The sequence below is a fragment of the Balaenoptera borealis genome (assembly GCF_965194805.1).
Source record: "Balaenoptera borealis genome assembly, chromosome: 15".
In the NCBI taxonomy this organism is placed as follows: Eukaryota; Metazoa; Chordata; class Mammalia; order Artiodactyla; family Balaenopteridae; genus Balaenoptera; species Balaenoptera borealis.
The window spans coordinates 30,558,084-30,825,292 of NC_138871.1; the positions used below are offsets into that span (position 1 = coordinate 30,558,084).

The 267,209-nt window shown below is 49.1% G+C and overlaps 1 protein-coding gene across 23 annotated transcripts; it reads right to left on the reverse strand.

Moving 5' to 3' along the window:
• Positions 1–4,266: 4,266 nt before the first annotated feature.
• Positions 4,267–235,346, reverse strand: DYSF (dysferlin). 23 transcript variants are annotated; one of them, XM_082356258.1, is made up of 58 exons: positions 234,783–235,346; positions 210,440–210,495; positions 209,131–209,222; positions 187,679–187,784; positions 172,623–172,737; positions 171,254–171,346; positions 170,690–170,901; positions 168,335–168,463; positions 167,878–167,940; positions 167,141–167,191; positions 165,253–165,283; positions 164,525–164,640; positions 157,581–157,707; positions 154,079–154,182; positions 147,468–147,536; positions 147,297–147,340; positions 143,701–143,783; positions 136,292–136,333; positions 134,501–134,616; positions 133,860–133,973; positions 132,461–132,638; positions 131,779–131,903; positions 129,710–129,816; positions 124,401–124,593; positions 122,187–122,342; positions 118,497–118,628; positions 118,246–118,412; positions 117,341–117,455; positions 116,947–117,052; positions 116,549–116,691; positions 114,641–114,814; positions 99,273–99,366; positions 98,690–98,767; positions 90,649–90,830; positions 88,005–88,145; positions 87,163–87,192; positions 85,682–85,711; positions 79,634–79,675; positions 76,744–76,845; positions 76,464–76,625; positions 75,253–75,418; positions 74,725–74,801; positions 68,986–69,048; positions 43,373–43,471; positions 35,714–35,842; positions 35,237–35,392; positions 33,611–33,702; positions 31,322–31,492; positions 30,568–30,710; positions 28,375–28,514; positions 27,071–27,159; positions 26,729–26,824; positions 26,181–26,322; positions 22,048–22,147; positions 11,483–11,661; positions 9,793–9,902; positions 8,294–8,441; positions 4,267–4,545 (listed from the first exon to the last, which is right to left on the reverse strand). In XM_082356258.1, exons 1-58 carry the CDS (start codon positions 234,868–234,870, stop codon positions 4,507–4,509), a joined length of 6,447 nt encoding a protein of 2,148 aa, XP_082212384.1. In that variant the 5' UTR covers positions 234,871–235,346; the 3' UTR covers positions 4,267–4,506. The 23 variants fall into 23 exon arrangements, with proteins under 23 accessions (XP_082212384.1, XP_082212379.1, XP_082212385.1 ...); XM_082356253.1 differs by lacking the exon at positions 234,783–235,346 and adding an exon at positions 224,144–224,407; XM_082356259.1 differs by lacking the exon at positions 136,292–136,333.
• Between the last annotated feature and the right edge of the window lie 31,863 nt (positions 235,347–267,209).

Sequence of the window (267,209 nt, forward strand, 5' to 3'; positions counted from 1 at the left end):
GGGCCAGGCCAAGGGCCCTGGGGAACACTATAGACCAATCAGAGAAGGCAGGGCCGGACAGAAAAAAGGAATATTGGGCAACTGTGGTGCCATGGAAGCCAAAAACTGAAAGTGTATTAAGAAGCAGAGAACATTCAGTGCTGCCAGCTGCTGCAGAGAGTCGGGAGGATCAGCGTCCACAGATTTAACAACCAGGGTAGGTGGGGTCCTGGTGTGAATTAGAGAAAGGTGCCCCTTCCTCAAGGTAGTTTACTTCTATCAGAAAACCATAACACACTGATTTTATTAGAACAAAACACTTTACTGCCATCTGTGGGAAAATTGTTATAATAAAGAATAAACTCATGATGTCTTAGATGTGGTGCCTGTACACAGCGCCTTGGTTATTGGCAACTGCAGTGAAAACAGTAGAATGAAATCTACCAACAAAGATGCTTTGAGCTATGGGTAGCACACTACCCAACCAAAGATGGCTTAAACAATAAGGAATTTATGATCCCACATAACAAGACCTCTGGAAGTAGGGAAGTTCCAGAGTTGGTTCTTTCTCAATAGCTTCCTGGAGAATCAGGTTCTTGCCATCCTCTGATCGACTTTCTTCCTCAGGCTTGTCCCCTCATGATCACAAGATGGCAGCCATGGCTCCAGACATTACGTTTTTTCCACAACAAGAAGAAAAGGCAAAAGATGAAGATGTGTCTCCTTGTGTGTCCTTTGTTATTGGGGATAGAACCTTCCTAGAAACTTTTCAAGCACCCTCCCCACCCATAACCATCACCACCTTCCCCTCACATCTCATTGGCCATAAATGAGTCACATGCCTCTTCTTAAACCAATCACCGTCAAGGGTAATGGCTTTACTATGGTTGGCTTGATCTAATAAGACACCTTCCCCGAGGGCTGGGGCAGGGCTCTTTTCTCAGCACAGTGCCACAGGGGAAAAGAGAGGGGATGGCTGTTGGAGAAGACGACCCACTGAGTCAGCCACAGGGATGAAGTCAGACCACAGTGGGTGGAGGAGCGAGTGCAAGGTAAGGGCATGGAGACAGCAAGTGTAAATGATGCTTTCTAGAACTTTGTGAAGAGAGGAGAGACCATATTAATAGGGAGACATGGAGGACAGGAAGGGTATTTTGATGGTGCCCTAAAGATGTCTGAACTTTCTTTTCCAAAATGGACTTCATGAATGGTCCCACCACTCATAAAGCCAGGCAAGTGGGAGTCATTTGTAATTCACCTCCCATCCCAGCACCCCACAGCCCCACCCCAGCCCTAACCAGTCAATTCCCCAGGCCTCTTAGTTCTATCTGCTCAGGGTCTCTGCACTCCACGATCTCTATGCCAGAGTTTCCAACAGCAGCACTATCAGTTCTCCGGACTGGATAATTTGGGGTGGGAGGGTGTGTCCTGTGCACTGAGGGATGTTTAGTAGCTCCTGGATGCCAGTAGCACCCTCGGCCCCTCCACCCCAAGCCAGGACCATAAAAACTGGCTCCAGACATTGTCAAATGGCACCTGGGGGGCAAAAATCGGCCCTGGTTGAGAACCACGGCTCTGTGCCTTGTGAAGATTCTTACAGATCTTTGAACCATTTCTGGTCAGTGTTTGCTCTCTCTACTGTCTTTTCCACTCCCTGCCCTTAACCCTGTAACCCTTGCCCATCAGTGTCTTGTAATTACCTATCTACTTGTCTCCCTCCGCTACTCAATTGTGAGCTCTGGGAGAACAGGAACCACTTTTATCCTTTTCAGCATTGTATCTCCAGAGCCTAGCACCTTGTCTGGTACACAGACGTTTCTCCGTGTGTGTGTGTATGTATGTGTGTGTATGTATTTCTTAAATGAATGAATGAGTGAATGAATGAATGAATGACTCCTGCCCTGCTTTTCAGAGTTGGCTCCTGGACTAATGGACCAGCCTTCTAGAATGGCCCTCTGCAACTGGCCACACAGCATCCTGAGCAATTGTTCTTCACCACTTGTGATCATAGACCTTATTGCAGAATTGGGTGAGATCACTGGACCCTCACCCCCTCGAAAGCCATAAGGCTTATACAGCCTGAAGCCCCACCATGTGCTCCCAGAAGACTCCTGTCTCCCAAGATAAGAACTAAGAAACCACAACTCTGATCAAGGCCAGTCCAGCTTTAAGTCTTCCCGTGCTTCTTCCTTACCTCCGGAATGAAGTTCAAACTCTTCAGCTGCAGATACAGGCCCTTCAACACCCAGCCTTGCCCTGAAGGAGCCAGGCTCTCTGACAGCTGGAGATTGGTCTCTATCCCAGCTGCTCAGCACAGCTTTCCCTTCTTAGCCACTGGGCCAGTCCAATGCTCCACTCAGATGACATCCCTTCCCTGTCCCAGGGTGTCCTTTCTCTGATACTCTCACAAGCGTTCAAGTAACCATGGTTTCCTGATCCACCTTTCCCCCCATGCTGGGAGCTATGGAAGGCCAGGAGTCATATGTAACTCACTGCTATATCCTCAGAACCTGCTCTAGGGCTGCCACGTGGAGTCTCTCAATAAACATGTGCTGGACATGGTATCTCCTCACCATCCGTTCCTCATTCTCCCTGAGTTTTGCTTGGTGGCCTATATGGTTCCAGGGAGAAGCTTTAACCCCAACCCTAGCCTGACAAGGGCAGAGCAGAGAGAGAATGCAAAGTCTTGGTGACCTAATTGAGGAGCTGGATCAGCCCTCACCTGAAGCCAATCCCTCTGAAAGTTTCATTTCTGTAAAGCCATTATATTCCCTTTACTAGTTTAAATAATGTTTCCTATGATCTGCAACTCAAAGCAGCAAGAAAAAGCAAACGATTAAAGGAAAAAGTTAATAAGTGGGCACAATGTACCCCCAAACTCATTTAACCCAGCTGATAGTTGCACAGTATGCATTTATTTCCTCCAGCATTCTTGTACCTGTAAGAAAAAGAGAACTTTCTTTCCAAAGCTAATGCCCTCCCCTCCTTCTCCAGGAGCTGGTTCCATTAATTATCCCATTTTCTCTCTTGTGTCCTGGATCTATCTTTCCCTCCTCAGTGTCTTCCTCCTCCCTGCCTTCAAATATTCTCAGTTCTCCCCAGCCTCTAAAGCTCTCTCAGCACCTCCCGAAGCTGCAGCCCCAGCTCTTGCATCCTTTCACCTCCAGCCCTCTCCATGGAATCGCCAGCTCATGGCCTCCACGCAGGCGGGCACGGTGGGTATTCAGGGAAGGCTCATGATCCGGAAGAGTTGGGTAACCCCAGTCCTTGCTGCCTGTTCCGTGCGAGGTGTGGCCACCCGGCTCCAGGTGTCAGGCGTCAGAGTCTCAGGACTGGCCACCCAGGTTCTCAGGGTCCACACGGAGTTGGACACCGAGACCGTCCTCCAGCCAGAGCCTCTCCTGAAGAGAGGACCACTCTATGTTCAAGATGCAGCTCCCTCACCCAGGAGGGTTCAGGTCCTCAGCCCTGTGCCAATCAGCCCCCAGTCCTGCCAGTCAAGTGGGGACGAGGCAGGGCCTCAGTCTGGGTCCCAGCATGCAGTGAAGAGACAAGGGGGCTGGAAGGCTCACTCGGGGGCCTCGGGGCCTGGGCCACGGGAACAGGCTCACAGCAGGAAATGGGAGAAGCCCTCCCGCCAGGCTGTGCTCCAGAGTTCCAGCCCGTCAGCCAACAGAGGCAGAGGCCTCTATTTCGGAAACACGATGTTTTCGTGCTCTTTGGTTTTTCTCTAAGTATGTTCTTGCTGCTCTTGTAGATGAAGCCTGATTCCTGCAAGAGATGTCAGCCCGACAGCTAATGCGATGCTCAGACCACAAGAAAAGGGTGCGTTTATCCAGTCCAGATCGTTAAAACAGGGTGAGGAAACAGAGGGAGGGAACCCCAAGAAATCCCAAGAGCATGGGAGACAAGGTCACAGCCAGGGGTCCAGCAGCCCTCCCAGCCTGGAGAGTTTTCCGAGGGGCGCCACGTGCATAAGTGGAACCTCTTCCCGGGCATGGTACAGGTAACTGCCCACCCAAGCAAAGATCACCGTGGGTGAGGCGATGCCTGAGGAAGGAGGGCACGGGGTGGAGGGGCGTCCCGGAAGCAGAACAGGCTGGGTCTCCAGGCAGGCCAGACATCAAGCCTCAAAGCCCCCGCCACCCCTACCGGTCTTACCGAAAGATACACAGTCCCACCGGGAACGCTGCAGAGATGGCACACACCCCGCACACGCGCCCACCCAGACATCCCCTGCACAGTCACCCCATTCAGGTACCACAGAGACACACACACCAACGCCGCTTTGTGGTTCAAACTGTTTTATACTGAAATACACATGGGCTGATCCCCAAATGGGTTGGGTTGGGGGAGAGAGAAATGATGAAAGCGGGGTGACCGCAGGGCTCGATGTCGCCAACACTTGGAGCACGTGCCAGTCCCTCTCTCTGGCTGCCCACCCTGGCAGGACGGTGAGGCCTGGACATCTGGAGACACCCGGCTGAGCAGGGCAGAGGAGGCAGCCAGTCCTGGGCCCGAGGGTCCTCAGCTGAATGGCTTCACCAGCTTCATGGCAGTATAGTTCTGGAGGGAGGGGGGAGAGGCAGGGACACGTGGTGACAGCTGCCAGGGAAACGGAGCTGGGAAAGGTGGCTGGTCCACTCAGCCCCCTGCCTGCACCTCTCCCTCATCACCCCCCAGGCCACACTCAGCTCAACACTCCGCCCGGCCAGCGCTCTCGCTGTCACACAAGCCCACACTCTTGCCTGGGGGCCACAGCGCCTGTATTGCTCTGGCTTCTCCCCCAGTCACTCCAGGGCCCACTCCCAGGTTCTGCCCAGCTACCAAGAGGACTCTGCCCCTGGCCAGGCCAGGCCCGGCCTTTTCCATCAGACAGGTGGCCTGAAGGCACGGCTGTGCTTCTCCCCACCCTCCTCCCACACTCCCCAGCGCGGGAGCCCGGGGCTCGTTGGCCATCATGCTCCCGTCCAAAATGCAGAGAGAGAGTTGGGGAGGTTGGTATAGAGGGATGACCCACGGCGCGGGCTAGCCCTAGAGACGGGTCACCCCTGATTAAGCCCTGGCTGCTGGAGGCCTGGCAGGAATCTCCCCTCCCCACTCCTCCCCCCAAAACCATGAAAACACATACAACACAACACAGGGCTCCTAATTGGGACAGTATGTTCCCCAGCGCCGCCCAGGAAAGCCAACTCTGGAAACAAAGCCGCCGCTCCTTCCCTGCCAGATCGCCTCCTGCCTCCCCACACTGGCCCTGCTCCCGGCTGCCTCTAGGGCAGAGCTGGGAGGAATCAGACAGGCTGGCCTCCCTGTCCCCCTCCCAGGGGAATTTCCAAGAGGGTGGGAGATTAGGCCAACTGGCGGGGAGCCCCTCTGCACCCAGGCCTCTGCCCCCCAAGGCCTGAAAAGCCAGGTGATGGACGGTCACAGGTCTGGCATCCACCAGGTGACTGGGTGACTTGGCTGGAGGCAAGCAGGATATGCCCAGCTTGTAGCAAAGGCCTGCAAGCAAAAGCAGTCTGCAGTCTCAGACCCAGGCTGTCCTACAGCCCTCGCCTAGGATCTAACCCCACATGCCAGCTCTGGAGAGAGAAGGCAGGGTTGGTATTCGAAAGAGGACAATTCCTGAAGATCTCAAAGGAGACTGATGCCGCCGTTGGGGACTCAGGACACAGGGAAGAGGCTCTGATCAGGGCCTGCCCCCAGGGGCCTTGGGATAAGGCCGCCCCAGGGACGAGAAAGGACCACCGGCTGGAAGGGACTGGAAATCTTCCGTCCATCTCCCAGCCAAGCAGCAGGGCCTCCTTCCCCAGGTCCCTGAGGCCTAGTGCCTTGCAGGGGCGGGGCCCAGCTGGCCAGGGCACGGGGCCGGGCACAGGAAGGGTGGTGGTGTTGTTACTTTGAGCCCGCCCCTGCCCTCCCCCCAGCTCTTCAGCAGAAGGCTGGCTTGACATGCAGCACCCCCGGGGAAGGCAAAATCGCTCCCCTATCCACAGTGCTAGTCACAGCAGGTCAGCGCTGACCTATCCCAGCCCCTTCCTCACGCGACGGGAGGGCCTGGCCGAGGTCACTGGGGAGCCACTGACAGAGCCAGAACCCAGGCAACGGCTCCTGACTCCACGTGGAGCTCTGTCCCGCACAGCAGTGATGCTCAGACCTTGATGTTCCCGAGGCAGAGTCTCCTCGGCAGGCCTGGGGCCGGCCCAGGACTCTGCATTTCTTCCCAGCTCCCTGGTGCTGCCGCTGCTTGCTCCTCAGACCACCTCCTCAAGGAGCGAGGGTCTGCACCAGCTCCCCTTTGCCCGCACTCCCCGGCCTGGCCTCACGGCGCGGCGTTAGTCTGTACCCTGTGCGCCCCCTCGCCCCTGGCTTCACTGTGTCTCCTCATGGACCGACAGCTCCCAGGGGCACGGGCCCCGCCAGCCTCTCCCTCACCCACACAACACGCCCTCACCTCCCGGACACACTTCGCGCGCTAATAAGGTCTTCGCCTGAACCAAACGGCGGCTGGGTGTACTCAACGTGAGAGGAGGTATAAGCCTGAGGACAGGCCAGGTGAGGGCCACTGCACCTCCCCAACTCGGCCACCGGGCCGTGCCCCAAGGGAGGAGACACAGGGGACCGGAAGGGGAGTCCTGGGCCCAACCCCTGAGCCCAGGTCACTGCCAGGACAGCTACACTCCCGGCACCACACTTGCTCGTGCCCTTCCAGGGCCCAGCAGCTAACCTTGTACTTGTAATCTGTCCTCCTTTGCTTCAGGAGGGCCCCCCAAACCGAATGAGCTTCAGGCCCCCCCAACCTGGACCCGCCCCTGGGCCTCAGGCACGTCTGGCCAATGGGCCGTGAGTCGTCTTGCTGAGCCTCAGAACGGTCTCGGCCTGGCGCTCCAGGAGACACAGTCAGCAGAGACGTGGGCCCGGCTCGTGGCCCAGCTCATGGTCCTCCCAGCTCTAGACCCTCCTTTGTCACTTAGGGTTCAAGGGGTAGCCGGGGCCTGGACGTCCAAACCTCAGCATCCTTTCTGCTGCTCCCACAGTTCATGATATTAGGGCCTGCAGGGGACTGTTGCGTGGTTTTAACCGTCCCCCTCATAGGAGGCGTGCTCTGCTGGTACGACGCCTTGCCAGCTACGGCGGGAAAGCGCTCTCGGGCGCCTCCTCCTCCCGGAGGATGCACGAAGCAAAGAGCTCGCAGGTGAGTGATTCCCAGAGCACACCGCCCGCTGTGGGGACCGTGCGCTTGGCCGGCGGCCTGGTGCTGACCAGGGCTGTGGGCGGAACCCCAGGCCGGGAGCTGTACACAGATTGCCATGCAATCTGTGAGCTGGTCCCTCTCCTCTCTGGATGTCTGTTTCCTTCCATTCAAATAAGGGTGACATGGAGTTGAGCACACCATTCCTCTACTTGTATACGACTTTGAATTTTCTGTATTAAAAAGTTTCAAAAATGTAAAGAATATTAAAAATCAGGTATCAGCCTGGGGACACTGTGATCCCTTCAAGGTCTGAGGTTCTAGAGACACCGGGGGTGCTTCTGTGAGGAGCAGGGAAGCGCAGGCAGGGAAGGGAGCTCCCGATCTTCCTCCCTTGGGAGGGGCCCACGGAGCCGGGCACAGCAGTCCCCACGCGGGGGGCCCTGGCCACTCTTCGTCAGGCATCAGCTGGCTTCTTAGCAGGTGAAAGGGGCCCCAGTGTTTACTGTGCCCAGTGAGAGGCTCCTTGCCCACCCCCTCCTCGCCCACACCTTGCCCCACGCCCACCCCACCGCAGCAGGCAGGACACACTTTATCAGGTCCCCGGGGGGACAGTGACACCCTCTGCAGCCCCAGGTCCTCAGCAGGTGCCATCCGCCCAAACAGAGGGCCTGCCCCTCTGCTCTGCCATCCACACCTTCCCTTCCCTTCCTGACCCAGCTCCACACCCTCCTTCTAGAAGGTTCCCCTGCCCATGCCTGCCCAAGGGGCCTCGCCTTCTGCCAACCCCTTGATTACATAGCCCCTCAGGGGCTTGCTGAGGATGCTGTGTCTCCCCATCAAGGGCAAGAACTCAGATTCCCTCACTGGACTAAGAGCTCCCCAAGGGTCTCCTACCAGACTGGGGCCTCCCCAGAGTAGGGCCTCTGTCTCCCTCACCAGACCATGGACTCCCCAAGGACAGAAGCTACTTCTCTCCATCAGACACCGGGTGCACTTTGAGGACAATGACAGACTCCCCTGAGACCAGAAGCTGCTGGAGGTCAAGGGCTATATCTCCCACGTCAGACCAGGAGCTCCTCCAAGACAAGGGTCTGTGCCTCCCCACTCAGGCCTGCTTACCGGGAAGGAGTAGACGAAGATGCCCAAGAACAGCAGGAGAATGAAGAGAATGATGAAGAGGACGATGGCGCAGCGGAACCGCCGCCAGAGGATGAACTTCATAGTCTTGTACGGGGAGGTGAACCAGAGGAAGGAGGTGTCAGGGCGCCTGCGAGTGAGATCCCAGAGGTCAGCAGGGTACCTCCCACCAGGGCTGCTCCCTCCGGGTCCTGTTCACAAATCGCCCTGGCCCTCCCCAGTCAGCCCCCCAGACCTGCCCAGCCTCCAGGCCCCCAGCCCCTGTCCGCACCTGCATCCCCCTCTCCTCCCAGCCTTCGCTACAGTGTGAGCCCCGCCCGTGTTGCCCTCCTCTTCTTGGTGCTGTCAAGCCCCGCACACCCTCAGGGACCCAGTTCTCAGCCATTCTGTCCAGGTCACCTTCCCTGCCACTCTCTCCTTCCTGACCCAGGACTTAATCACAGACTAGAGATTTGGGGACTGGGCAGAGCTTCAAGGGGCTCCACGTTAGGTGAGCTATGGTCCATGAGCCCCAGATGAGCTAAGCCACTGGCCTAGATGCACGTGGCTGGTTCACTGTCAGGGAAGGATGGCAGGGAGTGAACCCAGAAACCAGGGTAGGATTTTGTGTCTCAGTAATGGTCGTTTTAACATCTGCTTGCGTGCTGCTGGCTCTCCTGGGTCTCTCTTGTCTTTCCACCCAGAGCCCAGCATCCTTGGGCAGGGATGCTTCTCACTGCTCTGCCAGCCAGTGGCACTCAGGATAGCGCTACAACAAAGTGGGCTGTCTGTGCTAAGTGTGACTTGAGCTGAGCAGGCCGTGGAAAGGGACCCAGCAAATGCAGCCCCGCCCACTCACCCCCGCCCCCCACCCCGAACAGCCATCCTTCAGGCTCCGGTAACTGCCTTCAAGGCTTCTGCATCCACTGGATTGGGATGTAGGCCCCTCCCTTAGAGGCCTGTGAGGTAGGGGAGGCAGGGACTAGGCCCCCATTTCACAGATGGGAAAATTAAAGCTGAAAGGCCTTTTGAAAGCCACATTGACACCACAGGAGAGCCATGGAAGGCAGCTTGGTCAGGGAAAGACCTTGGTCAGGCTCCGGGGCCAATCAGACCAGGTATGAGAATTTCAGCTTCGCCACTTTCCTTGGAATGACCTTATTTAACTTTGCTGTGATTGTCTCCTCATCTGTAAAGCGGGGATACTAATAACGACTCAGCAGGGAAGGTTCCATGACACAACATATACATGCCCTATGACAGCATGCCTGGCCTACGACCAACAGCTACCCAACAGCGCCAGCTTCTGGAACTAGCTGATGAGCCCAGCGTGTCCTGGAATGATGTCTGTCACCTGCCCCCTAACAATGTGTACCCTTGGATGAGTCACACCCCTCTCTGGGCCTTGGGACCTCTGTGAGGCTATACAGTGAGTGTCTCCTGTACTGTGGATACTCCTCCCCATCCCCTTGGGCATCAGGGGTCAGGGGCTGGGCACCAACCTTGGGTCCTCGAGCTTGGGGTTCATGTTGGGCTCATCCCGGCCCTGGCCGGCCGGCCGCTCCTCATGTTCGCTCTCGGCTACAATCTCCAAAGTCATCTCCAACTTGCCCTGAGGGGACAAAGGGGACCTGATCAGAGACATAAAGCCTTGGCCCCATGGCTTGGAGAGGAGCCAGGCCAGGACAGATGTAAAGGTCACTTTATGATTTTTTTGAAAAAAAGATACAGGGTGATCTGATCATAAAAGTACCTGCTCCTTGCAGAACACATAGGAACTACAGAAATGTATAAAAAAAAGGACACTGTCACCCATACTTCTACTATGTAGAGACAAGCACTCTTAATATTTATTCATCAGAGCTATTTTTCTTTGCAAGTATATGAAATATCACACGGTGTATATATGGTTCTATAGCTTGTTTCTTTCATTTAGGAATATATTTTATTATATAATTATATACTCTTTAAAGTTCGCTTTTAATGCTGTATCTATGCAATGGTTGACCATAATTTATTTAGTAAACCAGTTATTTTGGTTCGTTTAGGTTGTTTCCAACTCTTTGTTGTTATAAATAAACCCTAAATTTTTAATTTTATGGGATTATTTCTTTAGGAGAGATTTTAGAAGTGGGATGAAAAATTTCAAAGGCATAAATATTGTTAAGTCTCTGGCTATATATTACTAAATTGTTTCCCCAAATGGTAAAAATCATTAGCCTGCCCAATAGAGGTAAATGAGAGGGCCGTCTCTCTGCATCCTCACTAGCAATAAGTGTTTCTATTTTTAAAAAATTCTAATATAATACATAAAAAATGTTTTCACATTTTAAAGCATTCCTTTATGTAATTACTAGGGGAAATGAACCTTCTTAAATATTTAATGGCCACTGTACTGCTTTATGTATTATCTATGTATGCCCTTTGCTCATTTTTCTTTTGAGATATATTTCTTATTAATTGTTATAATTTGTTATACAACATGGATATTTTATTTCAAGGGCCACTTTAGGGATTGGCTGGCTGCCTGCCATTTCAAAGTACAGTTGACCCTTGAACAACATGGGTTTTAACTGCACAGGTCCACTTATACACAGATTTTTTCAATAAATGTACAGTTGGCCCTCATTTGCAGGGTTCAGATCTGTAGATTAAACCAAACACAGAAGGTGGACTATGAGACTTGAGCATCCATGGATTTGGTGTCCACGGGGGCTCCTGGCACCAACCCTCTGCGGATACCAAGGAAGGACAGTAAACTCATTTACTTCCTCTGCAGAGGAAGGATGATTCTCCACGGTCCCCAGTCACACCCCTGGGCAGACCTCTGGGCAGGGAGAAGAGGACAAGGACAGTCCCTTATAGGGTCCTGCTCAAATGGGAGTGGCATGACCCCTGTCCTCCACAGGAAGCCCAGACAGAGGGGAACCCAGGATACAGATCACTGTGAAGGCCAAGGAGCAGAGTATAAATTAAACAGGGCCCACGGGAGGTTAGGGCATCTTTCGATTTAGATAGGCTTTCCTGGGATACGAGCCTCGAGGAGACGAAGGCTGGGAACTGGCAGGGAAGAGGAACAGTGTCTTGGGAAACAGACAGGGCAGGAGAGAGGGAGAGGAATACGTCTGTGCTCAGCGATTTCTATGGACGAGTCACTCCCGCGTCTCCACCAACCAGAGGGAGCAGACTTACCGCCAGTATCTTCTTCTCACCCTCGTCCGCCACACAGGGCCACCAGCCCTTCACTGTTTTCTGTTCAAAAAGGGACACAAACCACTCCGGGTGGAAAGTGTCATCCAGCTGGTCCAAGGAACACTTCTCAGCTGTCTTGGCAGGCTTGGGCATGCGGTTGAGGTCCAGCTGCAAAGAGCCTGTGGCAGAGGAGGGTGCTTTGGCCCACGCTTTCTCAGTCACTGACAGCCTAGGGCCACCCTGGGGCTGGGCAAGTTCAGCCTCCTCAGCTTCTATCCATGGCCTTAGCCCCATGGCTCAAACTCCACTCCCCGCCCACTGCCTCTCATTCCATCTGTACAGCTTCCTATCCATCTATTCATGCATGCATATGCCTGCTACTGTGCCCTGATTGATTCACCCTTAACAGAACTTCCCACCTGCTCAACTATTCATCTTACTATGCACAAATTCACTCATTCACCCATCATCTACATCCATCAACCATCAACTTTTTAAACTGTTTTTAGTGCAGTAAAATATTTATAGATAAGATAAAATTTGTTATTTTAACCATGTTCAGATGTATACTTCAGTGGCATTAATTACATTCACAACATTTTGCAACCATCAGCACTACCTATTTCCATAACTATTTCATTCCCCCCAAACAGCAACTCTGTACCCATTAAGTAATAACTCCCCATTCCCCTCTCCTCTCAGCCCTGCTAACCTCTAAATCTACTTTCTGTCTCTATGAAAAAGCCTATTCTAGACAGTTCATATAAGTGGGATCATAAAAATTTATCCTTTTGTATCTGGCTTATTTCACTTGGCATAATTAGTTTTCCAGATTCATCCATGTTGTAGCATGTATCAGTACTTCATTCTTATTTATGGCTGAATAATGTTCCATGGTATGTATATACCACATTTTGTTTATCCATTCATCTGTTGATGGACACTTGGATTGTTTCCACCTTTTGACTCTTGTGAATAATGCTGCTCTGAACACTGGTGTGCAGATGTCTTAGTCCCAGTTTTTAATCCTTTTGGGTACATAACTAGAAGTGAAATTGCTAGGTCATATGTTTAGCTTTTTGAGGAACTGCCAAACTTTTTTCCAAGCAGCTGTGCCATTTTACATGCATACCACCAATGTACAAGTGTTCCAATTTCTCCACATCCTCTCCAACACTTGTTATTTTCCATTTTTTGTTTTTGTTTTTGCTTTTTTATAGGTATAAGTGTTATCTCATTGTGGTTCATCCGCCAATTTTTTCATCTGCTCGCCTAGTTATCCAAGCAGCTACCTTTCTATACTGCTTCATCTACTCATCTATTTTATCCATCTTCTCCAAGAATAGCTCCATCTACTGGGTTGAGCTATATGAAAATTCTGGTATTCAACTATCTTTGACATATAAAAACAGCAATTTCATGCAGTTTCACCTAATCCAATTCCAACAACACGAAGTCAATGGGATTGGAGCATAGGTTACTGAAGGGATTAAGTGAGAGAGGTAAATCTAAAAAATATTTTCCAAGGCCAAATTGAAGAAATTCTGTAACAGGGAAGAGCCAAATCTGACTACATGTTGGATCTGTTTCTCTTACTTTAACCTTTGCTTTCCACTGCTTTTGTTCACTAAAAGGATACTGTCTATACATAATGGCCTGCCTTGGGGAACCCTGCCCCTCTGCCTGAATGTTGAACCAAAGTGCCTTTGTTCAGGGAAACATCCAGAACCTGTCCATCTGTGGATGGCTATAAGAAAGAAGAAATTAACACATCCCCTCCCAGAGGCTGGCCATTCCAGGTGATGTTTGCAAAACTTATGGCCTTTTTACTTTACTTCCTCATCTCCTCCCCCTCTTTGTGCTATAAAAGAAACTGGCATCCAAACCCCAATAAGATGGTTATTTTGAGACATTAGTCTGCCATTTTCTCAGTCTGCCAGCTTTCCGAATAAAGTCGTATTCTTTGCCTCAACACCTCATCTCTGATTCATTGGCCTGTCGTGTGGCAAGCAGAGTGAGCTTGGACTCGGTAACAAATTTGGCAAGCCAGCCAGGAGGCTTGCTGCTTTTGGCTAGCCAGTCCCGGTCAGGGAACATTGTGGCAAGGCCTAGCAGATGCCAGGACCATTTGTCCTGAGGATCTTCCCTTCAAACTTCCCTGAAGCGGCGCCAGCTACCGCAGCACTTGGCAGTTGAAGCAAGGAAAAGACCAACTTCTACGAGTCCACAGACTCAATTTTGTACAGTTAGTCTACGCAATTCGGTAACCAGTTCATTTGTTTTGGTCTTGGTCTTGTTTTGCTTTTGTGTATCCTTTCGTGTTGCGAGTCAATGAACTCAACTTTGTAGGGTAAGTTGCTCCGGCGTGCACACTGGGAACATATTTCCCTCTCAATTTGGGCTTTTTCTTTACGGGATAAGCCAATTTGTTTGATTGGGGTACCCTGTTGGAGGGGGGAACAGTTGTTGGACTCTACCTGATTTGGAGCCAGTTCATTGGGAACTAGTTCGTTGGTTTTGTAGGGTAAGTCTACCTGATTTGGGAACTAGTTTGTTGGTTTTGCAGGGTAAGTCTACCTGATTTGGGAACTGGTTCGTTGGTTTTGGTCTTGGTTTTGTGTGCACCAATGCTAGAATTTGTTTGGGCCTTTTGTGTTGGAATTTGTTTGTGTCTTTTGTGTTTTGGTGTTATCAAACTTATAAAAATTGGAAATACTCCATCTATCCTGAAGGAGATCCCTTTGGGGTGTATATTAGATAAATGGGTGAAACATAGCCATGAGCCTATGACTAAGAAAGACATGATGTACTATTGTAATAGGGTGTGGACCCAATATATGTTAGGATGAGAAGAATGATGGTCCCTGAATGGCTCACTCAATTATTATATGATCTCGCAGTTAGAAGTGTTTTGCAAAAGAGTAGGCTGCACCAGCAGTTTCTCCAACTGCTTCCCCCCATGCCACCAACATATTCACCTCCTCCTGTTTCCCCTACCCATGGGGATCAAATAGAAGTTCCTATGACAACCCCCAAGGCACAGGGACCTGGTTTAGTTTCACCATCTAAGACCCAACAGGACACCCAATTTGGACCAGGGGCAACTTCTACAGCAGGGCAATTTCCCCTGTGCCGACATCCTGTAAGAGGCCAGGGGACTCCCTTGGACTTGAGGCATCCGATTCTAATTTCCCCACAGGAGCCCCAGATAACTTTGACAGTGGAGAACAAGTTGATTGACTACCTTCCCTATTTATCTTAAGAGGCTTGTAAATATTAAACAAAGGGGAAACAAATGCATCCTAGGAAAAACTTGACTGTATCTTTGAGATGTAAGTGTTCTCAGGAACGCTCATCTCTGCCATCTTTTTAAAATGCAAACTTTGAAAAGAGGGCAAAGTAATTTAGAAATTGACTTGTCAAGGATAAATTAAAAACCTAAGTGTTTTTTCTGTAAAAATACAGCCATCTAGACAAGTGAACTTGATTTGTTCCATCTGCCAGAAACCTAATTTTAATCCAACCTCTTTTTGTAAACTGATGGGTTTTATGTTGCTGTACATGACTCAGGGCTGAAATTTTGAAATAAGAAATATGATGTCTCTGTTTGTGTCCTTGTATGTGTCTTTGTCTTTGGATAACATTGCTGGGGTTGATTTGCGGATGAGCTCTATTTAATTGGCTTAAAGAAGAATAAGTTCTTACAAACCAAACAATTCTAAATACAAAAAAAATTAAGCTAAATGAATTTCAGGTTCATGTGAACTGAGAAATATTCAGTATTAATGTTTGTTGATCTAATTATTATAGACATGTCATTAGAGTCATCAGCATTAAGTATAATACTTTCATTATGCCTAGGTTTAATATAAGCTAAATAATAACTTGTTATATCTGTTGCAAATTTGTCAGCAAGGAAAGTAACTTGATGTAAAGAAACTTTTAAGGAAAGAAAATGCAAATGAGATAAGAGCTTTAGATGCACTTTTTAAAATAATTATCTTTATCTAAAATTAATCTCTCCAGAGCTTCCCTGGTGGTGCAGTGGTTAAGAATCCACCTGCCAATGAAGGGGACACAGGTTCAATCCCTGGCCTGGGAAGATCCCACATGCCATGGAGCAACTAAGCCCATGCACCACAACTACTGAGCCTCCGCTCTAGAGACCACATGCCACAACTACTGAGGCCTGTGCTCCACAACAAGAGAAGCCATGACAATGTAAAGCCCATGCACCGCAATGAAGAGTAGCCCCCGCTCGCTGCAACTAGAGAAAGCCCACGCACAGCAACGAAGACCTAACACAGCCAAAAATAAACACAAATAAATAAATAAATTTTTAAAAAGTAAAATTAATCTCTGCAGATATTCAACAACGTGAAAGTTAGAATTGTGCCAAAATAAATTAAGTCATGGAAGGTTTATGGGAAGTGGACCCCAAGAAAAGAGTTTTGTACATGGTCAGGACTGACTAAGTTTAAAATAAGTTTAACTGAGTAAATGAATTTTAAAAGTAAGCTGGTGAAAAACTTGAATTTGGCTTTTCTCTCTGTTAAGAAGACAAGGTTTCTTAAGATTCTGAACTGCCTCTGATAACAGATTTTAAGTTTTTCTACCTTTTAAGTGATCTGTTCTGTATTTGCCTTTGAAATCTTTTATCGTTACTTCGGCTAAGTGAATAACTATTGTTTCACAGTGACCTGCAATCCTATCTGACTGTTTAAACCCTTTTGATATTTTTTTGACAAAACTTCACAAATCAGGGGCTTCCCTGGTGGTGCAGTGGCTGAGAATCTGCCTGACAATGCAGGGGACACGGGTTTGAGCCCTGGTCTGGGAAGATCCCACATGCTGCCGAGCAACTGGGCCCGTGAGCCACAACTACTGAGCCTGCGCATCTGGAGCCTGTGCTCCGCAGCAGGAGAGGCTGCGACAGTGAGAGGCTGGCGCACCGCGATGAAGAGTGGCCCCTGCTTGCCGCAACTAGAGAAAGCCCTCGCACAGAAACGAAGACCCAACACAGCCAAAAATAAATAAATAAATTTTTTTAAAAACTTCACAAATCAAATTATAATGAAGTTCCTTTGAACTCTAGCTAACTTTGGGATGCTTCAAAGGGCCCCTGAAACACCCCAAAGAGAGATATTAACTAATTAGGTTCACGTGGTATGTTGAATTACATGGGAAGTGTCAGATAAGTAATAAATCTTCTTAGGTTATACTGTATGGCAAATGATACAGGTATTCTAGAGATTATGTGGAGTTCCTAAAATTTGATGTGTGCTGGTAAAATGTTATCAGTCATAATTCTAGCTATTATCTAAATGTGTTGCATGTCACAGCACTAACCAAGTTAGTCAATTGCATTGTAATCAGATTTAAACGTGCCTTCTTAAGTCTTTCGTCATTATAGACAGTTATGGTTTCACTCTGATGATGCCTTTGTAAAAATGCTTCCTCTTCAAGAAGATTTATGGAAAGGACTTTGGATAAACACGAGTTTCTGGCTTTCAGGCCATAATGCTGAACTGGCTAAGAAATTGAAGAATTCTAATGGGAAACCTGATGGCTTCATAAAGCTGTTAACAAGAAGGATTAGTTACATAGGACTCAGTAAACTGGTGAATATGGTTATAATTTTTATGGTTTCTATCTGAAAAATGACCGGTTTAAATCTGTGTTTTCCAGGTGTAAGGAAAACCTCCCCCTTAAGCTAATTATGACCCAGAGTAATTTGGTAAATTACACCTTTGTAAGCCAAATTGTTTGTACTTTGTGTCTCCCTGCTGCACTATGTCTTTGTCAATGTTACTAGCTGCATTACTTATATCCTGTCTATTTTATAAGACTGTTGTCTCTTACAGTACCCAGTGTGTAAACAGGCTTCCAACAAAACTTCTATGGCTAAACATCTTGAGGAAATAGATCACATTTATAATGTAAAATAATTGTAATAGTGTGATTCTAGGTACGGGAAGAAGCAACAAGGGAAAATGTCTCCTGGATCATAATTAGATAGGGGATCCAGAGAATCTTTAATTATCAATAGGGCCTAATCCAAAAACTAGCACTTGGAGTGACATAACAAGAATTTTCACCTGATCTGGGATGAGCCTCCCAGCGCTGTGGGACAAAAGTTGATCATGAAATGTCTCCCAAATGTTGGTCAAAATCCTGACCAAGAGGAGAGGATCTGAGAAATTGAATATTTCCTGACACATCAGTCATTAGCGATTGCAGCCTTCCAACATGAGCCGGTGAACACTGAGGAAACTCAGGATATGAGAATACAGGATACAGGCCCCAGATAGCTAAGGTGCATATCAAGGGAGTGATTTCAGTGAGCCCAGACTCTTGCATTTTCCCATACATAGAAAAGCGCTAAATTCCTTAACTTGAAGTGCTCCCTCCCAAGCTTGAAGCCCTCAAAATTCCCACTGAATACATCATAACTCTCAACTTTTAAACTGTGAATATTTTTTAAGGCTACAAGTGTAAAGGAGACACTTTCCAGAGAGGAACAAAAGAAACAATGTTTGGAACACTGACACCGATGGACACTCCCAGAAAGATCCATCTGATGAAGCAATTAGAACGGTCATCACCCCTTCTTCCACAAGATTGTGGAATGGATATTGACAGTGGGGAATTGTAACAGGGAAGAGCCAAATCGGACTATATGTTGGATCTGTTTCTTTTACTTTAACCTTTGCTTTCCACTGCTTTTGTTCACTAAAAGGATACTGTCTATACGTAATGGCATAATGTCTATACATACTATCTATACTCAGGGAACCCTGACCCTCTGCCTGACTGTTAAACCAAAGTGCCTTTGCTCAGGGAAATATCCAGAACCTGTCCACCTGTGGACGGCTATAAGAAAGAAGAAATTAACACATCCCCTCCCGGAGGCTGGCCATTCCAGGTGATATTTGTAAAACTTATAGCCTTTTTACTTTACTTCCTCATCTCCTCCCATTCTCTGTGCTATAAAAGAAACTGGCATCCAAACCCTAATAAGATGGTTATTTTGAGACTTTAGTCTGTCATCTTCTAGGTCTGCCGGCTTTCCAAATAAAGTCGTATTCCTTGTCTCAACACCTCGTCTCCTATTCTTTGGCCTGTCGTGCAGTGAGCAGAGCAAGCTTGGACTCAGTAACAATTCTTGAATACCATACAAAGGAGATTAGGTTTTTTTCAGTGTGGAATGCTCAGTTACTGCAAGTATTCATTGACTGGATCTATTTTTCTAGCTTTCTTTCTTTCCATACATCTATCTGCTTTGACTTAACTATCTACATCCCTCTAGAGCTACCATTTGCTGAGCACTGTATCTATCCATTAATCAGGTCATTATTCTATCCAGCATTTGTTCAACTCTATCAGCATTCATCTATCTATCCACCCATCTACACATCTCTCCATCCCTCAACTACAGACGAATGTTTATTTCCCATTTTAAATATGATCCCAAGATAATATTAAGTAAAAATCAGGATATTAAACTATATATACTATATCTACATAAAGACTGTAAGGAAACATAGGATTATTTCCTGATGGCAAAATTACAGATCTTAACTATTATTTTTAAAATAAAAGTAATAAGTACTCAAAAGAAGTAAAATATGTAATTAGAAAATACATTATGAAGGGGGAAAAAAGAAATCTCTTAATAATACTGTAAGTTGCTAAAAGAGTAGATCTTAAAATTTCTCTTCACAAGAAAAAAAAATTGTTAACTACGTAACTTATTTTGGCTATCACTTCACAATATATACAAGCATCCAATTAAAAAAAAAGAAATCTATGGAGTTAAAAAGTAGTAGTTTTATTTTTAAAAACAAAAGCTGATCCTGTTTAATTTTATTTTGGACACTGTTTTCTCATTCAATAAAATGCAATTTTTTGTTTGTCTTTTTAAAATTGATTTTCTAAAGCCTCACCTCATAAAGGCAAGATTGATAGACTGATGCTAAAATAAATTATTTAGTCTGTAAGCAAAAAAAAAAATTCCATAAAAATGTGAAAAGCAATTGAAAACTGGAGAAATTATTTGTAATGTGTCCTTACTATATAAAAAGCTCTGAAAATCAACAATAAAAGAGGACCATCCCAAAACCATAAAAAAGAAAATCCCATCAACAATATGGATAACAAACATATTTTTAAAGTTGTACCTTACAAGTAATGAAGAAATGCAAAGAAAGATAAAAATGAGGTACCACATTGGCAATTTTTTTTAAAAAAAGATAACACTGGCAGCAAAAATTTAGGAAAAATGGTGTCCTTAAGGCAAACAGGGCACAGGTGAGAATATAAAAATGTAAAATCTTTCTAGAGGGCTATTGAACAAAATGTGTCAAAACCCACTAAAATGTACAAAGACTCTAAAAATCTGCTTCTTAGAGTTCAGGAAAGATACGCACAAAGGGTCCAAAGATGTAAACCTAGGCTGTCACTCACGCAGGAAATCCTAGAGATGAGCCGAGTACGCACCTAGGGGGGACTAGTGAGGGTCCGATGGGACATCAGGCGGGATGTTAGCACCATGATGCAGATACAATGCAGATGGATAACTTCTGACAGAAAGAATGTTTTTAATATATTGTTTTCCCCAAAATCAAGATCTAAGACAGTATGTGTAACATAAACCAATTTTGCTATCTATATGCCATATATGCATGTGTATATATATGTATAAAATACACATATAACACATATGTGTTTGCTTGTATAAGATACATGCCAAAATAATAATACACGCCAAAGTGAAGGTTATCTTAGTTATATTAGTGAAGGTTATCTCTGGGTAGTGAGATTATAATAAAATAGGAAGTGGGGCTTCCTTGGTGGCGCAGTGGTTGAGAATCTGCCTGCCAATGCAGGGGACATGGGTTCGAGCCCTGGTCTGGGAAGATCCCACATGCCGCGGAGCAACTGGGCCCGTGAGCCACAACTACTGAGCCTGCGCGTCTGGAGCTTGTGCTCCTCAACAAGAGAGGCCGCGACAGTGAGAGGCCCGCGCACCGCGATGAAGAGTGGCCCCCGCTTGCCGCAACTAGAGAAAGCCCTCGCACAGAAACGAAGACCCAACACAGCCATAAATAAATAAATAAAGCACACAGGGGAATTAAAAAAAAAAATATATATATATATATATATATATAAAAATAGGAAGGGGAGGCATTGGTTATCTCCGGTTTCTAATTTTGCCACAGGAAATATGTCTTCCAGAATAACAAGTAAAAGAACAAAAGTCCAGCTTGGTGCTATGATTTTGACACCCTGAATCTTTTCCAGGGAGCTGTGGAGCAGCTCCCGGTCCTCCAAGTTCAGGGGACCAGGCTCGGGGCCGGGGGGAAGTGGGGTGAAGAGCAGCCCGACGGGCAGGCAGCCCTCCTCCCCATTCCTGCCCGGGCTGCTCCTCAGGGCATCCTCTGCCGGGGCCCACGAGCTCGGTGACTTCTGCAATCACGGGCCACCCAGGGAGGGCTCCAGTGATTCGCCCAAGCCCGCCCTGCCCCCAGGTGGCAGAGCAGAACTGCAACGCAGGACTCGTGACTTCCTGGGCCGCCTTTCTCACAGGTTCACTATTTCTCTACCGAGGTGAAATCCACATGACAAAATGCACCATTTTAACCATTGTAAAGTGTACAACTCAGTGGCGTTTAGTATATTCACAGAGTTGTGAGACCACCAGCACTATCTAATTCCAGAATATTTTCATCACCCCTAAAAAAACACCAGACCCACGAGCAGTCGGTCCCCAACCTCCTCTCCTTCCAATCTCCGGCAACCACTTTCTGCCTCTGTGGATTACGTATTGCGGACATTTCATGTAAAGGAATCATACGATATTTGTACTTTTGCGTCTGGCTTCTTTCACTTGGTGTGTTTTCAGGGTTCACCCCTGGTGTAGCATGACCTCATTTCTTCTTGTGGCTGAATAGCATCCTATTGTAGGGATAGGCCACATTTTCCCAGTGAACTTTTATAGCTGTCATGGAGCTGCTACTCAGTCCAGCCAGCGGGCCCCACACCTCACCCTGTGAAGGCACCATCTCCACCTCGTCCTCCAGCCCAGCGCTCCCTGTTCCGCAGTCAGAGTTGCCGCACACTTTCCCCCAGCAGAGTCCTGCCCCAGGTGTGTTCATTTGCTCAGTCTCTGGGGCACAAGGGCGAAGAGAGCCTTGAGCCACTCACTCACTAGACTGAGGTGGCAGGGATCCTGTCACGAGAAAGGCCAGACAGCCAGTGACGGAGCTCCTGCTTGCACTGCCTTCACCCTGCGCTCCCCTCTCTTCCTTCCCTGGGTGCTACCAACCAACACGGCCCAGCGTTCAATGCCACCTCAGCTGGCAGGCCACCCTGCTGGTCACCCTGGTCACCCTGGCACTACTCTGTGTCACCGACCTCACTCAGCACCAGGGACCAGTGACCCTGAGCTCCCTGATCCTCCTGCCAGCCTTCCCACAAGGCTTGAGAGAGGCACACAAACATACAGCAGGGGTTCCGGGGCAGCCCCGACAGGCAAAACGGTGCTGACCGGAAATGGTGCTCACCCAGAAAGTCATCAAAGGAGAACTTGTCGTTGTCCCAGATCTGGAATACCACTCGGGCGCGGATCTTGCTCTCTGTCTTGTCCAGACTCCAGAAAGCATCCTGGCCCAGAGGAGAGGCAGAGGAGGAAGCAGGAGAGCAGGATTAGAGAGGAGCAGTGGTCCCTTCTAGCCTGGAAGGCTGCCTGGAGGAGGCAGTGGAGAGGGACGTCCCTTAGGGATTTGCCAGAGCCAGGTCCTGGCAGGAAGACTGCTGAGACCCCAGAGGGCCATGTTCAAGGGCCCAGGAGGGGACCATGCAGGCTCACTTGACATAAGGTAGCTCCTTTAATCCTCGCAAGTCCATGAGTCAAGGTTCTCATTGCCGTTTTACAGATGATGTAACAAAGGCTTGGAGAAGTTAAGAATTTGCCCAAGGTCTGACAGCTAATAAAAACAACATTAATATGCACTTCTTAGGCATCATCCTCTTCGCACTATGAAATCATTTATGCTTCCAACGACCTATGAGGAGATACTATCTTGAGGAAACCAGAGCGAGTAATTTATCCAAGTCACCCAGCTGGGAAGTGGCAAGCTGGATTCCAACCCAGTCAGTCAGGTTCAAGAGTCTCTTAATCCTGCCCCTGTGATCTTGGGGACAAGGTGGGCTGGCTGGGAACCTGGGTGTCAGGGGGGATCCCCCGACACACCACTGCAAGGGGCTGGCACTGGGGGCAGTGTCCCCAGCCCACCCCACCTTCCCCTCCAAGAGCTTGCCCCGGGGCACATCGAAAGCTCCCGGCGCTGGGAAGTTCACCAGCCCACTGCTGTCCCCTCCCCGCTCCCTCAGACCAGTCAGCCTGGAACAGCACTGTCTTGGGCTTCTCTCCACCAAGGCCTCGTGGAGCCACTGAGGGCTGGGGACGGGCACGCTGAGGCCTGGATCCGCCCCTGGGTCCAGTCACACTCAACCCAAAGGACCGTCCCTGGGGCTCTCCCACTCACACCTATTCTCTGTCCTCTCACTGTAGCTTTACCTGAGTGGCTGGCAAGGACCCACTGACCATCCCGCAGATGGCGGGTGCCAGGTCACAGCAGGGACCTGGACCCAGTCTCAGGGGGACAGACTCCACGGGAGTCGGGGAGCACTGCTGACCACACAGGGTTTGTCTGGGCCCAGGTGCCCTGTGTACACAGCCTTGGAGGCCACTCCAGATCACGCGGACCCCACAGAGGTCCCGTGACCAAAGACCGTGGCCAGTGCCCCCTGAGGAATGCGAAGCAGTTGGCTGCAGCCTGGACTGCTGCCTGGGTGGGTGAAGGGGCTCAGGTCCCCACCTGGCCCCTCACTCCCGACCCCCATCTGGTGCCTCCCCCTTTTCCGGGCCCCAGCCCTCCTGCAGGTGCCTCCCTCCTCTGGCGGGGCTTTTATGGCCAGCTCTGCAGGCCCGCCTGTACAGGACGCCAGCATCCTCCGTGCCTCTGGCCGGCCCGGTTTATGGGCTCAGTAATGAGCCAGAGGTTCAAACAGCCCCTGGTGGGAGCAGCTGGGCTGGGGCTCCAGCCTGGGGATGGCCCCCCAGGTCCCAGGCACTCATTACGTTCCCAGTCTGGGCCCTTTTACTAGCTGTTTATTTGCAGGGTGGGTGCCTGACGCACAGGCCGGCTCCGGTGGGTGTGCTGGGCTCCAGGTGGGGAGCCGGCCGGGGCAACCAGCGGTGGTTCAAAGCCGCCGGATGAAAGGAGACCTTGTACTTTACAACAGTCTCGTCTGGTTAATGGGGTCCCTGGAGGGCCTGCCTGCCAGAGGCGCTGAACCCCTCGGCAGAGGGCTGGCTCTGCAGCAGGACCAAGGAGCCCAGAGGTTGTGCAGTGCCCCTGCACTAACCGCCCCCCGGTTTAGTCCCCTAGCCCAGACCAGCTAATTGGTGCCCCACTGTGGGCACGACTCCCCCTGCCTCCCAGGGTCCTTTCTCCCAGAGGGACCCGATGGCCCCGTCTCGGGTCAAGCCAGTTCCTCCCTCATGTTCCTGGTTGGCTTCAGAACCCCTTGACTGTTCTCAACCTCCTCTTCTGACCTCTGCCACACCCCACCTCCAGCCACCCTCTCCGGAGCCTGGCACCAAGCGGTGGGGGAGTCCCGTTCCCTCAGCCCTCCCCACGCCGGGCGTGCCTCTCCCAGCCTCCTCGACGCCTCCAGGCTCATTCCCCATAGCCTTCGCATTCTCCCAAGGCCAGCCCAGGCCTGCGGGCCATCGAGCCAGTGGGTCGGTTCCCTCAGCCCCTCTCTTCCTCTGGAACTCCACTGTGGGTCAGCTCAACTCTCTCCCTCCTTGCTGGTGTCTAAAGGGCAGAGATGAAACCCCACTGTTGCCAAAATGGAGCCCCCTCAAATTCTTTATCAGCAATCCCCATTGGGCCCTCAGAACTGCTGGGTACCACCAATTAGCTCCCTCTCCCTCTGCCTTTCTCTCCCCCTTTCTCTCCTTCACTCAATAATAGCTGCTTCCCGCCTTTTGTCATTTGTCTCAAATCACCTGCCACAGTGCCAAGAGAGTCTCTCTCTTCCTACTTTGTAGCAAGGACAGAAGACTCTGCTCCCTGCGACTCCTTGCACCCATCTCCACCTGTCACACCAGAGAGGTGGTCCCGCCTCCCGTGTTGGGCCGATTGGCATCTCTCAGCCTCGCTTCCCCAGCCACGCCTCGCCCCGTGCAGGGCTTGTTGAGCACGGGAGGTGGCCTGAAGAAGGGCCCGGCCGCCCTTCCCCATTCCCTCCGTCCACAGCAAGGACGGGCACTGTTTGTTTGACTTGGAGCTCTCCCCAGCAAATGCAGCATTTGGTTTGTTATGGAAACATCTTTTGATAGACAAACATGCTGAACAAAGGCAAACAAGATTAAACCTACAAATAGGCTAGGCTTTCCTTGACTGCACAGCGCCCAGGGCTGTTGCTAAACTCTGCTTTCTGGTAGGCGTCCCTGGGTGAAAGAATCCATTTAACCTTATTTAACCCATATTTTCTTTTGTTTGATGGTTTCAGAATGTTCAGCGGAACATTCTGGTTTCTCTGAAGTGCAGATGATTCTGTCTGTTGGGTTAGGAAGGGGTCATGGGGGAAGGATGTAATGAAGGGAATAAAGAAGACCTAGACAGCCGAGGTCCATTACGTATTTCCCTTCTTTAAGCCACACAACCGTTCAGGACAGAAAGAGGAGTCACAGAAGCTTTGCCTTGAAGCCCTGCGCCACCTCTGGAAGGAAATGGGACCAGCAGGACCCAGACCTCCAGAGAGGCGTTCACCCTGTGGAGCAGGAGAGCACGTGCAGGTGGAACTGATTCTAGGTGGGACGCGGTAGTTAGAAGCTCCAACAGAGGGGCCCTCCGCCTCCAGAAGTTGACTGCCTCACTGTGCTCTGGGGGCCGCTCCCTACGGGCAGGCTCGGGGCCACCACCCGCCTTGGGGCCTGCCTATTTCAGGAGGAAAGAGTTCACGGCCCAGATGAGGCCTCAACTAGAAGATGCTATCCCACAAAGAGCTGAGGTCTCTGGAGCTGCCCCTCCCCCCGGCTGATGCACCGGCCTCCCCAGGTCTGAGAGATACTAGCCTGGACAGTGGCCCCAGGCCCCAGGCACAGAAATGGGAGGAAGGGGGAAGCAGCAGGGACTTGGCTAAGCAACACCCGATCCTACTGGGTGGCCGGACAACCCAAACCGCAGGCCAGACAGCCCTCTGGGGCCGCTTTCCCTAGGGGTTCTGCCCCACCGCTCTCTGATGACCGTGCTGGCTTTCCCTACCAATGTTCTCCCCACTCTGAGCCCATGGCCCTCCCTGCGGCTTGGTTTGTTAGGATTTGGACTTAGCTACATACAGTGGTTGCAGCGCTGGCGTGGGGGAGATTGTGGGATGGCAGCAATGCTAATGATGGCAATGATGGCAGAAGTAGGAGGAGTGGGCACGGTGGACATGGTGGTGGTGGCGACACTGGCAGTGATAGGACAATGGTGGTGGCTGGTATGCAGCGATGGCCGAGGTGCTTCCAACAATGGTGGGGCAGCGGTAAGAGTATGACAGTGACACGGCTCTAACCGTCATCAGGCTGATATTTGACAGCCCTGGGACTAGCGCCACTGGGGACAGGAATGACACTCACCTTCTTGGAGACAGTGCAGACTTGCTCAGCTGGCAGGTAGTCAAAAGGGAAAATGAACCTCCAGTTAAAGTTGCCTTCACCTCCCAGGGACCGATAATGCACATCTGTCTTTTGCTTGTGTTCTTCAAAGCCAACCATCCAACTAGACATACACATTTTAGAGAAAATGGCTAATTAAGGTCTCCACCACAATACACAGCCTCAACTTAAGCAAACCAGGAATTAAGAAGGTCATTGAACTTGGTAAATGATAAAGGAAAAATAAGTTGATGTACCAAATGTGCCATAAATTTCAAAATGTTCTAACTTCTCTCTCGAGGGACATCCTCAAACCTTGTACATTCAACGCAAAGATTAATGTGGAAGAAGAAATCTGGTGGGGGTTGACCCCCCAAAGGCAGAGACCACTCCCATAAGGCCATCCTTCCTTTCTTGTTCTCCCCCTTCCCTACACCAGAGTTCCCCCTTTCCCAACCAACCACCACCCCCGAGGGAGCAGGGGCGGCACCGTGGAGCCGGGACGGGTGGGAAGGAGGGTGACTTCCTACCCTTTCACGTAAATGTCGCTCATCTTCTCCCCGGTGATGCTGAGGTCGTCCAGGATCACATCCTTGGTGTTCCAAATAATACAACGCAGGAAAAACCTGCAGAGAAGGATGACTCAAATCCCCGTGGATTTCCCACCAAAGGGTGGGCAGTCCTTGTCCAAGAAGCCAAGAAGTCAGCTCACCCAAGACTCTGCTGCTTGCCTGGCTGGACGCTTGGCCGGGCCCGCACAAGAGTGAGGCCCGAGTGGCCCAAAGCCTGGCCCAAGAGCCACCTCCTGCTCCCACCCGCAGCACCTACTCCACCACCCTGCTCAGCTCTGAGCCTGGGCTGGGGTAAGTCACCTTCTGGCTCTCCGCGGGGTGATGTTGAAGGGAGGTCCCGGCCGCCCCAGGGCCTTCGGAAACAGGTCGATCCACATCTGCAGCTTCCCCTGGGGAGGGAGACACGACCCTGCTCTCTCGCCACCCTTTTCATTCAACCAACATCTCCTGACCACCTGCTCTGCACTGGATACTTGGAGCACAGGACAGAGAAACCCCAGGCCCTGCATGGAGAGGCTCAGCACCCTGTAGGGGAGGTGCCCTCAAGGGGACTATAGGGCCAACCACAGGGGTGAGCCCACTGCCCCACAGGCCGAGGACTGGGGTAGCACCTGGGGATCAGGGGTCAGGGCAGCTCTCTGGAGACAGCGAAGTTTGCTGAGTCTCACTGTGCCAGGTGGAAGAGGGCGGGGGGCGTTCGACCTTGGGGACGGTGTACACAGTTGTGGAGGCTCAGAGAGCATGGTTTAGTGATCGGGGCTCAGAGGGTTTCCACGACAGGAAACCACTCTACCTGCCACCCCTTAGCTCCCTCTTTCTCTGCGAGCCGGCTGTTACCTCTGTCCCCATCTTACAGAAGAAGGAGCAGGGATTGACCTAACTTCTTCTGGTTCACATGAGCGTGAAAGAGCTGACATTTCAACACCTGCAGTGCCACTCTGGGGAGCTGGTGGCCACGCCGCCAAGGGGAGGAGAGCTCAGCTCCAAAGAGCAGAGGGGAGGTTCTCTGCATGTCCACAAAGGCACCTTCGTGCCACAAAGGCTGCCTCGGCCCATCTCTGCCTGCAACCTTTTCTCTCCTCCTCCTCCTCCTCCAATCCCCTCCAGGAAGCCTCCCCATGTCAGCCCTGGGCCTGCTGTCCCTCTGCCCTCCCCCCTACTGCCTGGGAGGATTCCCCTGGCCCTCCTGATGGCTTCTCTGCCTCTCTGTCATAGGCTCGCCCTGTCTGAACTCCCCACTGCCCAGCACAGGGTTGGCCATCTGGGATGTCACTGACTGATGGCAGGGGAGGACTCCCTGTGGCCAGGCTGAAACAGCGAGGCATCAGAGTGACTCGTGGGCAGCCAGAGGTCCAGCCTACACGGGGATGGAGGAGGAGCCTCATTCCCCAGGCCCTGAGGCCTGCAGGCAGCCAGGGGAGGCCAGGCTCAAGAGGTCCCCTCGTAGGCCAACAATGGTAACCATTCAGGCTGTGGAGAAACTCCACAAGGAGGGATTAGCCAAATCCTGAGGTCTCCACTGGTACTTCTGGGATATCCAAGCTGTCCTTGGGGCGGGGTAGCTGAGGGTCAGGGGCTCTGGGGCCCGAGGGTGGAGGTCCTACCTGCTCGATGTCCGGCTGCAGGGGACTATAGAGGGGCCGGGACTCCACGTGCTCAGGGACCAGGCCCTGCTGCTGCAGGACATGCAAGGCCAGACGTTCCTCCACTGGGCCCAGGTGTGGGTTCGGGACCCTGCCAGCCTCTGCCCCAGAGAGGAGACAAAAAAGTTGCCAGGACTGAGTGAGCAGGAGACGGTAGGGGGGCCTGAGGGCCTCGGGAAGCTGCTAACCCTGCAGCCTCACCCCTAGCCCAGACACACTTCTTCTGGCCCTCACGTCTCATTCTCCGTAGGGGAAACCTCGTTGTCCACAGGCTCTGGGCTTAAAATCCAGATTCCCCATTGCCATCAACTCTACCAAGCCTCTTCTGTAAGCTCTCCTTCCTTTTTCCTACCCAATACCAATTCTCCCCACCCTCCAAAGCCCACCCCTTCCAGGAAGCCCTTCCAGATTGCTCTCAACTCTGAGGCTCCACAAGCTCTTCTCCCAGATTGGGCATCTAAGTGCTCTCAGTAGTATTCTCTGTTTCATGCAATCTCTTTGATTAGTAGCAGTGGCTAAAATAATAGCAGTAACAGAGAACACTTATAAAGCAGGAGCCAGGCACTGTTCTTCATAAATATTAACAGGGCTTGATCTTCAAAGTAACCCTAAAAGGTAAGTGCTATTATTAGCCCCATTTCACAGATGACAGACATGAAGCACCGGGCAGTCACACAGCTGGGTAGCAGGGCAGCTGAGATGACACTCTCATTAGGAAAGGCGCATGACTGGATGTGAATACCCCTCCCTTCCCTTGTGTGCTTCCCAGGTACAGCTCTACCTGCCAGGGGTTGGGTCATGGACTGGTACTGTGCGGGGGAGGTGAGGACACGGGGGTGGTTCTGAGCCAGACAAGCCTGGCCAACCAGCCAGCAACATGAACTTGGAGCCCCCTTGACAGAGACCCTGACTGGGGGTAGGAGGGTCCACATGTGCCTATACACACGTACACACACAGGTCTGTGCACTCAGGTGTGCCATGTTCACCAGCACCGATTCTAACGTACACACACATACACACGTTCATCCATCAAACCTGCCCTGCCCACTTTAATAGTTGCCACTAAGGAAGCAGCATTGCAGAAGGACCACCGGGCCAGGAACCTGGTTCTGCCTCTAACCAGCTGGGTGACTTTGGGCAGGTTGTTAACCACTCGTGGTCTGAATGGCCTCATCTGCAAAAACAGGGAGATGTCAGGCCTCACCAACTCTAGCTTTCTGGCTTTCTTTTCCTATGAATTTATGACCATGAGCCCTGGTTCCTGTGCTTAAGCTGCTCACAGACTAGCAGAAAGAAATGAGACCACCCCTAAAACAGATGCATGTTCTACAGGAAAAGAGACTGGGGGAGGGGTTAGGGCCTAATGGAAAGGAGCCTGGCTCAGCCATGACCTCGGAGAATCAGAGAAACGAAGAAGGAGGAGGGGGATTTGAGATGAGGGAGCCAAAGCCTCGCTCCCCTTTTACAACCTCAGCACCAGCTCTGACATCAAACATCTCCGAAACCAGCAGGAGGCGAGGGACCAGCTGGGCCTGTAAACACCTCCGGGGAGTCCGAGCTGCTCTGGGTGGGCCGTGCAGGCCTATGAGCAACTCAGACACGCGGGGAGCACACGGCAGGACCCTCGGCATGAGCGTGAGGCAGACCCAGAGAATTAGGCAAGACGGGGGCTACAGGGCTTCCTGCCTCCCTTTGGATGTATCAGGTGCAGGAGTTGTGACTGGGGGCTCAGAAGGTACCGTCAAGGTCAAGTTGGCAGACTAGTATGATTAAGTAGAAAACTTTCTCAGCGGTGGGCTGTACCCAAACTCTGACCAGTCTGCCCACCCAAAGCCAGAAGCAGACTGATCCTAACCATGACCCTGACCCTGGCTTCAGACTCACCCCTCATCTTGTCCTTAGACAGGCCCCAACCTGGTCTTAGACTGAGCTCTGACCCTGACCCACCCTGACCCTGGTCCCACCTTGACCTCAAATTTTCACAATGGTGTCCCAGGTAAGTACTGGTCCCAGGAATACCAAGTGCAAGTTTAGTCCGTCTGTGCTGCCCTGTAGAGACCCAAGACCACACCGTGCTGGTGTGGGTTGTGTCCAGTGGCTACATCCAGCAGGAGAGGACCCACAAGAGAGAGGGCGGTAGCGGGAGAACTCACCTATTTCTTCAATGGTGTATTCTTTATCCTGAAACACTACACGGTCTGTCCGGTACACGGGGGCCTTGACTCTGTGCTGCTGGCAGAACAGGTGGAGGAGCTGGGAGGGATGGAGCTGATCCCTCCACTGGTTGGGTCCAGAGCTGAGGCCCAAACACAAGACAAAGACGAGACGCTCCAGGACACTGACGGGGGCAGAGGTGTGTGCAGTGACCTATGTACCCACACGCACGGCATCACCCACCCTTCACTTTGACCGTGGGCACCCTGTGTGATTGTTCATCATGACCGGGGAGCCCATTTCACACACAGAGAAACTGAGGCCCAGAGACAAAAGGACTTCTTTACATACACATGGAATTGGAACTGAAATGTTTCCAATTTCCAGCTTTAGAGAATCAGACCCAGACAAGACCCAAGTTGGCAGGAAGTGGGTGGGGCTGGCCACACGTGAGTTCACCTTGGGGCCCAGCGGGGCTGTGTGTCCCATTGTCTGTCTCCCTCCTCCTTCCCCTCTCCAGGCCCTCCACGGTGCCTTAAGGAGAACTTGATTATAACGACGTGAGGAAGAGCTGGGTTCTCAGAGTCAGATAAGCACGTCAAACCCTAATCCCACCACTTACAAGTCCAGGTCTCAGTTTCCATATCTATGGAGTGGGGGTAAGACCTGGGCTGACTGAGAGAGACAGTGTCTGTGCCGTGCTAGGCCCATGCTGGCACACAGTCAGGGAAGCAGCCAGCGCCCTGCACCTACACGCAGTAGGTCTGGGGGAGTCCGCAGCGAGCCCCAAACTTGGACAGCAGCCTGTTCTCCAGGTCGATAACCGTCTCCCCGATCTTTTCGTCCTTGGAGAGGAGGTCGTAGTCATAGAGGGTAACCTTCAGGTCCTTCTCCAGAGGCAGAGTGCAGGTCAGCTCGAACATCCTATTGCGGGGGGAGGGGGGCGGGGAGGCGGGGGCAGTTGTCATGACGACACCAGCTCCCAGAGGTCACCGGACACAGCGCAAACTCAAGTGGGTGGCAAGGCTGGAGCAAGAGCTAGAAAGCCACCCCTGGCCTCCTCCTCTCCCGGGAATGGCCTGCAGTCCACCCTCCTCAAGCCTCCTAGAGCTCTTACAGCACACCACCCACAGCACTCCCGGTGCTGGGCTTGCCTGAGAGAGAGAGAGAGAGAGAGAGAGAGAGAGAGAGAGAGAGAGAGAGAGAGTGTGTGTGTGTGTGTGTGTGTGTGTGTGTGTGTGTGTGTGTGTGTGTGTGTGTGTGTGTGTGTGTGTGTGTGTGTGCGGTTTTCCCAAATAATCTGAGCTGGGCATATAGCAGATGCCTGCCTGATGGACCACAGAATGGACCAATGAAATGAAGCACAAGGTTAAAAATGAAGTTTCAACCAGGACACCTGGAGACAAGAGATGTGAAACTCCAGAGCCAGGTGCCAGAGCTCCAGAATTTACCAAGGGCGTGGCCTGGGATCCACTTTCCGCACTCCTAGGGCTTCAACACTCCTGCTGGAGTGGGAAGAAGAGAGGATTTGTGCGGAGGTTTCTTTGAAGAGAGCTCCTGCCGTGCTCTGAGACCCCCCCGCCACCGCCCACGGAGGTCAAGTGTACAAGTGCTGTCCCTTCTCCCCTGAAATGAGTTCCCTGCAGGAGGGACACACAAGCCTGGCACCCGAGCTGTGGTCGAGGAAGCACAGGCAGCTTGTAGCAGAGAGGAGGTGGGGGATACGTTCGGGAGGAGCTGAGCTCCCGTCCGGGCTGGGCACGGAACTGCAGTGCTGCCTGCGGAGAAGGGGGCTGCTGCTCTGAAGCCTGTCCCACGGGACCTGGGGCTCCAACAGCGAGAGACTGTGGGGCGGCCCATCTGAGAACGGGTTGGGGGGAATGGGAGGGGGACACCCGCTACAGGGACCCAGCACCTGGTGGCCGTGATCCGAGGGAGATGGTGAAACAGAGAGGGAGAGGCGTGTTGCTACACTAGCGCCCCTACCCTGCCCCGGGCCCTGCGCGGTCCCGTCAGCCTGGGGCCCCACGCTGGCCACTGGGGCTCACCAAACAGGGTTCTTCTCTTCCACCCGCCATCCTCCCCGCAGCCCTTCCCTCCAGTTCCAGCTCTTGGCAGTGGCTCATCATTCGCCAGGACTGTTTCCGCTTCAAAAATGGCATTTCCCCTGGCTGATTGGGTCTCTCTGCAGGGCCAGATGACTACAACTAACTCAAGAGACACCGGTTCATGAATCCAGTGTGTCGCTTGACAATATCGGTACATGCCTTCTCCTACAGGTGCTAGAGAAATAGCTGCCAACCTCCCTCAAGGTTCTCCTTTCTCTGCCCTAGATACGCTCGCATCCAAACAGCAAGCAAGTCAGGAAGCCTGGGAACTACTCCCGTGCAATGGGCCCTGCTTCTTCCTTCCCTCGTTCTTAGATTTTAGGAAGCATTTTACCCTCTTGAGTCCACATCCTTCCACTATCTGCCACAGATGAACGTGCAACAGTAAAAGAGAATAACTACTAAATGTAATAGGAATCCTGGATTAGATCCTGAAACAGTAAAGGGACATTAATGGAAAAATTGGCAAAATCCTAAAAGAGTCTAGAGTTTAGTTAATAGTAATGAGCCAACATCAATTTCTTAATTTTGATACATGTACCATGGTTAGGTAGGATGTTAATGGCGGAGGAAACTGAGTGATGGGTATACGAAAACTGTACTATCTTTGTAACTTTTCTGTAAATCTAAAATTATTCCAAAGTAAAAGTTGATCTAAAAAAAAGAAGAATTAGCAAATGCATGCTCTGGGTTTCCATTTAGGTTTCTGATCTTCAAGGTAATTGTTTAACTAGGAGCTTCTGCCAGGACTCAAGCCTTTAGCGCTTAAGGAAGCGCTAGCTGAGGTTACCCCTCTACAGACACACAAGATTTAGGGAACACAGCTTTGCTCCAGGAGATGGGAACTTCCCAGTGGCGGCCACATCGCTCCCGCTGGGCTGTGGGTTATCCAGACTGGCACCTCCACCCCAAGACCCAAGCCACCCCAACTTACTTTCCAAACACAGGCTCCAGAGTACAGGGGATGTAGTTGTCCTGGTCACTCACTGACTTCTTCCCTATGGAGATCCTGATGTAAGGATCACACTGGAGGAGGAGAAGGAAACACTTCAGCGACATAACCTTTCTAACATGCTTCTGAGGCTCCTTCATTGCTCTGCCCCTCAAAGGGGCAAGGGGGCCCACCATCAAGAAGCTGCCACCTGCCAGGCCAGCAGCCCCATCCTGCACACCACCCCCGACGTGGGCCTCTAGCCTCGGCTCCGGCAGTGGAAGCTGGGCGCCTAAGTCCTCCATACTCCCAATCCACTGCCCCACTGGGAGAGGGCGGGTGGGGGCCAGGCCCATATCCTCAGAAACATGCCAGTTTGTGTGACATATGTGACTGGGCCAAGCTGGGGTCCTGTCTGTGACCTCTGCTTCAGCAGGTGGAAAGGGAGAGAGATGGCCAGACTTTTTCAGCCCAACGCAGCCTCCTACAAGCAGCAGCATTCCCTCAACTAGCCTGTGGAGCAGCCAGGGCCAAAGAATGTTTACGGTCAGTCTCAGCACCAGGAGGGCTTGAAGTATATAAACTTGACCACAGCCACGTCTTGGAGGCCATCGGTGGTTCCTGGGCGGGGACTGCTCCATCCCGCCCTGTGATCTCCCAGCAGGGCATGGGCAGCTTTTCTCACCTTGAAAAGCAGGGCACCAGGGACAGGCCACCAGGCCCCTACCCACAACCTAGGACACAGGCTAGGCCCACACCTGTCTAAGGAGACAAGAGAAGACCCTAGCCTCGTACCTCTGAAACCCACTGTCCCCCACTCCTGCCTCGCCTCTTCCTCTTTCTCTCTCTTCCCAACTTTACTCTGCTCCTCCCCCCATCTCCCGGTAGCTCCAGACTCCTGCCCTCCCTCAAGCTCCCCTCCTTCACTCAGGGTCAGGACTAGAGTAGGTCAGTGAGGTACTCGCCTCAGGCACAAAATTTAAGGGAAAGACAAAAAAGCTTAGTAATCAAAATAAACAACATTTTAATGTGATATTTTAAAAATTAAAACCAATACCAACAGTCCATGATGAACAAAATATCAAAAATTTTAAATAAAGACAGGATCAGGATTGCTGATTTTTCCTTTTGCCTCAGGCTCCACCGTGGCCAGGCCAGCACAGTTACCCATCATGTTCCACCCCTCCTTCTTCCCTTCCCACACCACAGAGTCCTGTCCCAGCCTACACCATCAATGTCCCTTGTCCTTATGCCTTATCCTTGTGCTAAACCTACACTAAGGAGTCTGCTCCCAAATCTTTGCCAAGGTTTTTGACTCCTCCTAAAATATGGTTTTCTTCTCCCTCCCAGCCTATCACAACTCCATCAATCCTTAAGAATCCTATTCCTTCCAGGAAGTCTTCCCCATTATTCCGAAGTCTTGTACTGACTTTGGCCTTTTCTGACCTCCTGGAACACTTGGCCTTGATAGAACTCCAATGAAGTCACACCTCAGGTTTGTACCTGTTTGTCTGGTTTCCCCACTTACTGTGAACTCCTTGGGGCAAAGTGTGTATCCAAATTCTGCAGCCTCTTTGTACCCCAGCCTATCATTTATTCCAGGGGAGGTGAGAGCTCTAGGAATGTTACCTTCCCATTGGGGTCCTTGGGTTGCAGGCCAAATGCTCGGATAATGTAGATGCGGACCAGGCATTCCTGGGGCCCTTGGGAAGCCAGCTGGTGGAACTGTCTTGGCGGAATGGGGATGGCCGGGTCTTCTGGGAGGGGATAAATTTTGAAGAGGCCCTGAAAAGAAGGAGGGGTCAACTTTAATTTTCATCCTCAGTGTCACCAATACAGTCACCACTACGTCCCTTACTCTCATGTCTGCCAGAGTCATCACCACTGCGATCACTAAGCCCAGTGCCATCCCATCACCCCCATCACACTCTGCATCAGCAGCATCACCGTCCCCGCCACCACCTCCATCACCCACACGGTCACCAACCGCAGCACTGGGGTCACTATTGATGTTACTACAGTACCTCTGCCCCCACCCCCTTCACTCATTGCTGCCACTGCAGTCTTGGGCCCCCCTGGGTTAGAGACGTGTTCTCAAGGACTTACCTTAAACTCCCCAATGACAGATGGGTCTTCCATCTCCTCCTGAGTCTTGCCCCGGTAGAGCTTGAAGGTGTTACAAAAGTCAGACAGGCCCTCAAAGTCCTTCACATTCTCCAGTGCTGTGTCATAGACCTGCCGTATGGGGAGACAAAAGAGGGGGACAAAGGAAAGAGAGAAAGAAGAGGGAAAGCAAGGAAAGAGGAAACATGACAGTGTTCAAGTAAAGAAAGGAGAGAAAGGACAGAGAAGAAAATGAGGGGGAAAAGCCATAAGCAAATTAGAGAACAAAGGGCAAGAGGAAGGCAGGTGGGAGAGGTGGAGGTAAGAGAGGGGGCCAAGAAGGAAGAGAGGCAGAGAAGAAGAGAACAAAGGCAGAGATAAAAAGGATGCAAATCATGGAGAAGAGAGAGAGAAATGGGGGGGGGGGGGGAGACCAGAGAAGTGAGTAAGAGGGGAAGACATTTGTTCGACGACGTTGGAAAACAGGGTTTTCTGATTAATCCAATATTCTAGATACCCGAGAGTCATCAGATACATGGGTGGTGCATTTTTTGAGAATAAGATCACAGTCAAACAAATAAATGAAAAGTTAACTGACTTTTTATTTGAAGATCAAGACAGAACTCTAGAAGATTCACAAGTCAACAAAATACTTACTGTCCAGGATGTCCAAATGGCAGTGGATCAAATACTGGGCTGAGGAAGTCTTTTGAGCACCACTTTAAATTTGTCAACTCAATTTATTTGTTTCTCTCCTCTCAAACAATGACTTTTACTTGTTAGAGCATTGCTTAGACTTAAACGAAGCAGTAGTCTTCTATTATAGATGATAAAATGTACCTAATTAATAGTGATATTAACCCACTTAATATACATGCTAAAATTGGTTATATCTGAAACTGACTGGCAAGATAGTCGGCCCTCCATATCTGCGGATTCCATGTGTTGAATCCGCAAATATGCAACCCGCGGGCACAGAGGGCCTACTGTACTTCAGGTAAGTTCCTTTCTCATCTCGCTAAACATTTTTTCTCATTAGGCCTAGCTCTAGTTCTATCTCTTCCATGAAGCCCAAGTTCTATCTCTTCTAAGAAATAATTAATTACATGAGTGATATAGGTTCATTATTAAAAATTAGAAAATGTAAGTAGATATAAAGAAAATATTATTATTGCCTTAAATTCTGATCTCCAAAAATGACAATTAATTATTTGGTTAACATTTGGTATGTATCATTTTGAATATTTTCTTGCCATATTTATATAGTTGCATCATTTCAATCAAAAGACCAATTCTTCGAGGTGTCTATACTACCGTTTTCTCTTTTCTAGTTTCTTATTTCTGCTTCTATTTCTATTATTTTCTTCTACTATTTTAAGGATTATTTTTCTTCTAATTTCTTCAGTTGAAATTTTAATTACTTTGTTCCCTCTTTTCTGATAAGGAAAACACTTATTGCTATGAAATTGCCTCTGCTTACTACTGTCTTAGTATTGCCCCATTTGTTTTCATGTATAATGTTTTCATTTTTCTTTTCTTGGCATTCCATAATTATAGTTTTATATTTACTTTTTGATCTTAAAGCCAGATGTGCAATTAGTTTTCTTTCTTTTGTTTTAACATAAGTTTTTAAGGCTATAAACTTCCTCTGAATACTGCTTTAACTGTAACCAGTAAGTTCTAACATGTAGGGTTTTATCCTTGCTTCCCAGATATTCTGCAATTTCCCTTATATTTTCTCTTTCACCAAGAATTGTTAAAAGAGAGTTGTTTTTTTTTAAATTTTCCAGATAGAAGTTTTTTGTGCTTTTGAGCTTGTTATTAATTTCTAACTTTATGGCATTATAATCAGAAAACATTGTCAGTGTTTTGTCACTTTTTGAATTTTATTAAGATTTTCTTTATGCTCTATTACATGGTCAATTTTTGTTTTGGGGTTTTTTTAATTAATTTGGGGTATAGTTGTTTTACAATGTTGTGTTAGTTTCTGCTGTGCAGCAAAGTGAATCAGTTATACATATACATATATCCACTCTTTTTTAGATTTCCTTCCCACTTAGGTCATCACAGAGCATTGAGTAGAGTTCCCTGTGCTATACAATAGGTTCTCGTTAGTTATCTATTTTATACACAGTAGTGTATATATGTCAATTTTGTAAATGTGCCATAGGGGTGTCTCTATTTTCAAGCTACCAGGTTCAATCAGGTTAGTAATTACTTTAGTCTTCTATATCCTCTCATGCTTTTGTCCCCTTGATCTGACATGAACTGAGAAAAGTGAATTAAAATCTCCCCCACAAACCAGTATATTTCTATTTCTTCTTCTATCTCTTGTAATTTCTGTTTTGTAAATATTGAGGTATTATTTAGCACATAGATATTCTCATGACCGTCATAACTAGGAATTGCAGCATTTAGCATTCTAAAGTGCCAAGCTTTGTCTCATCTAATTTGGGGGACCTGTGTATGCTCTCATCTAATATTAAGATTGTGACTTCTGCTTTCTTTTCATCTGCATTTGCCTGGCACACATTTTCCCAATTTTTTTTTTTCAATCTTTATGAAGCTTTTTATTTTAGAGTTAGATTTTGCTTTGAGATCTGATTTAAATTTTGTGATTAATAAGTGATTGATATGACATGTATTGATATGACAGATATGTTTGGTCTGGTTTTACATTTGTATTATATTTACATAGTCATGTAATATGTTTATATTATATTTTCTAGTTTCATAGGGTTTTTCTAAAAATCTTTGCATGGTCTGTGTGTGTGTGTTTTAGTTTTTCTGAGAGCTAAAATGACCTGAGTTTATGCTCTAATATTATTATGTCTTTAGGGGCAGTATTTATGGGTTCCCCACTATAGCAATGATAAAATAATCAAATTTTATCTTCCTCCCTCTCCCTCTCCATCACCTAGTTTTAGACAATATTATCTATCTTAATGTTTATGTTTGTGCTGTTTGCTTATACTTTGCTTATATGCCTATTATTTGATTTGCCAATTTTATTTTTTATATTTATATATTACATATATTAATAGCATAAACATACCTTTTTAACCACTTTAAGTGTACAGTTCAATGACATTAAGTACAGTCACACTTTTATGCTCCCATCACCACCATTTATCTCCAGAATTTTTTTCATCCTCCCCAGTTGAAACCCCAAACTCACTAAACAATAACTCCCTTTCTCCCCCCGCCCCCAGCCCCTGGCAACCATCATTCCACTTTCTGTCTCTATGAATTTATTACTCTAAGTACTGCACATGAGTGTAATCATACACTATTTGCCCTTTTGCAACCAGCTTATTTCACTTAACATAATGTCTTAAAGATTCACCCATGTTGTAGCATGGGTCAGAATTTCCTTCCTTTTTAAGGCTGAATAATATTTCATTGTATGTAATTACCATATTTTGTTTATTCATTCATCAGTCAATGGACATTTAGGTTGTTTCCACATTTCGTGATTTGCCAATTTTAAATAATATCTGTCAATTCTATTTATTCTGTAATATGACTATCAGTGCCCTTACTCTGTATTCCATCCTCTTTCCTCCTTTACCTAACTTTTGTCAGTTTTATCATTTCTACATTTTCAGTATATATGGTATTTACATTCTGTCCAGTTACCCTAACCCTCCCATTTGTTTCCATCTTAGGCCTAAGGTAAAATATGCTCACAACCATTCCTTTTGTTATGGTTTTCCCAATTACATACAAGTTGAGACAGCTCCTAGATGAGCTCCAATTCATCCCGTAGGAGTCCCTCAAGACAGGCTTCTGGGAGCCATATTACCTGTCTCCTGAATGTGAATACCTGTGTGTCTGTAGCCTTTATGCTTGAAGGGCAGCTTGGCTGAATGTCAAATCCTTGGGTCACCCTTTCTTTCCCTGATGATCTTACACATGGTGCTTTATCGTCTTTGGGCATTAAATGTTGTAGAGAAAGTGAAGTCACTTTGATTTCTTTCCTTTTTTAAATTATTTAAATTTTTGTGGGGGAGAATGTATGACTACCCAAAGAATTTTTTCTTTATCTCTAATGTCCAATAACTACACTAGAATATGTCCCTGGGTTGACCAATCTGGGTCAATTTTTCCTGACACACAGCAGACCTTCTAATATGCGTACTCAAGTATTCTTTCATTTCAGTGAAGTTTTATTAAACTATCAACTGTTTGTTTTAGTTCCTTGTTTTGGTTGTCCTCCTTGCGGACTCCAATTATGCAAATGTTGGATCTCCTTTCCCCAACTACTATGTTTGTCATTTTCTCTTTATTCTTTTATAACTCTTTCTTTATTTCCATTTCATTCTGTCCTCTATGCCCCTTTCTGTGTTTTCCAATGTGGCCATTCTGTCCTGTGCTCCTTCCAATTTCATGTTTTCTTCTCCTTTTTTCCTGACTCTTACTAGCTCATATTTCACATCTTCTCATCTCACCATCCCTTCGTTCTTTTATTTCTGCTTGCATTCTGACCACCCTATTTCTAAAAAGTTAACAGCAAAATCTTTCATCTCATCTGTTCCTTGGAGAAATTTTTCTGGTGGGTATATATCCTTTCTTTTGGTTAAGTTTTGTTATATATTTTCTCTTCTTTTTTTCATAGTATTTTAAAATTAATACTGTGCTATTTTTTTATTATTACTTGTCACTAAATGTGTTGGATTTTCCTAGACCAGTTATTTCCTTTGTTCCCATAACAGAGGCAGGCTGTTCCCTACAAATATGGTTCCTCTGTGTGATTCTTGTGTAGCTCCACCTTCTCTGTTTCTCTGAACCAAACCATGTCTAAGAGGCTTCTGTCACCAGCCTGAACCTGTCTCCAAAGTTCCCATGTCCATTGTTGTGAACAAAGGATATATTTTTATATTTTACAGTGAAACTTCAATTTCGGGAATTATATTTTTAACTACCTGTTATGAAAATTTTCAAGCACACACAAAAGTAAAGAGAATAGATAAGAAGTCCCCATGAATCCATAGCCTGTCTTAAATAATTATCAACATTCTTTTATTAGGAAGTATGGGGTTTGCTGAGATCTGCTACCACTATGACCTTTCATCATTTTCATGCATCTTCTCTTCATTTACTGCCGAGTGGCTTCTACCCAATCTCAGTTGCCTTTGGACAGCCCTTACATGTATTTTGGAGTCTGCGGGTTTTATTTGTTTCCAACTTTTACTGAAAATGAAGTTTGTGGGTTTGAATGATTTCCAAAGAGAAAAAGTGAAAAATGCTGACTTATGCAGCCATGTTCATACTGGAAGTCCCAATAAAATACTTTTTAAATTTCCAAGTGGTTGGTCTTTTTGTTTAAACTTTTGTTATTAATTTCTCGTTTTATTGCATTTAAATCTGTCTTGTATGATTTCTGCTTTTGGTAACCTATTACTAACCTAATATGTGATCAAATTTTGTGAGTGTTCTCTGAGCATTAGGAAAAATGCATTTTCCATTTTTAAATTATTTTTATTCTCTATTTTAAAGCTACTCTTGCTGTAGCTTAGAAAATATTTACCTTGTTATTCAGATCTTTTATTTCTTTATTTATTGGTTGCCTGTTTCATCTGTCCAGGAAAGAGGTGCATTAAAATCACCACTGCAACTTTAATTTCTGTAATTTCATGCCTTCATTTGTGTGGGTTGTTACTTTATATATTCCTATCCATTTTTGCTTTAAGGATTTCTAAGCTTTATTGTTCCATACATTAATGTTTGGGAGTTTTTGCACTGAGATGTACATCTTTTATTTATACAAAACACTCCATTTTGTTTCCTTTGCTTTTTACTTTAGTTTCTATCTGTTTCTCTTTTGTTTGCACTTACTTTATTTTGTTTGCCTAAATATTTACTTTTTTAGCCATTCTAAGTTGTATTGTCTTAGATGTGTCTTTTAAAGACATTATAATGAATTTTGACTTTTGATGAACTCTGAGTCCTTATCACTTAGTAAAAGACTGTAACCCAGTTTTATTTATTAGGAAAATTAATATTCTTTTTCTATTGTGTTTTTCTATGATTTCTGCTTTTCTATGCTTTCTTGCTGTATCTTTGTTTTCTATCTTTCACTATTGTGACTATGAGTTGTCTTTTTTTCCCTATGATAGCAATTTCCAAAATATGGGTTCTTCCCCCCCACCCATTGTGTACTCCATTCTCTCCATAATACTATAAGCTATTTTTCAAAGACCCATGTTGGTGGTGTTGGTTACTGATCCCTAAAGAACCAGCGTTTCTTCCAGATCTGCTTTTCCCCCCAGAAACAGGTTGAATGCATTTTGGTTTTAGACAGCCCATTTTCACTTGGAAACTGTCACAGATCTCAGAGAGGTCAAGCTGGTGGGCTGGGCGCCAGTTCAGCATCCGGCATCTGAGGGAGTGGCAAGGGTGCCAGGGCCATGGGCCACCCTGGCAGGAGTCCTCATTCTTACTTGGCTTTTCTCAATTTTTGGCAAGGCCACAGTACCACATGCCAGACTTAACGTGTCGGACCTTCTTCCTGGTACACAAATAGTTCTGTCTCTTTGCCCAGCCTCACACACCCACCTACCAAGTCAACAAAGAACTTGCTGCCTGGGGAGGCCTGAGCCTTCTGACTGCTGCTGCCTGAGGCCTCATCTCTGCCCCTCCAGGTCTCCAGGTACAATGACATGGGGGCGTCCAACGTACCAGAGGCAGCTCTGGCCACCTTGTGAGATCACCTTCTATACTGGTCACCCACCACTCCAACTAGCCTCAAGCCCCCTTCATCTAGTCCCTGTTAGGGAGCTCCTTGGGCTTTTCTTGCATGTCTGACAGCCTTGGCCCCCCTCTTGCTCTCTAGGTAGGGCTGCCAGGTTTAGCAAGTGAAAATACAGGACACCCAGTTAAATTTGAATTTCGGAGAAACAACAAATAGTTGTTAGGTAAGTATGTTCTGTGCAATATTTAAAGCATATTTACACTAAAATATTATTCATTATATACCTGAAGTCCAGTGTAACTGAGCATCCTGAATTTTACCTGGTAACCCTCTCCACGACACTATGTAACTCCTTCAGGGAGTAATTTTGAGTCACCTCTGGTTATCTTTTTTAAAAGTAGTCTGCTTTTAAAAAGTATAACCGTATTTGTGGAATTTCCTCAAAATACCAGAATTTGGCTGACTCATCCCTGGTTTTGTGTTGTTTTTCAGGCTCCGGGGTTTTTTTTCCACAGAAACAGAGTCTACCATATTTTTATATGTGCTGGGTAATTTCTATCCCAGTTGCAGAGGTGGGGGAATCAGAGGTACATTCTCACATTGACTTTCCTTTTAATTTTAATGGAAAATTTTTATAATAGAAAAGTTCAAATAACTTTAAAAGAGACAGAATAGTATAACAAATCCCTAAGTACCCATCTCCAAGCTTTAACAATTTTCAATATTTTGCAATTTCAATCATCTTTAATATTTTGAACATCTAGCAGAGGGTGACCCACATCATCTAAATAATTCATCCTTACTTTTCTTGAGCATTTTAAAACAGATCCCAGGTATCATTTCACCCATAAATATATATGCATATACATGTATGTATACATATATTCTCTTTCAGTTGCAGCTTCCGCTGCCCAGTGCGCATGCCCAGGGACTGCTAGACTGAAGAGGACATTGTGAGGAGGGCTCACCTTTAGAGTGTCAAAGTCCTTCTCCAGGTAGGACCCGCACTTTTCCCTCTCCCCTATCGAGGCAAAGAATTTGCTCCACCAATCAATGAACTCCTCCTCCTGAGTGGGTAGAAAAAAAGAGACCATTTCAGAAACAGAATTTGCCAAGCAAGGTTCTTCTGGACCAACACCAAGCAAGGCTGATGGGCTGGCCTAGACTGCAAATCTCTCCTGCTGGTGTGAGTTCGTGGGAGCAGAGAGCTGGAACTCCCTGCCTCTCCAGGGGCCAACTGTACGGTTAGGAGAAAGGTCTTCACACCTGCTTGGTGTTGAGAGGCAGAGGCTCTCGCCCTGGCCCTGCCTACCTTCACTGTGTGATTCTGTTAAGCTCTTGGGGCCTCCCTTTTCCTTTCTGTGAAGTGGGCATAATCATCACAGGCCCCTTGCATTCCAGGGGCATACTGAGGCTAAAATCAGAGGATACATAGGATAACTCTTTGGGGGGAAATGTCAATAAAGTGTTATTTATTAATAAAATACAGTAGACCCAGGAAAACTCAGACCCCAAAGGGCTATCCTGATCCCCCCCAGACCCCAGCCAAAAAAAAGCTTCCAAAATCAGAACTTAGTCTCCTGCAAGGTCAAATCAAGGCAGAGTCCCTGAAATTCAACAATTACTAAGTGCCCATTATTCAAAAGACACTATGTTCAATGGGGGAAATTAGGTGAGGAGAAAGGAAGTTTGTGACAACACACTCTCTGCCCCTTCCTTCCTTCGCTTATTCATATTTGTGGGCAAAGGTGGATGGGCCTGTTGGGGTACACACTGGTCTCCCCGCCTTTTAAGTCCTCCTGGGCAAGGCCCTCTTGGCTCTTGTGTCTAGAATGCTCCTTCAGCTGTGTTCTGTGCAGGTGTCCGGTCACCCAGGGAGTCAGCAAGCTCTCTGAAGGTGGGATCATCACTCTTCCCGGCCTCCCCCAAAACCCACGCAGGCCCAGGCACTGGGTCTGTGCTGCCGGTACCAGTAAAGCTCACCCAGTTCCATGGGAAGGGCCCAGGACAAGGTGTCAGGAGAGCCCATTCTGGGGCCCGCTTTCCTCCTCGGTATGAGGCGGTCAACTAGGGGATCTCCCAGGAGCTTGCTCTGATTCCATAAAATGAGCTGAACCCTATCATGAGTTTCTGGAAATGCTGGTGCTCCCTTTAGACCAATGCCCAGTCCGTCAAGCTCCACCTTATTAAGGGTTAGCACATGCTGCAGGCAGACCAAGGGAACTTGAACAGGTACGATGGGGAGAGCGTGGACTGAGGTTCTCAGAGTCTCCACCCATTTTGGAAGTACGGCCCTAACACCATCTGTGTGGCCAGAATACGGTGCCTAGACAGAGCACCAAGTGGGTGCCAGAGTAAGACTGAGTCTACAGAGAGTCTCTGTCTGACCAACTTACCAGGAGGATCTTCTGCAGCCAAAAAGGGGAAAAGAGGTTCAGGTGGGTTAAGATACAGGGTAGCAGAGCTTTCTGAGTTGTAATGACTCTCAAAACAGCCAGCAAGGCAGACACCAGCCGTGATGTTTTAAGTTCAGTTTGAAGAAAAATATGCCACAGATGAATAAACATACACAGACACACATATCAAACTCACCCAATCACAGACACACAAAAGAACATATTTACACAATCGTGCCCAAGAGAGATGTATATGCTGAAACGCACATATATCCCCCCAAAGTACACACGCTAACACACAGGCAAATATGTACACAGAGGTAGGAATGGTTAGAATGGAATTCAAGTTAGCTGTTTGATTCCTCTTAAGTCTTTCTTTTCTTCCCCAGCTCAGATACTTAAAGATCTGAGTTTATGACTCAGGCTCAGAGTCAGGCATAAACAGGCAACAATCAGTGTGTTTTGTACAAGGAAATGACAGGAACACGATAGCTGTGGGAAAGTCATTACATTTCCCTCAGTCTTGAAAAACCAAGCAAACCAAGTATTCTTTTTAAAAAAAGAATATGGAGACAGAGACTCTGAGTAATATGATTAACAGTGTCATTTAAATACACAACCATCATGTAATCTAAAAACAGAACTTACACCTTCTTTTCCAGCACAATTGGAGCACTTAGAAAAAATTAAAAGCCACAAAGCCAATGTCAATAAAGTCCAAGGAATAAACCCATTACCAGTCACACTCTCTGGCCTCAATAATAAAACTAGAAACTAATGAGAAACTCAAAAATCAAAAACCCCAACCTTTTAGAAATTTAAAGATGTACTCTTAAAACCCTTCTGAGTCAAAGGAAAAACCAAAACTAAAATCACGGATCCTTAGAAAATACCAAGAGTAAGAGGGCTATGTCTTAAAATTTGGTAGCCAAGTCTGTACTCAAAAGAAAATTTAGTCTTAAATATTCTTGCTTTTATACAAAAAGAATGAAAATAAATAACCTGATAACTCAAGAAATTAGAGAAAAGTAGGAAGATAATTTGAAAATGATGAGTAGAATTATGGAGAATATTACAACTGATAATTCAATCCCAGAGCAAACTTTCAAAAGACAAATAAAGTAAACATTAGATTATTTACCAGATCTAATGTTAAAAAGTAGGTACACCATTAGGAATAAGAAAGAGCAAATAAAAAGATATTATGGAGAGAATAAAAATATTAAGAGATTTGCTACACCCAAATCAATGGAAAAACCTTGGAAAATCTAGATGAAGTAGATAACTTTCTAAAAATATATATAAATTGCCAAAATTGATTCAAAAGTAATAGAAAACATGAAGAGATCACTTCCTGAAAGTGGAAGAGATCTCAAAGAACTACCTCCAAAAAAGACATCAGGCCAAGATGGTTTCTTTGGTGGCAGGTTCTATCAATCTCTCAGAGAATAAATCATTCTTTGTTCCACAGCATAGAAAAAAAATGAAGTTTCTCCCTTTCATTTTGTGAAGCCTGACCAGGGGACACACACACACACACACACACACACACACACATCAATCCTATTCCTGAACAGAGATATAAAGGTCCTAAATAAAATACTAACAAATAGATTGCAACAGTAGATTTTGCATGGATTAGACCGGATTATTCCAGAATGCAGGAGTGGCTCAGTATCAATAAGCAAGGAGAGAAAACCCAAATGATCATCTATAACAGAAATTTGCAAACTATGGCCCGGTAGCCAGCAACCTGGTTATGTAATTTACATATTGTCTGCCTCTTAACTACAATAGCAGAGCTGAGTAGTTGTGACAGAGACTTCATGTCCCCCAAACCTAAAGTATTTACTATCTGGCCATTTAAGAAGAAGCTTGCCAACCCCTGATCTATATAGGCAAAAAAGAAGGGAGTGTGAGGGGTTATAAAATTGTTATAAAATTTTTAGTTATTTCTAAATGAAGGTCTCATGAATTAAGAATAAAAGGAAACTTTCTTAGCATTGTAAAGACTATCTTCAAGCAATAGCCAGCATTGTACTTAACAGGACCAGGCTTTCTCCCAGAAGGGAGTCTGCCTCAGGGTCCAAATCCTGCCACTCCTAGCTGTGTGACCTTGGGCAAAACTTAACTTCTCTGTGCCTCAATTATCTTGTCTGTAAAATGGAAAAATACTAGTACCAATTTGACAGAGTTACAGTGAGGAATAAATGAGTCGTATGTATAAAGTGCTTAGAACAGTGCCTAGCACAGTGCTACTGACAATAGTATTGCTTTTTTGTGTGGACCAGGTTAGCTTCTGGCCAAGGGCTGGCTCTCTCACAGACTGCCAGCAGGAACGTAGCTGGCCACAATCTTTCCAGAAGGCAATCTGGCTGCATGTTTCTACAGCCCCAAAAATGTGCCTACACTTTGACCCATCACTCCCATTCTAGAAATCTATTCAAAGAAAGTACTTATAGATATGCATAGAGGTTTAACAACATTTATAACAGGGAAAAACAACTTAAGCATCTGACAATAAGGAACTTTTTGGGTAAACTGTACATCCATGTGATTAAATGTTGTACAACATAAAAAAAAATGATGTAGAAATGTTTATTGACATGGAAAGTTATTCACAATGGATGAGATTTACAACAGGTTAAAAACTGAATAATGAGAATTCTTTTTAATTAAAGGATCAAACCCCAAATGTTCACAGCAGTTACCTGTGAATGATAAGATTACAAATGTTTTGTTTATTCCTTTCATTTTTGGGTATCACTCAAAGTTTTCTAATTTTTCATTGTATGCATGTATTCCTTACATAATTTTAAAAATGAAATATTTTAAAAATAAAGAACAATAGGAGGATACTTCAAAACACACCACCAAGAAAATGAAAAGGTAATTCACTGAACAGGAGAAAATGTTTGCCCATGTGTATCTGATAAGGTGATTTGTAACCAGAATATATAGAGAACTCACACAATTCAATAATAAAAAGATGAATAACGCAATAAAAATGAGCCATGGATTAAAACAGACATTCCTTGAAAGAAGATACACAAATGGCCAATAAGCACATGAAAAGATGCTCAACAAGATGCTCAACATCATTAGCCATCAAGGAAGTGCAAATCAAAACCACAGTGAGAGAACATCTCACACCACTAGGATGGCTATAACCAAAAAGTCAGATAATAACAAGTGTTGGTAAAGATGTGGAGAAACTGAAACCCTCATCTACTTCTGGTGGAAATGTAACATGTTGCAGTCACTTCGGAGAATAGCCTGGCAGTTCCTCAAAAGATTAAACAGAGAGTTACCATTTGACCCAGGAATTCTACATCTCATTATATATCCAAGAGAAATGAAAACTTAAGTCCACACAAAAACTTGTATATGAATGTTCATAGCAGCATTATTCATAATAGCCCCAAAGTAGAAACAATCCAAATGTCCATCAATGGATAAAGAAAATGTGATGTACCCATACAATGGCACATTATTTGATAATAAAAAGCAATGATGCTGAATTGGGTGATTGGGATTGACATGTATACAGTGATGTGTATAAAACTGATGACTGATAAAAAAAAAAAAAAAAAAAAAAGCAATGAAGGGGCTTCCCTGGTGGCGCAGTGGTTGAGAATCTGCCTGCCAATGCACGGGACACGGGTTCGAGCCCTGGTCTGGGGAGATCCCACATGCCGCGGAGCAACTAGGCCCGTGAGCCACAATTACTGAGCCTGCGCGCCTGGAGCCTGTGCTCTGCAACAAGAGAGGCCATGATAGTGAGAGGCCCGTGCACCGCGATGAAGAGTGGCCCCCACTTGCCGCAACTAGAGAAAGCCCTCGCACAGAAACGAAGACCCAACACAGCCAAAAATAAATAAATAAATAAATAATTTTTAAAAAAAAAGCAATGAAGAACTGATACATGCTACAACTTGGATGAGCCTTGGAAACATTATGCTAAATGAAAGAAGTTCATATGTGGTCACAAAAGATCACATTGCATGATTTCATTTATATGAAATGTCCAGAATAAGCAAACCCATAGAGACAAAAAATAGATTAGTGGTTGGGAGGAAATGGGGGACAACTACTCTTGGGGTACAGGATTTCTTTTTGGAATGATGAAAATATTCTAAAGTTGATGACGGGTGATGGTTGCACAACTCTGTTAATAAACTAAATGCCACTGAATTGTATACTTTAAATAGGGGCTTGTATTTATGTGGATTATCGCAAAAAAAAGCTGTTAAAATAAAAAAGAACAGATGATAAAATACAAGCATATAACCTCTAACAGAAGAACAAAAGCAGAAATCTCAAGTATTTATTTTAAGGAAATTAAAGTTTTGTTTTTTTTTTTTAAAGAACTAGCAATTGACCACCAAATAGGACTTAAGTCTTACCACACTCAACTTTGCCCGGGAACTCTCAGCTGTAATTTCCTCCCCCCTCCAAGTTCCAGGTGATTTCTATGGCTGGTTCTTCTTAAGCAGACACACTGGTGAGGAGCAGGGCTGGTGACTTTCCTAACCCCTGGTAACCCCAGCTAGCCGGCTGGCTGCTCAGTGATTTCAGTCCCCCTTTTCTCCCTGCATCCTGCAGGTAAGTCCTCTTCTAATCGTCCTCATTCTTGACAGAAATGATACATGCAGCAGAATCATAATTTACATCCTAGCTAGTTTATATTTGGCCTCTTTGCCCTTCCCCACTTCTAAATTCCCTTGGCCCTCTCTTGCTCCATTGTATTTCTGGCCAACCAAACCTAGGTTTAAACCCAGCTCTTCCCCATCACATCCAACGTGGCTGAAAAATAGCAAACCAGAGGCTGGTCTCAGTCCAAGTTCATGTCACAGCCTCAAGTGGGTCCATTGCTGTCGTCCACTCCATCTCAACTCCCTGGTCCTCTGTTCTCCCCCCGCCGGACACGAGCATTCCACACCTTCTGCTTTCCTCTCAACCCTCTAACACCTCCTCCCTGTCGTCACTCTGGGCCAGTGACCCTGCTTCCTCTTTCTCTTAGAACAGAAGCAATCAGAAGAGACTCCACCCCCTGCAAGCCCACCAGCACCGGCACCACACCTGCCCTCCCTCTTGTTACAAAGGTGCTCTGCTTGCACCCCGACCCAAGGCCACCCCTGCACTCATGCCCTCTGACCCATTCAAGGACGTGATCCTCTTCCCCCTCTCTTGTGTCATCACGCTTCCCTCTCTACTGGATCATTCCCATCGGTGTTCAAACATGTGACACTAGTCCCCCATCATTTAAAAAGAAAACTCTCAAACAGCACTTTTGGCTCCCACCTACTTTCTTTTCTTCCTTTTACGGAAAAACACCTAGAGTTGTCTACACTTGTCTCTAATTCTTGTCTTTCCATTCTCTCTGCTCCACCGCAAGTTGCCTGTCAAGGTCACCGAGGACTCAGGTCTCAAAAATCAACCAGCAGCAGTATTTGATAGAGGCAGTCACTTCCTGTCTTTGAAACATCCCCTTTGCCTTACAGAGCATCACGGCTGTGGTCCTCCCACCCTACTGGCCACGCCTTCTCAGTCTCTGTTGATTCCTCCTTGTCACCTGTGCTTTGATCATCTGAGTGGCCCATGGCTCCAGGCTCAGACCCCTTCTCCTCCCCATCCACTCTTACTCTCTTGGGGTTCCCCTCGAGTCTGATGTCTTTAAATAACATATACACTGAGGAACCCCACGTGGAGCTCTCTCCAACCTGCATGACTCCTCTGAACTCCAGCTGCCTGTTTAACATCTCCGACTAGACATCTAATAAGCTTCTCGAATGTGTCATCTCCAGAATCCAATTCCTACTCACACCTCCCACCCACCCACCTGCTCCTTCCACAGTCTTCCTCTTTTTTTTTTTTTTTTTAAATTTTTTTTGTTTATTTGGGGACACTTTTTTTCTTTTTTTAAAGAGATTGGAGTTTATTTATTTATTTATTTTTGGCTGTGTTGGGTCCTCGTTTCTGTGCGAGGGCTTTCTCCAGTTGCGGCAAGCGGGGGCCACTCTTCATCGCGGTGCGCGGGCCTCTCACTATCGCGGCCTCTCCTGTTGCGGAGCACAGGCTCCAGACGCGCAGGCTCAGCAACTGTGGCTCACGGGCCCAGTTGCTCCGCGGCACGCGGGATCCTCCCAGACCAGGGCTCGAGCCCGTGTTCCCCGCATTGGCAGGCAGATTCTCAACCACTGCGCCACCAGGGAAGCCCCTACAGTCTTCCTCTTATAAGCAAGTGCAACTCCATCCTTCCAGATGCTCAAGTCAAAACCCCCGCAGTCACTTTGGACTCTTCCTCATGCCCCACATTCCATCCATCGGTGAATCCTGTTGGCACCACCTTCAGTACATACTCAGAATCAGACCGATTCTCCCCTATCACCACGGGCCTGGTCCCCATCGTCTGGATTGTTTTTTGGGTTTTGTTTTGTTTTTTTAACATCTTTATTGGAGTATAATTGCTCTACAATGGTGTGTTAGTTTCTGCTTTATAATAAAGTGAATCAGCCATACATATACATATACCCCCATATCTCCTCCCTCTTGCGTCTCCCTCCCTCCCACCCTCCCTACCCCACCCCTCTAGGTGGTCACAAAGCACCGAGCTGATCTCCCTGTGCTATGCAGCTGCTTCCCACTAGCTATCAATTTTACATTTGGTAGTGTATATATGTCCATGCCACTCTCTCACTTTGTCCCAGCTTACCCTTCCCCCTCCCCGTGTCCTCAAGTCCATTCTCTACATCTGTGTCTTTATTCCTGTCCTGCCCCTAGGTTCTTCAGAACCACTTTTTTTTTTTTTTTTTTTTTTTTTAGATTCCATAGGTATATGTTAGCATATGGTATTTGTTTTTCTCTTTCTGACTTACTTCACTCTGTATGACAGACTCTAGGTCCATCCACCTCACTACAAATAACTCAATTTCGTTTCATTTTATGGCTGAGTAATATTCCATTGTATATATGTGCCACAACTTCTTTATCCATTCATCTGTCAACGGACACTTAGGTTGCTTCCATGTCCTGGCTACTGTAAAAATAGAGCTGCAATGAACATTGTGGTACATGACTCTTTTTGAATTATGGTTTCCTCAGGATACATGCCCAGTAGTGGGATTGCTGGGTTGTATGGTAGTTCTATTTTTAGTTTTTTAAGGAACCTCCATACTGTTTTCCATAGTGGCTGTATCAATTTACATTCCCACCAACAGTGCAAGAGGGTTCCCTTTTCTCCACACCCTCTCCAGCATTTATTGTTTGTAGATTTTTTGATGATGGCCATTCTGACTGGTGTGAGGTGATACCTCATTGTAGTTTCGATTTGCATTTCTCTAATGATTAGTGATGTTGAGCATCCTTTCATGTGCTTCTTGGCCATCTGTATGTCTTCTTTGGAGAAATGTCTATTTAGGTCTTCTGCCCATTTTTGGATTGGGTTGTTTGTTTTTTTGATATTGAGCTGCCTCAGCTGCTTTTAAATTTTGGAGATTAATCCTTTGTCAGTTGCTTCGTTTGCAAATATTTTCTCCCATTCTGAGCTGCACCAGTCTTCTAACTGGCCTCCCTGCCTTCACCCTTGTCCCCAAATCTATTCTCAATACGACAGCCACACACATCGGAACACATCGCCTCTCTGTGCAAATCCAATGATTTGCCAACTCACTTGGAATAAGGCCAAGGCCCTTACAACAACAGCAAGCTAAAGTCTCTCATGATCAGGCCCTCACACATCCCCCACCTCACGTCCTTCCATTGCTTCCTCACTCACGCTGCTCCCGTCCCGGTGGCCTTCCCAGTCCGCGAACATCGAACATCGCCAGAGCCCTCGTGCTCCTCCCATGGCAGGAAGTGTATTCCTCCCCTGGGTCACTTCATCACCTCCTTCAAGTCTTGACTAACTACGATCTGTTTTCCCCTCCTTATTCACCATATTTTAAATCACCGTCACCCTCCCAGCAATTCTCATTCCCCCTTCCTTGCTTTTTCTCCCTAGCAATTATCACCATCAGACACTCCATATATTTCATTTAGGTACTTGTTTATTATGTCCCATGATGGCAGAGATCTTTATCTTTTTTAATGCTATACCTCCAATCCTTAGAACATTGCCTGGCACATATTTGGAGGCCAGTAAATATCTGACGGATATATGAATGCCTAGACAGCGGGGGGTGGGGAGGCAGGATCCTTGGCTTTTAAATTTCCTAAAGCAGATAATATGCCATTAAAAAAATAGGTTTAAGAGGATGTTCTTTCCAGCCCTTCTCCCGCTATTTACAGAGGAGATGAAAGAGTAGAGTGGGAGAGGAAGCAAGAACCAGCGTCTGTGAGGGTTTCTGGTAAGGCATCCCCACACCCTCCGCCACAGGTTAGCCCCAAAGTGTACAAGGCATAGACCCCTCCGTAACCTTGGAGATCTGGTAAGCAGCAGCCATCCAGAAATTGCCAGAGAATTTGGGGCATATGGCACTTGACAGAAGACGACTGCATGGGAGTCATGGGAGAGAGAGCCTGAGGGAGTCCTTGTCATTTCCTGTAGACCCCGGAGTGTCACAAAGGAGCTGCCGAATGGTACCGTGCTCCCCAGAAAGGCTTGAAAGGTAGTCGAGAGAGAGAGCCGGGACACCTGAAAGGGCCTTCTGGTCGAGTTAATGAGATATAGTCTGTTTGGTCTGTGTGCCCAATAGATCCAGGGTGCGCACACACTAGTGACCAGGGGTCCCTTCCTGTGGAGGTCATGACCTTATGGAAGCCCAACCCAGAATTCAGCTGCCTCCCAGGCGTGAGGACAAGGAAGAAAAATCCAAAACTAACTAAAGCTTAAACCTAAATGGTTGAAGTTACCAGGACTTTTCTGCCAGGAAAAATGTGAGCTCAAAAGAGAGATTAAGTTGAATTACAGAAAAATAAAGTTATATTTTCAACACGCTCACAGATGTGACTTGAAAATATCATTCCTGCTATTTCACTAACCTGGCTTCTGATGGAGTTACTTCATGCCCACTTCTTCCTTCCCTTCCTCAAGAAGCCCAAGAATAAGTTAGCCCCCCATGAGAATGATCCCCACAGAAACAAGACGGTCCTCCCATGTCTTATCCCAGATGTGCCAAAGCCAAGCCACCCTCTGGTGTTAGTGGAATCCGATAATCCAAAGCTCCAAAAGGGAAATGGTCGTACACTCTCTAATTCCAAGTGTGCTCTTGACCTCATTTTGTAATAGCTAAGCATCTAGTCTTGGTACACAACAAAGAGGAGAAACAAATGCAAATGGCTTGATTGTTGAAGTGTCACCTCAGGCTTTAGCAAGAAGTCTGGCCATTAAAGCTTTATTTCCCCGTGCCCAAGGTTCAAGGTCCCTCACCATTCAGCCAGCCAAGCAAGTAAGTCTGATCAAGGCACGGACTGGCGGCCTCTCCAATTTCAGCTAATAGCCAACATTCAGTTCCTGAGCAACCAGAGCCATGTAACAAAGACATGCTTCTCCAGGCTTGATCCAGTCTAATGGGCACCCTAATCCCTCCGAAGACCCAAATCAGCACGGCACATTCAGACCATTTAATCTCCCATTTTCATTCAGTAAGCCTGACGCATTTCATGAATATGGATGGCAAAATTGACAACAATCATTCCAAGCCTGACTTTCTGTGAAGTTAGGAAAGTTGGGGAAGGCATGGGGTATCGCTTGTGTTCTCTCCCCAGGATGACCACTTGAATCAAAGAGAAAAGTTCATGGTCAAATTCCTTTATCACCAAGGTTACAATGTTGAACCTTGGAGTCACTATAGGGAACTATACACCCACCTCCATTTTTTAAAACTAATTTTAAGCAGGCCTTCATTGCCTACGTCAACCAGAAGGTAGCCATCCTAGACTGTGTTGAAAGTAATTTCTGTCTTAGCACAAATCAGCATCATCAAGATCGTAATATTAGAACCCAACACTGGGATTAGTGTAGGCTTCGAGTTGGTGTCTGTGAAGATATTTTGTGACCTATAAAGTTTACCATGATAAACGCTCTTGTTGATATTGTCAACATCACCAGTTTGACCCCCAATGCTGCTGCCCCATAGCTCAACATCTGCAGAACTGGAATAATGATGTGATGATTCTCTAGTTCTTTAATTAATGTCTTGAGATTTAAAAACTGAGTCTGTTTGCTCACACACACATCAATACAAACACAGACATAACATATAAGTACTCACACCTCCATGTAAACCAGACAAACCCCTAGACGTGCAATGCCCCGACTCTGAACCTACCCCACCCCATGCATACTAAAAGTTTCATGCCCCCCCAAACCACACAGACTTACACCCACGGTCAGCTACCATGTTGATTCAGCAGAACTCTACACACTAATGACAAAAAAAATCACTTAATTATCCCCACGAGTGGAACACTGGGCTTTCAGTCTTGTGTGGACACTCCCTGCAGTTCTGCCTCCATGTCTGTGGAAGGGATCACTACTCTGTTTACTCTGACTTCCAGCTGGACCAGCAGAGGTGGGAGGAAAAGGAAGACCTTTAACCAAAATGCTGAATTGCTTCCAAAAGGCCCCGTGAATCAGTGTGCCTGAAATCTGGCAAAGTCAAGCAGATGGCGAGCAGAGAAGGGTCAGGACCTGACAATTTGACTACTGGCCTGATCCAGATGGAGGGCCCAAGTGAGGTGGGGGACCTGTGGAAAATCTCTTCCAAACTCAGGAGCCTAAGGTATGTATGGGGGCCCCATGACTTGGTCCTCTGAGGACAGCATGACCCCATAACCCAGCAGAAAGTCCAAACGAATGGAATCTATCCAGCAGGGTGAATGAAAGAAGAGTGTTCAAACCTATGAAGAAAGCAATGAGACATCGCTCCTCAAAATCTGTGATGATTCCAGTAGGGCCTGAGCAAAAACTTGCCTTACCTTCATTCTGCTTACGTAGACAGTTTTGCTTGACAGGAGTTCCAGCCATCTACTTAAGAGAAAAACTATTTTTGAAGGCCTTCCCAAGGCTGCAGAAGCATTCATCAAACTACAGACACTAATCTTAGCTATCTTAAATTCAATTTTAAAAGTATTTTGGGGGAGCCTACTATGTGCCAAAGTCAACCTACTTTCTAGTTACTGTGTGAGTTTTCATACACAAAGTCATATTACTTTTCAAATATTCTATATTTTGAACTTGCTGCTAATTCAGGCTGGTTTCCCATGCCTCAGTAAACGTAAGAGAGGTGCTCACGTCACTGGGCAGGTTGATGAACCAAGTTCCAAGCACTGTTTTGACCCAGGCTGGGGAGCGGGAGGGGACAGGGATGATGATAGGACCATCAGGGGTAGGAGGGCAGTTTGATGAACCAAGTTCCAAGCACTGTTTTGACCCAGGCTGGGGAGCGGGAGGGGACAGGGATGATGATAGGACCATCAGGGGTAGGAAGGCATTAAATTAGACCTCAGAGAGAACTTCCTGTCCTGTAGATTTTCAAGGAAAGCCGAGAATTTCCCTCTGGGAAGAGATGAAGCTTCTTCCTCGTGGACCAGGGGAAAGACCTCTTGGGAAGAGGGGAGTACGGGGCGGAGGCAGGGAGGGCTGCTAGGTGGGGGCTGGGGCCTCTTCCTCTCTGATGAGGCCCTGGAGTTCGCCAGACAAGTCTCACCCTGGGCTGTCCCCCCTGCAGTGCGCATCGAGGGAGGAGGGGTGCACCCCCGAGGAGACCACAGGAATGCCAAGCAGGGGAAAGGCGCCCGGAGCCAAGGGCTCCGGCAACGAGGATCCAATATCGGCGGGTGACTCCAGCCCCCGTAACAGGAGAGACCGTAAAGTATGTGCTCTGCTTCCCAACCAGCAAACACAGCAAATAACCAATTACTCCAAATAGCTAACAGATTTCGGCTCTGATTTCCCTCCCCTTGCCTCCCCTGTGCCTTCACTTGTCATTGGATGGGCGATTTGTATTTGCTCTGAGAAAATGAGAGAAGGAATGACTCACAAAGGAAGGTCCAGATTACACACAGTGACAGGCATCAAACCTCCCTAATCAGAACTAATGGGAGTGGGGGGAGGCCAGGCTGCACTGGCAACACATCTGAACCAGAGATATTTTTAAAGAAGTAAAGTTTTGTTACTTTCAAGCGCATACAATAATTCCTGCTAAACCAATAGTGCCAAATACAAGTGCCAAATGTCCTTAGGAAACCTGCTTTAAGGAGAAGATAAGTACCTTCCTCGTTAGCAAATCTGATATGTACAAAAGTACAGGTAAAAACCATTCATGTTATTAAGGTGAAAACACTGCCCCTGAAACTCTCAAGGTCAGAGGTGCAAGCACGGTGCACTGAGACAAACTGCCTTGGGCACCTTCTGGAAATACTTCCTCACTTGGGAGACACACCCTGTCATTGATTCCTTTGCTCAGAAAACCTTTGCTTCCAAGTCTTTCGATAAATTGTTGTTGGTACCCATAAGCTGCAGTGAAGCATTCCCCCCAAAACTTGGAATTAAGAGAAATAGGGCTGCCCTCGGAGAATCAGACCATGAAATCAATGCAGAGGGGTTCAGAGCAAGGAGAGGCAAAATCATCTCAAAGGGAAAGGCAGCTTCTACACTGAGCCTTAACCGTAAGCGGGTAGATTGTACTAATACATCTAGAGAAAGACTATGTCAGGAAAAAAAGGAACTGATCAGTCCTGGAAATGTAAGAGAAGAGGAGTTAGAGTTGACTTTTCACACCAGCATCATCAGGGGCAGGATCCCGGGGTTAGGGACTAAAGCTGTCCCTTTCTTTGGAGATGGAGGTATCAGTCCGTTTTGGACAGCTGATACTCAATTTCAAATCCCAGAACTCCTCTCTCCTCATTCTGATTCTTCACTCATCTCCAGTCACAACTTGGCTTCCCAACTGCTGAGCCTATAGAGAGACCACAAGCTGGATCACTATCCAAGATCACATCCCCCAGGCAGAAGTATTTCTCACTGTAAACTCATACATTGGTAACCTTGGTTTAGAAACTTGAAAAATATGCATCTAGTCCTAAGAAAGTTGACCCATCAGGTGTCTGAGCTCACAAGGTTGAGGGTCAACACAGCCAAGACTGTAGAAACTTCCCTAGAGTAACACCCCTGTCTGGAGCCAGCTCTCCTTTATTTAAGAAACTCCTATATAGGGTTCCATAGGCAAGAACTGTGGCTCGGACCTAGCCAGCCAGCATCTGACTACCCCAACAAACACAGAAAACAAACTCTTCAGCCCAGTAGAAAAGCCTCTGATCCTGTTTTCCTTCTTAATTCTCCCACCCTACTGGATTCCTAACTGGCAAGATAAAATTACAACAACCTTAGACGGTTTCCTTCTTCCTTTTACCTGAGTTTGAGATTAGAAGGGGGCCTATGCACTAATGGAAGAGCCATTGGAGCTCCTGGTTCTTGACAAACAAGGACTTCCCTCTGTAAGGACAGAAAGAAAAGATTAAGGTTCAAAAGAAGGGGGACAATATGAGGACTAAGATAAGTGTTCTGTTAAAGGGTTGAGTAAAAACAAAAGAAAACAAATGACCAATTTATGGTCACAGGAAGTCTCAAGAGGATCCCATAAACAAGAAGTTAGAGCATGTGGTCCTGCAGGAACTAGAATCTGCATGAAGACATCATGACTGTCAAATTGAAAACTATAACAAAGACACTGATTTCCAGCAAAATGGCAAACTAGAGGACCAGAGAAACCCTCCAAGTAAGAACACCTAAATTAATTAATAAGATACCTTTAAAATTCTTTTTAAATGCATGAGTGAGCTGATAGGAATGTAAAGAAGATCCTTGGAGGCAAATGAAAAAGCAAAAATCCAGAGAAATAAGGAGCCAAAATGCAAACTAACAGTGGGGCCCAAAAAGCCCAAGCCAAACATTTAGTTTTAAGTGAATCTGAGTTTGTAGTGTTTCCAGGCATCTGGTAAAAGTAAACACGTGTCCTCTCTGAAAGAATGTGACTTTCATCCAGGCCTCAAAGAACTCTCAGATAAAGTTCCAAGGAACACGAGTTCACAATCGAAAATAGTGAAACACATAAGAAACAAGGCACCATGAGTGAGAGTCAGCTAGAAACACCAACTGCAGATCAGACCTGTCAGGACAACAGAAAGCAGAATTAGCAGAAATAGGACTTTAAGAAAAAAACTGTTTAAAAAATAAAGGCATTAACAATATGGCAAAAGAACAAGACACTTTCAAAAATAAACAAGAAGATTTGGAAAAAAAGAGAACTTTTAGAGATAAAAGTATTAATACTTAGGACTAGAAACTCAATAGACAGGGTTACATAACCTTTAGAAATAAGACTTAGTGAACTAGAAGACATATCTTCAGAAATTAGCCAGTGTGTAACACAAAGAAACACGAAATATGAAAGAAAGTTGAACCGACATGGAGAATAGAGCAGGTCCATTGTAGATCTAATCAGGACTTTAGAAGGAAATGAGAATGGGGAATATGTAATATTTGAAGAGATAATGGTTGACCATCCAGAACTAATTAAAAGTAAAAAGGCAAAAAAGCAGTCCTCAGATTTAGGAAGACAACAGCACAATGGAAACCAGAAGATAGTGAGATTAGTGACATAGTATCTTCAAAGTGATGACTGGAAATAAGTGTCAGTGAAACTAGTATTTCTAAAATAAGAGTGAAATAAAAATATTTTCAAACAATAATTAAAAAGTGAGACACGCCTGCTGCCAAACACCTGGAAAGCCACCCCCCCACACACTGGGGCTGACCCTCACGCACCTGCCGGGCGATAGGAATGGCCAACATCAAAAAATCTACAAACAATAAATGCTGGAAAGGGTGTGGAGAAAAGGGAACCCTCCTACACTATTGGTGGGAATGTAAATTGATACAGCCACTATGGAGAACAGTATAGAGGTGCTCAAAAAACTAAAAACAGAATTACCATATGACCCAGCAATCCCACTACTGGGCATATACCCGGAGAAAACCACAATTCAAAAAGATACATGCACGCCAATGTTCACTGCAGCACTATTTACAACAGCCAGGATATGGAAGCAAAATATCCATCAACAGAGGAATGGATAAAGAAGATGTGGGAAAAAATTGGAAAAAAAATAAAGTGACGACATTGCCAACTGTTACACGATCTAAGAATGTCCAAACAATGGCAGCAAATGAGTAGCTGGAGAATAAGGGAATCATGGAGTGAAAAGAGTTTTGGACTAGGATTCGGGAGATTTGGGATTAAATATTACTTTATTTATTATCATTATGCCAATTTTAAATGAAGGAATAGAACCTCAGAAAGTTAACTAAGTCAACCAAAGATACCTAGCTTCTGAGTGGCAGGAATGAGATTGAAATGCAAAGCACTGAACAACTCAACTGACATTTCTCACTGCAGATATCCAACTGCCTTCTTGATATATCTTTTTGAAGTCTAACAGGCATCTTAAACTGGACTGGACAAAATAGAGCTTTGAATTTCTCTGCCTGCCCTCCTAATTCACTTCCCCACAGATTTTCCCAATCTCAATTATGGTATCATCCTATCCATCTAGTTGCTCAGGCTTCAAACTTAAGAACCATCCTTGATTTCTTCTAATTCATCTAATTCATCGGTAGGATCTACAAGTTCTATCTCTAAAACATATCCTGCCATTAATACTGTTCAACTATCATATTTTACCCCAACTATGGCAACAGCCTCTAAATTGGTTTTCTAGAAAAACAAATCTTCAAGTAGGGACATCAGGTGCTCCTGAGAACTCTTGCCTCCTTTATAGTCCATCCTGCATACAGAAGCCAAAGTGGACTTTCTAAAGTGTGATTCAGACCCTGCCATACTTCAGTTTAAAATCACCCAAAGCCTTCTCTTTATAACCAGAAAAAAAATCCACTGTCCTTGAAGTGCCCATGCACTCATTCCCCTGCTCCCCACTCTCCCCTTTGTTCCCTACTCCGAGCCACGTTGGCTTTTCTGCCTCTTAGACAGTCAGCTTCTTTCCATCTCAGGATTTTGACATCAGCTTTTCCTTATCCACATATCTGCCTCCTACTCATCATTCAAGTAACAATCAAAATGTAACGGCAAAGTGACTACCTTAGTTAAAGCAACCCCCTCACTCACTCTGAATGGCGTTTCCACATTTTATCTTCTTCTTAGTGCTATCACTTCTTGAAATCCCAAGAGATTAAAGCCTCATTGAAGACATAGACTCTATTTTACACACCTTAGTATTTCATGCCCAGAATGGTACCTGTGTATGTTTGGTGTTTAATAAATATTGTTTGATTGACTGAATTAATGGGTTATTTGCATCCTAAGGTAGCCTTTCAGAAATGGTGAACAAACTAGTGAAACAATAGAACATTCTCTTTCTAAATCCAGGCATATGGACATATTGCGAGTTTGGTTCCAGACCATCTCTATAAACCAAGTATCATAATAAAGAGAGTCACATGAATTTTTCGGTCTCCAAATGCATATAAAAGTTATGTTTACACTATGTTGTAGTATATTAAGTGTGAAATAACATTATGTCTGAATAAACAATGTACATACCTTTAAAAAAAATGTGGTACATTTATACAATGGAATATTACTCAGCCATAAAAGGAATGAAATAGTGCCATTTGCAGAGATGTGGATAGACCTAGAGACTATCATACAGAGTGAAGTAAGTCAGAAAGAGAAAAACAAATATAATACCACTAGAAAAATGGTACATATGAACTTACTTGCAAAGCAGAACTAGAGACACAGATGTAGAGAACAAATTTATGGATATCAAAGGGGGAAGGGGGTGGTGGGATGAATTGGGAGATTGGGACTGACATATACACACTACTATATATAAAACAGACAACTAACGAGAACCTACTATATAGCACAGGGAACTCTACTCAAAGCTCTATGGTGACCTAAATGGGAAGGAAATCTAAAAAAGAGGGGACACATGTATATATATAACTGATTCACTTTGCTGTACAGCAGAAACTAACACAACGTTGTAAAGCAACTATACTGCAATAAAAAAAAATTTTTTAATAGAAAAAAAAAGTGAGAGTGTTTATAATGAATTGATCCCAATTACAGGAATTTCTATAGGCTCTACTTCAGGAATAAAGATGATCTCAGGAGGAGGAAGACCAGTCTACAAAACAAAACAGTCAACGTGGGCATAGTTAAAAGAAAAATCGATTACTTAAAAAATAATATTGCTTTAAAAGTGTCATTTATAGAGGTAGAACTAAAATATTGAACAAAAGTTTGTAAATTGGTAAGTGACTGGAATTAAAGCATCCAAAGTTCCTTGTAATATTTTGGAGGAGGCTATAAATACCAATTAAATTTAGACTTTGCTAAATTGAATATACGTGCTAAAGTTTCTATACTAATCGCTGAAGGAATAGAAACAATGTATAGCTTTGAAACTGAAAAGGGAAGAAGGAATGAAAAGACAGGGTGGGAAAAAGAGGAAAAAAAGAAAAAGGCAGGACAGTAGAATAAAATGGCAGAAATAAATCCAAATATATCAGTAAGACACAATTAATATATTAGACTGTCCAACTCTCTAATTAAGAGCTTATGTCAGAATGTACTAAAAAAACCAGGATCCATCTATTTGCTGTTCATCAGAGACACCTAAAACATAAAATCACAGAAAAGTTGAAAGTAAAAAGAAAAAGATATACCAGGAAAACACCAAGCAAGAGAATATGGTATAGCTATGTTAACATGAGACAAAACAGACTTTAAGGCAAAACTCATTAGTAGAGATTTTAAAAGGCAAGGAGTGGGGGTTTACTACGTATCATTAAAAGATTCAATTCTCTAGGAAGATATAAGAAATCTACAGTTGTTTGTGCCTAAGAACACAGCCTCAAATATATAAAGGAAAAGTAGGCAGAAATAACAAGGAAGAACAAACATCACATCAAAGCAGGGTGTTTTAATATCTCAAAAACTGATAAACCACACAAAACAAAATCACAAGAAAATAGATTTGAATAACACAATTAACATGTCTGATCTAAATGGACATGCTATATATAAAACACATTGGGAGAATACACATTCTTTTCAAGCACACACAAGATCATTACAAAAATTGACCCTGTACTAGGCCATAAAGCAAGTGTCAAGAAATATTGCACACAGACCACATTCTCTGAACCATAGTACTGTTAAGCTAGAAACCGATAAAAAGATAACTTAAAACATAAGTTAGGAATTCTAAAACATACTTTTAAACAATTCAGGTGTCAAAAAGAAATATGACAGAAATCAGAAAATACTCAGAACTAGAAAACAACAAAAATACCACTTACCAAAACCTGTGGGATGCATAAAGCAGTACTTCGAGGGAGTTCTATAGCCTTAAATGCTTACATTAGAAAAGAGGAAAGTTTGAAAATTGATGAACTAGGCATAGCACTTAAGAGGTTAAAAATATAACAAGCTCTCTAAAACTCGAAGGAAGAAGATAATAAAGAAAAGAACTAGAAACTAGAAAACAAGGAAACAACAGAGCTAAATCAACAGACATAAAAATTGGTTCTCTGAAAAGACTTTTACAGATCTGACAAATTTTGGCAAGAATAATAAAATATAACCTTAGGAATGAAAGGGGACATAAATAGAAGAAGAAAATTTTTTGAAACAGTAAGAGGTTATTATGAAAAACACTATGTCCATAATTTTTAGCAAGAAATGGATAAATTCCTAAAATATAAATCACCAAAAACGACTCACGTAGAAACAGAAAATCTCAAAGGTCCTATAAACATTTTTAAAATTTTTATCAGCAGTTTAAAATATCCCCAAGAAGAATGCTAAGTCTAGACAGTTTTACAAATGAATCTACCAAACCTTCAGGCAACAGATAATGTCAAGCTTTTATCATTTATTCAGAGACTAGAAAAAGAGCAAATATGCCCCAAGTCATTTTATAAGATTAATAATACCTAGATACCAAAACCTGAAAAGAACAGTATCAGAAAAAGAAACTCCAGGCCATTATCACTCATAAAGATTGATGCAAAAAAATTCCTAAAGTAAATATTTGCAAACTGAACCCAACAATGCAGAAAAAAGACAATGTAACATGACCAGGATAGATAGTTTCAGAACTGCAAAGTTGTTTCAGCATTTTTTAAAAACCTATTAATGTAATTCACCACATTAACAGATTAAAGGAGAAAAATCATATGATCACCTCAACAGATCCATAAAGAACACTGAATAAAATTTAACATCATTCATGATAAAAACTCCTAGCTAGCTAGTAATCACTCACCTGATAAATTTCATACTCAGTGGTGGAACATAAAAATATTCTATTTTATGGATAAAGAAGATGTGGTACATGTATACAATGGAATATTACTCAGCCATAAAAAGGAACAAAATTGGGTCATTTGTAGAGACATGGATGGACCTAGAGACTGTCATACAGAGTGAAGTAAGTCAGAAAGAGAAAAACAAATATTGTATATTAACACATATATGTGGAATCCAGAAAAATGGTACAGATGAACCGGTTTGCAGGGCAGAAACAGAGACACAGATGTAAAGAACAAACATGGACACCAAGGGAGGAAAGTGGTGGGGGGAGGGAGGTGGTGGTGGTGGGATGAATTGGGAGATTGGGATTGAAATATATACACTAATATGTATAAAATAGATAACTAATAAGAACCTGCTGTATAAAATAAATAAATAAATAAAATAAAATTCAAAAAAATATATTCCATTTTAAATTAGAGCAGATAAGAATACTCTCTATTATCAGTTACATGGAATATTAAACTTGTGGTCCTAGTCAGTGCAGTTGGGCAAGAAAAGGAAATAATAAAAAAGAAAAAGAAATTAAAAGTACACAGAAGAGGGCTTCCCTGGTGGCGCAGTGGTTGAGAATCTGCCTGCCAATGCCGGGGACATGGGTTCGAGCCCTGGTCTGGGAAGATCCCACATGCCGTGGAGTAACTAGGCCCGTGAGCCACAATTACTGAGCCTGCGCGTCTGGAGCCTGTGCTCCACAGCAAGAGAGGCCGTGATCGTGAGAGGCCCGCACACTGCGATGAAGAGTGGCCCCCGCTTGCCGCAACTAGAGAAAGCCCTCGCACAGAAATGAAGACCCAAAACAGCCAAAAATAAATAAATAAATAAAATTTAAAAAAAGAAAAGTACACAGAAGAATAAAAAAAATTTAAAGAGCTGGTTCTTTGGATGAAAAACAACCATAAAATCGATGAAATGCTATTAAGCCTAATGAAGTTAAAAAAAACAAACAAACAAAAAACATAAATTACAAAATTAGAAATGAGGATAAAAAACAGATACAGAAGGATTTTCTTTTACTATAGTAATATGTATACATCTATACTAATGTAATAAGCAATATCTGAAGACATCTAAGGCACTAAATTGATTGAAGAAGTAGAAAATGATCAAAGAATCCCCTTCCAAAAATGGTGCTGGGCCCAGTCTTACAAATGAGTACAGAGCAGATGCATCTTATACAATTGTATAAGGTATGCATTCCTGAAGATCTTCTAAAATTCAAAACTCATGTCATATAACACCATTTTCAAGAAAAGATGATGGGTATCCTGTTTACCAGCTAAATCATAAATACAATTCATTTGGCCACCACCTTTTAAATTACATGACTGTTAATCATTTTTTAAATGTAGATTGATTCACATTATTACACATTTTATACATAAAGCAAGACTATTAAAATGTTTTTTTTTTTTAAAGTACCTCTTTTATTTATTTATTTATTTATGGCTGTGTTGGGTCTTCGTTTCTATGCGAGGGCTTTCTCTAGTTGCGGCAAGTGGGGGCCACTCTTCATCGCGGTGCGCGGGCCTCTCACCATCACGGCCTCTCTTGTTGCGGAGCACAGGCTCCAGACGCGCAGGCTCAGCAATTGTGGCTCACGGGCCTAACCGCTCCGCGGCACGTGGGATCCTCCCAGACCAGGGCTCGAACCCGCGTCCCCCGCATTGGCAGGCAGACTCCCAACCACTGCGCCACCAGGGAAGCCCCTATTAAAATGTTTATATCACGTAATTTTCAACTTGCATAATTCATATTCATAAAGAATGGCTCTCATGTGTTTTCAAACCTTTAAACAATCATTCTCCTGCCACAGAGACTGTTCAAGAGCACAGGAAATGAGAGTACACTTCAAAAAATATTTTATAAAACTATTATAACCCTGATATCAAAACCTAACAAAGACAGCCTAAAAGTAATACTTATTAATAAAGATGCAAAAATCCCAGATAAATAATGACAAATCGAACTCGGTAATATATACTAGAAGTTCTCCTTACAAACTTCCCCTTAACCAGGATTAACAAACGCTACCCATTCTCTCTGCTAACGATCTAAGGTACAGAGCAGATGAAAGCCTGCAGCTAATCTAATTTATCCACTGCAGCTCCCAGCAGATGAGCTGTATGTTTACCGAGAGTTAATTGTTTGTTCCCAAATCTGCTTATGCCAGTTGTACTAATATGGTAATTAGATCAATAAGTAAATATTATAAAAATACATAAAATTTGAATTTAAAAAGAAAGGGCATTTTATCTATGAAAATGAACTTAATGCTGTTGATTTTTTTTTAATTATGAAAATTAAGTATGAGTGAGGTCACAAAAAGGTGAGGGGGATCTTATATGTTAAAAAAACTCCATGTTCATAGTCTTTTGCAGCTATCATTAAGAGCTCATCAAACTTTAATAAACCTAAAGGAAAAATCATAGCTAATGCATTATGAATGTGGTTTATACTGGAAAGACAACATGACACTCGAATAGCAGATCCAAATTCAAAGAGGCCTTGGCACATGTCAAATGATTGTCAAATGAAGATACATGGATATGATTAAAGAGAAATGTTCGTGGTACTTATATTTGACTTTTAATGAGTCCCTATTTAACCGACTTTAATTAGCCAACCAACTACCTATCTTGATTGACTGCATAAGAGGACTTCAATTGTAGTCAACTATAATACCATGACCAATTGACTGATTTGGGTTTACCCCAGGAATGCAGGACAATTATACATACATATATATGAGTGTGTGTGTATATATATATATATATGTGTGTGTGTGTGTGTGTGTGTATATATATATATAAAATGGACAATGGGAAACAAAATGATCATCTTGATAAATGCCAAATGCCATCGGATAATATCGGTCGGCCATAAGATGTTACGGGAAAACCCAAACGAACTTTCTGGCCAACCCAATATTAAACTCCCATATATAATTTTTAAGTTATTAATAAACTAATAATACAGGACACAACCTGACAAAATCAAGAATATCTATCTGAAACTACCAATCATTATCATAATGGAAAAATGACAGAGACCTTCTCATTAGAATCAGTAACTAAATAAGTTTGCTCGCTAGCAACTCCATTATCAAATGTCATTCTGGAAAAAGGAATAAGGTATAACTATTAGAAAATGACATGTTTATTATTGTTTGAAGAAGACAATCTTATCTACCTGAAAAACTCAACCGAATCAATTAACCACTGTCAGAAGTAATAAAGGCACTTAACAAAGAGTCTGTTTCAAAGTAAGTATACAAAAATATTGTTTTTCTATATTCTAGCAATAGCCAGTTATACAAAGTCATAAGAAAAAAAAAGATATTCCATTCAGATAGCAACAAAGACTATAAAATGCCTAGGAATAAACTTAACAAGAAATGGACTAGACCTATTTAAAGTAAACTAAAAATAACTCCTCTAAGGGACAAAAAATAAGACAATAGTGGAAATTAAGAAATTAAATGTCCAATGATAGGGGAATAGTTTATGGATGTCCATAAAACAGAATGACCTGCAACCATTTTTTAAGGAATATAAAGATATGGAAAAACATTCATAATACATTTTAAGTACAAGAAAATGCAGATATTTTTTAAAAGTACAATATGATCGGGCTTCCCTGGTGGCGCAGTGGTTGAGAATCTGCCTGCCAGTGCAGGGGACACGGGTTCGAGCCCTGGTCTGGGAAGATCCCACATGCCGCGGAGCAACTGGGCCCGTGAGCCACAACTGCTGAGCCTGCGCGTCTGGAGCCCGTGCTCCGCAACAAAAGAGGCCGCGACGGTGAGAGGCCCGCGCACCGCGATGAAGAGTGGCCCCCCGCTCGCCGCAACTGGAGAAGAGCCCTCGCACAGAAAACGAAGACCCAACACGGTCATAAATAAATAAATAAATAAATAAAAGAACGTGAATTTCTTTAAAAGAAAAAAAAGTACAATATGATCTTGATTTTGTAAAAAAAAAAAAAATAAAAGTATGTACACGTGCATAAGAGATATCTAAACATGTAGGCACATCGAAGTCTTAACAGTGCTTATCTCCAACTGGTAGGAACACAGGTGGTTTTAACTTTCTGCCTTACACTTTTTTGTGTTTTCTATATTTTCTGCAATGGATAAATCAGAAAACATTTGAAATGTAGAGTGCCTCTGTCTGGAAGCCATAAAACACCCAACACAGCAATGCCTCCTCTTGGCACCATGAATGGGGTTTAACTTTCAGCAAGTCCTATCTCTTATGTCCCCCCTACAAGTCTGGGGCTCCCCTTGACTTCATGAGTGCACGTTGAAGGACCCTCGACCCGTAAAGATAATACCTAAGGAATCAGCCCAGGAGGACAGAAGCATCCCTCCTGGAAACTGCAGGAGTGAACTGTGGGCCCCAGCAGAGCTCTCAGAATCTGCTGGGGACAGCCAGGGTGCCGCAGTCACACACCTTTCATGCCTCTGGGGAGAGTAGAGAAAAATCAATCTGCCTTTGCCCACAGAGGCCTCTTGTGTCCCACGTCCCAGCGGTCAGGGTCTAGAGACTTCCCTGTTTCCACTGGCCCATGCTACCCCATACAGGGAAACAAGATTAAGGTAAATCCCAGGATGCACCAAGAGATAATTCAGGAATGTCTGTTTCTGCAAATCTTCCCTCAGCTTTCTCCCTACCCCTCCATCACCACACAGGACAGGTAACTGTTTTCTGCCAGGGCTCAGAAAACTCCTTCCTTCCCCTCCCATCCCCACCTCCTCTGTTCCCTTCCTAACTCCTTACCCCCACTCAGCCCCCCTGGGAAAATCAAGGTGCCCACAAATAGGTAAACAATACATACATGATGACTGGATGGAGAAGATGCCATGTTAGTGGGGGTGAAGCCCGACAGACCGTCTGCAAGCTACAAATTAAACACGCTGGTTAGCAACAGGATTAGAGAAACCACTTCAGGGAAGACCGCACGGTCCCGAGGAAGTAGAGCTCTCCAACCAGGCACCCTGTGCTCTCTCTCCAGGGAGGCTGCAAAAGTTGTGGGAGAAACGTGTGCTTTGGAGCTGGACAAGTGTGGCTCCAAATCCTGGCCCCATTGCTTTACCAGCTACGTGACCTTGGACAAGCCCCCTGACCTCTCTGAGTCAGCATCTCCATCTGGAGAATGGGAACAAAGCCGTTGTGTTGTCACTGAGCTGCAGCGAGTATGGACGAGGTGAAGGCTATGCACACCTAGGACAAGGTGAGGCACGTGGGAGGGGCTCAGCCAATACCTGTCTCGTGCCCGCTTTCTCACTGCCCTTGGCACCACTGACTCCATGCCACTCTCACATGCCCTCCTTGCCTTTCAAACTTCCTGACCTCAGACGTACTCCAAGCTCCCCATCATCCCTGGTGGTTTCTTCTAACAGCTGAGCCACACCAACCCCTGCTTGGGGACTATTCCTAAACCAGTGCAGGTTTCTGAGTCTTCTGTCCTCAAGGACAAAACCCAGGGCATCATATGGCTTCCCCAAAACCAGGGGGGCTTTAAGAGTCTCATAAACACACCACCCCTATACTACAGAAACCTTGCTGCACTCTTTTCTGGCATCAGATCCCTGCCTGCAATCTCCTAGTACGGTGAATCCATACTTTATAGGCTGCAGGGTCCAGGAGGGCCTTGGTGGGGGTCAGGACTGAAGGCAGGGTGACTTTTTCAGGGGCCACTACAATAGTCCCAGAGGAGGTGATGGAGCTGTGGGTGGACGAGTACCAGTCTAGGTGGATGAGGCCAGGAGATGCCCTCTAGGCAGAGGAGACAGCAAGTGTGAAGGGTAGAGGAATAAAGCAGCACTGCCAGTTCAAGAGAGAGCAAACGGTCCAGGAAGGCAGGCTTGGGGGATATGGCTGGAGGGATGAGGAGACCAGCTGGGACCCAGGGCTGCCAGGGTGGGACCCTCTCTTCCTTTGAGTCTGGGGCAGGGGGCTCTGGGAGACTCCCCAGGAGGCCGAGCCCCTGGAATCGACCAGATGAACTCCACGTGAAGCCCGCAGCTGCCCAGAGACTGGCCCAGCCAGGCAGTAGCTCTGCCCCTCTGGTTCTCATCCTGAACCTCACAGAAGCCTTATTGTTATTTTTAATACAGTTCGTTTTTAGAAAGGTGAGAGGGAAACCGGCAGTTCACCAGTGCAAGAGGGAGAAAAAATAAAGCTAAACATAGTGCTCCAAAGGTCTGGGCCAGCTTCCGAAATTACATGTTCCCCTTTGGGATTCGGACATAATTTGCCGCTCCGGTTCTGGGAGCACGTTCCCACCTTCACGGCGTCCCAGAGACTAAAACCGGAGCAGGTGGCTCAAAATTAGCCCGAGCTGGGAGCCGGGGAGCAGCCGGCCCAGCACCCCACCCCACCGCACGGGTGTGGGGAGCAGGCCTCCTGATGCCTCCTGCACGCTAGCCTGGGGTTCCCCTACAGCCTCCCAGGCCCATCAGACACACACACACACACACACACACACACACACTCAGTACACCGTCAAACACATGCAATCAACACACATGTTGTCAACACACACACACACTCAGTACACCATCAAACACATGCAATCAACACACATGCTGTCAACACACACACACACTCAGTACACCATCAAACACATGCCATCAACACACATGCTGTCAACACACACGCACACACACACACTCAGTACACCATCAAACACATGCAATCAACACACATGTTGTCAACACACACACACTCAGTACACCATCAAACACATGCCATCAACACACATGCTGTCAACACACACACACACACACTCAGTACACCATCAAACACATGCCATCAACACACATGCTGTCAACACACACACACACACTCAGTACACCATCAAACACATGCAATCAACACACATGTTGTCAACACACACACACTCAGTACACCATCAAACACATGCCATCAACACACATGCTGTCAACACACACACACAGTACACCATCAAACACATGCAATCAACACACATGCTGTCAACACACACACACACACACACACACACACACACCTCCCACCACCAAGCCTTTGCCCCAGCTCCTCTGCCCACCAGGAAAGGCCTCCTCTCCCCTCTGCTGTTCTAACCCCTCTCACCAGCCCCCTCAGAGAAGCTTTCCTGATGACTTAGCCCACGCTGACCTTGTAGGGCCCAGAGTCCAAGATCTTGGTGTCCCTGCTAATCAAGCATTCATCGCTTTGCTATCACTCTGTTCATCTCATCTGGATCTTCCACACAGCCCTCCTCTCTCTGTCAGCCAGAGGGGAGACTTCCGAGAGCGCTCTTCCTCTTTATCCCTCCTCAACACACACATGTTCCCCACCCCACGGCCTGAGGACTTCAAGAGGAGACTCCTACCCAGGGTGATCTCCCAGAATGATAGGCAAGCGTCACCCTTGACCTGAAGGGTGGGTGCCTGAAGGTAGGTGATGTGTGGGATGGGCAGGGGGTGTCACCTCTACATGAGCCTCAAGACCCTCTAGGAAATGGTGGGAAGCCCACTCTGGGTGGCTTCCTGCACTGCTTCTCTTCCCATTTTCATCATCAGAACACCAAGAACTAGCAGACTAGTCGACAAAGACCCCAAGTTTGTTTGAAACGTAAAAGTAGAGCCTGATTCATACTCAGAGGCAGAATCAGAGACAGAGAGAGCAGCCTTGGGGGGAAGGGAAGGACAGAGGAGGCCACGTTGGGAGCAGTTCATTCACAGCGTGTTCCTGGTTGGAGGCAACACCTATCTGTTCATTATTTTTCTGTATTTTCCAAACTTTATATAATGGACATATATTTATAATCAGAGAAAAATGAATATATCCTTTATCTCAAGCAGAGCACTACACGGAAGGAAACACCTCTGTGCCCCTCTCTGAGGACACCCCCAGCCTGCCCTCAGCAGGTTAGGTGTCAAGGCCACGATGCTTGCAGCAGCACCACTACGCTTGCACACACATCTGCTCCCAGCCCCCCACCCCCACCTCTCACGCACACTCATGTGCACACACACCGCACACACCCACACTACCCCCATCCCCAGACTACGGCACTAAAATCTACACGAAGACAGCCACACAGACCAAGAATACACTGTGGGGTTGCCATGTGAGAGCTGATCTCATCCCAGCCCCCCTTCTCTTCCCAGAGAAGAGTCCAAAAGGCCAGGCATCTCCTTACTCCCAGAGACAGGTGCCCACCTACAAGTCCTAGAAGGTCAAGTGGACGGTTCTGCCTCATACATCCATTTCAGATCATCTCTAGAACTGGCCGCTCTTGACGGACACCGAAACATTTCTCAAAACCTGAGAAATGCTTGGCCGTGGTTGTCAGCCAATGGCACAAGCATCAGGAAAGTCTGGGGTATCTTTTTCTAGTGTGTGGCAGCCCATCCCAGGAACTGGCGGATGATGGCGAGAAGGTTCTTCAGCAGAGAAGAGGCAACTGAGCAAGGAGACGGGAGGGACCAAAACAGAAGCCGAATGTGGCAAGAGAGCATTTGCAGCTGGGGAGGAGCCTTCTGCTGGGTCCACAGCCAGAGCTGGTGAGCACAGCGATGGGGGCCGCGTCACGGGGGGAACGATACGGGCGGCCTAGAGACACGGGCTGGACAAACGGGAGCCAGCGAAGTCCAAATTCGGCCAGACTTCTCATCCCTCCATTCCGCAGAGAATGGGCCCTCTATCCTATCTGCACTGGGGAAGGGGTGAGGGGACAAGAGCCCAGCCAGAACTATCTGGAAAACCACTGGATCTGGAACCCACAGCCTCCTGGATCAGCCCCGGGATGCCCGGTCCTCCCAAGTCCTGCACAGGAGATGTGCAAGACAGAGTGTGGGAAGGATTTCCCGGACCAGCCAAATCGGATCAATGATCTCAGAGAAAAGCACAATACAAAATTGCTTTTTCCCCAAGCCCCCAGCAGACCCCATCAGGACAGGGCTTCCCGAAGACTGGGACTGATCTCCCTGCGGGCCTCGGGGCTCCTTGAGAATAGGGTTATGTCTCCTCCATCAGACAGGGAGCTCGATGAGGGCAGGGTCCAAACCTCCTCCACCAGAGCAGGCGGATCTCACTTCCTCCTCTCCCTGTCGACCTCTGAGGTCCTGTGAGCCCAGGCCCTCCCCACGCGGGCATGCCTCCACCAGCCCTAACGCCAGCTCCCCGCCCTCTGCCTGGCCACAGCTCTAGCCGTGTGCTCCCACCAAGAGTGCAGCCCCTGCTCTGGCTCAGACCCCGGGCCCCGGTTCACTCATGTCAACGCTGTAAGGACATCCAGCCTGGGCCTCCTTACCGTCTGCCTCTGGCTGTGCTTGTAGCCAGCAGGACCCAAGAGAGTCCCTCCCCATCTGAGTCTGTAGACATTTTGAGGGCAGCACACACAGAACGGAAATCCTGCTGGGCAAGCTCTACGCTTCCCTGCACAGACTCAGATGGCCCGCTGACGGTGGGGGTGGGGGGAAGCGGGAGCCAGCACTGGGCGCCCGGAGCTTGGGGCTAATTAGCTGCCTCATTCAGCTACGAACACCCACCCAGGCCAGAAGGTACTAGCCTTGAGCGTAGCTGAATTCTGTGTATTTGCAATTTCCATTTGGGAAAGTACTGCCTACACAGGCTGGGGGGCTCTGCCTCCGGGCAGCCAGAAGCTCTGGGAGCCCCAAGTGCCAGGGGTGCGGCCAGAATCAAGAGAAGCTGAGAGGGGGGTGACAACCTGGAACAGAGGGTGACAACTTGGAACAGAGCTATTCAAGGCTGGTGCCCACAGTGAGGCCTTTTTCCATCTCCACTGCAGGAAGGACTGGGTGGTCTCAGCCGTACAGGACCCAGAGCCACCCCAGGGCCCAAGGTGAAGAGAGCGCTCCCCCCTCAATAAGAGATGCCACAGACCTCTTGCCATGCTGTTTGGCACTGGTGTCTGGGTCACCAGCTCGCCCTGTTGTGGAGCACATAGCCAGGGGCTACCTCTTACCTGCCAACAGGGTTGGACACCCTTGCAGTAAGGCCCCTCTCCTGGCCCCCTTCCTCTCCTTCAGGTGGAGGGAATGGGGTGAGAGGGACCACTGGCTTGGACAAAGACCCCTCCTTCAAGCTGCCTGCCAGGTGCCACAGAGCACAAGCCCATAGATGAATCTCTCCCCCAAGGAGGGTCCTAGCTGGGTAAGGCGATGGGGCTGGGGCACCCCAGAAGCTACCAGTCACTCCCCAGCCTGTCCTCCTTCTCTCCCGTTTGCTCCTTCCACCCTGATTTCCTGGGTGATTTCCAGGAGAGAGCCCTCAATGTGGCCCTCAAGGTAGTGAGGCCATTTTTCTCATATGCTTTGGGGGAAATGATTGGGTCTTGACCAGAAGACCACATACAGCCTCCCCTGCAACCCCCAACCTGCTCCCAACCGGACTGAAAGCTCCTAACTGGGGCCATCCATCTGTAAGGTGTCCAGCCACCAGGCTAGAGAGAGAGTGTCCTATGGAAGCCGCGTGATAAGGAAGGGAGGGCAAGGGGCAGGGAGAGGGCAAGCAAGCCAGCTCCTGGAAGGAGCCAGTGTCTGTCCCCGGGGACCCATCGTACCTGGATGGGGATGAGGGGCTCCTTGTCGTCGATGTCAATCAGCACATCTTCCCCAGGACTGAGTAAGCTCACGTCATCTGTAGGGGGCGCAGTGTCCAGGCCTGAGAGGGGGCTCCCTCAGGGGCTCTCCCCTCCTGAGCCACAAGACTCAGCCCTCGGTCTTGCCACACTTTTCACTCCGTGTCTTCCTCTTCCTCCCACCCATCCTTCCCTCTCCCGTCTCCCTTCGCGCTCCCCGTCTCCCCAGCTCTCCCTCTGGCTCCCTCCTCATCCCACTGACCCCTGTATCTCCCTCTCCCTTGGCCTTTTCTGCACCACGCCCCACCTCAGCATCGACCCCCCCACCTCTCCTGGTGGGCCCAGCCCAGGGCCAGACGATGCCCTGAGGGAGACCCGTCCCCACCCGTCCTTCCGGTCCTCTCATTCAGGGCCCGGTAAGAGGAGGGCTTCAGGATGCGTCTCAGCTGGGAAGTCCACCTGTCCCAGCCCCCTCTGCCTCCCCACCCCCGTCAACAGCCCCTCCCCTACCTGGGCCGCCCTGTGGGGACGGACTCTCCTCTGAGTAAGGGTCGCACAGGAAGCTCTCCAGGGAGCGGATGGTACACTGGCCCACCACAGGCCGGCGGCCAAACTGGCGATTATCAATTACCTTGATCACGACGGGGGGACAGTAGAGCTCCTCCCTGGGCAGCATCTGGGGGGAGGGGGAGGGAAGCTCTGGGCAGCAGCCTGACCCCATCTCTGGGAGGTCTCAGAGGAAGGCGAGCCCTTCTTCCCAGGGCAAGTCCAAGGAGCAGAAAATGCTCTCAACCCACACAGAACCCCCAAGAGCCAGCAATCCAAACGGGTGGTTTGCCGAGCCCAGGAGCTGGCCAGGGGAGAAGCCACACGCCCCTCCTGTCTGCCTCTTGAATGCTGTACGCACAGGCTGACTTTCCCCTCACAGTTTCACCTTCCAGACACATCCAGCTCAACCTAAAGTTAAAACAAGTCTACTTTCCCTGAACCCTCACTGGCCGGGGAAGCAAAGAAGGGAGAAGTTGGCCCGGGACTCAACATTTCTCGCAGACAGACCCCCCCAAGCGGATACTCAAGAGTTGGCTTCCAGCCCCAGATTCTTCTCCCCCCAACCCTAAAAGCACTTTGAACACAACTTGAAATAATTTATATGCTCTCCTTCGGTGGCGGCTTTGGCTCAGCCAAGAGGCGGCTCCTGTTGACAGCCACTGGGCCTGGAATTTCTATAGCACTTTCATCCTGCAAACCATTTTCCTTTCCTCAGACTTGCCTTACTCTGGTCACTAGGCCCAGGCAGCCCAGGTTGCTGGAGAGGGCTGAGGCCTGCGGGCCGCGGGGGTGAGCCCCTCTGCGGGGGCCCAGGCTGGGGGAGGACCAGGTCCTGGAAGGTTTGGAGGAATCCTGGAAGCTCAGAGCCCTGGCAGGGAGCACCGGGGGACGGAGGCCGGCCCTGAGAGGGGAAACAGCCACGGATGGGTCCTTGGGAGTTCCGCGGACTCCGGATCTGAGGAGGAGGGGCCGAGCTGTCCCCTCTGCGCTGCTCGCAGGCTGCATCTCCTCCAGGGAGGAGACAGCATTTCCTCCCATTCTCCGGTGAGGTGGGAGCGATGCCGTGACCCACTCAGAACCCCGCAGGGAGCCAGACCCCAGGCCGCCTGGGGCCGCAAGGAAATTCTAACCACCAGGACTCCGGAAGGGGACGGCGGGGAGGTCGGGCTCACCACTTCCATGAAGAGGGTGCAGATGTCAAAGTTGGGGTTCTTCCGGAGGTTCTTGATGACACAGGACTGCACGCTCTGGCCCCCGCACTCCACCACCAGGCTGGGGGAGGACACGCTGGCCAGCTGGTAGCTTTTCATGTTCCGAAGGCCCCACGCCAGGATCTGGGGGCACGGAGTGAGGACAGCAGCTGGGAAGGCCCCAGGCCCCAGAAAGGCTGGGCCAGGAAGAGGAAGGGCCCAGCTGCCCACAATCCCCACCCCGCCACGGGGGCGGGCTCACCTCGATGGCGGTTCGCTGGAGAACCGGCTTGATGTTCTGGGGGACCATGTAGATGTTGGCCTCCCTCTGGGGTGGCGGGTAGGGTAGGTCCGTGTCCTCCGACTGCAGGGCAGCAGGTAGAATGGAGGCAAAGGCAGGAGGAAGACCAAGGCGGAAAGGCAAGAAAGGAGGACAGACGGGATGGAAAGAAGGATGTGTGGAGAGACACAGAAACAGAGCGGCGAGGACACAGAAGTGGGCAACCGGGCAGACAGAAATGAGAGAGCAAAGTCAGTTTCCCAGGCACCATCTTCTCTAGGATCACAATTCTAGCCCCTTGGCCCAGGGTTCAGGTGATCCTGTTTCAAATGAGCCCCGGGGCACCCCTCCTCCCACCAACGAGCTGCTCAGGGTGACCCCGTCCCTGTCACACATACACGTGTGCACACACGCGCACACACATGCACTGCCCCGTCCAACCTGACACATCCACTTCAGCCCCTCTCAGTCCCGAGAGGACCACGTGCCCTCCTGCTAGCCTGGTTCTCCTGCCTCCTGGCTCAGACCCTCCCAACCTACCACCCGCCCTGGTGTTCCGTCTCCAGCCCCAAACTCCCACCTCTCACACCTGTCCTGAGGTGTGACCCATCTGAACAGAACGCTTGCACCGTGGGCCAGAAGGGGTATTTACAAATAGGAGAAGGGGACAGAAAGGCCCACCATCCACGGGCACCAAAGGGCCTACCGGGGAGGCTCCTTCACACCACAGACCAGAGATGAGCGTGGCCCGTATCAACCCTACCTGCTATGGGTTTGCCAAAAAGACTTGGGCAAGAGTCCTGTAGAAATACATAGGGAGGCAGGTGGGGCAATGGAGGCAGGTATTACCGTGGATTAGACAACTACCAAGTCTGACAGTGGTTAGGAACACGGGCTCTGTGTATGGATCCTGACTCCACTACTTACTGAGTTAAATAAGTTATTTCACTTCTCTGTGGCTCAATTTTTTTCATCTATAAAATGATTATTAAAAACTATCAACCTCTAAAGGTTAGTGTGAGGCTTGGAGAAGTTAATACAACATTTAGAAGAGTGCCTGGTTCATGTAAACTCTCAATAGGAGCCCACATGGCACCTTTGTGACAACTAGAGAAGGATGACCCTTTCTTAAAACTCTTTACTTCCACGTCAGAAAATCATCATAGTTTAGTAGTTTATTAGAACGAGACACTTTACTGCCACCTACTGGAAATTGTTATAATAAATAAAAATACATGATGTCTGCACTGGAAATCGCACCCCCTTAGACCCAGTGCTCTTCTGCAGTGCACAACCTGCACATCCATACATGGAGGCCCTGACACTCAGGAAATGTTAACTATAAATAGAAGGGCTGTTCTGCGTGCTTTACAGAGCTTGCCTCATGTAATTGCATTAATAAACAATGAAATCATTGGATTCATTCTCCAAGTGACTTGCTCTGGGTTACATCTCAAAGGATGGTACATCCATCTACAGATGCTCTGACGTAGATGGTGGGAGCAGCTGGAGCATTGAAACACAACAGCTTCCTCCCGCCTCATCACTTCACAGCCAATCCCAGCTGTCACTCCTGCCAATGACACACTGATGATGCTATGCTTCATGACCTGGGGTGGTAAGAAGCTCATTTCTAGAATCAAACCAGACCTTGGTCCTAGTCCTAACTAGAACTGAATTACAAAACAGAACAGAGTCATACATTTAGAAAACACACTTATGGCTGCTTAAGGGGAAAGGTGAGGTGGGGTGATGCATAAAACAAGAGTTTGAAATTAGCACAGATACTGTTCCATAAACCAAATATGTAATAGACAAGACCTACAGCTTCTGAGCTATTTGACCTTGGGCAAATTATTCAACCTCTGTGACTCAGTACCCTCATATGAAAATCCGGGATAATGAAACTCTTACAAAATTGGTCTGAGAATTTAACAAGAGAACAAACATAAAGAGTTTCTGGCACACAGGAGGTGCTTAATAAACAGCAGTGACTAAAATGATCATTGTATTGTTGGTGGTGCCACTGTTTTCATCACTAATGTTGTTGGTGATCCCCCAGTGACTTGAGCGGAGCTGAGCCATCAGAGACACCTCTCAAAACAACGCCAGCTGCAGAACTATCCCTACGTCCCCAGAGCACAGAGTGAAGGAATTCATCATTTTCCTCCAGACCCACAATGCAGGTGACATGATATTTTTAGACTGGCTGAGCACCGGACGCCATCAGGAGAAAGAGTGATGAGCAGGGCTGCCACGGGCACAACTCCAGGGGGCGCTGTGCCCGTCACAGTTCACCTGAATGGTGCCCCTGGAGGCTGGAGGCAGAGCCCGCGGTGGCCTGGCTGCTATGGGGACGCCTGGCTTGGTGTCCACCCTTGGCACTCCAAGGCCACCTACTGCAACAGCTGTGCAGCAGGGGTTGCCTCTTTTTGAAAAAGGTTATGCCTGAAGGCCTGCTGGTGGCCTGCTCAAGGCTGATGCCCAGCCCACAGTGGGCCCAGGGCCAAAAGCCCATGACGAAAGAGACAAATAGAAGAGGTCAGGGAGGGAACAGCCCCGGGCTCCTGGGTGGGGAGGCGGAAAGACCAAGCCTTTCTCATATGGCTGCAATGTTGTCCTGAAATCACCCAGGAAAACTCATGAATATACTTCCCCCAGAACATTCCTCTCCAGGTCCCCAGACTCTGGGCAGTGTCCCTTGGATTCCTTTTTGTCCCTCACTTCCACGTCCCGCCTTCCCTCTGGGCTCCTCCAGCTCCCCTGTGAGGATATTCCTCTCTCTGTGCAGACGCCCAGGCTCCCCACCGCAGGAACCTGCTTACAGAGGAGGACAGGGACCAAGAACCTGGAGAAGACCGGGCTCCAGTACCGTTTGCAGGAGGCCCTGGAGGAAGACGGCGGGTGCACACAGCTGTGGAGCGCCAGGCCCGGCCAGCAGGAAGGAGAGACAAGCAGAGACAGCGGTTAGAGGTGCATCCGCAGGGCAGCTTATGAGGCACAAGGCCCCCAGTCTCATCCCAAGGCCACCTCCATCCACCATGCCGTCCTCAGTGGTCCCAGGACATCCTTGCTCCCTGCACCTTGTTGCCATTCCCCAGAATCCCTGCCTCTGCGGGGGCTCCCCTCCGCCTGCCAGCTGCCACCAAGTCCTCTGTCCCCTCCCCACTGTGCGCACCGCCCCGCCTCTCATTATCACTGCACATCTACGCCGCCACGCGCTCTGGCTCCCTAACCCGGTCTCATCCAGTGCGCCCCAATTTTCCACACCATCTGCTGGATTTTTTCCTTCCGCATTTAAAGACAGTCTCAAGATGGTATCTCGGGTCCATCCACACCTTCCCTCTGTGTCCTCTCCTGCAGCCTGCCACCCTCTCCTCTCTCTCTTCCTGAAAACGGCTGCCTCCATCCCCTGCCTCTCCCTCGCTACCACACCGCCCTCTCTGCCCCGTGCACTCGCTCCGCCCCTTGCACCCCCGCCCTGGAAACTTCTCTCTCCAAAATTAACAACAACCTGCTTGTAGCCCAACCCAGAGGAAACTCACAGGCGCCTATCTCTCGCCCTACCTCAGCAGCATCTGGCCAGCTGACCTTGTCCTCCTTCCTAGAGCCGTCTGTCTAGCTCCTCGCCGCTGGCCCCTCCGCCCTCTCTACCCTCCGTTGGCTGTGTCTCCCTGGCAGCCTCCCCCCGCTCCTCTGCCCAGCCCTCCCCTAGGCTTTCTGCTCCCAAACGTCTCTCCTAAGCCCCACACTCACATTCCAACCTTACCGCTACTTCATCCATGTGTCCTCCTGGCCTCTCACACCGAGCTTGTCCCAAACTGGAATGTCTAAGATCCCTGCTCTCTTCAAATGTCATCTCAGAAACCAGCCCCAAAACCTGCTCTCTTCAAATGTCATCTCAGAAACCAGCCCCACCATCCACCCAGAGAGCCAAGCCAAAAACGCCACGCCACCCTTGGCTCTCCTTCCCCTGGATTGATCCCCAAGCCTTAGGGCTCTGTCTCCTAAATCTCTCCCAGGCCCACCCACCCATCTTCTTTCTTGGGTCTGGGTCACCACCATCCCTTGCCTGGATTCACCAGCATCATCCTAAGCGATCTCTTGCATCTGGTTTTGCACATCCCCTTGCAATGAATGTATGCTGTACTCTGCAGCCAGGGAAGACTTTCTAAGAATGTCACTCTCTTTAAAACCCACCCACTCAGGATGAAGTCCAAACTTCTTGACGCAGCCTCCAAGACCCCTCACCTTCTAGCTCCTGCTGACCTCTCCGGTCTCGCCTCTCACCACCAACTTTCCCCTCTGGGACCCCAGGCAGTGATGAGCCGCCTTCCCCTTCTGAACGCCAGCAGGCTGCAGGAGGCCTCACACTCTCTTTACCTGTGAGGTTGGAGCTCACTGGTCCCTCTGTCTGAAAGGCTCTTCTGCCCACTTCATCTGGCTACCTCCTACTTGGACTTCAGGTCCACTTAAGTGTCCCTTGGAGCCCCAGGTTTAAGTTAAGCACCCCACGGTTCCCAGAACAACTTGTCCCATTGAAAGACACATCAACCTGGGTCATTTCTGTGTGTTCATTTGTCTGTGTCCCTTGTTAAACCAGCAATTCTACACACAGGGACAACAGCTAAATCCCCTGTCCAATAAATAAAGGCTTACGAACAGATAATTGAAGGCAGGGAGGGAGGGATGGCAGAGGGCGAATGGACGGGGGGATAGGGGGACAAAGAACCGACTCCAACATACTCTCCCATCCTTCCCAACGCTCTTGCCTGTGTCAGTCTTGCATTCTCACCAGCCCCTCCTTTCCCCGTGCCTGCTCATTCCTCCCTCTGTTTGAATGGGCTTCCTTTGCCATCTTCCAGAATCTACCCCATCTTTCAGGGCCTAGGTCAAACGCTACATCCTCCAGAAAATCTCCCCAACCACTCCAGAAACTCCTTACAACCCTACTCTCTGACTTCTTTTACCTCTAATTAAGCGACCCTGGGCTCTGGTTGCCCAAGGTCCTGACTGGTCTCCCACATCTCACGCTTGGGAGTCCTGTGGCACCAGCCAGATGGCCACTCCTGTGCCCAAGTTTCTCAATTTTTTTCTGGTCCAGCCCATCTGAGAGGCATGAGATCTCCTTCCAGGACAGTGGCTCTCCGTGGGGTGGGCTGCAGCGACCCCTATCAGCACTGCCAGGCAGGGAGGGGGTGGGCGTAGACTGAAAGCACCGCCAGGACATCCTGATTCACCGTCCTGTGTGTGACGGGGGGCTCCAAGGCAGCCATGGTGGGGTCCATCCCTTCCATGCTCGTCCACACCCACCCTGAATGCAGGGCAGATGTGGGGCTGCTACACTGACGGGGTTCTACAGGTGTGCAGGGCGCTTACCGAGACAGCTCAGACCAAGAGGACGAGGACACAAGGACAAATGAGGCTCTCTCCCCACTTTAAGCAGAATCCACCTCCTGCCTCCTTTCATCTCTCCGTCCTGCTGGCCAGTTCAGTACAGGGAACTGAGGCCCTGAGCCATGAGGGGGGCTTCCTCTCCCAGTCCCAAGGGCCACCACACTAGACAGAAGTGCATTCCCAGGGCTGGGGCAAGTGTGGGCAGGCCCCTCCAGCCACCTAGGTCAGTGTTGTCACCAGTAGCCCACAGACCCCCTCCTCACACAGCAGGGCACAGTCAGGTGACCCTCTGGACACTCAGATCCTGGCTCTTCGGGGAGCTCCGTGCAGGCGCAGCCGGGCGGGCTGGGAGGGCTCCGCTGTCTGCCTGCCCCACCCAGCTCGTTAGGAACAACATGCTGCTCTAATTACACTTCCCAGGAAAAACAGTGTTTTAAATTAAAGCCTTGGGGGAGGGATAGGGGGATGGGGGACCACTGGGCTTATTTTCCTGATTGCAAAACACCAAATTTTTCCTTCTGGAGGATTTGGGGGTGCAGGAGAGTACCTCATGTACATCTCAGACTAAAAGCCATAGCCTGTTGCCTGGATTAGGAAGGGGATGGAGTGACATCTGGTTGGCCCCCAACTCTCAGCAAAAAAGCCACGGAGGACGCTCTCCTTTCTACTAGGGCATGCCTCCACGGAGCATGACAGGAGCATCAGAACCAGGGGCGATACTCCGAACCACGCCCCCTTAGGTGCTCAGGACCACAAGCCCCTGCTTCCACCTCAAGGGTTCCCAGATGGGGTCCTCCGCACAGGCTCCACATCCTAGGAGCCCTCAATTATTAAGGAATCTGCCATCATCTCTTCTGCTGTTTGTGTGTGTGTGTGTGTGCATGCGTGCGTGCACGCGTGCATGCTCTCGTGAGTGTACATATTTGCACACACTCACACATGCCTGTGCACTCTCCATTTCTCAGGAAATCTAAAATTGCAGTTTCTTTGAACTCATTCCCCTTGGCAGCGAAGACCGCCTTTGTTCTCCAGACAAAAAGGAAAAGAAACGAGACAGAGGGCTCAGAAGAGGCGGGGAGAAGGAGGGAGAGAGGGAGCCTGGGCCAAGGAGCAAACAGAGGAAAAGGGAAATGCGAAGGGAGAGCAGGACAAGGGGAAGAGCAAGGCTCAGGAAGAGGGGAAACAGCAAGCGACAGACAGAAAGACAGGCTGGGAGCTGGAAAGAAACTCTCCCCTCCACCCGTGAGGACCCAGGTCTCCCAGACACCAAAGCCTCAAAGACACAATGCAACAGTGCCCCTTCCCGACCAAGAGCCCCTGGAGAGGGATGCTCCAGGTGGGCAAACAGCCTGGGGGAGGGGAAATCTTGTTGCCCACCAAACTGGCCCCACGCGGTGACACGCACCCCCAGCCCGAGGCACTGCCACCTGGACCCCCAAAGAGAGCTCAGAGTCACCTCTTCCAGGAAGCCATCCCTACCGTCCTCCATCTGCTCTAGGAGCGCTCAGGCTGGGTAGATGCCTTTCACCTCATACATGACACTGTCTCCCACACAGGCGTGGGCTGTGCTGGCCAGAAGGCAGTCCCCAACGGAGAGGCCGTCCTTACACCATGCTTCAGAGTCACTTGCCCCTCTCCATTCCCTCTCTAGCCTAGTCCCCCATCACCACATCTGTCTCAAAAGCCTCCTAAGCTGGTCTCTCCTGCCCCTCGCTCCCCAACCCAAACCTCTCCGCAGCCAGACGGCTTCCTAACACACCCATCTGCCCTCTCTGCTCCCAGACTTTTGAGGGCCCCGGTGGCCAGTGGCCCAGAAGCTAAGCTCCCGGCATGGCTTTTCACAGCCCTCCGGGATGGCTGGAGCGCTCTTCACAGGGATCAGGCCGGGAGTCTGGAGGGGGCTGAATGAGGGATACCAAGCAGGAGCTCGGCCGCAGCAAAGAAGACAGAAAAATCTTGCTAAGGCGTCAGGCTTCCAGCAGGACCAGCGACAGAGCAGCAAGATTAACCTGCCTCCACCCCGCCCCTGGGGATTCTTAAAACCAAATAGGACCCAGGACCTCGGCATGAGTCTTAGCCTTCAAGTGCAGGGGAAGAAAGAGGCAGAGCTATGGGCCCCAGGGCCAGGGCGGGAGACCTCTGGGGATGAAGGGGTCACAAGGTCACCTCCTGGGGTGGTTCCCTGGACCAGCTGATCCTCCATCCATCCTACTGGGCCTGGGACCCTTTGAACGTGCTGGCCCAGCCCTGTGCCCAGCAGACCCCCAGGACTTGCTCTCCTCTGGCCCTGCTGACCCACCCCCGCGCCTCAGCCTGTGGCCGGCTGGCCCTGCGGCAGGGCACTTGGCCCTCGTCAGGCCCTGGCCCCAAAGCTGCAGATTTTGATTTGCTTCCTGACAACAAGACCACAGCCAGATCCCTGCTCTTGGAATCTGAGCCTTCACTGTTATATATTACAAATCCAGTTATTAAGGATTTTAACTTTTTTTAATAACTCATCCCTGGGCTGGGTCTTCTTCAGAGCAGGCTGTGGGTTTTGGCCACAGAATGCTCTCAATCAAGAGAGAGGGCTCCGTGCTGCTTCCCTGGACAGGACTCTGGTCCCCTTTCCAAATCGGCAGTCTTTCGCAACTGCAGCCAGAAGCAGGAGGCTGCCTGTCAGGCGCAGTTGCGGCCAGCTCGCTTGGCGGACCCCACCTCGGTCTGGGAGCCGAAGGAAGTGAGGTAAGGGGCGCGGGGCCTCTGCGGATCCCACATCCTGACCCTGAACTTCAAGTCCAAATTGCACTGCAAATGTCAAATGGTGTTCGCTCGCAGCCTGGGGATTCCCTGACGGCAGGAAGTGGCTGCCCTTTTCCCAACCCCCATCTGACCAGGGCTCTCCTTCCTGTCTCTCTGCCCGGGCCTTTGCCTCAGCTCACTCTTGAGGACCTGCTCACAGATGTGCAGGAGGCCATAAGGAAATGTGCTCCTCATCCCACACAGCAAAGGGCATAGCCTTGCTTCATTTGGATGCAAACCCCAAACTTCTCCCAGAAGCTAGGAATCCCCAGCTTGTCCCGTTCCCTAAAGCAGCCAGGCCCCAACCTGGTGCTTGGTCCCTTGGGCCAGAGGCACGTTCCCAACCTTCTTCCTAAGCGCTACGACAATGTTTGGCTAACGCCACCTCCACCAGTAAGGCTTCCTTGACTACTCTGGCCCCTTATGAACATTTTATTCTTGAAAACATGCCACTTGGTACTCAGCCAGTTGAGGCTCTGTACTGCTGTCCCGGGTGTCTGGGCAAATGTGGCTTCCAACATAGCAGCAATCCACCTAAGAGCCAGACTCACACCAGGACACACCCTAGGCAGCCCTGGATCTACGCAGAGTGTGGGAAATTAAATCCAGACAGGGGTCCATGTGACAGAGGCACACTGGAGTACTAGGAACCAGGAAGACTCCAGGGCATGGCCTTCACCTTCCCTCTGTCTCTGCCCACCTATCCCCAGCCACAGGCCACAGCTGTGAGGGACCAGCTCACCTCTTCCAGGATCCCTGATGTATCCTGCACCTGGACCACACCATGGGACAGTCCACATCCAGGAGACGGTGGAGGGAGAAGAGGAAGGAGGGTAAAAGTTTACCGTTAGTAACAAGGACCACTAGGCTGGGGCAGAGATCAACACACCAGATGTCTCCCTACAAGGAGCAAACAGAAACCACTTCCCATCTAGGGTGAGGGTGATGTTCTTCCCAGACGCGCCCTCTACGTGGTCCCTGAGAAAGAAGGTACAGCAAACGTTGATGCAGAGGGACTGGTGGGAGAGGCCAAAGCATAAACCTGGAGCCCAGGCATCTCTAGAAGTGACAGGAGAAAGGAGACTGACTAACAGACAGGTGCTGGGAAGGTCCCGGACCCTGTGTAACAGCCCCAGGAGGCAGTCAGGCCTGAACCCCTGGAGCCGCTGCTGGAGATGTGGACTTGGAGAAGCAAGGAGAAGCAACCTACATGCCCAGGGCTGGCAGAGCCGAGAGCACAAGCTTGGACTGAACAGGGAGCAGGAGAGGGAGAGGGAGAGAGACTAGAGGGGGTGGGAGGAGAGGCAGAGGGTGGAGTGGGGGCAGGGGGCAAGGAGGGCTTGTACTGTCAGAACTGTGCAAATTGCCTGGGCTCCCTGCCTCGTAAGGGGAGAAGCATCCAAACAGAGCCCAAACGACCACTTCTCAAAGCTGCAGCTGAGCCTGGCCGGGCAGAGGATTCCTGAATCAAATTAGCCTGGGTACCAGTAAAAGGTTTACATTTTTCATGACCCCCAGGAGAAGGAAGGGGAGCAGGGCAAAGGGAATGAAGTCCCCATAACTAGTAGAGGAAATAAAACCGGGGCTCAGTGGGAACACTGAGTTGGGAACTACGGTCTAAATCAGAGCTCCTGAAACGTGAGCACACGTCCGAATCCCCTGGAGGGCTCGATAATACCCAGGTTGCTGTGCTGCCCTCAGAGTTGGCTTCATAGGTTTGAAGTGGGACCCAAGTTTGGCATTTCTAACAATACTTCGGGTGATGCCACGCTGAGAACCACTGGCCTAAGTCGATGGTTCTCAGCCCAGGCTGCACATTCAAATCTCCTGGGCAGCTTTGAAAGATACCAAGGCCTGAGCCACACCCTGAAAGATGGCATTTCATTTGGTCTAGGGTGGGGCCTGAGCACTGATGATTTTTAAAGCTGCCCAAGGGATTCCAACGTGCAGCCCAGCTGAGAGCCCCTGGGCTGGATAACCATGAGGTCCCTTCCATCTGAGTCTGTGATTCTTGGACTTCTCAGGGGAGAAGGGCAGGAAAGCCAGAGCTGGGCAGGGACCCCAGCCCCTACCCACCCTGCCCCTGTGGCCCCAACTGAGCCTTGCTTGGCTTGAAGGCAGGATGGTGGTGGTGTATGCCTGCTCCCCTTCCTAGCCTGGGAGGGGGCTGCAAACACCGGGAGGGGGCAAGTTTGAAGAAGCAAAGGTAAGAGCAAGACTTACCTCAAAACCAGGAATATGGTGGATGGCCGGCTAGGGTGAAGAAAAAGAGCTTTGGTTAGGTGCCTGTCACCCAAGGCCCCACCACCTTTCCGCCCTGGCCAGGCAAACACATCTCCAAACACAAAATGACACTCATGGAATATGTCTGTGATCAGACAGTCCAGGGCTTTGCAGACTCTTCCTTGGCGGACTAGGGACTCCTGGGAGGTGCCTGGTAAGTGGGTGCAGGGGAAGCCAGGTTGGCAGTATGCCGTGTCCCGTCCAGACACTTCAGCCAGAGTAGCCTCACTTCTAGCCAGCTTACATATTAGGGTTCACATCACACTAAGAGCAAGTTTGAAGATGTGGCTCTAATCCAAATCCCCTATTTAACAGCAGGGAATTGGCTGGCTGAGGCCATGGCAGAGCCAACACTGCAACAGGGCCCCTGCCCTCACCTGTCCCTGGAGTCCCCTGCCCCGGACAGTTAAGCACCCTAGCCAGATCACAGAGGTCCCCCCTTCCAGAAACCACGTCAGGATATAACCCAGAGAAAAATACATCCAATGGCCAGAGGACTCAGACATAGTAACACAGTTCAGATTTCAGCTTTCTGCCCCAGTGTTAGATTGTGTCCTGATTTGGGGCTCAGAAAAGATGGGCAAAACCGGTTCCAGCAGGAGGCCTAACATCCAGAGGTGTCCCTTCAGTGCTCTCCACTAAGTGCAGGCCCTTGGTGGGGGGAAGAAGAATGTATCTAAGTCCCCTCCCCTCTATCAGACCATCCCCTGCCTGGGCCCTCACCCTCCACCACCAGGAGCTCCCTGCCGGGCCTCCTGGATCTGGATGTGGACCAGCCTCACCTTCTCTCTCTGGATGAGCTCAAAAGATGCCAGCAGCTCACCCGCCGGCTGGTTGCCCCTAGTCAGCGGGAACCAGGCCAGCCGGGGCATCCGTTCCAGGCTCGGCTGACAGATGCAGCGTCCCATAAACTCATCTGCACCCTAGACCGAGCATAGAGAAAGAAAAGTCAGCGTCCCCCCGCCCAGGGTTCTGGCGGCCTCAGAGCAGTCACCAGACCTACATCTGGCCTCCCGAACTCGGAAGGGCCTCAGAAGTCAGGGCAGTCCCTGGTGCAGACGGTGAGCTCTGCTTCCCTTAGAGCGATGCAAGGGCAGCATGAGAGTGGCCTCCTGCCACTGTTGCTAATGCTGAATTCCCATCATGGTCCAGAAGTCCCTTTGTATGTCCAACTAGCGTTCACCTTGCTTTAATTTAATCAAGCTCTAAGCCCACTGGAGACGAGAGTGACAGCCTCCTAGCATTTCTTTAATGCCCTCAGCAGGGGAGGTGTTTGACATTCCCCAGGAATTTGTATCTCCTGTTCATTTCAAATCCCCCCGGTCTCCACATGGGGAAACTGTGATCATGCTCATCAAATTAAATGAGTCTTGTTAAAATGATGTTTTCAGCTTATCATTCCTTTATTCATGAGCCTTCCATGGCTCCCCACTGCCTAGAGGATAGAGTGACCTTGCTGACCGGTGAACTCTGACCTTGTGGTTAGCTTCCCCAAGGGCAGGGGCCGCAGACAGAACCTGGGTCTCAGCCAGAGGATGCCACAGCTGTCACAAGCCTTGGTGGCTCGCCCAAGGCACTCATCGGGAGAAACCCAGGCCAGGACTGGGAGGCACCCCTACCTGCAGTCACATCACTGCTGGGGACATTGCCAAGAGCCATTCTGGAGTGGCCACCAGCTTCTGCATAAATGGCCACACCAGCGGGTGACAGTCCAGCATAGACCACTCAGAGTGGTCACCAGCCACAGCACTGGGAGGGGTCCTGGAGGCTCCTCTGGGCCCAGTGTTGCCCTCTAGTCGCTGGGTCATGGAGAGGCTCGGGGAGGGGGGTCCTCGCAGAGCCCAGGCGGCCAGGACAACAGGAGCTCAGGGCAACGGGTATTTGCCAACAGGTACAGCCCCGTTTGACTATATTATCAATGAGCACAGCTCCGCTCTCCCCCAGGACCCTGGGGCCCACCCACCAGGAAGAGGCCATGACTTTCTCCCCCGGGATCCCTCCCAGGCACTGGCCCGAAGGGGATAGAGTACCATTTGTGAAAGAGGAGGTGAGGTGCCATTGGGAGAGCGAGGCTGTGTCCTGCCGTCCTCCCGCCCGCCCTGCACCAGCACTCGCGCCTGCTTCTGCAAAGTCCTCTGGCCCCGGCACCCTCCAGGTCCTGCCGCCTCCCGCCTCCTCCTGCCCCAAAAGCTCCTGAGCTCTTCCCCCCAAAATCCCCAAAAGACCCTTCCTCCAGCTGCTCGGCCCCCACGGAGCCAGCTTTTCCTTCTAAGGGCAGACTTTACAGGTCAGCCTCCCCAGCCCAGGCCCGCATTGCCCACTGCCAGCCAGTGGGGCACCCTCATCAGCCTCACCTTCCCCCAACCCCTGGTCACCACACCCTCCCTTCCAGTCATGGCAACTCTTTCTGGAAGCATCTGTGAAGCCCTATCCCCTCCCCTTTCATCTACTGCCACCCCCGACCCAGGCAGGGCCTCTTGGCCACACACCCCTCGGCCGACACAGTCCCTCTCTTCCAACAGCATCCCACCCATCCTTTGTAAAATGTTGCCCTGACCCCGCCACTGCCCCGCTCCCCTGGCCTCGTACTCCTTGCTCCTCCTTCCCTGCCTGCCTTCCCCGCTCTTCCATCTCCCAATGGCCCCCGTGCTGTGCTAACACCCCTGCCTCATCCCAACACCCCAATCTCACATTTCCACCAGGGCCTGGGTCTTCCCACAGCCCCTCACATTCCAGCCCACAGCCCTCTCCCTCCTGGGAACCTTTCAGAGCTGCGCTGTCCAATACCGGAGCCACCAGCCGCCTGTGGCTACTTAAAGTTTAATGGATTAAAACTAAAACACAATGAAAATTCGGTTTCTCGGCACACACGGCAAGTGGCCCTCGTTTGGGGGGCACGACCGCAGAGCCTTCCCGCCAGCACAAGAGGTTCTGTGCGACAGCCTTGCAGAGAGGGCCCCGCCTGTGCCTCACACTGGGTCCCTGGAGGAGACCCTGCCCGGTGGTCCCTGAGCCCCGGCTCCCACCTAGCCGGGGAACCCCACGTGAGGGGCCACCCAGCCCAGCACAAGTGCTTGGTAACTGTGTGTGGAGTCAAAGCAGCCCTCTGATGGGGAGAAGGGACCGACCTGGGATCTTATAAGCAAGTTAGAGACAGAGAAAACCCAGGCTCCTGACCCACAGCCAAGCACCCTTGCCAGATCTGTCCCCTCTCTCTGCCATGGGCACAGCACACGTGGTGGCAATTCATTTTTAATTACTCTAAAACAGTTTTCACCACTGCCTGTGGGGTTGGGGGAGAGGCCATCAGCCCCAGCCTTGGGGAACTCCCATCTCGTTGGGGACCCACCCCTCACAGCAGCACCCCCCTGGGCCCTGGAGAGGGTGGGCAGTGAGGGTTCGGGGGAGGAAGGTGGGCAGACTCACATAGGTGTCGTGGTCGTACAGCTCCACCACGATGCTGGCCGGCTGCTCGGCGATGCTGGCCAGCTCCCCGAAGATCTCGATCTCGTAGAAGATGAGTGTCTGGTCCCAGGTGGGGTTCAGGGTGTTCTTCACCACCACCGTCTTCTGGCTCTGGTGCAGGAAGGAGACGATTGCGTAGGGATCTGTGTGGGCCGGGCACAGAGAAGGGAGACGGGACACAACAGAGACCGTGAGAGTCACCCGCTCAGGAGTCATGCAGCCACAAAGCTGGAGCAGAGCTGTGCCTGCCACTCAGGAGCACCGACGTCCAGGCTGGAGCCCTATCCTGGGGGTACCCACCTCCATCCTCCATGAGGCCAGCCGGTGGCCACCATGGGAAGATGGGACCGAGGTCCCGGAGAGTGGGCGCAAAAATCCAGAGAGCTTCCCTTCTGGGCTCTTCCCTGGGCTGGTTGCTGAAGCCAAAATGAATAGATTGTGCATTCATTCATTCATTCATTCATTCGTCCAACAAGCACTTACTGACTGAGTGCCTTCTGCATGACAGGCCAGGGGCTAGGTGGTAGGGGCTGAGGATACACTTGGAGCAAAACGGTAATCTATACAAACAAACATAAAATTACAATTTTGATCATGCTTTGTAGAACACATATGAGGTGCAGTGGCGTGTGAGAGAGGGATCTGGCATGGCTGAGTCTGCATTTCAGCAAGCTCACTCTGGCTGCCACCTGGAGAAGAGACTGGAGGGGGCAGAAGTGGGTGCAGGGAGACCAGTTATGAAACTACTGCAAGGGTTCAGGCAGGGAGGGTGGTGGCTTAGATCGGTGGAGGCACTAGAGAGAAACAAAGGGATTCAAGGGCTATTGAGCAGTGGGGGGCGTGAGGGGAACCCTAAGATCCCTGCAGCTCCCTGACGCCCCCAAACTACTTTCCAGCCTATCGGCCCCGGCCATGCTAGCCTGGGACCCACCCAGGAGGCATTCCCTCTGCCTGGTCCCAAAGCATCACTAGAGAAGGTTCTAGGGCAGTGGTTCTCAAATGTGAGCATGCAGCAGAATCGTCTGGAAGGCTGGCAGAGACTGCTGGGTCCCACCCTCAGAGACTCCTTCATCGGGTCTGGGGTGGGGCCTGAGAATTGACATTTCTAACAAGTTCCCAGGTGTTGTTGATGCTGCCTTTCAGGACCACACTTGGAAACCAATGCCAGAGAAGGTCCCATGGGACTGAGTGCATGTAATTTGGGACAGGAGCAAAGGGCTTGGAGGAGGGGGCTCCTCCAACTTCTCTCATTAGGGGGCAGGGTCCAGTTTGCTGCCATTTTGTAAGACTTGACGTGCCAGATGCTGAGGGCATGTGGACAGGGAAGTCTGGGGATGCAGGAGGCTGGCAGCTGGATGCTAGATGTCTGGCAGGGCTGAGCCCAAACGCTCTATCACATGCCCTATACCCTTGGCGGCTTCTCCATCCTGTAGCACCTTGCATCCTCTGCCCCCTCCAGGGCAGCCCCCACGTGACTCAAGAGGGCCTCAGCGCCAGACATCTAGAGCTGGGGTGTCCAACTGCAGTCCTGGGGCTGAGATGGGGAGCTAGCTCTTCCCCACAGAGGGGAGGGGAGCAGGCCAGTCTCTCCCTGGCCATCAAGAGTCCAAGTGGCATGCCACAGCCACGGCACAGGAGGTGGCAGAGAGTGACTATCGAAGAGGTGGGAAAGTTGGAGTGGGCAATAGGAGGACTTCCATCAGGGGATGGGGTGGGGGACAGGGTCCAGGATTCTGGCTATTGCTCAAAGCGCTTGTTTTAAGGGCGAGGGGGGGGGGATCCGCGTTAGGAAACAGAAGCTACGGGCACTCACTGGCCGAACAATGCTGGGTTTGCCTAACAGGAGGCAGCCACCAGGCTAAGACCAGCTTGCCAGCCTTCAGGCACAAAAGCACACTGGGGTCAATCCGGGAGGGCTTCCTGTAGGAAACAGGGTTTGAACCTGATTCTGGAGGTAGAAGAGGGCAATGGGAGGCCCTTGGCAGAAGAAGGGGCAGGGGAGACATGCCCACCACATCTTGCCACGCCCACCTGGTGGGAGCCTCCCTGGCATGGGGCTCTCCTTTCCCATGCACCAGCCTGGCAGGGCTGGCCCAAGCCGTTCCCTTCCTGGCCCTGGCAGGGCCCAGCGGCGTCTGTGCATTTAATGAAACCGTCTGGCTGTGATACCATCAGCTCCAAGCTCGGCAGAGAACCTCTCCCCGGTTCCAGTAAGAAAAAGAGGGCGCGTTCCGATAAATAAAACCATATTCGAGAGCCAGCGAAAAAGCCCCTTTTGTTCCCGCCCCCTGTGCTTCCCAAGGCTTTATTTTTATAAGCTCGCGGGCCCCAGACCGACCGCGTTTACACAAAGATCACAATTGCACATTGTGGCAGCCATGCACGCTGTATTGGTGTTGGCAGCGCCCCCCACGCTGGCCCCCGAGCAGGCGACTCCTTCCAGCAGCCCCATCAGCGCAGGCAATGAGCTCAGCACTGGGGGAAGGGAGGGGGTGGCTTTCAAACGAAAATCACCCAGACCCACACGCTCGCCCCGCCCGCCCGGGGCAGGGGGGAAAAACACACAACAAAGGCATTGTAAGGAGCAGGCCTGGAGGCCTGGGGCCTCAGACACTGGGCTACTGTGTGCTGGGGCCTGGCCTCTCCCCACACAAGGCCCAGCCCCTCAAAAAAAGAGAAACAAGGGGGGGGGGTGCTGCTGAAGCAAGGTGGGCAGATGAAGGGAAGCCAGACGGACGCACAGACACAAGCCTCTTCCAGGAAAGCCAGGAGGATGGAGAGGCAGATCCCAAGGAGAGGTGGAGGGGAGGGGAGAGGCCAGTTCTTCCCAGAGCCACTCCGGTAGGGGAGGGCCAGCATCAGCCCTCCGGCCTCACCTGCCAAGCCACACGGAGCACCCCCGGGGCTGAAGCTGGATCGGAGCTCTGTGAGGACCACAGGCTGCCCTGGGAGCTCCAGCCAAGAACACACAAGGGTTCTACTGGACTCCATCACCACCGGAGGCCCCAGGCAGGTGACTGCTGGACCTGCAGCCCTGTGCCTGACCTCTGCTGTTCAGACCTTCCCGGAGCTCCAAGGAGGACCCTTCTGCAGTCACAAGACACTAAGCTTCCCTCATGGGCCCTCCCTCCAGCTGCTCAGACCACAGGGCAGGTGTCATCATACCCCTTGTCAGAAGAGGGAGCGTTGCCCCAGAAAGACGAAGTCGCTAGCCCCTGCTCACAGGTGCCTGGGACCAGACTCCCTGACTCCCAGTCGGTGCTCCTTCTACCCGCCACGAACACGGGAAAAGAGCCCTTAAGACAGGGCGTAGTAGACTGCTAGTAATCAAGGCAATGCAAACAAAAACTGCAATACAGCAGTATGTTTCCTATAAAATTAAGAAAAATTGTTTAGATTTATAAAACCCAGTGCTGGCGAATATTTGACGAAATAGGTACTCTCCTTTATTGCTGGAAGCAAGTCAGCAACCCTTTGGAAAAGCAATCAGGCAGTATGCCCTGAAAAACATAAAACTGTTTACACCCTGTTTCCCATATTTCTGGGAATCATCCAAATTAACCAAAAAGCTATATGAACAAAGATGTTCACTCCAGCATTATTTGCAATCATTCGTTCAACATACAGTTACTGACTGACCAGCATATGGTAGGTAAGCACAGTGCTCTGAATATGAAGGTGTACGAGACACAGTCCGGGCTCTTAAGATCGTGACTGCTGCTTGGAAGTGGTAACTAAACATCAGTTACGATACAAAGCGATGTGCAGCTTCACAGCGGAGTGTTCAAGGCGCTAGGGGTAGGGGTACGCCCTGGAGTCTGGTGGCGTCAAGTCAGTACCCCGAAAGGCGGTCTCCTACCCCGAGTCTCAAGAATAAGGAGGTAACCAAGGTGGACCAAAGAGAAGGGGGCGGCCAGGCACCCAGCACAGCACTGGCAAAGGCACCAAAGGGCACTCAGGGAACAGCGAGTCTGTCTGAGGCGGGGAAGGGAGCACCCCGGGCCCCAGGGAGGAGGACGCAGGCGGGCAGATCACAAACGGCCCTGGATTCGTGCTGAGTGAGCTGGACTGAATCCTGTCCGTCAGTGTTCCCCAAAATGTGTTCTTCGCAAGGCGAGTTCTCGGGGGAATGAAGGAACGCTTAAACACGTTCAACAGGCTCCTTTCCTGCAGCCGCCCCAGCCTTCGATGCCACCATGATTTGTAAATCGCTAAGTGTGCAGTGTTTCCCAGTCTCTCTCGCTCAGGAACCCTTTTTAAGTGGAGCATTTCACAAGCCTCCAGCACACCTTGGAAAATAGCTTCTTAAGCTTATCGGGAGAATTCCCCCAGCCAGAGCCGAACTTAACAGAAAGCTGCGCTTCAGAAGAGGGGGTGGGCTGTGATTGGAGTCCAGACAGAGGAAGCCCACAAGCTAGGGCTCCCCAGCCCCACCCAAGCCAGAGTCTGGATCTGGGGGAGACGAAAGCACTGGTCCCCACAGAGGTGACTTCAGCTGTGGGGCACCCATGGTTCACCAGACCTCACTGTGGCCTGGCCTGGCAGCAACGCCCCTCAGGACCACCCAACTAGCACACAGCTTTGACCTGCCTGGAACCATGAGGCCGGCAAAGAGGGCACAGGACCTTCTGCTTTCTTGGCAGACGCTCCACCCCCATAAATGAATAACTTGGCATCTGATCTACTAGCCTTCTCTCATCTTCTTCTTTAACCGACTCGGGCCCCTGAGCCCACTGACCCATGAGACTCTCAAGGAGGAGTTTCTGGGTGCCTCAAGCTAAGGGCCATGCCCTGGAATGTGAGCTGCCCAAGGGTCCTCCCTCCTGGTGGCAGCTCTGTAGGCAGAGCGTATGGCTCCCTCAAACCACACCGGTGGTCGCCGGCTGGGGGACGAGGCAAAGCAGAATTCCCTGGAGTATAACAGGGCAAAGGAGACAGCACCCTCCCCGATCCCCTTGGAGAAGTATCAGTCTACAGGGAACAGCGACTCAGCTCTGACCGCTGTTCAGAGCCACAATGCTGCCCAGTAGGTACGGCCCTGAGGACAAGTGATTTCTAAGTCCTCTGGAGCCCTATCTTTTCTGTTCAAAGTAGATCCAGTTCGTACTCCAGATGCTCACCCAGCAGTGGCAACCCTATCCCAATGTAAGAGAAGTCATTTGAATTAAGCATCATTTCACATTTTTTTATACCTCATCACTATGCTGGCCACACACACTCATGAGCACACAAGCACAGGCCACACTCGCCCTTCCAGTGGTCCAGAGAATTGATGCCGGCCCTCCACGCAAACCCCACCCAAGGCAAAATCCTCAGGCAGCCTGGATGGCAGTATCTCCACAAGCCTCCCTCCCCGACCGAGTTCAGTGTTATTCAACAAGTGTTTCCTGGACAATTCCTCTGTGTCCCCCACACCTTCAGCCGAGGAGAAGAAATAGACAGAGCACTGGTCTTGTGGCAGCCCCAAGGCCCACCACACAAGGGCACAGCACAGGGTCATGGGAGCCCCACTGGGGGAAAAGCCCAGAGCAGCAAGGTCAGAGCGCTTCCCGAGGAGAGCCCTCTCCGCTGCAGATGCCAGCAAGCAGGCTGGAAGATGACACCAGCGACAGACTCTGTGCCGGACCCTCCCCAGACCCCAGACATTCCTGATTCACACAGGAGTTTCCTCTGAGAAATGCCAGCCAGTGGCCATGCCCAGCCTCCAGCCACCCCAGGGTCAGTTCCAGGGGAGAAACTGCTTTGGTTTAGGGTTTGGGAGTGAAAATAAACACTCTGGGTTTTATAGGTTCACCCGTGTTGGCTGCTGTTTTCCTTTCCAGCAGCCGCTCAATCAGGCCTTTCATTCAGAAGCCAGCAGCCTCTGAGGAAGCCCTGGGCAGTGCCCTCAAAGCTCAAGGGATGTTTATTTGGGGGAGGGGGTGGAGCTAGGATGGAAAGTGTGACGTCTCCTGCGGCCCCCGTACCAGGCTGACCCTGCTTGCAGTCCCCAGAGGTGCGGGTCCCCAGGAGGAGCTCCCTTCCTGCAGGGTCCGCCCCCAGCCTGGCCAGTGGAGGACAAGGGGCCCTCGACCTGCACCCCACTTACCCACCCCCCACACACAAACCTGCCGCCTGCACCCCGACCTCTCACACCCTCCCCTGAAGGAAGAGGAAGCAAGACTGTGAATTAGGTCACTTCTCTCTCCTGGGGGTAGGTGCTGATTGTCAGAAAGCATCCTGGCCAAGGTTCCCAAGAAGTCACAGCTGCAGAGATCTCCCCCGCACTCCCACAAACCCCCGCCACCTGCCAATCACCACGTGCTTGTTGCTTCATCCACCCTGAGCCTGGCTGCGTGGAGCTAGAGAAAAGGTCACTGAGAGGAGAGGAACACGAGGAAGCACAGCTGCTGGGGAGGAACCAGAGTGGTTCCCAGGTCGGGGAGGAGCAGGGTCCAGAAAGGAGGATGGGTGCCTGGCCGTGAGCTGAGTGCCATTCTGTGAACAGGAGGTCACTCTCATAGGAGAACTCAGATCTACTCAAGTAAGTAGCAAGCACTTGGAGTAGGGTACATCACTTGTCAGCTATTTTAACTCAAGCAATTTAGTTTCTTCATCTGTAAAATGGGAATGTTAAATGCCTGCTTCCTAGGAAAGTTGTAAGGGGTACATGAAAAAATGTCAGCAAAGCGCCTAGGCTCATAGTGAGCACTTAGTAAGTGATAGTTCTTTAGATATCTTAGTAAGTGTTAGTTCTTTAGAACCTGCTGCAGGTTCAAGAGTAAGTCAAGGTCCCTTCCTGGAGGAGCTCAGAGTCATGGTGGGAAGAATATGACAGAGGGAGATGGCAATTGATTTATGCAGTGGGTAAGGACTCTGAGAGAGGTGCTGGTGAGGTCCTGGCCAGGTGCTGAGGAAGCAACAACCAGCTCAGCTTGGGGAAGAGTCAGAGGGCATCTGGGCTGGGTCTTGAAGGATGAGTAGGAGTTCACTGGATTAAAAATAGGGAGGGAAGCCATTCTAGGCACTGAGCACAAAGGCCAGAAATGTGGAAGAACTAGACAAATGCTGACAAAAGTTGGTGCAGCCAGAGCTAGTGGATAGAGGGGAATTAGGGAAAGATGAAACTGGTGAGGTCCAAAGGGGTCAGATCACGAAGGAGTTGTCCGCCAGGCTAAAGAGTTGGGGATTTACCTGTTAGTGTCTATATCTGAAATCAGGGGAGTGACATGACCAGCTGTGTCTGGGGTTGTGTGGAAGGTCACAGGGAGGCCAGGAGATGACTGGAGCGTTCAGATAAAAGGGGTAAGGCCAGTGTGAGACGGCAGCCACGATGCAGAATAGGAGGGAACAATCTCCGAGACAGATTCAGGAGCCAGAATCAACAGAACTGGGCACCTGATTGTTACCAACCTGATGGGTAGTAGAAGCACATTGATGTGATACTAGGACCAAGGTGGGAAGTAAAGGGGGGCCTGGATCTGGGGGAGGGGTCCCAAGGAGTTCAGCTTGGACAAGATGAACTGAGGTGCCTCTGAGGCTTCCAGGGGAGACACCGAAAATGTAGCTGGACATAAAGGAACTAAACACCTGGAAGCTTCCCCAACAGGAGTGGCTACTGGGTTGCCTGGGGGACCCCAGTGCCCAGAGAAGAGAACACACACAGAACTCTCGGAAACATCAGGCTTAGAGGGCAGTAGCTGAGTCGGAGCAGGTGCAGCAGCAGGAAGCTGCAGGAGACCAGGAGAGAGGGGTGTCCCAGGGGCCAAGGCCAGGGGGCTTTCAGGAGCAGGGGACGGTCAGTAAAGCCAAAACCTGCAGACGGGTCAAGCAGGCCACCTGACAACCAGGAGGACACAGTGACCTGACAGCAGCCCTCACCTCCACAAACCCAACAAACACAGCGTCCCCCGACCCACCATGGGAGAAGCCCGGGCCATGTTCCCTGTGGTCTGAAGGCCCAATGACTCTGTTCCCAGCTCTCAGTCCCTGGTCCCTGGCTCTCCTCCCTCCTCCCACCTACCAGAAAAGGAGTCTTTGTCCATCGCAGGCAGATCCCGGGCCTGGTACATGTAGCAGCGTAGATGGTAGCGGTTCCCGTCTGCACCGAGGAAGAAACAGATGCCAAGTGAGGGGTTGGGGGTGAACAAGATCTGGGGCTAGAGGGGAGGACAGAGGGTGTCCCTAGAACGGGCAGCGGACAGAGGGGCTGGATGGTAGAAACGACACGTGTACGCTGTGCTGGAGTTAGCTGTTCTCAAGATCAGGAGAGCAGACCACAGCCCAAAGGTGGACCCCCAAGTGATGTGTCCTTGGGCCTGGTGACAGCTGGGGAGGTGGCAGAGGAGGGGGAAGGAGTAGAGAGGTCACAGATGATGGGGGCAGTGAGAATGCACAGCGCCTTGAATGCTGGATTTCAGGCTTAGAGTTGACACACACACACACACATACACACACCAAGAGACACTGACCCACTAACAAAACACCCAGACTCAGTCCTCCTCAGCCTCCACATATACACCTGACCATGTAACCCACACAAACAGGAATGTAAGGCTACACACTCATCCGTGTCACACCGGTAGACACCTCCAAACGTCACTTACAGTCAAAGATGCAGGAAATCGTGGGTCTGTTCACGCCAAAGCTCAAGGTGGAGACAGACTTGGAATCTTCACTCCTGTCGTCCACCACGCCGCCCTGGAGATGGAGAGCTGGTCACCACAGACTCTGACCCCAGAGCCTGGGGGTGGCAGGGAGACTGGTACAGAGAGTCAGGTCCCCAGGGTCCTTTAGACAAGGCTCCTCACCTGCCCAAAGCTCTGATTTCACTCCAGGGAAGCGCCTCCCCAGACCCCAGTGTAAAGTCCACAGGGAAATTCTCCCTCTCTAGTGGAGACCAGACGAGCCAGAATGGGATTTTGAGTTGTTCCAGCCTAAGAGGTTAGAGTTTGATAGAAGGAAAGACTCGAAGGGGCTCTCTGAGAGGGAATCCAGTGGGGATCTGCCCGGGGTGATGAGTTAAGGGGAGCCCGAGTCTGGAGGGCCCTGTCTAGCATCTCTGTCCACCCAAGACATGTCTGGACACAATGTGGTGCCAGGGACACACAGGCACGTAGCTGGGTCCCCAGCTCTGGGGAGAAGCTGCACTGCCTCCTCCACTGTCTCTCATCAGCTCCCACTGTGCTGACGGTCAGAGGAGGCCACAGCCTGAGGACAGGGAACAGGAGCAGAGGCAGGGTGGGTCTACACTCGGCCTCAGAAGCTGTGTGTAAACCTTGCCCTTGTTAGCACTGGGCTCTAACCACTGGGCTATAAACCAGCCTCCTTGGACCAGATGCCCACCTCCTTGGTGCGCTGCTTCCCTCCGCCACCACCTCTGCCACACCGCCGCCCCTCATCAGGGATGAGCCCCAGCGGGGATCAAGGCCCCCACAAAAACTGAAAATGTGCCAGTCACACAGCAGCCCGTCCTTCCAGACCTGGCTTTCTGTGATATCAGCTCCACCAGCCTCCCACGGCAGAAGCCCAACAGAGGGACTGCCCGCTTCCTCTGCAAGCCCTCCCCGCCTCCCCACACTGTCACCTGCCCCAGTCCCTCACCAGTCCCTCTTCCCAACACACAAGCATGCACACCCTTGAAAGAAAACCCCGGCCTCCCCTCCCGTGGCATTTTCACCCCACCCAGGCCCACCCAGAGCAGCCACTTCCCAAGGCCACCCTGCCCTCCACCTGGCGGTAGCCATTTCCCAGGAGTCTCGACCTCTCCCCAGGCCCTGCAGCTACATCATTGCCCCACGCCCCCAGATGTACGGCCACCTAGTTGCTCCTCCTCTCCAAACCATGCCCACCCTCAGGGCCTAGCCCCAGGCCTCCAGTCCAAGAAGCCTCCCCGGGTGCCCGTCCACTGGCTTCCGATCGGCCCGCACCCAGGACCAGAGCCAGCTGCATTACCCACACTCAGCACTCGGCTCCCGGCCTGAAGCCCTCCATGGCTCTCACCACCTGAAGGGTCCTGGTCAGACCCCCAGCGACCTGCTCCACCTTCCCCCTCCAACACCAGGGCTTACTTGCCCCAAATCCAATCGGGTGGGCCACGCTCCCCAAAGCTCATCTTAGCACACCCAGGGAAGGCCTGCCCTGGTCACTCTGCATCAACAAGGAAATGCAACCTAAAGGCAGGCAGAGTCATCCTCTGCTCCATCCCACAAAAGGGCCCATAAAACATATACGAGGGAAAGACTTGTTCATCCGCTCTCCCAGGGGACCCACCAAGGTCCGGCTACGACTGGGTGCGCTCTGGCTCCTAGCACAGGACACCCCCCTTTCTGACAGGAAGATACAGTGACCCCCCCCCCCCCTTTCCTTTGGTCACAATTTCAACACAAGCTCTAGAATCAGATTCCTTGGGCTCCAGTTCTGGCCCTACCATTTACTAGCTGTGTGACTTTGGGCAGGTTGCTTAACCTCTCTGCACAAGTCTCCCTATAAATTTGGGATAATTCTCCAGTATCTATCTCAGAGAGTTGCTGGGATTGTTAGGAAGATAAATCCCATGTTGTGTTAGCACACCACCTACGGAGGTCATAAACCATGAAGTTACTAATTGTGCTCAGGGGTGGTATTCATATACCCCATATTTGTTCAAAATTATTCCAGGAGCTGGAAAAGTGGACATTTCAGTGCAAAGGCACAGTCCTGGGCAGAAATCAAAATCGGTCAGTCAAGCAATCAACCTCTCTCCACACACACACACACACACATGCACACACATACACACGCATGCACGCACACACACGTGCACACACACATACACATACACACATATGCACACACACATGCATGCGTGTGCACACACGCACACACATACACACACACAGGAGAGCAGGACAACAGGGAGGGATGCAGACAGGTGAGAACCCAAAGGCCACAGCATCTGCAATCTTCCCTCCCAGCAGGCGTGGGTCCCGGGCGTCCTGGGTTCCCGCCAGGAGAGGCCTTGGGCCCAGCCTCACAGCTCTGGCCCTGCCGCCACCCACACCAAGCCCAGCAGCTAGTAGCTCTGGTCGGAGGGTCTACGAGGCCGCATGTAGGGCCGGAGCTGGGGGCCCAGCAGGCCACCCCAGGCATGAGGTACAGGGACGCCAAGGAAAGCAGGTCAGGATGCTGGAACCAGGGTTTGGCCAGCCCCCAGGTGCCACGAGGCTTAGTGCAGGCAGCTCAGGGCGCCTTGGTCGAGGGGAGGGCAGGCTCTGTAGCCCCTCCACCTCACCCTGGCCACACATATGCCCCACACCAGCAAGTAGGGCGCTGAGGTGAGTGCGGGGAGGGAAGCCACCTCCGGCACCCATGGGCCCCATGATTCCTCTCTCCCACCAGGCGCCTGCAGGGACCTACACGCTTGCGGGCTGCCTCCAGGGCACATCCCCACTCAGCGCGCACCTCCTCCAGGTGGCCCCCCCAGCCGCGTCCCGTCAGCAGCGGTCCCACCCAATGGCCTCTGTCCGGGGCTTTGGCAGCGCTTTCTGGGTCTCTGTCCAAAGGCAGGGCCGCCTGCCTGTGATGCAAAAAGGTGTCCCCCTCCCTGGGATTTCCACAAGGCTGAGGCCAGGTACCTCAGGCCCGGCTCAGTCCTGGCCCACAGCAGGCCCTGGCACCTGGCACCTGGCAGGCACCAGGCAGCAGGCCCTGGCACCAAGAATGACACCCTTCAGAGGCAGAACCAGCGCTCCCTCGGGATGGCCCCGAGGGGCTGCCGAGGCTCCTCCACCTGTCCTGTCTCCAGAGGAGGGGCCCACAGCCGCTCCCCCCAGTCCACAGGGCCTCTGTCCGCCCCCACCCCCATCTGCCGCCCTTGCGTGGCCCTGCCTCCGCCTCCCCTTCCCTCCCTGCTCAAGGAGACAGACAGGGGTTGCTGGGAAGAAGCTAGGAGAACCAGGACGACACACACACCTAGAGTCCCCAGTAAGTCCAGTCCCCGCCAGAGGAGCCTCAGCCCTGCAGTCAGCCAGGTTCCCAGGCTGGGCAGAATTCCACCCACCCAGCAGGCCAGCGCCTTTACATCCTCTGGCCCACTGACCCTCCTAGGGGGGGACTTGGGCTCTCCACGCATCCCCTTCAGACCTTAGGAGCAGAACGGAGGCCGGCCCCCCTCCCAGCCCGGCAGCAGCCCCTGCGTTGAGTCTCCAGCAGTCAAGATGCTCACTCCCAAACACCACAGCCTGCTGCCTCCACACTCAAACCAGCTGAACCCCCAGGGTCCCCTTTCTCGCCCTCAGGCCTCCTGCACATAGTTCTCTCTGCCCTGCTCTTTCCCTGGCTTTTTCCTCAGACATCCAGTCTCACCTTCAGGGTCACCCTGCAAGGATGAGTTAGGTACACCTCCCGTGTGCTCCCACAGAGACCCAGATTTCCCCCTTACTGCATATATCACCCTCCATTGTAAATGGAGGTGATGAATGAACAGGTAAATACCTGTTCACTGTCTGCCCCTCCCACAGAGAGCTCTGTGAGGTTCCCCCCACGCACCCAGCATCCAGCAGAACCCCTCACACACAGCGGGTGCCCAGTTAATAATTAGAGAATGAGTGAATGAATGAATGAGCACACACCTTTCTGGGGAGAGCTGATGACAAAGGCCAGGTCAGGGGATCAGCCTGTGCGTTAACACAGATAATCCAATGCCACGCTTTTTCCACTTTGAAGCATATTTTTGGCTTTCACACGTGGACATACATGGCTCACGTTTGGGGAATTTCTCTCAAAGCAAACAATGAAGTCTCATGAAAAGCTGATTTGGGAGCTTCTGGGAAGCATCTCCCTCCCGTCAGCCCATCCCTCTGGCATGCCACTTGTGTTTATTGAACACCTACTTTGTGTCAGGCCTTTCCCACATTCGAGTTGTAAAATAGGTATTGCTGCTTGTGAAGACATAAAATGTCACCTCCCCAGAGAGGCCTTCCCTCAAAGGTCAAAACTCATGTTCACATCCACACCGTCACATACCCCACCCCACACACCCCAACCCCACATAATAGCCCTGTCTACTCTCTTATTCAGCTTTACTGTTCCTCGTAGCACGTATTACCCCACACATTTGCTATATTAACGTTTTTGTTCATTGTCTCTCTGGCTCCGTGAGGGCACTGCTGTGTCCCCAGAACCCGCTACGATGCCTGGCACACAGGAGCCCTCAGCAAATATTTACTGATCAAGGAATAAAATCCAAGTTGAGCCCCAGTCTCTGTAGGTGCCTCTCCTGTCACATAATCACCGATTTTCTGGAGGGAACTGTTTGGGGCTAAAGGAACTTTCTGGGCCGAACCTGACTTGAGGGAAGCACCCCCTGAGAAAGTGATGATGTGGGCAGAGGGGAGAAGAGAGGGTCAGTGGAGGCACAGCAGAGATGCTGTCCTTAGCATCTATCGTCACAGCAGAATCCTGCCGACATCTTACCACCTTACAACAGGGACTGTTACTGCCTTTGTTCTCCAGACGGGCAAACTATGGCACACAAAGGCCAAGCCACTTAATGATTGCGTGGAGGAAGAGCGGCCTGCAACTCCCTGACATTGCACAGCATGTGCATAGAGTAGACGATCAGGGCGACTCATTCATTTTACAAACCCTGAAGCTCCGACATAGAGAACATCAGGCTGCCAGTCCCCGGGCATCGGGCTCCATGTCAGGCACCAGGAAGGGGGGTGGGGGGCAGGTGCCTGGAGCTCACAGTGTGGGTCGGAGGAGGGTAGCTGGGGGTGCCTCAGGGAAGCCTGAAACTCAGATTCCTCACTGTAAAGTGGCCATCGTGGTAACACTCACCTCGATGGGCTACTGAGGAAAAGGCAGGGGTTTTCAGCCTTGGCACTACTGACATTTGGGTCTACGTAACTCGTTGCTGTGGGGACTGTCCTGTGCACTGCTGGATGTTCAGCAGAATCCCCGGCCTCTACCCACTAGATGTCCATAGCCGCCCCCCTCCCTCTGTTGTGACCACCAAAAATATCTCCAGACATTGTCAAATGTCCCTTGGGGGACGGGGTGGGGGATAGAAATTGTCCCCAGCTGAGAACCACAGGTGGAAATTAAATGAAACGTACCCACAGCCCTTGACAGGTCCCTGGCACATAATCAGCATTCATCTCACCAGTTTCATGCTGAACAATACCTTCCTCCGCCTTAATCCCTGCCCTCTGGCTTTAAGTTTGGAATTCATCACCATCCCTCTGCCACAGGACCTTTGCACTGGCTGTTCTCACCACCTGGAATGCCCTCCAGACAAGCTAACTTGAGCTTTTCCCTCAACTCAGTCATCACTGAGGCTTGGACACTTCCTCGACTGCCCTGCCTTTATCAGCAGCCCCTACCCAGCCTCTCCTAGCATCTCTCCTGCATCCATCTTTCCATGTGTATGGGTAAGGCATGCACGTTCCTTTATCCCCTGCACCTGACCCCAGTGTCTGGCACTTAGTAGGCATTCAATGAAGATTTATCGCATGAAATGACTCACCAGCATCCCCGCCCTAACGCATGTGCACAGCACTCAGGCCTTAGGTCCCAGGGAAAGCGACAGGAAAGTGTGCATCAGACAGCAACCTCCCAACCTCATGGGGCTCAGGGTCAGATGCCACCAGAGAAAGAGAGAGTGACGTGGGCTCACTTACACCCCAGGATGGGGCCATTTGTGGGGTGGAATGGAACAGGGTGGGCCCTTGGAAGGTCCCATTCAGGAAGGTTTCCCGGAGGAGGGGAAAGAAGAGGGGTGCTGGAACAGGGGGAGCAGTGACACGCTGGAGGTCTGCCCCCCTCCAGAGCTTAGGGAAGGCTCGGCTAGGGGGGCAAGGCTGGGGCAGGGCGAGGCCGGGAGCGGGAGGGCTGGCTTCCCTCTGCTCTCACTTGGAGCCCTGAGCAGAACCAGGCTGCAGGGGTAGCTAAGGGTCTGGTTTCCACCCACCCACCCTTCACCCCCACTCCGCACTCACACTCTTCCCCAGCCCCAGGCCAGGCTCGGGGCATTGAGTTTCCCACAGTCACATTCCTCCCTCCATAGCTCATGCCGATGTGACTCCCAGGCCGGGGCTGGCAGCCACGCGGTCTGTGGCCACGCACTTGGTCTTGTGGCTAGCTGTGGGAGTGATCCTGCTGCTTGCCCAAGGGGACTGGGGGGCCTCCAACCCGCTGTTGCCCCGCTGGCAGCCACGGCTCCCTGGAGGTGCCCGAGCTCAGGAGGGTGAGGAACTCTCCTTCCCAGATGCCAGGGCTCCCCAAGGGTCCCCTGAGCCAGTGGCCAAGCCCACCTTCTCTGCTGAGGGCTGACCTCCCGGGACCCTGGCCGCCACACAGGGAGGAGGTGGGCAGGTTCTGGGAAAACAAGGAGTCTGTGAAGGGGACTCCTCGACCCACCTAAAGTGGATCCAAGACGGAGCAGCAGACCCCTGGCGTTTCTGAGATTCTTTCTGCACACAGGCTGTCACACACATGCCTCCTCCCTCTGGCACTCCCACACGGGGTCTAGAGGTCTGGTTCAGGATCTATAAAGCGGAGGCACCGAGGAGACAGAAGGGGCCAGAGCAGAGGAGGATGCAGCAAAAGGACACAGGCTGAGCAGCGGGGCTCCCCAGGGCTGAGTAAGAGGGGGACAGAAACACAGAAGCCACACTCACGGCGGTCAGGAAGGAATGGAGCCTCGGAGGTAGCTCCAGGGGCCACCAGGGCACGCCCTGCCCCAGCGGAGTCAAGCATATGGGTTTCAGGGGCCAGCCACCCTCCTCGCCTTACAGGAAGGACTCAATTCCTATGTCTGACGGATCCAAAGAGCACAGGTGACAGAGCTGACAGGAGGGGTGCCACTATGCGGAGCCCCAATCTCTTTCTTTATGTGAACAAGATCAGAAGACCCCCGAGAGCAGCAGGTGCTGGAGCTGGCTCTCAGGGCTCATGAGAGATCATTAAATTTCCAGCCATTTGCAAGCCATTTGTTAAACACAGTCACTTGTAAAAATTAAATCATATAGATTTGTAACTTCAGAAATTACTTCTAAAACCAAGGTGATAAATATTCAAACGCATCACTTCCAAATTCTTCCACTACCTTTTACTGTTATCTTGCTCCCAAGGTGATTTACATCTAGAGTATCTGTGAGGTGGAAGTACTATATAAACACTATATAATGGTGTGCGACTGCCCATCTCCTCCTATCCCCACATTCTGTGATCTCACATTGAGACCTTGCAATTGGCCATGGCAGGGATATTTATACCATATCAGCAAATGCTACAAGTAGAGCTGGATTTGTTCTCTGGATTTTTTTCCAGAGAGCCAGTTGTTAAACGTCGACCAGCACAGGCAGGCTTCGGGTGACCTGCCAGGATCTCTTCTTCACCATCGGCTCTGCTGGGACACCCAAATAACAAATGACAATGTAGAGAAGAGTGCTATAAACCTGTGCAACCCAGCCATTACCCATAAGATTTTTCACAATATTCAACCAAGGAAACACCACTAAAATAATTATTACTTGTTTTCTCTGTGCCTCAGTTTGTTTCTCTGTAAAATGGGAGCACTAATAAAATCTACCTCAGGATTATTGGGAGGCCTAAATGAGATAATACATGAACAGGGCAGAGGGCACTGCCTGACACACAGCACATGCTCTAGAAAAGTTGACAAACTTTATCCATAAAGGGCCCGAGAGTAAATACTTTCACCTTTGCCAGCCACGTAGGCTCTGTTGCAACTACTCAGCAGCCGTAGACAATGTGCACATGGATGAGCATGGTTGTGCTGATACAGCCCTGTTTACACAAAAAGGCCGAGGGCCAGACTTGGCCAGTGGGCCATCGTGTGCCAACCCCTGCTCTGTCAGGGGAGGTGGTTATTTTTGCTGTGTTGTTATCACCTCCATCTGATAAGTGAGAAAACTGGGACCCAGAGATTCATGTTTTCCTTCAGGATGCATGGGAAATTTGCTGGTAGAGCCCGGGATCTCCCAGGACCCCCCGCAGGGCTCTTCCCAGCTCCTGCTTCCCCATCAGAACTCAGCACCTGAGCAGGGATCTGAGGCAGGACGGGACTGAGTGCCAAGTCAGGGCCCTGGAGAGCCCACACCCATGTCACTGCCCTGACTGCCCTGGCCTCAGCTTCCAGGGAAACCCCACACAGGCCCACAGGCCAGGCCAGAGGAGAACCCTGTAAAAGAGAAAACTTGGGAACACACAGCCCTCTCTTCCTAATCAGGGCTGATTGCAACCTTAAGTGGAATAGCAGGCGAGTGTGCAACCCCATTTAATTTACAGCTGGAGCCAGGGCTTGAGAGCAGCTGCGAAACTCCTTGCAAAGCTACCGGCCAGCCCCTGGGGAGCCTGGGAGTGGAATTAGGAAACCTGGAGAATCCACAATGCCACGTGTGGGCTGGCACGAGTGCCTGTGTTTGCATGTGCCTGTGTGTCACTCTAGGCTTTCCAGGTCTCTGAAGTCTGCAGAGGACGCTCAAACAGGTTTTAGGCCATGCCAGAGTGCCTCCGTCATCAGGACAACTGTATGTCCTTGTTTGCCTAGCTTATGCCTATTTCCCAACATGACTTTTAATAGTGTCCAGACCAGACAATAAATTATAAGGTCACCCTAGCCACTGTGTACACAGACCCTCATGCGTGTATAATGACACACAAGGGGCACACCTGTCACATCCACCCAGCAGTAACACACACAGTCCATGCTTGCCTGTGTGCTGGCATTTTGTCTCAGGTACACAGACACACAAGTTTCAGTGAACGCACGCAGGCTTCAGCATCCAAATCTTGGGTGAGATAGACCCAGAGTCCACATATTTAGAGTATTTACTCAAATGGTCCTTCTGTGTAATCCTCCGGTGGCCCTCAACCTGCCCCGTAGCACAATGCCAGGTGTGGAGCAGGTGCTTGATTAGGACATTCAAGAGACACAGAGCCGCCTTCCAATGGCCCACAGACCCAGCCAGGGGTTTTGATTACTTAATAAGGCAAACCCCTTTCACCTCTCAGGTGCTGCCTTTGCTCACTCTAGGAAGCATGCCTAGGTGCCCCGCACACCGCAGGATTTCATCCAGGTCCAGAGGTGGCCCCTCCCCCCCCCCCCCACATCTGACCTCCTTTTCAGCCAGTTCAAATCCCAAATTCCTCCTCTCTGGCACCAGCTTCTCCCTGACCCCCTTCTTAGCACTTCCGACTCCCAGCTGCCCTTCCCTGCCCCCTGACTGGGGCTGGGGATGCCTGTCTCTGTGGGTCCTTGGCACTTCAGGTCAGGACTCAGGCCCCTGCCAACCAAGAGGCTTCCTGGCTGGGGGCAGTGGTGCCAACTCCCCTCTAGCTGCCCAACTGCTTCAGGGAGGCCAAGCTGCCTGGCTACAAGACGAGGAGGGGGATGCATCCAGCCGAGGGCTCCAGCCAGCCGCCCATGATGCTCCCTGGGACCCCACTCAAGGGTCCTCTATGGGGAAAGGACTTTATGCCCTCATAGCAAGTGGGGGGATGAATCTGGGGAGAGAGAGCAGAAGAGCCTGCTCTTCTGGCCTTGGTTCTAGAACCGACTCATGCCGTGCCGCTGGGCAAACTCCTTGTCAGGCCTCAGTTTCTTCTGGGGCTACATTAGGGGCTCAGAGTTGTTCTAGAGCAGCACTGTCCAACAGAACTTTCTGTAGTGATGGAACTGTTCTGTACTGTCCAATATGGTAGCCACTACCCAGGGGTGGCTGTTGAGCTGTTCGAATGTGGCCGGTGTGACTGGGGAACTGAATTTTCTTATTTTAATCACTTTAAATGTAAATTTAAATAGCCACACCTGGCTAGTGGCTTTCATATTAGACAGTGCAGTTCTGGAACCTCAGTCTCCCCAACTGTAAAATGGGTATAATCATAGAATCCAGCCTTCTGGGGTCCCTGTGAGGATGAAATGAGACAATGCACGTACAGCTCTCAGCCTGGTCTTTGGCACGAGGTAAAATAGATTTTTGTAATTCTTACCCTCTTTGGGATCCTAGATTTTCTTGAGAATTGGAGAAAACCATGGACTTTACATCAGAATTTACCCACCACAGACACACACATGCACACTGCACACACACGCATATCACACATGTGCACACTCCATATACATCCATACACACAATCACACACGTGCTTACACATCAGACACACGTGCACACACAGATCACACATGCACACCCACAACTCTGCATCCAATTTCAAGCAGCACCAAAGCCAGATGGCGAGTGCTTTCGAACATGAAAGTTCCTTCCAGCTCTAAAAATCTCCATGACTAGGAGCACATGTGGCCGAGTCTCCATCTCCTCTTCTCCCTGCCCAGGCTCAGGCATCTCAGAAAACCCTTCCAGACACTCCGGGCCAAGCGCAAAGACAGGGCTCTGGAAAAATCCTCGCGCATGGAGGGCAGGCCCAGGGCAAGGGCCACAGGATGGATTCTGTGAGCTCATCCCCGGCAGCCGTCACCAGGGTTCTCAGAGAGGCCGGTGGCGTCAGGAGGGGGTGACTGGGTGGACGCCGGCGGTGGCGGTGGCGGCGGCAGCGAGGGGTGTGGGGCAAGGAGAGGGAGGCTGGATGGAACACGCTATAATAGCAGCTTTGTGCTCCGCTTCCCAGCTCCCTGGGAACGCCAGGAAGATTATGAAACCCGGTGTCTTTGGGAATGCCAGGATATTAGCTGGAAAAAGAATAATACGAAAATAAAATAATGCTCGGGATGGAGACAGCAGACGATTAGCAGACAGAGCCAGGGCCTCCCGCTCCGCGGAGGGAGCCAGGCTTGGCCCCGGCAGAAGGTTTCAGGGAAAGGCTTCCCGTGCTAACGAGCAGACTGGGCCTGCCTTCCAGTGAGACGTCTTCAGGAGGGGAGCTGGCAAGTGAGGCCCAGCTCGCTGGTGGACGCGTGGGCCAGGGGACGGGCAGTAGGAGGCAAGGGGGCGCCACAGGCCTGGCCCTTGCGCCCAGACGTCCAGAACTGTCAGATTACCAGGAAGCCCACCTGGCCACCACCCACAGTCCTGGCCTCCTCCAAGCTCTGCCTCCCCAGGTCCTCCTCCAAGAAGCCACCCTCATTAGGCGCTGTCACTCTGGAATGACCCTTAGTCTGCCCCCTAGCACTTCGGAGATGCAGATTCTGTTGGGTTTATTTGCATTCACACGTGAATATCCCTCTTCCTAATCAGACAGGGGTTTCCCATGAGCCAGGCCTCCACTATCAGGTGGAGGATCATTGGAAGAAAAGATCACTTTCTCCCCACAAGGAGCAGGGAGAACATGTCACCTGTCCCTGCCTCGCTCTCTAGGGCCCTGGTGACACACCTCCAGTCAGGAATAGACACCCCGCCTCCCTCAGAGAGGCACCCGGTAGTGGCCGATGTGACTGCCTCCCTCATCTTCGGGATGCACTGTGCACCTGACATCCTTGTTACTCAGAGATGCTCCTTGGACCGGCAACATGGGCATCACTGGAGGCTGTCAGAAATGGAGACTCTCGGGCCCCACCCAGACAGCAGATCAAGAGCATGCGTCTTAACAAGATCCCCAGATGGGTCTTATGTTCGTTAAAACTGAGAAGCACCTCTGTACATGGGTTATGTCCTTAATCCTTATGATGGACCCATACATGTAGTGACGTTCATAAGTAACAGAGTCACTAAAGGGACAAGTGACCTTTCCACAGCTGAAGCAGAGGAAGCAGAATTCAAACCAAACCAGTGCCATTCAGAAGCCTCACCCACCCCACCACGCTCCCGCCAAGTGAATCGGCAGGCATCAGTGACCAGTGGGCAGAGGCCAGTACCCAGAACAATAGATTGGTCCTGGCACCCAGAAAACCCAACCATCTGCCCCAATGATGCAGGGTGGACTCTAGCCCCAGTGCCTTGCTGGAGCATCAGTACATCCCAGGATGAAGGACAGCAGACTTACGGATGGGAACCCAGGCCATCCTTGGTCCTGGCAGGAAGCATGTAAAGGTGACCATGGAAGGGGAGAGTGTGTGTGTGCATGCGTGTGTGTGCGTGTGTGTGCGTGTGTGTGTGTGCGTGCGTGTGTGTGTGAGCACGCGTGGTGATGGGGGCTCATTTGCTCAAGTAGAGTGGTCCAGACAGTTTCTGTCCAATGGGCCTGTGGTCCTGTCCAAGTGCTGGTCACACCTAAAGACTGTGTCCAACTCCAGGTTTGTGGATCCAGCCGTTCTAACCACTGTCTGCCTCTGGCTCCCTACGTCAGCAAAGTTCCCCCAGGACTCTGGGCTTCACTACTTTGGTTTCTTCCACATTTCACAGGCGAGTCCCATCTGCATCACAGTCATTCACCTTCCCACTTGACGTTTGATTTCAATGCTCCCTCATGACATTTTTCTCCCACGTAAAGAATAAACGGACTGGTTTCTCTGTTCTGGGAAATGGCCCTCTTCATTCTCCCGGTCACCGAGCCATGAAAGCTTGGCAGTGGGTCCGCCAGCCTTGCTCGTCTTCTTCCCCTAGATCCTCGCCAGCCCCAGAGCCATCCACGCTTCCATCCACGGGTCTCTGGGCACCTCCGGCCTTGCGCCCTCTCTCCTCCCAGCCCCCTCGCCTCACAGCTGATGCTCAGCGCCCACGCCCCCAGCCTCCCTGCCCCGGGGCCACCTGGCAGGCAGCCGCCAGATCCATCTTCCTCATACAGCACTTCACCGTGTGTGTCACACTTGCCAGGGCCAACCGTGAACTCATCGCAGCCCCAGGCCCACCCCGCCCCGTGGCCTGGCGATGGGAGCGGCCCTACCGTCCACCCAGCAGAGCCTCTGATGCCCATTTGACCCTTCCCTCCCCAAGCCCTGCTACTCCACCTCCCTCCACTTCGGTCCCTTGGCTCCCACCCCAGATGGTCACATCTTCCCAGATCTCTAACCAAGCCTCCTGATGGTCTCCTGATGGGAGGCTCTCCGTCCCCAGCCATCCTCCACGGCTACTTGATTAATGGCCCTAAAACCCAGCTCTGACCAGTGCACTCCTCCTCCGCTCAACAACCCACACTTGTTCCCTGCTGCTCATTCAAGAGAAGAGTCCTGTGGTCGTCATCTATAGCTCTGTGTCCACCACCGTTTGGGGTTTTTTCCTTTTCAGATGCTCTTCTCCCCAGCCTGTGGGGCTGTCAACCACAGAAAAGGGGCGTGACCCAGGACGGTCATTCAGAACATTCCGTTCCTCGCCCTCAGGCTCAGGGGCTGGTGTGGGCACGGGGCCAAGCAGAGCCAGTCAATCGCACACGAGACAGTACTGGCACTACTGAGAAAGTGCACTCTCCGCTCTGGGGTCTCCAGCTGTGAGGAAACAGAGGATGCCCGCTGGGCTGTGCTAGCTGTAAAGGTGGCGTCAGCCTCTGTCACAGGCACCATCTTTGCCAACGACATGGAAAGAGCCAGTGTGAGAACGGGGCCAAGACAGAGGAGCGAGTCGGGGACACTGTGTGAGCCCCTAGTTCCTGCCAGGCCTAATGCCTGATTCACCTCAGTGAATCAGATTCCCAGCAATCTGAGCCCTTAAGCTCTTTTTCTCTCTTCAGTCCACTTTGGTTGTATTTCCGTCGGATGAAAATGAGTCCTGGCTCCTTAGAGGGCAAGCACCCTCAGACCTGGCCCTGCCTCTGAGGCCTGCTGAGGTCTTTATTCCCCACTCCTCAGCTGGAACCACACAACCTCCCCCAGGCACTGCCCTGTGCCCAAGCTAGGCCCCTTCTGACAGGACAAGGAGACTCCCGGCTGCAGCTGCTCCAGCCTGGGTGGCAGTTCCAACCCCAACCTGAGCACCAGCTCAGGGCCCCAGAGAGCCCAGAGCTCTGCCGTCTCCTTCCAGCCTCCTCACCACTTGGCCCCCAAGACCCAGGAGGCGCTCCCTCCAGAGCCTCTGACATCATCTGGGCCCCGGAGGGTTTCCTCTGCCATACTGGCACCCCTGGGAGTGATGGAACCTCCAGGCCCTGCCCACTACCCCTCGGGGCCACTGCCGGCCTCAACTCCCTTCTCTGTAGCCATCCCATCGGGTCAGGGGCCTGCCCCACTGTACTCCTTGGCTGAGGGCTAAGACCCACTGCTCCTCACCCGGACGAAATGCTCATATGGACGCGCGCGCACACACACACACACACACACACACAGCTGGCTCACACGGACACACTCAGATTCCATCAGCCAGCGAAGCTGGTGGGACCTGCTCCCCTGTGTCACAGCCCAAAGCCCCCTCAGGGGACAGACAGTCCTACCTGGATGTCAGAGAAGGTGTCTCCTCCCGGACATCTCACTCCCAATGCCTGGAGCCCCCACACCAACAGAGTGGGGGAGAGGCTACCTCCTGGCCCCGAATGTCCCCACTCAGACTGTCCAGGAAGGGTCTGCTCATCTCTTTTGTGGAACACATCATCCTGACCCTGGATAACCTTGACCTGACCCCCATTCCACTGGCTCCGGGAAGTACTCTCTGAGGCAGGACAGCCAGCCTGGGGTTTGATCTCTGAGGCACATCTCTCCCCAAAATTCCCGAGGATGCCCACAAGATAGCCTCCTCTCAGGAGGACTCATGCCCAACCAAGGACATTCAGGGTCACTAGACCTCTCAGGCTACTCCCTTGGACCGGGCCAAAGCCTCCCAGACCCACTCCCCAGGCCAGCCAGCCTCTTCAAGAAGAGCCAGGTCCCTTGGCCCCCATCACAGGTCAGACCATCAAAAGGCCGGGGCCCTCTCCCCTGGTCCCTTCTCGATTACCAAAAAAGCAGTGGGTCTTCTGGTGCCAAGAAATGAGCTATTTTATTTTAGGAGGACACCCAGACTGGTGTCCACTTTCCCCACATGCAACCCCGGAGGACTGAAGCCAAAGTCCTGTCCCGGGGTCCTCTGCACCTCTCCTGCGTCAGCCCTGAACAGCCCTGGGAGACCACGCTGCAACCCACCAACCCAAGATGACCACTGCCACGTACCAGGGCCCCCTCGAGGGCAAACACAGCTGCAGGCCCCGTCTTCTCCAGTGGTTCCATGCGGCGGCGCCAGCGGCGGCGGCGAAAGGCGTCTGTCTTGCGGTACTCCAGGTGGAACTTCCAGCCAAAGAGCGAGGCGTACTCCCAGCCCTCACCCTCCGCCTCTGCCTGCCTGTGCTGCATGGGAGAACAGGGCAGACTCAGAGGCCACTTGGCAGGTTGGCAGGGAGTCCTGGGTTGGGCTCCAGCTGTGCCCTCCCTGCCCTCCACGATTCCCCCCCACACACCCCACACCATCACCCTCCAGGTGGGAAAACCTGGGAGGGCCACCCGGAGGAGGGGGCTCTGAGCAGCTTCCGCAGTGACAAGAGCCCCGGGTCAGGAAATCAGGAGGAGAAGAGGCTCCCTAGGCTGTGGGGAGGTCCAAGGAGCCAAGAAAGGAAGGTAGGTGATGAAAACACCAGCCCAGTGATGAAAACACTGGGCTTTCGGTTTGTTTGTTTATTTGGATTCTGGGTGGATTTCACGAATCCAAGGTTTTCTTGTCATTTCCTTTTTCTTCTTCATATCCCAACTTATAAAAGTGGAAATGGGTCTGCAATTCAGAGGCAAAATGAAGAGCCCACTTCCCAGCCCCAGGCTGTTTCTCCATGAGGCTAGGCCGACGTCAGTGTGGACAGACCCCCGCACTTCTTCTCAAGGGGTCCTTTCCCAGCCTGGGGGAGCCCCGGAGGCCCCTTCCCATCCACCTCGTGACCTGAGATGATCCTCAGGTCAGGCCCAGGCCATGAGCTCGGTGACAGTGCCAGTTCCGGAGGCCAGCTGCGTCCCTCTCCAGGAACGATGCTGGTGGTGAGGGAGCAGGCAAGGTACACAGCCTGGCAAGGCTTTGCCTCTGTCCCCTGGGTGCCCTCACAGGGAGAGTGGAGTCTGGTTCATGCCACCAGGAACAGCCTGCTGCCCAAAAGCCTTGCCTCTCCTGGGACCCAGTGACCTTCCTCTCTAGATTCACTGTGACCAAAGAGAGAGGAAGGGACTCGGGTCATGCCAAAGGCTATTCCCAGACTGGGGGAGGCCTAGTTCTCGAGCCAAAATTCCAACGTGTGCTTGGGAAGGAAGGACGCAGACCAAGAGGGTTCCAGGGAGGCAGGCCCTGAGGCTGTGCACGACACGGGCATCTGTGTGACCCCAGGAGCAGGTACAGGCACTTGTGTGCTCATACAAGCTCACTCTGCACCTGTCTGTGTCCCAAGAGTATCTGGGCACGGCCGTGGGCATGTGTGCTCACACTGTGTACATGCCCTCTGGTAAATGCTGACCAAGCCCACCCAAGCCCCTTGACCAGCATACCCCTTCTCCAGGGAACTGGCCGTGCTGGAGGGAACAGGCTCTCTCCAGCACGCCCCCAGCAACCCCCAGCCAATGACTGATGGCTAAGACCGTACACACCCCAGCCCCCTTGCCTGGTGAGGAGGATTCTGTGGTGCTCCAGGCTGAGCCCCTTCCCGAACCACAGCTCAAGCCAAAGCTGACTTTGCCTGAGACCACATCCTTGCCCCTGGCACCCCTGAGAGTACTGCCTCCATAAACTACAGGCAGCCGAGTCCCTGTCTCAGACTCTGCCCCTCGGACACCTAGCCATAGACACACTCTAGGTATGCCTTTGCACCTTCCAGGTCTGTGCGTGAATTCCAAGTGCATCCCCTGGCTTGGTCATGGGCATTTAGGTGTTTTCTGTCCGTGAGCATCTGTGTGAGTGCTGGGTGTGATCTGCGAGCATCTCGAGTAAGCCCGTGTGCCTTGTACATGTCCTCTGCACAGAGGTGTGCACCTGTGCCCAGCTGGCCTCCCCTCCCCAGGGCCTCACCCCTACCCATCCCTCCACCCACCCCCCCCACCGACTGGGCTCACCCTCTTCAGCGCCTCCATCTGGCTGAGGTCCCTCCTGCGCAGGCGGACCCAGCGCCGCCGACGGTGCGTGTAGTACATCTTCTCAGCAGGGACCCAGTGCCTCGGCTTCCGGTCCGGGGGGATGGTGATGCTGTACTCCCAGCCTGGGGGAGAGGTGCCCATCACTCACTGCCTGGCCGTTCCCCGTCTCTCCATTTGGGGTACGTTCACAGACTTTCAAGTGGCCCCTGACTCCCAATTTGTACTTTATAGTGAGGATTCACCCAGGAAGTCCCCCAGATGAAGCAGCCCAGTGAAGGCCAGAACCCCAGGCCCAAGGGGCCTGCACTCAACAGTACCCCCCTCCGGCACGCCTCGTGAGTCTGCCGGGTGCTCACTGGGCTCCACGTGCTGCCCACCTTGTTCGTCAACGGCCCGATTGAGGTCCGTGGACCACTCTTCATCTTCCCACTTCCAGCCCAGCGGGCACTCGATGTCATCCTTGGGAAGCACCTTCTCCCCGTTCTAGGGTAACACAGGCCAGGCGAGCGTGAGAAGAGACAGACGTGATCAGGGAAGATGAGAAGATGCAACCTGACAACATACATTCTAACGCCCCACGTGTGACTCGGGCTCGGTGTCCTACCCTTGCCAGACCTCACACACTGTCCCTCTGGAAACCAGGGCATGGACGCTGGGGATGTGGGAGCAGGGGAGAACATTCCTCTTCTTTCAGTCACAGGCCCCTCTTGGGCCCAAATGTCCAGGCCTCCAGGAAAGCAGAGCCCACCTGCCCCCAGAGCACCCCCTTACCACGTCCGTGTAGTTGTCACTCATGTAGATCCACTGGCCTCCAGGGAGCCGGGTCTGGTTCTCAAACACCTCTTCCACGAAGCTCAGGTGGCCCGCATCGGTGTCATGAAGCAGGCTGTGGGCGGGGGCGGGTCAGAGCCTCTGCCGAAGAGATCCCCGGCCATCCACAACCCCCAGCAGAGCACCCCAGAGCCTGGGCCAACCTTCCTGTGTCAGCCTCACCCCAGCCAACAACAAGAGAGATGAGGGGAGAGAGAGGAGGGGCAGCGAGTCAAGGGGAGACCCAGGGAGACACTTGCGGACAGAAGAGAAAGTCACCACCAAGATAAAGAAAGAGAAAGGGAAGCCAACTGAAGACGTTGAAAACCCAGTGGGTAGTTGAAGCTCAATAGATAGTTGTAGAAAGGTAAAATGTTACCGAGCTATATACTTAAGATTTGAGTACATGACTACAATATATGTTACTCTTCAATTTAAAAAAAAAAAAAAAAACCAAACAAACAGTTGTTGAATATCAACCAAACTGGAAAAGAGAGAGAGGAGAAGGAGGGGGAGATGGCGATGCAGATGGAGAAGGACGAGGCTTTTCTGGGGGGCACTAAAGGAGGGATTAACACGCAGAGAAGGGAGCAGGCTTCCTGTGGTATCTTGGAGGAAAAGGCCGTAACCAGTGGACCACTGGAGGCCAGCTTCGGTTTAATCATAAAGGACTTTCCAATCATTAGAACCCTTCCAGAAAAGAACGCTGCCTCGTGATCCCCCAGTCCCGGGAGAGTTCAAATGGAAGTCACTGTGACCAGCGTGGGGGCAGTGGCAGTAGACAGAGGGATGAATAGAGCCGAGGCCCTTTCAGAGAAATGGCTGGGGCAGACGGGGTCCCCAAGCCCTCCCTGTCCACGACTCACGTCTTCTCTGGACACACAAACCAGTCTCCAGCCCAGGCCCAGCCAGCTGAGGGGCGGAAGCTGTCCTTGGGTAGCTTGATCTTGCCCGTGACGTCAGAAAATTTGGGGTAGGTGAGGCCCGTTGTGCCCCAGTTCCCGACCAGAGCCAGCTTGGTCTGGTTCTCATACTGGAGAGTGAGCAACAGAGAAGTGAGTGGGGCTGCGGTAGCTTTGGGGCCGGGGGTAGGGTGGGCAGGCGGTCAGGCACTCACGGTTTCAGCAAAGACGGAGAGCTTGCCCTCAGCAAACTGGTTGAACTCCTTTTCATCCACAGAGAGCCCGAACCACAGCCTGACCCGAATCTGCACTGGCATCCGGGCTCCGGGCACCCCCTCCGTTGGATACTGGGTAGCAGAGAAGGAGAGAAACCCACAATCCCCTTCAGGGTCAGTATGTCTCGACTTGGGGGAGACTCCAGGCCTGAGCATACCAGCCTGACACCCCATCAGGTACGTGCTCCGTTGGAGGACTTATCAGAATTTCATGGAAGAGGGGTGTATGACTAAGAAACCCCCCCACCGGCCAAGATTCCTTCCCATCACAGGAGAAGACTGCATCCTCCCCATCTAGATGCTCTCTGCAGAGACGAGCCATGTCTAGACCAGGAGCCCCCATTCTCCCCTCTCCCACCACATCCTCATTTCTGTTCTCTTCTAGAATAGCATTCATTGTCCAATGGAACTTTCTGCTACAGTGGAAACGGTTTATATCTGCACAGTCCAATGCACTGACCCCATGTGGCAGTTGAGCCCTTAAAATGTAGCTGGTGTGACTGAGAAACTAAATTTTTAGTTTTATTTAAGTTTAATTAATTTAAATTTAAATAACCACATACGGCTACCGTATTGGATGGTGCAGTTCTAGAACATGTCTTTATAAGAGATAGAAAGGTCTGGGCTTCCCTGGTGGCGCAGTGGTTAAGAATCCGCCTGCCAATGCAGGCGACACGGGTTCGAGCCCTGGTCCAGGAAGATCCCACATGCCGTGGAGCAACTAAGCCCGTGCGCCACAACTACTGAGCCTGCGCTCTAGAGCCCACGAGCCACAATTACTGAAGCCTGTGCACCTAGAGCCTGTGCTCCGCAACAAGAGAAGCCACTGCGATGAGAAGCCCGCGCACCGCAATGAGGAGTAGCCCCCGCTCACCGCAACTAAAGAAAGCTCGCGCGCAGCAACGAAGACCCAAGGCAGCCAAACATAAATTAATTAATTATTTTTTTTTTAAAAAGAGAGATAGAAAGGTCTGAAAGGGGAGGAGGTTAAAGCCTCTCCCTTCATTTTCAGGTTTTTTTTTTTGGTGGGGGGGGGGGTTGGCTGGATGTTAGTGTATCATATGATATCCCTACCCTTTTAAGTGCTTATCAGCCTGTTAACCACTATTCACTGGTCTTCAACTGCTTTTTATCCTGAAACTTTCAGAAGCTCTGCCAAAATGGAATAACCACAACAACCCAACATAAAAAATTTATTCTCCACAACTGCTTCACCATTTGACTGAAATCAAGGGTCAGATATGGCCTGAAGAGCAGAAGTGCCTCACTTTTAGAATAACACACAGTTCCTTAGAGGAAGTAATACATTAACTACCCAGGCTTCATGTGTGTGAGCTTAGAGGAGTGTCTCCCCTGGGACATGGAGCTGAATGAGACGAGAAAGTCTTGGTGGGTTCAGAGGAGGAAAGGGAGGCTGAGCTAAGGGCTCTCTAACTGGTAGAGGAGGCCTGGATCCCCGGAGGGAGAGCCCAGGCCGGGTAAGAGGATCAGCAAGGGGTGTCATGGCAAGGCATCAACAGTCTCACCCTTCATCCAGCCTCTCTGCCTTTGCTTCATCCTCGGTGAAGCCTGGAGGAGCCCCTGACCCCAAGTGTCACCCCCCAGAAACCTCCCCATGACTGTTCACTTCAGTGTCCTCTCTCCTGGGGTGGTTAGCAGCCTTTTCCCCTCCAAACCACCAGCCCCAGGGAGATGGCAGGAATGCCTGACCCCCCTTTCTCCCTCCGCCCCCAGTCTCTCCCCTGCCCTCCCCCAGACAGGGCCAGCCTGCTGGACCCAAAATAGCAACAGCAAATAAAGAAATGTCTAGTTTGGGGCTCCTCTCCCTCTCTGCTGGTGCTCATTTTTTCCAACTTTGGTTTAAGTTAAGAAACACCAATGTTTTCTTGGTCTCTGCTTGCTGCCAACATTTTTGTAGAGCTTGCTCAGGAGCTACTGGCGGGGCTCATAAACTCAGTGGGGAAGACTTCGAGAAACAACCCTATATCTTTTTTTTTTTTCCCTTGCTCGGGATCAGGGAAATTTTTCAGTTTGCATTTCCCCGAGGCTGCAGGGCCAAGAGGTCAGAGACTGATCCCGTTCACGGGCATCCACCGGGCCCACTCCTGCAGCCCCACCTCCCCTGTAGCCTGACGGCCCTCCCTAGTTAACCCCATTCAGATGTGGCCGCTCCTTGACTTCCTTTCCCATCTGCCCTACCAGGCAAGGAGCTGGCTTGGGAGGGAGGAAAGTAGCATGCTAGGAGGTTAGGATCTCACAAGGAACATGCCCGAGGTGGGAGGGACGCCCCCACCCTCTTTCTAGGCAAAGCCGGCTCTCCTCTGAAGTACCAATGACCCAAACGCAGATATCTGATCATCCCTGGCCCTGCGCTGGCCTCCAGTCATGGTGCTGGTAGAGCCTCCTCTCCCTAGGGGGCAAAGGAGCTCCCCAGAAGGAAAAAGGGAGAAGAGGAGAAAAACACTGATATTCATTGATCACCTAGTTCCAGCCAGACCCTTGACCTGTGTTACCTAATTCCATCCTCAAAATTGTGATCAGGGCAGCCCGATCTTTGTTTTATAGGTGGGAAAACAGCATTCAGAGAGGCTAGACAATCTGCCCAAGACCACACAGGATTCCAGCCAGCCCTGCAACCTGTCCGCACGCTCTGGGCCTTTGAAACCTGTCTCCTCTGCCCACCTCAGGGGGCAGCAAGAATGACTGGTCAGGGTACGAATGGGTCGATCAACAGCCACTCAGAGGTTCGAGGCTAAGGTTAGTCCACAGTGACTTCATGGAAGAGGTGAGGTGGAAGGAGGTCCTGGTGTGGATGGGAAGAGAGACGTGGGAAGGGAGGGTTGAAAGCCAGGCAGTTTACGATGCCAGCGGAGCCATCTGGAGTCAGCCATGCGTGGTGAGGGACGGCCCTCCCCACGGGACGCTCCCCTGGGCCGCGAGAGCCACAGCTCAGATTTCCCCGAACTGTGTCCCGACCAAGCAGCCTGGGCTCTGTGTCCCCACATGAACCCAGAGAGGAGGACGGGGGCCTCCAGGCACCTGCTCACTTCCCTGTTACCCACCCCCCAAGGCTGAGAGAAGATGGCGGGAGGACAAAGGGCAGGAGAGGTGGGGCGGGGTGACTGGAGGGACAGATTACCTGCTCCCAGATCTCTGATGGAGCAGAGTCATAGGCACAGCCAGTGCCCAGACCCCAGCCTTCCCCCGGGGAGGAACCTGAACCCACGTGTGGCTCCACCTGAAGCCAAACCCTCGGGAGGGGGGAGGGGGGAGGGGGGAGGCAAGTCTGTGCCCGGGCTCCTACAGGCTGGCGGTGGGAGCTGAGGGCTGAGCCCCCCGACCAGGGAGCTGGCTGGAGGGGAGCACAGCCTCGGGAGTCAGCCCCTCCTTCGTTCCCAGCACCCCTGGTTCCAATTCTCACCTGCTCCCTTTCCAGACCAGGTGCATGGGGTCTAGGGACTTTGTGGGGAGAGGGGAGAAGGGAAGTCTTTTTACGCAAGCCCTCGGTCCCTTCCAAGAGCAGAGTCTAAAAACTCGGAGTCTGACAGAGAACAGGAGGGGAGACAGAAGGGGCGCAGACCACCCTGGGGGTGAGAAAGTATGACCATGACTTAAGGAGAAACAACCCACTTTCAGAAACATCGCCTGCAGCTTTCCACAATTCTTGCCACGGTAGCTGGTGCCCCGTCGGGAGAAGAGGACCTCATGGGCGGGCACCCGCTGGTACGCCACCCGCTTGTCACCGTGCAGCATCCAGATGACGATGTCGGGCAGGCTGTTCTGGGGCTGGAGAGAGGGTGGCAGTCAGGGTGGAGATGGTACCGCCCAGCCCGCACCCTCAGCCCCTCTCCCCAGGCCTCTCCTCCCAGCTCCCACCCGCAGCCGCCCCCTTGACCTCCCAGGGCTGGCGGGGCACCCCTGTCTTCAGCAGCTCTGAGCCCCCAGGGGTAGGGCGCCAGGCTGCCCCTGGCTCACACAAGGAGCCCGCCAGGAATTCACTAAGCTGGGTTCACGTTTTCTAGGAAGAGACACTCCTGCCTGGAGCCCCAAGTCCTTAGATCCCCTCCACTGGGGGGGTAGATAGAGGCTCCCGGTGGGGAGACATCGGAGGATCTGATTTGACCCTAGAGATGACATTACACTTAAGGTGTCACCCCCTTCCTCACCCCTGAGAGCAGAAGCGAATCCACAGAAGGGGTGCACCTTCCCAGAGGACACACGATCCCTCCTCCCTCTAACAGCGGGCACCCTGGGGGTCTGGCCCTTTTCTGGGCCTGCTGACACTGGGCTCTGAAAATGGTGACTAGCCCAGACTGCAGGACCCTTGAGCCCCTCCGAGCCTCTAGGCGTGAGAACTGCTCCCAGCTGCCACGCTCAGGAGAGGCGGCCAGTTGGCTAAGCCCATCTGCTCCCAAGGCTGTTGAGCGGTGTGGTCAGCGGGGCGGGTCTGGGTCTCGAAGCCAGGCTCCTGCTGAGAGCTGATGGCTGGCACCCTCTCTCAACATCTCCTAGGCTGTGTCACTTCATCCCTACAGCAAGCCCAGAGGCAGGCACAGGTGAGGAAATTCAGGCTCAAAGAAGTTAGGAACCAGGGTTTTCTGATTCCAAGTGTATGTTTCTAACCACGATACCAAGGGTTCTCAAAGTGTGGTCCCCAGAGCAGCCGCAGCACCACCTGGAAACTCGGGGGAAATGCAGATTCTCAGGCCCCGTCCCAGACATGCGGGATCAGGTGGGGCTTGTACCCTGTCTTAACAAGCCCTTCGGGGGATTCTGACACACACTCCAATTTGAGGAAGGCTCTCTCTGGTTTCCCTCACAGTCCATAGCACCCGTTTCACCTTAACCACTCCCAGCCATAACACAATCTGCGTGAGAGCTCCGGGGTCTGGGCCAAGACGTGGAAGGCAGCCTGTGACCCGCCCAAGGGGATGGTCCACAGCCACTGCCAGGGGTCATCCTGGGGCTGAGCGACACAGTGGCCCCCAGGTAACCGGCCACACGTCCAAGGCCCCGCTTGGGGACGAGCCAAAGCTGACTCTCAGGGACCAACATTTCAGGCTGCTTCCCCCCCTGAGCACCCCTTCCACCTCCTGGACCCCCTTCTCCCCTTCAGCAAGTCGCTCCTCCAGAAGCCACTCGCAGGCCCTGCCCTTCTCTGCACACTCCTTCTGGGGAGATCCTTCCTCACCATCCCTCTCCCTGGGGGTCCCAGGTGGCTCTGGCCAGGGTGGGCAGCAGCTGTGTCCACCTGTGACATATGAGCAGACCTTTCTCCTCATTCTGGACAAATCTGCGGCCCGCCTGCTTCCCTGCAGAGCTGGATGGGGGCACAGGGGTCAGGGTGTAGATGCAGAGTTACTGCAGGTGCAGCCGCCTCAGGCCTGGGGCTCAGGGGCATCCAGAAGGGCAGGAAACACAGGGTCCCATGAGAGGCAGGTTTGAGGCCAGGGGTAGACAGGTTGGTGGGGAGAAGGAGTTGGGTCCCTGGGGGAGCAGCCCCTGGCACTGAACCTAGAGCCGGGAGCCCTGGATTCTGGCCCCAGCTCTGTCTCTGATGTACTTTGGCAGCATTTATTAAGCACATTTATCGAGCACATTTGGGGGCATATATCGAGCACCTACTAAATGCCAGGCTCTGCTGGGCCCTACAACACCCAGTATCCCGTTGCATCCTCTGGCCTCCTTCTGTGAATGGGGACACGGAGGCTCAGAGAGGTTAAGTCACCTGCCCAAGGTTACCCAGCAATGGAGCCAGTGTGGATCACGGTCCAGACATTCCCCACGTCCCTCCAAGTTCTGACACTCCAGGCAGGAAGGAAGGCCCCTCTCAGGGTCAGCTACCTCATCTGCCAGGGCACGGAGACGCAGGAGCCAGTCCTCAGCCTGCTCCAGGGCGGCGGGGAGTTCACTGTGGCCGAGCTTCAGGGCCTGGGCCGCCTCAGTGATCTGGCTCAGGTGACGGGTGCGCAGGCGGTACAGGTAGTGGTCCAGGTGGGTGGCGGAGGGCGTCTCTTGGACATTACCCAGGGGTTGGCTGTGACGGACAGACAGACGGCATGTGCCCGACGAGCAGGAGCCCAGCGCTCACCCAGGCCCAGGTGCAGGCAAGCACGTACACACGTGTGCACAGGCCCCCCCAACGGGCCTCACACCCTCAGCCTGCCTGCTGGCTGCGGCGTGGGCCCTGGGTGCCTCCTCCAGCCATCTCCTCCAGGAAACCTGCTGCAGCCACACTGGCCAGTATGCCTCCTGCTCTGAAGCGCCCCAGCCCTTTATTCTGGGGCTGCCTGTCTGGAACCTATCCTCAAGCCTCCAGTCGTGTGAGTCCCCTCTGCCCACCTGACTGCACGTCCCCAGAGGCCCAGTGGGTCCCTCCCTGCCCCCGGCGCCCTCCTAGAGCAGAGGCGCAAGCACTAAGTTGCCTTTGGCTGAAGCGAATCCATTCTGTTGTACGCACACGTTCTTCAAGAAGGAAATTTATGGACCCCTGACAAGCCACTGCAGACGCTGTGGGGAGGCCGGCAGCCAGCAGTACAGATGTGTCGACCCAGGGCGGCCGCACAACACCCCTCCCAGAACCCTCTGCTTTGGGAAGCCTCTGGAGAGGAGCTGGGGGTACACGCAGTCCCAGAAACACAGCCTTAGGCCTCCAGTCGGGGGGTTGGGCTTAAACTCAACCTCATTGAGAGGCGAAGAACTCTGACCACCCCCATCCAAAGGATGGGCTCCCTCTCCGGGAGCTCCCTAAAAGCCCTTTATGTGGCTCCCCCTGGCCATATGAAGCCCCGGGGTCAGTGAGTGCACACGCAAGGGTCACACAGGATGGAGTGGGGTGGGTGGGGGCGTCTGTGCTCTTCCTCACCAGGCAGGACCCTCTAGATCATGCCTGCTGGAGGGTAAGGGGGCTGCCCCCCCCGCCCCCCGCTAAGCCCCTGACTCCCAAACAGGACATCAGTCAGGCCCGCTCGCTCGCCACATCTGCTGCCCCACCTCACGCTCCCCGCCCCACAGTGTCTCGGCTCCCGGCTCCCGGCTGATTTATTTTTCTGCCAATTTCCCCGAGCTATGCAGAACCAATTACCGCCGAGTGCAGCGGCACCGCCGCCGCCAGATACACCACTCTGGCAGGCCCTCGGCGCACTACATTTTTCCTGTTATTTTTTTTAATTGAATTTTTAGGGTGGGGGGAGCAGTACGCAAACTCCATCTCGGGAAACTTAAGCCCCGGGGCCTGTCTCAGGTCACGTACTGCACACCCCATAGTAATATAATATTTACTGCCCCGAGGGTGCCTCGGATGGGGCTGCCCCAGGCCAGGAGAGGGGCGGCCTCCATCCCCAGCCCACTCGAACGCGGCGGAGGGGCATGTTCGGTGGGTGAAGGGGGGCCTGGGCCAGAGTCCTGGGCTGGGCCTGCTGGGAAGGGGGCGTGAGTGGGCCTGAGGGTGGGGGCAGGCGGGTCTGGAGTGGGATATGGGGAGGCAAGCCAACCAGGGTGATTTATGCTCCCGGCCTGGGTCGGGAGCTGAGAGGGACTGCCGTGCAGACCACCAGAGGGAGACGTTCACGGAGGCTACCAGCCCAGCCAAGACTCCCCAAGAAACAGCCGGGACCCGTAACTGCCACAGACAAGATGTCTCAGCCCTTTCTCGCCCCCAAAAAGCCCAAAACAGGGTACAGAAAGAAAGGGAGACCTGGGAGAGGAGGCTAGATGACACTGCCCCAACCTCAAGCAGGGGCAGTCGCCCTGCCAACCCTGGCTGACTTGGAAATGGCAGGCGGGCCCCGGGCAGGGCTCAGCCTAGGCTGGGAGCAGAGCTGGGCTGCTCGCAAGGTTGCTGCCTGCCCCTGCGGTGAGTGGGTGCCTTTATCAGGGACAGCCGCCTGGGAGCGGACAGTGTCCAGCCTGAAAGATAAACTGGCCGCTGGCTCATTCATTTCACTCCCCACGAGCAACAGCTCTGCTGGTCCTGGCTGGAGGCCGGGTCCAGGGATGAGACCCAGCCCTGCCCTCAGGGAGCCCCTGGAACAGACAAGCAAGCAAGCTAGATCCCCCTGAGCAGCCTCAGAGTCTGGAGTCCTTCCTGGAGGAAGTGGCCTCAAGCTGCACTGACAGGGCCAGCGGGAGCTAGCGAGGCCAAGAAGGGCAGGAAGGGCGTTCTGGCCGAAGGAGCAGTATGTGCACAAGACAAAGGCTCAGAGGCACGTGGGAGTTGGCTGGAGGGAGGTGGGGTGGGGGGGTGAGCCAGCACAGAGGCTCCGACGGGCTAGAGGGTAAGACTGCTGAGGTCCAGAAGGCAGGCAGTGGGGACAGAGAGGCCCATCCATCAGAGGAGAGCTGCAGCTTTTCCTAAAGGCAACAGGAGCCACTGCAGGGCTGAAGTCAAAGTGGCACGGCAGAGTTTTAGGAAGATCACAGAGAATGAATTGGATGTGCTGGTGGACACCCAGGTGGAGATGTGCAGCTGGCCGTTGGGTCCGTGGGTTGAGAGATGAGAGGAGAAGGCTGACCCGGAAGAAAAGAGTGGGCGCCCCTGGCCAGGGGGAGAGGGGCTCCCAGGGAGATGATGAGGCAGGAAGGGGTCTGAACAAATGAAGGACACTGATGGTGGATGTTGGGCAGGGGCTGGCTGGAGGAATGGGTGACAGCCAGGTCATCTATGGCAAGCTGGCTCATGTCCCCCATGCCCAGCTGCCCTGCTATCAGCTGTGACGCTCAGCACAGAGCCGGCCAGGGGCGGGGGTGTAAGCTCTCTTGCTGCGGCCCCAGGGCTATTAGTGGCCTCAGGTGGTGCCAAAGGAACTGGTCCTGAGGCCCAGTGTTCTCCCCAGAGAGCCATGCATGTACTCCTGAGGGGATGGGACCCTCCTCACAAGCCCTTGACCTGGGACCCGGGCTCCCCAGGAGGGCCCTGGCCACCGTCTACCCCCAGGAGAATGATTCAAGGGGACCAGGCTTTGGCATAAGCATTTTTAGCCAAGTCCGCCAAGAACATAGCCCTGAGAGAGCGGAGTGACAGCCCAAGACTTGGGACCCACCCATCTCAGATGTTTCAGGCACCGCAGACCTGCCAAGGCCCACACCACACATGAGTCACAAGGAGAGCGCAATGAACCGAGAGCTGGGGCCCACCCTCTGCACCCGAGGCTGTCAGGCCGGGCAGTGGGGCACAGCCAGTCATTCTGCAGCCCTCCCTGCTGACCACACCCCCGTGTGCCCCTCTAGCCTCGCTCTGACCTCTGACCTCCAGACCACAGATGCCCACAGGCACCTGCCACTCAACATGGCCAGCCCTGAACTCTTCACCCTCCCCCAAACCTGCTTTTCTCCCGCTGACTCCCTCCAGAAGCGGCTCTGCTCTCCACCCACCTGCTCTGGCCAGAGCCAGGGAATCACTCTGGACCATTCCTTGGGCCCTCACACTCCATCCACCATCAAAGCCTGTCTAGTACAGAGCAGCACAGCGAGGGGGCTCAGCCCCTTCCTAGAGGCCTGAATCTGGGCAGTTCACCTCTCCATGCCTCAGTTTCCTCATCTGTAAAATGTGGATCATTCTCCTTCCTACCTCATGAGATGTTTATGATTAGCTAATACACGTGAAATTCTCAGAACAGCACCTGGCGCAGAAAGTGCTCCTTATGAGGCTGTTACCACCATGATGCCTCCTGAAGAGTCCACGCTGCCCTCTGCTTCTCTCACCCCATGTCCCCACGTCGCTGCCCTCTGCTTCTCTCACTCCACGGCCCCGCGTCCCTGCCTTGGGTGAAGCCTTCGTCCGGTCGCCCCTCATCACCACCCCCAGCCCACCTCTTACGCTGCAGCAGGAGTGAGCGTCTGAATCCCGGGGATCCCTGTGCCCCAACAGCCCCCAGGGCTGAGCTTGCCTTAGCAAACCCTGGAGGTCTATCGCCCTGCAGCCCCAGGAGGCAGCAGGCATTTTGGGCTCCTGCGCCTGTGCCCGGCAGTCCGCGCCCCAAAGGCTGACTCCCTCCCCTCCGGAGTTCACGTAGGGCGTCCCCTCCTCCAGGAAGCGTCTCTGATTTTGATTTGAGTAAGATGCACCTGCTCTGAGCTACTAGGGCACATGCCTCAAGCCCCCAACACACGTTCCTTCATTTGCCCACGTCTGCCTCGTCACCCCCAGGAGGGCTTGGGGCAGGGTCATTTCTGATAAAGGTGCACTTCCCAACTGGGGTACAAAGGGCCAGAGGGGCACTGTGGCAGGCAGCCAAGGTCACGGATTCCTGATTCGCAGCATGAAGGCATTTCTCATGCATTCCCGACAGGGGCTGGGACGATAAGATTTAGAGGGGGCATAGAATACATTTGCATATATTTACACTTAATCCCATAGAAAGTAGAAAGACGGCTGTTTATTATTAAGTCCATTTAATAGCTGGGAAAACTGAGGTCCAGAGAAGTGAAGTTGCCCAAAGCCACAAAGGTGGTTAATGGGATGAGAATCTAAATCTCCTCACGTTTCTTCTTCTCAATAATAATTACAGCTACCGTTTATTAAATACTTCCTAAGGGCCAGGCATTTTGCTTGTGTGATATTATAAAGCAGTTATTCTTAATGTCAGGTTGAAGATGAGGAAAGCAAGGTCCAGAGCAGGTGAGTGGTGAGCTCCAAATCACCCAGCTGTGGAGGAGACGCTCAGATGCTCCCCCTTCTGCCGGGGCCCCGGGACCCGGAGCGCCCCCCATTCTCCTTCACCCCCCCAGCGCCCCCTTTTCCTGAAGGTGACAATCAGCCGTGTTAATAGAAGGCTAAACAGAAACTGTGGTCCCCGACATGGCCTTGGGGGAAGGAGGGGTGCCGTCACTCCCACCAGCCAGCTCCTCCTGGAGATTCCATCAGGGAAATAAGAGGTCGGGGATCAGAGACACAATGCTCCCCATTCAGGTGAGCCTGGCCGCCCCGGGCCCACAGCTGCCGCCGCTGCAGGGAGATTTATGACCTGCTCTAAATGTCACCTTTTCAACTCCCCGCGCTGGCTCCACCACCTTTGGACTCAGCATGGGCTGGACTGCCGGCCAAGCGTGGCTGGGGAGACGTGCAGTCGCTCACCACCACACACGACCACTCCCGGGGAAAGGGCCCGGCCGGGCCAGGAGGGGAGGGCGCGTGGGTGCCAGGCACCCCCTACCTGCAGCCCGCGATGAGCTCATCCATCAACCGAGCCACCAGGGAGTCCACGTCCTCGGCAGAGCGCTGTGCCTTCAGGGCCAGGTGGACCTGCTCCAGGCCGGCTTCCTGTGGAACGGGCAGGCAGGGGTTGGGAGGGTCACCGTGGGACAGACCCTTAACCCCAGGCACTGTCACCACAGCCCGGTCCCACCAAAACGAGAGAACGGTTAGAGCCAAGAAGGCAGAGGCCAGACCCCACAGACCAGCAACTGTCTTGGCTCAAGAAGCTTCCAGGATTCCCCACACCAAACAGATCCAAATTCCCAAGCCTGGGACTCCCACCCCACGGGCTCTCCACGGGTCCCCGTCAAGCCAGGTCTAAGGTCTCACAGGCAAGTGACCTTGGAGCTGGCTCCACTTCCCCACCTGGCACCCTCTCTCCTTTCCAAATCCTGCCACCCAAGCAGGCTTGGATCCCTCCTCCTTCCTTCAGGAGCACTCAGACAACCTGCAATAACGGGGCTGCCCTCTCCAAACTCCTGTGGCCAAGTCGTGCCCCAGTTGCATCTGGTCTCCTCCATGGAGCTCTCCTCCCTGGGCCTCAGGCCTGAGCTGGGAGGCGGAGATCTCTCACGGGACACCCCTCAGGCCAAAGACTTGCCCCTCAGCCCCCCACCCCCTTCCCCACCTCAACCTTCCTGAGCGTGTGCCGTGTGCTGCACCCTGGGACTACCATGCTGGGGACAGACAGGCCCTGGAAGGATTAGCCAACCCCTGCCCGCAGGGAACGGCTTGGAGAGAACAGCTGGCCCAGAAGATGCTGGACTTGCACAGCATCGACTCCGACTTCTCCCAAACCGGGTATGGGCTGGTCCCCTCCCTTCCACAGAGCTGTGGGTCTCAGGGAAAGTGTGGTTCACCACGGCCCCTGACCAGGGCCTGCATCCCCTCCCAGACACTCTAAAATGCCCACACACCCCCCTTCCCTTTCCACTTTCCCTCCTCACTGTGCTCCCCTCCTCCACCTGCCCAAGCCTCTCCAACCCCCTTTCCTCCACCCTGCTGCCCCTCGCAGGCCCCAGCAGCATGGCCACGCCTGCTTCCCCATGTCCCCAGGGGCCACACACCTCACGGGTGAGCCTCCGCCCCAGGCGCACACAGAAAGGGCTGGGGACCACCACCAGGATTGCCCCACCCTGGTCTCTACACCTCTGCCCACTTTGATTCTCCTCCGCTCCCTGGCCAAGCACCAGGCCTGCAACTCCCAGCCTCCACCATTAACCCCCGGCCACATCCAAGACAGGACCCATCACCTGACCTCGTAGAGCCTGTTCTTCTCCCCAGCTTCCCAATTCCCCAGCCACCGGAGTCCTTCCTCACAGCCCCTCCTCCCCAATTCAACAGACCACCAAGTCCTGGCAGCTCAAGTCCTTCAGTTTTTCCCCTGAGGTCAGCTCCTTCCCAGAGCCAAATCATGCCCCCCTGGACCCCTGCAAGGACATCCTAACCAGCTCCCAACTCCCCTCACTGGACGCGGCTCCCCTGCTGCCACGCGATGCCTTCCTGCTGCTCCTCGGCCCCTCTCCCCTCCGGGCCCCCCTCCCTAGGGGCTCCTGGAGCGTCACCAGAATGTGAGTTTGAGTCTCTGCAGGAGGGGGTGGGTGAACCCACACTCCGCTTTACTAAGCTGACTCGCGAAGGCAGGCACAGCATCCTGTTGATGTCTACCCTCTAGCTAGAAGTTTCCAGCACAATTCTTGCTGTGGCAAGAGTCAAAGGCACTTGATGAACGAATGAATGAAGGAATGAATGGGTGGTGTCTCTGTCCTCTGCTCCCAGCTCGGTTTCTCTCAGCTTTTTCTCTGTGCTACCTCCTACATCAGACTGGGGGCGCCCCCAGGGCTGTGCTCCCTCCCTCTCCTCTATTCCCAGTAGGCAGGACAGGATCACAAGCCCGGCCTGGTCAGGTTTCAGGGGACCCCCAGGCACCATGAGGTCTGCAGGCTTAGCGCCCACGGAAGCAGGTCTGAAGACACCCACCAGGGGTGCGTGCACAGGCTATGGTGGGCGGGGCCAGCTTCCACTCACCAGCCGGTCGGCGATCCTAAGCAGCTGGTTCTGAGCCTCGACTCTGTGGCTGATGTCCTCCCAGTAGGATGACAGCACCACCACGGGCTTCACGTTGCCCCAGGGTAAGTAGTAGTAGTGGCATCCTGGAAGGACCCAAGGGCCTGGTGCTGAGCCGGGAGCGGAGTGGTGCGGGGACCGAGGGGAGGACGGATGCGAGCACCTGCTCCCCCACTGAGAACTCCCGTGGATAGCCGTGGAGCGGCCAGTATCCCCCAGTGCCCAGACAAGGTGCCAGAGTTCCCTTCCCGCGTGGAACAGGTAGCTGCCGCCCCCATTAGGGCTCCTTAACACATCAAAACCGAGAGGCTGTTAGAAGGGCCCTGGGAATCCCACACTCTCCGAAATCTCTATGCCAAGCCCGCAGCCGCCATGTGATAACTGACCGCCACAAGTCAGGATCAATGCCGACCGCTGCTGGCTTCGAGAGCCCAGTCTATGGGTCCCAGCAGGGACGCACCTGGGGATGAGCAGGGGGAGGCGGCACGGGGGGGAGCAAACCAGGGGGTCCCCCAAACAGGTGTGCCCAGGGCCAGAGCCTTTGGGCGAGCCTCCAGCAGCTTTCCCCAAGGGGCAGGATTTAGGGCTCAGCCCCCTGCGCAGTGGTCTGGGTCCCAGCCAGGCGCGTGGTCTCTGGCCTCACCATCAAAGACCGCCCGGCTGTACTGGGTGGTGGAGGCCAGTGGCAGGCAGGTCGTGTCGAACTTGTTCCCGTAGTTCCCGATGCTGACCTCAAACTGGACTGCGTCGTCAACGTCCTGCAGCATGGTGGCCGAGTAGAAGGCGGCAAAGAGCGAGTATTTGCGCCTCCGGAGGTATTTCTGGGGGCAGAGAGGGCAGCGGCGGGGTCAGGGGGAGGAGGGGAGAAGACACCAGCATGGGGAGGGGTCACATGTCTGGCAGGCCCCGGCCATGCCTGGCACCCAATAAATCCTGGCTGGACAGATGGGTGGCAAGTGGTCCAGCTCTGCACCACAGCCCAGATTTGGTCAGTAACTGAGCAAACACATTCCAGGCCTGTGTGTTTGGCCATGTTCCTCTAATAAGGTCCACGCCTCCAAGGTCATGCTGCTCCTTGATCCAAACAAACAGCGATGGCACCGCCACCCCGGGGAGCCTGGTCTCCCGCATCTGCTGTTCAGAAGGGGCCGAAGGCTCTAACCCACCATGCCCCCACCCAGAAAACCCACCCTGCACCACTCAGGCTCTCCACCATGCCAGCCAGCTCTGCAGCAGCGCAGGGTGCCACGTGCGTGGGGTGAATGAATACCATTGTCCCCTCTGGGCATCGGGCACGGGGCTGAGGACATGGCAGGCACTCAACCACACACCCCAGCCTGAACCAAGGTGACTTTACGATCCCCTTTGTGGAAGGCAGAGAGAAGAGGGATTATACGACTATGCTTTTAGATAATGTACACAGTGATAAGAGCTAACACTTACTGAGTGCTTACTGCATGCAGGTATGAATTACTTTAATTCTCACAACAATCTTATGAGGTGAATATAATTATTACCCCCACTTTACACATAGGGAAACTGATACAACAGCTAGGTGGTCAAGTCAGAACTCAAACCAGCACAGTCTGACTACAGGGTCTGAAAGTGTACACCACCATGAGGACTCCATACATTTGCCTCCTGGACACAAGGCCCAGCTCCACCACTTGCTGCTCTGCTACATCTGAGCCTCAGTTTCCTCATCTGTAAAATGGAGATACTCATAGCAGCCACCTCAGAGGTGCTGGGAGGACTCAATGACGTCAAGAGTGTCACCGGCATAGTGTGTGACACAGTCAGTGATCAAAGGGTTAGCTATTCTTACATTATTATTATTAATAAAATAGCCTCTCATTGTGCATTGAGCTCTAGACTTTAAAAACCTTCATTTATCTTCTTCGAGCCTCTGAACATTCCTCAGGGAGGCAGGGTAGGTGTTGGGTTACTCTGAGGCCCAGAGGTGTGAAGGCGCATGAGCGTGGGTGGAACTGAGCCCTCCTCCGCCAGCCCCACTTGGCCCCTCCCAGGGCCACGCCCCTCACCTCCACCCGAAGGATGTCATCCGCAGGGAGATCTTCCACCTTCTGTTCGCTATGCTCCACCAGCTTGGTCTCCAGGGAGAGCAGAAGCCGGCCTCGGTAGGCCACACCTTCCCCCTGAGAGGGGGGAGGCTGGGTCACCAGGAGCAGGGGCGATGGAGGGGAGGAGGGGAGGGAAAGAAGCCTGATCTGGCCCTGGGGTCAATCACCTCCCCGGCAACCAGGAGGGCCCTGAGCCACACCCCATCACTCTGCAAGTGAGGAAATGGTGGCCCAGAGAGTTCATGGGACATGCTACCCTGATGGTCAGCACCAGAGTCCAACTTAGCCAGGGAGAATGAAACCTGAGACAGATGGAGGCTGGGCCCTCAGAGGCCAGGAAAATTAGGGGGGGCGGGGGGAGGGGGGGGTCAGGCTGGCCCTGAAGGAGAGGCAAAGGGAAGGGAGCGGGAGGGAGGAAGGGGCCAGGAGGGGGTCAGGAGGAAGAAGGGTTCTCTGAGGGGGTGGCTGCCAGGCCCTGGGCCCACTCAAGTCTTGTCAGGCCCTTGGAGTCCAGGCCAACCGCAGATACTGCCCAGGCCAGGGGGGAAGACCCTGCATGCAGGCCTGGGGATCTGGGGGCTGTGGGTTCCTGTCTGACTCACCTTGCCTGTGTTGAGCTCTGCATAGGGGTCCGGGAAGCCAGTGAACTCCCTGGGGCTGCCGTAGAGGTTGACATAGCAGGGCCCGAAGGTGGGGAGGAAGCCCAGATGGTCATCCACTGGGAGACACAGGTGCGGATCAGAGGGGCCCCCAGCCGAGATTTCTAGCACTCAACCCAGCCACCTTCGGGCCGGAGACCATCCCCAGCCCTCAGTTCCTCGCACATGCACGGGATGCAGGCCCCGTAAATGTATAAAGGATAGTGACACCCATGAGAGTTGTCTCCCATAAGTCCCTTTAATCCTCACCACCATGCTGAGATGTGGAGATTTGCATTGATTTTATTAGTCTCATTTTACAGATGAGGAAACTGAAGCCAAGAGATGCAAAGGAATACACGACTACAAAGAGGCACGACCCGAAATGGTCTAATCTGAAAGTGCATGCACTCAGCCAGCAGGCAAAGCTGGGGCTCAGGGGCCTCCACTGCCCTGCCCCTCTCAGGCCACATACCCTGTCCTGCATCCCCTCCTCATCCTGCACTTACATCTGTGTCTCAGGCCATCTGGCCTGTGGGGAGGCACAAAGGAGGCCCAGGAGCCTGGTGACCAGAGACTCCATCTCTCAGGTGCCAGGGAGGGGGCCCAGCTTGATGCCACCTCACACACAGGGTAGCCCCCAGGCACATGTCTCCTCCACCCTTGTACCCTTATGAAGTTGAGACAGACCATCTAATAGCCTTGACTCATCCTGGCATCTCCTCCCCTTCCCTACATTGTGCAAAGAACGATCTTTCAGTGGAGCAAGTTGGAGGAGAGTTTGAGAATTATACTAGTGATGAGGGAAAATCTTTTCTCCACATCATTTCCATCCTTTTTTGGAGGCTCTCTTTTGTTAATGTCATGACTTTCCAGCTGACAGCCAAGTTTCCCAGTACGGGACTTCACTGGCCGGATTCTGAGAATCCTGAAAAGCCAGGGTGCCCCTTCCAGAGGAAGGAGGAAGAGGCCATTTCCAGAATGGCAAAGGTGGGAGGTGGGCCCAGGAGCAGGTACCATCTGGGATGCTCCAATCCATAAGATCATGGGTGGGGCAAGGTAGGCACAAAATAAATGGCCTCAGCAAGGAAATACTTGAGCCAGACCCAAGGACTGACTGCAAACTCTTGAGTGCTCATACGCTGGGGGTGAGCTCCGGGGCTTGAGCCCATCCCTGAGGAGTAAGATATTACCAACTAGAAGACAGGAGCATGCCTTCCCCCAGAGCCCTGCACCCAGCATCACTCGTCCTCCCGTCCCCAGCACACGCTGGGCTCTGGCATTTGGGACAGGGGTGGGAGGCCTGATGGAACTGTTGTGAGCATTACTAATTATCTGTACTAATCATCTCGATTATAATTTACCTTGTAAATTTCAACTTCAAGAGTTTTCAACTCACCCTGGCCTCCTCCTCCTGGTCCCCAAGAGGACTTACACTGCCCCTGCCTCATCATGTACTCCCCTGCCTGCTCCACCCCCTCCCTGCTGAAGAACTAAACCCTTCTGAGCTCCAGGGCCCAGCAGATTCTGGAAGGGGTTCAGAGAGTGGGAGGGAATTGCCTTTAAAGCATTCCAAGCAATTTACATATTCAACCACGTTTGAGAGGTAACAGCCAAAGGTAAACTGGGATTGTGGTGGGGAATCTCAATCCCACCTCAGGCAAATCAAAAAATTCCCGGCAACCAGTGCCCTTGCCCCTCCAGAAAAAACCTCAAGGCCCACTCCCTTGTCATCCCGGAGGTGGAAGCACGTACGGTCTCTGGCTGGAAGAGGCGTGACCACACCTGCAGGCTCCTCTGAAGCGTAAAGAAATGGAAAAGGGGTTAGGATGGGCATGGCTGGGTAGAGGACGGATTAGGTGAATGGGGCATGTGGATGCACAGTTGGCAGACAGACAGATGGAAATGCAGCTCCTGGACGGGGAGACAGATGTGGCCCGAGACCCCAACCCCAGCCCAGCTGTGAATTTATCACACATTAAGTCAACAGCGTGCCCCCCTCAGCCAGACACAGCCCCAGTGCCCTCGTGAGCACTCGGGTCTCTCCCCACTGGTGTCTGCCTACATGGTTGTCAGTTCTGTTTGCCAATTGGAAATTGGACCAGAAACTTCACTCAATACATTCAAGAAATAACACACGGACTTCCCTGGTGGCGCAGTGGTTAAGAATCTGCCTGCCAATGCAGGGGACACGGGTTCGATCCCTAGTCCGGGAAGATCCCACATGCTGCGGAGAAACTAGGCCCGTGGGCCACAACTGCTGAGCCTGCGCTCTAGAGCCCACGAGCCACAGCTACTGAGCCCGCGTGCCACAACTGCTGAAGCCCACGTGCCTAGAGCCTGTGCTTCTTCACAAGAGACACCACCGCAATGAAGCCTGCGCACTGCAACGAAGACCCAACACAGCCAAAAATAAATAAATTAATTAATTAATTTTTTAAAAAATAAGAAAGAAATAACACAGAAAAGAAAATGTGCTTTTCCATATTATACCCAGATAAGTGAGGAAAACAAAGTACAGATGCAAAGAAAGGGTGGGGGAAACGTGAAAGGGCCAGAGCTAGGCAGTGAGGCACACCCAGCGGTCCCTGCCACAGGCAGGTTGACTGCCCTGAGTGGAAGTGTTTCAAGGCACAAGATCTCCACCTAGTGGTTATTTCCAGTATTACCACTGAGGGCACCGTGTTGCATTTTCACAACAGCAGGCACTGGGATCTGGCTTTTGACACCTGCCGTTTCAAATGAACCACAGTGCCAGGCACCCTCCATTAGCTAAAGGTCCTATTCTTGGGTATACCCTAAATGCTGGTGAGGAGTGTCTAGAAATAAGAGAAGCAAGAAAGGAGATGCTCTGGCATACTTTCGGCCTCTTGGAATCCGTCCCTCGCTTATAGGCAGGTACAAGATGCCCCCAAAGGAGTAGGCAGCCCTCGGTCTCCTTCCACGGTCCTCTCCAATTCTGCCTCTACCCACACTCTGACCTTCCCTGTCTCCTCCTCCAACCATCTAAGTGTAGCCAAGTCTGGGGTCCTGATTGACCTGGGGTTGTGTTTGGTGAAACCCTAAATTATTTTCATTCATTGATCGCATTTACCTATTGGTCTCCTTCAAAAAACAATACCTATTGCTATTTTCCTATAGCTCCATGATCAGAGTTAAGAGGCAAGAGCTGAGTAAAACATTGTGAAGGAAGAATGAGGAGAGACACAGAAAGAAAGAGCGTGGGGAAGAGAAGAGGGAACTTGGAGCCTGGATACGAGGACAGGGCTGACCAAGTGAGCCCCGAGGGCAGCACGGAGGGCAGTGAGGCGAGGCTCTGGGGGGCCTGAGGCCCTGGGACCCACCCACTCAGCTCTCCACAGCAGGCCTCAGCTAGGAATGCCAGCTGGCAGAAGTCAGAGCTGCAGAAACCATAATTCATGGCCATTTTCATATCCACAGGAATAGGTTTTCATCAGTGGGGGAGCGAGGCCTCTGGTCGCAGGGGAGTTTCAGCAACCACAGAGGACCGACACGGGCACAGCTGCAGCCCCAGGAGAGCACAGCCAGGGCCCGCCGGAAGGAAACAGATTCCACTTTAAGCTCCTTCCAAATGATTACAAACAGGCCCGGTCAGTTATCTAGGGCTAATGAGGCCAAGGTCATAGTTCCAACCCCCGCGTGCTTCTTGCAGAAGCAAACATGGCTTTCCACCCACAGACCAACTCTGAATCCTGGCTGCAAGCTAGTGCCCAGCCCAGACACAGATGGCCCCTAGTCCTACCAGCCATCTGAACAATACGTGCCTCTGGTGGCTGGGAGGACCAAGTTAGGGGGCTGCAGAGTAGCCTGGTTCCCAGCCACACCTTTTCACTAATTCCCTCACTCATTCATTCGTTTGTTCAGCAAACCTAACAGGCCCAGTGTAAGGTATGCTAAGACACGGCCCTGCTGACAACTGAGGCCAATGGCTCCTAATCTGGGGGCAGGGTCACAGGTCTCCGGGTGCTGAGGATCATCCTGGGTCCTTCCCCTGTGTCTGCAGACAGCTCATAAAGTCAAGGGCAGAGTCACCAGTGAAGCCAACCAAGACAAAGCCTCTATTTAGTCCTCATCACTCTTCTGCCAAAACACAAGTGTTCTGGTGGTGTGTTCTCCCTAAGCCCAAGGAATAGGGGCTGGGGAAGCCCCAAAACACAGATGAACGCTCCCAGTTCTGTAGCCTGAGCAGCCCAGCCCAGCTCCCTCACCTGGGGAAGCCGGAGGGCAGGCCCTCCCAGCCCGGGACCCCGCGTCTCCTGGAGAAGCTGAGGCCATTACCTGCGGCCAGCCCTGCCGCTCCCCCTGCCTCTCAGCCCATCTCCCACGCCCACGGCTTGGCAGCCTGACACCAGGCCGCGCCAGGCAGGAGGAGAAACCAAGAACTGCTGGGAAATCCTCATCATCTACGTTCCAAAGACAAAAAGAAACGAACTCTGGATTTCGTAGCTGTGGAAAAAACTGCCTGAGTGCTATTTATGTAGCACGATTTTCGTATGTACAAAGTTATAAAAGAATCTGTGTAGGTTTCATGGGTCTCATGTTCCTGTTACCTTTCGAAAGTACTGCAGCTTCTAAGAAAAGCACTCCTTGTTAAAAAACAAATTTTTTACTAAACACTTTGGAGCACAGGGTCCAAGGAATACTTAAGTATGCCCAGGCAAACTTGTGGGCAGAGGTGCTTAAGAGGCTAGTGTTAGGTCCTGTCCTAGCTGGAAATCAAAACAAAACACGAAAACAAAAACTCCTGGTTGGATCAAATAATCTGGTGAACTGTGAGGCCGGGGAATATAGAGAAAGAACCCATTTTTACAGTTTGGTTTAGTTTGGGTTTTGAGAGCAGTGGGGAAATCAAGGGCCATGCATCACCCAGATGTTCAAGAACACCCCAGTGTGGAGAAAAACACAAAGATCTGAAAGCTGGGGTGACATTCTGAGGTGGCCTCAGGACAAGTGGGAAAAGCTTGGCAGGGAGAGAGGCAAGGGCTAACTTTCCGGGCCTAGAGAGAGCTTGGGGAGAACAGCTCCAGTTTGAGCAGTAAGTCTAACTCTTTTATTGCTACATAGATCAAGCTATTTAACTGCACATCTAAAACCGGTTAGCTGGTGGCAAGAAGATTCTCATTTAAGCCCAAAATGATCTGTGGGAGCCAGTGGTCCCTGAACCACACGGGGTTGCCCATGGCCTGAGCGCCATCTAGTGGCCAAATAAACATCTTTCTCACGTTCCCATTCAAATATTCATGATGACCCTGGAAAAGATCAAGGTCAACATCACCACCAGATGTGAAGACTGATGAGGTCACAGGGATCTAAACTCTCCCTCAGGTGGTTGACAGCTGGCGCAGCTGTAGCGTCATGAAACAGCAGCTGTTGGAAAACAGTCAGAAGGTCACTTTGTGCTGTACCAGCGTCTGTCCTTGGACTCAGAGACAGGAATGGCACCAGCCAGGAAACTGGAGAAGAGGTTCCTTCCATGCCAGGCGTTCTGATCCACGAGGAGCCTAGAATACCCTCTCTCCCACCCACTCCCATGATACACTGCCCCCACCTCCAATCTTTCTACCTCTACACACAGAAGAAGCACTGCATCCTGGGACCAGCAGTTCCCACAGTTGGGAGGGGGAGGGGCTGGGGCAGGAGGAGCCCACATGGCAGTGACTTCTGGAAGGGAGTTTTTGTGTATTCCACCAATTACAAGTATCAACGATGAAATCAGAATGACAGAAAGCAGCTAGATGTTAAAGCTGAGTGAGGGCACCTGGGAGTTCATTGTAGAATTCTTTACTTTCATGTATGTTTGAATTTTCTATAATTCAAAGGGTTTTTTCTTTTTTAATGTTTCAGAGAATCTAGAAGGGATTGGTCAACTTCAAGAGTGCTAGGTGGAATCTTCCAGAAACTGGGCATGCTAACCTGTCCTCCAGATAAAGATCTGAGAAGATGGGTGGACAGAGACCCACACATCCTGTCTGTAGAAAGACACCAACACTGACCAGATCTTGTGAGAGTAAATAAAGGGGGAGGGGGAAAACAGAGGGCCAACCAGTATAGGGAAACAGGGAGGAAATAGCATCTGTAAGATTCAAGAGAGTGTTCACCTGAAATTCTCAGGAAACGATTTGGAATCCTGGGTAGAGTGCAAGAAGACATAGTTTTTGTGGAACAAAACAAAACTTGAGGGAGAGGACAAAGAGGAAAAGGAAAATATAAAAAGAAAGACAGAGGGAAAAGAAGGCATGACAAGAAACTAAAAATGCAATAGTCAATTTTAAACCACATGGGAAGCAGTAAAAAGCAGAATTGGTACAGTGGGAAGAAAAATCAGATTAGGGATGCAGAAAGCCAGTAGTAGCAATACTAAACAACAGACATTACTTTGGGGTTTATTATGTACCAGAATGTAACATTTATAATCTCACTGGATCCTTACAAGAACCTTACAAGGCTGGGACTGGTGGGAGGAGACTGGAGCAACTCTCTCAAGCTGCCTGGTTCCAGAGCTCCCCTCTTACCCCTCCCGCACCCTGCCTTCAGCTGCTCAGGTAAACAATGTAAGAGTAAATGAAATCATCCCTCAACTCAGATTTAAGGATTCACTATGTCTCAGACAAAATTCAAGGAAAAGAGTCCTGCACCTAGGCAGATCAAAGGAATTTTTTAAACTGCAAGGAAAAAGAGACATTCCTACAAACAGCATCTAGTCAGAAAAAAAAAAAGACTACCTACAAAGGAATCAAATCAGTCTCAGAAAACACACCAAAATAAATTCAAAATAGATTAAATATTTAAATGTAAAAAATAGAGAGAAATATAACCTTGGGGTTTGCTGAAGGCCAAAAGCATGACATATGGAGCAGAAACCATACTTCCATTATTTAAATAAGAAATATTGAAAATAAACACAAGAAGTTAACTAGAAAGTTAAAAAGCAAACAACAAAATAAGTCTAAAGAGAGTTAATGAGTAAAAAGATGAGAGAATAAAAAAATTAGAAAATATTAGAATTAATATCTAAATCCAAAAGCAGATTCTTTGAAAAGTCCAATAAAGTAGGGAGAAAAAAAAAACTTCTAACAAGCCTAGTCAAGAAAAAAGAAAATTCAAACATATTTCATTAGAAATAAGAAAGCAGAGAGAATTGTTTAAATTATAAAAGATTACTCCACACAACACTATAAGTAAAAAAATTAGAAGACCTCAGTGTAATGAATGTTTTTCTAGGAAAATGTAGATTATCAAAATTAACTATAGTAAAAGTAACAAACTAAAAATACCAATGATCACAGGAGAAACTGAAAAGGTTTTAAAGAGCGAGTGCAACACCCACTCAAAAAGGGCACCCAGCCCATATGGTTTTATGGGTGAATTCTTTCAAACCCTCAAAAGACTATATTCTTATGATATATAAACTGTTCCAGATGTTAGAAAAGACTTTAAATCTTTCCAATTAATTTTACAGAGCCAGCATAGCCCAGATACCAAAACCTAAGAAGTAATAAGCAGACATACCAATTAAAGATAATAGAAAATCAAGAAATAGGCCCAAGAACACATTTAGGAATTTAGTATGGGATAAAAGTGGCAATTCAAAACGCAGGGAAAAGATTATTCAATATATAGCATTGGTATCACCAAAGAACAATTTTGAAAAAAGTAATGTTAAACCCTTTCCTAATTCACTAAGGAAAAGATTAATATATTTGGCTATGTAAAATTTTTTTCATTTCCACATGTTAAAAACTATTAAATGATAAAATAAGATTGACAAAAATTATTTACAACATATATGATGGGAGAAAATTAACCTCGACATACATACACAACTCTTTAAAAAAAATGAGAAAAAGACAAGCACACCATCAGAAATATAAACAAAAGCATGAATAGGCAATTTACAACAGAATAAATTTAAAAGTATATAAATATATATAATTTGTAAGTGTAAGATAATTATTAAAATATTTTAAAATTTACAGTGGTCAACTTTACCAGATATCAATGAAATAAAATTAAGGCAACAATGAAATTCACCAAACAAATTGACAAAGTTCTTTTTAAATACCATTATTTTGCATTTTGTTGATGAGGGTGCAGCAAAATAAGCTTGAGTGATTAGAATGTAAATTAGTCCAGTCTTTTTGTAGGGCAATTTTGATATATACCAAAAGATTCAAAACGTTCAAATCTTTTTAAAATATTTATTTATTTTTTTACTTATTTATTTGGCTGGGCCAGAGCTTAGTTGTGGCATGTGGGATCTAGTTCCCTGACCAGGGATCGAACCTTGGGCCCCCTGCATTGGGAGCACGGAGTCTTAGCCACTGGACCACCAGGGAAGTCCCTAAAATGTTCAAATCTTTCAACACAGCAATTCCACTTGTAGGTATTTATGCAAAAGAAAAATCACGAATTACATAAAGATTCAGCTACAAAAATATTCAATATCAAGTTAGCTGTTTATAACATGGAAAAATTAGAAAACACCTAACTATTTAACATTTAGCTAATGTGGACTATGGTGCATTCACACAATGGAATGTGTGTATTCATTTAAAATTATATTGTAGAAGAATATTTAATAACATGAGTAAACATCTATGTTGTATTGCCAAGTGACAAAAAGCAATTTTCAAAACAATTGAAAATTGTTTCAAAGCAATGTTTTTCATGTACATACATACCGACAAACAGGTCCCAGAATATTAATATTTACCTCTTATATGGGAGGGTAGGCTTATGGATAATTTTGTGAGTAAATTTTATATTGTTCTTTCAGACTGTCTCTTTTAAATTGTACAAAATGATCATGAACTACTTTTTCACAGGCCAATGAAAGCTATTTCAAAACAGAAGTTGCTAGAACACAGTCAACCAACCTAGAACCCAGTGGATGGTGTGGCCACAGCCACCAATATCATCTGCAGGAATGAATCCTCCCTATGCCATTCGGTGGTGTATCCCACCATCCGAAGTGGGCCCATCCTAAATGCAAACCCATCTCTCTCACTGGCCAGAGCCCTTCTCCCTGGGAAATGGGCAGCAAAGACCTTATAATCTTCCCTTTTCTACAAACTCTCAAGACAATAGGGGTGGAACAGGGGAGAGCATGGGGGGCCAGGGGGAAGCACAAAGGGGGAACGTACCTTCTATTTCTCCTCCAGAGGCAGAGATTTTTGACATACTCAGGTAGGTGGTGGCCACAATGTCGTTGTGGGTGAGGCGGTCCCTAGAGCAAAGGGGCAGAAAGGGCGTGAACAGGGGAGGGAGATTGCAGGCCACAGCCCACCCAGGAAGGAAACGACCTCAGTTATACATCATTAGGGGTCCCAGTCTTCACACGGGGTATGTTATGGAGGCCTAGTAATCCTAGGCAAGAAGAGACTGGAAAGAAAGTGTTACTCAAGACTCCTCTAGGGGGGACCCAGTCCATCTCCCCCGCCATCAGCATCCCATCAGCCAGGCTGGAGGTCTGCGAGCACAGCTGCAGGTTGAAAGGGAGGAGACCTGAGGCAGGAGACAGGGCAGGGGAGCAGGAGGCCGCTCAGGGAGCCAGACCCCCAGGCCCAGGGAGAGCAAGGCTCTAGGAGCCAAGACATACCCGGACCAAGGAGAAAACCAGATGACCAGGAAGAAACTATCTCCAAGGCCACAGTCTTAATTAGCTTATGGTAGCTAATGCATAGCTCTTTTTTGTATCTGATTCTGAATGTGACAAAGCACTTTTAAACCCCCTTATCTCCAAGGATCCTCACAGCAGCCTTGAGGAACAGGTACTCTTACTAACATCTCTTTTGCATGGATGAAGAAACTGAGGCTCGGAGCCAGAAGGTCCTTGCCCGAGGTCAGCCTGGGAGGGAGGGGCAGAGCCAGAACTGAAACCCTGGTGTCCAGACTCCAGGTCCAGTGCTCGCGCCATGGCCCACGCGGCTTCTGTCTACAATACGAGGCCTGTCCTGCCTCCCAGAAGGCCTCTCCCCTCCCCAGCCAGCACAGGGGACCATGGGGAGAAGCTTGAGGACTGACTGTCTTGTGCAGACCCTTCCTCTGTGCCCCACACCTGCCCCCCTAACAATCATATACAGTAATAGCCAGCATTTATTGGACGCCTCCTGAGAGCCAAGCACTGTGCTAACACCGTCACGTGACTTGGCTCATTTAATCCTCATGTTGGCCCTATGAGGCAGGTTCTGCAATTAGCCCCAATTTCAGATGAAGAAGCTGAGGTAGGCAGGATGGCAAAGCTGGGATTTGAGCAGAATATGCCTGACACGGAAACCAGAGCTATGCTTGCAGCAACCAGCTGCTTCCTTGCCAGGCTAGACCTAGAGTTCTCAATCCAGTGATTTTGACACCAGGACATTTGGCAACGTCTGGAAACATTTTTGGTATGGAGGGGAGTGGTGTAGAGAGGCCATGTTTGTAGCCAAACATCCTACAATGCACAGGACAGTCACCCACTGCAAAGACTTTTCTGGTCCAAAGATGTCATAGTGCTGAGACTGAGAAACGCTGGATGGGGCAGGATCTATCTCCTTCTAGAAGGTTCCCCACGTGCATCTTCCCTCCTCTTGGGGCCCAGTAGGCCCTCTCTCCCTGCTGTGCATCCTTTGGCCACAGGAGGCTTCAGGAGATGACACCCACGCGCCGCATTGTGAAAGACCCGCCTGGGCATGGCAATTTCATTTTTCTTTTAAATCTTAAAGCCATGAGATACCAGATCTCTGCTGCTCCGTTCCTTCCTCTCTGTATTTCCCAGGGAGGTGATTAAGCTTTAAAGTTTTCTCTCAGGGCGGGGGCTACATTAGGAAGAGTGAATTAATTGTCAGCACAGATCTGTATCCCTTTTCCTGGTGAATGACGTTAATATGAACTGGAAAGTAAAAATTCCCTTAAACATTTTACAGTAAGATTATCAATACCAGATAATGGACAGTTGATGACACTTTTAAACTGCCTTCATGACCAACCCCTAGAAAAGACCAGCCCTTGGAGAGGAATAGGATTTCTCACCTCTGGTCTTACCAGAATCTGGTGAGAAGGGAAAGAGAACGGGAGGAGAGAGATTTTGTGTCAGGTTTTTTTTTGGGGGGAGGGGGTAGTTTGGGGGGTTTTGTCTTTTAATGAAAGAAATTCTTTGAGAACTGAATGGAAGATTAAGTTACAGAGAAAAGGCCATATGGATCATATCGTATTTCTAGGATTCAGGTAATAACACAAGTTTATCTGAGTTTTCTGGGAAGAAAGCACTTTTCTGGATAGGAACTTGCAGCAACAGAATGCTTTCTGGCCAAGAGTTGGGTTTTGGGGCTTGGGGTTGCTTTTGGAAAATACAGCAAGTCTGAAAATAGACTCACAATAAAAATGCCACTTCAGCCTAAACCAGAGAGGCAACCACCAGATTCGGTAATGTGTTTGGATTGTACAGTATGCCGACGCCTCACGCGGCTCACAAGGACTCGGGCGAGGCCGCCCCCAACACAGGGGACGCGGCGCCCTTGTGCACGCACGCCCGCGTGCATCCACTTACACTGCCACGCACAGGCACGCACCCAGCGCGCGCACAGCGAGGTGAAGGATGGCCCTGTGGACGTAGAGCACATTGCCCCCAAACCACCTCCCACAGAGGGCCCCAGAGGCCTCTCCCTCCTCGCCCCCCTCGCACTCCCTTCCTCTCCTCTAATTCTCCCAAGCTGTCTTCTCTCGGGCTGGGGACCTGGCGCACGCTTTAATGGCTCTGTGGCCTGGGGGTTTTCCCTAGTCTCTCATTATCCTCCTGGCTGGGGGTGCCATGGGCCTGAGACCAAAGGACAACACGCTGGGAACCGCACAGCCAAGACTTTTTGGGGGCAGAGAAAGGACAACTCTCTCTTTTGGGAAAGCCTGATGTAGGGAAGGTCCTGGAGATCGCGCGTGGGGACTCCTAACAGCCCTCGGGCGTGAGAGAAGGCTCAACGCGGAGGGGTCGGCGCGGCCCGGTGGTTAAGCACACGGGCGGAGGGAGCACAGGCTTGTTCGAGCCTGGCCTCGGCTGCTTCCCAGCTGTCCCCTCGTGCAGGGTACTCAGTCTATTCAAACCTACTCCCTCATCTGCAAGGCCGGGCCGTGCCTGGAGTCAAGGTGAGCGTCAGGTGAGGTCGGGCCGTGCCTGGAGTCGAGGTGAGCGTCAGGTGAGACACGCATGTAAAGTGCTCACTGGGAGGAGGGCCTGGAGCACATAGACGCTCAGCAAGGGTTAGATACTCATTTTCTAAGATGACCGTGTGGCTCTTGCCCTCCCCTGCTGCAAGCCGGCAGTGGCATCCCCTGCTTGGGTAACCGGACCCACCTCCCCAGCCTGGAGACCCATTTCATCCTACCAACACCTGGAGCATCACAGCCCACCCTCCTGGAAGCTCTGCTCTTTCCAGCTTCCATGCCTCTGCTTATGACCCTCTCTTCATTAGAATGCCTTCATCCTGAACTTCCCAAAACCCCACCTCCTCCAGGAAGCCTTCCTGGCCCCTCCTGGCCTCAGGGATCTCTGGTTCCTGGAGCTGTTCCAGCCCCGCCTGGTTGCCCTCGAGCAGGGCTGTAAGCTTCCCAACAGCCCACACCCTCTCCTTCTCTGGCCTCCCCCAGAGAAGACTACCTCACCTGAAACAGACTCTCCCACTTCATGCAGACTGAACAAAAGGAAACCGAAGGACCAAGTGACCCCTGACAACAGCCACCTCTAAAGATCCCAGGACGCAGAACTCACCAGTCTATGACACGAATCCTCATTTTCTCACACATGGAGGGAAACTAAGGAGGGAAGAGAGACAGGTTGGGTGGGGTCCTTCTGAAGAAGCAGAAGTCCAGGATGCGGGCGGGAACTGGGTAGGTTGGGAGTCCAGGCCTCCTGGGGTGGGCTTATGGGGGTGAGGCTCACCATGGCAGGCACTGTGATGTTCTGGTTCCACTGAGGGTTGGCCGTCTTCTCCAGGATCTTGCTGCAGAGCTAGAAGACACAGAGCACAGGTGGATGGAGCTTTGAGGGGACTCTGGGCTCCCTCGGAGACCACCACACCAGCCAGCAGCCATTCTCTGCCATGCTGGCCACCCTTTGGGCTGGGCAGAAGGCCCTGGGGGTCAGGGAGCCTGGTGCAGTGGGCTCAGACACAGGGAATCTTTCTAGAGACAAAGCTCAACGGTAGGTCAGACCCAATGGGGCATGGGGTGGAGGGAGTTAAGAGGGATAGATTGTTTGACTGTCACAACCCTTCTTCCTTATCTCATACCTCTGGCTGGAAATTCTCCTCCCTCACCTCCCATTATGACCATGACCCTAAATATGGGGCCCTGAGTCCAGACCAGCTTTCCCAGGAGTCCTAGAGTCTGAGGCAATCCCCTTTGCCCATCAGCCCAGATCACCTGCCCCTTTGGAAGACTGTGAACCCAGGAGATTAGAGATGGAGGGAGGGGGAGAGGAAAGGGGAGCGGGAGGGCCAGGGCAGGGGGCCATGCACCTGCATCTGAGAGAGGAAAATTCAGTGAAGACACAAACCTCATAAGCCACAGTCTGCCTCCAGTCAGCCCTGCTCATAAGACTGGGTTTTCCACAAACAAGAAACCTAGCAGAGGTGGAAACCAGATCCAAACCAGCGGCTCGTGTGTTCTACTCTGCCCTGGGAGTCCCCAGGGAGGCACCAGGTCCCTTAGCCAGCCCAGCGCATCCTGTACCCACACGGGGCAGCAGGTGAAGGCTCTGCTTCAGACATACAGATCCTGGAAGGTGTGTGTGTCCTACACACGGAAACAGTGAGCAGCCTTCCTCAGAGCATTTACTGCGGGCCCTGACTGTGTGAAGCATTTACATGCATTTTCTCATCTAATGAGCACCTGACCAGACTGAGGGCTTTGGGCCCTCCATCAACTGAGGGTGTGGCCTCCCTAGGGGCCAGGACTTGGTCTCCATCCCTGATCCACCCAGTACCAGCCCCTGTGCCCACCATCCCCTCCTCCCTGTGAGAAGAGCCCAGGCAAAGTCTGGGGGCAGGGATGGGTGCCGGGATTTGGCCCTTGTGTGAGCAAAGAAAGGAGTAAGGAAAGAAGAGATCCGACAATCAGATGGAACAAAAGGCAAAGTGGGACACACAGTTCTCAGGAATGGGTACACAAAGGGCTGTAAAGCACACAGAAAGATGCTTAATCTCCCTCATAACAGAAGAAACAAAAACAAAATGAATGAGATACCATGTCTCATCTATCAGATTCACAAAAATCTCTAAAGCCTGACAGCCTTCTCTTGGCAAGGCAATGGGGAAACTGCACGCCAGGATTTTGCTGGTGGGAAAAGAGAACAGCCCAACCCCTCCAAAGGGCAACTGGCCACTATCTTTCAAAATTACAAATGCAAATGCCCTCTGACCTACCAGTTCTACCTCTAGACAGTATCCTACAGAAAGACTTGCACCTGTGCAGAATAACACGTGTATGAGGTTATTCACTGCAGCATGGCTCCAACTAGGGAGGATGTGGAACAACCCACGTGTCCACCAACAGAGGACAGATTAGATAAAGTGTGATCCATCCACAGAATGGAGCACTATGCAGCCCTAGAAGAATGAAAGAGCTCTGTGATATGAAACAACTTCCAAGTTATATTATTAAGTGAAAAAAGCAAGATGCAGAACAGTGAGTATCATGTGCAACCGTTTGTGTTAAAGGGGTAAAAGGTAAGAATTTGTGGTCAGATGTGTGCAGCATATGCATAATTAAGCCAGAATGATGCAAAATGATGGATGCATAAATGTATATGGTGTGCATAATAAATGTATTACCTAATTCAAAACTTAGATGAACAAAAGTTTAAAATAGGAAGGAAGGAAGGAAGGGAGGGAAGACTCTTTAATCAGACACAGCTGAGAGACCCTGGCAACATCACTCCTCAGCTCCCTGGACAAGGCAGCACAGGTTGTCCCCACCCTCCCCCAGCCCTGCCACAGGTAGTCGAAGGCCTCCCCAGCAATCGCTTCCTCCGGGCTGCCCTTGGAGGCTCCCCGTGAGAGAGCCACCGAGATGTGGGTTTGGGAGCCTGAACACAGCAGCTTCCCCCCACCTAGGCCAGCACTGCCTCTGGCCCTAGAAGTCCCCAGCTGCCTTCCCACACCCTGCTTCACTCCCCGCACTCAGCCAAGGCAGCACCAAGCTTCCTCTCCTCCTCCTCCTCCCCTTCTCTCTCCCCCTCCTCCTCCTCCTCTCTGAGCCTTTTTATTTTTTAACCCTCTTTCCCTTCCTGATGGAGTGTATTTATTACACCCTTTCTGGAGGGCTATTTTGGCCACCTGTATCAAATACTTAAAAATAAGCATGCCCTCTGACCCAGTTCTAGAAACTTTCCCATGGAAAACCAATCAGAGTGTAGACAGAGTCCTGTACACTGATGTTTGTCACAGAGTTGTTCATAAAAGAGGGAAATTGAAAAAAAAAAAAATCCAAAAATAGATTAAAATTTATGTTATATCGTCTCATGGAATATTATGCAGCCATCAAAGCCATCAAAAAATTGACTTCAAAGACTATTTAATAACCTAAGGAAATGTTAGGTGATAAAAGCACTTTACCAAACCACACAGATATAGTGGATTCTCATTACTGGCGGTAGTTACACATTCTAACTACACATTGTAAGTCACCAAGGACATGAGCTGATGAACACTGAAGCATTGCTCCTAAGAGAAATACAGGGTTAGGTTCCTGCAAGCCTCTGTCACAACATTTTTTTTGTCAACTCACCAATAACCTTGTTTTATGTGTGTTTCTGTTTCAAAACACTGTTTTTTTAATTATATATTGTGGATTCATTAACATTGAACTCACAGCCAACAGCACTCGAACTCATGCCTGAATGAAGCTTACCTAATAGATAGTTTCTCCATAAGGCACGTCACAGCCTTCTTACACAGAGAAATACTAGACAGCATTTCAGCACTACACTCCAGAGCCATTGTAAACACTGAAATCACCAGCAAAAAGCCCAAAAAATGCAAAACGCATGACACTAAATAGAGGAGGAAAAGGACACATTTACACCATGAGAGCTGAAACAAGAAGGGAATCACATTGTTTCAGCTCAGCTGGCAACATGCACCTCAGCTGACTCAAATTGTTCACAGCTTTGCAAATGATCACCAAAGCACCCTAAGGATTAATTTTGGGTTACAAATAAATTTTAGCGAGTAGGCAAATATGCAAATACAGAATCTGTGAATAATGAAGATCAACTGTATTCTGAATCCAATTTTTTTTTCCATTGGGGTGGGGCAGGGCCAGGGTTGTTGGGGGGGAGCGGGTGCAACAGAGAGAAGGAGTGAGAGCTACAGGGAGGAAAACATACTAGCAGGAGATATAAACAAATGTTAACAGTGGGCATCTCCAAGGTGGTGTGCAGAAATGTGCTTAATTTTTTTCATTTTCCTTGCTTTTCTCTGATTTTTTCATCTTTTTATGATTAATAGGTTTTACTCTTGGAAAATAAAAAAGTTGCTTTAGTCTCCCACTCTGCCCTCCAAGTACCTCCCCTGTCCTTGCCCTATACCATGAAGAAGTGTGATATGTGTGTGTGAGTGAGCACACACACAACCGTCTATCTCAGTAGCTTGGCCAAATCAGGTATGGTTCACATCTTAGATAACAGTGCCACCAAGCGTCCATTAGAGGAAATGCAAAGAGGGCCAGGCTTGGGTGAGTAGGCACACAGAGGACAAATCCCCAGGGCTTTTCATTTCAGAAAAGGATGAATGAGAAAAAGTGACACACCAGAGACAGAGAGAGGACAGGCAGGATGACACAGGTGATAAAGGTAGCAGACAGAGTTGGGGGAAGCCATGACGAGGTGGCTGGGGCAGAGAGCAGGGGACACAGAGACCCGGGGACCACCAGAAGATGGAGGGTCTCAACTGCCTCCTTCATAAGCCCCTTCCTTCTAGAGGGAAAATGGAGGGTGCAGCTTCATTCAGGAGCCCAGCCACCAATCAGCTTTATATATTCCCTGGCCTGGGCGCGGTCCCCTACCTCTATCACCTTCCCCAGACATCTGCACCTTCCTAGAAAAATCCCCAGGGCCAGCCAAGGGCATCTCAGAACAGGAGAAGACCTAGAGAGATCAAGGTGCTGGCAGGGACCCAGTAGCAGCTAGGAGCCCCAGAGCTCTGCGACTCAGCTCCAAGGAAAGCCACTGAATTTGAAGGCAGGTCGGTCTTGGTTCTAGCCATCATCACAGCACCCTACCATGTTGGGAATGTGGAAGAAAAACAATCTTGAGACATGACTTTCCCATCTGTCAAGCTGGGAAAATTGATCCCGGTCCTTGCAGTAAGTGTTCAGCAGGACTGTCCAGCCAACCTTCCTGCTTCCTTCCTGCCTTCATTCATCCCGTCACGGTCCCTCCTAAGGGCATCAGACTCTGACCCTATGTCTTTCCAAAACGAATCTAAGAGATTAAGTGAAAAAGAACACTGCAAAGTGCTGTGTGAATGGGAGCCCACACCACCTCCATCATCACCCTAGGCTTTTAGCGTTTGTTGTTAAGCTTGTAAATGCCTCCCCAATTGTCCTATAACACCTGCGTATCTCCCCCTTCCGGCCTCTGCCTCTGGAGTAAAGCAGAGCCGGCTGCACCCGCCCTCCACTCGGCTCGGTTCAAAGCCCTTCTCCTCCTAAAGCCCTCCTCCTCCGCCCGTTTCCAATTTTCCTGTTAACACCCAAGTCATCCGCCTCAACTCGCCGGAGCCTGGCGCTGCGGCCGGCCGGTGGACCTCTGGGCCAGGACGGCGGGGCCCCGGAGGGCGCTACCCCACCCTGCCAGCTCCCTGAGGTCGGCACGAAGCTCAGAGGCGCCTCGGCAGGGTTCCGGGAGCCGGGGCGGAGGCTGCGCCTTCCGGATATGTCATTCTCCCCTATTTCCAGTATTTCCACCAGTCTCTGCTCTGAGGTTACAGAGTAAACGAAATCGGGCTGTTTCCCCGAAAGTCAGAGGAACAGATGCTAACAAACACCCGAATGCAACGGAAAACGGGCTAAAAGAGGGCCGTGCAATCGGCCGCGCGGAGCCCCGAGGGCCGAACTAGCACATCAGGCCTGTGTGGGTGTCGGAAGCTAAACCTTGAACGATGCAACACACTTGGTGCGGGGCGGGGGTGGGGAAAGGGCCAGAAAGGACCCCAGAGTGCACAGGCCCGGGCAAAAGCTAGAGGCGTGACCGCAGGGCAGACGAGAGGACACACGGGCGACGTGCGGGCTGTGCGGTCTGTACCCGCACGCCCCCCCCACCCCCACCCCGAGCGAGCCAGTGGGGCTGAAACCCGCTCAATTCGGCGCCGCTCCAAGCGGGCTGCAGAGCTGCGTCCGCCCAGGAGGGGGCGAGATGTTCCGCATTCTCGCAAAGACTGTACAAGCTAATATTGGCCGTGGAGATGAGGCGAGAAAGTTCGGCTGGGTGAGACCTGGTCAACCAGGTTATGCGGTTTGAACTTCATTTTACAGACAGGACTGTGTTTTACACTAAATATGCTGGTAGATTTCTATGGGGAGAACCCGGACAAGAGAACGGACCCAAGGCTGCTGTGTTGCCCTGGGGAGAGATGACAGTGACTAGGGGCATAGAGACAGGAAAGGACCTCGGGATTTTTGAAGGCAAGAGCTAGGGGTGGCACGTTTGATGTACGGCGGTCAAAAAAGAGGGACGAATCAAGGCAGGCCCACATTTTCTGCCTTTGACGGTGGTACCTGATTAGGATGGCGGCTTCTGGAAGTGGGGCGGTTTGGGACAGCAGATGACTCCTTTAAAGGGCGGGAGGGGCAGAATATAGAGACCTGAAGCGGCATGGGGAGGTCTGTGTCTGAAGAGGCGGGTCAGAGTTAAATAGAGCTGTGGATTCCTCTGCAGAGAGGTGATGGCTGAACCCTGGGAGTGGCTGAGGCTTCGAGGGAGAGCCTGGAAAGTGGGCAAAGCCACCCCTAAGGTGGGATGGAGGGAGGGGCCCAGGCAGACATCAAGAGGGACTGGAGCAACAGCCCTGCCTCTGGGCAGGAAGGAAGAGAGGTACATGATCCCTAGGGCCCCCACCAGCGTGGCCGAAAGGAGTCTGGCCAACTCCTGCCACAACTTTTTTAAAATAATCATTATGTTTTCACTGCATCGTTTTTAAGTTTCTCTATCATTGTACCTTCACATCCGGTTTCCTGGCTATTACTTAATTTTGCCCCAAATATTCCTCTATGAATCCACTGTCCATATGTCCTCTCCGTGTCCAGCCACACCTATGTGTCTGTCTCACACACCTGAGCAGACCTGTCCTCGTGCGTGTGCATGGTAGCCCCAGACAGCTGGGCCTGCGTGTCTCACCCCATGTCCCACAATCAGCCCCCCATCCCCGGTGTGCACATGCCTCGATGGGGGGCACTGCGTGTGCCTCACTCTGTCCTGCACATCCAGTGCCCATCCACAGGGACACCCAGTCGCCACCCTCCCACAAATCCTCTTGTTGACTTGCCCCTTACCATTTTCCCCGCAAAGCTGACTTCCACGAAGGGATCCACCAAGTTCTTCTTGTTACTCTCAAAGCCAAAGATCTGCTTCACGTTGTCCATTACGGCATCGTCCACTGAGGAGAAAGACATGCTGATCACTGCCCACCTGCTCTCCCATCTTCAAAACCCCCACTTCCCACCTGTCTGTCTCCCCGCAGTTCTGGGACTCCCTGAGAGAGACGCCATGGACCCCTCAGCCCAGGGCTCCTGGGAGGAAGGACCATCTCAGAATTGCAGCTCCTGAGGGCACTGCGCTGCTTCCTTGCCCAGCTCCGAACAGCTGGTTCACTGTCCCCCCCGTTCTCAAAGGCTTTCAGAACAGGTCCGATTGATCGACTGATTAGAAATCTACATCGCTAAGAGCAGTAAATAATCCAGAAAAAGACTGGAAGTTGGGGACTTCCCTGGTGGCACAGTGGTTAAGAATTCGCCTGCCAATGCAGGGGACACGGGTTCGATCCCTGGTCTGGGAAGATCCCACATGCCACGGAGCAGCTAAGCCCATGCACCACAGCTACTGAGCCTGCGCTCTACAGCCCACGAGCCACAGCTACTGAGCCTGCGTGCCACAACTACTGAAGCCCGTGCACCCAGAGCCCATGCTCCACAACAAGAGAAGCCACAGCAATAAGCCCGCGTACCACAACGAAGAGTATCCCCCACTCACCGCAACTAGAGAAAAGCCCACGTGAAGCAACGAAGACCCAATGCAGCCATAAATAAATAAAATTAAATTAAATAAATAAATAAACTTTTTAAAAAAACTAAAATGAGGTATCACCTCACACCGGTCAGAATGGCCATCATCAAAAAAATCTACAAACAATAAATGCTGGAGAGGGTGTGGAGAAAAGGGAACCCTCTTGCACTGTTGGTGGGAATGTAAATTGATACAGCCACTATGGAGAACAGTATGGACGTTCCTTAAAAAACTAAAAATAGAACTACCATGCTATAGTGGGAATAGCAATCCCACTACTGGGCATATACCCTGAGAAAACCATAATTCAAAAAGAGTCATGTACCACAATGTTCACTGCAGCTCTATTTACAATAGCCAGGACATGGAAGCAAAGTTAAGTGTCGTCCATCAACAGATGAATGGATAAAGAAGATGTGGCACATATATACAATGGAATATTACTCAGCCATAGAAAGAAGCAAAATTGAGTTATTTTTAGTGAGGTGGATGGACCTAGAGACTGTCATACAGAGTGAAGTCAGAAAGAGAAAAACAAATGCCGTATGCTAACACATTTATATGGAATCTAAAAAAAAAACATGGTTCTGACGAACCTAGGGGCAGGACAGGACTGAAGACATAGAGAATGGACTTGAGGACATGGGGAGGGGGAAGGGTAGGCTGGGATGAAGTGAGAGAGTAGCACTGACATATATACACTACCAAATGTAAAATAGGTAGCTAGTGGGAAGCAGCCACATAGCACAGGGAGATCAGCTCGGTGCTTTGTGTCCACCTAGAGGGGTGGGATAGGGACGGTGGGAGGGAGACGCAAGAGGGAGGAGATATGGGGATATATGTATATGTATAGCTGATTCACTTTGTTATACAGCAGAAACTAACATGCCATTGTAAAGCAATTATACTCCAATAAAGATGTCAAAAAAAAGAAAAAGAAAAAGAGTAGCCCCCGCTCATCACAACTAGAGAAAGCCTGCGTGCAGCAACGAAGACCCAATGCAGCCAAAAATAAATTAATTTAAAAAAAAAAAAGAATGGAAGTTGTTATTATAATATCCCATTACTGGTGCCTGTTTGACATTTTCCTTTATATACATTAGCACAGTGATTTTCCTGAGGGTAACCAATAAGTCAATTCTGTTTAAAAAAAAAAAAAAGAATATTTAATCTATGCTGCTTCAAACCAATATTTTACTGAATTAGCCCTATTTTTTACATATGTATTTACAGATGATAGATGTGTGTATGTATGTATGTGTATATATGTTATGTATAAATGTACATATGTATATGAATGAGAAAATGAGAGGAGGGGACAGTTAACAATTGTATACTAGTCAATGTCTACATGAATACAACAGATAACAATTAGCAAATACTTGTGTTCTATTTACCCATCTATTTTTCTTTTATTTACATTTAAACAACATTTCAGATAATTCAACATAATCCCCTTCACCTTGAGCAAAGCAAACATTTCTATTTCCCCAGCCCCCTTTGGAAGCTCACCAGCCTCACTTCTGCATAGTTTCAACCGACAAACGCAGAATGTTCTAAGCCTGTATTTTAATGCCCATTACTTATTTAAAGGCTTTCCCCATGATTTTGGTTCAATTAAACTTGTGCAGAAGGAACCCATTTATTGGTGTCATTAGTCAAAGCAGAAACCCTCAAGCAATTAGCTTCATGGAAAACTCGTAAACAGGGACCCAAGTAGTCCCCAACTACTTGTTCTCGTGAACTCTGCTATGGACAGCGCCTGGCTTAATTCTGCTAATGCATGCTCCAAAATAGTGGCTTATAGCCCGCAGCAAGAGAACTACCAGGGAGCATTTTTAAACTACCAGTGTGTAAGCCCCACCCCAAACCAAGTCAACCTGAAACGCTGGAGGAAGGGCCCAGGCATCTGCACTTCCTTAAAGCTCCCAGGATGATTTAACTGCAGCCTGGGTTGACACCCACAGCTTTAGAATATTCAGCATAATTCCCCCACATTTACTGAGCACACAGGGTAGGGCTAGTACAGGGTTAGTCACTGTAAGAAATCAGGCAGTGGCCACAATGGCCTTCCTGGGATGAAGAGGACATGGCCACAGCTAGGGTGACCCACTGTCCCAGTTTACCAGGGAATGAGGACTTTCTGGGATGTGGGACTTTTGGTGCTAAAACCAGGACAGTCCCAGGCAAACTAGACACCCATGTGTCTCCACTCAGTGGAAACACTGAGCCCTTCTAACATTTCAGCAACTGCTTCCCCAGCCCAGGGTCTGCCAATTTTCAGGCTGGGGCTTCCTAGAGGAGAGAAAGAAAATCAGTGGGATCCAGCCATGAGCGCAGAACAGAGTTGAAATGGTGCTGACTCCCCAGTGAGAGCCAAGAAAATGGGTGCATGGAGTGGCCAAAGAGCCAGACAAGGCCTAGCGGATGCTGAAACAGAGCCTAGGGGCAGCTAGTACTCTCAAGATTTATTGCATCTCTGTGACTCCACCAGCATCAGTATTACTTCTCATTAATTCTGACTGTTTTTCTGTTAAGAACAGTAAAAAGCCTTGGGAAACCTAGAGAGGGTGTGAGGCTTCCCCAGGCGGCAGAGCAGAGGGAGAAATGGGCTGACACGGATCTAGTAGACCCTCGGGGTGAGGAAGCCAGGCCAAGGGGAGGCAGAGAGGGACCAGGGGACCAGCCCCTCCATCTCCTTCCCCCAGGGAGCTGAGGCAGCCCAGCCCAGTGTCCCCCCTCACAGTCACCCAACGAGGGCACCAGACTCACTCTGCGGTAAATCCTCGGCCCTGAAGACCTTCAGGCAGAAGTGCGCTCCGCGGAGGGCCACGCCCGTCGGCCTGAGCAGGTTGCCTTCAATGTCCTCCTTCTCTTCAGAGGGGTCTTTTCTCTCCAGCTACAACACAACCAAATATGATTCCTTAATGTGCCTTCGAGCACAGTGTTTTCCCTTCCTTTTCTGAGAGCTCAACCAACACACTTAAATGGTGCATCTTGGGACTTCCCTGGTGGCGCAGTGGATAAGACCCTGCTGCGCTCCTAATGCAGGGGGCCTGGGTTCGATCCCTGGTCAGAGAACTAGATCCCACATGCATGCTGCAACTAAGAGTTCATATGCCGCAACTAAAGAGCTGGCGAGCCACAACTAAGGAGACCAACTGCCACAACTAGAGAGCCCACGTGCCACAACTAAGGAGCCTGCCTGCCGCAACTAAGACCTGGTTGCAACTAAATAAATAAATTAATTTAAAAAAAAAAAAAGCATTCCTCAATCCAAAATTGCACCATTCAGGTCATGTTTATAAATAAATAAATAAATAAATGGTGCATCTTGAAGAAAGGCAGATCTCGCCCTGCCACTTCCTAGCCTGTGATCTCTGACAGGTTCCTTACCCTGAGACTCTGCTTCCTCATCTGGACAGTGGAGACAATGACACTGACCTCCCGGGCTGTGGGAGGATCAACTTCAATAACGTGTAAATGCACGTGGCACACCGGCAGGCACTCAAGAACCGCAGTCTCCTTCCCATTCCACCCATTAAAAAATAGCACAGAGGTGACAGAGGTCTAGGCCAGCCACCGTCTTCAATAACGTCTGTTCATTCACCCAACAAGTATCTACTGAGTGACTACTAAGTGTCAGTATCACACCGAGGGGCGAGGGCTGCCGCAGTGAACAAGGGGGACAGAGGTCCTGCCCCCGTGGTGCTCACCTTTCACAGGGAAAGCAGACCTTTAAGCAAATGAATGTAATAGCATGTGCTGAGTATTATGATTAGAACAGTAATAATAAAAATAATATTTATTGATTGTATACACGCTCTCATTTAATCCTGACAGCAACCCCCATGAGCAGTGGGTCTCAAGTGTGGCTATACATTAGAAACTGGAGAATCAGTGACTTCTAGACCACTGCTGTACCTTCCAACTAAAATGCAGATTCTGGTTCAACAGGTCTGGGGTGAAGCCCAAGACTCTGCATTTCAACAATTGCCCAGACGATGCCAATGCTGTGGGGTGCAAGGCCCTAGGATACCCCACTTTACAGATAAGCTAGATGAGGGTTAACATAGGCTGGATGCAGAACCAGTGAGTTTAGAAAGAACAGAGCAAGGGGGCTTGTAACTATATTGAGGGGAGGGCGGGAATAGTGTTGGTGATGTGCCAGCTTGGAGACCTGGATGATGGGATCCAGGCAGGGGCAGCAACTCATGCAGAGCGAGGGCTAACTTGGCAGTTTGAGGAACAAAAGATCCACGTGCTGCACTTGGGCAGGTGGGTGGCAGAAGGATAGGGGAGAGGTGGCATCAAGCCATGCCCAGCAGCTCACTCCTTGGAAAGCTGCCTGGACCATCCTCACTCAGTCCACAGGTAGAAACCTGCGTCAGAATCTTTGCAGCACAATTCTCCATCCCAGAATGCCTCATGTCACACAAGTGCTTGTGAAGGAATTAATTCTGCACTGATTTTCCTCAGCTCACACCTGAAGAAAATGATCATCTCCTCTGCTTTCCGTCATCCTTAACACTGCTCATTCCATTAGACAACAAGCACTGATTAAGCACCTACTGTGCACAAGACCTTTACTAGGCAAGAGGGGAGATAAAACAGTTCATATCTATTATACTGTCGCTGACCTCAAGAAACTGAGTCTCAGTGACAAAGATGGACACATTAACTGAACTAACAAAACATGGGATGGTGACCGAAAGGAAAGACTAATCAGTTTCCCTGGAGGACAAGGCAGGCTTCGTGGAGGAAGTAGCATCTGAATTGGGTCTTGAAGAACAAACTGGTTTTTGGTAGGCAGAGAAGGCATCCCAACAGGTGAAAAGGCAGGGAGAGGGATGGAAGTGCATTCTGGAAAGGGTCACATTGTCTGGTGTGGCCACAGTACGGAGTCCGTGGAAGTATGTCCCGGCAAGTGGCACTGCAAAATCAGCCTGAGGCCAAATGTTCATGGGCCTTGAATGTCATGCTAAGGATTCTGGACTTCATCCTGAAAGTAACTGGGAGGCAGGGTGGGTCTCCAGCAGTTTTTTAAGAGGAGACTCACATGATTGTACCTGAGTTTAAAGAAGATGGTTTTGGTGGTAATGTGGGGTTAACTGGAGTTACAGCAGCTGAACCTACATCTTCATTCACATAGAGGCCCAGGTAAGATATGATGGGAGCCTGACCTTGAACTCTGGTCTTGGGATGAGAGAGAGGAGAGCCGTGCACTGAGGTTGTCATGCCAACAAGACTGGCCACGTGTGTGCGTGTGGACCGACAGATGTGGGGCTGAAGGATGAGGAAAGACGCTCTGGCCTGGGGAACTAAGTGGATGATGAGTGCCATTTCCCAAGATGTCACCTAACACAGGACGGGAATCAGGTATGAGGAGTGGGCAGCGAATGATACTGGGTTTCTATATGTGAAGTTAAAGGGGCCTAAGGGACATGTTCATGTGCTTTGGTACGGGCAACTGAAACTGAGCATCTGGAGCTCTGAAGATCCAGGCTGGAGATGAGTGATTTAGGAGCCTCAGGTAGACGGAGACAGGCTTCTCCATAGACAGATAGATGCACTAAAAAATCAGACTGAGGCCAGATGTTCGTGGGCTTTGAATGTCATTGCAAAGGCAGAGCAAAGAGGCAGGCAGCAGAATTTTATCAAGCCACTGAATTTGAAAGATCCATTCCAAAAAAAAAAAAGGAAAAGAATGAGGGGAGTCATGGATGCCGAGGGAGAAGAGAGTTTCAAATAAGATGTGGGCTCCAGAATCAAACGCTGTGGAGCAACAGAGTGGATTAATGAGAGAAGAGCTCCTGGGACTTCGCGATGGATATGACCCTTAGGCCAGTGGTTCAGGGAAGGAGGCGGTGGGAAGCGCGCTGAAGGGGTGAAGGAGTGAGCATCTGGCAAAGGACTGGAGAAGAGGGACACAGGGTACTCTCAAGAACTTGGTGAACTTGGTGATGGCTGAAAGGAAGATGAAAGCAGCTTGGAGGGGAGGGGTGGGGAGAAATGGTGAAGGCAAGGGTGTTTTGAGATGGGGAAATCTGGAGCCTGGCACAGACCAGAGGGCAGGAGCCAGAGAAGAGACAGGAAGAACAAGACGGGGGTGGTATGGAGGGCACGAGCACATGCAAAGGAGATGGGGAGTGGGGAAGGGAGGGAAGATGAAGGAAGATGGGAGGTGCGCGGACGACCCAGGGAGCTTCAAGCACTCACATCACTCCCGCTGTGCAGCTCTGTCTAAGGGGGACCGAGGCCGGAGCTTAAGACCAGGAAGTTGTTTTGTTTTGTTTTTTTTAAGTTTTTTTGGCTGTGCCACGTGGCTTGCAGGATCTTAGTTTCCCTGACCAGGGATCGAACCCGTGCCCTCGGCAGGGAAAGCGCAGAGTCCCAACCACTGGACCGCCAGGGAATTCCCGACTAGAAATTTTGGAAACAGCCACTGTGGAGGATGGGATAAGGAGTAGACCTCACCCAAGTAAAGGAAGACGTTGACAGCAACTCAGGTGACTTTCGCCACTAAAGCTGACCAAGGAGTGGTGTGGACAGCGTGTCGTGGGGAGGGTGGGGGACACGAGGTGTGGCAGCAGACCCCAGAAGCTAGTGAGCACAGAGTGAGCGTGAGGATCGGGGATGGGGGCCAGGCTGCAGGAGGGAGTTGATGGGCTGGGAAACTGAGAGGGGTCAGGGCTGTAACCTCAGTGAGGAAGAACTGCCATTCACTGAGGGTGAGGGAGGGAAAGAGGCAGGAAGAAACTGGCGGAGAGAGCAATTTCCAAGCTCAGGGTCTGAAAGGAAGTAAGATCAGACGTTGATGGCTCATCAGCAAGGACACGTCAGACCTCAGAACAATGGCAAAGATGGGAATCTGCCAGCAAGGACCCTCCTGCACCAGCTCTGCCTGTGCCAGGGGTAGGTAACAGCCCAGAAGACCAGGGGAAATAACCAGTGAGGCAGGCTTCAGAGAAGAAGGCAATCTACAAGCAATAAATGCCAGAGAGGGTGTGGAGAAAAGGGAACCCTCTTATACTGCTAGTGGGAATGTAAATTGGTGCAGGCACTATGGAGAACAGTATGGAGGTTTCTTAAAAAACTAAAAATAGAGCTACCATATGATCCAGCAATCCCACTCCTGGGCATATATCCGGAGAAAACCATAATTCGAAAGGATACGTGTACCCCAGTGTTCATTGCAGCACTATTTACAATAGTCAGGACATGGAAGCAACATAAATGTCCATCAACAGAGGAATGGATAAAGAAGATGTGGTACATATATACAATGGACTATTACTCAGCCATAAAAAAGAACGAAATAATGCCATCTGCAGCAACATGGATGGACTTAGAGATTGTTATATTGAGTGAAGTAAGTCAGACAGAGAAAGACAAATATCATATGATATCGCTTACATGTGAAATCTAAAAAAACGGTACAAATGAACCTATTTACAAAACAGAAATAGAGTCAGAGATGTAGAAAACAAACTTAGGTTACCAAGGGTGGGGTGGATAAATTGGGAGATTGGGATTGACATATACACACTGCTATATATAACATAGATAACTAATAAGAACCCACTGTATAGCACAGGGAACTCTACTCAATACTCTGTAATGACCTATGCGGGAATAGAATCTAAAAAAGAGTAGATATACGTATATTTATAACTGATTCACTTTGCTGTACAGCAGAAACTAACACAACATTGTAAATCAACTACACTCCAATAAAATTAATTTTTAAAAAAAGAAGAAGGCAATGCTGAAGTTGAGAAGCTACTGTGGGAAACCAAAAGATGGCCGCTCCTCCCATCCTGAAAGCCACCAAGAGCTGAAGCAGAAAACAGGGACTTCCCTCTGAGTTGGTCTCAAGAAAAGTGGTTTCATCTGGGAAAAACAAGGGTCTGATCGATGGGAAGAGGAGGAAAGAGTGTTTTAGGAAAAGGTAATAGATTCAGAGAGTCCACGTAGAAGGAAAAGGAGCAGGAAGGCACAATGTCTGTCTGGGCTACAGAGGGACATGGGATGAGAGATCAGGGGAGATGCCCTTGGGTGGAGCTGGTCCACCTGAGCTCCATTTGGCCCCTGCACGGCACCCGGGGTTCTCCTTCCCCTAACCCTTTCCACAGCGGCTTCTTGAGCTCTCGTGAGCAGCCAGCTCCTCGTCCTTAACAGCCTCATGGAACTTGCCCTCCGCCTCCAAGATCACATGCGGCTTTCCCTGGGGATTCCACCTCCCCAGCCCTCCTGGAGACCTGCCTTCCCCCCTCCTGCCTCTCCCACTCCTCCTGGCTCACCCTGCCTTGATGATCTCAGTATCTGCCTCAACTTTTGCGTATTTGATTTCCAATTCTCCCATAAGATAATCAACATCCACGTGGACAAGTCATTCACCAACACAGTTCCTTGTCCTCCACCAACAGCATCTTAATCTCCCTCCCCTGCAGCTGCTAGAGGGATGGCCATATCTCAAACCTCCAGCCACTCAGAACCAATCCTCTAGGAAGACCTTGACCTTGAGACCCTTCTCTAAAGACAGCCTTCAACCTATCCACCTCCTCCAACCCCCCTCACACCGAGTGAGGCACCCAGCACAGAGCTTGGCACACAGCAGGCACTCAATAAATGTGTGTTCCCTAGCCCTTCCCTATTATTTGTCCTCCTCATCAGCTCTATGCCCAGTCCTCTTGCATCCTCCCCGCCAGGCTCATCAGCTACCTCAGTCCTGTGCCTCCACCACACCTGCCTTGTCCACACCTGACAGCACCTCCATCCTACCCCCCTTCTGCTTCCAGGCCACTGAGTATTATGAGGTCACTCTCCCATAAAGCCTCCAGCCCAGAGTGTCTGCCCTTGTGTCTGCTCAGAAATCCTTCTGTCTTGTGGTGTGTGTGCATACATACACACACACACACACACACACACACACACACACACACAATGGAATATTACTCAACCAAAGAATGAAATAATGCCATTTGCAACAACATGGATGGACCCAGAGATTATCATACTAAGTGAAGTAAGTCAGACCGAAAAAGATGAATGTCCTATGATACTGCTTATATGTGGAATATAAAAAAAAATGTTACAAATGAACTTATTTACAAAACAGAAATAGACTCACAGACACAGAAAACAAACTTATAGATACCAATATAAACGAATAAATAAATAAACAAATAAATATTTTTTTCATTTTTTTTAAATAAAAAAAGAAATCCTTCTGTCTGTATCTAATTAACCCCTTGTTCCTCAACAACTGTTCCAAACCTTCTCTCCTCTCCCCAGACATACAGAGATGCTGATACTTCCCCAACTCTGAAAGCCTTTCTCATTCTTACCACCTCCAACTTATAACTTTACTTACTGACCGTAAAGATGATAATGATATATTCCTAGGTGATAAAATTCAGACTACAATACATTACAGAGTGAGTGATCTCACTTTTGCACCAAAAAAAAAAGAAAAATATACACGTATATCCTTCTGGGAGAATATGCAAGAAGGTATTTATGACGGTTCTCTCTGATGGGTAGAATTATGAGTGATTCACTTTTTATTTATGCTTTTCCACATGTTCTACATTTCTCATAATTGCCATGTATTCTTTTAAATCAGAAAAACTAAGGTTGTTTTTTTGTTTCTTCATTTGGTGCCTCCAAGGCCAGGCGGAGGTGCTGTGAGGGGGATGAGGAAATGTACTCACGGGGGCTTCGTCTCCAGGCCCCAGCACACAAAGGCTCACTTTCAGGTAGCCTCTGGCCCCAGCAGAGAAATCATCCAGGTCCGAAAGCAGCAGCCACTTCCTGAGATAAGTATGTCCTAAGAGAGACAACACCCTTGGTGATCCCAGAATTGGAAGGACCCAAGTCTACAACCACCTCCGGGAGCCCCGGGTGGACTCCATTGGATGAGATGAGGCACTCATCTACCCAGACATGGGGGAAGGACTCCAATTCTAGAATAAAATGTACCTTGAGTGTTCATTTGGGTCCAAGTCAGAAATGTTAACAGAAACCCCTATCAGAGGCTGCCAAAGCCAGACCCCTGGCCATTTTCCTCCCCTTCAGGAAGTGACCAGACCACAGCAGAGACCAGGGTGTAGAGAAATCCTAGACTTGGCATCCAAATGACCCGTCCCATCTGGAGGCACCCCAGTCCCCAGCAACCCTTGCTTGGGCCTTCCAGATTTAGCCCCCAAGCTGGGCCAGCTGAGACCCACGTGCGGGTTCGATCTCCCTGGGGGCCTGTTTTACCCAGAAGATGAAAGCCTGTCCTCTCTTCATTCCTGCAGCCTCACCTCCAAGATCAAACCCCACCTCTAAATTCTAAAATCCCTTAGAAGGAAAGATGAGTGTCCCAAATGGGTGCCCCCATGCAGCCTCCAGAACCCAAATGCAAGGACCTGCCCAAGGGGAGGAGAGGGTGACTCACGGGGCTCTCGGTAGATGCTGCCCACGTCCATCTGAAATCAAACAGAAGGAGGCACACGTCACACTCTTGTCCCCAGAGTGTTAAATAAAGTATGATGCATGATACCAACCCATTAAAAATCATGTTCTGAAGAACATTTGGAGACATGGGGAAATGTTCATCTTCTGATATCACATGGAAAGAAAGTGGAATACATTTTGATCGAAGTTTGGTAAAAGTATATCTATGCATAGAAAAGACAGAGCAAAGGAAACACACCGAACGCTAACTGTACTACCTCTGGGTGGTAGATTTGGGTGATTTTTATTTTATTTTTATTCTTTCCTATATTTTATAATTTTCTATTAAAAAAATCACAGATTAGTCAGATGTTGATGGTAGGAGAGGTTATGCATGTGTGGGGGGAGGAGGTATGTGGGAACTTTGTACTTTCCACTCAGTCTTGCTATGAACCTAAAATTGCTCTCAAAAACTACAAAGTATTTTTAAATCATAGATACTTTTATAATTAGAAAAAAGAATACTTTTTTAACCTAACCCTTGGGTTCTTATAACAAGATTAGAGACTCAAAACATAAGATCCTGTAACATAAGTGTTACAGAATGACTCCAGCACAAGCCCATTCTTTTAAAAAAATCTGCTTCTCCAGAAAAACAGACTCCGTTTTCTATCTTGTGACTACCTCTTGGAGAAGGGGCCATATTTTATTTGGATAGCAAGAGGAGGGTCAAATAAACCTGTGGCCTTTTCTTTCCATCTGATAAATGCTTATTTCAAAATGAGAAAATCAATAAGAATGACATTAAAACACCATTCGTGAAGGTCTCCATTACTAGTTGCCTTTACACTATGTAATCTGTTAAAACCATCCTATGCCGTTGGTTCAAGGTCCTCTGCAGTGGAGTGTTCACGTCTGCACAACTGGGACAAATGAGGGGGCAGGCTTCCCCGCTCTCTCCACAGCCCCCCACCCCACTCCACCCCATCCCCATGGACTCCACATCTGGACCCCACTCCCAACCCAGGTGAGCCCAGGGCACAGAGCGCTGGCGTCACGCTGGCCCGAGATGGTCAGAATTAGGAGGAGGGCTGCCTAAACTCAGGTCCCACGCTGTCTTTCCAAGATGTAAGAACAAATGCGAATTTAAAAAAGAAGCTGAATCCTCCCTGTTGGAAACAAGGGGAGAGATTTCCCTCTCCTGTCTTTTTGTCAGAACATTTTCATTGGAAAACTTAATGTAAGTACTTTCTCTCTCTTTGAAATGTACCTTTTTAGAAACCAAATAAGCCTTTCGTCAGCTTTATGATCCAGGAGTGCCTTTCTCCAGGCTCTCCCATCTCTGGGAAAGGGAAGGGTCTACCTTAACCGAATTGTAAATCTACCCCCCATCATAAAAATGTGAGCTTGCTTTCTGTCTTTTCTTGTGGATAAAGTCAATTAGCAAACACAGATGGTCACCCCAATTACCAGGTAAATTTAGGATGAACTATGTGTGACTGAGGGTACTATCCAGGCCACTAACTCAGGCACTAGTTATTGTTTAGTTATTGTTTATCTTGAGAACATATACGGAAAGGGTTGTGTCTGCTTGGCTCTATACAAGATTACTTTCTGTCTTTGCAATCTCTTAGCGGATGGCCCGTGATAGCATCATATTCTGGTTTAATGCTTATTCAATAACAAAAGTGCTTTCTTTCTCTACTACCTTTGTGGAGAGGATTTCTGGATTAGGAGAAGATCTTGTTTTGTTTTTTTCATTACATTTTCCCCAACACAGACCAAGACAGACAGGATATCTGGAGCACCAACACTGCCCATCATCGACAGAGCTTCCATTAACATGGATAAACAAGAACTGACTGCTTTCAAAGAAAATAAACCATTACCCGGAATTCCCCAAGGAAAGCATCTGTCCGGAGGGAACAGGAGTCCACCACCTGGAAGGAAAGACAAATTCAAACTCTCATTCACTAGCAAAGGTTGACCCAGACAGGGACCAATCCAACTGCTCTTCCCTCCCAAAAAATAACAGCCCACACTCCAGTAGCACTTGCTCTATCCCAGAGATTGTTCCAAGCAATGTTTAACCCTCACAAGAACCCCATGAGTAGGTACTATTATTATCCCCATTCTACAGATGAAGAAATAGAGGCACAGAGAGACCATTTGTACAGAATCACACAACCCCTACACGGTATAGGCAGGACTAGAATCCAGACAGTTTAGCTCCAGAGTCCACACTTTTAACTGCTAAACTATACTGCCTTTCAAAGGAAAGGGGGAAAAAAAAAGAGCTGAGGTCCAGAGAAAGAAAATCTTGCCAGAAGCAGGCATATAGACAAACAAAATAAGATGAAAATCAAAGCTCCACTGCCAAAATTAGTTCAGGACCCTGGCCTAAGGCACCTGACCCTGAACAGCGGGGACTCCACACTCGGCTGCCACTTGCATCCGAGCTCAGAAGGCAACCCTGTGACCAGGGGGGCGAGGCTGTGAGCTGCTCCCCGTCATCTAGGCTCGGGTGGGGGGTGGGTGCCTGACCCACACACACTCACACTCACACTCACACACACTCACACATGCACGCTGAGACCGCAGAGGGCCTTCGGGGGCTGCCACGTACCGTGATAAAGATGGGTTCGTCGAACAGCTCCGCGGGAGAGTCAAACACATTGAAGAAAAGAGTCTGTTGATGATTCAGGGTGAAAGGGGGACAGATGAAGGTCCGCTGAGCCCGGGCGGGAGGGCACAGCCACCGCCCAGCCTCCAGGTCTGGTCCACACAACAAGTGAGCAGTGGTATCAGCCCAGCACCGAGCTCTGGGGATTCGACCTCACGGAGGTTGTCACCTCAGGGACAGGGTGGGTGGCCGGCCCCATGGGATGATGGGGATGTGGAGCTGGGGGAGCCCAAGGCAGGAGTACGAGCAGGAACCCTCCCTCCAGTTCCTCAGATAACCTACTCAGGAACTGACACAGCTCTCCACCCAACGCTAGCGCCATGTGCAAACACTGAATGAACTGCCAGGAATCTGCCGTGTGCTCCCACCAAGGTCCTAGCTCTAACCCAGGGTCTCCCACCTCGTTGAAGAGGGGGCTATTTCCCTTGTGGATCCGCGTCCGCTTGGTCTGCCCAGCTGCAGTGACCTTGACCACAGGCTTGATGTTCACTCCCGGCAGCTGGCGTCCCTCGATCACCTGGACCCTGATCTGAAAGCCAGGAGGGGGCATGAGCAAGAAAAGGGAGAAGTCATCAGGCACCCGGCCCCCGCCCGAGAGAGTCAGGAATCTCAGGGACCACCCTCACAGCTGGCCTCTTGGGACAGGTATTAAAAAGGAATTAGGGGATTCCCTGGTGGTGCAGTGGTTAAGAATCCACCTGCCAGTGCAGAGGACATGGGTTCGAGCCCTGGTCCGGGAAGATCCCACATGTCGCGGAGCAGCTAAGCTCACGCGTCACAACTACTGAGCCTGTGCTCTAGAGCCCGCGAGCCACAACTACTGAAGCCCGCGAGCCACAACTACTGAAGCCCGCACACCTAGAGCCCGGGCTCCGCAACGGAGAAGCCACCTCAAGAGAAGCCACCGCAACGAGAAGCCTGCGCACCACAATAAAGAGTAGCCCCCGCTCGCCACAACTAGAGAAAGCCCGCGGGCAGCAATGAAGACCCAACGCGGCCAAAAATAAATAAATTAAAATAAATAAATTAAAAAAGAAAAGAAAAAACGGTCAAATAACCAAAACAAAAGCAATATTCCTCAAAAAAAAATAAATAAAGGAATTAGGAAGAACACTGTAAGAACAATATCTTCCCACCAAGGTCCCTTGCATCTATAAAATCCCATGGTTCCACATAAGAGCTGCCAGGCTGCCCCAAGTAAGCTGCCAGCGGTAAATCCCAGGGCTGGGCTGAGGATCCCACCCCCGTTCAGTTCATGCACAGCCCCACCTCAGACCCCTTGAGGCTGATGTTTCTGTGTGGCTTGAATATTCCTCACTGACAATCCCCTCAGAGGTCAAAGTTACATAGTGATGTAACCCCACTTTATTCTTATGTAGTATAAGGTGCAAGACAGAATGTCTGACATTCTGAGAAATGAGTTTTCTTCATTCAACTGTCAGTAAATGAAGGTTTCAAGAACATCTGTGCTTCCAAATTGAGGCAAAATATTTAAAAATAATACATTTTAAAGTATTAAAACTTTCATGAAAAAATGCGGTTTACTGGTTCTAATTTCTAATCAGCAGTTATTTCCTTATTAATCAATTCTTTTTTAAAAATAAGATACTATAGAATATATTATCAATGGCAATGGGAAGGGGGTGAGTGATTTTATTCTCTTCACTGTACAGTATTTTCCAAATTTTCTACCAAAAAAAATGTATTAATTTTCTAAGGAGAAAAAAAATAACACATCTTGTGAATAATAATAAAAATAAGTTAGAATTTTGTCTCTCAGGCAAACATAGTGGTTATAACTAGAACTTTTGCTGAAATTACCACAATTTAGAACTGAAGCATATTTTTACAATTTGTTTCATTTAATAAATAAATATTTAAGTTTCCTGTTTTTAACTTTAATAGTAGTCTTGAAGAGTTAAATATCACTAAATGCAATTACATCAAAATGGAAAATTCTGTTGAAAAGAAAAAGAACAAGCAAAGGACCCAAATTAAAAGGCAAATTAGGGACTTCCCTGGGGGTCCAGTGGTTAAGACTCTGCACTTCCACTGCAAGGAGCCCAGGTTCGACCCCTGGTCGGGGAATTAAGAGCCCACATGCCACATGGTGCAGTCAAAAAATAAATAAATAAAAATTAAAATTAAAAAAAAAAGGCAAATTAAATGGGATAGATTTTTGGATTAAAAAATGTCAAAGGGTTAATATTCATAGTTTTATTCTGTGAAAAACTTGAACAAACTCAAATTGCACATGACCTTCAGAAAAATCATGGCTATAAATAGGGGAAATGGATAGAGGGAGAAAAGAAGATAGGCAGAGCTTCTCAGACTTGGGGATCCTGTTCCAGTGCAGATTCTGATTCAGTGGGTCTGGGATAGGCCCAAGATCCCGCCTTTGTGACATGCTTCCAGGTGACACCCATGCTGCTCGCCCACGGACCACACTCTGAACAGCACGGCACCGGCTGGCTAGGGCAACTCTGGCTGGGGAAGCAGATAACAGTGTAGTGATGCTGATTCTGCAGTGACCCTTTTTCTTCCTTTTTTTTTTTTTAAGAGCGAAACCATGGGCTGCGCATAGTCTTTTTCTAGAGGCCCCAAGCCATGGCCTCCCTATCTAGCATTTGCCCAGGACCCAGGGGAACCAGACTCCCACCTAGGAGAGCCCTTAGGACCTTCCCCACGGCTGGACAGACAAGTTTTGCGCTGGCATCAGCGGCTGCTGCTGGCTGAAGGAGGAGACTGCAGTCACCTGGAAGTCCTGCGATTTGTCCGACAGCAGCTTTCTGGGTGCGGGCGTGCTTCTCTTCCTTCTTCCCCCGAGGTGGTAGGGGGGAGGATGGGAAGGTGGCTTCTTTGGGGTGATGGGGGCCCCTGGGCCCGGAGCCCCGCTCTGGTCCAGGAATGGCTCGGCCTCGTCTCCCGTGAGCCCCTGGTCCTCAGTATCCTCCTCTCCTCCTGTGTCTGGAGGAGAGGGTGTTCATGAGGCTGGGTTCCTCCGGCCCCTGGGAGGATCCTCCATCAGGGACCCCGATGGAGGACCCAACAGCTGAGCACCCACCTCCCCTTGCCCTCTCTTTCCCCACCACTCAGCCAGGATGGATGAGGGAGAAGAAGAGGAGCTTCCAACAGCAGACACTTGAGGGTGGTCAGTCCAGTGAGTCGACAGGAGGAGACAGAATGGCCCCAGCCCTCCCCACCTCGTCCTGCTGGATGAGCCCTTCTGGCCACGTCGTCCCACTCTGGGGAGCTGACGATGGCAGCAAGCGAGCCGGTTACAGGTGGTAGGATCGGGACAGCCCGGCCCGCGTCTCACCCGTGGGGGCCAGCCACTTCTTTCCAGAGTATCTTGTGTCCACGGTGCTGTCACTGAGCAGGGACCAAGTCTCAGCCCGGCTCTGTCCCCCACCTGGCACACGGGCAGGGCACAGCCCCAGAAGGGGAGGAGGGAGCTGGTGAGGGAAGCCAAGCTAGGGCCCCCCCACCACAACCCTGCTCTCCCCGCCTGCCCCGGCCTGGCGCAAAGCTCCGAAACAGGTGCCGTATCTGTCCAGACTGTCCCTCTCACCACCTTCTGGGAAGGACTGGGAACTGGTCACCGCTAGGAGCCTTCCCCGAGTGGCTGGAACCCAACTCTGTCAGATTCACCTCAAAAGTGGCCCCAGAACGTTCGGGGCCCTCAGCCTCCCCACCCTCGGTCACCAGGAACACCCCCTTGCTTCCCCCCTCAACCCCAATCCAGAAGGATCTCCCCACCTCCAAGCTCAGACAGTGCCACATCCAACAAGAGGGGCCCTGCCCTGCCTACCTCACCAGGAGCCCTACACGGGCCGCAGGACAGGCTCGGGGCACACCTGAGACGGGCTGCCGGGTGTCATGCTGGGTTTGCCTCTAGCTCCCTTCACCATGAGAGAAACGCTAGAATCTTTCCCACGGGCAAGACCCCACCTGGCCCATCTATGTGGCTTCCTGTTCACCCCAGCAGGCTGGACTGTTGCACCCAGGCCCAGCACCGGGCAAGCCAGCCACCCTGGGCTGGGTCCTCACTTCACAAGGCCAGGAGAGGTAAGTAAAGAGAACTGAGGCAACCTTGAGACTTAGACAATTCAGTCTGCTCACTTCACAAATAATGAACTGTAGGACCAGAGAGGGAGTGACTAGCCCAAAGTCACACAGCTACTTGGTGTCAAAGGCAAGACTGGAACTCAGGTCCCCTGACTTCAGCCCAGGGCTCTTTCAGGGAAAATCCAGCTCTTTGGTCACATGTCATTGCTCAAGGCCTACGGAGTGCCAGGGCAGGGAGGCATCCAGCTCTGGGGAGTGGGTGGGGTCTCAGGCGTCACCTAGGATGGACCCCATCTCAGCACAGGCCTACCTCTAAAACTCCCACCCCTCTGGGGCTGCAGAGGGCAGGGTGCCCAGCCCTGGCACAGTCCCCTTCCTGAACAGCTGGTGCTAGGAAGGCATCCTCACACTAATCCTAGCGGCACCTAGGGGAGCCCACCTCCTGCCCCTTTGTTTTGCAAGACAGAAGTCAGCTCTCAAGACTCCCCACCCACCCACGGCCTCCCTTCTCCAGGCCTGGGCAGCCCCCGACATGAGGAAGGCACCCCCTTCTCAGACTCGGGTGCCACTGCTAGGCTTCTCCCCCCGCGGCCCTGCCAGGGTGAGGGTGGGTTTCTCACCAGCCACCATATCCATGTCAGGCAGAGTCGGGGAGGGTTCCAGAGGCGTCGAAGGTGGGAACGTGGGCATGGTTCCAGGGAGAGGCGTGTAGGACACCTGCAGGACCAGTGAGGCCTGGAAGAGATGGGGGAGAGAGGGCAGCAGGTTAGTGTGTTAGCCTCCGACCACCACCCTCCAGCATCCTTCCTGTTCCTTTCGTCCCTCCACCAAATATGGAGTCTGGTTTGCAGGAGGCTGTGGCCCCATCAGCATAGTCAGGTGGTTAAGAGCATTGAATGTGGAGTCAATTCCACCACTCAGAAGCTGTGTGACTTTGGCAAGATCTGTAAACTCTCTGTGCCTCAGTTTCCTCGTCTGTAAAATGGGGGTAGCGATAGCAATAGCACTTTCTGCATAGGGTCAAATGAGGATTAAATTAGTTAATAGAATGCCTAGTAAGCTTCTATAAATGAATCAGCGATCGAACCTCACCTGCAGGATTTTTCAACTCTCAGCATAGGCCCATCTTCCGGAAAAAGCCCCCTTAGCCACTCTGCTCAGCCAAGGGTCCTCCCTTGTCTATCTACCAACAGCTCGGCCTTGCTCTGCTCAGGCCCCAGCTAGCACTGAGAGGGTCTCAGGGTGCTGCTCACCTTTCTGAGCCCTCTTCCCTCCCAGAAGCACCCCTGCCCCCCATCTCACCCCCAGATGCTCCGGCTTTGACCAGGGAGAGGAGAGTGACCCACCACACCACTCACATGGACAGGGGAAGGCTGCCTTGTGCTCCCACCCCACCCGAGCCTACCAGGAGACCGGCACCCTTCAAAGGGGCACCCGGACCTGAAGAAAAGGTACAGCCATGGCGCTCTCTAGTCTTGCTGCTCCCAGGCCGTGGAGGCCTGGCCGAGCCTTCCCTGATACAACAGGTCCAGCAGATGTCCTGGGGCAGCCTTTTATTCGATCAAAGTAATAAAAACTCCAAAGTAAGAAAGTTTGGAAATTACAAAAACCTTAAAGCAAAATGTAAAAGAAAACAAATTGCCATAATTCCACCACTATTCACATTTTGATATAACTCTCTCCAATCTTTTTAAATGAATAATGTACAGCTCTGTTGTACAGCAAATGCTTGTCTTTTACTTAATATTAGACAGTAAGCGTTTCTCCAAATTTTGATAAACGCTTTATAAACATAACTGTTAATGATGCATCTTCTGAGCAACTCAGCATAATTCACTAGACATCTATCTCTCCTGAGTAATATTAGGGATGTCCGGAAACTCCTGGAGTGAATCCTGGTCCTGAGATGGAAGGAGCTCAAGGTCCTGAATGTACCCAGCTCTGCAGCTTGAACCCTTCAGGTTGGAGCCTGGGCTTGGGCAGCCGGGCTAAGGGAGGGGGGGTGGAATGGGCGGGTGCTCAGAACACCGAGGAAGGAGGCTGGAGCCAGCTCCCCATCCCAGGAGACCTAGGAGGAGGCCCAGGAAGTCAATGAGACCCTTTAAGTCCCAGATCCAAGGCATTGTCCTAACAGCCATGCAGGTTCCTGAAGCACCGCCAGGTGTCGCCACTTGAGCAGCCAGGGCGCCCGGCACCCTAAGCTCTAGTAACGCGGACCACAGCCTCTCAGGCGGCCCCAGATAACCAGACCCGCTCACAGCCACGCCCATCTCCCTGAGACTCCAGGTCTGAGGTGGGCCTGGGAAGCTGTATTTTCCTTCACTTCATCAAAAGGCAATTTGGGCTCTTCGGAGCAATAACTAATTCCAGGGATAGGCCAGGGAAGGTAGAAGATGACCCTGGAACACCTTTTTGTGCCAGAAAACAAGGAAGTACTCAGAAAATGATAAAAAAAAAAAATGTCGAAAGGACACAGAAGCCCGCTTTCAAGGGTTCCCACAGGCCAAATCTGGTACAACTTAAACTTGAAAATAAATAATGACGGTAACAGACTAAACCATTGAATAAAATAGGAATACGTGAATCCATATAGAAATAAATGAATAAATACAACAGGAGGACGCTTTTCCTTACAGTGGAATGCCAGATGATTAACGCAGAAAAAAATTAATAAGTGATTTAAGATATCACCATTTAGCAACCATCAAAACGATATCCAACCAAGAAATAACAATGGGTGTCAAACCTGCTGAGTAAAAATTGGATATGGAACAAAGTATTTACAGAGTCAGAAAATACCTCCCCCTCCCCCAACCCCACTCGATTCTTACTCATTAGAAAAGGGAATGGATTCGTGATTGGTGGAGAAACCTAGCAAATGCCAGTTAATCAAACGATCCAGGTTAATCGCACAGGAATGAAACAAATCAAAGTCGTGCCACACTAGGACACAGTGGGGGCAGCACAGCATCACTGTGCTCTATTCCTGCTAAAGATTAATGACCTAAATCTAATCACGAGGAAGCATCAGGCTAACCCAAACGGGGGACATTCTACAGGACAACTGGCCTGTACTCCGCAAAGTGTCAAGGTTACAAGGTTATAAAAGTCAGACTGAAGAATTCTCCCAGAGGAAAGGAGACTAAAGAGACAAAACGACTAACACAACACATGATCCTTAATTGGATCCTTTTGTTATAAAGGGCACTGTTGATAATACCGATGAAACTTGAATGAGGGTCTGTGGGTTCGATGGTAGTGCTGTGTCAACTACCAGCAAACTACAGCTGTGTTAGTTTCCTCATTTTGAAGGTTTCATTGTGGTTATTATGTAGGAGAAAGTCCTTAATCAGAGAAAATACACACTAAATTCAGGGTGAGGAGCCAGGAGATAGAATCAAATGGTTTAAGACAAAATATTCTTTCAACTACTCTTGCAGCTTTTTGCTGAATCTTAAATTATTTTAAAATAGAAGGTTTTAAAAATCTGAGAAATCTGCTTCTGCTATAACCACAGGAATCTCACTCAGCAGAGACAAATAAAGCCCCCTAACACTTGGTGGCTGAGGTCCTCTGACCCTGGGACCAGATTCCCTTGAAGAACACCACCTATTGCTTCTTGGGGCTCACCTTGTCCAGCCCCCATCCTTCACCACCTGGGGGCTTCCGGTATGTCATCTCTGTGCTCTGTGCAGAAGTGGAGCCCTGGGAGTGTAACTGCTCCATGCCATGGCTTGGGTGCCATTAGCGTGGAGGTTGAGGAAGGAACAGCAGCCCCTGAATCCCAAGACCACCCAGGTAACCCCTCCCCCCACCCCACCCCACCCCCAGAGTTTCCTGAGCATCAGGTCCCTCCACACTGAGAGCCCCCCCACCAACCTCCTGAAGGTTTGGCAACATGCCAGTGGCTCCAGGAATGTGAACAGACTTCCAAGACAGAGCCAGCTCCACCTTTTACATGGCCATCAAGAAACAACAGGAGAGAGGAACCAAGATGGCAGAGTAGAAGGACATGCTCTCACTCCCTCTTGCGAGAACACCAGAATCACAACTAGCTGCTGGACAATCATCGACAGGAAGACACTGGAACTCACCAAAAAATATACCCCACATCCAAAGACAAAGGAGAAGCCACAATGAGACGGTAGGAGAGGTACAATCACAGTAAAATCAAATCCCATAACTGCTGGGTGGGTGACTCACACACTGGAGAACACTTATACCACAGAAGTCCACCCACTGGAGTGAAGGTTCTGAGCCCCATGTCAGGCTTCCCAACCTGGGGGTCCGGCAATGAGAGGGGGAATTCCTAGAGAATCAGACTTTGAAGCCTAGTGGGAATTGATTGCAGGACTTCAACAGGACTGGGGGAAACAGAGACTCCACTCTTGGAGGGCACACACAAAGTAGCATGCGCATGGGGACCCAGGGGAAGGAGCAGTGACCCCAGGGGAGACTGAACCAGACCTACCTGCTAGTGTTGGAGGGTCTCCTGCAGAGGCGGGGGGTGGGGGTGCTGTGGCTCACCGTGGGGACAAGGATACTGACAGCAGAAGTTCTGGGAAGTACTCCTTGGCGTGAGCCCCCCCAAAGTCTGTCATTAGCCCCACCAAAGAGCCCAGGTAGGCTCCAGTGTTGGGTTGCCTCAGGCAAAACAACCAACAGGGAGGGAACCCAGCCCCACCCATCAACAGTCAAGTGGATTAAAGTTTTACTGAGCTCTGCCCATCAGAGCAACAGTCAGCTCTACCCACCACCAGTCCCTCCCATCAAGCTCCTTAGATAGCCTCATCCACCACAGGGCAGACAGCAGAAGCAAGAAGAACTACAATCCTGCAGCCTGTGGAACAAAAACCACATTCACAGAAAGATAGACAAGATGAAAAGGCAGAGGGCTATGTACCAGATGAAGGAACAAGATAAAACCCCAGAAAAACAACTAAATGAAGTGGAGATAGGCAACCTTCCAGAAAAAGAATTCAGAATAATGATAGTGAAGATGATCCAGGACCTCGGAAAAAGAATGGAGGCAAAGATCGAGAAGATGCAAGAAATGTTTAACAAAGACCTAGAAGAATTAAAGAACAAACAAACAGAGATGAACAGTACAATAACTGAAATGAAAACTACACTAGAAGGAATCAATAGGAGAATAACTGAGGCAGAAGAACGGATCAGTGACCTGGAAGACAGAATGGTGAATTCACAGCTGCGGAACAGAATAAAGAAAAAAGAATGAAAAGAAATGAAGACAGCCTAAGAGACATCTGGGACAACATTAAACGCAACAACATTCGCATTATAGGGGTCCCAGAAGGAGAAGAGAGAGAGAAAGGACCTGAGAAAATATTTGAAGAGATTATAGTCGAAAATTTCCATAACATGGGAAAGGAAATAGCCACCCAAGTCCAGGAAGCGCAGCAAGTCCCATACAGGATAAACCCAAGGAGAAACACGCCGAGACACATAGTAATCAAATTGGCAAAAATTAAAGACAAAGAAAAATTACTGAAAGCAACAAGGGAAAAACGAAATATAACATACAAGGGAACTCCCATAAGGTAAACAGCTGATTTCTCAGCAGAAACTCTACAAGCCAGAAGGGAGTGGCATGATATACTTAAAGTGATGAAAGGGAAAAACCTACAACCAAGATTACTCTACCCCGCAAGGATCTCATTCAGATTCAATGAAGAAATCAAAAGCTTTACAGACAAGCAAAAGCTAAGAGAATTCAGCACCACCAAACCAGCTCTACAACAAATGCTAAAGGAACTTCTCTAAGTGGGAAACACAAGAGAAGAAAAGGACCTACAAAAACAAACCCAAAACAATTAAGAAAATGGTCATAGGAACATACATATGGATAATTACCTTAAACGTGAATGGATTAAATGCTCCAACCAAAATACACAGGCTTGCTGAATGGATATAAAAACAAGACCCATCTATATGCTGTCTACAAGAGACCCACTTCAGACCTAGGGACACATAGAGACTGAAAGTGAGGGGGTGGAAAAAGATATTCCATGCAAATGGAAATCAAAAGAAAGCTGGAGTAGCAATACTCATACCAGATAAAATAGACTTGAAAATACAGAATGTTACAAGACACAAGGAAGGACACTACATAATGATCAACGGATCAATCCAAGAAGAAGATATAGCAATTATAAATATATATGCACCCAACATAGGAGCACCTCAATACATAAGGCAACTGTTAACAGCAATAAAAGAGGAAATCAACAGTAACACAATAATAGTGGGTGATTTTAACACCTCACTTACGCCAATGGACAGATCATCGAAAATGAAAATAAATATGGAAACAGAGGCTTTAAATGATACAATAGACCAGATAGATTTAAATGATATTTATAGGACATTCCATCCAAAAACAGCAGATAACACTTTCTTCTCACGTGCGCATGGAACATTCTCCAGGATAGATCATATCTTGGGTCACAAATCAAGCCTCAGTAAATTTAAGAAAATTGAAATCATATCAAGCATCTTTTCTGACCACAATGCTATGAGATTAGAAATCAATTACAGGGAAAAAAACGTAAAAAGGACAAACACATTGAGGCTAAACAATATGTTACTAAATAACCAAGAGATCACTGAAGAAATCAAAGAGGAAATCAAAAAATACCTAGAGACAAATGACAACGGAAACACGATGATCCAAAACCTATGGGATGCAGCAAAAGCAGTTCTAAGAGGGAAGTTTATAGCTATTCAAGCCTACCTAAAGAAACAAGAAAAATCTCAAGTAAACAATCTAACCTTACACCTAAAGGAACTAGAGAAAGAAGAACAAACAAAACCCAAAGTTAGCAGAAGGAAAGAAATCATAAAGATCAGAGCGGAAATAAATGAAATAGAAACAAAGAAAACAATAGCAAAGATCAATAAAACTAAAAGCTGGTTCTTTGAGAAGATAAACAACATTGATAAACCTTTAGCCAGACTCATCAAGAAAAAGAGGGAGAGGACTCAAATCAATAAAATTAGAAATGAAAATGGAGAAGTTACAACAGACACCCAAGAAATACAAAGCATCCTAAGAGACTACTACAAGCAACTCTATGCCAATAAAATGGACAACCTGGAAGAAATGGACAAATTCTTAGAAAGGTATAACCTGCCAAGACTGAACCAGGAAGAAACAGAAATATGAACAGACCAATCACAAGTAATGAAATTGAAACCATGATTAAAAATCTTCCAACAAACAAAAGTCCAGGACCAGATGGCTTCACAGGTGAATTCTATTAAAGAGCTAACACCCATCCTTCTCAAACTCTTCCAAAAAATTGCAGAGGAAGGAACACTCCCAAACTCATTCTATGAGGCCACCATCACCCTGATACCAAAACCAGACAAACACACTACCAAAAAAGAAAATTACAGACCAATATCACTGATGAATATAGATGCTAAAATCCTCAACAAAATACTAGCAAACAGAATCCAACAACACATTAAAAGGATCATATACCACGATCAAGTGGGATTTATCCCAGGGATACAAGGATTCTTCAATATATGCAAATCAATCAATGTGATACACCATATTAACAAATTGAAGAAGAAAAACCATATGATCATCTCAATAGATGCAGAAAAAGCTTTTGACAAAATTCAACACCCATTTATGATAAAAACTCTCCAGAAAGTGGGCATAGAGGGAACCTACCTCAACATAATAAAGGCCGTATACAACAAACCCACAGCAAACATCATTCTCAATGGTGAAAAACTGAAAGCATTTCCTCTAAGATCAGGAACGAGGCAAGGATGTCCACTCTCACCACTATTACTCAACATAGTTTTGGAAGTCCTAGCCACGGCAATCAGAGAAGAAAAAGAAATAAAAGGAATACAAATTGGAAAAGAAGAAGTAAAACTGTCACTGTTTGCAGATGACATGACACTATACATAGAGATTCCTAAAAATGCCACCAGAAAACTACTAGAGCTAATCAATGAATTTGGTAAATGTGCAGGATACAAAATTAATGCACAGAAATCTCTTGCATTCCTATACACTAATGATGAAACATCTGAAAGAGAAATTATGAAAACACTCCCATTTACCATTGCAACAAAAAGAATAAAATATCTAGGAATAAACCTACCTAGGGAAACAAAAGACCTGTATGCAGAAAACTATAAGACACTGATGAAAGAAATTAAAGATGATACCAACAGATGGAGAGATATACCATGTTCTTGGACTGGAAGAATCAATATTGTGAAAATGACTATACTGCCCAAAGCAATCTACAGATTCATTGCAATCCCTATCAAATTACCAATTGTATTTTTTATGGAACTAGAACAAATCATCTTAAAATTTGTATGGAGGGGGCTTCCCTGGTGGCGCAGTGGTTGAGAGTCTGCCTGCCAATGCAGGGGACACGGGTTCGAGCCCTGGTCTAGGAAGATCCCACATGCCGCGGAGCAACAGGGCCTGTGAGCCACAACTACTGAGCCTGCGCGTCTGGAGCCTGTATTCCGCCACAAGAGAGGCCGCGATAGTGAGAGGCCCGGGCACCGTGATGAAGAGTGGCCCCTGCTTGCCACAACTAGAGAAAGCCCTCACACAGAAATGAAGACCCAACACAGCCATAAATAAATAAATTAAAAAGAAAAAAAAATTTGTATGGAGACACAAAAGACCCCAAATAGCCAAAGCAGTCTTGAGGGAAAAAAACAGAGCTGGAGGAATCAGACTCCCTGACTTCAGACTGTACTACAAAGCTACAGTAATCAAGACAATATGGTACTGGCACAAAAACAGAAACATAGATCAATGGAACAAGATAGAAAGCCCAGAGATAAACCCACGAACCTATGGTCAACTAATCTATAACAAAGGAGGCAAAGATATACAATGGAGAAAAGACAGTCTCTTCAATAAGTGGTGCTGGGAAACCTGGATGGCTACATGTAAAAGTATGAAATTAGAACACTCCCTAACACCATACACAAAAATAAACTCAAAATGGATTCAAGACCTAAATGTAAGACCAGACACTATAAAACTCTTAGAGGAAAACATAGGAAGAACACACTTTGACATAAATCACAGCAAGATCTTTTTTGATCCACCTCCTAGAGTAATGGAAATAAAAACAAAAATAAACAAATGGGACCTAATGAAACTTCAAAGCTTTTGCACAGCAAAGGAAACCATAAACAAAACGAAAAGACAACCCTCAGAATGGGAGAAAATATTTGCAAACGAATCAACGGACAAAGGATTAATCTCCAAAATATATAAACAGCTCATGCAGCTCAATATTAAAGAAACAAACAACCCAATCCAAAAATGGGCAGAAGACCTAAATAGACATTTCTCCAAAGAAGACATACAGATGGCCAAGAAGCACATGAAAAGCTGCTCAGCATCACTAATTATTAGAGAAATGCAAATCAAAACTACAATGAGGTATCACCTCACACCAGTTAGAATGGGCATCATCAGAAAATCTACAAACAACAAATGCTGGAGAGGGTGTGGAGAAAAGGGAACCCTCTTGCACTGTTGGTGGGAATGTAAATTGATACAGCCCTTATGGAGAACAGTATGAAGGTTCCTTAAAAAACTAAAAATAGAACTACCATATGATCCAGCAATCCCACTACTGGGCATATACCCAGAGAAAACCATAATTCAAAAAGACACATGCACCCCAATGTTCATTGCAGCACTATTTACAATAGCCAGGTCATGGAAGCAACCTAAGTGCCCATCGACAGACAAATGGATAAAGAAGTTGTGGTACATGTATACAATGGAATATTACTCAGCCATTAAAAAGAACGAAATTGAGTCATTTGTTGTGACGTGGATGGATCTATAGACTGTCATAGAGAGTTAAGTAAGTCAGAAAGAGAAAAACAAATATCGTATATTAACGCATGTATGTGGAACCTAGAAAAATGGTACAGATGAACAGGTTTGCAGGGCAGAAGTTGAGACACAGATGTAGAGAACAAACGTATGGACACCAAGGGGGGAAAACCGCAGTGGGGTGGCGATGGTGGTGTGCTGAATTGGGCGATTGGGATTGACATGTATACACTGATGTGTATAAAATTGATGACTAATAAGAACCTGCAGTATAAAAAAAAAAAACAAAAAAAAACAACTAATACTAAACTTTCTTTGGATCATTTGTATGGAAATATGTTAATATAAATGTTTCAGACATTACATGAAATTTCTAAAAATTTCTAAAAATCTTATAATGTTATAAGTCATAATTCTAGTTATTACTTTAAAATGTATATCTCAGAAGTAACTAAATTTCCTTGTCAATTGCATTATTATGAACTTTCATCAAACCTTTAACTGTGGTCATTTTTAAGTCTTTTGTCATTTACAGACAGTTCTGGGTGTACTCTGATGCTTTCGCAAAAAAGTTCCTATAAAAGGGTTTCATCTTCAAGGAATTCATGGAGAAGACTCTGACAAGTACAGGTTTCTGGTAACTGACTATACTGCTGAACTGAATGAATAAGCATTTTCAGAACTCTAATGGAAAACTGATGAATTCATAAAAGTGCTAACAAAAGATCAAGATGAAAAAAAAATTAATTACATGGGACTGAGTGAACTGATGAGGATGATTATAATTTTTGTGACTTTCTGTTTGAATGAAAAAAATAAAATCTCACAAGGACTCAAAGGCAAAAAATATACAAGTCAATTTTCACTGCAAAGTAAAGGAGCTGTTACAGTGGAGGATTACTGGCCTGAATGTCAATATTATGACATAGTATGAGTGTGTTTCCTGTTTGGTAATTGCAATCATTGTTGCTTTTGTTGTGGTCATCCATTTACAATGCTTGGTGCCAGTTTATTTATCTCTTGTAAAAATCAAATACAGTGTGTGTGAAAAAAAAAGCAAACAACAGGAACATCCTTGGCAGCTTCTGAGGATCTGGAACCCAGGATCTAGAATAGATCTCGCCAGCAGGGGGCAGGCTTCAGGGTCCACTGCTTCAGGACCAGAGCTGGTTAATACTGGAGGCCTCTAGCTCTACTGAGATCTAAAGGAAAGGGGGCATGTCTGTGGGCCCCACTCAGGGTCAGGACCTCCCATCCTCACTGGGACATCATATCTCATAGCCTGTCTCCTTCTCCAGACATAACCAGAGCTGAGATTTTCTTTCTGTGGGATGTATGTGAGCTCCACGTTCTCCTAGACCATGACTTTGGCCCATAGCCCCCGGTCGGACCCTCTTTAAGGCCCTGCACGTCAAGGTGCTCCATCCGACAGCCCTGTCCCTCAGGTCCTCAGCCCCAGCACCACCATGCATACATCCTATCACAAGGTCACTGCCAGTCAGTCACGTGTCCATCAAAGCACGCTGCCCTGGAGCAGATAACTTCACTTACCCATGTTGCCATTCTGTCAACAATATCACAGAATTTTGGAAGGTCCTGTGTGGCCCCCAGGCTAAGAAGGCCCAGGAAACCAGGACACCAGGACAGGCAGAGACAGAGGACAACGCCATCAGATCCTCCTACAGGTTATAGGGCCAAGCTCCCAGGTCCTTCGCCCACCCTGCCATGTTCAGCCCCGTTGCTTGCTGCCTCCTTCCTGGGCCACCGCTCTCCAACACTGAGCTTAGCAGGACCAAACCCTGGACCAGCCCACCCACACTGCCCCCAACACACTTCATGTGCCTGGGTCTTATTTACCTTGCCCCCAGACGACACCCAGCAGCCGGCAGAGGGTAAGATGTGGCCCTGAGCTGAGGCAGGGGTGGTCGGCAGCATCTTCAGACCACCTGAAGGAAACTCAGGGATTCACCAGAGCGCTGTGTCTGCTCACCTCGGCACCTGCTCCAAACACACAGGGCCCTCCTGCCTCCCCGACCCACCCCGCCAGGGGGTTTCACATGTTTTGTCACCCAGTGGGTTTCCCTTCCTGACCTAACTCTGGTATTTAAGGCTGAGGAGATTCCGTCATGGTTTTCGTGGTGTATCATCCACACCCTCATTAGCAAGCTGCTCTCAAAATACATTTGTGAGTATGTTGCTTCTTTCCTCCATGTGTGTCCAGCACCCTCGTGGGCCTGAAGACTCCCCCAGGACAGGGGTAGTGTCTTCCCCTTCAGTCTAGAGGCATCTAGATAATTTTGGCATCTTCTCAGGGCACACAGCCCAGCACGCCACATCTGAAGGGACTTGGGTGAGAATACCGCGTGACAGGCAGGTGGAGCCCAGAGGCCAGCCTGCAGAGGCCCCTCCTCCTCCTCTCAGTCCCTCTGGGGTTTTCTAAGGATCCCACAAGCCCTGACTTCACTCCCCTCACACCATCAGCAGGTTCCTCTGGCCCTCTGAGGTCATCCGAGCTACAACCAACAGGGGACGCCTGGCAAGCTCTGTCCATCGGACTCAGCCCAGAAATCGGCCTCAGTAAAGGGCCAGTGAGAATCCACAGCTGCTGACAGGGTTCTCTGTCCCTTCTGAGCAAACCCCCAGCTCTCTGTGCTCCCAACTGCCATGCAACCAGCCCCAGGGCCCGGGTGGGGGGCCCCAGTTCAGAGGGCCTTGGGACCTGCCTGGGGCTGCAGTGTGACTCAGCACCATCACAGGGGCTAGAAGATGGTCCTGGACCCTCTGCACAGGCCAGAGCTACCTCCTGGGCTGCAGGGAAGGAGGTCCCATGCTATATTGTGATTTATAAGACATATATATTTGGTCACTGAGATGACCAAAATATATTTTTCATATATATTTGGTCTTTGTCCACATTTCCTGGCTCACAGCTTCCAAAACTCTTGGAATTTCTTAAGTGCTGAGAGTGACAAAGGTGGTCTCTTGTTATGTTAATGGAGTGACTTTTGGACCCCGCCTAAGGATGGAGCTGGTTGCCAGGAGGACCAACTGTGTGAACAGAGGGTTGTAACTTCAGCCCCACCCCCAACCTCCAGGGATGGAAGAGGGGCTGGAGGTTGAATCAATCACTGATGGTCAATGATTTAATCAATCACGCTTAAGTCACGAAGCCTCCATAAAAACCCAAAAGGCTGTGTTTCAGAGAGCTTCTGTGTTGGAGACTGGAGAGACCTGTGCTCCTGGAGAGGGCATGGAAGCTCTGTGCCTCTTCCCCATACCTTGCCTGTGCGTCTCTTCTGTCTGGCTATTCCTGAGTTATACCCTTTTATAATAAACTGGTAGGGCTTCCCTGGTGGTGCAGTGGTTAAGAATCCGCCTGCCAATGCAGGGGACACGGGTTCGAGCCCTGGTCCGGGAGGATCCCACATGCCGCAGAGCAGCTAAGCCCGTGAGCCACAACTACTGAAGCCCGCGCGCCTAGAGCTTGTGCTCTGCAACAGGAGAGGCCACCGCAATGAGAAGCCCGCGCACCGCAACGAAGAGTAGCCCCCGCTCGCCGCAACTAGAGAAAACCCGTGCACAGCAATGAAGACCCAACGCAGCCAAAAACAATAAAATAAATAAATTTTAAAAAATAAAAAAATAAATAAACTGGTAATCTAGTAAGTAAAATGTTTCTCTGAGTTCTGTGAGCCACACTAGCAAATTCACTGAACCTGTGGAGGAGGCTCTGGGCACCTCTGATTTATAGCCAGTTGGTCAGAAGCACAGGTAACAGCCTGGGCTTGCGACTGGTACCTGAAGGGGCGTGGGGGGAAGGACTGAGCATTTAACCTGTAGGATCTGATGCTATGGCCAGGCAGATAGTGTCAGGATTGAGTTGAATCGCAGGCCACCCAGCTGGTGTCCGGAGCATCGTTGGTTGGTGTGGAGAAGCCTCCACACACACATTGGAGGTGGGTCCAGGAAGCTAATTTACCGCAGCTCCCGGAGCCCGTGCTCAGCGCCCACCCATCACCTTGTGGCTCTCACAGCCCCTTCCTGGAGACGTGGTGTGTGACAGAGTGGCAAGCTCTGCAGACAGCCAGGGGTCCCAGCCCAGGGAGGAGAAGGCAGCCAGCTCCCAGCTGGCGCACGGGAAGTGCAGACAGAGCGCGGGAACACAGAGCGAGAGGAGGAGAGGTGCGGCATCCAAGGAGTCACAGCCAGGCTCGGCCCCATGGTCGGGTGTCTCAGGGGCTGGGTGCGCCTTTGAGCTTGGAGGGGAGCAGGTGCAGGAGGACACTGGCAGGAAACACCAGCGTCGCAGATGCAGAGAGGGCGCGAGTGAGGAGATGACTGAGCGGCCCAGCCGGGAAGCGAGAAACCCTGGTTGGAGGCACTGGGGGCCTGACACTCAGCAAAGTAGGCAGCGCTGTCCCTGAGACGCCGTGGAGAAGCACCAAGCAGGTCCCCTGACTCAAAATACCTCTTTCCCCAGCTGCCTCGATGCCTGCCACTCCCCCATTCGTGCTCTGCGTCTCAGAGGAGCCAGCTCTGGCCCCCTTCAGGATCCCCAGAAGGGCAGCTGAGCAGTCCCGGAGCCCTTCCCGACTACAGGGAACATTAGCAGACTGAAGGGCTCCAAGGGAGGACAAAAGCGATTCAGGAGGTGATGGAGACGGGCTCAGCGAACCCTGCACTGAACCAGAACGTTCTACCAGTGAGCACTGTCTGAGAAAGGGATGAATTCTCTGGGAAGTGGCATTTCCCCACCAAGGAAGCATCCCAGCCGTCACTGGCCTAAGGCACCTTAGGAGAAAATGCCAGCATCAGAAGGGCAGTGAACCAGGAGTCCATTCAAGTCCCTTCCACCACTGAGCGCTCAGGACATGTGCCCCCCGATTCGTGTCCCAGTCTGGACGCCGATTCACTGTGTGACTTCAGTCACTCACTCTCTTTCTCCAGCTCCCAGTTCCCACCAGTGGCTCCATTCAGAGCTCTGCCCAGACCGGCCACTTCCTGACTCACCAAGCCAGCCAAGAGCCCCAAGCCTCACACACACACACACGCACGCACACGCACGTGCACACACCCCACCGGGCAAGGTAGCCACACTCTGTCTGAGAGACTCCCCAGGGCCCCGCTGGGAGGAAGCGCTTCCAGACTGTTAGTTCCCGCACTGCATCCTGGGAGGTGGGGCTGACCCAGAGGGAAGGTCAGCAATTCTACTGACGGTGAAGAAAGAACCCCGCAGGGTATATTTAGCTCACTAAAAATAACGGGAGGCCAGAGATGAGGGCTGGGAATTGTCTGGGAGGACTGGGAGAGCCCTGGGAAGGCTGGCGGAGGAGCAGGAAGGACTACGGAGGAAGGGAAGGGGGTCTGACAGGTCCTGGTGGGCAGGGGAGGGGGGTGTCTGTTCCCCTTCCCTTGTGATCTGTGACCCAGATGACTCAGATATTCCGGATCTGGAGAAGGCGCTTGGATGGTGAGGAAGGGCCACCAGGGAAGTCGAGGAGCCATAACCAAGGCTGCCGAGAAGCTTGGGAAGACCTTGGGTTTCCAGTGAAAAACCGATCCCAGGAGGTGACCCAGGGGCAGGCAGCTGCTGTGAGGCAAGGCTGACTTGAGCCCTGCGGATGGGGCCAGGTCCCTCCTCTTCCCCTCACATCCCTTCCACCCGTGAGCCCCTCCCGGGTACACCGAGCTCCGGCCAGGGCGGGCCGGGCCTGGTTGCTGGGGGTTGGACTCTGACACACCACTGGGGTCAGGAGGGCAAAGCCTCAGACAGAAACCGGCCAGATGCAGAGGCCGGTGGACACTTACCCCTGTGGGCTGCTTCTTGGTGTCCAGCAGCGGGGCATTGAAGCTGGCAGACAGACTGGGGGTGGCAAGGACCTCCCGGAGTGGGACGTTGGCCTCCCCCAGGAACCTGAGAGGAGAGAAAAGTAGACTGTAGAAAAGCAGCCAAATGTGCCCAGTTCCTCTCCCGTATACCCTTCACCACGGCCACCTCACAGACACCCCACAGACCAACTGAGCCTAGAATGTCTAGGACCCTTCAAGGCTCCCCCAGAAGCCCTGCCCCCAGTTACCCCATCGCCATCCCTGGAAGACCAGGCCCCTCTCCCTGCACGAGAAGGACAAGAGACACTATCCCCCAAGGTCAAATTTGACCCCTTCTGCCCCACCACCCCCCCCCCCAAAGGCCCAGCCCTGCCACCCCATCTGCCTGGGTTGTTTTGCCCATCAGACCTGGACAGTGCACCAGAGCAGCATCTCCTGAAAGCAGGGGCAGTTTCACCGCCACTGCATCTGCATCCTCCTCTGCCTCAGCAGCTCTCCTGACCCACAGCTACACAGACCATCTACACTGCTTTCCCAGAGCTCAGCCAGCAATGACGATAAATGAAAAACACACAGACCTTCCTATCTTCAGGGACAGGGAGAAAGGAAAATTGGGGCAGGGGAGGCATGCCCCACTCCCAAGAGACTATCACCCCACACACACCTGAGGCCGCATCTCTGACTGAGGGGAGGGGGCCCATAGATGGATGGGCTCTTAGGAAAGAGAAGGTCACCACCTGATGTTCAGTGAAGATACCCTTCAAAGAGTGCCAAGGAAAAAGGTTGTATCCCTAAGCTAAAAAGTGAGCAAACTGCCTCCTGAGCAGCGGTAGGAAATCAGGGCAGCGAGTGGCCTGTGTCAACCAGAACTGTTGCCCAGTGCCTACATCAGACTTGGGTGTGCTTCCTGCACGTTACCGCCAGGACACAAACAATGACCAGCCACAGGTGTACTCTCATCATTTGCTTGTTAATTTTTTGTTTTTCCGATGGATAAATAGCACACCTATTATCTGGGACCTTCCTTTTTCTGGTCTCTATAACAACTGATTTGAATATGAGTTTTTATTACTGATGAAATAAAACTTCCATCTTGACCTAATGGGCTGATTATTAAAACTGGCTGCTCACAATAAGGTACCACTTCACATCCATTACTACTATCAGAAAACAGAAAACAAACGCTCACGAGGATGTTGAGAAATTGAAACCCTTGCACACCATTGGTTGGAATGGAAAACAGCATGGCGATTCCTCAAAAAAATTAAATATAGAATTACCAGGACTTCCCTGGTGGCACAGTGGTTAAGAATCTGCCTGCCAATGCAGGGGACATGGGTTCGAGCCCTGGTCCGGGAAGATCCCACATGCTGCGGAGCAACTAAGCCCGCGAGCCACAGCTACTGAGCCCACACGCTGCAACTCCTGAGCCCACATGCTGCAACTACTGAAGCCCGCGCCTAGAGCCCACGCACCGCAACGAAGAGTAGCCCCCACTCACCACAACTAGAGAAAGCCCACGCGCAGCAACGAAGACCCAACACAGCCAAAAATAAATACAATTCAAAAAAAAACACTACAAAGCTTTTAATAAATAAATATAGAATTATCATATGATTTGGCAATTCCACTTCTGGGTAAATACCCAAAAGAATTGAAATCAGGGACTCAAAGAGATATTTGTACACCCAAGTTCATAACAGCATTATTCACAATTGCCAAAAGGTGTGAGGCAGGAGATAGATGGGCTCCAGGTTAGACATTTACAGCCAGCCTCCTCTTTACACTTCCAGATAGAAATAACAGAAACAGGGTAAATAGCTGGACTTTGCCTCCCGCGGACACTTTAAGATAACAGTAATGGCAGGGGCAGAGAGGAGCTGAGCCCTGCCCAGATAAGAGACAAAGAGACCACATTTTTCTCATTCTCTAGGTCAAGGAGGCCTTCCTGACTACACATGCACAGAAAGGCTCCTCAGGGGTCAAAAAGGGAGGGGCGCCACGCCATAGTAGGTGATGTCAACCTACGTATAGGCCTCTTCACTAGAATCCAACTTGGCTGAGAGATGCACGCACACACAGAGGAGGACCCTGAGTTAAACCAAATACAGACACAGAGCAGGGCAAAGCAAGATGATTGGCCAGAGGAAACCTGGACGAAATGCCCCATAAAAGTGATTCAAACTACCACGAGGGCGCGGCTCTCTGAGCCCGCCCCTGTGAGTCTATTCACATGTACTCTTTTTCCTCCTAATAAACACTTTGCTTATTTCACTACTGTCTGCCTCTTTGTGGAAATTCATTTCTACAAAGCCAACGGGCCAGGGCCTTGTCACTGGCCACTGTCCCTGGTGGTCTGTCTAGTGGCTAGGATTCAGCGCTCTCACTGCCGCGGCCTGACTTCAATCTCTGGCTGGGGAACCAAAATCCTGCTTCAAGCCGCTGCAGGCCGAGGCCAATCCCAAACCTAGATTTAATACCGGGTCTAATCGCAGTTTCAACCTTTCCCAGAAATGTAATCTTAATAGGCCAGTCTAGAATGTTCTGGTCAAGCACCAGAAAGGTAATCTGTCGTGTGGGCCATCTCCACCCCACTCCCACCCCACGCAGAAGAAGACGAGGCAATCTGCATGATAAAACCTTGCCGGTCCCTTCCCCACCCTCCTATAAAATCTTCCATTTTGCACAACCCCTTGGAGTGCCTTTCTAGTTGCTAGATGGGACGCTGCCAGATTCATAACTCATTGAATAAAAAACCAATTAGATCTTCAAATTTACTTAGTTGAATTTTGTTTTTTAATAGGACTAAAGGGAGAGATGTTTGCTAATATTCATTCCAGGGTTCTAACGCCCCTCATGATGCTAGGAATCGAATTTTCTAGAATTTGGACTGGTTTGTGTTATAGTCCTTTGCAGAACAGAGCAGGCTTGTACCGTAGCTCACTAAACTGGGCCTCCTGGAGAGTCTCCATCCCAGAGCCAGCGAGAGGAAGGCCCCTGTCACCAGTGTGTTGACTGAAGTGTCCTTAGGACCTGGGCAACGTCAAAAAAACCAGACAGTAGGTGCAGAGAACCCCTGAATCCATGCTGTAAGCAGATGGGGTAGGGGGTCCCCAGAGAAAGAGAAGCAGGCATGGCCTCCTTGACATAAGAGAAGCCATTTTTGGCCTAAACCATTTTGTGAGCTAATCCTGGCCACAGTGCTAGTCCTTGAATAGATCTCAGTAATAATGATCTTAAGAGAACAGAAAGGACAAACTTATCAAGGCAAAAGTAACAATAGCAAAGATAACAAACCAGTTGTGAAGACTTCCAGTTCTATTTAAATGGCAAAGACTAGCCTAAAGCACTTTCTTGAGCTGTTTGTTCAGAATTTAAATCCCCCCTGAGGCACTCAACCACCAGATCACCTGGAATCTAAGAGATGGCGACGTTGACCTTTTCTGACCTTCATGCCTTCAGTCAACTAAAGCTTGGACTCTGCCTACTGCCCAAGCCCCTTCTCGAATATGCATATACCCATAGCTTAAAACTTCCCCAATTTTGCTGTTCCGGGGAGACACTGCTTTGGGAAGGGTCCCCAAAGTTCTCCTTACTTGCTGCAAGTAATAAATCCTTCCTTCTCCCGGTCTTTGACTTGGTTGTGTCTTTTGGCTCGACACCCACCAAGAGGCAAACCCAGTTTCTGGGTAACAATGCGACACTGTGAAACTGGGGCAGCAGAACGGAGGGACTTGCTTGAGCAGGTTGATGGTGGATCCTGCCCTAGAACTTGTGAAAGGAAAATCAAAATAGAGTTGGTATTGGTAAGACAGCTCTATAAAATGGAGCTGGGAGGCCATTAATGAAGTGTGACTTATATATGTCTCAGCCTGGATGGAATCTGACCTTTTGACCTGATGAAGTCATCCAGAACACCTGCCCGAAACTCCAGATACTTATCGGACCCTTTCCCTAAAATAACTCAGGAGAGTCTATCTACTTATAGACCCCTACCCTAAAACAACCTGTGATTCTTTAAGCACAAATACTTTCAGATCCTATCACAATTCTCGCCAGGCAACTTTTAACAACCTCCTGGCTTTTTGTCTTTATAAGCCTCTCTTTCTCCCAATACTTTCACAGGTACCCGAATTTGCGTCTCCCGAATTGCAATTCTTAAAATCCCAAATGAACTATTTTCTTATTTGCAGCCTCCTGCATTATTTGTTGGTTGACAGACTTGATTGCCAGCGGCAATTCCTCGCAATTCTGAGGCTTCAGCCTGGGGCGGCGGGAGGCAGGGCCGGCAGGGGAGCGGAGGGATGGCAGACCTGACGGTGCAGACAGCTAGTTTGCCGGCGGGCCCCCGGTTCCGGACCCTGGAGGCTGCGGCCAGAGCGCGGCGGGTCAGGGCGCAGAGCGCAGCCGGCTCTCCTCCCTCGCCGGCATCCCGCCCGCCCAGGCCGCCGTCAGGGAGAATTCCCGGAAGCGGGGCGGGAACAATGGGAGGAAATGCAAGAGGAAGCGCCGGCCCCACCCCTGCCAGCCCAGGCACCTCCGGGCGGGAGGAACCGCGGCCAGCAGGATTGCTTATTTCCTCCCGTAAACGTCTTTCTGGGCCATGAAATAACCCCACTTGCCACCCGTGCATAGGCCCTGAGGTCAGTCCCTCCGAGGGCCTGAGCGGCTTCATAGGCCTCCACTCTGCCAGGAGGTAAGGCTGGAAGCAGGCTGCGTACCCCTAAGCCTAAGGAGCAGGCTGTGGGCTCACGCTCCCGAGTCCGAGAGAGGCAGAGCCTCCCCTGTGTCGGCAGCCCCGCCGAACTGCTGCGGGGAGGAGGAGGGAGGCAGGAGGAGGGAGGGAAGCGGGACGGATCTGAGGCTTGACCGCGATCGGAAACCCTGACGGCCACTTTTCATTCATTCATTTCACGGAGGACGGAGAAGATGTGGTGTTATTCAAGGGGCTCGGACCTGGGAGGGTCCAGACCCTTGAGGAGACCCATTCTATCCTGAGACCAAGGCTAAGACACAGACCCTAGGGCGCCCCGGCCTTCTGCACACCAGGGATGCTGCACACGGTGGGTACCAACCAGTGGCCCAGTGTGGCAGGCAGGATTCAGTAGCAGTCAAATGAGGCAAGGACGGGCCTGGGGTGGGGGTGGGGGGTTCCTGCACGGGCTGCCTGGGAGCGAGCTCTGAGTGTGTGTGGAGCCCGGTGGGCTGGAAGGAAACCCTGTGGGCCTCGGCAGCCTACTGTTAGAAGAATGCGCTGCCCAGCCTCCCCAGACCTGGTCATCCCTCTTGGCTGTGCTGTGTTCCCAAGCCACTGGAGTGTGAGGGCAAGGGAAGTGTGGGGTCCGAAAGAGCTGCTGCCATCCCAAAGACAGAAAGCCAGGTCAGGAATTAGCACGGGGGAGGGAGTGCAAGGTCAAAGCTGCTTCCATGTTGACAAGGGACACATTCTTCCTCGTGGAAAAAGAGCTGGTTCCCAAATTCATCATCCAGGAGGTTGCTGTCCTATCAGAAATGGGAGGTGGTGACCGCCAAGTCTAAGCCTTAAGTGGGAGGGTACGAATTAAGGTGGCCAAGTAAGTTGATTTTAACAAAGCACAAAGAAATCTAAACAATTTTATTTTAAAACATCAGGCCATACATGGGAAAAGAATCTTAAAAAGAGTGGATATATGTATATGTATAACTGATTCGCTTTGCTGTACACCTGAAACTAACACAACATTGTAAATTAACTATACTCCAATAAAAATTTTAATAATTAATTAAAATTAAAAAATGAAACATCTGGACATTTTACATCACTGTAAGATCAAAACACAAGAGGCAACCCAAATGTCCATCATAGAAAACGGGTAAGTTAAGTATAGACATACAACAGAATACTATACAGCTATACAAATAATGGAAATGTGACACCGTAGATTTATAATGTATGGAAAATCTTCAACATACATTGTTAGGCATATGGATCAATGGAACAGAATAGTGAGCCCAGAAATAAACCCACATACCTATGGTCAATTAATCTTCAACAAAGGAGGCGAGACTATACAATGGGAAAAAGACAGTCTCTTCAGCAAGTGGTGCAGGGAAAGTTGGACAGCCACATGTAAATCAATGAAGTTAGAACACACCCTCTCACCTTACACAAAAATAAACTCAAAATGGCTTAAAGACTTAAACATAAGACATGACACCATAAAACTACTACAAGAGATCATACGCAAAATTTTCTCTGACATAAACCGTACCAATGTTTTCTTAGGTCAGTCTCCCAAGGCAACAGAAATAAAAACAAATAAACAAATGGACCTAATCAAACTCACAAGCTTTTCCACAGCAAAGGAAACCACAAACAAAATGAAAAGATAACCTACAGGAGAAAATATTTGCAAACGATGTGAGCGACAAGGTCATTTCCAAAATATACAAACAGCTCATACATCTCAACAACAAAAAAACTAATTGAAAAATGGCCAGAAGACCTAAATAGACATTTCTCCAAAGAAGACATACAAATGGCCAATGGGCACATGAAGAGATGCTCAACATTGCTAATTATTAGAGAAATGCAAATCAAAACTACAATGAGGTACCACCTCACACTGGTCAGAATGGCCATCATTAAAAAGTCTACAAGTAACAAATTCTGGAGAGGGTATGCAGAAAGGGGACCCCTCCTGTACTGTTGGTGGGAATGTAATTTGGTATAGCCACTGTGGAAAACAGTATGGAGGTTCCTCAGAAAACTAAAAATAGAATTACCATATGATCCAGCAATCCCACTCCTGGGCATATATCCAGACAAAACTATATTTCAAAAAGATACATGCATCCCTATGTTCAGAGCAGCACTATTCACAATAACCAAGACATGGAAACAACCTAAATGTCCATCAACAGATGAATGGATAAAGAAGATTTGGTACATGTATACAATGGAATACTACTCAGTCATAAAAAAGAATGACATAATGCCATTTGCAGCAACATGGATGCAACTAGAGACTATCATACTAAGTGAAGTAAGTAAAAAAAGAGAAAGAGAAAGACAAATACCATATGATATCACTTATTGTGGAGTCTAAACTATGACACAAATGAATCTATCTATGAAACAGAAACAGAATCAGGAACATAGAGAATAGACTGGTGGTTGCCAAGGCAGAGGGGGTTGGGGGATGGGTAGAGTGGGAGGTTGGGGTTAGCAGATGTAAGCTTGTATAGAGAGAATGGATAAACAACAAGGTCCTACTGTATAGCACAGAGAACTATATTCAATATCCTGTGATAAACCATAATGGAAAAGAATATTGAAAAAAAGAGAATGTATATATGTATAACTGAATCACTTTGCTGTACAGCAGAAATTAACACAACATTGTAAATCAACTATACTTCAATTTTTAAAATATTGATTAATTTTTTTTTTAAAGATGCATTGTTAAGTAAAAAACCAAAGTTCAAAAAAGTGTGTATAATATACTACCTATTACTTAGAGTGGTCAGATAGATAGAAAGTGTAATGGTGTTTGCCAGAGGCTGGTGGGAGGGGACAATGGGGAGTTATTGTTTAATAGGTATAGAGCTTCAGTTTTACAGATGAAAAGAGTTACAGGGATGGATGGTAGTGATGGTTATAAAACAATGCGAATGTATTTAATGCCACTAAACTATATACACTTAAAAATGGTTAAGATGGTAATTGTTGTGTGTATTTTACCACAATACAAAAAAATCTATTTTAATAAATAAATATACTACTTATTATGTAAAAAGAGGAAAGTCAGAATTTATACTGGTGATTAAGCAATAATATGAGTGATACAGAAGAAACAAAGAACAATGGTTACCTATGGGAGAAAGATGAGAATTGAGCAGATGGGGGAACAAAGGGAGAACTTTTGCTGCATTTTTTAAAATGGAGTCTGCTTTTATAACTCCTTAAATTTTTTTACTAACTCAAAAATTAAATTTAAAAACAAAGCATAAAAACTTTTTAAATTTTATAATTTATTCATTCAACAAATACTTATTTTGCATATCAGACAAAACACCGAGCCTGCCCTAATGGAACTTACATTCTACTAAGAGCTACCTGCCTCCTGACTGAGTGTATATTAGACACTCTACATGTATAGAGTGTCTAATATACACTCAGCGGTTAAACTGCCACAGCGGGTAAACCGACACTAGGGCTTCCCTGGTGGCGCAGTGGTTAAGAATCCGCCTGCCAATGCAGGGGACACGGGTTCGAGCCCTGGTCCAGGAAGATCCCACATGCCGTGGAGCAACTAAGCCTGTGTGCCACAACTACTGAGCCTGTGCTCTAGAGCCCACGAGCCACAACTACTGAGCCCGTGTGCCATAACTACTGAAGCCCGTGTGCCTAGAGCCCGTGCTCCACAACAAGAGAAGCCACTGCAAGGAGAAGCCCGCGCACCACAACGAAGAGTAGTCCCCACTCACCACAACTAGAGAAAGCCCACGTGCAGCAAGGAAGACCCAACACAACCATAAAGAAATAAATTTATAAAAAAAAAACTGACACTAGCCCTATGGGGTAGGTACTGGTATTAGTTCAATCCACCTTACAGATGAGGAAATTGGGACTTGGAAAGGCATTTCACTTGTCTGATTTCACACAAATAACAGACAGAGCCAGACTCCAAAAGCCTTGCCTTAGACCCTATCCTGGACCAGTGGCATACCTCAGAGCCCCATGAACACATCATGAAAGACACAAAAAGACCCTTGGTTTGCTTCGTCCATGGAAAAGAGAGCCCAGGCTATAAATCTGATCTGGTTCAACCTTTTTAAAAAAAAATCTAATTCCAAGCTGTATTAATCATGCCTTTTTATTTTCAATATTTTGATGTTTTGATATCTGGGGCTTTGCTCACTTTGGAGGGGCTGCCCCGCCCAGGGCTAACCAATTCCTAGAGATATAAAGGACTCACCCGCAACTGCACCTTTCATATGCAAACCAACCAATCCAGAGCCCACACCCCTACCACCTTCACTACTGAGCACTCACACTCAGCCAACATTCTGCTGCACTGAAAACCCCAGGGCCAGGTACCACATGACTTCACATAGCCCCTGCACTCCAGAGCCTGCTGAAATTATTCAAACTAGCCAATCCTAAACCCGCTTACCCTGCCTTGCCTGTTCTTTTCTGAGGAAACCACAGTAAAGGCTCTTGCCCATGCTTTCCCATCCCTCCCCCTGCCTCCTGACTGACCCCGGTGCTTCCCCATGTGGCCCCCATGTGGCCCCCATGCGTGCCCCCTCCTCTGAGGAACTGTAACGAACTATCCTTTCAATGGCAATCATCTCCTGATTTGTTGGCCTCACCATACCTGAATAATAATAAAACCTACATTTTAAAACACAAGCCTGCTAGTTCTTTGTTGGGGAGATCAGGGGTGAATGGTCATTTTAAAGAGCTCAGTAATTGTACTCTGTAGATGGGCTACACTCTCCTATGAAGAGGAGGTTGGGAGGTCTAGTAGTCTACACTATGCATTTGGAGCTTTCAGAGGGTGGCCTTGAAGTCTGGGCCCTGAGGAGAAGAAGGAAGGGAAGGGTCGAGTGTGCAGAACAGGTCTGGCAACAGGGCAGCTGGCTGAGACCCCAGGAGAAACCAGCTAGTCAGAGAGAGGCAGCCATGCCTGTGGCAGGGATAGCTGAAGGACCTAAGAGAGACGCTCTTCCATTGAAAGTGGCCTCCACACCTGCAGACCCTCCATTGGTTACCCCAGGCCTTCCCATATGCCATGGTGCCATGAGCTGAAGAATGAACGGGTGAGGCAGCCGAGGTGCAGCAGCCCAGAGAAGACAACATCCCCAGGGGCTAGGAGCTGTGGTAGGGAGCAGTTAGATGGGAGAAGTGGGTGCAGCTCACACTGACACTGACCAATAAGTGAATGTAAGACAAGCCCCCTCCCCAAATACCCTGAAGGAAGGTGACCCAGGAAGGCTGGCAGGACACAGTTCTTGCTCTGTTTGGTTCATGGGACACCCCAGGTGGCAGACTCTGGGTGTCACACACACCAACCATGGTCTTCACATGTTGAGTCACTGCCAACATTTTTAAACTATACCTTTCAACCTATAGCAACACTTTGAAAACATTCTTCCTCTCAACTATCTTCCAAAAATAAATTTTATCATAGAATGATGAAGAATAAGAGCTCTCGAGTCATCCTACCTGGGCTGGAACCTCAGCTCTGCCATGCGACAGCTCTTTGGCTGAGCCCAAGCTACATAACCTTTCTGAGGCCTGTTTTCTCCTCTGTAAAGGTCATTTTTTCATTTGACAAATATGTAGTGAGCACCTAATTATTGTAGGTATTGGGGATACTGGTTACACAAAATAGACAACCATCCCTGCACTGTTGGGGCTTCACAGGAATAGTGCACACTTCAGAGGGTTCTTGTAAAATCCAAGTTCACATACCTAACACCCCCAACTGTGTCTGGGACATAGACAGTGCTTGGTAAATGTCACCCCACTCACTACCTTCCCATCCTCTGCACATACTACCCCACCAGATTGAAGTGAGGGCCACATTAGATCATGACTGTCTTAATGTATGTAAGAGGTAAGATTTATTTTTGGTCACTCCTGATGGTAGAATAGAAATGAGACCCTCAAAATCTCAGGGAGAGAGACTGTGGCTCAACAGAAGGAAGGACTTTCTAACATTATAATCCAGGCCCTGAATAGGCCTCTTCCTGACTCTAGCTCTGTCCTTGAAGGATGGAGGAGACTCCCGCAGGTCTTTCAACTCTGGATGACATACCTGCCAAGGGGGGAGGCTCCAGTGAGATTGTGGGTGGCCGATGACCAGTGCAGGCACAGGGTAAGGTCCAGGCATGACAGCAGTGGGGTTAGACAAGCACCATCACTAGGGCCTCCTGCAGGAAAGGCTTACACAGCCCAGACTGGTAAATGTGAAGAGAGTGCTGGCAATGGAAAACCAGTTCACAACCTTCATGGTAAAGACTGAATCAGTCAAGCAAGAGTCACCTGTGGATGCTAAATCTAGGGGGATATTTTGATGAGGAGCAGGATATTTGCAGGGTCTTAAAGTGTCTCTTAACAGACTTCAAGGAGGAAAAAAAGAACAGTAAAGACACAATGGAAAAATCAGACAACACCTTGACAGGTGATTGAAATGAATGTCACCAACGAGGGACACCATGCACCTCCAGATCCTGAGATAAACACAACACACCTATGACGGATTCCAGCCAGGAGTCAGTAACCGAATCTGATCATGAATCTAATCATGAGAAAGACATCAGACAAACCCAAAATGAGGAATATTCTATTTTTTTAATTGGGGTGTTGTATTATTCAAAAATGTAAATTGTCCTAACTGTGGAAATGTCCCAAAGTAAAGGAGGCTATGGAAATATGATGACGAAATTCAATATGGGTATCTATACTGGGGGAAAGGGAGGGGGAAATGCTATAAAAGACATAATTTGGTCAATTGATAGGATCGAAATACAAACAGTCGATTAAAGTAGGCAACCATGTTAAATGTACTGAAGTTGGTAACTTACTGTGATTATGTAAAAAAATATCCCTGCTCTTCGGAAATATACACAGAAGTATTTAAGGATAAAGGGCCATGACGAGTATAACTTACCCTCAAATGGGAGAGAGAGAAGAAGGGAGGACGGAGGGAGAGGAGAGAGCGAAAGAGAGAGAGAATATTATAAACCAAATGGAATAGAACATTATCAGTAAATGAATCTAAGTAAAGTGTGGGGATGTTCTTTTTTTTTTTTTTTTTTAAAGTATTAGCACCTTTAATTATTATTTATTTATTTATTTGGCTGTGTTGGGTCTTCGTTTCTGTGCGAGGGCTTTCTCTAGTTGCGGCAAGTGGGGGCCACTCTTCATCGCGGTGCGCGGGCCTCTCACTGTCGCGGCCTCTCTTGTTGCGGAGCACAGGCTCCAGACGCGCAGGCTCAGTAGTTGTGGCTCACGGGCCTAGTTGCTCTGCGGCATGTGGGATCTTCCCAGACCAGGGCTCGAACCCGTGTCCCCTGCATTGGCAGGCAGATTCTCAACCACTGCGCCACCAGGGAAGCCCTGTTCTTCTTTTTTGAAACTTTTCTATGAGTTTGAAATTATTTCCCAAAAAAGGCTCTAGAAAGGTCTCCATGTGTCAGTTTCTCATTCTTTATCTTTTAAACTAAGAAAAAGATATGTCAACTAAAAATATATGTATTACAACTCAAACCCATTCATCACTGACTCAGCCGCACCTTCCTCATTAGATTGAGTGAGTCAGCACAACAGGAAAGTCAGATAGCCCCTGACCTTGCAGGACACACACACAAACACACACACATACACATACACATACACACACACACTCAGGGGAAGTTTAAGGACACCGGTGAGGAGACACCATGAGCTGCGGCCCCTTCAGCCATGTGTGCCTGGCCGTGAGGGGCAGGAAATGAGAACAGCCGGACGTAACACACACACACACACACACACACACCCCAGCCCGCCTGGCCTCTGGCAGACTTCCTGCCAGTATCTGATCCTCCAGGGGCTGCCCAAGGGTAACTCTAAATAGGTTTCCACTTCATTCCAGAGAAAGACAAAAGAAAAACTATTCTGAAACCCAGGGATGTCCCGGATAGAATCCAGGACAAAATATAGTTATAAAAATCCTTGGAAAATAAGGATATGGTCAATGTTTCCGAGGATGCTGAGAATAATGGGATGGTGAACTGTAAGTATTCCTGCCTCAAAACTGCCTCCCAAGGATTCCGGAGGCCTGCCAACTGGCTTGCTGAAACCTGGAGGCTGAACATAGGCCTACTTTCCCCAACTTCTAACAACAGCAAACTGCCTCTCTGCCTTTTTAAATGTCTATGCGCACGGGCCTATTTGGGGGAACATCCATTCCTGTGTAAGAATGACACCAGGACAAAGCAACCAATAGACGACAAGCAGAGAGAAAATACCATCCACACTTAAAACAGGCCGAGGGTCAATATTCCTAAGAAGATCCCAAATGTACAAACTGCCATGAATTAGTTAGAAAAAAACAAGCACCTCAAAGTATTAAGATAGGCAACTGACAGAAGAAGACATACAAATGGGCAATAAACACATGGAAAGATGCCAACTTTACAAGCAATTAAGGAAACACAAATGATAAGATACCTTTTTTCCCCCATAGCACTAGCAAAAATAAAACATTGACGGGCACTTTTTTTACACTGTCGGTAGACATAAATCAGGACACCTTTTCTGAAGAGTAATTTGGCAGAATTGATGAAAATGTTATCCCATTTCTAAGGGCCTATCCTAAAGGAAAAATAGTATAAGAACATAAAAACGTTTGGATAAAGATGTTCAGTGGAAAGCCAGGAAAGAAACTGGAAAGAAACTACATACCAGTCAATAAGGTTACAGTGGGATAAATTATGGTGCACTCACACCGTGGAATACAACACAACTACTGAAAATGGGGTTGATCAATATCCACTGACCTGGGAAAACGGTTCATGATAAAATGACGAAAAGCCAGATGGGGACCAGTATACATGGCATGACTCATTTTTGTGTAAGTAAATGAATACACTTGTATATAAACAGATGCTTGCAGATACTTAGGGAAAGTTGAGGAAGCTATATACCAAACGGTCAACAGTGGACACCACTGGAGGGAAGGGAAGGAGCGGATAGGGGAACATGCATTTTTTCCTTTATAAACTTTTTTTTTTAATTAATTAATTTATTTATTTTTGGCTGTGTTGGGTCTTCGTTTCTGTGCGAGGGCTTTCTCTAGTTGCGGCAAGTGGGGGCCACTCTTCATCGCGGTGCGAGGGCCTCTCACTATCGCGGCCTCTCTTGTTGCGGAGCACAGGCTCCAGGCGCTCAGGCTCAGTAGTTGTGGCTCACGGGCCCAGTTGCTCCGTGGCATGTGGGATCTTCCCAGACCAGGGCTCGAACCCGTGTCCCCTGCATTGGCAGGCAGATTCTCAACCACTGCGCCACCAGGGAAGCCCTCCTTTATAAACTTTTAAAAATGGAGCTTACTTACGCTTATTATTTTATTTTATTTTTTTGGCTGTGCCACGTGGCACGCGGGATCTTAGTTCCCCGACCAGGGATTGAACCCGTGGCCCCTGCAGTGGAAGCGCAGAGTCTTCACCAATGGACCACCAGGGAAATCCTGGAGCTTCCTTATGCTTATAAAAATATTTATAATTTTAATACTCTTGTGGGGTTTTTTTTCAAATAAAAAAGAATGTGTTCATAATCAGGTACAGCATGTGTCCAGACAGGCCATGTGCTTGCTGTAATGTTCACATACTGGTGTGGTTTCTGTATGTGCATCTATATGGATCCTGCTACAACCAACAGTTCCCATGTACTGGACACCTTCAATGTGCCAAGCACAGGGTAGGCATTTGACACATACGCATTATACAACAACTCTGCATTGTAGGTACTGTTATTGCCTTTGTCTTGATGAGGAAACAGAGGTTCAGAAAGGTCCAGGTCAAGGCAGTGCCAGGATGAGACCCACTGCTGAAAGTGGGGCTCCCGAGAGAAGCCTTTGACCCTCACTCTCATGCCAGCCACCACCACTGCCCTGCTCAGCTATGTAGACAACCTGGGGGACCAAGACCACCTGCCCCTGCCAGGATGGAACCCCTCGACCACATCAACTCATTCCAGGTGTGAGTCAAAGGCACCCACTGGCCAGATCTGCTCCCGACCTTCCTTACATTCTTGCACTGCACATGACAGACTCACATTCAGCTCCTTTCTAGCAACCCCCGCTTTCCCTCAATAGATTAAGCCCGTTGTCCCAGGAGACACCAGGACAACCCCTACCTCCACCCTGGGGGCACCAAGACCTACTCCAGGGTCGGCAACAGCCCTACAGGAGACGGTCACCTACGTCAGGAAGACCCACCGTTCCCAAAACATCTCCTCACGGTCTATCGTGGTGCCGAAAGGCTCACCGTTAGCACTTTCATTTTTGGTCTAAGCAGAGTCTGGGAAATAAAGCACCATCGCCTACGTTCCTAAGAAGGAGCAAAACGTTAAGCCACAGGCTGCCACCAACACTTCAGTATGAATGAGTGAGTCCGTTTTCAAACCACAGCTGGCTGAGAGCAGCCTTTGATGGGAAAGGGCTGGGGTCAGTGGGACTCAAGCAACTGGGGCAGCTGGAGGGCAGCACAGGGGAGCTACGGAAAAGGTGATGTGCCGAAAGGAACTGCCATTTAGGGAGCAGCCCTCTGTGGCAGGTCCCTGAGATGTGCTTTTGCACTTGATTTAATACTCCCTAAGGAGGAGGAAACAGGCTCAGGGAGCTGAGCTGAGGACCTGCCCAAGGCCACAGGGCTGTTGAGTCTGGACCCTAGCTCTTCCCAAAGTCCATATTCATTCCAGCTCATTCCGCGACCAGCTCACGGGGCCAACGTCGGGGTGGGAGGAGGAGCAGCTGAGGAGGAAGCACAGGGAGCAGTGGTGCCCAGGGAGGTACCCGAGCTGCCTCCTGGGCCCCCGTCAGTGGCAGACGCCATACTGACAACCCCAATCGCAGGGCAGGTGAAGGCAGGCAAGGCTCTGTGTGTGGCTGAGAGAGCCCTCGAGGCCCCACTTTATAGAGTCACCAGGTCGCCGATTCACTCTTTAGAAGAGTGAATCACACTCTTCTAAAGAAAATGCTATTGTGAGAGCCTAAGGGAACGCTTCTTTAAAGGCAGTAATGTGCCTTCTAGCTGATTCTGGGTGTAAATCTGGGTCTCCTTCTGTACTGGTTGATTGAAGGGGGGGCGGGGGGACAGCCACCCTGGAATAGAGCTGCCAGATCAAGTACAGGATTCCCTGTTAAGTTCACCTTTCAGATAAACAATGGGTAATCTCTTAATATAAGTATGTCTCATGCAACATTTGGGACATTCAAACTTAACTGAGTGTCCTGTATGTTTCTCTATTGAATCTGGCCACCCTACCCTGGGCCTGGCTAGGCCTGGGGCCAGTGAATTACTATGGTCAAGGTGAGTATCATTTTAACCCTGGTGGTTTTTTTGCTTCGTTTTTTGGGGGTTTTTTTGGCTGGGCTGTTAGGCTTGTAGCAACTTAGTTCCCAGACCTGGGATCAAACCGGGCCCTCGGCAGTGAAAGCGCAGAGTCCTAACCACTGGATGGCCAGGGAATTCCATAACCCTGGTGTTTTGACAGATGGACATTTTGACCCCATGGAGACTTTTGCTCCCATATTTACATTTACCAAACATTTAAATAAAAAAATTAAAAAATACACATACATTAATTAATTTCTACTGGAAAGGCATTTTTCAGAACAAATTAAATTAAGCCCATTTAATTTGTTGAGATATTTTCTATACAGTGTAATTAAACTCCTTTCTTTTTTTAATCTTCATTTTTATTTTACTGAAATTATTCTCATTGGTAACAATTATTTTCTGTTTAAATCTCCCAACACAGGTTTGGTGCAAAGTTTTTTGGGAGGGTTTTTTGTTTGTTTGTTTTTTCATTTTTCGGGTCATATCAAGCTTTATCAAATATAGCTCTCTTGGGCTTCCCTGGTGGCGCAGTGGTTGAGAGTCTGCCTGACAATGCAGGGGACACGGGTTCGAGCCCTGGTCTGGGAAGATCCCACATGCCGCGGAGCAACTGGGCCCGTGAGCCACAACTACTGAGCCTGCGCGTCTGCAGCCTGTGCTCCGCAACAAGAGAGGCCGCGATGGTGAGAGGCCCGCGCACCGCGATGAAGAGTGGCCCCCGCTCGCCGCAACTAGAGAAAGCCCTCGCACAGAAAACGAAGACCCAACACAGCAAAAATAAATAAATAAATAAATTTATAAAGTTCCTACCAAAATTCTTAAAAAAAAAAAAAAAAAAATATATATATATATATATATATATATATGTATATATATATATGGCTCTCTTCCATTCTTGAGTTTTCTTTCGTGGAATTAGTTCTATTAAGTCTGATTCTCTCAGGTCAATGTTTACAGTTACCAACAGGATTCTTCAGTCAGTTTTTCATTTCCTTAACAATTTTACCATGTGACGTTTTGCCCATAATTATTGCATGGTAATCATTTCTACCAATAACCACATCCAGAAGCTATGGCAAGAATTATATTTATTTCTTAGTTAATCCATGAAAAGATTGAGAGCCATTCCTTGCAGAAGCGCCAGCATTGCTCTCATGCCCTGGTGCACACTGGTCTCCCCTGGGCAGTTTCAGGAAGTCCTGCTGCCTGCACCCGACTCCAGCTTCTCCTTTAATCAGTTTGTGCCTAGACACTGATCTACTGTAAAGCTCCCAGGCCATTCTAAGATGCACCCAGGGTTGGGGCACTCTTCTAAAAATCTAGAGCTGCGCTGTCCAACACAGTAAGCCGCCACTACGCACGCACATGAGCTATTCAAATTTAAATTAATTAAAATTAAATAAAATTTAAGATTCAGTTCCTCAGTTACACTAGCCAACACGGAACAGTTCCATCATCTCAGAAAGTTCTACGGGGCAGCACTGGTCTGGAGTGCAGACGACTGGTTCTCACTCACTAACACCTGGGAGTTCGTAATGATGCACAGGCCCTGCTCCCAATCAATTAAGTGAGAACTTGCAGGCGGGGCCAGGCACTGGCATGTTATGTCAAAGCTGCCAATGATGCTATTGCGTCTCATAGCCTGGATTGGGAACTTCTCAGCTGAACATCCCAGGGGTCAAACAGCTGGTCAGGGATCAGAGTCAGCTTCCCCTCCAGCGTCCTTCTGAGAAGCCCAGAGTAAACAGGAAGTTGTTGAGTGCAGCCTGGGACACTCAACTGAGTCCAGGACCCAGCCTAGCTGGGTTTGCACGAGTGTCTCCCATCCAGAGGAGTGGAGTTTCCTTTTATGTGCCTTTGAAACCTGATTTTAGCGACACGGAGTTGATCCACCCCTGCAGTTGCTTCAGGATGGGTGGGGTGCAGAATGGCCCAGAGACAGTATCCAGCCCGAGGTTTCCCTGCTGAGAGATTCCGAGACCCCACTCCAGGCCAGCAGCCCAGGCTGGCACAATGAGGTCACCCAAAACTGCCAACGGTCGTCGGGGAAACACAGAAACATCAAAAATCCCAGAAGCCCTGGGGAAAGAGAAGAAGGTGGAAGTGGGGGAGAGTCAGAGGATAGAAAGAATAAAAGGAGAGGGGCCAGGAAGGAAAAGGAGCGAAACCACAGACCTGTGGACACAGAGGTGCGAGTGAGGGGCTGTGAAGAATGAGTGAGGCATTGAGGGGACTCTAGAAACAGGTGGAGGCAGAGGATGGAGGTTCAGAAGAGGGAGAGGAGGAGACAGAGGGAGACTGTGGGGGGCTGGGCTGCACCTCGCTCAGAAGAAGACCCAGGGGGACCCTTGGTGGGCTCACAGCCCACCCAGGACTGCCAGGAAGGAAGGAACTGCTGCATGACGGACCCTGTGGACCTCCCTGAAACCGAGGGCAGTCAGATGGCAGCGGTCACCATCACACCTGTTATCTCCCTATTTGCTTCCTGACCAGACACTGCCAACTGGAGGGTAGTGAGTAGGTGTTCTATGTAAAATGTTCATTACATTGAATTCACTGATTTTTTTCCCTTTTCTCTTTTAGAACGTAAAATGTCACATGGTTGCTCTTGCCACTTCCTGGAAATGCTTCTTATTTCTACAGCGTTAGACTTTTTAATACTTTTAATTAACTGGGATTCTTTTCTCACATTTCATGAGCAGCATGAACGTACTGTGCGGTCTAACCATGAGGGCCTTACAGAAGCACCCTGTGGGTACCTGCCTCCCTCTCTCTGCTCCACTGGGTTTACCCTCATGCATCTTCCATCCAAGCAAACTGCTCTCCAGCCTGCATACCCCACTGGCTCCGAGGCTCCGATAACAAAGCTAAAATTCTATTATTTCTGAAATTCTTCAGATGTTTGTGAATGTAAGTTTAAATTTAGTTGAATTAAAATTTAATTTTTAATTGCTAGAAATGCAAAATTGAGACAAATGTTTGAAAAACTCAAAGATTACATTCAAGTAGTTATCAGAAGGAAGTTTCTGGTGAATCGGGAAGCTTTGTGAATTAGTTCTTCTGCAAATTGCTGTTTGAGGAACTGATTTCCAGCACACAGGCCTCTCAGTGACCTACCTGGTCATGTGGGAAACTGGTGTTCAGGGAGCTGACTTGCCCCCAGGAGCCAGAGGACACCCACAGGGGCCAAGGAGAGGGCTCCAATGTGCGAGACAGCCTCCCCCTGCTGTGATCTCCAACCCACAGAGCCAGGCCGGCCCATGTGTGGCACTGGCCTGCTATCACCCCGAGGGCTAGCCTGGCCCTTGAATTGATCAAAACTATGTTCTCATCCCCTGCTGCCTTCATGGTCTTAGAAATCTCCCCACAGGGCCTGAAACATACTGAATGTGACCATGAAAGTGAAACATGCGTTCCCTCTGCATGCCTTTGCCTTGCTACGCTCTCTCCAGAAGGGCCCAGCACCTGCCTGGGGTTCCGGGAGCCTCTGAGAGGGGCAGAGGCTCCGTGATTCTGACCATGTTGCAGACCTGCCCTTCAGTCACAGCTCTGCCATCAGTAGCCTTTGAGGAAATTAATCTCCTGGAGCCTCAGTTTCCCTCCGTAATAATGACAAGTATAATAGTAACACCTAACAATTAAAAAAGATCTTTTATATAAAGACTCAGCACAGGGCCAGACACTTGGCTAAGCTCTTGGTAAACATCAGCTGTTGTGGGTTTGCTATTATTATCCTCAGCCTGGTGTGAGAGGTCCCCTCCCAACCTGGCCCCATTGCTCCCTTCTCACTGGGCTGCACAAGTCATGTGACTGAATCCCACGTGTAAGGCCTTAGCCTGCTGCCCTCCATGCCCAAACAGTGGAAGGCCCTCCCTTCCTCTCCTCTCTAAAGCCAACCCTGGCCTCCGAGTCAGTTTGCGTTGCCCTCCTCCAAGAAGCCTTCCAGGACCACCTAGAGTCCAGCATTGCTCCTCCCTCACCTGTACGTCCACCGTTCATGCTTGTCAGAAGCTGCCTTTTTTCCATGAAATACCTGTGTTGGGGTAACAGTGTGAACGAGTTCCAGCCCCTGCCCCTGTGCACATGGGGGCTGCTGAGGTCCAGGCTGGACAAGATGGACCCCAGATGCCCTGGACCCACACCTTTTAGCCCTACCTTGGGAGGGCCCAGTGGAAGCGCCCCCATCCTCCCCACACGTACCACGCGCTGCCCCCACGGCCAGCAGAGACACAGAGAGACCGTGGTGGTTGCATTTTTCTTCCAAGCTTTTTAAGATTTCAAAATTTCCAGATGTCTGGCAGGCTGAGACCCCTGTCGGCCTTCCCCAGGTCTCTGAATCCTCCTTCCTTCCCTCTCCCACTCTCGCCCCGCCAGGGAAACACAGCCCGGCCCCAGACACCAGCTGACCCAGTTCCCAAACAAAGGCTCTACTGTCAGCAGGTCACAAAACAGCAAGCCTATGCCCGATCCTCGGGCCCAGACCTCAGTGAATGGCACCAAGAGCATGAACCCACCCCTGCTGGCCCCTCACACAGCTGCACCCCGTCAGGCCTAGCAGGGACCGCTGAAGCCCCACCCTGACATTCAAGGTTCGGCCCTGAGCGCTCTCAGGCTGTGTCTCCCGGGTCACCCTACCCACAGTCAACAGCGCCATCAGTCTGCAAGCTGGCTGGCCCTGCCCACCCTGCCACCAGCACACACAAGGCCCAGGAGCTCCATACACGAGGAAGGACCCATCGCCCGCCTCGAGAGCCTACTTTTGCCACCACAAAACTTTGAACTCTGCCCCTATTATTCCCCCTCCCTGGAAACCATCCCTACTACGTACATGAAATATCACCAGAAAACACTGCCACAGGATGGTGGGCAGTCAGTGTGGGTCGTTATTACTGTTCCGACTTCTAAACCACAACTCTCACCTCGAGTCCCACCTCTTCCATGAAGCCATCGCTCGGCCCGCCTCGCACCATGTGCCACTGCCCTCCCTAGCCTGTGCTGGGCAGGGAGAGAGGGCCGTGCCTGGCACCTCAGGGCTGCAGCAGGACCCAGAGAGCCTTTTCTTCCCTGCTCCCTGGGACACAGGCTGTCCGGGGAAACACATGCACATCTGATTCTAGCCCATCTTCCTTCCCTGCCACTTGGGAAGCTCTTAGATTTACCCACGGCTGAGTTCCTGAGACTGCAGCCAGCCCTCTCCCCCAGATCTACCACTGGGCCAGGCCCACTAGTGGCAGGTCTTCACTAAACACCAGCTCTCCAGAGCCCACATTCTGTAGTCTACATCCGCCACGACCCTACCCATACACACCCACAGGCCAGAGTCCCCCTCACCGCCTCACCTGTTCCTCCCCATCGTCTCATGGTCTTTGACCACCACCTGAAGCTCGGAGCCCTGGTCCAGGGGGACACCCTTGAGGTCCCACTCAAAGCCCTGGAAGAAAAAGAGAAAAGATGTCTTAACCTATGGACCCCTAGAAGAGACTGTGTCTGGTTCCCACAGGTCCCCCTCGGGCACTGAGCAGGCATCTGTGACCACTACTGGTGAAGGGAAGGATGCATGAGTGAAGGAATGAGTAGCAGGGTCTCAGAGCTTCAGAAGGGACAGCGAGAGCTGAAGGCAGCAGAAGAGGAGACCAGACCCCCATGACCCCCTCCCCAACTCAATTCCACCAGTCACCAGGAGCACAGCTGGGAAAAATTCCAGGTGACCCTGCAGGGCCCTCAGGGACCAAGATCAGTGTGCCCACGGAGCAGCCAGGCGCCTGGTGACAGCAGGCATTAGTGCCACACTGGTCTCCAGAGACCCCAGGACCCTCCTCAGAGCAAAGGCACACCATGCACCCCAACCCCATCCACACAAGGATAGGGCTTCCAAAGACCACCAAGGTGCCATATAAAGAAAGCTGGTTGACTAAGTCTCGAACAAGAGCAAGTTATGTAGCAGATGGGAGCCAATTCTTTTGGCAATTAGAGAATGACAAATCTCTGCGCAGATAATACCCTGACCAGCAAGAGCCTGAGCTGGTAAGCAAATACATGAGCATCTGCCAACAGAGATTTAGTGGTTAAAATTGTTAAAGGCTATTGCAACATGCCTTAAGTAAATCATTCGCACAGATGATTTACTGCAAATAGGCAATTATTTCCTATAGTTTAAATTACCTAAACATTGTCAGTTTTTCTAAAACAGTGTATTAAATTTAACCCAAAGGAAAAAAAAAGAAAGAAAGAAAGAAAGCTGGTTGAGAGGGCAGAGGCCAGCAGGAGCCAGAGGAGGACCTGATGAATCAGGGAGGGCTGTGGGGAGGAGGTGGATCTGGGCAAGGACAACGGCCTGTGTAAGGGAGGAAAAGCAGGTAAGAGAGCCCTAAACACCCTCTTCCTGGTTGGCCAGAGCTGAAAGAAGCGGAGACAAGGAACCCCTCACTCCTCTCCACACTGTACCCACATCACAGGGGAGACCACCGGCCAGGCCGCCACCCCTCCTCCCAGGTGCCAGGAGGATTTCGTTGGCACACGGGACCAGAGACCCTCGTCTCCATGACAACACCACTGAGAAAGCCGCCTCTGCCTGAGTCCCCTGACTCGTCCCTGCAGAGACAGTGGCAGCAGAGGGAGGAAAGGAGGGAAGGTGGGAAGCTCACATACCTCATTCCACACAGGGTTCACGTTGTTCTTGATGACTTTGGTTCTCTTCTTCACCCCTACGAGAGACACAGAGGGAGAGTGAAGAGACGTACCCCAACGTGCGCCTTCCCCAAGTGAGGGCCAGTTCCCAGACCTGCACTGCAGCTCACCCGCCAAAGGAAACCTTACAAAACCCACGAGTCCCTGAGAATCCCACCAGTCTGCGATGAAAGCCCAATGCCAATCACACACACCTCTCAGCTCTGGGATGGACAAACAGCAGCCCCATCAGAAGGACTGTTTAAAGGGAAATACCCAGCCTGACTCTTCTTAATGAGTTTGTTATGGTTACTCCTGACTTTCTAAATAAAGTTTTTAAATTGTAAAGTTTCTGATTCTCAGAATGAATGATCTTCATAGAAAATATTCCATTTTTCTTTAAAAAAATCTATCTCCACATATTGTATGATTCCATATATATGAAATGTCCAGAATAGGCAAATCCACAGAGACAGAAAATAGATTAGTAGTTTCCAGGGCCCTAGAGGAAGATGGGAATGGCAAGCGAATGCTTAATGGAGATTTCTTTTTGGGGTGATGAACTGTTATGGAGTTAGATAGTGATGGTGCTTGTACAACATTGTGAGTATACTAAAACCCATTTATACTGTACACTTTTAAATGATTAAAATGGTGACTTTTAGGGCCTGTGAATTTCACCTCAATTTAAAAAAAATCCACCTCACTCTCACCTTGAAGGTATCTATCTGAAGCAGGCTGTTCTACCTGCTCGTGAGGGCTGGGCCTAGGAAATGCAGAAGGGCTTTGAGATAGACAACAAGAAGAACTAACACTGTGATGGCTGAGAAGAGCCACAGTGCCCCAGGCGGCAGACTGCTAAGCGCTCCCTCTGGAGTTTGGGCCTAAGGGGTGAATGAGGGGCACAGAAAGGGCTAAACACGTCTGGCTCTTCCATTAAGCATCAGAACAGAAATGATTCTGTGTTCAATGGACTATTAAAAGTGTTCAGCCCGGGCTTCCCTCGTGGCACAGTGGTTAAGAATCCGCCTGCCAATTCAGGGGACACGGGTTCGAGCCCTGGTCGAGGAAGATCCCACATGCCACGGAGCAACTAAGCCTGTGCACCACAACTACTGAGCCTGCGCTCTAGAGCCTGCAAGCCACAACTCCTGAAGCCCGTGCACCTAGAGCCCGTGCTCTGCAACAAGAGAAGCCACCCCAGTGAGAAGCCCGTGCACAGCAATGAAGATCCAACACAGCCAAAAATAAATAAATAAAAATAAATAAATTTTAAAAATAATTTTTTTAAAAAAGTGTTCAGCCAGACACAGAACTTATATTTGGGTTGGATCTGAAAGATCACCGGTTCAACCCCGCCTGTGCAAGACCCTGCAGTCAGAAGCCTTTGGTCTCACCTGGACTGCTCACTGCTTACAGAGTCCTGTCTGGACCATGAAAGCCCCTCAAGCCTCTGGAAACATCTCCCAGGACCCCCGAGTCCTCCTCTGAAGCTGAGCATTGTCCGTTTCCCTTCTGTAGGGTCAGCCCCCATGGCCCGGTTCAGAGCATGGAGAGAAGAGGGGAGCAGAGGTGGGTCAAGGACGCAAGCCAGGTAGGGGGAAGGATTTGGAGGAAGGAAACAACAGAGAAAGGAGCAAAGGAAAATCCAGGAGAAAGAAACATCTGAAGGAGGATCGGTAGACTTAAGGCAAAGATTCAGCCCCAAGAGCCCCCTCAGAGATCCTGAGAAACCTCCACCAGTGGTAGAGGGTGAGCCCCCAACCCCTCTCACCGCCTGCTGCAAATCACTGTTGTGGGAAAAGCACGTGGACTTTGGAATGACACAGACCACCATAGAACACTTATTTTCTGGGAGACCCTAGGGCAGCAGTTCTCAAACTTTTGGTCACAGGATGTCATTCTTAAAAATTATTGAGGCAGGACTTCCCTGGTGGTGCAGTGGTTAAGAATCTGTCTGCCAGTGCGGGGAACACAGGCTCGAGCCCTGGTCCGGGAAGATCCCACATGCCGCGGAGCAACTAAGCCCGTGTGCCACAACTACCGAAGCCCGAGTGCCTAGAGCCCGTGCTCCGCAACAAAGAGAAGCCACCACAATGAAAAGCCCGCGCACCGCAGTGAAGAGTAGCCCCCGCTTCCTGCAACTAGAGAAAGCCCGCGCGCAGCAACAAAGACCCAATGCAGCCAAAAACAAATAAATAAATAAAATAAAGTTTAAAAAAAATTATTGAGGGGACTTCGCTGGTGGCGCAGTGGTTAAGAATCCGCCTGTCAGTGCGGGGGAAAACGGGTTCGATACCTGGTCCAGGAAGATCCCACATGCCGCAAAGCAACCAAGCCCATGTGCCACAACTACTGAAGCCCGTGCACCTAGAGTCCGTGCTCCACAACAAGAGAAGCCACCGCAATGAGAAGCCCACGCACCGCAACAAAGAGTAGCCCCCGCTCGCCACAAAGATCCAACACAGCCATAAATAAATAAATAAATAAATAAATAAACAAATAAACAAATTTATTTATTAATTTTAAAAAAAGAAAAACTTCCATAGAAAAAAAATTATTGAGGACCCTAAGGAGCTTTTACTAAGGTAACTTGTATCTATCAACTTTTACTGTATTCAAGGTTAAAACTGAGGCATTTAAAAGTATTTATTTAGTAATTAATATTATATTAACAATAATAAGCCCAGTACATGCTAACGTAAGTGATATATTTTTATGAAAAATAACTAACTTCCAAAACAAAGGAAACAGAAAAGTGACACTGTTTACATTTTGCAAATCTCTTTAATGCCTCACTGGATTCTCATTATCCTGTCTACATTCAGTCCATTGAGATGTCTTGTTTTAGTTGACATCTGTGAAAAAAAACCCAACCATATAGTTGGAGATGCATTTTAATATATTTTCAGATAATTGTGGATCTCCTTCTTTGATACTGCACCAAAACTCAATAAGTAGTATTTCTTTATTTTTGGCTGCATTGGGTCTTCGTAGCTGCGTGTGGGCTTTCTCAAGTTGTGGCGAGCTGGGGCTACTCTTCATTGTGGTGTGCAGTCTTCTCATTGCCGGGGCTTCTCTTGTTGTGGAGCACAGGCTCTAGGCGCATGGGCTTCAGTAGTTGTAGCACGTAGGCTCAGTAGTTGTGGCTCGCAGACTCTAGAGCGCAGGCTCAGTAGTTGGGACGCAGGGGCTTAGTTGCTCTGTGGCATGTGGGAGCTTCCTGAGCCACGGCTTGAACCCGTGTCCTCTGCATTGGCAAGTGGATTCTTAACCACTGTGCCACTAGGAAAGCCCTCAATAAGTAGTATTTCTTAAACCTAAAGGTTAGCTGCAGTGTGAAATCTGAAAGCAGAGTGATGAACATTTTGTACTCTGTTACATTAAAATCCATTGTCCTATCTTGCATTTTGAATAAATCTTTTATCCACACATGATTCTGTAACATCTTGCATTGCTCATTTGGGAAGTTTTTACTCACTGAGTAATGCAGACCTTCCAAATGTTGACACATTTCACTATATAATACTGAAAAATCACATTCATTAATATCACCATCAGTCTCATCAGAAAAGTCATTAAATACTGGGAAACTGGAAGACAGAAGCTTTCTAAAATTCCAATTTTTGTTTGAAAGCTCAAATTTTATGATGGGCAACAAATGATAAATGTCAGCTTTTAAGGTGGCAGGCTCACTCACTCATGTTCAAGAGAATGTCTATCAAATGCCCAAGTCTGAACGATCATAGTTTGTCAGTCATTCTTTCAAGTAAAAACAGTATTCCATTAAAAAAAAAAAAGCCTAGTTCAGCATGCCACTCAAGCGGTCACACAGTGCTTTTTCTTGCAACAATCATCATTTTCCAGGGTGCAGCAGAATTCTCTGTGCATACCTCCCATCTTAACACAGAAAATATTACAAACACGTGTAACTCCAGGATCAAGATTAATAAAATTAATATTTGCACTGCTTTATCAAGGTCATTCTTCAGTAAAACTGGCTTTTTTCCCCCCCAAACTGTGAGTACTGGCTTTTTTTTGCAAATTACATGAGGGTGAAAAATACAACAACTAGTACAATTTGGTGCCAAAGCCCTCATTAGTCTTAAGGCACCAACAGTTTTACCTTCCAGTGCTATTGTACCAGTTGTACAAACATGGACTCAGTGAAAATGGCAAATAGCATCTTAGTGTTATTGTGGAAATAGCTTTAACCTTGCTGACCTGCTCAAAGTCCTGGGGATTCCCCCACAGGTCCACGTACCACACTTGAAGAACCTCTTAGGAAATTCTCTGAACATGTTAGTTTCCTCATCTGTAAGGTCATAATGATACCTCCCTACGGGACTGTGGTGAAAATTAAACAAGATAGGATGACTGAGCTGCCTGGCACACAGCACGCTCATTAAATGTGAGTTCACTTCCCCTCCCCTCCCCTCTGTGCCCCACTCTGATGCATCTAGTGAACTCCTACTGATCCTTCAATGGGCAGCTCAGTTGCCTCTGCTCGGATAAGCCTCCCCCGACTCTCCCAGACAGAGATGGTTGCAAGCTGTGACCACATGTATCGAACAGCAGGACAGCTGTGTGCTTCTATGTCTGTCTCCCCAACTAGGGTGTGAGCTTCAGAGAGCAGACACCATGCCTCCCTCATGTTAGGAACCCTAGAGTATAGCAAGGTGCCCAGTAATCGGGTGCCAAATGAATGGGTCCTTTTCTTTCCCAAGTTGACTGCAAGTTCACTTCCTCACTAGAGGACAGAAGAGGACGGCTCTTCTCAGGGAACGCCAGAGACTGCATTCACAGAATGGCTACATGTCAACAGACAGAGGGGATGAAAGAAAGTACAGTGGGGGGCAGGTGTCCTTGGGGGGCCCAGTTATCTTCTTAAAGGTTGCCCAGGCCTGCCCTGGATGAATCATTCTGAATCCCCTTGGAAGCCGTGTTGGTGTGGCTCCAGCAGAGGTTAAACACATGGCTTTGGAGTCATTCAAACAGCAGGCACTACTAAGTGAACTTGTCACCTCTCTAAGGTATGGCTTGTCACCTCTCTAAGGCCTTATCTCCCTTGGCAGTAAAATGATAATAATAAAGAGTGTCTACTTTATCAGTTTTGAGGGGATAGGAGATGCTATCTAAGTGTTCACTTCCCCTCCCCTATCAACTTTCCATGACCTACAGGAGTAACATGGAAAATTCCATCTGCAGCCTCTCTTGAATTGGCCACTTGGAAACATATCCAGCTGCTCCTGGCTAGCAGCAACTAAGCAGTGTCTGTGTGCCAAGCCCTGTGCAAAGTGTCTTTTAAACATTTTCTACTTCCTGCCTTCCCTGAAGATGAGGAGGACAAAGGCCCTCTATGGGATTTCACTAAGTCCCGGTTAGAAGGGCCAACTCTGGGACCCTCTGGATGACATGAAGGGAGTGGTCACTGATAGCCTCTACAGCCCCAAAGAAGAGCCAGAAAGAAATGAAACATTAACCCAGCACAATCACATGACTTACAGACGCCAAGGAAGAGGAAGGCAGGCTGCTAGTTAGGAAACAGTTCCTTCCTCATCATGGATTTAGACCTGTCCTGTCCTTGATCATCAATTCTGGCCTTGAGAGATGTGGCGCTATGTCTGTAAATAAACAGACTCAATAGTTAAAGATACAGGAGAGCTCACAGCTCATGCTGGGATGGGGGGAGGGGATTACATCCTCTCCCCAGGTTACTCTGCAGAACTGGGGGCCAGCAGGCATCCGTGAGAATCATGCTGGAGCCCTAGGGTGTGCCTCCAGACTGAATGACTCAGTGAAGGGGAGTGAACCCGCCATGGGAGGCTCTTCCGGGCCCCATGCAAATTCTTCACTTGTTTCCCCAGCCTACCCACCCCAACTCAACCCACACTCCTAGACCGGAGTCACCCATGGCTGTAGGGTAGTGTTTTTCTTTTTCTTTCTCTTTTTTGTTTTTTGACCTCACTGCACAGCATGCAGGACCTTAGTTCCCTGACCAGGGATCGAACCCGTGCCCCCTGCAGTGGAAGCACAGAGTCCTACCCACTGCACCACCAGGGAAGTCCCTAGGGTGGTGTTTTTCAAACTGCAAATTGGGACCCATTAGCAGGCCATGACATCAATTGAGTGAGTTGACCAATATGTCTTTTTAATGACAGAATAGACTAGAGAAGAAAATTTCAGAGCACATCTTTCGTGTAAAAGTACTATAACTCGAAAATTTTGGTTGTATTTTCACATACATACTTATGGGTGTACTAAGTCTTGATGTAAAATATATTTCTTGCTGTGGATAACAGTCCCAAAAGTTTGAAAATAGTGCCTTAAAGGAAGATTGTCAGAGGAGAACTGGCGAACAAAGAAATCTTGGCCCTTGCGTGTCGAGAGCCCAGGTGTGTGACAGAAAACGACGTAGCTCACCGTCCTGGCCCCCCACTGGGGCCAGTTTTGATAGAGACCACGGGCTGTGGGAGGGGATGTGAGAAGGAGCCTCAGAGATAGGCGCAAAGTGAAGGTAAGAGGACAGTCCACCCTGCCCAGCCAGCGCCTGGGCCCACCTGGCTGAGCGGTCTCCGCCGGTGGGAGTTTCACAAATCTGACACCTGAGCATCAGACGTGGCTGCGGCTTCACTCGAGGAGCCACATCACTGCCCTCTGCTACCCGCCTGGTGAGGTCTACCTGTCGGCTAGGTTGCTGTCTCCCCTGCGGTCTGGGCCTCAGGCCTCACTCATACCTTCAGGCCCGTCTAGTGGGGACAGACCCCTTTCAATGGCCCAGGATGCTTGTGAGCCCTGCCCTGCCCTCGCCACCAAGGCCTGGACAGGCACAGGGGTTACAGCGTAGAAGGGAGCACCCCGATCTCTGGCAGAGCCAGCGGGCAATCTCCCTATAGCAGAGATAAGGCAGACTCCCTCCCCCAACACGATGATAAGGTCACGGTACATTTCAGAAGCAGACAAAATGCTTGTCTTTGTAACACTGATTCAATGGACTCTTTGGGGCTGGTGGGATCACAGAGAAGACAAATGCCAAAGCAGGGACTTTCACTGAGGGTGCACATCACAGTCTATAACCTGCTCCCATGTTTCTAATGCCTGTCCAAAGAGGATTTACAAAAAGGCTGAGAAATACTGGTCCATTTCCCATTGCATCTCAAAGGCACCAAGGCCCAGATATCCACTGACAGATGAACGGATAAACAGAATGTGGGATATACACGCAACAGAATATTGTTCAGCCTTAAAAAGGAAGGAATTTCTGATACATGCTACCACATGGATGAACCTTGGAGACATCATGCTAAATGAAATAAGGCAGTTACCAGGGACTTGGGGAGGGGGAAATGGGGAGTTATTATTTAACAGGTATAGATTTTAGCTGGGGAAGATGAAAGGGCTCTGGACATGGATGGTGGTGATGGCTGCACAACAATATGAAAGTAATTCATACCACTGAACTGTACACTTAAAAATGGTTAGGATGGTAAATTTTATATTATGTGTATTTTAACACAATTTTTTTTTTTAAGTCCAGGTGGAAGATGGTGAGGACACAGGTAGCAGGCCTGGGGTCTACTGACAGGCATCTGGGTGGGGAAGGCAGAAGTGGGGGGGGTGAGGGGAGCAGAGCACATCTCAGATTCTGACAGGGATGCATGAGTGCTGGTGGGGCCGTTCACCTAGAGAGGGAGCAGAGAGAAGAAGAGATGGGGCATCTGGGACTCCCAAAGAGAGAGAGACGGGCTGTGTCTGCCCACCAGTCAGGTAACAGGACCCACTGTCAGAGAGGCAGGGCACCTTCAGATCGTGCAGGCAACCTCAATGCAGTCTCTCATTTAGTCCACAAATGTTTATTGAGGACTTGCTCTGTGCTGGGCACTCTCTTGACACCTCATTAGAATACCCATCAGAGGGACTTCCCTGGTGGTGCAGCGGTTAAGAATCCGCCTGCCAGTGCAGGGGACACAGGTTCGAGCCCTGATCCAGGAAGACCCCACATGCAGCGGAGCAATTAAGCCCATGCGCCACAGCCACTGAGCCTGCGCTCTAGAGCCCAAGACCCACAACTACTGAGCCTGCGTGCCACAACTGCTGAAGCCCGCGCGCCTAGAGCCCGTGCTCTGCAACAAGAGAAGCCACAGCAATGAGAAGCCCGTGCACCGCAACGAAGAGTAGCCCCCGCTCACCACAACTAGAGAAAGCCCACACGCAGCAACAAAGACTCAATGCAGCCAAGAATAAATTAATTAATTAATTAAAAAAAAAAAGAATACCCATCAGATAAACAAAGCGATAGGAATTCAAAGTTACCAGCAGAAAACCAAAAACTGGTGGACGAGAGAAATGGTGGTAAACGGAGAAAAGGTAGCCCTGGCTTCTGCTGAGGGAAGGTCTGCTTTACTTCTTGGCACAGATACCCCCTAACAAAAAGGGTAGGAAGACTCTGATAACTCTGATACTTGCCCCACCATCTGTGCCCTGACTTAAGCCTGCACACCCCTAGACTGGGCAGCAGTCACTCCCTGCCTTCCCTAGCAGAGCTCTACTCTTCTCACCTCAAGAACTCCCACCTCGATCTCCAGCTTTCTAAATCTTAACTGAAAACATACTTTCCAGAGAATGAGTAGTCAGGAAGGGGTGGTGGCAGGTGGATATACTGGCTGTGATGGAATGCTCTCTGAGAGGGGTAGTCTTTAAACTCAAAAGGCCAATTAGAACTGGGGAAGATATCTTAAACATCTATGACAACATCTTAGTGTCCTTAATATGTAAAGAGGACTCACAACTAATGAAGAAAAAGACAAACATCTCTTCCCTCCCAAACTGGGCAAATTAAAAAGCAATAATTCAGTAAGAAATAAATGCAAATAGGCAATAACATTGAAAGGTCACAAATACTATTTGAACCTAAGAAATTGTTAAAAATTTGCATGATAATGCTTTCTGTTAGCAGAATTATAAGAAAACAAGCCCCCAAACTCAGCTAATGGGAAGATAAAGTTGGTACAGACTGTCAGGATAGCAATTTGGGAAATGTGGCAAAGCCTTAAATATGCCTATAACCTCTGACACAGCAACGCCACTTCCAGTATTTACCAAAAGGAAATAGTTAAATAAGTGGGCAAAGATTTAGTCACCAGGATATTTCTCATAGTGACAGTATAATTTAAGCTTTGGATATAAATATTTAAAAAATTGATACAACCTAAACATTCCTTAATAGGGGGTTGATTAACTGAATTATGGTGCATCCATGTAATAAAATAAAACTTGGAAGGTGTGTAGAAGAATATTTACTGATACAAAAATGCCCCTGGCTTCTTACTGAGCGAAAATGTAAATATGCAAACATCTGGAAAAAAGATATCTGGATGGGATTATCTCTAGGGAGGAAGGCAAGGGGTCTGGGGACTTCTGGTGGAGGGGTAGGACCGATAAGGTTCAATTCCTTGACCTGAGTGACAGACATGGGTGTTCCCTTCATAATTTATCCATTAACGCAGGGCTCCTCAACCTTGGCCGTAGTAGCTTCTGGGGCTGGCTAAGTCTTTGCTGTGGGTTTCATGGCGCTGTCTTGTGCACTGCAGGACACTTAGCAGCATCCCTGGCCTCTGCCCACGGTAGATGCCAACAGCACCTCATCCTCCCACCCAGTGGGGACAACCCAAAGGGTCTCCAGACATTGCCAAATGTCCCCTGAGGAACATTCGCCAACTGAGAAAATCGCCAACTGAGAACAACTGCATTAAAGTGTACATTTATATTTTATGTACTTACTTAGGTGTTAAATTTCACACTAAAATTGCTTTTTAAAAAAAGAGAGGGCTTCCCTGGTGGCGCAGTGGTTGGGAGTCTGCCTGCCAATGCAGGGGACACGGGTTCAGGCCCTGGTCTGGGAGGATCCCACATGCCGCGGAGCGACTGGGCCCGTGAGCCACAACTACTGAGCCTGCGCGTCTGGAGCCTGTGCTCCGCAACAAGAGAGGCCACGATAGTGAGGCCCGCGCACCGCGATGAAGAGTGGCCCCCGCTTGCCGCAACTAGAGAAAGCCCTAGCACAGAAACGAAGACCCAACACAACCAAAAATAAATTAATTAATTAATTAATTAAAAAATAAAAATAAAAATAAAAAAATTAAAAAAAAGAGAAAAAAGAATCTTGGAGGAAATAGGTCAAATTGTTGACAAGTTAACTTGAAGTATAAGGATGGGGGGCTACTTTTTACTTTTGTCTCATCCTTTTTTACATTGAGTACATGTTACGTTCACCTAAAGAAAACAGGCTATTTTCCATGCTTTAAAGTAACATTTAATATTCAAAAAGCTAGATTCAGAGAGTCCAGTGTCCTTGCAGCTCACCTTCCCTATACAGGTAAGTCACGTGGGCCCACCTACAGATGGTTCTATAAGATCCCCCAGGAGATAGATGAGAGGGGAGGAGGGAAGGGAGAGAGAGCGACTGGAGAGACACGGGGAGGAAGAGAGGACTGATGGGAGGAGGGAAAGGGAAGGGGCATTAATGACTCGGGTTCTGGCTGGTGAGCCTGGAGGAAGCAGGGTAGAAAGTCACTAAGTGGGGGCACAGGAGACCCAAACTTCAAGGAAATAAGACGTTTGAGCTCCAAGGGAACAGGGATCTGGTTTTGTTCTTGGATGCATCCCCAGCCCCTCGAACAGCACCCAGCATGTAGTAGGTGCTCAATAAATATTTGTTCAATGAACTAAAATGCATGAATGAAGGGATGTAAATCATAACATTAGAGGGTGGGAAATGGGCAGGGCAGAAGAGAAGTACAGCTCATTAAATGCTATAGGAAATGAAGCTGCTCATTCACGCAGATGGTCAGTCAAAAATCTCTACCATGGCCCAGGTACTCATGGTAGTTAGTCATGCTAACTAATTAATTAATACAAGAACAAAGGGATGATAAGTATTCATTAAAAGCCTCTATCCTAAAGCCCTGAGAGAGGGAACACATAAAAGGGCCCTCAGAGTCCAGCCTCCCAGAGTTCATAGTCTATTTTGGGAGGCAGGTCCTGAAATTACATCTGAGCCTGGAATGCCGGGAACAACTGTGAGACAAGTGGGCCTGGCCAGGCCCATGCTCCTCAGGCTCTGCTCCGAGTGGGAGCCCAGCACACAGTGCGGAGACTTCTCTGCAAGCAGCCCAGTCCCCTCTGTGCCATGATGTGTTCCGACAAGGCTTCTCACCCCTGATTGCGCTTCCTGTACATTTGGAGATTTTTTAGAAACACCTATATCTGGGGCCCTCCCCCCAGAAGTTTCACTTCAAGAGAGGAGGGACAGGGAGTTTGGCAGTGGTCTTTTTGAAAGCTCCCCACGCAATTCTGATGTGCAGCCGGGGTTGAGTACCCCAAGCTAGATGATCTGTAAATTCTGGGCCTGATTCTAACAGCCCCTTTACCTAAGCATCAACTCAGCCCCAAAGTCCAGCATGAATACCCCTGTAGGGTGGGGGAGGTCCCATTAATTTCACCTTTCACCACATCTCACATCAATTTCTCTCAAGATGTGGTTCCAAAATGGCCTGCATCAGGTATGGAAATGCTAGTTCTTAGGTCACTTAAACCTGCTGCATCAGAACCTCTATGGATAGGACACAGGAATCTGTCTTTCAAGCACAATCCCCAGAAGATTCTCAGGCACAGTAAAACATGAGAACCATTGCCCCAGACTGTTGAGACTCCCAGGCACATCTGGAAGATGGTGAGTAACTGGGCCAGAAAGGGCACACACTAGAGAGTACCACCTGTTTGCTCTCAGCACCAGGCATCCTGATGAATAGGACAAGAGGCCGCCCTCAAGGAGTCCTGCGATCCTAATTATGGAGCAAAGTACTGAGCACAGCCCGGCTGGGGCGAGTGCACTAGCAGACCTAACAAGGTGCTGTGCATCCAGAGAGGAGAGACTAATGATAGCCAGGGGAATCCTGGGTGCCTTCCTGGAGAAGGTGGCATTGTAGCTGGGCTTTGAAAGATAAATAGACTTTGAACAGCTGGAGATGGTACATTCCATTATATTTCAGTTTTGCTAGAAGCTCGTCAGTGCAAATAAATAGTAAGGCATTATAAAGGGAGGGGAATGCAGAGATGGGGAGAGGACAGCAGGTGCATGTGCTCGGGGTACCTGGGCTGGGGCAACAGCCAAGAGGGACCTCAACTGATTTGGACTCAAGGGCACTGCCCACTCCAAGCACTCCCTGCCATGACCAGGACACTTCCCCAGGTTTCCATTTCCTTGTCTGCAGAATGGGGAGATTAGTAGCTACCACAAAACCGTTAGAGAACCAGGGAAAGAGACTGGTGAACAGATGCAAAAGAAGTCCAAAGCATCTAAGAGACCTAGGCTGATGAAGGGCCCTGGGCTCAGGGTCCTTGGGGAACTTCTTTCCCAGCCAGTGTTGGCCCCATAATTTCCACACAAGAATGGCTTAGGCAGAATCTGAACCTAAGGGAGAACTAGGGACCTTGTCTGGACGCTGCATTTGATAGTAGGCACCCAGGAATATCACCGATTAAGGAAAACAGAAGAGTTTTCTAAACTGTTTCGACTCACACTTTTCAAAAAAGGAATAAAATGTAAATGGTCCCACAACAAAGAATAAAAGCTACAGTTAGTTCTCACTTTGCCAAATTGTGTCTTTCATCTACGGTTCTCATCATTTCGGGGTGCTTGGGGAGCAGATGGCGACCGTGGGTCAGAGCTAAAGAGCCCCCTTGGTGGTCCCACCTTTTTCTAACCTCCTGAAAACACCAGCCACTTGTCCCTCTCCGTTTGACCACCTTTTGCGCCGCACACATTTTTTAATTCCACAAAACCACAGGATACACCTCGTGGTAAGAGGAAAACCCTCTCCCTTTCCTTAATTATCTTTCTCTGCATAACTGGGGTCCTGACTCACTGCCATTGTTCCTTCTCTTAATTTTGACAGATCCTTCCTCTTCCCTTTCCCCTCCTGAGATACCTCCTCCCGTGGGAATGTCTGCCTTGAGGCGGAAGTTAAGGGTGCCTGGTGAGAAGGCGGAGGGGTTTGAGTCCTTTGGGGTGTTTGCCCCAAACAGAGAGAGACCTTCTCTTGCCTAAGTACCACAGGCAGGCATTTAGGCTCTTTGCATTTAAAAAGCTTCCTTGAACTCTCAAAATTTTTTGTATCAAGGCCACATCCGCCCTGTTCTATCCCTTTTCCTCCCAACTGAGACACGGCCGATTCAATATGGCCAGTGTTGAAGAAAGATGGACGAATGAATGAATGAAATCAAGACACAACTTTCACGGTCTCCACGCCCAGTTTTTAAGCGATCCTATTCCTCTCTCTTCCGCACCCATCCTCCAACCCCGCCCTCATCACTGCCCGCTAAGGGCTCGCACGTTATTCCCTCCGGGCTTCGGTCTTAGTTAAGTGGTAACTGTTGACCTATTATGGCACTTCCGGTTTTCCAAAATTTCTGAGCACAGTGGCATTTATCGTGCTCGCTTGCATCCTCCTCGCCCCCTCTGCAGAAGATAGGACCGAAATTTCTCTGAGATTTCTGTCCTTGCTGACGGGGAGGAAACTATGGCTTGGACTGCAGTTAGCGCCGGAGCCGGGGCGGCAGACCCGGCGGTGCGCGCGCAGAGTCGGTGGCGCGAGCGCACGGGCGCGACGGCCACGGGGCTCTCACCTCGGAAAGTCAGGCTGGCGACCGGGTCGCTGCGCCGGTCCTTCTTCACACTGGGGAGGTTGCTGGCCCTCACCAGCTGGCAGCTCAGCATGGTTCGGCCGGCCCCCACCGAGCAAGCGCTCGGCTCCGCGGCAGCCGCACCAGAGGGGAGCGAGCTGTCGCCTCCGCGGGAGAAGTCCCGGCGCCTGGGAGAGGCCGCGGCGAGGACACCGGACACCCACTGGGTGGACCCTCCCCTCCGGCCCGGGTCCGGATCCGCCCTGCCCGCGGAGGGCGGGGCGGGCCAGGGGTCAGCCCGGCGCCGGCGGGGGCGCTGGTCCCCTCCGCGGGTCCCCGCCCCCACCAGGAATGGAAGCGCAGCTGACGCGGGGCGCACGGCTCGGCTGCGCAGCTGGGAAGCGTCGCCCGCCCGCCTGCTAGCGGGAGCCCGCACCGTCCCGGCTACCCGCCCGGCCAGCGCGCCCGGGCCCCGAGCGCACCAAGGCCGACTTCGCTTCCGCTGCTCTCCTGCCCGAAGCGCCCAGGGGCAACTGGGTGCGAAGGCGGGAGGTGGGGGAAACCCGGCTTCAGAGACCAGAGTGTGTCCGCGGGAAACTGCAAGCGCTGCGAGCGCTAGAGGAGGAGACGGCCGAGCGGCCGAACGCGCGCTGCGCCCTGAGCCCCTGGCGCCCACGCCGCTCGCCTCGGCCCACCTTCCCCCTCGACCGCCCTCGGTGCCCCGGAGGCCCGAGAGACTCCAACGCTCGAACTCTCGCGAAGGGCCTCTGAGCCTTCTCCAGAGCAGTCCGGGGTCACTCGTCTCCGGAGGCGGAGGTCTGCATCCTGCCCGCTCGGTACCCTGCCACATCCCCAGCAGCAATCTCTAGGTCCCCTCGCCCCCACCGTGAGGGGGATTGCCTAGAGAGTGAGCCTCGAGCGGTGACAGCCTTTAGCGCGCGTTCCCGTGTTACGTCTGGTTCCTTTCCAGCCGATGAACTTCTTGGCCACAGGTGGCTTCTCACCTCTATACCCCTACATTGCAGCGCCGAGCACCCGACAGGCACTGTCCCTCCTCCCACCTCCCGGGTCCTCACTAGCTTCCTCACTCAGCCTCAATTCAGTGACTAGTTATCGTCATTCTGCTGCACAAGATCACAGCTCTCTTTCTCTTCTCTTGTTTTGAAGATCCAGCATTTTCAGGTGGCTAAACAACAACGTGGTGAAATCCAGCTCTGCCTGCTCCACCCCAGCCCGCTAAGCACTAAAGGTGTTGGAGAATAACACAGCTAACCTGCTGGCCTCACCTGTTATTTCCCACCCCTGACTCTGGTGGATCCTGAGTGCTGATAGGCAACCACACTACATCTCCACAGCCCCTTCAATCTCCCTCTCTCCTAGACAACAATTTCATACTTTTCTCTCCCCAAACCTACAAAATCCCATCACCATCCTCACTCTCAGTTTGCTTCTTATATGCAAAGTAGAGAACTTCCTCAGGCTCCCGGCCTCCTAACTCCCGTCAGCTTCTGCCCCCAAATCTTTTGCTCTTTCTCCTGCTGTTATAAATGAATCATTCGTACTCCTAACCCCCCCTGGGCACTTGGGCACTAGATCCTACCGCCCTCACCCACTCGATGACAAGTCTGAGGCTGTCCTCTTCCCAACCTTAAAGGCTGCACCTTCTCTAGCTGGCTTGCGCCCTCTTCCTCCTGACTCTACCACTCTCCCTGGGTGACCCCACTAACCCTCATGATGAGCTGGACATTTACTTCCTCTCCAACATCCAAACTTCCTCCCTCTCAGCAGAAGCCGACTATTCGGGTACTACCCCCAGCCCTAGCTCCAGATCCTGACCTATCTGAGACTATCTCCTGGCAATAGCTGTTGGTCCAGCGATGGCATATGTCCCGAGATGTTCTCCTGGAGGAATAACTTATCCTCCGTGAATGAACAAGCCCAACTCCCTCTCCTGCTTCGTGAGAATAAGGAAGCATGTAGATCCAATGGCCAGCCAGCTCTAAGATGTAGCAGACACCAAGGACGGCAGACCAGAGAGAAAAATGGAGTCGGCCTGGGTCCAGGGTGACTGTGGAGCTGTCCACTCTATATGCCCAGAGCCCACCAGGTCTCTGGATCATACTGTATATGCCCAGAGCCCACCAGGTCTCTGAATCATGCTGTGGCCTGGTACTAACAGGGCTTCCTCCCAAGAGGACTTGTATCGGGAATAAAAATCACTTTAAGACTGTTTATTATTAAAGCCTTTTTGAGGTAGGATTTCACTTACTTGCAGCCTAAGTCATCCTTACTGACTTTGGTACCATCTATGTGCCCGCAGCATCCAAATACCTCCACCAAGGCATTTCCACCACCACCCTCTCCTGCCTGGGCTGCCTCTTAGCTGGTCACCTCTGGTCCATTATCCACACAGGAGCCAAGTGATCTTAAATATAATCAGGTCCCTCCCCTCGTAAAACCCCTCCAAGGCCTCCCATGCTCTTGCAGTAGAGCCCGGCTCCCTTTCCTCTGCATACAAGGTAAGACCCCTCAGCCCCTCACTCTCCAGCTCCAGCTCCAGTGACTTCTCAGTTTCTGGAACATGCTGAGCTCCCTCCAAACTCCCTCCAAGCTCTGCTGTCACCTCCACCTGCACCTGCCTTCCCCTCTCTCTTAAAGGGCCACCCCCACTCACTCTTCAGGCCTCATCACTTCCGTGGGAAGCCTCTGACCTCCTGGTCTAGGCTGGGTCCTCTGGCAAACAACTGCACAGCAGCACTTTTCCTTCTTAGCGCTTGTCCCAACTGTAAGCAGTAACTATTTGTTTAAGTGCTGGTTTGATGTCTAGCTAGATGGTGGAGTCGGTCGATGAGGGGAGAGCCCACGTTTGTCTCAGGCAGCCAGGTGTTCCCAGTGGATGGGAAGGGCTGGCCTGGGGTTGGTGTGATGGACATTGTACTTGGCTCCCCAGTGTCCCTTCCACCCCGTGATGTTAAGTGTGCTGTTCTCAAAGAGGATAGTACTGCCCCCTAGGGGGAATTTTGGATCTGATGATTGAGGATATTTTTTTACCATCATAATAATTCCTGACTTTGCTGCTTTCCCCAGCACACCACACCCTGCCCCCTAGCCCTGCTCTAATCGGTCAGAGGTGGCACAGGAAATCTGTAGGGGCATATCTAATATTTCCAGAGGAATATTCCAAGGGACTTTTGCAAACCCTTGGCTTATGTCCAAGGAACAGGGTCTCCACACACCTGCTCAGTACACCAGAAAAGCAGCAGCTGGTGGCCTGAGCCCTGGACACTTCCTGAGGCCTCTTTTTCCATCCCAGCTTCCAACTTCCCAGCCTGGCTGCCCTTCACTTCTCCCTGATAGGATGGCTGACTCTTCCCTTGGAGATGTCATCCTGGGGCCTGGTGCTCAAGGGGGCTTCCTCCCAAGGGGACTTGCATCAGGAATGCAGCTCTTGCGGACAGTGTGCTGAGACCTCAACTTGTCCCCCTCATAGATGTTCTCCCCTCCTGCCATAGAAGTGTTCCAAGGAGCTTGACCTGGAAGCATGGTCACCCACATAAATAGACTACATTTCCCAGAACTCCCTCAGAGCTGGATGTGGCCAGGAAACCAGGTGATGACCGATGCGATATGAGCAGGAGGGCTATGTGTTCCTGCTCAGGCTGCAGTGAAAACATATCCCAAATCATCATATCCAAAATTCCCCCAAGGGGACAGTACTATCCTCTTTGAGAACCACTGGCTTAGCCTTATCATGGTGTGGAAGGGACACTGGAGAGCCAAGTACAATATCCACCACGCCAACCACGTTGTCAAAGGGACCACGGGGGATAGCAGAGAAACAAGACAGAAAGGATCCAGGGGCCTGGACAGCCCTGTGGGTCAGAACTTTACCAGCCTGGGCTGCCTACACATCAACCATTATGTGAGTGAGAGAGACCATCGTGCCCCCCACCATCAGTTAGGGCTCGCTAACCAAGAGCCCGGTCTGCATCCTACCTAAGGCCCCAGGTAAGGGCGGCTCCTCGGCATCCGGGACAACTCCAGCCCCACTGCAAAGGTGACAGGGCCAGCTTAGGGGCCACTGTTGGGTAGCAAGTGGGTAAGGGTGGTCTCGGGTGTCCTCGGCCTACAGCGGCTTGAAGCAGGATTTCAGTTCCCGGCCTGAGATTGAAGTCAGGCCACGGCAGTGAGAGCACTGAATCCTAGCCACTAGACCAGTGCCCAGTGACACGAAAATGAATTTCCACAAAGAAACAGAAAGTAGTGAAACAAGTAAAGTGTTTATTAGGAGGAAGAAGAGTACGTGTGGATAGACACATGGGCGGGCTCAGAGAGAGAGTCGCGCCGTTGTGGTAGTTTGAATGACTTTTATGGGGCATTTCTTCTGGGTTTCCTTTGACCAGTCATGTTGCTTTGCTGGTTCTGAGTCCATATTTGGTATATCTCAGCGTGCTCCTCTGTGTGTGTGCGCATCTCTTAGCCAAGATGGATTCTAGAGAATAGGCCTATGGGTAGGTTGACATCGCTTACTATGGGGTGGCGCCCCCTCCCTTTTTGACCTCCAAGGAGCTTTTCTGTGCATGTGTAGTTGGGAAGGTCTCCTTGACTTCGAGAATGAGGAATATGTGGTCTTTTATCTCTTATCTGGGCAGGGCTTATCTTCTCCTCCCTCCTGCTATTTTGGAGTATCTGTCCACAGGGGACGAACTCCAGCTGTTCAGCCTGGGGCTCATCTATCTCCTGCCTCAAGGGGACCTGCTTTGAAGCTGAATTTGCATAGCAAGCCCAGCTTTTACTTACAATTTCATGTTAAGCGCAACGGACATTTCAGAGCTAAAAGAGGTAAGGGGGGGAGGGGACTAAAGCTCTCCCCTGCTACCCCATCGGTGTAGTCATGGATAGGTGCTGACTGATGATCTCAGGTGAGAGGAGACTGGCTGCCTGTTCCCTGGAGAGTCCAAGCACCAAGGTCTCCCAGATTAAACAAAACACCATCAGATGCTGCCACGGGTATCCCCTGGGACACATCCAGCACATAGACCTGCTGACTTTGATCAACACAATGTTTTATAACAAAATTGTACTTTAAACATTAGGAGATCTGGATTTATAGCATCCCTTGAAAAATCAGAGAAGCTGGCACACGATCCCTAATTTCCTGCCTAACACTGATCATCTATCTGGCACCTGCAGCCCGGAGCATGCATCTCGGCTCGCCCTACTTGCTACCACTCACCCAATATGCATGCGCTTCTCCCTCTGGCCTTAGTTACGCCACCTGCCATGCTCCCATGGGCATGTGGGTTTGTGACCCTCTCCTGTCACCTATATGGGGTCCTTCCTCCCTGCCAGTCAAGGAGGAGATACTTCAAGGAGAGTCCCTTCTTGCTCTTGGAGTTGGTCTCCTCTGGCTCAGTTCTCCTAATGCCTGGGGCCTTGTTTTTTCCCAAGGCCTGACATGGGGTATCCAGAATGCAAATAAACCTTGCCCTCTGCTTCCAATAACACCAACCTTGAGACGGACACTCTGCATGTGAGCTTACATGATTCCTCAGGGCACATTTGCCAAAGTCCAAAAACTTACAGGAGTACGGATGGTCCAAAGCATCCTTCTGCCCTCCCCCCTCACATTCATTGAAGAATTTGTGTCCCAAGGATATCCCAATCCGACCAGCTGGGATTAGAGAGGCAGTCACATGTCTACCAGGGGTGTCAGGGTAGAGACTGCACAGACAGCAGTGATTCTAGTTATGGCCATGGTCATGTGACCGACTGCCTGGGAAGAACTCTCCCATAGCAGGAACAATCAGACGGCCCTGCGTCCGTCCCAGTGCACCCTTTTCTAGCCATGTGTCCCAAGACGTGAGATTTGACCTTTCAGAGTCTGTTTCCACTTCTGTGAAATCAAGAGAATGCTACCTCACAGAGCTGTTGGGAGGATTAAAGCAAACACTAAGGTTTCCAGCCCAGTGCCCGCCTGGCGCACAGTAGGTGCACAATAGATGTTAGTGCTCTTCTTGCTAACATTTCAGCCTAATGAACCAATCTGGAAAGAGGCCAGCATGCAGGAAGTAAAGAAAGAAACAGATTTTGGCCTGGGGAGAGGGACTGAGAAGGTTTGTGGGCTCAGGGAGTCACTGGAGGGATACTGTTTCCAAGAAAGATCTAGCCCGATGGTGAGGGTCACAGCCAGCCGTCAGGCAAGTGGACGTATGTCTTAGCCTCAGAAGGGACTGCTCCAGGGGGTGTGGGGGGAGCAGCCAGAGGAGACAGGACCAGGATCCCTTGGGGCCGAGGGGATGGCCACTCACTTCTCAGCACATTGTGCCCAGTCTGGTAGGACAGTAGATGAACCAACAGAGCTGGTGATAGGCCGGACCAGGCAAAAAAGATAGTGAAAGGCTTTTTGGATGTGTGCAGTGATTTCTTAGTACATGTACAATACATGTTAACCATAATAATAATTGTAATAAGTATATATATACACATATATAATAATAGTAAAACAGTTAACATGTATTTAAGTGCCAGGCACTATTCAAAGTGTATTATGTGGATTAACACATAAACTCTTCAGAACCATCCCTCCAAAGCAGGTACTATTATTATCAACACTTTATAGATGAGGAAACTGAGACACAGAGAGGTTAAGTAACTTGCCCAAAGACACACAGCTGGAAAATGACAGTGCTGGGATTCCAAATCCAAGGTCCCAGGCAGTCTGGGTCCACAGCCAATACTCTCAGCTACCGTCCTTTCATTCTTGTCCCATGCTGTCATCCCACTGGAATGTGACCAAGGCTGCCAGCTATCTGTACTCCTGAGCCCCTCCACCCCACTGGATTGGCTAAGCTTGGGGTCTATGCTTACAGTGCCCCCTTTCCGGAGGCCCCCAAGTGCCTGCCACACCCACTGCAGGCTGCCCACCTCAGTGCTACATGATGATGCATCATGCATGACATGATGCATGTCAGTCCCTGAACAGCCATCACAGGCCTAACAGAGGCCTTGAGATAGCATAGCACAAGAGTACTGCCCAGAGGGAGCAACCTGGGCCAACTGGTGACCGGTCCCATGAGATGCAGAGAGGGTGATGCAGAGGGGCAGAGACCCCTCTGAGATAAGAAAGCATCCTCCAGACCAGAGAATGAGAGTGGGGATGTCAGGGCCTGAGGGAGAACGAGAGTGGGTGGCAGCAGGGACAGTGTGTGAGATAAGGCAGGGTGTGAGGGGGCCACGTGCAGACTGAGACTGGGCTCTGGGGTGTGAGCCAGACCTGGGTCCACTCCTGCCCCTCCACCTTTTACTGCTTGTCTCTTATAAATCAGAGCTAAGACCAGAGGGAAATGGTAGAGCAGTTAAAGATGGGGTTCTGGAGCCAGATTGTGTGGGCCTGAATCCTGATTCCACTAATTACTAGTGTATGACTTAACCTCTTTTTGGTGTAGAATGGGGGTGATAATGGTTGCTACCATATATGGTTGATAGGAGGATTAAGCGTCTACATATAAGGGCCTGGTACAAATTACAACTCAAACATGACAGAACTCATAGTAAGTGAGCTCTATTTAGAACAGTGCTTACACCTAGTAAGCACAGTATCAGTTAAATATATCTCACAGGATCGTTGTGGGGTTTTGAAGAAACAGCATCTGAAAATGGTACATTGTGCTTAATGAATGACCATTCTCTCTCCTTGTGATGAATACACTTTTCAAACTTGGAATCCTCCATCTCTGGGTCATTCATCATACACTGCGCTCCCCCCTCCACTCTGACTCAGTCCATGCTGCGTACCCCACGCACAGCCCTCCCCTGTTCTGGCTCAGGCCCAGGGTGCCTCATGTGTGGGCAGTGCGTGGTATGCTTTCCAAAGCACTTTCTTATTCATGAGCATGGACGTTGAGAACAACAGAGGGCGTGATGATGGGGGTTGGGGGGGTGCTTTGGCCACTGTGTGACCTTGGCCAGGCCCCTGCACTTCTCTGAGCCCATCTGTTCATCTGTAAAAGGGGATGATATCCCTGCCCATTGGCCTCACAAAGCTACTGTGAGCAGGAAATGAATTTATGCATGCACGGAGGCACCTGTGAAATTGTGAGATATTACAAATAGGTAGCCAAAGGAGGGGGTCTATGGGCCCCAAGACTAACAGGTCTGGGAAAGCCAGATCCAGGCCAGCTGGTGCGGGAAGCCTTCCCAGAAGGGTGTTTTGCTCTGAGAAGTGTGCTCCTGAGACCAGAGCCTTCTGTGTAATCATTCACCAACCTGGCCCTGGTCGGGAGAAGGAGGGTGAGCAGGCCTGAATGGCGCAGGGAGGCCAAATTTGGACATGAGTGAAGAGCTTGGCCAACACGCAGGAGGTGGACTGCGGCCAGGGGTGGGGGAGGGGGGCCTGCGCTCCCCATGACTGCTCGGCAGTGACTGTGATGGCTGGGAGTGGGCGGGATCCAGAAGGCCCCCTCCGAAGGCGGGGGACACTCCTGGTCAGCACACAGTGTACCCTCTTTCATCGCCAGGGAAGGGGGAGCCCACCCGGAGGAGCCAGGCTGCAGGCAAAGGGGAGGACTGCAGACTGACAGCAGACAGACAAACGGGGGGGAAGGGCTCAGTCAGGGCGAGGATACAGGATGGGGCGATTGCTCCACAGGCGGCCCTGGGAGCAGAAATGACGACAACAGGATTTCCTCTAGGTAAAGCACTTCTGGGGTGAGAAAGTGCTTCCCCTTTCATTATTCATTATTCATTCTTTCCTTTCTCTTACTAGGGTTCTGAGCTTGGTCTGGGTAGGGGCGCCATGAAGGCTGAGTCAAGTGTGTTGTCCTGCGGGGAGGTGTTGGGAGCTGGGGGTGTGGTCAGAGAAAGTGGAGGAAAATCTGGTTCAGGCTGAGTGGACGCCAGAGGAGATAAGACCCCTGAGAACAGAGGCAGGGGCTCCAAGGTGACCCTTCTTGCATTTCACTTGTGCACTGGACAGCTCCAGAGGGTGCTCAGCCCTCAGGGGGCCCTGTGCCAGGCGAGGGGTGCTGGGGCGGGAGTAGCTGCTTAAAGCACAGGGTGCCTGTTTTCCCTCTGGCTGCAATGTATCCTCCCTCCCCTCAGCCAGGGGGCTATTTACAGAGTGAATGGTGCTCCCTGGACGCCTGCAGCTCTCAGCCCAGGGCCCTCAGCCAGGCTGCTAGTCCGGGCCATGCAGATGAACCACTGGCCTGGCCTGCCCAGAGCCAAGGTTTCAGAGGAAGCGTGGAGGCCCCCGATTTGTGCCCTCGTTCTCCTCCTGGAAACACCTTGATAAAGCTCATTTCTGAAGGCAACTGTGGGAAACTGGTCAGAACAGGTCAAAGCAACGCGTTAGGAAAAGAGCACAGCTGGAGTGTCACCTACCGCTCCTCCTACCCCCTTCGGTGCACACTTCTTTCCAGGCCAAGGGCCCATTCAGCGACTCCTCCTCGAGAAACCCAGAATCTCACACCCAGGAGTGTGTGTGTGTGTGTGTGTGTGTGTGTGTGTGTGTGTGTGTGTGTGTGTGCGCGCGCGCACATTGCTATGGACACATGCCTGCGTTCTGTGAGTTTCTACTCCTTGGAACTTGCAGGTGTCACATGCACTTCAGGTGTGCATGTGTCCGGGAGCACATGGGCACATGGGCGTCTGGGAACAGGTAGATCCAGGAGCTCGTGAAACTGAAAGGGAATGTCTGCTGGATGGCCAGGGACCAGCCGATGCTATGATTGCCGGAGGCCTGGGATGTAGCCAGATCTCCGGGGGAGAAAGGGAAAGACAGGTAACAGAGGCTGAGAGTGAACCCACAGGGTGGGTGGGGAGGTGGGCTCCCACACTCCTGCCCTCTGGTCCTTCTCCTTCAGTATGGCTCCAAACCCACAGACCCAGCTGTGTAGACCCCAGCTCTGGCTCCACCCAGAGGGGGACCGCAGAGAAGCAGACAGGGCCCAGCCCTCACCTCCTGGAGTAGTCCATTCATCACCATGAAAAGACCTTCCTGCGGGAGGTCTCAATCTGATAGGGAAGCAGGCTCCCCTGCTCAAGGTAGCCTCAACCTGATGATGGAGCTACCACCCCCAACATGCTAGATTTCCCGCATCCTGTGCCCAAAGCAAGGGTAGGATCCCTGGACCGATGGGCGATGCCTCTGCCCCCAGGGGCCGCCTGCCTGCCGGCCCAGCCTGTAATAGAGAGCGAAGGCCGAGGAAAGCCGCCAGGCCCGGGCCGGGGCGCGAGGGGGGGCGGGGGGAAGAGCTGGATTGCAAATAGTCCGGGGACCAGTCTTCCGGGGAGAGGCGGGGAGCCCTGCAGTACAACGCTTTGCAGCACACAACCCGGAAAGGCCTCTTTTAAGAGATCCAGAGAGTGCGAGGAAAGATGCTGGCCCCGTATTCCAGGTCCCTCTTAGCCCCAACCCGGGCTCAGCTTCCAGGCCGCTCAGCCACCTCTCCCTCTTGCCTCAATTTCCCTCTGAGTCGCCTCTCTCCGAGGGTGTGTGTTTTCGCAACACTCAAAGTCAATCTGGTCTGGGCGAGGAGTCTGGCCTCTCACGTCCCGGTGCTCTCCGGGATGGAGAGCCGCGGCGTCTCCTCTCCGACCCCATCCTCCCCTCCCGGGAGGGATCGCGGGCCCCTCCTACCTGCAAACACCGCAGAGCAGTAGGCATCGCTGATGTCGGAGTCCGGGGTGCGGACGTTCTCGGCGTAGAGGATGAAGACCCTCAGCATGACTGGCGGGAGTCCGGGCCCAGTGCGCCCAGGGCGCGGAGAGGGCTGGGCAAGGTCGGGGACGGTCGAGACGCAGCTCGAGGGTTCCCTCACTGGAGAGAGCTGGCGGAGGGAGAGCGGCTTGGATCACTGGCTGCCGGCTCAGAGCAGCGGCTCTTAAAGAGGAACAGGCCAGTCCCGGGCTGCTCCAGTGGGCTCCACTCGGTCCGCGCCCCGGCTGCGCTCAGCCCGCTTGTCAGCGGGTGCTCCGAGGAGAACAGGGGCTTCTGCTCCCCTTCCACCCCCGCCGCCCTACCCGGTCTCGGCTAAGCTGTAATTCAATGCTCCGGCCGCAGACTCTCCCAATGACACGGCATTTTGCACCTGGCGGTGGAACAGCGGACTGGGCGGCGGCCGCGAGGGCTGAGGGCTGGACCGGGGCTCCGGGCGCCCAGCGCAGTTCAGATCTCGCTCCTGGACAGGAGAAAGGCTTGGTCCCTCCCCTGACCTTCCACCTCCGGCAGTGCGCGACGCCAAGCCCGTCGCCTCCTCCCGCCGCGGGGATTCCAGCACTCTCCCTCGGAGCCAGCCGGACCGCCCCGGGGACGCGCTGGGCAGCAGGCGCAGGGCCGGCGCTTTCGCTAGGCAAGACCAGAGCTGAGGAATTTCATTGACTGGCAGCGCCGGCTGCCTTAAAAACTTTGTACCCCTCTTCTCTGGTTGTAAAAACAACACATGCCACTTTTAACACAAAATCATAAAAGAAGGAAATCACTGAGTCTGAAAAATACAGTATTAACATTTGTTTATTTACCAGCCCAGACTTTTTCCTGTGAATTGCATGCATATATGCATGTAAATTAGTCTTTATTGTATACCTGAGATCAGAGTGTCTGTGCAGTTCTGTGTCCTGCTTTTTCATGTACCATTTTCTTGCATCATTAAAAATTCTTTATAAACAATTTTTTTCAATAGCTACCTAATTTTCTATCATATGAATGTCTTAAATTCTCAAAGCTTTCTCCCATTGCTGCACATTTAGGCTCTTCCCAGTTTCTTACCATCAGAGTAGTGAGAAATCTTTTTTTATATAAAAACTGGGATATAAACCCATCTTGAGCCCCCCTCTGCTTGTTCCTCAGATGAGATTCCTAGCTTTGGAATTATAAGGGCACAGGACATGCCTTTTTTTAGGTCCTAGTACCTGTTGCTAAACTGCCTTCCGGGAGCTGTGTGGACCCACTCCCAGCAGTTGGGTGACTCACCTTCTAAAGTGGGCCACTTGGATGGGTGTGGGTGTGCAGCTGTCAGCAAAACTTCTCCCCCAGCAGCCCATGGGGGTAGCACACACTCCCAGGGCAGGAAGGGTCAGCTGCTGACAGGGGGCTGGCTTTGCCTTATATGAAGGTACCAGGAGGTAGCAACACTCCCCCAAAGGTCTGTGATTTTAAGATCAGAATAGCAGACACTGTGGTCACTTATAGTCCTCCTGCTGCAATCTGTGCCTCTTCTTTGCCTCTAGCACAATATGTGGTTGGGGGAAAAGTAAAATGAGGGGGCTTAAATTTAGTCATTCATTTAACAGGTATGTATGGAGCCCTACAACATGCCAAGCACTGTCCTGGGTGACAGGGATACAACGGTGAACATAAGTGACATGGTCCCTGTTATGGGCTGAATTGTGTTCTCCCAAAATCTGTACATCGAAGCACTAACCCCAGTTAAGAAGGTGATTAAGTTAAAATGAGGCTCTTAGAGTAGGCTCTAATCTAATACAACCTGACAGGTTCTTATAAGAAGAGGAAATTTGGATACATGAAGAGACACCAGGGAGGCATGCACACAGAGGAAAGACCATGCAAGAACACCACAAGGAGGGGGCCATCTGCAAGCCCAGGAGAGAGGTCTCAGCAGAAACCAGACCTGCTGACTGACAGGTTGATTTTGGACTTCTAGCCTCCAGAACTGTGAGAAAACAAATTTCTGTCGTTTAAGTCACCCAGTTGGTGGTATTTTGTTATGGCAGCCTGAGAAAATTAATATAGTCCTTGACCTCACGGAGTTTCCACTTCAGTGGGGGAAACTGACGCTTATCAAGTAATCAAGCTAATCTTACACCATTACAATAAGTGCAATAAAGGATAGAAAATGGTGGTGTGTGAGAGCAGATAGTAGGAGCCCTCATCTCATCCCCGGACAGTGAGAGGTATTTGAGATGAGATCTGAAGGCCAGTTAGGAGTTTACTGGGCAAGACTGAGGTTGGGGCAGAGGACAAGAGGGTTCTCAAGAGAAGGAAGGAAACGCTCTGGGTCATGGTCCTGGGAAGAGTCCAGGAAGAAAGAACATCCTGACTGGAGTGCAGATTGGGGGCAGGGGGTGTTGGAGGAGGTGAGGCTGAAGAGAACCACACAGGGCCTGTGGGAAGCTGCCTAGGGCCCACCAGGTCCACAGGGATGACAGGATCTGGTTTACTTTTCAGCATCTCTGGCTGCTTTGGGGGGAATGGGGTGCAAGGGGCCAGAGTGGAGGTGAAGAGGCCAGTTAGAAGCTATAGCAGAGGGTCAAAGTGAGACATGGCGGTGACTTGGCCCAAGGTGGTGAAAGTGGAGATGGAACGAAGGAAACCTGGGAGGAATTGGGAGGGACGTTCTGTAAGCAGGTGGAGTAGATCAAGCTTCTTGCTGCTGAACTTGGCCTTTATGTGTTGCTGGAGAAAAAACCTTTGGATGAAGTAATTGGCTGATTCATTCATTCATTCATTCAACCAACGTTTATAGGGTGCCTCGTATGTGGCAGGAGTTTGCCAGATTCCAGTTTTAGAGAAGGGTACCAAATAGGGAGTAAAACTTAATTTCATTGAGAAGAAGGGCAAGAGGCCCTGTTGATCTAGGGGAAGTCCAAATTATGTTCTATTTTTAAAGAAGTACAGTTTGGCTCTATTCAAATGCATAAAGTAACATGAACCTGCTGCAAGGCAGAGCTAAAGTTGGATCCAAGAAGCACTTAGCTGCTTGCAAATACAATGTGACTAAAGTGATTTGAGAAGAACCAGTTTTCTTTATAGGTTATACATCCCCTTTGCAACTTCTCTACACTGTTTATTCATGCAGCAAGTCCTCTTTTATGCATAGCCACACCTGTACAGATATGAACCCCTAGTGGGAATGCCCCCCAACTTTATTCCTCAATATATAGGACATGTTTGGGGTGTCTTCTCTATTTAAAAGAACCATGTTCTCTGAGACCGCCCCCCTGGAGACAGGGAAAGACACCGGATTCAAGCTGAAGCAATTCGATGATCTTTCCCAAGAATCTGGAACTGGAACTGAGATGCTAGCTTCTGTGTGTGGCTGGAGCTCAGATGAATAAAACGGAGCCTCAGAAAGAGCTCCACGCAGGGAGAAAGTTCTGCAGTCAGAGAAAAAGAGATGATGGGGGAGGGGGGAGGGAACAGAGAGAAAGAGACCCTTCTGGTTGTTTCTGGATCCCATCCCTCATGAGTCTTTCTGCCCATGAATTCTGAGATGGCCTTGGAAGTGAATATGCGTCGTTTTTGGCTCCCAGCTTTCAACCTCTCCTTCCTAAAACGCCCCCTCACCACTCCTCGTAAGTGGTCCCAGGGAGCAGAAGTGCCTTCCTCTCTAGAAACTTCAGAGCCAGGGCCTCCCGCTCCCTGTCACTGTACAGTGTGGCCCAGGCTCAGCCAGATGGACACTCTCCCAGGACTGGAAGTAAGTCCTTAGGAGCTTCAGGAAGTCAGACATGGCAGCTGCAGTGACAGCAAATGACCAGCCTTTTCCTGCTGTAGGACGAAGGATCACAGCTGTGACTCCTGCTGCCCTGAGTTCTATTTCTTTCCCAAGCCGAGACTGCCAGCTTCCCTCCATTCTGTGAGCCCCCAAGGCTCCCCTGTAACTCTCTCGATTCGGATGCCCAGGTTTTGTTGCTATTGCTAGTAGCCGAGAATCCAACTGTATCCAGTGTCTTTATAGTGAATCCCTCCACATCTTGATTAGGGTAATTTGAAGCACAATTCTTTTTTTTTTTTTCTTCTTTTTTTAAGATTTAATTTTTATTTATTTTTGGCTGTGTTGGGTCTTCGTTGCTGCGCACCAGCTTTCTCTAGTTGTGGCGAGTGGGGGCTACTCTTCGTTGTGGTGCGCGGGCTTCTCGTTATGGTGGCTTCTCGTTACGGTGGCTTCTCTGGTTGCAGAGCGTGGGCTCTAGGTGCGCAGCCTCAGTAGCTGTGGCTCGCAGGCTCCAGAGCGCAGGCTCAGTAGTTGTGGTGCACGGGCTTAGTTGCTCCGCGGCATGTGGGATCTTCCTGGACCAGTGATCGAAACCATGTCCCCCGTGTTGGAAGGAGGACTCCTACCCACTGTGCCACAAGGGAAGTCCCTGAAGCATAATTCTGTTTCTTGCTATAAAAGATCCTTGGCTATGACTTTCAAGATATATTAAGCACCACTAGTGTCTTATATTTCTGCCTATCTTCTCTGTTTTGGAACTATGGTTGGAATCAGACCAGGAAAGAAGCAAAGCAGTGGAGGAGTGGAGAATGTGAGGACTTAGAGCTTTTTTTTTTTTTTTGGCCGCACGGGGTGGCATGTGGGATCTTAGTTCCCTGACCAGGGATCCAACCCATGCCCCCCTGCAGTGGAAGCACGGAGTCTTAACAGTACTTAGAGCTTTGATGTAACCCAGAAAGAGTCCTCAGAGGGTAAAGTAAGGTCTACAGGTGTGTGTTATTGTCAGGGGGATTATTGTGGGCTGGGGTCCATCCCTTACTTGGGATGAGAGAATAACCAACTGGGCTGCCATGTACAGTTGCACAGGTAGTGCCCTGAACAATGATACATGATGACCCTCATAGACCATAACCAAGTCAAAGTCAGGATCTCTAGCTGAAGGTACTAAATAGGCAGTCAGTCAGCTTCAGCTCAGGAAGTCTCTAAAGATGAATTCTACTCTGTAGATAGCCTGGCTGACATGCAGAATTTATACATCTTCTTGTATTGGGTTGGCCAAAAAGTTCGTTTGGGTTTTCCGTAAGATGTTACAGTTTGGTTTCTCCTCTGGGAAAGAAAGTAAATAAGTAGAACCCTTCCCAACTTAGGCAATTTAAGGAAAAATTATTTGAATCTTCAAGGTCAACCTATTTTTGCTTCTATGAGCTCAGGTCTTCTGGGACCACATGCTCTGTGTTCTGGGCAGAGGAAGCCAGTGGGTCAGGTGTACCGGGAACAGAAAGTGGGGATGGTAACAGTGTTAGCTCCCACTTACCACATGACTATTGACAGATTTATTATCTCTGAGCCTTAGTTTCCTCATCTATAAGATGAATACAATCACAGTTTGCAGTGAGGATAAAATGAGAATAAAATGCATGTAATGTAAAACACTATTTTAAGGTTTTCCAAAATCAAGGGTGCCTCCCTTTTCTGGCCTGGATAGGGATTTTTTTTTTTTTATCACAGCAGGTTAAGCAATTACAACATATCAGGATACAGAGGCTGCTCAAAATATTTTATTTATCTTTTATTTCCTATCAAATGCAGAGATGTCCACTCTGTTCCTGCCCTCTGCTGAAGGTGAGATTTGTCAATTGTCTGGATTGTCCAGGGCCAAGGGGTGGCCTCGCCTGGCTCGATCTTTGGGGGCCAACAACAGAGGGTGCCTACTTTCCACAGCCAAGTCAGAAAAGTGCCTCTACAAAGATATATTCATTTCCTAATCTCCAGGACCTGTGAATATTACTTTACATGGCAAAACATGTGATTAAGTTAAGGCTCTTGAGAGGGGGAGTTTATCCTGGATTATCCCAGTGGGCCCTAAATGCAATCACGTGTATCCTTATAAGAAAGAGGCAGCGGGAGAAAAGCAGGTGCACACAGAGAAGGTGATGTGAAGATGGAGGCAGAGATTGGAGTGATGGGGCCACAAGTTAAGGAATGCCAGGCAGTCACCAGAAGCTACAAGAGATAAGAACAGATTTTCCCCCAAAGCCTCCGGAAGGAGCATGGCTCTGCTGACACCTTGAGCTTGGACTTCTGGCCTCCACAACTGTGAAAGAATACGTTGTGTTGTTTTAACCACCACAATTGTAACAATTGGTTGGAGCAGCCATAGGAAACTAATGCACCAAGCCTCTGACAACGCCCGCAGCCAGACCATTATTGAAAAGGGCTGGTGTTCAGACCCCTTTTACTGCTTGTTGTTTCGGGGTAGAAAAGGAGAGTCAGCTCTCCAGCCTCACTGAGACACCAAGCGACAAGTCTGATACCATTTTCCAATAGAAAACAGAAAGAAAGAAGAGAAGCAGTGACAGATTTTAACAGAAGAGAGAATGTGTCAACACTACATGACTTGCACATTCTCCGCCACACAGGTCTCCGCCACGCCTGCAAAGAGCCACAGATCCCGCTCACACTCTGGTCATCTCATCTGCTTACGCTGAGGAGAAAAACTTACGGTAATGTCAGAAGGTTTCAATTTTCCATGAAAGGGACCTTCCTGAGAATCTACCATGATAAACACTTAGTAAGCACCCAATAGACAGAGACTATTTTTATCCATTCAGGCATGGCTGCTACACCGAAAAGGAGTGCGCTCAGAATGGAGGGGTGGGGTTCCTGTGGTCTCTGAAATGCCCCCTGGAAGCCCCATGCTGAGCACGGAGTGGGATCAGCCCACCTGCTGAAGTGTGGGGAGCACGGCCTTGGGACCAATGTGAGCAGGTCAGTCTGTAAGCACGGTCCTCCTTTCACATCAATGCCAAAGGATGAGGAGTCTCTAGAGAGGATGAGAGAAACCCACACACACACACACACACACACACACACACACACACACACACACACACGGGTGGGGCGGGGCGTTGGAGGAGGGGAGAGAGCACGAGTGCACTTCTGAGGAGATCCAAACTAAGGTGATGGAGGAAAAGAACAGGAATTAAACTTTTTCCAGAGTGAGGCTATCGCATCTTCTGGAAGAGGCTACAACATCCCAGGATGCAGCAGTCTTAGCAAATGGGAGGAAACCTGTTCCGGGCCCCAGCAGGGGGAAGAGGCAGATGGTGGTGCTGGATGGCTCCCTGCTGAGGCACAGAATAAGGGCCTAGGCAGAGCTCATGCCCATGAGGAGCAGCGGGTGGGAAGGGCTCCTTCTGTGCACCTCTGGGCGGAGCTGAGCCAGAGAGCTTTCTGAAGCTTACATACCAAAGGACTCCTGCGGCTATCTGGGGACACACCACCAGGAAAGGCCTAAAGAATAGTTCCAGGACTTAAGAGGGCAACAAACTGTTGGCATTTTCAGTGTGTCTTCCTTGCCTGAAGGCTGAGACTTTGGAAAAGAAAGGACACCAAGAGAAGTGAATATTTGACTCATCAGCATTTCTTAAAGTGTGCTCGATCTGAAGGTTTCCTGCATTGGAAGCTTCTTGTAAAAAATGGAGACACCCGGGTTCCAATGTACTCCTAGACCTACTGAATCAAAATCTCTGCAAAAGGCCCAGGAATCTGGCTTTTAAAAACTCCCCAGTTATTCTTATATGGACCAAAGACCAGGAAACACTGATCTAGGTAGTGTCAAAGCACAGGCTTTGGCTCTTTGGATCATAACCTTAAATGCCAGGTGAATGCACTCCTGAATCCAGAGGGTGTACATTTCACCAGGACTGAGAAGACTATGTTTGCCTGGAGATTGGCTTGAAGTGGGAAAAGAGAGCATTTGGGGGAGGGAGAGAAGGTGAGGGAGATAATATTCAGCTAAACACTGTAAAACCAGTAGGACAAGAAAAGGACAATGGCACCAGTGTAAAAGGATGACTCTGGAGTCAGACTACCTGGATTCAAACCTTCACTCTTCACCTTCTAGCTGTAGAGCCTTGGGCATGAGAGCCTACTTTCCTGAGACCTCGGTTTCCTTGTCTGTAAAATGGATACTATAGGAACATCTACCTCATGGGACAAGTGCTTGTGATGATTAACTGTTATGTGTCAACTTGACTGGGCTAAGAGATGCCCAGACAGCTGGTAAAACATTATTTCTGGGTGTCTGTGAGGTTGTTTCTGGAAGAGATTAGCATCTGAATCGGTAGGCTAAGTAAAGATCACCCTCACCAGTGCAGGCGGGTATCATCCAGTCCATTGAGGGACTGAATAGACTGCTTAGAACAGTAAGGCAGAGGAAGGGCAGATATGTTCTCTGCTTGAGCTGGGACATCCATCTTCTCCTGCCCTCAGACACCGGCACTCCTGGTTCTTGGGCCTTCTCAGATCAGGACTTCCACCATCAGCAACCTCCACTCCCACCCCACCCCACTCCTTCCTGGTTCTTGGGCCTTTGGGTTAGGACTGGAACTGCACCACTGGCTTTTCCGGGCCGCCAGCTTGCAGACGGCAGGTCATGGGACTTCTCAGCCTCCATTAAGTGCAAGTGCTAATCTTTCATAATAAATTTCTTTCTATGTATTTATATGTATATCCTGCTGGTTCTGTTTCTCCAGAGAACTCTGACAAATACAGTGCTTTACAAACATTATATCTGCCTGGTGTATAGTGAGCATTCAGTAAATATTAGCTAGTTATTATTATTGTTTTATTATTATTACTATTGGAATGTGTAGCTATTATTTAATTTCATAAAATTAAAACTTTAGAAATGAAACCACAAATAATATTTATGGTCTCTAACATCTGTAAAAATGTTATAAGCTGTCTTAGTCCATTCAGGCTGCTATAACAAAATAACATAGACTGCAAGGTTCATAAACAGAAATTTTCACTCGCAGTCTGGAGGCTGGAAGTCTCATATCAGGGCGCCCACATGGCTGAGTAAGGTCTCTTCTCCGGGTCACAGACTTCTCATTGCGTCCTCATGTGATAGAAGAGGCTAGGAGTATCTCTGGAGCCTCTTTAAAAAACACTAATCCTATTCATGAGGGCTCCACTCTCATGACTTAAACACCTCCCAAAGTCCCACCTACTAATAGCATCACCTTTAGGGGTTAGGATTTCAGCATATGAATTTTGGGGGCCACAAACATTCAGACCATAGCAGAAGCATTTATGGTTTTAACAGTAGAAGTATTTACATAAACCCAACAAAGTGGTGAAAGATAGTCCTTGATCAAAGCAGCATAACTACCAGAGGGCAGAAGAGAGTCCTGCAGATCAAGAAGATGTACCCCTGCATGGAAATCCTCACCAAGACTCATGCAAGAGAGGCTCTAGGTGAGGATTATAGGAGAGGGGAAACTGGAACATATGATTACTGGAGATGATGATTCTAGTGCAAGGGCTAGCCCAGGTGGTGAGGAGAGACTTCCACTCTCTGGACATTTGGGGGAAGTTACAGTAGCTCAGCGATATGCATCTAGTAATATCTCGATTTACCTTAGGGACCATTCTATTGCTTAGAAGATGAGCTGAAAAAGAAGGAACCCACTACATGGAACATAATCCTGGCCAACGAGAAAGAACTGGTTGGAAAAGCAGGCACAGAAGGAAGCCTGGGGAGAATCAGCTTTGGGATGAATGCTATCCAGGGCAATGACTGGTTTTCAAGGCTCATACCCTGTGCTTTCAGTAGGACTCTGTCTTTCCACAACACTCTCTATTAACCAGGCTCCCTCAAACCCAGGGAACCCACTTAACTCCTTGATCCTGGCAAATCCCCACCCTTCCCAAGAGCTTTCTTTTTATAGAGTCAGCTTAGGAATATAGTTGGCTTGAGAAAAACAGAACTGAACCAAAGGTCCTACTGAGACAACAGAACAAACCACGCTGCAGTACTTCCCATCCAGTCACAGTACTTCACAGTTGCTCTTCTCTCTTGCCCAATCATTGCCCAATATCTGATCCAGAGATCATATTCTATTAGCACCCCTAACATTTGACAACACTTTACCCTCCAAGGTGATCCTCTTTAAGCCTAGGCTCTGAGATCAATCTTTACTAATATTCAAGTCTCTTAGTGGTTTTAGAATTGGGTACTTACCAGAGCATCCTTAGTCTGTTACACCCAGCATATAAAATAATAGGAGAAATAGAGATTTAAAAAAAAAGAATCACCTGCTATAGTCTCCACCTCTGTATCTGGTAACAAGGCCTATGTTGATAATCAAGTTTAATTTTTCCATTACTCATTCCATCTTCTGCATAACCCTCTGCCAGCAGGAAGGCTGGGCAGATTTGAGTCCTTGCTGGTCCTGTCTTTATCAGATTGCCACAGTTTTCCATTGACCAGGGCTATTGGGCAAGTGAGTCGTAAGAGGCACACTCCCATGAAACTCAGTTTCCCCCAGTAAACAGGACCAATTATCCCATCAGGTACAATGATCTCTTTCCCTTCCTGTTCGTCCAGTGGCATGAGGAACCCCAAAAGGTGAAAGGGCAGTCTCAGCTTCCAATTCATTCTGGTGTATGCATTCTTCTCTTAGGTACTTCCAAAAAGACTGAGGCCAAGGTCACAAAGATGGGAAATAAAAATCCTTCAAGTGGGTTAGTGGATATAATAGTGAGAGGGAACACCCACACCTCCACTCCTTAGTTCCCAAACCTATGCATTCTGACCATGGGGGAGATGGTACCACATATTGGCCTCTGTCTAAAGTATATAAAGCGGGCTTCCCTGGTGACGCAGTGGTTAAGAATCCGCCTGCTAATGCATGGGACATGGGTTCGAGCCCTGGTCCGGGAAGATCCCACATACCGTGGAGCAACTAAGTCCATGCGCCACAACTACTGAGCCTGTGCTCTAGAGCCCATGAGCCACAACTACTGAAGCCTGTGCACCTAGAGCCCGTGCTGTACAACAAGAGAAGCCACTGCAATGAGACGCCTGCACACTGCAACGAAGAGCAGCCCTGCTCACTGCAACTAGAGAAAGCCCGCGTGCAGCAAAAAAGACCCAATGCAGCCAAAAATAAAAAATAAATAAAATAAAAGGCTACAAACTGCAAAAAAAAAAATAAAAAAAATAAATAAAGTATATAAAGCATCTGCAGGACAACACCCATACTTTCCAAGATGTTGTCTCCAATTTGTGCCATAACTACTCTAGCAGGTCATTCCACCTATCAGCCACCTGCTTCTGGGTTATGGAGCACACAGGAAAACTTGTGAAGTCTGTGGGCATAAGCCCATGGCCCACATGTCCGTTTACCAAAAAATGTATCTCCTTGTCAAAGTGAGGTTGAATGCTATTCCATGGTGATGGATAAGTCCATCCATAAGTCCACAAATGTGGTACTATCAGAAGCCCTGAGTTCAGAGAAGACAAATCCAGACCCAAAACGTGTATATCCCTGGTGAGGACAAAGCATCGTACCCTCCATGATGCGAGGGGCTGAATATAGTCAACCGGCTACCAAGTGGCTGGCAGGATCTGAGAGGAATGTGTCATATCCAGGCTCCTCACCCTTACCTTATCTATGACACCAGATGAGGAACTACTTCAAAGCTGCCATAGAAAAAAAAAAAAGAAAAAAAAAAAAGAAGCTGCCATAGAGGTCTTCTGGTTCTCCATGCCTGTTGTTTTTTTTGTTTTGTTTTGTTTTTTAAATTTATTTATTTATTTATTTATTTATTTATGGCTGTGTTGGGTCTTCGTTTTCTGTGCGAGGGCTTTCTCCAGTTGCAGCGAGCGGGGGCCACTCTTCATCGCAGTGCGCGGGCCTCTCACTATCGCGGCCTCTCTTGTTGCGGAGCACAGGCTCCAGACGCGCAAGCTCAGTAGTTGTGGCTCATGGGCCCAGTTGCTCCGCGGCATGTGGGATCCTCCCAGACCAGGGCCCGAACCCGTGTCCCCCGCACCGGCAGGCAGACCCTCAACCACTGCGCCACCAGGGAAGCCCCTGTTTTTTTTTTGTTGTTGTTGTTTGTTTGTGTTTTTTGGCCATGCCCCATGGCATGTGGGATCTTAGTTCCCCGACCAGGGATCAAACCCGTGCCCCCTGCAGTGAAAGCCCGAAATCTTTACTACTGGACAGCCAGGGAAGTCCCTCCATGCTTGTTTTAATTGTATGCTTATAACTTTTCTCTTTTTCTCTAAATATGCTAACTGGGGCCATAGGAAACCAGGTAAATCTAGAATCTTTATAATCACTATTGTTGTCACAGTGACTTAAGTGCCACAGACACTTCGTCTTCCAAAGCCTGCCCTTAAACTTCATTCCTTGATACCACTGGTGATAATTGGAATAATTGTGATGATACTGCATACCAGATTACCATGTCCTATTCACCCCTGGCAAAGAGGTTATGTATTACTTGAATATATGACCAGTGCAACCCCAGAATCCAATTTTTTAAAATTTTCACTTTGAAATAATTATGGATTCACAGGAAGTTGCACAGAAATGTACAGGGAAGTTCTGTGCACGCTTCCACCAACTCCCCCAATGCTAACATTTTAAGCAACCATAGAACTATATGAAAATCAACAAGTGGTATTAGTACAACCCATAAAACTTTTTCAATTTCACCAGTTATATATGCACTCACTTGTATGTGCATATAGCACTATACAATTTTGTTATGTGTAGCCTTGCATAACCATCACCATGATCAAGATAATCAATTGTAATATCAAAGACTATTTCATGTTACCCCTTTATAGTTACACCCATCCTCTCTCCCAATTCTTAATCCCTGTCAATAACTAGTCTGTTCTCCATCTTTATTAACTGCTATTTATGAATGTTACATAAATGGAACTATGTGGTATGTATCCTTTTGAGACTGGCTTTTTTCATTCAGCATAATTTCCTTGAGGTTCATCCAAGTTGTTCTGAGTATCAATGGCTTGTTTTTAGTTGTTAAAGAGTATTTCATAGTATGGATTGACCACAGTTTGTTTAACTATTCACCCACTGAAGGGTATTTCGGCAGCTTCCCTTTTGGGACTATTACAAATAAAGCTACTATGAATATTTGTGTACAAGTTCTTGTGTAAAAATAAATCTTCGTTTCTCTGGGATAAATGCCCAAGAGTACAAATGCTGGGTCATACGGTAAGTTCATTTTTAGTTTCAAAAGAATCTAACTATTTTCCAGAGTGGTTGTGCTGGTGGGCAATGTATGAGTAACCAAGTTTGTCCGATTCCTTGCCAGCATTTGGTATTATCACTGTTTTTCATTTTAACCATTCTGATACTTGTGTAGTGATACCTTGTGATTTTAATTTGCATTTCACTAACAGCTAATGATGTTGAATATCTTTTCATATGTTTATTTGTGATCTGTATATCCTCTTTGGTGAAATGTCCTATCTTTTGCTGATTTTTGATTGGATTTTTTTAATTTTAAGTTTTGAGACTTTATTTTTTATTTTATTTTTTAAATTTTTTGGCCACACCATGCGGCATGTGGGATCTTAGTTCCCCGACCAGGGATGGAACCTGCCCCCTGCAGTGGAAGAGCAGAGTCTTAACCTCTGGACAGCCAGGCAAGTCCAAGACTTTATATATTTTAGGTATAAGGCCTTGGTTGGATATGTGATTTGTAAATATTTTCTGCTACTCTATAATTTGTCTTTATCATCCTTTTAGGTCTTTTGCAAAACAAAAGTTTTCACTTTGATGAAATCCAATTTATCCATTTTTCCTCTTTTGGATTTTACTTTTACTTTTGGTATCAAGTCTAAGAACTCTGGCCAAGTACTAGATCCTTAAGATTTTCCTTACACTTTTCTGAAAGTTTCATAGTTTTGTGTTTTACATTTAAATCCATGATCCTTTTTGAGTTTTTCATATAAGGTGTGAAGTTTAGGATGAGGTTCAGTTTTTTGCTGATGGATGTCCAATTGCTCCAACACCATTTAATGTAAAGTCTACTCCTATTCCATTGAATTGCCTTTGCTTCTTTGTAAATAATTAATTGGGTATATTTGTGTGGATCTATTTCCAGGTTTTCTATTCTGTTCCATTGATCTATGTGTATTTCCTTCTGCTAGTACCATGCTCTTTTGATTACTGCACCTAAATGGTAAGAATTAACATTAGAAAGTGATTTCTTTCCCTTTATTCTTCTTTTTCAAAATTGTTTTGGCTATTCTAGGGCTCTTCCCTTCCCATATAAACTTTATTTATTTATTGAGATATAGTTGATGTACAATATTATATAAGTTTCAGGTACACAATGTAGTGATTCACAATACTGAAAGGTTATATTCCATTTATAGTTATGATAAAAATATTGGCTATAATCCCTGTGATATACAATACATCGTTGTAGCTTACTTATTTTATACATAGTAGTTTGTACCTCTGAATCCCCTACCCCTATTTTACCCCTCCCCCCTTCCCTCTCCCCACTGATAACCACTAGTTTGTTTTCTCTGTGAGTCTGTTTCTTTTTTTGTTACATTCACTAGTTTACTTTTTACATTCCACATAGAAGTGACATCATACAGTATTTGTCTCTCTGTGTCTGACTTATTTCACTCAGCATCATGCCCTCCAGGTCCATCCCTGCTGTGGCAAATGGTAAAATTGCATTCTTTTTTTTATGGATGAGTAATATTCCATTCCTATATATATTACATACATGGCATAATATATATACACCACATCATCTTTATCCATTCACCTGTTGATGGGCATTACGTTGCTTCCATATCTTGGCTATTGTTAATGATTTTGCTAGGAACATTGGGGTGCATGTATCTTTTCGAATCAGTATTTTCATTTTTTTCTAATATATACCCAGGAATGGAATCGCTGGATCATATGGTAGTTCCAATTTTTAGTTTTTTTGAGAAACCTCCCTACTGTTTTCCACAGTGGCTGCACCAATTTATATTCCCACCAACAGTGTACGAGGGGTCCCTTTTCTCCAATCCTCTCCAACATTTGCTATTTGTAGACTTTTTAATGATAGCTATTCTGACAGATGCGCTATCTCATTGTGGTTTTGATTTGCATTTCTCTAATAAGTAGCGAAGTTGAGCATCTTTTCATATGCCTTTTGGCCATCTGTATGTCTTCTTTGGAAAAGTGTCTATTCAGGTCTTCTGCCCATTTTTTAATCAGGTTGTTTGTGTTTTTTTGATATTGAGTTGTATGAGCTGTTATATATATTGGATATTAACCGCTTATTGGTCATATCATTTGCAAAAATTTTCTCCTGTTCAGGTTGCCTTTTTATTTGTTGATGGTTTCCTTTGCTATGCAAAAGCTTTCAAGTTTAATTAGGTCCCATTTGTTTAATTTACTGTTTTTCCCTTTGCCTTAGGAGACAGATCCAAAAAAATATTTCTATGACTAATGTCAAAGAGTGTTCTGCCTATGTTTTCTTCTAGGAGTTTTATGGTTGCAGTCTTACATTTAGGTCTTTAATCCATTTTGAGTTTTATTTTGTATATGGTGCTAGAGAATGTTCTAATTTCATTTTTTTACATGTAGGTATCCAGATTTCCCAGTACCACTTACTGAAGAGACTGTCTTTTCTCCATTGTATATTGTCCCCTCTGTCATAGATTGACCATAATCCAGTGTGTGGATTTATTACTGGGCTCTCTATTCTGTTCCATTGATCTATGTGTCTGTTTTTTTTTTTTCCTCCCAATACCATACTTTTTTCTTTTTAAGATTTTTTAAAATTTTATTTATTTATTTATTTATATTTTGGCTGCATTGGGTCTTCATTGCTGTGCGCGGGCTTTCTCTAGTTGCGGCGAGCGGGGGCTATTCTTCATTGTGGTGCGTGGGCTTCTCATTGCAGTGGCTTCTCTTGTTGCAGAGCATGGGCTCTAGGCATGCGGGCTTCAGTAGTTGTGGCTCCCAGGCTCAGTAGTTGTAGCTTGTGGGCTTGAGCATAGGCTTAGTAGTTGTGGCACACGGGCTTAGTTGCTCCATGGCATGTGGGATCTTCCCAGACCAGGGCTTGAACCCGTGTCCCCTGCACTGGCAGGCAGATTCTTAACCACTGTGCCACCAGGGAAGCCCTAAGATTTTTTTTTTCGATGTGGACCATTTTTAAAGTCTTTATTGAATTTGTTACAACATTGCTTCTGTTTTATGTTTTTGTTTTTTGGCCACAATGCATGTGGGATCTTAGCTCCCTGACCAGAGATCGAACCCACACCCCCTGCATTGGAAGGTGAAGTCTTAACCACAGGACCACCAGGGAAGTCCCAATACCATACTGTTTGATTACTGTAGCTTTGTAGTATAGTCTGAAGTCAGGGAGCATGATTCCTCCAGCTCTGTTCTTCTTTTCAAGATTATTTTGGCTATTTAGTGTCTTTTGTGTTTCTATACAAATTTTAAAATTATTTGTTCTATTTCTGTGAAAAATGCCCTTGGTATTTTGATAGGTATTGCATGGAATCTGTAGTTATCCTGGGTAGTATGGTCATTTTAACAATATTAATTCTTCCATTCCATAAACACTGTTTATCTTTCCATCTATTTGTGTAGTCTTCAATTTCTTTCGTCAGTGTCTTATAGTTTTCTGAGTACAGGTTTTTTACCTCCTTAGGTAGGTTTATTCCTAGATATTTTATTCTTTTTGATATGATTGTAAATGGAATTTTTCCTTAATTTCTCTTTCATAGTTCATTGTTAGTGTATGGAAATGCAACATATTTCTGTATATTAATTTTGTATACTGCAACTTTACCAAATTCATTGATGAGCTCCAGTAGTTTTTTGGTGGCGTCTTTAGGATTTTCTATGTATAGTATAATGTCATCTGCAAACAGTGACAGTTTTACTTCTTCCTTTCCAATCTGGATTCCTTTTATTTCTTCTTCTTGTCTGATTTCTGTGGCTAGGACTTCCAATACTATGCTGAATAAAAGTGGCAAGAGTGGGTCTCCTTGTCTTGTTCCTGATCTTAGAGGAAATGCTTTCAGCTTTTCACTGTTGAGTATGATGTAGCTGTGGGCTTGTCATATATGGCCTTTCCTATGTTGGAGTGTATTCCCTCTGTGCTCACTTTCTGGAGAGTTTTTATCATAAATGGATGTTGAATTTTATCAAAAGCTTTTTTCTGCAACTATTAAGATGATCATATGGTTTTTATTCTTCAATTTGTTAATGTGGTGAATCACATTCATTGACTTGCAGGATATTGAAAAATTCTTCCATCCCTGGGATAAATCCTACTTGATTATGTGTATATGATCCTTTTAATGTATTGTTGGATTTGGTTTGCTAATATTTTGTTGAGGATTTCTGCATCTATGTTCATCAGTGATACTGGCCTGTAATATTCTTTTTTTTTTTTTACAATTTATTTATTTATTCATTTATTTTTTTTGGCTGTGTTGGGTCTTTGTTGCTGCTCATGGGCTTCCTCTAGTTGCAGGGTGAGCAGGGGCTACTCTTCGTTGTGGTGTGAGGGCTTCTCATTGTGGTGGCTTCTCTTGTTGCAGAGCAGGGCTCTAGGCGAGTGGGCTTCAGTAGTTTTGGCACACAGGCTCAGTAGTTGTGGTGCATGGACTTAGTTGCTCCGCGGCATGTGGGATCCTCCTGGACCAGGGCTCAAAAACGTGTCCCCTGCACTGGCAGGCAGATTCTTAACCACTGCACCACCAGGGAAGTCCCTCATTTTCTTTTTTTGTGGTATCTTTGTCTGGTTTTGGTATTGGGCGGGGGGGAGTGATGCTAGCTCCGTAGAATGCATTCAGAAGCATTTCTTCTTCTGCAATTTTTTGGAATAGTTTCAGAAGGATAGATGTTAACTCTTCTCTAAATGTTTGATAGAATTCACTTGTAAAGCCATCTGGTCCTGGACTTTTGTTTGTTGGGAGTTGTTTGTTTTTGTTTTACTGTTTCAATTTCATTATTGGTAGTTGATCTCTTCATATTTTCTATTTCTTCCTGGTTCTGTCTTGGGAAATTGTACATCTCCAGACATTTGTCCATTTCTTCTAGATTGACCATTTTATTGGCATAGTTATTCATATCAGTCTGATTCTTTGTATTTCTGTGGTGTTGGTTTTAACTTCTCCTTTTTCATTTCTGATTTTTTTTTTTAAATTTGGGCCTTCTCTCTCTCTCTTTCATGAGTATGGCTAAAGGTTTATCAATTTTGTTTATCTTTTCAAAGAAACAGCTCTTAGTTTCATTGATCTTCTCTACTGTTTTTTAAGTCTCTATTTCATTTATTTTTGCCTTGATCTTTGATTTCTTTCCTTCTACTAACTTTGGGTTTTGTTTGTTCTTCTTTATCTATGCTCCTTTAGGTGTAAGGTTAGGTTGTTTATTTGAGATTTTTTCTTATTTCCTGAGGTATGCTTGTATCACTATAAACTTCCTTCTTACAACTGCTTTTGCTGCATCCTATAGATTTTGGATCGTTATGTTTTTATTTTCATTTGTCTTCAGGTATTTTTAAATTTCCTCTTTGATTTCTTCAGTAAGCCATTGGTTATTTAGTAGCATATTGTTTAGCCTCCATGTGTTTGTGTTTTTTGACAGTTTTTTTCTTGTAGTTGATTTCTAGTCTCATAGCATTGTGGTCAGAAAAGATGCTTGACATGCTTTCAATTTTCTTAAAAATTACCAAGAATGTGATGTGAGCTATCCTGGAGAATGTTCCATGTGCATTTGAAAAGAATGTGTATTCTGCTGCTTTTGGATGAAATGTCCTACATACAGCTATTAAGTCCATCTGACCTAATGTGTCATTTAAGGCCTGTGTTTCCATATTGATTTTCTGTCTGGGTGATCTGTCCATTGATGTAAGTGGGGTGTTAAAGTCCCCTACTATTATTTTTACTGTTGATTTTTCCCTTTGTGTCTGTTAATATTTGCTTTGTGTTAATATGTTGGGTGCATATATATTTACAATTGTTATACTTTCTTCTTGGATTGATCCATTGATCATTATGTAATGTTCTTCTTTGTCTCTTGTAACAGTCTTTATTTAAAAGTCTATTTTGTCTGATATAACTATTGCTACCCAGGCCTTCTTTTGATTTCCATTTGCATTGAATACCCTTTTCCATCCCCTCACTTTTAGTCTGTGTCTTTAGATCTGAAATGAGTCTCTTGCATGCAGCATATATACATGCACTTGATGTTGTCCCAGAAGTCTCTTAAAACTGTCCTCATTTCTTTTCATTCTTTTTTCTGTTCAGCGGCTGTGATTTCCACTACTCTGTCTTCCACTCACTGATCCATTCCTCTGTATCATTTAGTCTACTGTTGATTCCTTCTAATGTATTTTTCATTTATGATTGTATTCTTCGTTTCTGTTTGGTTGTTCTTTATATTTTCAAACTCCGTTTAAAAAATTCTAACATCTCACTCTGTGCATCCATTCTTCTCCTGAGTTCTTTGATCATCTTTATGATCACCACCCTAAACTCTTTCTTGGGTAGATTGCCTATCTCCACTTAGTTCTTCTTTGGGTTTTATCTTGTTTCTTCCTTTGGAACATGTTCCTGTTACCTCGTTTTGCCTAAGTTGCTGTTTTTATATTTACGTATGTGGTAGATTGGTTACATTTCCTAACCTTGGAGAAGGGGCCTTTTGTAGATGTCCTCTGCTTCCCAGCAGCACACTCCCCTCGTCACCAGAGCTATATGCTCTAGGGGTTCCCCGTATGAGGGCCATGTGGGCCTTTCTGGTGTCTACCCCCAGTGGGCGGAGTTGGGGCCTGGGATCTCTGGTTAGAGGGCCCTGGGGGTCCCAAGTCTGGTGCCTGCACAGTGGTGTGTGGGGTGGTGTCCTGGGCCCTCTGGTGGGCAGTGCCATGTCCAGGGGCAGCTGTGGGTTCAGGGGGTGGTGAGGCAGCCTGTCTGCTAGAGGATGAAGCTATGTCCATACACAGTGGCTTGGCCTGAGACATCCCTACACTGGTGCCTACAGGTTGTTGGATCAGGGTGGGGCTTGGTCCTGGGGCCAATAAGCTAGAGGGAGGATTCCAAAATGGCACATGCCAGAACTAGTGTCCATGTGGTAGAATGAGCTCCCCAAAATGGCTGCCGCCAGTGCCTATGTCCCCACTGTGAGCTGCAGTTGCCTCCTGTCTCTCTGGAAGACTGTCCAAGATCAGCAGGTAGGTCTGACCCAGGCTCCTATCAAATTACTCCTTCTGCCCGGGGTCATGGAGCATGTGAGATTTCGTGTGCATCCTTTAAGGGTGAAGTCTCTATTTCTCCCAGTCCCCTGGAACACCCTAGAGTAAGCCCCACTGGCCTGCAAAGCCAAATGCTCTGGGGGCTTGTTTTCCCAGTGCAGGACCCCCAGGATGGGGAGTCTATTGTGGGGCTTCAAGCTCTCACTCCTTTGGGAGAACCTCTGCCATTGTAGTTATTCTCCCCTTTGTAGGTTGCCCAACTGGGGTTACAGGACTTGACTACATCACATCTCTGCCCCTCCTACCCATCATGTTGTGGTTCCTTCTTTATATCTTTAGTTGTTGATTTTTTCGGGTAGGTTCTGGTCTTTTTCACCAATGGTTGTTCTGCAAATATTTGTGATTTTGGTGTGCCCAAGAGAGGTGAACTCAGGGTCTTTCTACTCCAGCATCTTGGCCAATCCCCCTCCACTGTTTCAGCTTTATGTGTCCCACATATACTTTAGAATAAGCTTGTATGTGTCTACAAAAATAAACTACTTGCTGGGATTTTGACAGGAATTGCACTAACCTATAGAACAGTTTTGGGGAGAATTAACATCTTAACTGTGTTGAACTTTTCAATCCATGAACATAATCATCTCTCCATTTATTTAGGTCTCCCTTAATTTCTTTCACCAGCATTTTATAATTTTCATAATATAGATCCTGTATATGTTTTGGTACATTTACACCTAAGTAATTTTCTTTGGGGCAATTGTAAATGGTATTGAATTTGAAAAAAAAAATTTTGGTTTCTACTTATTGTCAGTATATAGAAAATGCAATTCATTTTTTGTATTGCTCTTATATCTTACTGAACTCATATAATAGTTCTAGAAGTTTTGTTGTAGATTCCTTGGAGTTTTCTATGTAGACAATCATATCATCTGCAGATAGCAATAGTTTTATTTCTTCTGATTTTTTTTTCTTGCAGTGGCTACAATTTATAATACTATGTTGAATAACAGAGGTGAGAGTGGACATCCTTTCATTGCTTGGGATCTGAGAGGGACAGCATTGTCTTTCAATGTTAAGTGTGATGCTAGCTGTAGATTTTGGGGGGTAGAGCCTCTTTATGAGATTGAGGAAGTTCCCATCTATTTTTAGTGGACTGAGAGGTTTTTTTGTTTGTTTATTTAACCATGAATGGGTGTTGAATTTTGTCAAATGTCTTTTCAGAATCAAAAGCTATCATATGGCTTTTTCCTTCCTTAGCCAGTTGATATGGTGGATTACATTGATGAGTTTCCAATATTGAACCAGTCTTGCATATCTAGAATAAATCCCTCATACAATGGGCAGGAAGCATTCCTTCTTCTACTTTCTGGAAGAAATTGTATAAAGTAATTCTTTGAATGTTTCAAAAAATTCTTCAGTGAAACCATCTGGGCTTGGAGTTATCTTTTTTGAGTGTTTTAATTATAAATTCAATTTTAGGATTATTCAGGTTCTCTACTTCATCTTGGCTTAGTTTTGGTAACTTGTGATTTTCAAGGGACTTGTCCATTTCTTCTAAGTTGTCGAATTTGAGCAGAGATTATTATTCATAGTATTCCTTTATTCTTCTAATAGCTGCAGTGTCTGTTGTGATATTTCCTTTTTCATTCCCAATATTAGTATCCGTGTCTTCTTTTTGTGAATCTTGCTGAGGTTCATCAATTTTATTATTTTTTTATTTTTTATTTTTTAATTTATTTTTTATTTATGGCTGTGTTGGGTCTCCGTTTCCATGTGAGGGCTTTCTCCAGTTGCGGCAAGTGGGGGCCACTCTTCATCGCGGTGCGTGGGCCTCTCACTGTCGCGGCCTCTCTTGTTGCGGAGCACAGGCTCCAGACGCACAGGCTCAGCAATTGTGGCTCACGGGCCCAGTTGCTCCGTGGCATGTGGGATCTTCCCAGACCAGGGCTCGAACCCGTGTCCCCTGCATTGGCAGGCAGATTCTCAACCACTGCGCCACCAGGGAAGCCCAGGTTCATCAATTTTATTGATTTTTTTTTGAGGAACTAGCTTTGTTTCATTAATTTTTCCCTCATTTTCCTCTTTTCAATTTTATTAATTTCTGCTTTATCATTTCCTTCTGATTACATTGGGTCTCTTTTGCTCTTCTTTTTCTAGCTTCTTGAGCTATGAACTTATTTCTTCTACAAAGTAAGCACTTAAATATCCCTCAGTACTTCACTAGCTGTAGCCCACAGATTTTGATGTTTTCATCTTCATTCCTTTTTTTTCCCTTTGAAACGTCATCTTTGACCCATGGATTATTTATAAGTGTGCTGTTTAATTTCCAAGTGTTTTGTGATTTTCCTATTGTCATTCTGTTGTTGATTTCTGTTTGATTTCATTATGGTCAAAGAACATATTCTGTATTATTCTAATTGTTTTAAATGTGTCAAGGTTTGCTTTATGGTCCAGATAATGGTCTGTAATGCACATTCTATACTTGCTTGAAAACAATGTGTATTCTGCTGTTGCTGGGTGTTCTAGAAATGTCAATTAGATCCTGGTGATTTGATGATTTTTCTTCAGTTCTTCTGCATACTTGATGATTTTCTCTCTAGCAATTCTATCAATTGGTGAGAGGTACTGAAGTCCCCAAGTATAACTGATTTTTCTATTTCTCCTTTTAGCTCCACCAGTTTTTCCTTCATGTATTTTGAAGCTTTGTTGCTTGGTGTTTAAACATTTAGGATTGTTACATCTTCTTGGTGGACTGATCTTTTTACTGTCAAGTAATGTTTCTCATTGTCTCTAGTAATACACTTTGAAGTATAATTTATCTGATATTAATATAACCAGTTAAAAAATTAATGTTAGCCCAGTTTTGAAGGACAGTTTCCTAGAGCCACTTGCAGTACCAATTATTCTATCAATCTAGGCCTCATTAAGAAATAGCACACTGATATTAGGATAACGTGAGGAAGGTTTAATAAAGAGTCTATTGACAAAGTGTGGAGGCTATAGGGTAGTTCAACACCCTAGGATGAGTAACAGTAGTTACTAGTTACTGGAACCTAAAAGGAGAGAGAGTCCTATAAAGAATGCAGCCTTGATGAAAACGTTGATTCCTGCTTGAAGAACAAAGCCAGATTGAGGTGATCCTGCAGAGAGAGAGAGCCAGGAGAAATACTCTGACCTCACTTACTCTGCTGGATTTCCTGCCATGCCTCCTCATTATTCAAAACCACTCAGAAGTGGACAGGCAATGGATGCTGTCCACATAGGTTAGCCTCCTGGGGCAGAAAGCAGGGTGGGAAAGGGTAGAGAGTGGATCTGGTAGGCCAAACAGAAAATATCTAACAGTTCCTTACCTGAAGGACCCTGAAATTTTCTCTTGGATTTACCTCTAGGTTTTTAAGACTCAAATTCTAAAGAGAGGATTATAATAACTAGAACTATCTAAAAATGGAACTGGCCACAATGGGAGCACCCAGGCCCTAGAAGTACTCCTTGAATGGACAGCCATTCCATTGCGGGAATGCCATGGAGAATTTCGAGCATCTGAAGACTGGCCTTGGTGACCTCTGATGTCCCCCCAGCACTGAGATTTTGCTGCCAAGACGGCTGCAACAAAACAGCCTAAAAAGTATGGAAACTAGTCAGTGTGGAAGTCCTAACCACTGGCATTAGGAATCAGGTTGGAGTACAGAGAAAGTAGACTGGGGTTGTCCATGGGACATGACAGAGGAGGCATTGTGTGTGTGGATGTTTCAAGCAAGGCTGGGGAGATGAAAGGGACAGGAGCCTAGTGGAATCATCCACAAATGAACAAGGAAAGCAGCAATATCACATTAGACAAAAGATGGAAATTAAACTGTTGCCTTACATCAGCGCCAGAGTAGATGGCATGTAAAGGTGTGTAAATGTGATTTTCCTAAATATGGGATTTCATCTCAAAAGTGTGCATATTTTCCTTTGACAATGGGATAAAGTTCAAATTCCCAACCTCAACATCTAAAGCTGTGAGTTTGAGAGAAAGCTGATAAAACATAAGAAAATGGATTAGCTCTCAGAACTGAAAATCCAGAGGTAGGGTGGCTTCCATGTTGGTTCCCAATGGCAGGACTACTTAGAAGAAAAGGGAAAAATGAGTGCTTCACAAGCAAGCAACAGCAATCACATGTACAAGCCCTCCTAAGTACCTTTCATTCCCACCTCTAAACCTCACTTCCCCACAATAGCAACTCCTCTCTCTCAGGTCTTGGAGCTACACTATACGTCCATTTAATTGACATGCTGAACAGAAGAGATTGGAAGTTTCAAATACTTAGGCGCCAAGCTATTCTACTCAAGGAGAAAGGCCCCGGGTGAACACGAGGAAGGCATGATTTCTGCCTTCCTTCAAGCTGTTGGTCACAGGTGCCCCTTTTGGCATGAGCAGCCCTCCCTGCTAAGTGTAATTCAAAGTTTAATGACACAGTGTATTTCTTAAGTAAAAAAGGCCTGAAATACAAGCAAATTACTTAATCAAGGGCTCAAAGAAGGAAAAGAATAGAGAGATTCAATAGTGTTCTCTGTTTAATTCAGTTTCCTTATGTTTAAGTGTTCCTCAGGTTTCTAACTAATATAGCTTTGAATGTCGCGTTAGAAAAACCTGGCTGGGTCACACTTACCAAGAGTCAGCAGCTCACTGCAAAGTATGGGGACATTTCTACAACTGCAGAGTGATTATACCTCGGTGCCAAAGTTTGAACTTCACCTTTGCAACATCCCTCAGGTGTCTTCACCCCTTCCTTCCCTGGCTGGGGCAGCTTACCACAAGGGGTTTTCCTTGGGAAGGTGGTGGCAACAGGTGTGTTGGAGTTGGAGGACTGAAAATAAGAAAGTTCCAGACCACAGGGCCATCACAGGGTAGATAACACCTGAGTGCAGCTCCCAGTCAGTCCCTGCAGTGGCTGTTATAAGCCAGGTCTCTCTTCTCTGGTCCTTAATACATGACTAGGATCAACCCGGGGTCCTACACACACCTGGAGTCAAGAAGTTGTCCTCACTGCAACCAAGCCTGGTGAGAGGTGGTGCGTTAATTACACTTCCACCCAAGCCTCTGGCTAGTCTTTTCAAAAAGGCACCAGCAAACTCCAGGTGCCCCTCTTGGCCACTCAGAAACCTTTCTTTGTAAGTCAAGAGAGACTCAGAAGGCTCCAGCTGTTCTACAGGGCTGAAAGAGTCACCACAGATGCAGCAGGGCTGCCACCTCTAGGGGAATGCAGCCCCACTGGCAGGGGTGTACTAAAGGCAGGGCAATGGGTATAGTCTATTCCATGAAGGCCAAATTGGGGGGGGGGGTCTGTAAAGTACTTAAAAATAATAAAAACTGAGTACAACTGCTTTTATCATCATCATTTACTATAGGCAACTCTATACAATATTAGTGATAAAATACCCCACCCCACCAAAGACCAGAGACCACTCCTACCAGTGAGCTACCAGGGTTTTCCACCTTATCCACTAATGCTTTTGCAGGTAACTGAAACAAAATACTCCATACCTATGCATGGAAGGCCATCCTTCTTCCTTCTCTGATTCCTGGTCCTACCAATACAGCTACATTGCTATGTCTATCTATGAACTTCTCTTCCTCATGACCCCAAGGGGTCTAACCAGCTGACCAGAACTCTGGAGGGTGAAAAAGAGCATGGCCTCTGGGTTAAGATGCACTGGTTTCCAATTCCAGTGCTATCACTTGCTAGCTGTGTGGCCCTGAGCAAGTCATCACCTCTTTGAGCTTGCTTCCTCATAAGTAAAATGAGAATTACCATAGCATCTATTTCCTAGGATTATTTTGAAGATTAACTGAGAATGCTATAACACATTTAGCACACTGGCACATGGATAGGATTCATATTTCACCTACTCCTAGGTTATGAGAATTAAAAACTACCAGCCCACACTCTACCAGACAACATTCTTTTTTTCACTCCTGACTCCAGTTCCAATGTCTAGTTTGATAAATGAGCTCATCTTACGTAAGTGAGATTTTTTTTTTCACACAAATTATTTATATGTCTATAGTAACTAGAGTTGTTTTCTCACAGGTTATATTACTCTTTCTGTAAGAGACTTAAATTTAAGAAAAGCAAAATCTTCAAGTTTAGGGCCCACCTAAGAGTACAAAGAAGCTGGCCACGTGAGGATGTGCTAATCAATTAATTTCAGTTCATGCCTAAAGTATCCAACACTTTAGTTTAATTGCAATGTATAGTCTAATGACATATAATAAAATTATTGATATGGTGGGGTCCAAGTCTACCATCTTTCTGTAAGTTTTCTATTTGTCTCTTTAGTTCTTTATTTGCCCTTTCCTTTTTTTTGGGAGGGGGGTTAGATTATGTCTTAGTAATCACTTTATCTTCTCTGTTGACTTTTTAAACCTATTATTTTTTTTAGTGGTAGACCACTAAAAAAATATATACCACTTCACAAGTAACGTAAAAACTTAAAACAGTATAATTCCATTTTACTCTCTAACCTCCCCCTTTGTTGTCATTTATTTTACTTTTCCTTTTGTTAACTCTCAACATCTATACCTCTCAGTAAGCATTTAGCATAGGCAAAGTTGTCAAGTATCTTTTTATGATCTTGTTCTCATATAAGACTTTGAAAAAGGACAGAAACATGATTTATATACATATACACACACACTTTTTAAAAAAAAGTTCAGCACGTACCTCAGAAGCCTGTAATGTTTTGCTGATGAAGATTCATAGATGTCAGAGCAGAATAAAGTGGTAGAGAGTAAATCATAGAACCTTATTTCCTTTTTTTCATGGAGTCTGGGGCATAGAATGTGTTATCCATTTCCCACTCTTTCCTTGTAAATCTTCTAAAAGTCTTCTTATAAAACCACCCCTTTAAGAAAAAAATACTAAAGTTTTATTGAAAGGTATACTACCCTTCAGCTCATGGAACGTATTGTAATTTAACTCCAGCAGTGTTGTGACCTGTAAAAAGTTCAGCATCTGGCAAATCCCCTCCTCCTATGTTTACACAGGATTCAGATATTTCCTGCCTCTCCTCTACCTTCAACCTCTGTTCTTATTGTCACTGGGTCTTCATTTAGGTTAGCAATCATTAAAGGTACAAGGTATTAAAAACTGATTATCCCATGGGTATGAATCTGCCTACATACATAAAAAATATATTACAAAATTAACAAAGAAAGGTTACTTATGTCAGGAAGGGAAGCAACAGAATGGAGACAGAAGCTAGGCTTCTTTGTCCTATAAGTGTGACTTTAGAAGCATGTAAAATGTTTTACGTAATGCAAAATTAAATTGAAAAAGGTAACCCTTAAAAATCAAAAATGAAATTAAACAAACCTCAATGTTAATCTAGATGGCAGCATAACTGTTAAAGAACTATTCCAAGTGACTTGAAAGCCCTATAATTTGAATGTATATCCTTACTAGGATATACCCTAAAGGCAAAACAAGAGCAAAGATGGAAAAAAATTTTTTTAATGTTTATTGGAGTATAGTTGATTCACAATGTTGTGTTAGTTTCAGGTGTACAGCAGTGAATCAGTTATATATGTACATATATCCACTCTTTTTTAGACTCCTTTCCCATATAATCCATTACAGAGTATTGAGTAGAGTTCCCTGTGCTATACAGTAGGCCCTTATTAGTTATCTATTTTACACACAATAGTGTGTATACGTCAATCCCAATCTCCCAATTTATCCCTCCTCCCCCTTATTTCCTGTTAACCGTAAGTTTTTCTACATCTGTAACTCTGTTTTGTAGATTAAGTTCATTTGTACCTTTTTAGATTCAACATATAAGCAGTATCTTATGTGTCTTTTTGTGTCTTACTTCACTCAGTATGACAATCTCTAGGTCCATCCATGTTGCTGCAAATGGCATTATTTCATTCTTTTTTTTTATGGCTGAGTAATATTCCATTGTATATATATATACCACATTTTCTTTATCCATTCCTCTGTTGATGGACATTTACGTTGCTTCCATGTCCTGGCTATTGTAAATAGTACTGCAATGAACACTGGGGTACACATATCCTTTCGAATTATAGTTTTCTCTGGATATATGCCCAGGAGTGGGACTGCTGGATCATATGGTAGCTCTATTTTTAGTTTTTTTTTTTTTATTAATTAATTAATTAATTAATTTATGGCTGTGTTGGGTCTTCGTTTCTGTGCGAGGGCTGTCTCTAGTTGCGGCGAGCGGGGGCCACTCTTCATTGCGGTGCGCGGGCCTCTCATCGCGGCCTCTCTTGTTGCGGAGCACAGGCTCCAGGCGCACAGGCTCAGTAGTTGTGGCTCACGGGCCTAGTTGCTCCGCGGCATGTGGGATCTTCCCAGACCAGGGCTCGAACCCGTGTCCCCTGCATTGGCAGGCAGATTCTCAACCACTGCGCCACCAGGGAAGCCCTATTTTTAGTTTTTTAAGGAACCTCCATACTGTTCTCCATAGTGCCTGCACCAATTTACATTTCCACCAACAGTGTGGGAGGGTTCCCTTTTCTCCACACCCTCTCCAGCATTTACTGTTTGTAAGATTCTTTGATGATGACCATTCTGATGGGTGTGAGGTGATATACTTCATTGTAGTTTTGATTTGCATTTCTCTAATAATTAGTGATGTTGAGCATCCTTTCATGTGCTTTTTGGCCATCTGTATGTCTTCTTTGGAGAAATGTCTATTTAGGTCTTCTGCCCATTTTTGGATTGGGTTGCTTGTTTTTTTGATATTGAGCTGCATGAGCTGTTTGTGTATTTTGGAGATTAATCCCTTGTCGGTTCCTTTGTTTGCAAATATTTTCTCCCATTCTGAGGGTTGTCTTTTCGTTTTGCTTATGGTTCCCTTTGGCGTGCAAAAGCTTTCAAGTTTAAAATTTTCTGTTTTTAATAATCACATTGTTGGTTATGGTCTTGGTATTGTTATTCTGATGTCCTTGAGAATGAGAATTCCTGACATAGGACAAAGAAGATCTAGACTTAAAAGAGCTAAATAAAAACTTGTAAGTCCGAATTTGAACCAGAAGAATCAGTATGATCATGATGCATTTTATCTTAAAAACAAAACATACACTTCCAAGTTCCAGCCACTGAAGAGCAATAACCAAACAGAAGCAATGAACACCCTAAGTAGACACTGTTCCTTAAGGAAACAGCTGACTTCAGATTTGGGGCAGGAGGTATTCAAGATGAGCCTGCAACATCTTCATATATAGATAGGAAGGAACCTATTAAAATTAGTTGTGTCATGTTAAAAGGAATGAGGAGTCAAATCAAAAAGGCCAAAAATGGAACAATTGAGTATCAACAGGCTGATACTGCAAAGGTCTGTAACATCAAATATGTTAAAATTCATCAACTCAAATTAATATTTAAATAAAAAGAATTTATCACGATCAGTGAATGCCAATAAAACAACTTATTTTTTGGGGGAAAAAGGTAAATAAAGGAAAAGCATCAAATATGTATCATGTCTTTTTTACATAAACCATACCCACTGAGTAACCAAACAGCAGATGAGGGGAAGTTCTCTTTTCAGACAAGTATCCTAGTTTATACAAGAAGAAATACAGAATTATAATATCAATGTTTCACAATCCCTAATGACCAAGCGCATCAAAGCTCTAAGCATCAACTGCTACCAAAATCCCAAAGAAAACAGGTATTTCGTGCCTCCTGATCAGGAAGACCACACACCGTCTGAAGCAGTCTTGCCAAAAAGAAAGGAAATTCTGATCAAGGTTCTGTATTCAACTATCAATTTATAAGAGGAATATGTTAGAATTCCACTGTATAGTTGCAATCAACAAAATCCAGGCTGTGTGAAACCCTTCAGCAGTGCTTCTCAAACTATGTGATGGATCAGTTTATTTTTCACCCCCTAATTTCCAATCTATCACAGAATGATACTTGTAAATATTTTTTTAAAAATAAAAAATGCAAAAACATGCAAGCCCGATTTTTAAAATTATTAGATTCAACAAACACAGCCTCTGTCAAATGGTGATGAAGTTTCTAAACACTTTCAATTTCTGTACTAGTACCAGACAGTTTGTGGACTGGCACTAGATCCAAAGACCACATTTTGAGTAGCATGGCTTTGCAAAACTGAATATCTCGTTTCTTCATTAAATAAATTACCAGAAGAGAGTCTATATATTAAAAATTTAAAAGACCTGCCAAGCCAGCAACAACGTATGGATCTTATTTTGATCTTGATGCAAACATAGTAAAAGAAAACAGAAATCATTTATGAAAGAGTAGAAAATCTGAACTGGATTTTTATTTATTTATTTTGGCTGCACTGGGTCTTCGTTGCTGCGTGCGGGCTTTCTCTAGTTGTGGCGTGGCGAGTGGGGGCTACTCTTCGTTGCGGTGCACGGGCTTCTCATTGTGGTGGCTTCTCTTGTTGCAGAGCACGGGCTCTAGGTGCGCGGGCGTCAGTAGTTGTGGCACGCGGGCTCAGTAGTTGTGGCTTGTGGGCTCTAGAGCGCAGGCTCAGTAGTTGTGGTGCACAGGCTTAGCTGCTCCGCGGCATGTGGGATCTTCCCAGACCACTGCTTGAACCTGCGTACCCTGCATTAACAGGCGGATTCTTAACCACTGTACCACCAGGAAAGTCCCTGGATTTTTATTTAAATAAGGAATATTTTTAATGATATTATTGGTTATTTTAAGAAGAATCCTTATCTTTTAGAAATACATAATGAAACATTTATGGGTAAAATGACATGCTGAGATTTACTTTAAAATAATATGAGAAGTGAAAAAAGTAAATATATAAATTGATAACTGCATTGATAATTACTCAAACTAGATAATTAGTATATATAAATTACCCTATTCTTTTTCAAATGCTTGATATTTTCTACAATCAAATAATAAAACATTAAAATAAAAATTTAAAGTTTTAAAACCCGACTCTCAACACATTCTTTTTCTTTTTAAAGAATTCAGAAGGAGCAGTTTTGGAGAGGCAAAACCTCCACAGCATTCTATGCCAGAAAGGGTAAAAGAATCTAAATACCTTTATAGAGGTGTTGAACACAACCTTTTCTTGCTTTGGTGTCTAGATAATGATAGAAACTATGCTGAAATGATAAAAGTAAGCTGCGATCCAATTATATACCTTAACCAACTAGTAAGCAGAAACTGCTATGTAAATGACATCCCATATGTGTAGTGTGAATAAAGGGAGGGAGGTATTTCAAGGTTTTCTGGAAAAGTCTAGAACACTTCTAAGATTATATGCAAAAAAGGTAGGTTTATTTAAAAAAACAAAACAAAACAAACCTAAAAATCTTTTGTATTTGGAGCCCTAAGATAAAAATTCCCAGTCTTAACTGCAAGCAGCAGCAGAGAGGAACATTATTTACTACATATAGTGAACCATCAACATGTGTCACTAGGATAAAACACACAAATCACCTCTACTATACTTTTATGCTTTAGCAGTTCCTTTTAATTTAGAATCCCAATATCCAGATAACTAATTTGAAGGAAATAAGAGTTTCACATTTAAATTCTTAAGATTAGGGAGTTCCCAGGTGGTCTAGTGGTTAGGATTCGGTGCTTTCACTGCCGTGGTTTGGGTTCAATCCCTGGTTGGGGAACTGAGATCCCACAAGCCACGTGGTGTGGGCAAAAATAAATAAAAATAAATTCTTAAGATTAAACACCAAGGTTGATCCAGGCAAGATTAAAGAAGTTCCTAATTTCTCTGGTTTTAAAAGCTTCAGAAGCAGCCCCAGGAAAAGATTCTTTAAGAGTCTTATTTACTCTACTGGTGTGTTTTTTTGGGGGGGTGGTGGCGGGCTGCACCACACAGCCTGTGGGATCTCAGTTCCCAGATGAGGGATTGAACCCAGGCCTTAGCAGTGAAAGCGCCAAATCCTAACCACTAGAGCATCATGGAACTCCCCTACTCTGCCACCTTAACTTGCCAGCACCTTATACTCCAACCTTTTAATAGCTCTTCTCCCTCTTAGTACCTCATTCACCTATATGGTTTTAATTACAACAGACTCTTGGCATTCACAAGCCATCCCTCTCCCCACCCCATTCCTTACTCTGTGGCGCGTAGTATTTTATCATTTTGCTCAGGTTGTGGCTAAGTGCGAACTGAGTGTGCAGTGAGTTTGGTGAGCAACAACAAAAAGATGTTGTGTTCTTCACTCCACTCTTGCTGACTGTGAGCTAACTCTTGTGCTGTGATGGGAGTAAGAGATCTAAAAAAGTAGTTGTTTTTTGTTTCCCTCCATTCACCCTCTATTGTTAATTGGTGCATTCTAATCTAAAGAGATA

Coding starts and splice junctions, on each gene's coding strand:
- DYSF (XM_082356253.1), bottom strand. CDS start 224,234: ATGCTGAGCTGCCAGCTGGTGAGGGCCAGCAACCTCCCCAGTGTGAAG. Junction 143,784..147,296: donor AGGATTCGTGTCATAGACTG/GTGAGTTCTGCG, acceptor CCTTTGCTCTAG/GGACCGCCTCACCCACAACG. Junction 85,712..87,162: donor ACCATATTCCTGGTTTTGAG/GTAAGTCTTGCT, acceptor GGTGTGGTCCAG/GTGCAGGATACATCAGGGAT.